The sequence below is a fragment of the Pan paniscus genome, chromosome 13 (genome assembly GCF_029289425.2).
Source record: "Pan paniscus chromosome 13, NHGRI_mPanPan1-v2.0_pri, whole genome shotgun sequence".
Classification (NCBI taxonomy): Eukaryota; Metazoa; Chordata; class Mammalia; order Primates; family Hominidae; genus Pan; species Pan paniscus.
The window spans coordinates 36,071,287-36,349,114 of record NC_073262.2 but is presented as its reverse complement, the minus strand read 5'-3'; the positions used below and the strand labels follow the sequence as shown (position 1 = coordinate 36,349,114).

The 277,828-nt window shown below is 38.6% G+C and overlaps 1 protein-coding gene across 1 annotated transcript; it reads right to left on the bottom strand.

Moving 5' to 3' along the window:
* Nucleotides 1-86,311: 86,311 nt before the first annotated feature.
* Nucleotides 86,312-203,621, bottom strand: NXPH2 (neurexophilin 2). The gene is made up of 2 exons (XM_003822824.6): nucleotides 203,407-203,621; nucleotides 86,312-94,163 (listed from the first exon to the last, which is right to left on the bottom strand). The coding sequence occupies exons 1-2, from the start codon at nucleotides 203,455-203,457 to the stop codon at nucleotides 93,420-93,422; spliced, it is 795 nt and encodes a 264-aa protein (XP_003822872.1). The 5' UTR covers nucleotides 203,458-203,621; the 3' UTR covers nucleotides 86,312-93,419.
* Between the last annotated feature and the right edge of the window lie 74,207 nt (nucleotides 203,622-277,828).

Sequence of the window (277,828 nt, the reverse complement as noted above, 5' to 3'; positions counted from 1 at the left end):
ATGTAGTATAGTTTGAAGTCAGGTAGCATGATGCCTCCAGCTTTGTTCTTTTGGCTTAGGATTGTCTTGGCAATGCAGGCTCTTTTTTGGTTCCATATGAACTTGAAAGTAGTTTTTTCCAGTTCTGTGAAGAAAGTCATTGGTAGCTTGATGGGGATGGCATTGAATCTATAAATTACCTTGGGCAGTATGGCCATTTTCACGATATTGATTCTTCCTATCCATGAGCATGGAATGTTCTTCCATTTGTTTGTATCCTCTTTTATTTCGTTGAGCAGTGGTTTGTAGTTCTCCTTGAAAAGGTCCTTCACATCCCTTGTAAGTTGGATTCCTGGGTATTTTATTCTCTTTGAAGCAATTGTGAATGGGAGTTCACTCATGATTTGGCTCTCTGTTTGTCTGTTATTGGTGTATAAGAATGCTTGTGATTTCTGCACATTGATTATGTATCCTGAGACTTTGCTGAACTTGTTTATCAGCTTAAGGAGATTTGGGGCTGAGATGATGGGGTTTTCTAAATATACAGTCATGTCATATGCAAATGGACAATTTGACTTCTTTTCCTAATTGAATGCCCTTTATTTCTGTCTCCTACCTGATTGCCCTGGCCAGAACTTGCAACACTATGTTGAATAGGAGTGGTGAAAGAGGGCATCCCTGTCTTGTGCCAGTTTTCAAAGGGAATGCTTCCAGTTTTTGCCCATTCATTATGATATTGGCTGTGGGTTTGTCATAAATAGCTCTTATTATTTTGAGATATGTCCCATTGATACCTAATTTATTGAGAATTTTTAGCATGAAGCACTGTTGAATTTTGTCAGAGGCCTTTTCTGCATCTATTGAGATAATCGTGGTTTTTGTCTTTGGTTCTGTTTATATGCTGGATTACGTTTATTGATTTGCATATGTTGAACCAGCCTTTCATCCCAGGGATGAAGCCCACTTGATCGTGGTGGATAAGCTTTTTGATGTGCTGCTGGATTCGGTTTGCCAGTATTTTATTGAGGATTTTTGCATCGATGTTCATCAGGAATATTGGTCTAAAATTCTCTTTTTTTGTTGTGTCTCTGCCAGGCTTTGGTGTCAGGATGATGCTGGCCTCATAAAATGAGTTAGGGAGGATTCCCTCTTTTTCTATTGATGGGAATAGTTTCAGAAAGAATGGTACCAGCTCCTCCTTGTACCTCTGGTAGAATTCAGCTGTGAATCTGTCTGGTCCTGAACTTTTTTTGGTTGGTAGGCTATTAATTATTGCCTCAATTTCAGAGCCTGTTATTGGCCTATTCAGGGATTCAACTTCTTCCTGGTTTAGTCTTGGGAGGGTGTTTGTGTCAAGGAATTTATCCATTTCTTCTAGATTTTCTAGTTTATTTGCATAGAGGTGTTTATAGTATTCTCTGATAGTAGTTTCCGGCCAGGTGTGGTGGCTCATGCCTACAATCCAGCACTTTGGGAGGCTGAGACAGGCAGATCGCTTGACCCTGGGAGTTCAAAAACCCCATCTCTACAAACACTGCAAAAATTTTGTATTTGGGGTCATGATGGTACGGGCCTGTAGTCCCAGCTACTCGGGAAGCTGAGTGGGAGGATCGATTGAGCCCAGGAGGTTAAGGCTGCGGTGAGCCAAGATCACACTACTGCACTCCAGCCTGGGTGACAGATTGAGACCCTGTCTAAAAAAATTAAAAAGAAAAAAGACACTTTCCGTGTGTGTGTGTGTGTGTGTGTGTGTGTGTGTGAGAGAGAGAGAGGGAGGAGGAGGAGGAGGAGCAGGAGGAGGAGGAGGAGGGAGAACTGTTAACATTCAAGCATAAAAGAACTTAGCACATCAAAGTCTTGATCAAATCCATTGCTCTTGGGATTTAAGGTTTTAGGCTGAATGGACAAGTGTTTCCTTTTAGTAATAATTATACAATTGAGCCCTTATTTGGTATAAGATACAGTGATGCCAAAAGAAAAATACAAAAAAAGACATGTCCTTTACTTTAATTCACCTTGCTGACAATTAGAGAAACAGTTATTAATTAAGAATGATCAATCTTGCTAGATATTTATAAAAAACAGACTTTGTTCATTTTCTCTGTTGGTGTCCATTTTCTGTTTCATCAGTGTGTCCTCATTTAGCTTTATTACTTACCCTTTGTTTCCTAGCTTCTTAAGGTGAAGGCTTAAATCATTGATTTGTATATAGTTCTTTTCTTATGAGCATGTAAAGTTTTTAATTTTTCTCTACCTGCTACCTTAATTACATTATATAATATTTTGTTGTATGTATGTTCATTATCACAAGTTCAAAATATTTTCTAATATGCCTTGGGATTTATTCTGTGGCTCATGGGTTTGCCTTCTATATTTGGGAGAATTTTCCTAGGTATCATAGTTTTATTGATCTCTTACTTAAATCTGTGGTGGTCAGATAATATGCTCTGTATAATTTCAATCAGTTGACATTTGTTGATACTTGTTTTATGGCACAATATGCTCTATATGAAGGTTTTATATGCATTTGAAAAGAATGTGTTTTCTGCAGTTAAGTGTTGTGTGTTATAGATGACGATTAGGTAGAGCTGATTGATAGTACTATTTAAATCTATATGTTTACTCATTTTTGTTTCCTTTTTTCCAGCAATTACCGAACAATGGTGTTAAAATCTCTAACTTTATCCATGGATTGGTTTGCTTCTCCCTTTAGTTCTGTTAATTTTTTATTTGTGTATTTTGAAATTCTGTTATTAAGGGCACACATATTTAAGGTTATTATGTCTTCTTGATTCGTTGATTTTTTTTAATTTTCACAAAAGATCTTTATCAATAGTGAGACCCTCTTCATTTTAGAGTTACTTTAATGATTACTGTTGTCACATCAGCTTTTTATACTGTTTTAAAAGTTATCTTTCCCCATTCTTTTACCTTCAGTTTACTTCTCTCTTTAAAAGTGTGTTTCATGTAAATAGCATATAGTTGGATCTTGCTTTTTATCCATTGTGAAAATCTCTGCACTTGGAGTGTTTACTCCATTTCAGTTAATGTGATTAGTTTTTAGTTTGGGTTTAACTCTTCCATCTTGATATCTAGTATTTATTCCATCCATTTTTTATTCCCCTCTTTCTCCTCTCCTGCTTTATACTGAATGAATTGCACTTTAATGTTCTGTTTTATCTTGCATGTTCAAACTTTTGCTACAATTCCTTTTATCTGTTTTCAAGTTACCCTAAAGATTACAATAAGTACCTTTAGCACAGTCTATTTCAACTAATACGACACTTCACATACAGCAGTCTAATTCTGTTCAACCTTTTGTGCTTTTATCTGCTTATATTTTACTTCTACACATGATATAAAACACAAGATACATTTTTTAAATTTAAAATAGGCAAGAGTTTTTAAAGTACATTTAAAACATATATTTATACATACGGAGTTTTGTTGTTGTTTTTGAGACGGAGTCTCGCTCGCTTTGTTGCCCAGGCTGGAGTGCAGTGGCACCACCATCTTGGCTCACTGCAAGCTCCACCTCCCGGGTTCACGCCATTCTCCTGCCTCGGCCTCCTGAGTAGCTGGGACTACAGGTGCCCGCCACCACGCCCGGCCAGTTTTTTGTATTTTCAGTAGAGACGGGGTTTCACCATATTAGCCAGGATGGTCTCAATCTCCTGACCTCGTGATCTACCCACCTCGGCCTCCCAAAGTGCTGGGATTACAGGCATGAGCCACCGCACCTGGCCCTTTTTTTTTTTTTCCTCACAAAAAATGTCAATTACATTTACCCAAATATTTACCCTTTCAGGGCTCTTTGTTCCTTCTTTCAGATCTTTATTTCCTTCTAGCATAATTTCCATTTAGCCTGAAGAATTTCTATTAGCATTTCTTCTACTGAAGCTTTTGTGTGTCTCAAATTTCTTTTTATTTCTCCTTCATCTTTTAAAATTTATTTTTTCTTTCTAAAATGATCAGAAAGAATCCATTTTTAAATGACCATTTCACTGGATATTGAATGCTAAGTTGATAAGTGTTTCCCACCCTGCCCCCTACAAGACTTTAAAGATGTTATTTCATTGGGTCCTGGTCTCTGGGTTTTTTTTCATGTTTTGTTTTGTTTTGTTTTGTGGTGGTTTGTATTGTTCCACTGTGTGTAATATGTGGTTTTTTCCCCTGCTTCGTATGCTTTTAAAATTTGTTCTTTATCTTTGGTTTTCAGCAGTTTTACTGCAGGTACGATTTTCTCTGGATAGATCCTCCTTAGGATTTCTTGAGCTTTTTGGATATATAGTTTGGTGTCTTTCATCAGTTTTCAAAAAAAAATTTTAAATATTTTTTCTTCCTCATGCTCTCTTTCCTCTCCATCTGTGACTCCAATTATGCATATATCAAATCATTTGATATTGCCTCACATATCTCAGATGCTCTGTTTTGTTTTGGTTTTCTTTTTTTTATTCTTTAACTGGTTTGTTTTTCAATTTGGGTATTATCTATTGACCTATTTTCAAGTTCACACATTATTTCCTAAATCGAGTCCAGTTTGCTGTTAAGCTCACCTAATGAGTTTACTTCCAGAATTTCCATTTGATTCTTTCAGTGTTCCAATGCCTCTACTAAAATTTCTTATTCTTTTCATGCGTATTGTTCATCTTTCCTGTATCCTCAACATTTTTATTATAGTTTCAAATCTTTGATAATTTCAATTTCTAGGCCATAGCTGGGTCTTCTACTATTTCCTATCATAACCATTTTATGTATGTTGTCAGACTTATTGGCATAAAGTTGTTTGTTCATTATATTCCCTTTTTGTTAACCTTTAATGTTTGTAGGACATGAAGTAATAGTGCTTCTTCGTTTCTAATTTTGGTACTTTTTTCCCCTTTCTTGATTGCTCTTGGTAAACGTTTATCAGCTTTAATCTTTTCACAGGTCAATTTTGTTATCTCTTGATTTTTTTCCTGTTGTTTATTACCTATTTTATTGATTTCCAACTTGTCTTAATTATTTCCCTTTTTCATTATGCTGTTTAATTTTTTCGTTTTTTTCCTAGCTTTTTAAGTTAGAAGCTTAGATCATGGATTTTACACCTTTATTCCTTCCTGACATAGCATTTAAAGCCATAACTTTCCTCTAAGAAAATCTTATAATAGCATCTTACAAATTATTTTTATTGTGTTTTCATTATTGTTCCATTTCAACCATTTTCTAACTTCCTCGTGATATTTTTCTGTTATCATGGAGTTATTTGGAAGTGTTTTAGCTTGATTTCCAAATAGCTGGAATTTTTCTATATAGCTCATTTTTAATTTTTATCTCAATTCTCTGGTGGCCCGAGGATATACTCTAGCCATTGATATTTACTGATGCTTGTTTTAGTACTCAGCATGTAGTTTCTCTTGGTAAATGTTTCAAATGCATTGAAAAGAATGTAACTGTCAGTTGTTTTCTGTAGCAATCCACAAATATCTATTAGGTCCAATTGATTGGTAATGCTATTCAAATCTATACTTTACTAATTTTTGTGTGCTGTTTTCTATCAGTTACTGAGAGAGGGATGTTGATCTCACCAACTATAGTTGTTGAATTGTTTATTTCTCCTTTCAGTCCTGCCCATTTTATTTCTTATATTTCAAGCTCTTTTTATTAGATACACATGCATTTAGGATTTTTATGTTTTCCTAATGAATTGATCTGTTATCATTAAATAATACTCTTCTGTATCCCTGATGACACTCTTTGTCTTGAAGTCTACTTTAGCAATATTAATATACACTACCTTTTTTAGGCTTACATTCTGATGGTACACATTTTTCCACACTTTCACCTTTCACTATCAACTTGATGTTTTTATATTTACAGTGAGTCTTTTGTGGAAAACACATATGTTGGTCTTAGCTTTTTATCCAGTCTAAGAAGCTTGCCTTTTGATTGGTGTGTGTAAACTATAAATATGTTATGTAAATGTTATTGTGTAATTACTGATAAGTATGAATTTGCATCTACTATCTTAGTATTCTTTTTTATATGTCCCGTCTGTTTTTCATTCTTTTGTTCGTCTCCTCTCTTATGTGTTTTTTAAAAAGTTTTCAATATCCTAATTTATTTCTTCTGTTTCCTTTTTAGCTATACCTTTTTTCATTTTTAGTGGTTATTCTAGACATTACAATGTGTATCCTTAATGAAAAAGATTAGTTTACTTAATGTTGCATCATTTCATGTAAACTATAAAAAATATACAACTGTTTAATTTCATTTATTGCTTCCCCACCCTTTGCACCACTGTTGTCATACACTTTATTTTTAAATACATTATAAGCCCTACAATATCCTGTTGTAGTTATTTTAAATAGTTAATATATTTTTTAAAAAATAAGAGAAGAAAAATGAAAAAAAGGTATGTTCTATTTATCCACATATTTACTATTTCAATGCTCTTTACTTATTCCTGCACATCTGAGTTTCCATGTAGTATTTTTGCATGTATTTATAGAGCGCTGGCAGGGAGTTTGTGAATAAGTTAATGTTTGATAAATAGAAAACTAAAACAAATATACAAACAAAAATACACAATCAAGAAATAGCCATATCAACAAGTTTGGAATTTGGAAAGAGGAAGGTAAATTCCAGAGTGAAGAGTTCAGAGTTGGCAGGGTTTGTCTCCAGGAAGCAGGAAGTGACAAAGCATGGAGCTGCTTTCTCAAAATAAGTTTTGTTTTACTGTTTGACTCTTTATATTATGTACATGTACTACTCTGATAACAAACAAAAATTGTTAAGCTAATGGGAATATCCAAGTGAGAGGGAGGGCATGAATATACAGGAAACAGGCTAATGGGTTGTGTATAATTTCATGCACGTTGTGATGGTATTCAATAAAGTAAGAGACCTTAAATAGGAGAAAGGATAGTTACTCTTGTCCATTTTAACAAGAGGGAAGGAGAGTAGGATCAAAGTAGGTTATGGTAGGTTTTGTTAATGGTGGCAAATGTCCAGGTTACGATCGGTGAATCCGACCGATCTGCAGCAACCTCAATTCTTGCCTCCTCAGAAGAAAGAATTCTACTTAGGGTCAGAAGGTAGAAAAAGCAACCGAGGCAAGTTTCAGAGCAGGAGTACAAGTTTATTAAAAAGCTTTAGAGCAGGAAAAAAAAGAAAAGTACACTTGGAAGAGACCCAAGCGGGAACTGTGAGGGTCAACTATGCCATTTGACCTTTTGACTTGGGGTTTATATGTTGGCATATTTCCAGGGTCTTGAATCCCTTTTCCCATGTTTCTTCCCTCAGGGTGGGTCACCCACACAGTGACCTGCTAACACTTTGGAGGTAAGCATGTGCAATGTGTTTAATGGAGTTGTACGCATGCTTGACTAAAGCATTCTTCCCATTTCCAGTGGAATGCCCCTGGAAGGTTATACTCTGCCATTTTGCTTCTTAATGTGCATGCTTGTGCCCACTCACCCAATTCCTGAATATTTTATTGGCAGCTGCTGATTACCAATCTCAAGTGTTTTTATCTATTGGGAAATTGCCTCTCCTTGGCACTGGCTGGACCAGTTATCATTTTAGTATGACAACTGCCGGCCCATCAGGAAACTGCCTCCTCTGGCACTGGCTACAACCAATTGTTATTTTAGAAAGTGTGATAACTGCCGGACCATCATCTAATGGTCACCTCTGACATTTCTGGTGGTGGGATGGGGGGTAGGGCAGTTGGTGGGGAACCCTCTCCTGCCCCACTCCTGCCTGACTAGCTACCTACTGTAACAGTTTTGTATATATGGTAGTAGGAAACAGGTGTTCTGGTTCTGTTTTCTCTATGAAGAAATCAGCATGAGAGTGAAATGAAAATGCAGAATCAAAATGCTTTTTACCTGAAAACTAACAGTGATAAAGATAAGATTTTTTTCATTTTCAAACTTTTGATTAACTTTTTTTTAGTTATTTTTGTTGTCATGTTCATCCTTATAGCCTTATATGTTACTTCTTAGTTTATTTTATCTGTATTTCCTTTTAGGGTTTCTCCTTTCCTTCCACTTAGTCTCAGGTTTATTTTCTGAAAAGACATTTGTAGGCTTTCAAAGGTATGTTCTTTTTCTGCTCTCTGAATAACCCAAATCAGCTTTATGACTGTCCGAGAGCTGTTAGCATCTGAGGAAAAAATCATAATTGTCCATGCCATCTCTGTAATTTCTGAACCCCTTCTGAGCTTTGGATGGTATATAGTCAAGATTTCAAACAAGCTTAAAATCCAATAGTGGGTATAGAGCAAAAGTCTCCTCCTGTGCATAACTTTCTGTCTTAATGAGCCAGATAGATATGTTTTGTGCCTGGAGGAAGGATTTGGTAAATCTGATAGTAGTGACTAGAGAGATCTGCATAGATATTGAAGGGACACTCAATCTAAGTCGGATGATTAGGACTTGGGTCAGCCAATCAGTTGTATTTCCCTGCTCTCAGCACATACTGATTTAAACGGAGCTATTGGGAATCAATGTCTGCAATTGAATCTTTCACTGCTTACTGTGTAATCTTGGTCAATTTACTTATCCCCTGAGTTTATTGCCTCATCTTTTAAAATGTTGATAACTTTACTATCTCATAAGAATGTTGTGAGGATTGAATGATAGAGTAGATGTGAATGCAGCTATCTTTTTTTTTTTTTTTTCTTTTTTTTGAGACTAGAGTTTCTCTCTTGTCCTCCAGGCTGGAGTACAGTGGCACCATCTCAGCTCACTGCAACCTCCACCTCCCGGATTCAGGAGATTCTCCTGCCTCATCCTCCTGAGTAGCTGGGATTACAGGCATGCGCCACCCACACCCAGCCAATTTTTGTTTTTTTTTAGTACAGACGGGGTTTCACCTTGTTGACCAGGCTTGTCTCGAACTCCTGACCTCAAGTGATCCACCCACCTCATCCTCCCAAAATGCTAGGATTACAGCCGTGAGCTACCGCGCCCAGCCTGTGAATGCAGCTATCACAACTGGCAAACATGCAGGTACATTCTGACTACTGGAGAAAACAGCTCTCAGTTGCCCTCCACCACCAACTGACACTTGGTAGTTAACATAAATAACAGCCTGGTCAACATGGTGAAAACCCATCCATCTCTACTAAAAACACAAATTAGCTGGGCATGGTGGCACTCGCCTGTACTCCCAGCTACTCAGGAGGCTGAGACATGAGAATCACTTGAACCCAGGAGGCAGGGGTTGTGGTGAGCTGAGATCACATCACTGCACTCCAGCCTGGGTGACAGAGCGAGACTCTGTCTCAAAAGAAGGAAAAGGAAAGAGAGAGAAAGATAGAAAAGAAAAAGAAGAAAGAGAAGGGAAGGAAGGAAGGAAGGAAAGAAGGGAGGGAGGGAGGGAGGAGGGGAGAAAGAAGGGAAAGGAAGTCAGGCAAGAAATTGTTCTTCGGGGAGTCAAGAGTTTTCACCTTTCATTGAGGCCACTGGCAATCAGTTTGAGGTTCTGATGTGGGAAGTGTGAAGACAAAATAAAGATGACACTAGCATAGGAAAAGGGAAAGAGGCTGAGATTGGGAATAGGAAGAGGAAAAAGCAATTCCAGGACAATAGGTGCTGAGGTCCCATCTCAAGTTCATGGCCATGAGCACGGAGGGTAGGAGCAGACCCAATATTGCCCAACTGTGCTGATGTGCTAGCACGAAAATGTAGGTTTAGAGTGAAACTAATGAAACTTCAGCTTCAAGGCTCATCACTGCACACATGAGCTCCTTTAAAGGCTCTGGGAGGGATTCTAGTAATGCAATTGCATATTCGTATATTTTCATAAGATTTACAAAATAAAATATTTTGACTGCCATTGATTAAGACGTTGGCCTCTATTCACTCCCCAACTTTCTGTCACTCTTCCCCTAGTGTTGGGGAGGTAATGGAGTGGCTACAGGCGTTAAGAGGTTCCAACTAAGGAAACTTGAGTTGGAAATCTATTTCTGCTGTGTTTTGTGGGATCTGTGCATGTGGGGCACACAACAGGTTTTAGGAATAATCTTGCCCACCAGGCTAACTCTCTGAAACCATGTAAAAAAGGTGAAAAGCTAGATGTTGTACATGATATAAACATGTCCTCTTGCAGCTGGCATTGAAGTAAATGGGTAATTAAATAGAGAAACAACGTTTGAAATATATGGAGCCAAATGGCCTGTGGGAAAGCCTTCCAACTCTCAGATATGTAACATTTCAAGAGGTAAATTCAATTCTCATTAATACCTAGACAAAATGGAAGTTGTGTTCTGTAAGTATATTTTCAGAAATGCACATATATAATTACCAATGCATAATCATATTTTTCTTTTTTGATGGAATTTGTGTGAAATTTATCACATTTTCTATGTATGTAGGGCGCAAAGCCTGTACAAGTACTCCTAACAGCTGTACAGCTTCATGACATGCGAAGTCATGTTTTATGCATCTTAACATACTGCATCTCATTACCAGTAATAAGTTGTGAAGGCAGAAGTTTTTTAAAAAAACTATCAGTCCTGTAACACAAATTTCATCAGCCATGTTTCAGACTAAATTTTGTTTCCATTACCTTTTTAGAGATACTAGAAAATTGTCAGTATGAACAAGTGCCCTTCAAAGGTTTTATGCCAAACAAATTGTGGGAAAAGAAGAAGTATAGTGTATATCAGACAATTAATAAAACACTATGTTGTTTACATTGATTTTGTGATGTCTATGTCAGCTTTTCAAGGTTTGTAATTTATTATAATTCCTTTTCTCATTTGAAATATTCACTTTTCTAACTAATTTTTTTATAATAATTTAGTTTTTTTATAGAGGCCCCTAAAAATGTATAAACTTCAAGCCTCACAATACCTTTAATGGCCCCTGACAGTGAGAAAATGCAAGATAGGACAGGTGTTCTGGAAAGGGACATTAGTTCACTCCTAACACTGCTGAGAGCATCTAGTTTATTACTAAACTTGAATGAATCATTCCACAGATGGGACTACTCTCAGAAATTGACTTCTTTGCTTTTAGTGCCTAGCTATGGACTCTCTAATTCTGCGTAATGGATCAGCTGCATCCTAGAGCAGATGTTGTCCAAAGCCTTTGGGTATCTTTGTGCTTAATGACTTTCTCTTTCAAATGAGCATGAGACTTCTCAAGCCTTCCTGTTTCCTTCTAGCAATATGGGGCAATCAGGACATAGGACCTTGAGACACCAAAATAAAAGTTTGTGATGTTCTCTCTGTTATTGCTCCAAGGAAACACTTTACCTTAATTCTCTCTCTCTTTAAAAAAAAAAAAAATTAGGGTAAACCAAGGAAATCCCACTTACGTTTTACTAATTAGAAGTTGGGCTTACATTTTTTCTGAAACAGAACCAGGTGCACTGTGTTTCAGTGATTACAAATGCAATATTAATATTGCAGATATTCACAAGGTAATATTTCAAATGCAAACTCCTATTAAGAATGTGTTCAATTTATTCTGTTACTAGCCATCAAGAATCTCTGTAAACTTCCATAGATCTTGTCATTAATTATACATTGAAAATAGTAAGGAGTAAACTAGGCTTCCACTGTGATTTTTTTTTTTTCTCATGGAATTCTAAAGAGCAAGCCAGCCCAATAGATTGATTTACCATAGGATTAATTCTCATTTAAGGGACAGTTGTCATACTGCATTGGGTAGTTTCCTCTGATCTTTTTTCAGAGTTTTGCACTTATCAATCTCTTACTTTCTAAGGCCAAGTCCCTTGATGTTTCCCTAGGAGAAAAATGGCTTTCAATACATAGACAGTAAAGAAAAAGGTGGACAACTTCAAATCAATTTAAAGAAGAGCTAATTATTTCAAATTTGACTTGCATCCATTTATTTATTTATTTATTTATTTATTTATTTTTATTGTGGTTGAAACAAGCTGCCTTTAATAAGACCACCTATGTTCTGTTTCTCAACTCTCAGGAAGTTGACTTCCTGAGCTGGGGAATGAAATGCCAGAAGAACAAATAGATGAAGCTGCAGCATCTTGCTGATCTGTAAATTCAATGTTCCTCACAGCAACTCTATGCCTTCTGCCTGGATCAGGTATCTGCTCGTTTGTGTGTTCCAATTGGGCAGCATCTCATTTCTTCCCTTTCTCTCCAAAATTTTCCTTCATTTTATTTTTTGTAGAAAGGCCTTTAAGTAATGGCTATCTTTATTCCTTTTGGAGCTCGTGGTATAATAAAACATTTACCTCTGTATTTCATCTACATTTAAGTTTAGTGATTTCCTATCTTCTTGGTCAATGCTTGTACCTCTTAGGGTTCTGAGTCTGTTCTATGAAAAAGTTGCTCAGAACCTCTCCCAAAATTGCCTTGGTTTAAGTGACCTTCTGCTTACAATGTTCAAACCTTTTTTTTTTTTTTTTTTTTTGGCTGATCCTTACTTTTTTCCCCTCGATTTCCCTGTTCTTTATTATTCTCCCTGGCCACACTTCTGCATTTTGTTGTCATTCAAGAAAAGCTGGAGAGAGAAAAATTACCTGGTAATTCTTATCCTCTCTACTGGGAGGATAAGGTGGGACTCATTCCACCTTGACAAGATGACTACTGATGACATCAAACAAGAGGACAGATTCTGCCTAGAGACCATTGGGATCCGACGCTGGGTTGCAACCAGTGGTGAAATTAGAACATCACACTTAACTAGGAGAGACTTTGCGAGCCAGTTATTTCAGACCAGTAGAAGTGAATTATCGTGAACTTAGAGTAAGAGGGAAGTATTTCTTAAGTTTCTCTTGTAGTGAACTGGAGTTTATCTCTCTGCTTCTGGGAGAGGTACCAATGTAATCCTGCTTGAAATGTCATTTTGGGAAAATATTCATTCATGGCACAGAAAAGTTTGAAAACCCTTGGATGAGATCGTATATTTTTCCAGCCACCTGAAATTGAGGTTTAATCTGTATTTTTATCTGTGTTTAATGCACATTCCTCACTTCGTCCCCAGGGTTCTCCTTAATAGTTTATTTCCTGAGTCTTCCTCCACTTACTCTAACCAGGGATATATCTTCAAAGGTCCAAATGACAACAAAATTTTGTGTATATCTTGACTCTTTGATAACACACTCAGTGTCCTTCTCTCTCTTATGTTACTGTCTGAACTCAAGGCTTAATTTATCAAATTACATCTGACTACTATTTAGGTCCTCCATTTTCTTAGATAGGGAAGATCACCAGTTATACCAACTATAATTATTTTTATACCACACCTTTTACAAGTAAACTTTATAATACTATAGGAACTTTAAAAATTAAAGAAAAACCAAGACAAAATGTGTCAATCATTAAATAAGTTTTTGAGATTCCAGTTAGCCAAGGCAAAAAGAGAAAGCTAATGAATTAACATTATCCAATGTTAATGGATCGTATCCATTACCAAAGGAAGGCATCAATTCCTCAAATAGCATTTTTCTAAATTTTGATTTCTTAATGTAATTGATAGATTACAACATTTCAATAAACCTAGCATCTCCCATGTTCTCCGATACTCTCATATATCTTCAGAATCTATAAAATGGTAATAATGTAGTAGTCTCATTTTATCCAAGGGGCATATGTTCCAGGACACCCAGTAGATGCTTGAAACCATAGATAGTATTGGACTCTACATATTCTTTTCCTATGCATACATACCCATGATAAAGTTTAATTTATAAATTAGGCACAGTAAGTTTGCTGAGGATAACTAACACAGAAACAGAAAGCCAAACACTGCATGTTCTCACTTATAAAGGGGAGCTGAACAATGAAAACACATGGACACAGGGAGGGGAACAACACACACTTGGGCCCTGTCAGGGGGTGGGAGTGGCAGGGAGCGAGAGCATCAGGATAAATAGCTAATGCATGTGGGGCTTAATACCTAGGTGATGGGTTGATAGGTGCAGCAAACCACCATGGCACACATTTACCTATGTCACAAACTGGCACATCCATGTATCCCAGAACTTAAATAAAATTTTTAAAAATTAGGCACAGTAAGAGATTAACAATAATAACTAATGATAAAAATAGGACAGTTATAACAATGTGTCAGCACCATTACTGTTGCCATTATTAAGTAAAATAGGTTTATTTGAACATAAGAGCTGCAGTATGGGACAACATATCTGATAACTGAAATGGCTTTTATGTGATTAATGGGTGGGAACATCTACAGCACAGATAAACTGGACAAAGAGAAGATTCACATCCCAGCTGGGCTGGAGTGGGATGGTGTGAGATTTCATCAAACTACTCAGAATGGGGTGCAATTTAAAACTTATGAATTATTTATTTCTGGAATTTTCCATTTAATATTTTTGGACTGAGGTTGACCACAGGTAACTGAAATCACAGAAAGCAAAACAGCAGATAAGTGAGCTGGAGGTGGGGGACTACTGTAATAGTAACTATTAAAAATCAACATTTTTGTAGGTCAGAAATAGTTAAATATTGCCAATTTCTCGTAGGTTAACCCCATATCTCATGGAGTTAAAAAGATCAGTTATATAGAGAAAAGTTTATCCCACGCCATCTCCATCTAAACCTAATGATCCTTTCAGTGGTTTATTGTATCTTCTTCCAGAATATCTGTACATCAATGTAAGCAAATAAAAATATCTATTCTTTATTTTTCTCCTTTTCTTGGAAAGAGTACACCATATTCACCGTTACAGGTCTTGCTCTAAAAAAAAATGTATCTTATATATCAGTAGCTTTCTGTCACCCTCCCTCCTTTTTTTTTTTTAATAGTGTAAGTATTCCATTTTAAGAATGTAACATGAGATACTTTACCAACCCTGACTGATGACTTTCAGGTTTATGATATTTTTTGTAAGATGACTACTGATAACATAAGACAAATGTTTTGCTATTATAAATAATGTTGTAGTGAATAACATTGACATTATGTCTATGTATGCAGATTGTATGATTAAGATAAATTCTCAGAAGCAGAGTTGCTGAATCAAATGGTAAATATATTTGCAATTTTGATAGTTACTGCCGCATTGCCTCCACACAGCCAGTTTCTGCTCCTACTGAGTATTGAATGAAAATGCCATTTCTCCACAGCATCATCAACAAAATGTGCTGTAAAATGATTGAGCTTTTTGCCAATATGATAAGGGGAAAGTACTGTTTTAGTACGGTTTTAGTTCGTATTTTTATTATTATGAATAAAGCTTAGTATTTTTTCATTTAAATATCATTTGTATATTTTTCCCCTAAAAAGTTTATTCATCTTTTTTCTCCCTTTACTTTTAAATTATGGATCTTAGTCTTATCATTTCCTGGGAGCTTTCTGTATATTAGGGAAATTAGCACTATGTTTCTAATATAAATTGTAATTATTTTCCCCAGTTATTCACCTATATTCTGACTCTGCTTATGTTTTTGTTTTACCGAGTGCAAGATTTTATTTTTATGGGTGTGAGCATATATATTTATCTGTTTTTTCTTTAATAGAGTTTAGATTTTGAGTCATAGACCTTACTCCAAGGTTATAAAAGATTTTGCTATGTTTTCTTCTAGTATCTTTATTTTTCAAAAAAGACATTCAATTATTTGACTCATATAAAATTTTTCATTTTATAGAATGTAAGATTTGGATCAACATTATTTCTTTCTTAATGTGGCTAGTTTTTCCATCATCATTTATTGAAAAGCCTAGCTTGTCAGCCTTGTCAGGTGGCATTTCAGATGCCACCTTAATTTATGTCTGTCTCTGAGTATTTATTTTGTGCATTGCTTACTCTGCTTAATCTTTCGCCTATAACACACTGTTTTCATTATGGAGAATTTATCATTGGTTTTAACGTCTGGTTAAAACCTAGGCTCTTTCCAATGCTCTTCTTTTTTAGAGTTTTAGAATCACCTTTTTTAAGTTATTTGAAAAGTATCCTCTTGGTTCTTTTGAGATTACATTTCTAAATTAATTTAGGGAGAAGTAACATTTTTGTGATGAGTCTTTCACTCAAGAATACCTTTTTATTTGCTTAAGTCTCCTGACCTTCTGAAATGCTTGCCTCACATAGGACTTATACAGTTCTTGTTATTTTTACCCCTAAGCATTATATCTTTTTTATTGCAATTAGAAATGAGATTTTTGTCTTCTATGACATTTCCTGACTTGTACATTTTCTGATTTCATGGTATACATGAAATCTATTGATTTCTGTATATTAATTTTATACTCTGCTACCTTATTGAATTCTCTTACTGCTTGTAGTAGTTTTCTAGTTGATTTTTAAACTCCCCAAATATTAAAATCACATAATCAGAAAGCAGTGGTGGTTTTATCTCCTTTTTCATTTCATATAAGCAATATATGACTATATTATCATTGTATAAAAATGTCAAACAACCTAGAAAGATTTTGAATCACAAACTAGAATCTTTCCTAATTTCCCCAATCAACTATCTTTCCCAAATGTAACCACTCTTCATCTAAAGCTCTATAGACCTATTTCCATTTCCTTTATCTACATAAAACCATACATGTTTGTTTTATATTTTCATATTTGGAATATACTTTATATCCTATACTTTTACATAGTTGTCTTTTAAAATATTTTTTGAAACAACCACAAACCTACAGAGAAGCTGCAAGCACAAAACAAAGAACTTATTTTACTAACCACTTGAAAGTAAGCTATTGACCCAATAACTCTGAATACTTTAGTGTGAATTTCCAACATACAAGGATGTTATGCAATAAAATCAAAATCAGGTAATCAACATCAATGCATCAAGACTGTATATATTAGTTAGGTCAGGGAAAAAGAACCAAAAGGATAAGTGCATGTATATAAAGGAATTTATTATAAAGTATGCACTCCCATGACTTTGAAGGCTAAGTCCCACAGTCTTCTGTCTGCAAGCTCGTATAGTTTGAAGACCTGAGAACCAGAGAGTTGATGATGTGGATTCTAGTCTGAGTCTGAAGGCCTGAGAACCAGGAGCATTAGGGGTAGGAGAAGATCAACGTCCCAGCTCAAGCAGTCAAGTAGAGAAAGAATTCGATCTTCCTGCACGTTTTGTTTCATTCAGGCCCTCAGCAAACTAGATGGTACCCACCCATATTGGGGAGGGCCATGTGCTTTAGTCAGTCCACCAATTCAATTGCTAATCACTTCCAGAAACACCCTTAAATAACATTTTACAGGATATCTGGGCATCCTGTGGCCCGGTCTAGTTGACACGTAAAATTGACCATCACACCATCTAATCTGGGACCCCATTCACATTTCAACGATTATCTCAATATTCTTTGTGGCAAAAGGAGCCAGTTCAGTGTCACATGTTGCAATTAGTTGTGATGTCTGTTTACCTTCCTTCAGTCTTTCCTTGACTTTCATGACCTTGACATTTTTGAAGATTACTGTCAATTATTTTGTAGAATGTCCCTTAACTTAGGTAGGTCTGATTTTTTTTCCCTCATGATTAAGTTCAGATTACACACAGGAAAACAGGGACATTGAACATTTTTAAGTGCTGTTGGTTATCTATATATCTTCTTTTGTAAAGTGCTTGTTCAAGAGTTTTATCTACTTTAAATGTTTTTATTTTATTGTATTTATGATTATTAATTGTTTTTATTAATTTATAGTAATTTTTATATTCCAGATATAAATCCTTGGCCAAATATACCATTTAAGAAAATCTTAGTCTGTGATTTGTCTCTTCATTTTCTTAATGGTAACTTTTGAGGAACAAGAAGTTTTACATTTTGATAAAATATAATTTTTCTATTTTCTATGGTTAGTAATTTTTGTGTCCTGTCTACAACAATTTTTGTCTACCCTACATTCATGTTGACATTTTTTTCTGTTTTCCTTTAACACATCCAAATTCTAAATTATACATACGGCTTTATGACTCATTTTGAATTGATTTTTGTGAATGCCATTGGGTAAAGTTTCAAGGTTCTTTTATTCTTTTTAAATTTAGAATGGATATCCTGTTCTGTTGATCCTAGTGCCATTTTGTTGACAATACTCTTCTTTACCCCCATGAATTGCTTGATACCCTTCTGCTGTCTTTGTTAGGGTAAAATTCATATAATATAAAATTAACCATTTAAAAGTGTACAGTCCAGTGGCAGTCAGTGCCTTCCTGAGGTTGTGCAACCATTGCCTATATCTAGTCCATAAATTTTCCGTTGCTCCCAAAGGAGACCCCATGTCCATTAAGCAGTCACTCCCCCATTCTGTCTTCCCTGATACTTTTTTTTGAAAATCAATGAGCTGACCAATATGTTCAGGTCTCGATTTTGTTCTACTAACCTATATATCTAGTCATATGCCAGCAAAGCAAGTTTTTGGTCACTGTAGCTTTATAGCAAGTCTTAAAATCATGTTGTAAGTTTTCCAACTTTATTATTTTTCAATATTATCTTGACTACTCAAAGTCCTTTGTATTTCTCTATAAATCTTAAAATTAGCTTGTCATTTTCTATTAAAATAAAGCCTGGTAATATTTTGGTTCAGAAGGTATTGAATTTATAAATAAATTCAAACTTTGAGAAGTATTGACATCTTAACGATATCGAGCCTCTGAATCTATGAATATGTTATATTTACACACTTGTTTAAGTCTTCTTTAACTTTTCTCAGGGAGTTTTTAGTTTTCAGTGAATGAAGCCATTTAATCCTAGAGTTTTCTTTGTGAGAATGTTCTAATTACACATGATTTTAAAAATAAATCTAATGTTATTCTCTATTTCTTCAGTATATTTTGGTAAGTTGTGTTTTTTAAACGTATTTCTCCAGTTCATGTGTTATTCAATAGTTGGCATTATGTTGTTCTTAACATCCTCTTTTTATCTCTTCAGTATTGGCAAGCTGTGTCATAACATTCCCTCTTTATTCCTAAAATTGGTAATTTGTGTTTTATCTCTTTTTGTCTTGATCCAGTTTTGCTAAAGGTTTATCAATTTTATTAATATTTTCTAAAAGTGAACTGCTTGTTTTAACTTTTCATATTGTTTTCTATTTCCTTACCTTTCATTTATCTTTATTATCTCCTTTCTTTTACTTACTTTAGGTTTGACTTTCTCTTCTTTTTGTAGCTTCTTAAGGTGAAATCAATTGAGCTTTATTTTATGGCCTTGCATAAAATGTTTCATCCTGGTGAATGTTTCATGTACATTCTGCAGTTGTTGGGTATAGATTTCTATGTTCAATATAGAAACAAACCTACATGTCAAGTTGGTCTATTCCTTAGATACTTAATACATATATAATTTATTTCAATACCTGGTAAGAGGTGGGTATCTACTTTTTTTCAAATATATACCCCTTGTTTTAATATCTGTCACAGTTGATTTGAAATGACACCTTTTTCATATCATTACTATCCTCGACTTCTATATTACTTCTTGGGAGTCACATACACAATTACCTAATATAAGAACTGCCATAAAGAACCAGTCTTACCAATAATTTACTAGAAGTGTATTTATTTATTTATTTATTTATTGAGACAGCTCTGTCACCCAGGCTGGAGTGCAGTGGCGTGATCTCAGCTCACTGCAACCTCTGCTGCCCGGAGTCAAGCGATTCTCCTACCTCAGTCTCCCGAGTAACCAGTAATTCAGGTATGCGCCACCTTGCCTGGTTAATTTTTGTATTTTTAGTAGAGATGGGGTTTCACCATGCTGGCCAGGCTGGTCTCAAACTCCTGACCTCGTGACCCGCCCGCCTTGGCCTTCCAAAGTGCTGGGATTACAGGCGTGAGCCACCGCACCTGGCCCTTAGGGTATTTTATAAACAGACATAATTCATCAACACCATTAGTTCCTCTTTGCTTCTCCATGGTATTCTAACCTATTATATATATATGTGTATATATATAATATACAATGTAAACATATATGTTTAAATATTTGCATATTTTATATATTCTACCTTATATATATTTTAACTACAAAATTACTAGATATGTTTAGGGCCATGCTAAAAGCCACAGCAACCCAACTATATAACAAATCACTATGAAATCAATGACAAGGACAGCACACTTTTATAGAAACCATGATTTTGCTAAATAAATGCTCAACCTATAATAAGTAATTTGAATTGGCTTGAATTGCTGACATCTTTTCTTAACTCCTGGAGATAATACTAGTCAGAGTGCTGGGGTCTTCCTCTGATTGAACTGTGAATGAGTTCATAACATGTTCCCTTGGAAGAACTTGTTCTTTTTAGCTTGGTGCATCCCTCTGAGCTTAGCTAGCAGGAGTAGAAAGCACTATTCCCATGAAAGAGATGGTGTGAGTAGACCATGTTGGCTGTTTGGGTGTGGGCATGTGGTAATTGACTAACAAATGCTTTCTCTGGCCTCTGGGCTTTTTATCTTTTCCTCAGCCACCTTGGATAGAATTAATTATTTTCTCTTAGAGGCTTAGAACTTCTCTCTTAAGATGTTGATCACATACTGGTTTGTCCTATTATTTGAAGACATGACCTACTCTACCTACCAAAATGTTCCTTTAGAGGCCAGAGGCCATGTCTTTATCATAATTGTAGGTGTCACTGAACCTGGCCCTCTGCTTTAGCAGTTGGGAAGTGTAAAGATTAAGCCCTCTGCGGGCACACTGACTCACACCTGTAATCCCAGTACTTTGAGAGGCTGAGGTGGGCAGATCACGAGGTCAGGAGATCAAGACCATCCTGGCCAACACGGTGAAACCCTGTCTCTACTAAAAATACAAAAATTAGCTGGGTATGGTGGCACGTGCTTGTAGTCCCAGCTACTTGGGAAGCTGAGGCAGGAGAATCACTTGAACCTGGGAGGCAGAGGTTGCAGTGAGCCGAGATCACGCCACTGCACTCCAGCCTGGCGACAGAGAGAGACTCCTTCTCTGAAACAAAAAAAAAAAGTAAGCCCTCTAGATCACCAGAAAACAGGGTCGGAGACACAGTGCTAGGGCTGTCAAGCACAGATGCTGCTTTCCTTCCTCGGAGAAGGGTGTGGCCTATATGATAATGTATTTGGCTCCAGAACCAGCTCAGTCTGAACCTTTTAAACAAGAATGCCAGGATTGTCAGAGTTATTGTGGACTGGACAATGGAAGTCCCAAGTTTAAAAGGCAGTAGGAAGGCAAGTATTCAAGGTGTTTTCTGCTCAGGATTCCTAACCAGGTCAGAGAGTGTCACCAGCAGCTGTGCACCATCTGTGAGTCAAAGCTTCAGGGAGAAGCTCTCCTAGACAGGCTGTATCTGATTCTGCTCCATACTGCTGCCTGGCTTCCCTTAATGTCAGGCTCCTTGGCTGAATAAATTAGGAATTTCAGGTCTATGTATGTAGTATTTTCCCACCAATCTCTAATCTGCATGAAATGCCAGAAAGAAAATTGAAAGCACTGTGGTAAAGGAGAGAAGAGAAGCTGTAAAACAATGAAGTGTGCCAAATGAGACTATAGGGAAATCCAGCTGGATGCCTAGACAGAGTGTGTGTTTTCTCTACTTAACTTACTGGATGAAACAGTGGCGGTGGTTGTTAGTGGGGGTGGGGGGAAATGATTGTAAATTAGGGGGAAAAATTGAACCAAATAGCTACTTTGCATTCAGCACACAGTAAAAAAATATACTCAGAGGAGCCCTCGGTTTTAAGAACCAATTGATCAAGGCACGTTTTGGCTATGAGTAAAGAGCCACATATGACCAAAGCTGTGTGCAACAGCAAAGCACAGCAAACTGTGGCTGCCAAGACTTCCGATTACACCATTAATAAACTTCATGTCCTTGCTTAAGTATCTCAAACTCTCTAGCACTCTGTTTCCTATTCTACTAAGGGAAAGCTTGAACCAGGCTCTTTTAGTCCATTTATTTGTCTCCTAAAAGTCAAACACAGTGCAAAGACATGAGCAGACTATGATGAGCAGACTATGATGAGAGAGTCCCTGCTCTTGAGGTCACATTCCAACCAGGAGAAAGTTCAGTATCTATCTTTATACACAGCCAAATCCAATAAAACTTTATCAAATTCTTTTCATTTAAAAATCCTATGACTTCACGGAGGAAATGAGATTAATAAAAGTAGCTTGAAAATTAAAAGCACAGTACTAATGCAGGTTTTATCATCATCACCCCAAAACCTGAAAAAACCCAATTTACATTGAATTTGCAATTGATTCATGGTTTTGTTCTTCACGAGGAAGAAAAAGTTGCAGACAGTATGTTGCAGCAAAGATTTATGCAGAGAAAGGTGTACCTCTGTTTATGGAAAAATAGTTTATTATTCATTTATCCACTCATTGCTGGATGTTTTAAACAGATTTGTATAAACTTTGGGCACCATTTGGATATAGTTAGTGGTGGTTTAGCTATGGCGTTCCAAATATACCCCCTTAAATAAAATTATCTCCCATGGCAGAAAAAGTTATGTCTGCTCTTGGTGTGAATATAAATAAGTAGTATTAGAAGGCAGTTTGGCAGATGCAACCAAAATTTCTACCAAAATGTTGAAAAAGAGTATAATTTGTAACCTAGCAATTCAAATCCTATTCAAAGGCAATGTACCTGCCAAGGCATATATATAAGGCTCTTTGGTGCAGCACTTTTAAAAGCAAAAAGGAGAAATGGCCTAAATTCCAGAACTACAGGAATAGTTAAAATGCTGGGCCACTGAATCCAATGAAATATATCTAGAGATACAAATGTAAAAATATCTCATGGCACATTACTACATTTAAAAAAAGCAAGTCACAGAATAATACATAATTTTTTACTTAATTTATGTAAAGGAAGCTATACACATGTCTATATACACTAAGCTATATCCAGTGGTTACCTGAAAAAAAAAAAAATTCTAGTGAAACGTAAAAGAAGAACTTAGTTTTTTGGGGTTTTTTTTGACTTCTATAGTTTTGTGTTTCTTGACTCTTTTAACATGAGAATGTTGTCTTTTATTACTTGTCAATGATTTTCATTTTAATAATTAAAATATAGAGAAAAATAGAGTAATGATTCATGTTGCCTTGTTCTGTCAAATTAAATGCTGTGCAAGAATACAGTGGTTAAGAACGTGAACTTTATATAGTCAGACTAACCTGTAATCCAAATCTGCTCCTAATACTTATCAACTATGTGACTTTGTGTAAGTCATGCAACTTCTCTGGTTCTCCATTTCTTCATCTGTACAATAAGGATAATAAATGTAAATGAGATAATTTGCATAAAGTATATAGCACAGTATTTGGTATGTAGGAATTATTTGAAAAGCAGTAGCTGCCTTTCTTCCCCTTGTCTTTTTAAAAATTATTTATATCACCCTCATCATCACAAAATGATTTCAATTAAGTATACACATGGACTTTTAAAACTCACTTTACCAGTATAGATATGTATATGCATACTCATATGCTGTGGGGAGGTCCTATTTCATGCATATGTTTAGAATGGCCACTTTTTTCCATTAAGTTCCTATGGTACTGAGCCAGCGAGCCATGAGCTATACTGAATAAAGTCTCAGGGAATTGACTTTTTGCAGCATTACCCTAAGCCCTGGGTAGGACAGGCTTCTGCCTTGGGCTCTGTATGTTAGAGGACCCACATCATCAAGTCCCTGAGACGCCAAATTGTATACCCTATATCCTTGAAAGAATGGTTATTTGTGAAGATTTGCGGGCTTAGTCACTGCCAACTTTGGAAACAGACACTAATTTGGAGTTTGAGGAGGATTTGGGTGGCAGGAGCACTTGGTAAGAGAAAAGTCAACTTAATTAATTTATCCAGTCTTCCCTCTCTGATATCATGAGTGCTCTAGATTTTTGTCTAACAAAGTATCTTTTCATAGTAGTGTTCAGCATCTATTTTCTTATTTCTCTTTGTGTTCTAATTTGTGATTCAGGAAGGACCCATGAATTAACACTGTGCTACAGCACACATGGTAACTGAGGAACATTTTGTAATATATAATAATCCAATAAGTGTATAAATACACACATATATAAATATATAATATATAATACATATATACATTATATATAATAATATGCACAATATATATTATATATCTATATAATGCCAGAAATTTGATATCACCTCTTTACATTAGCAACCAAAAGGACATTGAAAGCTAGAATTCTCAAGTTTTAATTTTATACGAAAAGTAATAAAAATCAATAAAACACAAATATTAAAAACAGCTTTTCTTTGCTTTTTAAATGTTTTATGTTTTTAATGGACAAATAATAATTGTACATATTCCTGGGGTATGTAGTGATGTTTCAATACATGTAATGCAGAGTGATCAGAACAGGGTAATTAATTAGCATATTCATCATCTCAATCATTTATCATTTCTTTATGTTGGGAATGTTCGATGTTTTCCTTCTAGCTATTTAAAACTATAAATTTTTAGCTATAATCATCCTACAGTACTATAGAACACTAGAACTTATTTTTCCTATCTGGCTATAATTTTGTATTCTTTAACAGATCTCTCTTTCAAAATAAAAGTTAATCAATGACAAGCCTCCGAAAATGGTGCTAACATGGCTGATAAAGGAAAAGGTGCACAAGCCAAGAGTTTGCTCCAAATCTATCTTTGTACTTGGCACTCTTTTGTGTAATTCCTTTGTGCTTATTACTAGGAGGCATGGCCTTTACTGTGCCCTTATCCATGACATTATTGGGAATAGTACATAGATTATATGTAATATTTTCTGGTTCTTTTAAAATATGAAATGTTTTGATTAAACCTTACAGCATCTCTTGGACACATAAAGAAATACAAGTTGCACCAAGAGAGTTAAGCAAAAGATGCTCAAAAAGAAAATTGTAGTCATCACAGAAAATCAAAGTAATTTATAATTAGAATAAATTTTATAATTAGTATAATTTGTGCACAGTTATTTGGTATAAATGGATGGGTGCTATTAATAATGCTAGAAAAAGTTTACAAAACCCTAAACAAATCTAGTCTTTTAAAAGATTTAACACACACACATATTATATGTATATAACATATAGTATTTTAATTATGAAATGTATTTTTATAAGTAATAGAAACTACATGTGAGTTACCCAATAAAAATGACATATCAATAAAATATAAGAAAATTTGAAGTTGGAAACAAAAATGACTCTAAGGAGAAACAAATAATATGTGCAAATAATCCTGAAACTAATTTTTTGTATTTTTAGTAGAGATGGGGTTTCACCATGTTGGCCAGGCTGTTCTCGAACTCCCAACCTCAGGTGATCCACCCGCCTCGGCCTCCCAAAGTCCTGGGATTACAGGCATGAGCCATCGCCCCCAGCAACAACAACATAATTAGTACATTTTCTGAAATAAAGGAAAGACAGTAAATTCTGTGAAATAAATATATAATAATTTATGAATTTTGTATGTCTTTATTACTCATCCTAACATCATCAGCCTTTCAACAGAATACCCAGACAGACCATCTGATATTTTGCCAACTTTCAGTTAAATAAAAACCACAGCTTTCTAATACCTATAAAAATTTTGTAGTAATGAAGGTGTATTTGTCAAAATAGGAGAACAGAACATATTTGGCTTAACAATTTGTAGCATGAAATATAACTTTGAAATAATTGGACATATGCTTCTTGGGTCTCCATTTATGTTCTTATCCGGAGCCCTGAAAATTTTAGGGGCGGGCTGGTGTGTTATACTTACACAAGTGACCCTTCTACCCATACAAGGAGCAAATAATCGTAAGTGTTGCTGGTCTTACCACAGGGAAAGTAAAGCATCCTGCTGGAGTGAGGAGTGAGGCATTGCTGGTTTTCTACAGAAGCACTGGAGCGTTTCAAGCCCTTGGGCTTGATTCATGACATTCTTTCTGTCTAAGTGACTATAGAGGAGGAAAATACCCTCTCCCCCACATTCATCCAGACACTTCCTATTCCCTCTTCATGTGCCAGTGTTGTGGTGTGAATTGTGTTCCCTAAAAAGATATGTTAAAATTCTAACTCCCTGTGCCAGTAAATGTGATCTTATTTGGAGATACGGACTTTGCAGATCTAATCAAGTTAAGATGAGGTCATACTAGAGTGGGGTGGGTCCAAAATCCAATAATTGGTGACATCATAAGAAGACTATGAGAAACACACAGAGACCCAGGGAAGAGGCCATGTGAATGAAGATGGAGGCAGAGACTGAATTTAGGTTCCCACAAACCAAGGAATGCCAGAAACCACCAAAAGCTGGAAGAGGAAAAGGAGGATTCTTCCTTACAGACTTCAGAGAGAGCATGGCCCTGAAAACACATTGATTTCAGACTTTCAGCCTCCAGAATCATGAGAGAAAAAATGTCTGTTGTTTTAAGTCACAGCAGCTGTAAGAAACCAGTACAAGTATCACTGTGTTTTAAGCCTGTGGGCCTGACTCATGAGGGTCTATCAGAAATGCCCTGTCCTCTATATTCACTTAGATGTTTCATATTTCTCCTTTGCATGTCATTCATGGCTTTCAGGAAGACTTTTTTGGCAGCCCAGGGCAGGTCTGGCTTTAGGCTACCAGCAGCCCAGGGCAGGTCTAGCTTTATGCTGTCAGATGGAGTGGGCTATAAGTAGAATGTGACCAGGCTGATGGTGATGCTGCTGCTTCTAGCCTGGCATCATACTGGTTTTCCTCTGCAGTTGAGAAGAGTCATATGCAAGCTCGTGGCAGCAGCAAGTCCTCCTAATATGTCCCTGGTATCAAACTAACTCATTAGACTGTGGTAGCTGTGGTTGACTCCTGGTTTCTCCCAACTCCACCCTTTTGGCAGGCAGCAACCCTGGCCAGCAGCTGCTCATGGTCTAGGAAGGACAGCTGTCTTAACACCCATTCATCTGTAGAGAGCAGCCTTTTGGATCAGCGGATGGCTCCACCAGATGCTCAGCTTGTTTTCAATTCTGGAGTCTGAAATCCCCAGTGCCATCTACCTGGCATCAGTCTCAGGTGCAGCATTTTCAAAAGGACCCTGATGTCAGCAGCTGCTTGTGTGGGTAACACTAGGTGAAATCATCCACTTATGTTCTCAGGTTAAGAGTTGATTAGGCCAATTGTATCCAGATCATTTTCCCTTATGAACAATGGCAGCTGCATGGCACATTTTTCAAAAATTTAGTCTAAAATACATGAAAAATATACTGTTTTCCTTTTTCTTGGAAATGGGAAAATAGATTTGGACTCAGTTCCTGAATTATATTTTCTCTCTCCCTGGGTTTCAATAGCAAGCCTAATGTAACTGTGTGTAAAAAGAAGTATTTTAATTTGGAGGGAAGGAGTTTGCCCTCACCACAAATCAACATTCTTTTCTCCATAAAACACTTGAGCTTGCATATGCAAATGATCCCCATGTAGGCATAATAATTAGTCATTCTTTCACAAAGAAATAATTGATGAACATTGTGGTATATGACAGACAGCATTAAGATACGTCAAGATTCTTTTGGATCTCTCAGCTTGTCAAAAAGCAGATGTCGATTTTGTGGCCTTGCTGGTAAAACATTGGACTCTTTCTCTTGGTGCACAATTTAGTCACCTTCTATAATTTGCTTTGAAATGAACAAGATCTGGCATAATATATCTTCTATTTAATGAGCAATATTACAAACAGGATTAAAAGAAATGGCTATGAAGCTATTGTCTTTGCAAATTGAATTTGGCAAGAGACGACTACAGACAAGTAATGAACTTTCTAGATACGTCACAGGGACCGATCATCATACTCCGGAATGGCATAGCTTTCTTTACAAACTTTAGTAAATGTATGGGAGAGCTTGTCATTCAAATACTAACAATTACAGAGATTCTAGGATGAATTCCAATAAGCTCATGTGGTTTAATTTTAGATGCAAACAGAAAGAAATCATTATTCACATAATTTTTGTTGTTAACCTTTTGGAGTAAAGTTGACAGAGTTGGAAAATCTGTACATTTAAAAAGTGTTACTGTTTATGATTACTGCGTTAGTCTGTTTGGACTGTTATAACAAAAATATCCTGGATGGGGTTGCTTTAACAACAAACATTTATTTTCCACGATTCTGGAGGCTGGGAGGTCCAAGATTGAGGTGCCTGCAGATTCTGTGTATGGTGAGGGCCTGCTTTCCAGTTCACAGACAGCCATATTCTCACTGTGTTCTCACAGGGTTGAAGGGCAAGGGGCCTCTCGAGAGTCTCTTTTTACAAACTGTGCTTATCCCATTTATGAGGGCCTCACCTTCATGACCTAATCACTTCCAAAAGCCCTACCTCTAAATACCATCACATTGGGGATTAGGTTTCAACATATCAATTTTGGGGGAGCCATAGAGATTCAGTCCATAGCAACTACTAATGTTAATAATAGCAGTTACCATTTACTGAGTAGGTACATATGGTAGCCACTCTATTTAGTGCTTTCCATTTAGTCCTCACTGCCATAGAAAAGAGATAAGTAACATTGTTATTCCCATTTTCAAATTAGCAATGTGAGTGTTTTAACCATAAACTTGTCCGAGATCAAGAGTTAGAAAAGAGAAGAGTCAGAATTCCACGTGTGCCCCATGACTTGAGATTCTGCACTTTTATTTGCAGGGTGAAACATCTCACAGTGGAAGAGGAGCATTCTGTGTTGAGAATTTCCATTGACGAAGCCAACTGAGTGGGCTGATTCCCTTGGACCAGCAATCTAGAGCTAGGGAAGATGTTGCCCCAAGGAAGAGGCACAGCAGACACTTGGCTCTCCTCTTGGGTTTCTGCTTTCTCTGAGAAAACAGAAGTTTGAGGCCTCTAGAAGCACTGCATTCCCTCCAAAGGGAGGTTGTAGATACATTAATTAATATGATTTTAATTCAAAACTTCCTGAGGCAGATAATTCTAAATGATTATCCCAAAAATATTTCCAACACCCTTCTTTTTACCACCCACTGGCCCCCAAATTCTCAATTTTCCAGTCTCCCTTGAGCTAAGTGTGGCCCTATGACTCACTTCCAGCCATGAAAACAAGTGCAAATCTGTTAGGAGTATGTTCTGGGGCAATTTTTGCTCTCCTGATGAAGACAAAGACTGTTGATCCACTGAACCCACCCAGGTAATCACTTACTTTGTTCTTGTTCTAAGAGAAAAATGACCCCAACTATTAAAGTTACTGTGAGTTGATTAGTTTGTTTCTACTACCAAATATATTCCTAACTGCTACAGCTTTCAATATTTAATCATATTTAAAATTTTTCTTATGCAGATTAAATAGGTCAACAGTCAGGTAAGGTAATTAGCATAATATTATCACCATTTTAAAGGCAAGGAGGAGGAGGCAGGCATGGTGGCTCACATCTGTAAATTCCAGCAACTCCAGAGCCTGAGGTGAGAGGATTGTTAGAGGCCAGGAGTTCAAGACCAGCCTAGGCAACATAGAAAGACCCCCATCTCTACAAAAAATTTAAAAACTGTGCCTGTAGTCCTAGCTACTGGGGAGACTGAGGCGGGAGGATCACTTGAGCCCGGGAGTTGGAGGCTGCAGTGAGCTATGATCACAACACTGCCCTCCAGCTGAGTTACAGGGTGACATCCCCATCTCCAAACAAAACAAAACAAAAAAGGAGAATACAATCTAGGGTGACATAGCTACCAGTGTAAGAGCTGGAGCTGGTATTCAAGCCTTCCAGCTCCTGCCTGGGTGCGCTTTAAAACACTTAGTGAAGAGGCCTGAGTGGTAACCATCAGGGATGTGGATGTTGTGGGTTTTTTCCTCATCTTTTCCATTAGATCCACATAGAACTCAAATATCACTGCAGATTGATTTCAAACAGGGAAGGAAAAAAATACATTTGATATCCCCTGAAAGATGAAGGGAATCATTTACGGAATAGAGAGAGTTAGATTACCAGATGTAATGAATATGCAAGAGAATTCTTCAAGCACACAGAACAGAGAAATGGAGAAAAATGAAAATAAACTTCTATTATGGTAGTGAATTGGCTAAGGAATTAGCACAGGCAAAGGGAAAAGGAAATCACCTAAATATTTCAGTGTGCTCATTTTATTCAAACGTAAGCAAAGAGAGCTTAATGAATGCAGCCTGAGTGGAGAGAGAGAAATGAAAAAGAGAGAAAGAAAAAATAATGAGGAGAGAGGAAGAAAGAGGATGAGAATTTGAGATAACTCTAAACTGGAGCAACCATGTGGATTCCTTAATTGGAGGAACCAGGAATCAACATACATAATATAGATTTCCACCTTTTCTTCTTCCTATCAAGAAATCTAAATGGAGTCTTCAAAAGGTTCCTGTTTTGGGAGGGGAAAAACACACACTGGGGCCTGTCGGGGTGGTGCTGGGGAAAAGAGAGCATTAGGAAAATTAGCTAATGCATGCTGGTCTTAATACCTACTTGATGGGTTGATAGGTGCAGCAAACCACCATGGCACACGTTTACCTATGTAAGAAACCTGCATATCCTGCACATGAACCCCAGAACTTATAAAAATAAAAATAATTTAATAAAAGATTTTGTTTCAAGTCCTTTCACTGGCATTTGGAGAAAGTTGAATGATGTTCTATGTTGATGGCTGCAGGCAGTCAACTTTGTGATGTAGACAGAGGCTTTCTTTGGCAAAGATATTAACTCCACATAGCCTGATATCTAGCTAGCTTTGGCCCAAGGGCATTGAAATTTAAATTTAAAAAGCAAATGTTTGAGAGGCATAAGCCATTGCCACTCAAAGACATACCAAATCAGAATGTTCCATAGACGTCTAAGCCAAAAGATGGGTAGAGGACAAAGAGTTTGGGTGTGAAGGCAGTGACACAAGTTTGGAGCGTGAGGCTCTGATTAGCAGGCCTGGCTGCAGTGCCATGGAAGAGAGGGTTAAAGGTATTCAGATGAGATGCACTACCTGGCTCAGAGGACAGAGGGATGATCAAAGAAAAGTTTGTCCAGCCCTATCCAAAGTGGATTTGTTTTAAAATCGTGTAATGACTCTGATCCCTGAAAGATCTCATCTACAACACAAGTTGTAGTTACCATTTTCATATCAGTGACTCACAAAAGTATATCTCTTGTCTGATCTTTTCCTTTGAGCTATATTCCTTGGTTTCTGCTGCAGAATGAATAACTTCAGAAGCTTAGTGGTTTATGACAATGCTCACAGGTCTGCAGATCAGCTAGGCAAGGCACTGCTCAGCTGGATTAGGCCAGACCCAAGCACCTGGTTGTGTTTGGGTCAACAGTGCATCTTAATTCTAAGGCTTGGGCTAGAGGGGCAGTGGCTTGCTGAAGCATGCTCTTCTCATGAAAGATCACAAGAGGACAAGCCAAACATGAAAGCATGTTAAAAGTCTCTGTTTGCATCTTGGCCACTAACCTTCTACTGACCAAAGTAAGTTTCAGGGCCAAATTTAAAATCAATAGGTGGGGAAACACACCCCTCCCACTAGGAAAGTTACATGGCAAAGACTGTGAGTGTAAAATTCTACTGCAAGCGAGTGAAGAATTGGAAACAAAAATCCAACATGCCACAGAGCTCTAACCCCATTTATCTAGGTGCCTAGGAGAGACAAATGCATTTGGATATCTCTAAGTCACTTTAAATTCAACATGAGCAAAACTACACTTATGATCCATCTCCTCCTCACTCCATACATGCACACACAGCCCATCCCTCCTTCAGCTTCTTCTGTCTTGGTGGATGGCACCACCATCCATGCACCTACCTGGATAAGCCAAACCCTAGAGTCACCCTTGACATCCCTCTCTCCATCACCCTTTCTAAACTAATCAATTGCCAAGGCTTACTGATTTATTTTCTAAATATCCCTAGAGTCCATCCATCTTTCTCCATTTCTAATACCACTATCCTTTGCTCAGGCTGCTGTTTATTTTTGCCTGGGTTCCTAAAGTACATCCTGTCTGGTTTCTTTACATCCATTCTCACCCACTTCTATCACAGCCTTTGCACTATAGACAGTGATCATTTTAACAATGCATATATATCTTATCATTATCTTGTTTAAAGCTGTCCAGTTGCTACCCGTTATCCTCATGATAGCTATCAAAGTCTTAAACGCGGCCTATAGGACCTGCATGATCCAGCCTCTTCCTAACTGCCATCCCATTCTATAATCCATTCTCTCCTTGCCCCCTGCACCCTGGTAACACCCGCTTACTTCAATTCCTTCTCGGCTCTAAGCTCCTCTGATGCAGGACCTTTGCCTGTGCTGCCCTCTGTTCTAGGTAGCTCTTAACCACATTCTTTGCCTATTTGAGTTTGATTCATTCCTCCTATCTAAGCTCAAATGTCTCTTTCTTGGAGAAGCTTTTTTTACTCATAAAGACTATAACAGATCTTTGATTGTCCTCTCTTCACAACATACTTTTCCTTTTTGGCCCTCAACACAGGTTTTATTGTTATGTGATTGCCCAGGAAGGAAATCCATGAAGGAATTGGCTATAGGGGTGCTGGGCATGTGGGAAACAATTGGTGGAAGCCACTGCCATCCCTGGCACTGGAAGGGACGAAGGGGAGAGGTGGCGTCATCAGAAACCGAGAGCTGGAGAAAGCCTCATGGGTGATGGGAGAAGTAGTGATGGGGAAAAAACATCCCTTGGCTTTTCCCTTCCTCTTCCCCTCCAATCTCCTGCCAGGGTCTTCTGCTGACTGAACCTACCAGAAAGACAGAAGGCAAAGGAAATATAGCAGAGCAGGGGAGGAGCGGAAAATAGCTCTGAGAACAAACAAGCATAGGCTCATGACTGCAGTTTACGTATTTGTTTATGTGGTTATTTGTACACCATCTGTCTCCCATACCAGACTGCACCAGGGCTGTGTTAATGTTACTGGCCACTGATTCCTCAGTGCTTTTTACAGGGATTAATATTGATCCTTAATATTTGTTGAATTGATGAGTCAATGAGAGATCTCTAAGAATGGAAAAATAGGTATGTATTAAAGGTCTGGTGGGCACTATCTTGAGAAGGAACATACTTTCTCCCTCTACCTCTCCCTATCCCCTTTCTTTTCCAGAGGTTTCTAGTTAGAACTTCCCATCCACAGTTTTGTTATTGGCGAAATGACAAAAGTATGAAATTGTGATGCTAGTTGTCCATATTCACACACACACACACACACACACACACACACACACACACACACACAGAGTTTCTTTCTCTTCCCTTAGTCACAAGGGCAGGGCCCTGCGGAAGGTCTTTTGTAGTTTGCAGAACCTGTTTGTGACACCGAAGAATCTGTGGGAAACCAGATGCCAGCCTCTTGTTTTCCAAGGGGAATATTAAATAGCGGCTATCAGTCACTCCTCTGACTTTGAACAAAATTGTTTAAAAATCAAAGTGTTTATGTCCATAACCATGTCACCAAATGATCAAACCAGGTTATTTGCAAATATGTGTTTATTTATTTATTCATTTTTGAGATGGAGTCTAGCTCTGTTGCCCAGGCCGGAGTGCAGTGGTGCGATCTATGCTCACTGAAACCTCTGCCTCCCAGGTTCAAGCAATTCTTCTGTATCAGCCTCTTGGGTAGCTGGGACTACAGGCACATGCCACCACGTCTAGCTGATTTTTATGCTTTTTAGTAGAGATGGAGTTTCACCATGTTGGCCAGGCTGGTCTCGAACTCCTGACCTCAAGTGATCCGCTCACCTCGGCCTCCCAAAGTGCTGGGATTATAGGCATGAGCCACCGTGACCGGCCTTAATGTGTTTTTGACCCTATTTTCAGAATCTGTCATGAAAGTCTTTTAGACTGTTTTGGGGAAGCATTGATATTTGGGGCAAGCTATCATTTGGAAATTACAACTTTAAGGAGAGATTTTTATAACCATAGCCATGGATGGGGCGGCGATGGTGGCCAGAATCTCAGAAATAGTGAGACAAGTCTCCAGGCTTTATTGCCAACTGATTCTACCTGCTATGTAAAACTGTGTAAGAACCTCCCAGGATCCCCGTCTTGGTGTTGGTAGGAGAGTAAGGCAGACATAGACCAGGGTCAGGGACCCATGAACACTTCCTTGCTTTTAGTGTTCTTTCCTTGATACCCTTAGTGACTAATGTGGGAAAGGCAGTGGTGTTCCTCAGACATCCCAGTTGCTTCCTCACGTTTTTCAGCACCTGCACAGGTAGGCAGGGTTACAAGACTGGTTCTGGCTCAGGGACTGTGACTGGAGAAGATGTGTGTCATTTCCAGGCCAACGCATAGACAAGCCACCATGGCACCTGAACTGGACTTGTGTTGAAATGCACAGCTTGCATGGCTGAGTAACACTGGAGGGAAAGTGTTCTAGAGACTTATTTGGACCCACAGCAGACTCTGTATGAGCAGGAGACCTCTGTTATGTTAGGCTACTGAGCTTATTACTATAGCATAAGCTGGCCTATTCTGACCTATTCTGACCAATGATGTGTGGATACAGTAAAAGAAGGAAGACTTCTAAAGCTTTTGTCTGGTTGTATTGTTCCGCCTTTTCTTCTGTCGATTCTCTTTCCTTTGAGAGTGTAAGGAGTACATTGGGGCGTGTGATGTTATTATATATATATGATATATATATATAATAGAATATAGATATATATATAATATATATATAATAGATATATATATAATAGAATATATATAATAGAATATATAGAAGTTTTCTCTCTGATCTTCTCCTGCCTTCGTTTCACCTGCTCCTTTGTTTTCCTCCAAAGCAGGACTCTAATCTTCCCCAACCTATCCAAAAAGAAATTTTATGACTTAGCTTGTCTGATTAGATCATAAGACCCCCATCTCAGAAGGAGCCCTGCCCCATACCTGGGAGGAAAGAATGCTGCATAGAGAGGCCAAGAAAAATCTGAACAGACAGGCCTTGCTGGGTTCCTCACTCAGCCTATTAGTATTAAGTCATACCCTTTTTATCAGATCTCATGTCTACACTGTTGTCAATCATGCCTACCCAATGAAGTCTCCATAAAAGGCCCAAGAAGACAGGGAGCTTTCAGATAGCTGAACACATGGAGGTTCCTGGAGGATGGTGAGCCCTGGAGGGTGGTGAGCCTTGGAAGCTCCACAGCTCTCCCCATACCTTGCCCTGTGTAACTCTTCATCTGTATCCTTTCTAATATCCTTTCTGATAAACCAGTAAATGTGTTTCCCTGTGTTCTGTGAGCTGTTCTCACAAATTATTCAAATCTAAGGGGCTGGATGTCATGAGACCTCTGATTCATAGCCAGTCGATGAGAAGCACAAGAATAACAACCTGGGGTTAGCAACTGGCCTCAGAAGCTGGGCTGGGGTGGGGTAATCTTAGGGACTGAGCCCTCACTCTGTGGGATCTAACGCTATTTCCAGGTAGGTAGTGTCAGAATTGAGTTGAATTAGGTGGCATGCAGTGGTGTCTGCTGCAGAATTGATTGCTTGCTTTTTGGTGGGGAAAACCCCCCACATATTTGGTAGCAGAAGTCTTCTGTGATGATTGATTGTTACTGTGGTTGAGAGCAGAAGAAAAACAATTTTAGTTTTTCCACTCAAAGGGTGAAAAATAAGCCTAAAAATTGAGTTAATTTGGAGTTTGGTTGTGACAGTCTTTATTTCCAATATATTGAATCTATGTCTAATAATAAGAGGAAGAACTCTCGCTAAAAGTGGACAGGCCAAATTCTTTCAAAGCCATTGAACTTCTACTATAGGATGCCGCCTATAGAACATTCCTGGGCAGAATCTCCAGGCATCATGTGAGGTGGGAGGTGGTGTTGGAAGAAGGCTTCTTACACTTCAAATTACATCCCACCATTGCTCAAGAAGACATATTTGTTGGACTAGTAATATTTTGTCTCTGTTAACATTCAACACTTAAATGAGTACTTAGGAACACATTGAAGATGAAAAAATGAAATACCCTCTTGAGGCCCTAAAGGAGTTCACAGGGTAATGCTTTTTTTTATAATTTTTTAAATTATTTTATTTTTTGTCTCACTTCTATCACCCAGGCTGGAGTGCAATGGTGTGATCTTGGCTCACTGCAGCCTAAACTTCCCAAGCTCAGGTGATCCTCCCACATCAGCCTCCAAAATAGCTGGGACTATAGGAGCATGACACCACGCCTGCTGAATTTTTTTTATTTATTATTTTTAGTAGAAGTGAGATTTTGCCATGTTGCCTGGATTGGTTTCGAACTCTTGGGCTCATGATTGGCCGTTCTCAGCCTCCCAAAGGGCCAAGATTACAGGCATGAGCTGCCATGCCCATCTGGTAATGCTTATAGTCACAGCAAGACATTAAAACCAGTGTCAGTCATGAATAAATAGGTCAGGGTTAGATTTCTAGGCTGTACAAGACTGAATCTATTTCATTACACTGTTTTATTTCTCTTGTATCCCTTATCACAATCTGAACTTTTACAAAATTAGCTAAACTTCCTATTATCTGCTCCCGCCATTAGAGTGTGGCACCGCAAGAGCTAGGAGTTGCCCGTTCATCACTGTATCTCCAAAGCATAAGAGGGTGCCTGGTACAAAGTAAATGCTTGATAATCTATTTGATAAATGAATGAATAAGTAAATAAATGAAATAAATGAATGACAGGGTGGAAAAGTGCTACTGTCTGCACATATGGACTCACTCTCGGGGGAAGTCAAGACTGGATGGAGATCAAGTTTGCTCACAGAGCAGGGTGAGAATTTTGGGAGTCCAGGGGCCTAACTGATGGGGAAGGTGAGAGAATTGTTCTCAAAAAAATTTTGAGAGTGGAAAAGGAAAGGCCACTGTCACAGTTTTGCCTTATAGCCAGTGCTAGAAGTTTGGCCTGGTTACATGGTTAACCCTAAAGAATTATCTAGAACCACCTCCTTAGCACTATCTGAAAGTTCACATCTTCTGACTGAGGACACAGAAAACCTCTGGCTGTAGAGTATCAAGCAGGGAAAATTTATTTTTTGGGGGTGACAGGAAAAGTATTCCATGACGCTCTGTAATATTTCTGGATATTTCAGACAGTATGTGGTTTCTTGAATGTCCTACGTACATTTTGATGGATTACCCAAGGACTATCTGATGAAGAATAATAGAGACATATAAATACATATGGGCTACATCTTGGCATAATAAAGTAATCCTGAAGTAAATTCTAAGGATGTTCTGAATTGACACCTCTTAAGCACAACCGAATGTCCTGGTGGCTTTGCCTCCCACTGGGGCTTTTTGGCTCTTGTCTGGCCCCAGCGGCTGCTGCAGCTCTGTCTGAATTCACACAGGAGCAACATGATGGTGCTCAGCCCTCGCCGAAGTGTCTTGCTGAAGAGTTGGGAGATGCTTGGACTATTCAGATAGAGGCCAACTGGAAGTACAGGGCAGTCAACACAAACCAGAGAGGCAAACTTTTGGCCAGTGAGACATGGAAAGGGAGAAGAAATATATTCTTCTTTCTCCCCTAGAGTGAGGACCACCAACCTGAGTCCCAGTCACCTGGAATCCCCTCAGACGAGCGTCCCTTGAGATCCAGCACATAGCAGCCAGCGTGCTGATGATTCCTTCCTGCCTACTGGCTCCTTCTTATTTCTGCCTCCGTGGAACTGTATTCTCTAATCAATATTAGCACATACGTATTGCCCTAGACTGTACCTCCTGGGAACCCAGGATAAAGCACTATCTAAACATTTTGTCTTGGAATTGTAATAAACTTCAAAAGAAAAATACAACTTGAAAGTTAAATATTTATTGTGTGCACTTCTTTTCTTCATGTTTACACCAAATCATATAAAGGTCAGCTACTTTCAGGACTCTGTGAAGTTTCCATTGAAATGCAGTCCAAATTTCTGCCATCAGAAGTGTTCCCATGGCTGGGCACACTGGTTCACATCTTTAATCTCAGCATTCTGGGAGGTCAAGACAGGTGGATCGCTTGAGCCCAGGAGTTCAAAACCAGCCTGGGCAACATGGGGAAACCACATCTCTACTAAAAATCCAAAAAAATTAGCCAGGCATGGTGGCGGGCTCCTGTAATCCCAGCTACTCAGGAGGCTGAGGTGGGAGGATCGCTTCAGTCCGGGAGATGGAGGTCGCAGTGAGCACAGATCGCACCACTGCACTGCAGCCTGGGTGACAGAGTGAGAGCCCATCTCAAAAAAAAAAAAAAAGAGAAAGAGAGAAACAAAAGAAGTGTTCAGGAATGCACCAAGAAACTCACTTTTGGAATTTCCCGGGCTTGTTCATTCAGCTGTGGAGCAGCTCACATGGAAACCACAAATCTCATTCCCAGAGCAAGGTGCCAAAGAGCAGTCTCGCCCTCCCCATTGTCTTTGGTCCTCCAGCACAGACGTCCTCCAGAGCAGAGAACAGGTGGAGAGAATTTATTTGCATCTCTCAATCACAACTCATAATTTATTTATTTATTTATTTATTTATTTTTTAGACTGAGTCTCGCTCTGTCACCCAGGCTGGAGTGCAGTGGTGTGATCTTGGCTCACTGCAATTCTGCCTCCAGGGTTCAAGCGATTATCCTGCCTCAGCCTCCCGAGTAGCTGGGACTATCGGTGCCCACCGCCACGCCTGGCTAATTTTAGTATTTTTAGTAGAGAGAGGGTTTCACCATATTGGTCAGGCTGGTCTCGAACTCCTGACATTTTGATCCGCCCACCTCGGCCTCCCAAAGTGCTGGGATTATAGGCGTGAGCCACTGCACCCAGCCACAACTCACAATTTGCAAGCACAGGACAAGCTAGTCCTGTTTTAGGATGAAGAATTTATTTAATACTTCAGGGACACACTTGTCTAAAATATTCAACTTACTTTGCTACGCAGTTTCCTTAATATTTTAGTCTTAGGTGGTTATATTTGCTGCATGCAAAGCTTCCTTAAGGGCAGTATTTGGGTCCTTACCTTACATGTGCATGAAGGACTCTTTCCAGAACATGGAGAAGTTAGGGCACAAAGAAAAATTAGAGTTTCTGAACCAGAACACCAGAAACTGCATAGAGCCATAACATCTGATGCCCAGCTTTAGAAAAACTGAACCCTCAGTCCCTTCTAGGAGTAACCCAGATTCATGCTAATGAGGACAGTGGGGAAAGCCGTCATCAAAGGTGGCTCGATGGGATTGTTCGCTTTCCAATCTGTCAGACCCCAGTTCTGGCTCTGCATTTGATGATTACATTTGGTACCAAACAGGTTTATATTTCATATTTTTATGCACTTATGTATTTACTTCCTTATAACAGGACTAGTCTTCCAGATGTAGAGAATATCTGTCTAGCTCTGACACTAAGTACAGAGTATGTGTCAATTCTTTATGCCTTCCTACTTATTTCTGCTCCTGTTAGTTAAAGTAAGATCCATGCAATTACAAAGCATAAAAAGGTTTACTCTCTCTTAATCCATACTGAGCAAAGGATCTGATCCAGCTGCCTATTAGTGGATGAGTTTTGAAAAGAGAGTAACTTCCAAATTGCACATCACCTGAAAAATGCCCCCCAATCTCGTAAAGAGACGATCCACCAAGATACTCCCTGATTTGTACAATTGGACATTTTCCTGTGGCTGCAGAACTTCAAAATTGGCAATCTGACTATTTTAAGCAAATCTACACATGGGATACAGTCTCTCCTACTTTATATCCATAAAAAATCTACAAAGCCATGGTTCTCTGGATTTCTATTTCTCATTTTTCTTTCCTGGGCTTCAAACTGGTTTTTCAAAAATTTATCTGGGTGCCTCAAAAGTGTTTCAAAACCATGTTCACTATCTTCCATTGTAAATAGGCCTCTTCTGAATAACTTATATTAGGTAAAGTTGGTCACTCATTTGCCAAGTTTCCTAATTCAGCTTAGACATCTGTCTCTCACTACCCTCATCTATTCTGTAATCAAGCCCAGGCATTTCTCCTTGCTGACTATTAATATCTCTTGATGCTCTTTCCTCCTCACCTCCATGCCACAGGTCTTCGCCATGCCTCCCGAGGACTATTCAGCTGAGTGATGATTTATCATGAAGGTTTAGTACATGAAGCTTAGGAGTCACACTGCCTGGGTTCAGATCTGACCTGCCACATTCTGTCTGGTCTTGGTCAAACTATTTTATGTCTCTAAGCCTCAGTTTATGGAGCTATAAACAAGAGATCATATTAATATGATGATTAAATAAGATGATGCATGTAAATATATTTATAATAGTGTGTGCTACATAAAAAGTATTATCCTAAAACTCCATAAAGTCAAAGGGCTTGCTTGTTTTATTCACCACTCCATCCCTGCTGCCGAGCACAACAGAATGTACAGTATATAACAAGTGTTCAGTATTGTGGGATGGATGAATAAGGGCTTCATGATACCCCTCCAATTTATTCTCCACAGCCTTTCCAGAGTATGGTAAACTGTATTATTGTTCAAAACCATTTCTGCTCATCCTTCTGGGAGGATATTCTACTCTGCTCCAGTGTCAGGCTTAGCTGTGTGAGTTGCTTTCGTCAATGCAATGGGAATTGTGTATCCTGGGATATATCTGAACAAAAGCTATAAGCACCTGCATGTAGTCTTCTAGGTTTTCTTTTCCTTCTCCCACAAGACCAGCAATATTTCAAGTAGAAGTTGCTCTATCAGTGGGTCCTGGAGTAAAGTCAAGTGAAACTGAGCTAAGGTCTAATAGTATCAGACATGCAGAATAAGCAAGAAATAACCCATCACCGTTTTAAGCCACTAAAATTCTGGGCTTGTTCCCTCTTCCTAGCTTATCCTGGCTGGTCATTCAGAAACACATTTAAGACTGTGTTTCTCTCCACTAGCTACAAAGTAAGAGTATAATATGTTCAGTTTGACATACACGATCCTTCACCATTTGTCCACAAATCATCTCCTCAATTTACTCCTGCCTGTCTGTTCTGAGACATTGTGTTCCAACCAAACAATTTTTTTTTTTTTGAGACGGAGTCTCACTCTGTTGCCCAGGTTAGAGTGCAATGGCAAGATCTCGACTCACTGCAACCTCTGCCCCCCCAGGTTTGAGCAAGTCTCCTGCCTCAGCCTCCCAAGTAGCTGGGACTACAGGCACCTGCCACCATGCCCAGCTAATTTTTGTATTTTTGGTAGAGAGGGGGGTTTCACCATGTTGCATGTTGGCCAGGCTGGTCTTGAACTCATGACCTCGTGATACACCCACCTTGGCCTCCCAAAGTGCTGGGATTACAGATGTGAGCCACTGCACCCAGCCCCAATTTTTTTTTTAAGACAAGGTCTTGCTCTGTTGCCAAGGCTGGAGTGCAGTGGCATGATCACAGCTCACTACAGCCTTGACCTCCTAGGCTCAAGCCATCCCTCTCACCTCAGCTTCCCAAGTAGCTGGGACTACACGAACAAGCCACCACACCTGGCTAATTTTTTAATTTTTGGTAGAGATGGGCTGTCTTTGTGTTGCACAGGCTGGTTTTGAACTTCTGGACTCCCGCCTCTGCTTCCCAAAGTGCTGGGATTATAGGCATAAGCCACCGTGCCTGGCCTCACACAGATATTTTAACATCTCCTAAACATTGATCTGAAGACCTGTTTCCACCTCTGTCTGAAATCATCTCTGTCCTTGATGCTTGCACTTAAGAAAAACAGAACTACCTTTGCCTCTAGTTAGCTTAAGGCAGGCTATGTAGAAGAATATTAAACAATTGACAGAATCATTTGAAAGACTAAGGGAACTAACTACAGACTCAACTTCCAGTAATGATTCCCAACGCTGCACCAAGAGCCAGGCTGACAAGGGAGCTGCTGCTTCGACCATAGTCAGAAAACTGCCTTCCGAGCCTAGAGGCTGCCTCTATTGCTGCCAGCTGCTGAACTGTGCTACTTCTGTTATGATAGGCACCAGTAAAACTAGTCAATTAATCCAATTTCATACTCAAGTCTCTCATAAATGTGTATAATTGGCAAAATCCAAGTCACACCCAGACTGCCAAGTTGCAAGGTTGAGAAATGTTTTTAACTTTCTAGGCTCTGTAATACAGAAAGTCATCCTAGAAAGAAGTTGTAATAAATGCTGAGCAGATTGTTCCATACTCTCTAACACACAGTTTATTAATTTTTATAGTGCTTCACCCTCAAAGAACTTTCATGAATCTTGTCTTATGAAGACCCCTTGAGATTTGTAGAACAAAGATCCTCATTCCCATCTCTAAAATAAGGAATCTCAGACTCAGCAAAGTCACATGGTGAAGCCAAGACTAGATTTAGTTTTCCTAAATCCTAGTCCAGTTCCTCTCCCATGACACTCAGGAATCTAAGTTTCACTAGAACCCTAGGCTCTGAGCATTTGAACCTTTAGACTGACGACTGCTGCTGTTTCGCTGTACAAGGTGGCATCATCGGCAATGCAGGACTGCTCCCGGAGGAAAATCTGCCTCCGACGGGGTGGGGAGAGTCAGCTCCAGGGAAAATAATTAATCCTTCAGTCTTCTGATTCCTATTAGGATAGCGTCTCTCTCATTTGTTATCTTTAAATGAAGTGAAGTGGGTGCTATCAGAAAAGTGGTGCCTCCTCCTCGACTTACCGTGAAGTTGATGGGCAGGGGGAGCAAAAATATTTCCACATTTTTATTTTCACTGGAAATTTTCACTGGCAGAGATAAGGCTTTGTAGGCTGATCATACTCCTAGTAAATCCTGTTTTGCTGTTATAAAAAATCCGACTAGAAAAGAGAATTATTGATTTCCCTGAGAAATAATGAAAAGCCATTAATGTATGCATGTCTATATGCATTAAGAATTCTTGTGTGAGAATATTACTCTAATATTTTAGATGGGTACTTGTAGAAAATTTTTCCGTTCCAGGTCAAAGAAGAAATAAATTTTAAAATTCAAGGGTCTGGAATATTAGTTTTATAGCTTCAAATCTAGAAATTGTTGAATCCTAGAGTGTTTCAGCTAGAGGAAATCTCTGAAGTTATCTGTCTAGTGTATTTCAACCAAATTTAGAGAGAAAAAAAAAACACCCTTATTTCAAATAAGATGTTATGGAGAAACCTCAACCAGAAAAATAAAACTGTTCTGAATGAAAAGAGGCAAGAGGGCCAAGCCAGATATAAGTCACTTTCTCACAATTTTCCCACCCACCGGCTCTCCAAGGAACCAAGGCTTCAAAAACAACAGTTCAAAAGCCACAAAAATTGTCAAGCTAAAGGCCAACTGAATGCAATAGAAATTGCTATGAGGCAAAAAGAGTTTTCCCAGACAAGGCTTTATTGGAGCTTATGCCCTGGCATAACGAAGGCAGCACAAGAGGAGAATTCTCTTGCTGACTCCCCGAAAAGAGCCAGTAGGGATTTTTTTTTAATTAGGCAAAGTGTGGGAATTGATATTGTAAACCGAAAATAAAACTCTAAGGTCCCCAAACCATCTGAATGGGTCCCTGCACTGGCCAACGGCATTCCAAAGTTAATCTGAAAAATTAGTTGCAGGCTGTGATGGGAAGGGGGAGCCAGGCATGCCTCATTATACTCTCCTCCCTTTTGGAATTACTAATGGAACAGACTCTTTCAGTATGATAAGAAGCATTTACAATCTATTCTCTCTGAAGCCTGCTACCTGGAGGCTCATTCGGCATAATAAAATCTTGGTCTCCCCAACCTCTTATTGTGACTCAGATATTCCTTTCCATTGATAATAATTTTTCAACCAATTGCCAATCAGAGAATCTTTGAATCTGCCTATGACTTTAAAGTCCTCTCTTCCAGTTGTCTTGTCTTTCAGGACCAAACCAATGTACATCTTACATGTATCAATGAATGTCTCATGTCTCCCCAAAATGTATAAAACCAAGCTATACTCCAACCACCTTAGACACATGTTCTCAGGATCTCCTAAAAGCTATGTCATGAGCCATTGGTCAGTCATATTTGGCTCAGAATAAATCTCTTCCAATATTTTACAGAGTTTGACTCTTTTTGTCAACAATATCAGGGCTAGGGTATGCAGGGTGGGGTGGGCAAAGCACCTGAGTGGTAAGGTATGAAGGTCAGCATATCTGGTTGCCATGGATATCTTGAATAATGGGCCCTCTGGTGGTACGGCCGGCAGTAAGACTGTAAATCAATTGTGCAGCATTCCTGCCCAAGGTGGGACACTCTACAAACTTGGTTCACAACTACGGTTACATCTTGGATCTCCTAAGGCCAGTTTCTGAAATTCTTTAAGTAACAAGTATGGTTAAACATTATGAGAGCACAGAAGAACAACATAGACTGGCTATTTTCTTTTCATGACTATTGATTTGTGTGCTAGTCTGTTCTCACACTGCTATAAAGAACTACCTGACACTGGGTGATTTATGAAGAAAAGAGGTGTAATTGACTCACAGTTCCACAAGCTATACAGGAAGTATGGTTGAGAGGCCACGGGAAAGTTATAGTCATGGCAGAAAGGTGAAGGGGAAACAAGCATGTCTTACCACGGTGGAGCAGGAGAATGAAGAGGTAAGCATCGCACGCTTTTTTTTTTTTTGAGATGGAGTCTCACTCTGTTGCCCAGTCTGTAGTGCAGTGGTGCGATCTTGGCTCATTGCAACCTTCACCTCCCGGGTTCAAGCGATTCTCCTGCCTCAGCTTCCCGAGTAGCTGGGACTACAGATGAGTGCCAACATATCTGGCTAATTTTTGTTTTCAGTAGACATGGAGTTTTGCCATGTTGGCCAGGCTGGTCTCAAACTCCTGACCTCAGGTGATCCACCTACCTTGGCCTCCCTAAATGCTGGGATTACAAGTGTGAGCCACCACGCCTGGCTGGTGTCACAATTTAAACCAATCAGATCTTGTGAGAAGTCACTATTGTGAGAATAGGAAGGGGAAAATCTGCCCCCATGATTCAATCACCTTCCACCACGTCCCTCCCCCAACATTAGGAATTATAATTCAACATGAGATGTGGCTGGGGACACACAGCCAAACCATATCAATGGGTGTGGCATCAGTGAGGTAGTGGTGTGGGTTTGTGATCAGTGGGAACGCATGAAAGAATGCTCAAATGTGGGTGAGCTGAAGTCAAGCCCTACCTCTACTCAGTCTCATTACCAGCCTTAGGATTTGAACTCAGGTCTTCTTATTTCCATTGTTTTCCCTTGAAAAATTCCTTGGACAAAGTTCTTGTTGGTGACTTCTGCAGCTCTCTCTTTGCCTCATCCCAAGGACTCACACTTGCTTCTCACAGCAACTTAAGGGTCAGCTGGGATGATTCTATTCATGTGGGTCTTGCCTCCAGGCTTGATAGGCACTAGGGATGAACTGAAGACACTACATTATCTTTGATCTTAAGGGGAAACAGTGTAGGTGAGTTGTTAAATGGGTGTTAAATCAAGTTTAGCCTAAAGCTGCCTCCTTACATGTTTTAAGTTTGGCCTGAAAATTTCTCTGTACATAGTGAACTATAACCTAAATGAAATTGTATACAGACTATAGCCTACTCTTGTGCCAATCACTGAGTTTTGGCCAATCAAAGGTGGCCAACTGTTCAAACTGTGTTCAAAAAAAGGCAAATGCCAAGCTGCAACCAGTCTGGCTGTTTCTGTACCTCACTTCCCTTTTCTGTATGCTACTTTCCTTTTTCTGTCCATAAATCTTCCACCATGACTGCACTGGAGTCTCTGAGCCTACTCTGGCTCAGGAGGCTGCCGGATTTGGAAATTATTCTTTGCTCAATTAAACTCTGTTATACTTAATTCAGCAAAAGTTTTTCTTTTAACAGGGGAAGGCCACAGATAGCCAGGGAAATGAAAAAATAAAGACATGGATTTTACAGAAAATTCTTATTTATCTGGTACACTGCCTGGGTCATGACTTTTGTGCCTTACTTCCAGGGCCTGGATATTTAGAGGGACAGAGCCAGGGCAAGCTATCCTTTTTCTATTCTGCCTCTCTCTGTTTTCACTCAACAACAGCTCTGAATCTCTTAAGACAGTGGCTCTCAAACTAGTTCCAAGGTTAAATTCTAACAGTGGCATGCATTTACATAAAAATTAAGTTAATTTATAGAATTTTCAGAAACTAAAGTTTACCTCCCAAAGTGCTTTTTAAACTTTGATGTCTACCATTGCTTGCCTGTCACTGAGAGCTAACAGATGACAAACCTAATGAATATATAGCAAAGGAATATTTATGCAAAACTTAGAAGCAACTGATCCTGCTCAGGTTTGCAGCTTGTTTTTTTGTGGACCCTTGGATTCACAGGTTTATGCTGCATCCTTACAGTGCAGGCTGTCATAATTCACATAATAATAAAAAGAATAGCAATCTTTATGCTTATATATACTTAGAATATCTCTGCATTATTGCTAAGAAGCTTATAATAGCGGTAGTGTCTGGGAAAGATAAAATGTCTTGGAGTAAGAGGTGGGAGAGAAACTGACTTTTTATTGTATATCTGTTTATGTGTTGACATTTTTATCATGTGAATCTCTTCAGTTTTCAAAGAAATTAAAATTGAAATACATGTGCTTTAAATATCTCGGTGCTGGTATATCACTCCACAGATTCTGATTTAATTGGTCTGGGCTGTGACCTGGGCATTGGGGTTTTAAAAAACTCTTTACTGGCTGGGTGCAGTGGCTCACACTTGCGATCCCAGCACTTTGGGAGGCTGAGGCAGACAGATCACTTGAGCTCAGGAGTTCAAGACCAGTCTGGGCAAAAAATACCCATCTCTACAAAAAAACACAAAAATTAGCCAAGTGTGGTGGTGTGTGCCTGTAGTCTCAGCTACTTTGGGGTTGAAATAGGAGAATTGCTTGAGCCCTAGAGGAGGAGGTTGCAGTGAGCTGAGATCATGCCATTGCACTCCAGCCTGGGCAACAAGGCGAGGCCCTGAGGAAATTAGAATGTGCAGCCAAGACTAAGAATCATTGCTCCAAGTTATTATCAGAACTTTTCCACTATTATATATTGATAATTGTAAATTGTGTATGGCAGGCATTCCTAGCTTTTTTGAGAAGGGCCTCTTGAATGTCAAAAACATTCACAGTACCTTACACCAAAGCTGACACATATTTAGTGTGTGTTGATTGAGAAAATATCAAATGTCAGAAAGTTACTATGAATTAATCTCAACAAAATTGATGTGCATTTGGAAAATCACAGTATGTATATGCATATAGGTGGGAATCAATACCAAGGCTCTCTACAGGTAATTCTTATACTTCTTATATAAGATTTGTACAAGGGTTTCTTGTAAAATCCTTGGTTTCCTAGAAGTTCACAGCCCACAAGGTAGAAACCACTGAATTTAGGAATTGCTTTTCCTGGACAAGACTGTAGAGAGACATTTTGACCTCCTGGGCAGTAGACAGCAAACAGTAAGCATTTTCCTAGTGTTGACCTAAATTCTGCTTGTTTCTTTGTTATTGTTTTATTTCAATTTCTACTCATGTACCAATATTCCCCAGAACATAAACCCTACCTCTTCCCAATCTTATTATAAGACATGTCTAAATATGCAGCAGGCTTTTCTCTCTTGGTGACTTTGCTGGGGCTATTGGCTTTGTTTAGAATGATAACAGAGAATAAACCCTGCTTCTTTCTGACCTAAGCCTCCCACATCATGACGACACCCTGCTCAACCTAGCTTTAGTGGAAATCATCTCTGCATCCTTTGTTCACATAGAGAGGTAACTAGCCCCTTAAATATTAGAAGCCAGCCTGACTTTTCTCTTTGAAGGTAAATATTAGGAAATCTCTTTGTTCCCTGGTGTTAGAGGTCAGTGGGGAAGGACTTAGTGGAGAGGCACTATGGGGAGCTTCTGAACTTCTTTTTGTAAAATAGCAGTATGAATATCAGACTCTTATCAACAGCTCATTAAAGACAGGAAAATTGCCAATCTTGAATGCTCCGAGCTTTGCCATCCCCAATTTTTTGTAGTCATGAATTACATTTACTCTTTTTCTTTTCTTTTTAACCTCCAACCAATGATCAAGTTCCACTCAACCAAAGTCTAAAGAGAACTATTAAGTATACTGTATTTGGCTTAGATACATCACCATGCCATAGTATGGTTTTTACTAAGCTGGCATGTTTTGCACGGTTGGCATGGTTTTTACTAAGCTATACACATTTTTCTGTCAGTTCTGAATACTATGGATTTTTGTCCTCCCTTGTGAATACCTGACTCTACCTTAAAGTGAAAAACAACTAAAGAAACAGAAAAGCACTTCACTCTTTGAATATGTAATAAAATATAGGGTTCAAGTTCTACCCATTTTATAAGCAAGTAAGATTCCAGCCATCAATCAACCTGTAGTAACTTTTACTTAACTGTATTTCAAAGTCATATAAGGTGAGAGTAGTAGCAGAAAAAAAGTTGGTCTCACCTAAATAGCCACATCATAGCTAACAAATAATGCCAAAAGATTCACCAGAATTTGCTTCTAAGTCCACAAGAAAGATGGCTTGTTCTTCCATAGAGTTTCTTCTTTGGTTTTTCCTTAGCCATCCTTGTGAAACTCTGTGTCTATTTAATGAAGTTTTCTCTGCTTTATTTTTATATTCTTTTTTAAACATGATCACAAAAGTAATATATGGTTATTATAGAGCATTTGGGAAGAAAAATATATATTAAAAATACCTTAAAATCACCTATACAATTCAGAGAAAACCATTCAACATTTGGTTGAATTTCCTTTTCCCTTTTTCTCTATGTAAAGTATGTGTGTGTTTACACAAATATATACATGAATTTATAAACAAAATAGGAATATACTGTATACATACACGTTTTTGTATTGTGCTTTTTTCTCTTAAAATCTATTATCAGCATTTGTTTCCCCATTCTACATGCCCCCTTCTCCATTCTTACATTCACTGCCCCAATTTCAGATCTCATTTCCTCTGTTCTGGCTTATTACAGCAGCCTCCCTACTGGTAGTTTTCTCAGTCCTCACTGAGAAATCCATCCTCAATGGCTACAGTCAGAAGCATGATTCTACAACATGGCACTGATCACATCATTCTCCTATTTTAAAAGCCTTTGACATGTTGCCTCTCCCCACAAAGTAAATTCAAGTTCCCCTTTGTTTCCTCATGACCTTCCCCTGCTTACTCAGGCCTGTCAGTCACATCCAATTGTGCTCTCCCTCCATATATTTTATGCTATTGCAGCATTTCTCAAAGTGTGGCTCACACCTGCTTCAGAACCACAGGAGGACTTTGAATAATGCAGTCTTAGGTCACACACCAGGCACCCTGAATCAAAAACTCTAGGCATGGTCCCCGGACTCTGTATTTTTTTTTCTTTTGAGACAGATCCTCGCTCTATCACCCAGGCTGGTGTGCAGTGGCTCCATCTTGGCTCACAGCAACCTCTGCCTCCTGGGTTCAAGCGATTCTCCTGCCTCAGCCTCCCGATTAGCTGGGACCACAGGTGTGCACTAGCATGTCCGGCTAATTTTTGTATTTTAGTAGAAATGGGGTTTCACCATGTTGGCTAGGCTGGTCTAGAGCTCCTGAACTCAAGTGATCCGCCTGCCTCAGCCTCCCAAAGAGCTGGGATTACAGGTGTGAGCCACCGCGCCCTGCTGACTCTATTTTTAATAAGCTCTCCAAGCACTTTTTGAAGATCCTAAAGCATGGAAACTTCTTTTCTAAGGCCACCTAAAAGAAAACACTAACATTGACTGTTTAAAGGCATTTCCCATCAATTATATACTTCATTTGATCCTCCCTGCATTGCTCTGATTTTGGTTATATCATTATTCTACTCATTAAACAGATGAGAAAACATGCAGATGATCAAAAGACAGTAAGAGATTTGTCCCATCCACATAACCAGTAAGGTCTGGAGATAAGATTCAAGTCTGCTTTTTTCAAATCCAGATTCCATGAGCTTTCACTTCTACAGTAACCAGCTTCCCACTTTGCTCTGTAAAGAGGGTGCTATGTGCTCTCTGGAGACATTTGATCATTCTTAAAGGGGGACATCACAGGTGCTCTTACCATACATATTTCCCTCTACACACCTTTCCAATGCATGTGGTTGGTGAGTTTAACCTTAGATACTTAACCTAAGATTCTCTGCCTAACATCTTTCTCTTGGCCTGAGCAAGGGTAGACTAGAAGTGCCAAGGAGTTGGTGACTGGAGCCAATGACAGATGGGAGCTGGGGGATAAATACTCCAGCTTCCTTGCCTGGAATGGAGTGAGAGGGCTCTGAGATTTGTGTTACATTGTCTCCCTAAGTTCCCAGAAGAGTTCACCGTGATGTATTGCTTGGTAAAACTTCCATTTATCTTCTTCCTTCCTCCCTGTCTCATATTCCCACTTTCCTCCCAAACTTCCTGGGATCACCTTCCGAGGAAACCACTTGAACTTATCCTAGACTCAAGGTCAGGCTCAGGGAGCTCAGTTTAAGACCAAGACCCAGCTTAAACAAGGATTTTGAATTTCAAAAGACAGAAACACAAATCACAATAACAATAACAACAACAAATATTAGTGCTCCCAGAGGTGAGAAGCCCAGGTATAAGCTTGGTTTCTGGTAGGGCCAGCTGAGTGGATGGGAAGAATATCAGTCTCTGTCTCTGTCTCCCCCCACACACTTCCACTGAGAGGCTCTGGCTCTGTTTCCCTGCCCCTTCCCTCTCTCTCTTTTGTTTTTCTTTGTACAGATTTATGCTCAGTAATCGATATTGTGCTAAGCCATGCTGGAGCCTGAAGCAAAAACAAAAATGATTCCCCATATACCTCTTTTTATACATTTTTAACGGTTAAATTTTTTCCAGGACTAGATTTTAAAAATATTATTGATGAACTTACTTTAATTAACATCAAAGATAATAAATTTTGTTTTCAGTATAAATAAAATATTTATTCTTAAAATAGTACTACAAGTTTTACTACACCCACTTTTTAGTTTTTTAAATATTTTTACAACTACTTTAATATTCTGGAAAAATTAATCACTGAGAAATATGGAAAAACATGTGTATAGAAGGTTAATTTTTCCTTTAGCCTCAAGCTCCAGTGTAGATTAGCATGACATTGTTGTTATTTAAAATTTCAATATTTTGTTCTTTATAGATTATTTTCATCACTTTTTATTTTTTAATGTCAATTTAAGCTATTGTCTATCTTTATTTGAGAGTTTTTATTTTTCAATTGGCAGACTCTTAAGTTTTGTGCCCAAGGCCAAGACCTCGCTTGCCTCACCTTATTCCTAAGCTCTGTGTCAGCTTTGAACTGAGGGTGGGCCCTTCTCCAGCACTCTTTTACTATTGCTGTTGTTAAATATCATGGAGGGACTCTGGCTCTGATTGGGTTCCATTTCTTGCCCTTCACCTAATAACTGTTGTCGAGCAGACAAAACCCCCATGATTTGCTGGTACCTGATGTAGAGAAGATACCATGATTGACAATCCCTCTGGCACCAGAGGGAATGAGGTTGTAGCAGTTTTGTAAAGAACTGGAAAAATCATATGTTCACCCCATGAAATCTTTCCAAATGACCCTTCTCATTTGTCTTCCCAAAAAATTTTATACATTCTTAATTACTGTTAACATCACATTGTATTATATTTAGTTGTTTATTTATCTCGCTGCATTGATAGGCTGTGAACTCCTCAAGGGTAAGATGTGAGGGGATGTGTTCAGAGGACTAAATGGGATAAGGTGGGTAGAGTGCTTAGCAGAGTACCTGACGTAGAATGTATGCTTGATAAATATGAGCATTGTTATTACTCTTTTCTTCTTTAATTCTTGGCCCTTTGGCATTATTTGTTGAATAAACAAATTGTTTTCATACAATATGTTTTTATCTGTGCAAGCTACAAGTCCCAGGCCTGGAGGTACATTTTTTAAAAATAAGTAAGTACTCTTTGCTCATTACTGGATCAACAGAACCACCCACATCCCTCTAATGGCAAAATCTCTCCTAATTAGCCCATTCTCACACTGCTATAAAGAACTGCCTGAGACTGGGTAATTCATAAAGAAAAAAGGTTTAATTGACTCACAGTTTTGCATAGCTGGAGAGGCCTCACAAAATTTACTATCATGGCGGAAGGGGAAGCAGGCGCATCTTACATGGCAGCAGGCGAGAGTGTGTTTGAAGGAGAAACTGTCAAACACTTATAAAACCATCAGATCTTGTGAAAACTCACTATCACAAGAACAGCATGGGAGAAACTGCCCCCATGATATAATCACCTCCCACTAGATCCCTCCCTCTACAAGTGGGGATTATGGGGATTGCAATTTGAGATGAGATTTGGGTGGGGACATAGAGCCAAACCATATCACTCTCCAGTGGTTGGGTTCTACTGCTAGCTTGGCCACTGTCTGTCTATCATTAGTTAGCAGCTTAGTCCTCTGCTGATGAGGCTATTGTAACCTCCCCGTAAGACTGTTGCTCTCAAATTCTCCTTCATGATATCTGGACACTCACAACTTAATTGGCATTAGGTAACCAAGGAGCTGAGATCTCTCCCTATAAAATGATGTTTGAATCCTTTTGCATAGAGCTGGTTATTCCAATACAAATATTTTATCCCAGGACTCACTCCTCTTTCTTTTTTTTTTTTGGTAGGGTCTTATTCTGTCACCCAGGCTGGAGTGCAATGGTGCAATCTGCTCACATGCAAACTCTGCCTCCCAAGTTCAAATGATGCTGCTGCCTCAGCCTCCCAAGTAGCTGGGACTACAGGTATGTGCCACCATGGCTGGCTAATTTTTGTATTTTTTTTAATAGAGATAGGGTTTTGATATGTTGCCCAGGCTGGTCTCAAACTCCTGGACTCAAGTCATCCACCCACCTCGGCCAACCAATGTGCTAGGATTACAGATGTGAGCCACTGCCCCTGGCTGGACTCACTCCTTTTGAGGTGCAGACTTTTCTACATGGGGACCAGAATTATTTAAATGGTCATGTCCGCTCATGACCTAAGTGTCCATTTATTCCCTTCCTTTTGAACTCTGTATTTAGCCCAACAGTCCTCAGAATACTCAGCAGTGGATCCATTAACAGAGGTAATGACTAGCACATGGCACTAAGCCAATTTTCCCAGTGGAATTAGGCATGCTTTATTCATGGGATTACTCCCTACACATCCAGGACCACCAGGCAATCCAGTGCCTGCGGCTACTCTCCTGGGGCCTAAGTGAGATGAAGACAGTCTGAGTTTGCCTTTGAGAAAGGCAGGCTGCATGCCATGACAAGTCCTCCTAACCATCTTCCCTCTCAAAAGCAGCTGTACTTTCTAGAATTTGCCATCTCTGGGGAACTTCCTTTAGTTTTCTTAGATTTATGATAAGTGAGGATATTTTAAAAATCAATTCTACTTCCACATGCTAAAAGCGAACAATTAAAACTTGAATTTAAAATATAATACCACTTAACGTATAATAAAAATGGGAAAATACAAAATCCTTAGGGATAACTCAGACCAAAGGTGGATGATAACAATATATTGAAAATTAAACATTGCTAAGGAAACATGAAGAAGACCTAAATACATGGAGATGTGTGCTGTATTTATGGTACAGAAGAGTCATTATTGTTGAGAAGTCAGTTCTCACCAAATTGATCTATAAATTCAACACAATACCTTTCAAAATTCCAGCAAGCTTGTGTGTAGACCTTTAAAAGCTGATTCTAAAGTTCACATTGAAAGGCAACAGATCTAGAATGGCTGAAAGAATTTTGAGTTCTCAAACCCTGCAACTACAAAAGTTATTATAAAGCTATAGTAGTTGAGACAGTGTGTAGTATTGGCACTATGATAGACAAATTAATCAATGGTACAAAATAGAGGGTAAAAGAATAGATCTACACACATATGGTCGACTGAACTTCAATAAATGTCAAAGACAATTAAGTGAGAAAAGATACTCTATTCAACAAAGGGTGTTGAAATAATAAGATATCATATGCAAAAAGAAAAACCCATGCATATCTCATACTATATATAAAAATTAACTTACAATGGATCAAAGACCAAAATACAGAACCTACAACTATAATATATCTAGAAGAAGATGCAGGTGATAATCTTTGTGAACTTGAATTGGAAAAGATTTTTAGATATACCAATAAAAGAATGATCCATAAAGAAAAAATAATAAGTTAAACTTCATCAAAATAAAAAAGTTTAATCTTTGGAAGACACCATTAAGAGAACAAAAAGCTAAATCACAGACTGAAAGAAAATACTTGTATCTGAAAAACATATCTGGCTGGGTGCGATGATTCACACCTGTAATCCTAGCACTTTGGGAGACCAAGGTGGGTGAATCCCTTGAGCCCAGGAGTTTAAGACCAGCCTGGGTGACATGGTGAAACATCATCCATACAAAAAATACAAAAAGTAGCCGGGTGTGGTAGTGCATGCCTGTAGTCCCAGCTACTCAGGAGGCTGAGGTTGGAGGATCGCTTGAGTCCAGGAGGCCCAAGTTGCAGTGAGCTGAGATGGTGCCACTGCACTCCAGCCTGGGTGACAGAGTGAAACCCTGTCTCAAAAAGAAAAAAAAGAAAAAAAGAACTAATAAAGAACTTGAGTTCAGATATTCTCTATACAGCTGATTCTCATTATTCAAGGTAGTTATGTTCTATAAAGTCACCCCAAACAATGAATTATTGAATAATTTCTGCTAGGGGAAATACATGATTAGGTTCCTGTGAGCCTCTGGTCACAATTTTCATCACTGAATCAAAACATAACTTTGTTTTATATGTGATTTTGTTTAAACAAATTTTCTATTTAATACATACTGCTGATTCATTAACACTGAACTCACTGCTAACATCACTGTAACTCATGCCTGAATGAAGCTTATGGAAAATATGTATTTTATCCATAAGGCACATGATAGGCTTCTTGTGCTTAGGAACACTAGAGAGGACTTCAACACTAGAGTTAGAGTCCATTTAAAACAGTGACAACACTAACAGAAACCACAAAAATGCAAAAGACATGATGCAAGATAGTCTGTGAAAAGGACACTTGCTTACACGAGCTTAAACTAGCTTAAACTAGAAGGCAGAGCACTGCTTTGTTCAACCTCAGCTGGGAGAGAATATGTACCCAAGCCACACAAATTTTTTACCAGCCTATGCATGTCCATGAATGACTATGAATGTGCTGTAAGTACTGATTTTGAATTTACAAATACATTTAAGCAAGTAGGAACATTTGCAAATACAGAATCCACACATAATGAGAAACATGTATTTACATTTAATAATAAGAAAACAACCAAGTATAAAGAAAGTTGGCAAAATGTTTGAACAGACACTTCATTAAAGAAGACATATGGATGGCAAATAAGCACATGGTTATTTAACATTAGTCATTAGAAAAATGTAAATTGAAGCCAAAAATTTATACCGTTACATGTGTATTCGAAGAGTTAAAATTAAAAGGACTAATGAACTCATCAAGAAAGTGAAAAGACAACCTACAGAATAGGAGAAAAATTCACAAATCATATGTCTGAGAGAGTCCAGCACCTAGAATATATAAAAATGATTACAGCTAAACCACAGAAAGATTTTAAAAACCAAACTAAAAATGGGTCAATGACTTGAATAGACATTTCTTCAGAGAAGATACACAAATGGTTAACAAGCACATGAGAAGATGTTCAACATCATTATCCATTAGAGAAATACAAATCAAAATCACAATGAGATATGACTTCACATCCATGGAATGGCTATAGTTTCTAATGAAAAATAAGTGTTGGCAAGAATGATGAGAAGTTGGAATCCTTGTGCAATGCTGGTGGGAATGGAAAATGGTTCAACCACTGTGGAAAACAATTTGACAGCTCCTGAAAAAGTCAAACAGAATTACCACATGATCCAGTAATTCTACTCACCAAAAAATATACCAGAAAAGATTGAAAACAACCATTTAAACAAATACTTATACATGAATGATTTATAGTAGCACTATTCACAATAGCCAAATGTCCACTAATGGATGAATGGATAAACAAAATGTGGTATATCCACATAACGGAATATTACTAAGCTGTAAAAAGGAATGAAGGACTAATCCATGCTACAACTTAAAAACATTAAGCTAAGTGATAGAAACCAGACACAAAAAGTCACATATTATATGATTATATTTCTATCAAACAATTAAAACAGGTAAATCCCTAGAGTGACTTCCCCATGGGCACTGTGTTTCCTTTGAAGGTGATAAAAATACTTTGGAACCTAATAGAGTTGGTAGTTGTGAATGTACTGATTCAACATTGTGAATGTACTGAATGGTACTGAGCTGTACACTTCAAAATAGTTATGTTATTTTATGGCATTTTAATTTAAAGTAGAAAAGAAGAGATTGACCACACCGAGTATTGGCAAGAACGTGGAAAAAGTGGAACTCTACAAAGTTAGTAGAAATGTAAAATGGTTCAACCACTTTGGAAAATTTGGCACTTCCTGAAAAAGTTAGATATTCATCTACTATATGATCCACTGGTTTCACTCCCAGATTTTTACTCAAGAGAAAATAAAATTTACTAAAGAGAAAACAGAAGTCCATACAAAGGCTTATACCTAAATGTTCATGATGGGTTTACTTGAAATAGCCCCAAGCTGGAAGCAATCTAAATATTCATCAAGTGAATGGATAAACAAATTGTCTTATATCCATACAATGGAATATTACTCAGTATTCAAAAGGAATAAACTGTCAAAATATGCAATAACATGGATAAATCTCAAAATAATTATGCTGAATGAAAGAAGCTAGATAAGAGAGAACATATTTTTTATTCTAATTACATAAGTTTCTAGAAAATGCATATCAATCTATAGTATTGAAAACAGAAACCATGTTTATGGGTTGGGGGATGGGGATGGAAGATAGGAAATAGAGGGAAGAAAGATTAAAGGAGGAATAAGGAAAATTTGGGGGATGATGAGTGTGTTCATTTCCCCTCCCTACCCCCACCCCCATTCATTTAGCAACATTTGCTGGGTGCATATACGTACAATGTGGCATAAACTGTATTAGGCACAAGAAATACAATATTAAGTGTACACAATATCATTAAAATGAACTTAGTGATTTAGAATTTCCCTTATGTCAAGCATTGTTATTGGGACTTTATATGCCTTATGCCATATAATTCTCACAATAACCTTATGAGGGAAGTTCAATTATTCTACCCATCTTACAGATGTAAAAAGTGAGGATAGGAGAAATTAAGTATTTTGCCTCTAAATTTACACTCTCAAAAGTGGTAAGGCAGGAATATGGACCTATATGTCCTGGAGCCTACAGTCTGTGCTTTTGGTATGGTCATTATCTTGATTGTGGAGATGGTTTCGCCAGTGTATACATATGTTAAAAGTCATATTGTGCGCTTTAAACATATGCAGTTTATTTTATGCCAAGTTAACCTCAACAAGACTTTTTAAACCAACAAACAAAAAGACACACAGCATCTATCTCGGGATATTTTAAACCAGACTTCTCTCTGCTTTTTAAAGGTTTTGATATTTCATATATACTATTGGCATACTAACTAATTCACTCAGTTCATTCCCCTTCCATTTATAGCAGGGCTCAACACAAACTATGTTATTCCTGAATATGTGTCTCAGGAGATCTGAGAGAGGAAACTCTCAAAATTGGGGATCACTGTCATTCTTCCTTGAATCATAAGAAAAGCCAAGTGCCACTGCTGCCTCCTTCTCTAAGAAGTAGTATTGGCCAGGCACTGTGGCTCACGCCTGTAATCCCAGCACTTTGGGAGGCCGAGGAGGGCGGATCACAAGGTCAGAAGTTCGAGACCAGCCTGGCCAACGTGGTGAAACCCCCGTCTCTACCAAAAATACAAAAGTTAGCCAGGTATGGTGGCACGCGCCTGTAATCCCAGCTACTCGGGAGGCTTAGGTAGGAAAATCACTTGAAACTGAAAGGCAGATGTTGCAGTGAGTTGAGATCATGCCACTGCACTCCAGCCTGGGTGAAAGAGCGAAACTCTGTTTAAAAAAAAAAAAAAGTATCTTATATTCATAGAGCGCTTTTCACTTTTTCAAATTCGTTAAAACATAGTAAATTCACTGGTTCTCGCAACTCTGAGGAAGTCTAAAGCAGTACCCCTCAAGTGTGGTCTGCAGACGTTTACCAATCCACAGCAAGGTAGGTATGAAAACAGAGAATGAAGGTACAGAAACTGTTAGAGCAATCCGAAAGAGCCATTTTGCATCTATTAAATTTGATAATGACAATTGGGGGTTTTATGTTATATGTTATTTTAATTTTATTTTTTCTATTATTTTCTCAAGTTATAAATTATTTTAATGAGAACTATATTACCTTGTATTTTGCAGAGTAATTGAATTGAATATTGACATAGAAAAACATGTATTGCTCCAAAATAAACAGATTCTCTGTCTCTCTCTCCTCTCTCTCCTTAACATATAAACCTTCTGAACTCCATATGGAAAAGATGTTTACTAACCCCGAAAGGAATAGTTGCCATTTAATACAAAAGGTCAACAGTGCTGCCTCTGACATCAGACTATTGTGCTTTAATTTCTGCCTCTCCTACTTGCTAACTGTGATTTTGGGAAACTATCTACTCTGTGGCTTTTTTATTAACTGTTAAATAATAATAATATAATCTTCATCAAACCTCTCTTATAGGGTTTCTGTGAGTATATAAAAATTGTCTACAAGAGGACCTTGCACATAGTAGGCACTCAACATTAATTAATAATTTTAAAAAACAATTAGCCAAATCAGGAGTACAATAAAACAACCCAGATTTTCTTACGTTAAAATGTTCCAATTATTTATGATTATTAATTTGAAAATCATCTTCTTAACAGCAGGGCTGTACCGTATCTCAACGGTGGGACTGTGCTCTATCACTCTTTGCAACCCTTGAATCTATGCTAGTACCTGGCATGTTGTCAGCACCTGATAAATATGACTGGAACACCCCTCCCCAAGAGCTGGCATGCCCGGCTCTTCTCAGCGCCCAGCCATCCAGTATTAACTTTCAAAGTCCTGGCCTCAGAGACTCATTCAGGCACCATCCAGTTAAAAAGCAGCTCATCATTCTCCGTCACTGTCTGGCCCATTACCTGATTTATTTTCCTCACATCTTTCATCGTCTCCTCAAATGATCTTTTCCATCATTTGTTTACTTATGTACTATTTTTTTCCTTCTTCCTAGAATATAAGGGTCATAGACTCAGGAAACCTGCTTGTATATTTATTTGTCGGATCATCACCTCGGGGCCCAATATAGTGTCAGGACCATAGTTCTGTAGTTTCTGTTTATTTTTTTATTGTATTTTAAGAAAGTCTCAATTCACAGTTTAAAATTGAAAATTTAAAAACAGTAAAACACAAGTGTGGTCCTTCACCACGGATAGTTTGAGAGATGCTGGTTTAATGGGCTTATTCACTATTTCCACACATATATAAACTGAGCTGCAGGGACGTTCAGAAACATACCCAAAGGCTGATAAGGGTTGACAGCATAAAACCTGAAAAAAATCCAGGGCCATGGACTCCTGGGCTCCTGTTCTGTGCTCTCCTCCTGCTGCTATATCCCTTGCCTTTAGCAGGATAATACATTGAGCCTCTCAGGCTGTATAGATATGTGAGTTATTAACGTTTTTTATTGCAGGTGACCAGCAATGCACCCCTATTCTGAACATTTCCTGATACCAGTGCAACAGCTGACAACCCCAAAGTTGCGCTGAAACAGTGGGGGGTTCCATTGCTGACTCTCTTGAACCAGGCCAGGATTTTCATTAGTACTGGATTTGCCTTGCTGAATAAACATGCTTATTTGGTTTTAATATATTAGGCTTTGCTATTCCGAACTAGATTAAATTGTCAATCATCTCCCACATCGAACTAGATTAAATTGTCAATCATCTCCCCCATATTTCATATTGTTTCCTCTGGGCAGGGGAATGTGTGATGTTACACATGTCTAGCCAATAAAACAGCCCTCTGGATTGAAATCTGTTCAGGACATATAGCAAGATGTCAAATTAATTGTACCGAAATAATGAGTTAGCGCCAAATGCTAATTAAATATTGATGAAAGTCATCCTTTCAATTATCTTCATTATGGCCCCATGGTTTATGTTGGCATTAAGTGCTTGCAGTATGGGTATGTCTGGTAATTAGCTGTGCACTATAAAAAAAAAACCCAAGTTATCACCCTCCATATTAAAAGCACTTAGAAACCACTTGGAAAATGGAAACTCTGAAAAGAGGCAGCACTTTTTTCTGAAATTGTTTGAAATTCTATGAATTCAGTATTTCCTATTTGTACTGGGTACAAATTTCCTAAAGTACTAAATAGTTCTTGATTTGTGTATTTATTTTTTAAACTGGGTGCATTAGAAGTCGGAGGGCCACTGAGGTTCTGGATGAACTCTGCTGATTCATGTTTTTTGCTACTCAGGTTAACTTTTGACATCTTCTTAAACACTTCTACTGCCTTTTACTTTTCTCCTGCCTGTAGACCAAATGGCTGCCTCTGGCAAATATGATCATTATTATCATCTAGTGAATTGTGACTATGAAGCTTCTCACAGCACAATCTCGGCACCACCAGCATTAGAATCATCAGGGTTAATAATTAATATGCAGATTCCTGGGGCCCCACGGGTGAACCAACAAAGGAGAAATCCAGGGATGTGGACAATAAAGTTTGTCCAGCAATATATAACTCAGTGCTTTTTTTTTTTTTTTTTTTTTTTGAGAGGGAGCCTCGCTCTGTCGCCTAGGCTGGAGTGCAGCGGCACCACCTTGGCTCACTGCAACCTCCGCCTCCGGGGTTCACGCCATTCTCCTGCCTCAGCCTCCCGAGTAGCTGGGACTACAGGCGCCCGCCACCATGCCTGGCTAATTTTTTTTTTTTTTTTTTTGTATTTTTAGTAGAGACAGGGTTTCACTGTGTTAGCCACGATGGTCTTGATCTCCCGACCTCGTGATCCGCCCGCCTGGGCCTCCCAAAGTGCTGGGATTACAGGCGTGAGCCACTGCGCCCAGCCAACTCAGTGTCTTTAATCCTGCCTGAATATTGGAATAGACCTGGGGTCTTTGAAGACGTTCTGATTTCATAGGTCTTAAGTGATGCCAGAGTATATATGTGTATGTGTGGAACATGTGCACACACAAACTCACACACACGCATGCATGCACACTGTCTCTTTTTGGTGATTCTTTCAGCTTGGGTGGGGAATCACTATGATAGGTTCTTTAGCAATAAGTGCAGGAATATTATTCAACCTTAAAAAGGAAGGACATGACGACACATACTAAAACACAGGTGAAACTTGAGAACATTATGCTAGGTGAAATAAGCCAGTTACAAAAGACAAACACTGTACAGTTCCACTTACATGAGGGACCCAGAGTCATCAAAGTCAAAGAGACAGAGAGCAGAATGGTGGTTGCCAGGGGTTGGGGGCAGAGGGAAATGGGGGATTTTTTGTTTAATGGGTACAGAGCTTCAGTTTTACAAGGTGAAAAGAGTTGTGAATATCGATGGGAGGTGATGGTTGTGCAATATTGTATTTAACACCACCGAACTGTACATTTATATGTACACTGAACTGTACATTAAATATGTATTTAACACCACTGAACAGTACATTTAAAAATGATTAAGATGATACATTTTACACTTTGTGTATTATGCAAAAATAAAAAATAACTGGGAAAAATGAAAACAGTATGTGCACTCTGCTATGCTGTCTTCTTGGAAGGAGGTTCTTCCTCGAGAGAGCCACGTGGCACATCCCTTCAGCTCCTTCAGATCTCAGCTCGAACGAGGCCATCTCAGAGAGGCCTTCCCTGACCTCCCTATAGAAAATGGCAGCACCCTCCACCTGCCTCTGGGACTCCCTATTCCTCTACCATGTTATAGATTTCTTCTTAGCCCTTATGACCATCCCAACTGTGCCTAAAATAGACCCCGTTACATAACAAGAACAAAATAACTATTTCTTAAATGAATAAATAAATCATTTCATTTCACAATAATTTTGCAAGGTATGTATTATTATCATTATTATAAAAATAATCTCAAAACATTTAACTGCAATCATGTTGTGGAGTGTGGACTTCAACTCAAGTGTGTCTCTGGCTCCAAATCTATGCTTTCTTCACTCATGATGCTCCTTCTTTGGTCTTCTAATTGCATCTTCCTTTGGCTGACACTCAGATCCCCAAAGAAGGAGGGTTAGCTGACCAACCATGTGGGGAAGTTTGAGGGATCCCCAAAGGTAAATATGACCACCACCAACTCCTTCACCTGTATGCCTTCAATGTTCAAACACTAATAGGCACAGATATCTTCTTATATAAGAGCAAGTCTACAGAAATGAACTGGATTTGCAGAATTTGGCATATAGAGATAAGAAATGAGGTAGGATTTGTTATCAGTGAGAATTGTTTACTGAGGAGCTAGGTAATGTCACCTCTTCTGAGGGTTGTTCATCTAGATTGAGTTATGGTTGAAAAGAGGGAATGGACTAGAAAATTTCTGAAGGAAGTGTTCTTGATTCCTCCGAGGAGCCAGAACCTAGTCCCATTCCTGCCATGTATCCGTTGCCATGAAAAGTTGAGATGGCTGCACCTTTGGCTGTGAGTTGATTTCCAACACACGCTGAAGGAAGGTGCTTGCTTGACAGGGTCCAAGTTTCCCCCAGATGTTGGGAAATTGTATCAGTATGGAAAAACAAATGGATCTGGGTGTGAAAAACTGTTTCATTAAGAAGACTTCTCCAAATAAGCCACCTAGAGAGGAATGTGATCAGCAATTATGCTGCAGAAGGACGAGTTGTGAGTCAATTCACAAGTTTGGGGAATCAGGCCAGGGAGCAAGGGGTCTTTGCAATTCAACTGTCCAAATTTTTCCTACCCTCCAGCATTGCAAGGTCAGAAACTCCACTCTGGGTGTTTGCTCTTCTAGGTTAAGTGTCACTCTCAAAGTCTCCACTTTTAAACTATTAGCCCGTGGGATGGCACGAACACTATGGGATGATGAAAAGGGTGTCAGACCAGAGCAAGAATAGCTGAGTGACCTTTAAAAAGGTATTTAGGGGTTTTGTTGTGCTTCGGTTTATTTATTTGTAAAAATGAGAGCCAAAACATTTGAATGGTATAGGCTCGGGGCGATGTACAAAAAGTGACTGGCACACCAGACATGTGATTGATGCACATTTGGCAGTAGCTGCTTCTGTCATTGTTACACCAAGAGATGCCAGGGTATTTGGAGATTGAAGGATAAAAGCAAGGACTAAGTGTCATTCAGGGGAATTGAGACCCATGGAATTTTTCTCCACTGAAGTGATATATTCTGGTAAATGATTGCTGCCTGGAAAATTAGACCAGTTGGAGGTGTGTCATGCAATTCTAAAAAGCAACCCTTACCTGGCCTGGCAAACAGGTGATGACCTATGCAATGTGAAAAATTCCTGCCAGAAGAGTTCTCTGCCCTCAAACCGCACTCCTCTATTCGTTGTTAGTGATGAATTTTTTTTCTGAGTGCCAGTTAATATGCATCCTGTTAAAAATGTGAATACACTTATGTGCTGGGCATTTGCCTGCTTGTTTTCAGATGCATCCCTTTCAACATAAAACAAGCTCAGGGGGAGAATCAGGTGCTGTTGGGACAACCCAGCATAGAGTCATGGAACATTATGAACTTGGAGTCTGGAAGCCCTGGGCACGTATGATGAACCCTGACTATCAGTTATTGGCTGTGTGACTTTACACAAGTTACTTAACTTCTCTGAGCCTCAGTTTCCTCATCTGTAAAACTGAGGTAATGAAATCCCCTTCCTAGGTTGTCATGAGCACTAAATGAAATAACATACAAACACACTAATACTGGCTGGTCTCCAGCAAAGGCTCATGTGAGGGGGCTGCTATTAGAATCACTTGCAACATGTGAAAGGGTCTGGCAGAGACTCATCGTAAATATTCCGTAAATCTCATTAAAAATTAATTTGATTCTATAGCTGTTTTATGTTTATTCATTGAGTTGAGACAGAAATAGGAGAAAAAGAGAGCATTAGAGAGAGTTGGTTCAGACATAGACAAAAACATTCTGTATTTTGGTTATGGCTCTTGTTACTCCTGGACTCAAACCTCGAGTGGTTTCTGTCTTACTCAGAGATAAGCCAAAATCCTCACCTTGGTCTGCAAGTCCACGCATGATTTAGCCCAGGCCGCTTCCTTAGCATCAACTCTTGTCACATTCCCCTTGCTCAATGCATTCCGTCTATGCCGGCCTTTGTGCTATTCCTAGAACAGAACAAGGAATTTCACCTCAGGCTCTTTAAAATTTTCAGTTCCGTCTGTCTGGACTACTCTTCTTCATCCCCATCTTTATGGCTAGATTCCTCACTTCACTCGGGTCTGTACTAAAACATCACCTCCACAGAGAGGCCTTCCTTGCCCACTATATGTAAAACAGCACTCTCTCTGCAGCACTCTCCCACCTCCTCTCCCTGCTCAATGTATCCTCCTTGGCTTTAGCTACAGCATATATCTGCTTATTTTATTATCTGCATACCCTTATTAGAAAGTAATCTCCATGGCTGGGCATGGTGGCTCACGCCTGTAATCCCAGCACTTTGGGAGGCAAGGTGGGCAGATCACCTGAGGTCAGGAGTTCAAGACCAGCCTGGTCAACATGGTGAAACCCCATCTGTACTAAAAATACAAAATTAGCTGGGTGTGTTGGCGAATGCCTGTAATCCCAGCTACTCGGGATTACTTAAACCCAGGAGGCAGAGGTTGCGGTGAGCCAAGATCGTGCCACTGCACTCCAGCCTGGGCAACAAAAAACTCCATGAAAGCACGCACTTTACGAGTTCGCTCTTGTATTTAGAAGAGTGCCAACACTTAGGAAATGATCCCTTAATATGTGTCAAATGAATTAATGAATAAGGACAAGGGGTGAGAAGGGAAAGGGAACTGACATTGTTGAGCTCTTGCCCTTTGCTGGGTGATGCGCCAGGCTTCCTCACCACTCTGTAGGATAGTCATGTTCTCACCATTACACAAGTGGGCTCAAGACTCAGAAAACAAGTAGCTGCAACTGCAAAGTCAAAATGTCCAAAATTACAGTCATGATCTTCCCTTCAACCTGTCTTGCTTCCAGTGCAGCCTAACTCAGTGAATGGCAGTGTCCTCTTACCAGTTGCTCAGACCAGAAACCTAGGCATCTTCTCCTGTGCACTCCCCTCCCTCATTGTCTATATCTAATCCATCACGAAGTCTTATTGATTTTGCCTCCTAAATACCTCTCAAGTCCATCTGCTTCTCTTCATGTTTACAGTTAACACTCTAAGTCAAGGAATCATTATTTTTCACTTGGATCTTGCAACAGCCTTTTTAATTGACTCCCTTTTGCCATGATTGCCCCTCTAATAATTCATTCTTTTCAAAGAAACCTGAGCAATCATTACAAAATGTAGAACTGATTATGCCCTGCCCTCCTCTCTTGGTTAGATATTTCAATGATTTCCCATGTTCTTACCATAACACCAATGTCCTAGATTTGGTCCATCAGACTGGGAACCATCTTCCTTTGCCTCCTTTCTACCAATTTCCACTCTGCTCACTAGGTACTGGCCATGCTGGTCCTGTGACATGTTTTAATTTAATTTAATTTTCTGTTTTTTAATTTTTATTTTTAGTAGAGACAAGGTCTTACTATGTTGCCTAGGCTGGTATCAAACTCCTGGCCTCAATTGATCCTCCCATCTCAGCCTCCCAAAGCGCTGGGATTGCAAGTGTGAACCATCTCACCTGGCCCTTGTGTCATGTTTTTAAATATTCCAGGTACCTCCTCAGTTCACCCAGCACATTCTCATCACCCTCATTCCTTGTCCAGCTTTGGTGAGTTAATTCCTCATCCTTTAGGTTTCAGATCAATTATATTTTGAAAGTGTTTCCTGATCCCACAGCCTAGACTGATGTGAACCATCATGGAACAACTAGCTTCTCCTTCAGGAAGTTTTTCACAATTGTAACCAAGGAATTGTAAAATTATGCCTGTCTTTCCTTCTACACTATAAGCTCCTTGAAATGGTGTCCTCTACATCTACCTTAAGGCTGTTCTTCCAGCACTTAGTGTAGTATTGCACAAAGAAAGCCCTTGGTAAATAGTGTTGAGTTAATGAATGTAGCCCCATTTTGAATGATGAACCCAATAAGCCTAGACCCTGGCTTTGAACCTAAGGCTGCATGACTCCTAACTACACCAGGGTTCTTTGAAAGGGCTGCCAAGGGACTATAGCGCAGTGGAGGAGGGAGTTCCCAGCAGCCTGCAAAGTCCTGCCTGAAAGCAGGACCCAGGATGCACCTACGTGTGGTTCCAGTCCCAGACCAGGTGAACACAAGTGCTGTGTTCTCCCCCCATCACCTGGCTCCTTGGCTGGTTTAGATTTTCATTACTGGAGTTCACTTTTGTTTTTTTCCTTCTGTCTACTTTTGCAGCCTTGACAGAATATCACCTTTTAGGAGGTGCACTGCCTCATTTTGAGCTGTTAAGATAAGGGATGTGAAAGCTTAATTGATGGAGAGTGATGAGATAGGTACATCTGAAAATGAGGTGTGTGAGAGGAAATTGAATTTGTGGCGATGGTGACAGCTGAAACAGGGCTAGGCTGTTCAAGGACAGCTAGAATTCATTCATTCATTCATTCATTCATACATTCATTCATTCATACTGTGTCAGTAGACACTGATATAACATGAAGTGTACAAGGAAAAAAAAGAACCGTGTCACCGCCTTCATGGATCTTATGTGTTAGTGTGAGAGAGACAATAAACAAATAATAATTAAATACATAGCAACATTAGGTGATGGTAAACACTTCGAAGAAAAATAGATGAGAGGGATTGAAGCGGAGCTAGATTTTTTTAGATGAGTCATCAGAGAAGTCCTCTTGAGGAGGTGACATTTAAGTAAAGATTTAATGAAGTAGGCCATATGAATACAGAAAGACTTCAAGCAGAAGAAATAAGTGGCATAGAAAGGAGTTTGGTTCATGCTTTAGTTAGAGGAGGCTAAATGCTTTAATAAATACCACCTACCCCACCACCAAAACTCAGCAGCTTGACACAAAAGAAGTTTATCTCTTGCTCACAGCAGGGACTAGTGTGGCTTAGTGTGGCAGGGACTAGTGTGGCTTAGTGGGCATGCGTGCATGTATTCCTCCAAACATCTAGGTGGCTCTACAGCCGTCTAGGATCTTGAGTCCTCTGCCAGATCTTCTGCATCTCATTGGCTGATGAGGGTGTTATAAATAAAGTTTCAGTGCCGCAAAACAAATAGCACTCGAATATAAAATTTTCTTTGTAATTCTCAGCAACGCAATGTGCTTGTATAGAAGGGTGCACCCTTACAGATGGAACAATGGTGAGCACACACTTGGACAAGGGAGAGGAAGGGGATCTTATCCCTGATGCATGTGGCCCCTGTTGCTGTGTCGTTCCCCTGTTGGCTAGGGTTAGACTGCGCAGGCTAAACTAATTCCGATTGGTTAATTTAAAGAGAGTGACGGCGTGAGTGGTTTGGCCGGAAAAGTGGTTATGGCAGAGCAGGAAATCGGAATGAGTCAGGGTGGAGAATGAGCAGGTAATCGGAATGAGTCAGGGTGGAGCAGATAATTGTAATGAGTCAGGGTGGAGTAGGTAATCGGAATGAGTCAGGGTGAAGCAGGTAATGGAAAAATGTTGCTTTACAAGGAAGTTAAGTTTAAAAGTAGAAGGCAGGCAAAGAATTGAACATACCGACATACTGACATACTGATTCTTTGAAGAGAAATTTAAAACTCCTATCTAACAAGGGAAATGGATCATGTGGCAGTTTCTACCAGTTAGGTCTGCAAATGTTATGTGTCACTTATGTTCTTATTCCACTGGCCAGAACTTAGTCACATGCTACCCCTAATGGCAAGGAAGACTGGAATATGCAACTTGGCTGTGTGTCCAGTAGAAAGAGGATCGAGGCTTGGTAAACAGCTACTCAATCTCCTCAGGAGATACGAAAAATATGCAAAAGGCCAGAATGAGTGTTGCTGAGCGAATAAAAGATGAATTCAAGAGGTGGGCAAGTGCTAGGGCAGGTAAGGTCTTGAGGTCATGCTAGGGACTTTGTATTGTTTTCCTAAGTAAATTGGGATGCTACTGGAGGATTTTAAATAAAGTGATAGGCTTAGATTTAAATATTTTAAAAACACCTTAAAAATCTCTTTGGAGACTATCTAGAGGGGGTAAGAAAGGCTATGGCAATCTTTCATGGGAGAAATGATACCATCGAGCAGATCATGGCTGTGGTGAAGTGCTGAGAAGTTTGATTTGGAAAATATTTTTGAGGGAAAAACCAACACAAGTTCTGTCAAATTGGATGTGGAGAATGAAAGAAAGAGAGGGAGAGGAATCAATGAAGTGTGCTGTTTGTTGTAGGCCCTAGGTAAATGGTTGTGTCATTTACTGAGATGGGGAAGAATAGAGAGGGTATGGAGACAGACATGAAGGAGTCTTTTCTAGACGTTTAGTTTATAAAGCCTACGAAGTAGCCAGCTGATGATATCAAGTGGGCAATTGGAGATGGGGAGCTCATAGTGGGAGAAAAGGGAGACTGAGGCTGGAGCAATACAGTGTGTAGTTATCAGTGTGTTGGTATATGAAACCAATAAAAACAGACCACTGTCAGTAGAGAAGAGAAGAATTTTGAGGGCCATGCCCAGGAGTATTCCAACATTTAAAGCTCAAATCATAGGCTCATGGACTCAGAAATAAAAAGGCTCTAAGAGGTTATGAGGTCCAACCCCTTGTTTTTTCAGCAAAGAAATGAAAGCCCAAATGGTTAAACTGCTCATACAAGGTCAATTTGTGCTGCAGAATCAGGCAATAAGCCAGACCCTTGGGTTACATGCCTGTTGCTTCTTAATCTATCTTATAATCAAAATAGTAATTCCTGGGATGAAGGATAAGAGAGTGAGGGGATCAATGGGATAAGAGGAAAAGAGAGGAAAACAAACTGCTGGACCGTCTGTTTGCCTTCATCCTTGCAATAGGTGCAGAACACATACTATGTGAAGCACACAGTTTTAGGTGACTTTTGTATTATTTCAACTATAAGGGGGAAGGAAGAGAACTAAACATCAGCCAATACTGCAAGAATATTGCAGGAAACACATTTCAGATTCAACTGAGGGAGAATGTGATGAGTTCCTAAAAGACAAAGAAAACTCTCTCCATTGTCTTCATATTATAAAGCAGAAATTACTCTGTGTCTTCCCTTGTCTGAGGGCTCCATATTTAGAGTATGGTTGGCAATGAGGGGAGGTGAGGGCATGGCAAGAACGTAAAGGAAGCCATGAGGGAGGTGAAAACAGGGAATATGGCATTGAGGGCAGGTCCCACCTAATCAAATTGGGAGGAGGGTAAATTTGGAGACTAAAAAATAACTACAGATGCCGGCACGGTGGCTCATGCCTGTAATCCCAGCACTTTGGGAGGCCGAGGTGGGCAGATCATGAGGTCAAGAGATTGAGACCATTCTGGCCAACATGGTGAAACCTCGTCTCTACTAAAAATACAAAAATTAGTTGGGTGTGGTGGTGGGTGCCTGTAGTCCCAGCTACTTGGGAGGCTGAGGCAGGAGAGTCACTTGAACCTGGGTGGCAGAGGTTATGGTGAGCTGAGGTCGCACCACTGCACTCCAGCCTGGTGATAGAGTAAGAATCCTTCTATATAAATAAATAAATAACTACAAATAGTGATAAGATTAACAGTATACCAAGAAAATACTCAGGATGAGAAATAAAGTGCATGTAGTGGAGAGAAAAATGAACCTTACCAGGGAGGAGAGGGAGAATATTCCTATCTGCTGCCTCTGATTATCGTCGTGGGTGAACCAGGCAATTGCAAATAATTTAACTCCATCATTCCTTCTGGATTTGTGAATTGGAAATCTACTGCAGGGTGGAGTTTGCTCTTCGCCTTCATTTTTTTATTCATTTACATCAGCGTGTACTCACGGGTTCTTAGTTTGCTCCAGGGGTTACAATATGTTACAGTCATTATTTAACACTCCAATTGGCCTGGACTTTGCCAAGGGGAGCCTCTTTAAGCTGGTTCCTGTGCCCCTTTGCTATCCCCATCATTACTCTCTGGCACAAAATGTTTTCATTTCATTATGAATTTTTCATTCCAGGCCCTAGCCCTGGAGAGACCCATGTCTCCAAGAAGACTTGGTTTCTTTTAATGGAGAAAGATATTAAGAAACAAGATGTGATCTCCAGTGTTGTTGCTTCCAGAGTCTCTCATAGGGCAGTGCTAGGAAATCTATGTAGGTATGCACATATATACAGCTGTATCTGTATCTATCTATCTATCATCTATGTATCTATCTATCTATCATCTATCTATCTATCTATCTATCTATCTATCTATCTATCTATCATCTATCTATCCATCTATCTATCTATCATCTATCTATCTATCATCTATCTATCTATCTATCTATCTATCTATCTATCTATCTATCATCTATCTATCTGAAGTCAGTTTATCTATTATAAGCCAATTTGGTCCAGCACTATAAGGCTTATTAGCATTCTATTTTTCTTAATTGTAATTCCCTTATCTGACAATGAAAAACCAGACTCTCATTATTCTCAAAATATTTATTCATTTGCTGAATCTGCTGGCTGCACCAACTGAAAATAAGGTCCTGGATACGCTGGTGCCTCCCATCACAATTCCAGCCTCACCGAGTATAGGTATGCTGAGTATACATTGAACCTGATGAAGGGCAAGGGGAAGGAGGAAGCCACCTATTATTTGAGAAACTGTCATTTAAGGGGTTTCTCTCATGTGCTTCCAGCTATATCCTCCCTGCTTGTTTTTTTCTGTTTTCTCCTCTATTGTCCACTTCTGTGGCTTGCAAGGCCGTTTGTTGAGACTTTACTGTTACAATTGCCACAGGGTGAGCACAGCTTTGCTCTCAGAGCCAGTGTTGCTCAGCAAACCTGCAGCCCCAGGACACAGTGCCCCATGCTCTCTGCTCTGCACTCTTTCCACCTCTCACCCCAAGGCCACTCAGCCTAAGCTCAGAAGGACAGGGATCCATCAGCTTCTGGCTCTCACCTTGCCCTGATGTCTCTCCCTTACTTTCCTTAAACAACAAGGAAACACACCAACAAAACCAGTTTTATTTGTTTCTGGGTCTTGTCTTATAATTGTAACTGTAATAGGTTCATTGTTTGATGCACACAGCAAGTCAATATGTGGAGACACCGAGTTGCAGTAAAGAGATTTAATCATAGGGCCACTGCATGAGGAGAGGGGAGGAAACCTCAAGTCCATCTCTCTGAGGAATTTTGGGTTAGGGATTTAAGGGCTTTGGAGAGGGCCCAGTGTGCAGGTCCTTGATTAGTCAAGAGGGCAAGGTGAAGTCACGGGATAGGGAGATGAAGCAGCTGCATTCTCATGCTGATCTGTTCCTCTGTGGGCGTCTTCAAACTGGTTGCTGGAACTCAGGGCCTGAAAAAACATCTTAAACCATCCTTAAAAAAAAGTCTTCTGGTTCTAACATCAGAGATCCTGTCTAAAGGAACAGTGAGGATGCAAATCAATTCCTAAACAGTCTTATGACCCTAGTGTCAGAAATCCTACCTATAGGAACACTGGGGATGCAAATGGTCTTTTTTTTTTTAACTACTCCCACCCCCCGCCCCCCACACGCCACTACACCTGGCTAATTTTTTGTATTTTTGATAGAGACAGGGTTTCACCACGTTGCTCAGGTTGGTCTCGAACTCCTGAGCTTAAGTAATTTGCCCACCTCGGCCTCTCAAAGTACTAGGATTACAGGTGTGGGCTGCTGTGCCCAGTCACTACCTGACTTTTAGAACAAGGAGGTGGGCCAGAGTGCAGCCTGATTAGTGCCTCATTATAGCTATATTTTTGTCCAGAGCCTGGCATGCAATTCTCGTTAACCCTGTGGGGACAGTTTCACAATTCTAGTCATAGAGACTCAAACTTAGTCTGTTGACTGAGTGGGGAGCAATGCCTTTCTGCTCTTAGTCTCTTAGCCCCCCACTCAGGGCTTCCTCATCCACTCCCACTCCTCTCTGAATAGCATCCCCCCCTCCTCCATTCCCTCTCCTCTCAATAACAAAGCTCATGACAAGCAAACTAATGAATGTAAACAGATCCTGGAGGAAAGAAGGTGGAGCGAAGTCTTATCTTGAACTTAGCCAACCCCAAGTCCCTATCTCCCTGATCTGATGTTCTTTTGCTGCTTTTAGCAACACCTGAAGAATACGGTGGGTAATATCCCATAGCCTGCAATGTCCTGTGGTACTCTGGAGAAAAGCACTCTACTCCAGGGCTGGGCCAGATACCAAGTGATTCATGCAGAGCCAGGCTGAAAGGAACAACAAAGCTGCGGACTGAGGGGACCCCTTGGATCATACCGTGAGGTGTTCAGCTTCCATATCTCTTTAATTTATAGCACAGTTCTGAGTAATTCCTGTGTTTCAGACACAGTGCCAAATAGCAAAATTGTAGGATTGAATAGCAATGATCTTAATATTAGCAATAATAATAGTCTATTTCCTCAATTTACTACATTTACTACCTAGTTTAAGAGACAGACAAATGAACAAATGATTGCAATGTATTGTATTTTGAGGGATGCCAGAGTTATGATGGAAACACACAACAAAGGGAACCTGGCAAAGATGGTGAGGAAATGCTTTCAAGACAAGGTCATGGGCATTGGAAGGGGGAGTAGAAGTTAGCCAGGCTGAGTTTATAACAGAAACAAAGGCATTCAGGGGACAAAAACTCAACACTTGGAGGGGAGGCTTGTGTCAACTAGCAAAATGTCAAGAAACCAGCAGAATCGTGCACTGAGGGTCGGCCTGTACAGTACAAATTGGTACAGTCTTTCTCGAGGACAATTTATGTGTCAATAGTCTTGGTCTTTGACCCTTTAATTCCACCTTTATAAATTTATGCTGAGGCAATAGTCAGAGAGGTAGAAAAAAACTTATGCACAAAAACTGTTTATCTCAATATTATTTATAATAGCAACACATTAGAAATAACTTCTTTGCCTAAGAAAATTAGGGTGGCATAATCATGGAGTGGAACACTACTCCACAGTGGCTGTGAAGACTTTAAATGTAGTGTTTTAGCTCATGATTACATTTGATGGGAAGTGTTCATATTTTGTTATTGTAGTACACAGTTGGTCGTTTTCCCAGCATTCAAGTCTCTGCTCCTTCTGCCAAAGTGGCATCATCTTCCATTTCAGAAATTCAGTCCTTCCCATGGTGAAGCAGTCATGGAATCTGGGAGTAACAGACCCTGCTTCTCCCATCCCTCAGCTGCCAACCCGAGGGTGAGCTCTGATGGGTTTAAGCCCACTAGCTCACCCACTTCCTCACTGGGAAGAAGCACCTCTCCTAAGTGGGGCCATGAGAATGAAACTAAGGGCTTCTGTTTCATGATTTAGGGAGGTCTTCTCTTGATTCCCTTCTGGATGAAGTGGCATATAGATATTAAGTCTAAAACTGATGTTAAATTAAGTTTAGCCTAAAGCTGGCTCCTAAAGCTTTTAAAGTTGGCTTAAAGGTTTCTCTGTGCATAGTGAATTGTGACCTAAATGGATGCTTAAACCAACTGCAACCTACTCTTGTGTCAGTCTCCAAGTTTTGGCCAATCAAAGGAGGCCAACTATTCAAACTGTGTTCTAATTAGGCAAACACCAACTATAACCCAGTCCAGCTGATTCTATACCTCACTTCCATTTTCTGTACGTCACTTTCCTTTTTGTGTCCATAACTCTTCTTTGACCATGCGGTTGCGCTGGAGCCTCTCTGAATCTATTCTGATCTGGGGCAACCTGATTCTTGAATCAGTCTTTGCTCAATTAAACTCTGTTAAATTTAATTTGTCTAAGGCTTTTCTTTTAACACTGATAAGACTATTTTTTGCTTCTACAAATAATGAAGTAAGCCTGAGAATGAAGCCAACTGATGGGAAGGGCAAAGGTGACAGAATTGCAGAAAAATTTAGCTGGATTCTTAAAACAGCCCTATTTCGGGGATTTTGTATTACATGAATTAAGAGATTTATTTGATGGTTTAAGCCAGTCTGATTTGGAATTTGGGTTACTTACATATGAGAACATCTTAGCTGATACAGTTAAGTGAAAATAGAAGTAAATTGCAGTAAATGAAACTGCAAGTACACATAGATAATTTCCTACTTTTGTACACAATTTATTCCTCCAAATGTTTTTAGAAGTCAAATAATAGAGGAGGTGACAATTGGGCTGAAGTGGGAAGGTTTACTGTAAGTTGATGAAGGGACATGCAGAGGACAGTGTGAGGACAGAGGCAGGAAGGAATTTGATGATTACCAGGGACTCAAAGACAACCAAGGTGGCCGAAGGGACTGAAGGTGGAGAAGTGGGGCCAAGTGAGACTGGGAAAGTTGGGGATCAGACCAGGCACACATTGTCTTTTAAGTTAATTAAAGAGAGGTGTCTTCATTCAAAGAACAATGGAAAGTAAATAAAGGTTTTAAATAAGGGGTTGGGGAACCCAAAACTGGGACAGTATGAAGAGAGGATCAGATTTACATTTTGAAAGAGAAAGATCATTACAGCTGCAGAGTGGAGAATGAATTCAAGGGGAGGGCCAAGGCGGAATGAGAAAGATATGTAGGCTTACATCCCTGCACACAGGGTGGGTAATGGCCGGAGCACACATGGTTAGTGGAGAGGGAGAGGTGTGGGTGATTGGAAAGCAAAAATCAATGAGACTGCCTGATGGATATAGGAGGTGAGGGAGACTCCTCTGTCTGGGGTCTATAAGATTTAGAACTTATTATCAACAAATAGAAAAGATATGAAGTTTCATATGGTAAGATACTTTGACAAAATTCACATGGAGATCATAGACCACAGTGACACTGCAGTGGGCAGTGGGTGTGGGACGTGGTATAGGCCACAATGACCAGAGGAGATTCAGGGAGGAGCAGGGCCTTGAAGGAGTGGTGGAATTTGGACAGGTGATGAAATTACGTGATTAAAATATTGAAGTGGATTTTTTGCTATCTTAAAGTAAGCAGAAACTATCTGTTATCTGAGAGTGACTGGAAAAACCCAAGATTTCCTCCAGGCGAGAGAAAAGAAAACATGTTTCACAGATCAGGCAGAAGGGCAGTGATAGCAAGAATCAAGTTGGTTTCTGCTTGCATCCTATTGAGTCCAGTTCATTGAAAAATGGATTGCGGCCAGGCACGGTGGCTCACACCTGTAATATCAACACGTTGGGAGGCTGAGGCACGTGGATCACTTGAGCCCAGGAGTTTGAGACCAGCCTGGGCAGCATGGCAAAACCCCATCTCTACAAAAAATACAAAAATTAAATATTAGCTGGGCATGGTGATGTGTGCTTGTAGTCCCAGCGACTTGGGAGGCTGAGTGGGGAGGATCACCTGAGCCTGGGAGTTTAAGGCTGCAGTGAGCCAAGATTGTGCTACTGTACTCCAGCCTGAGCAACAGAGTAAGACCCTATACCTGCCCCTCTCCCCCCCAAAAAATGGATTGTATGCCCATCTTTTGGCAGAGCTAGTTATTTCTGGGAATCTGTACCCTAGGATTAGCAGCAAGTCTGTTGGAATTTCATCTAGAGCAAGGGTTGGCAAACGAAGGCCCAAGGGCCAAATCTGGCCCAAAGCCCACTTTTGTGAATGAGTTTTACTGGACCAGAGCTCCGTCCATTCTTGAGAATCACCTAGAGCTGCTTTAGCTACAGTGGTAGGCTTGAGTTGTGACAAAGACTCTTTGTCTCACAAAGCAAAAAATATTTACTGTCTTGTCCTTTGAGAGGGAAATTTGCTGATCCTTGACCTAGAGATACTGAGGTACTAGAAGTTTGCTTCCTAGTGCAACACAATTTTAGAGAGAGATATACTAATTTAAATTAAAAAAACTCAAAAAATTTTTATCGAACAGTATTTGAGGAGTCAAATAACAGGTATAGATAGAAAGGAAAAAAAAACTAATGAATATTTTACCCATATTTCTCCTATGGCAGTTAGCTACTATTCATTCAATCTCTCATTCACCCAATAATTATTTACTGAGTCCATACCATGTGCCAGGCACACGGCTATATGTAGGTGATTAGCTAGGAACACAAAACAAGGCTCCTTTCCCCTTGGGGCTTTATTCTTCAGAGGGGAAGAGAAACAAGAAAAATGAAAGTAAAAATATGCAGAATGTAGATGGTGCTACAAACTGTGGGGAAAAATAGGTCAGGAAAGGAGGATAGATAATGGGGATGAGGATGGTATATTAGGCCATTCTTGCATTGCTATAAAGAAATACCTGAGACTGGGTAATTTACAAAGAAGAGATTGAATTGGCTCATGGTTCTACAGGTTGTATAGGAAGCATGGCTTCTGAGGTGGCCTCTCGAAGCTTTTACTCGTGGTGGAGGGTGAAGCAGGAGCTTGCATGTTACACGGTAAAAGCAGGAGCAAGAGAGTCATGGAGTGGGGGTGAGGGAATGTGCCACACTCTTTTAAATAGCCAGATCTCACAAGAACCCACTATTGCAAAGACGGCACCAAGCCATGAGGAATCCGCCCCCTTGACCCAAACACCTCCCACCAGGCCCCACCTCTGGCACTGGGGATTACAATTCAACATGAGATCTGGGCAAGGACAAATATCCAAACTATATCAGATGGCTAGGGGCGGCCTCACTTGATGAGAGAGCATTAGAGCAGAGATTCAAGGAGGTGAAGGAGAGAACCATGTGACTCTGGGGGTAGAAGCCTTCCACAGAGAGGACGGGAGGGCAAGTGTCCCAAGGCAGGGACATGCCTGCTGGGTTTGCAGAAGAGGAGGAGGTGAGTGGAGCTGTGGTAGAGCTGAAGGAAATGAGATTAGAGAAGTAGAGGGGTCAGATGGTGAGGGTGACTGTAGGCACTTCGGCTTTTCCTCTGAATGAGAAAGTAGTCTTGTGACATTGTGGACAGTGGAGGAGCATGATCTGCCTTACATTCTGAAGGATCACTGCCTGCTGCTTGAGAATGGACTGTAAGAGGCCTGGATAGAGAATGAGAGCTGGTTAGGAGGTAATCATCCAGGCCAGAGGGGATGTGGTTTGGAATACAGGGATACAGTGCAAATGGCAGGTCCAAATAGGGCTCATATTTGGATTGGATATGAGGTGTGAGAAAAAGAGCAGTAAAGTATGACTCAAAGTTTTGGGGGCTGAGCAAATCGAAAGATAACAGAGGCCAGTATATGAGCAGACTTTGGGTGGAGGATTAGAGTTTGAACTTGGACCTGTTCAGGTTGAAATGCTTACTGTGAATCTACACGGAGATGATGAATAGACAGTGGGATGTATGGGTCTGGAGTTCAGGCGAGAGATCCTCTTTGTTTTAGCCCTGGACATAGCTGTTCAAGAAATTTGGGGAAACTAGAAGCCTTAGAAGGTTAAGATACTGTTGAACATAATGCACTCAAAGGCCTACAGACTTAAGGACTATTTAAAACTTCTTTAAGCACCTAGAAGCACAAGCTTTCTTTCTTTTAATGAAACTGAATTTCAAAAATAGCTTAAAACTAGTTTTACCAAATTAATAAAAATGACTCAACAAATATGACACCAATAGTCTATTGCCTGATTTTCTGGGGAAGACCTTCTAGCTGACAATTTAATGCAAAAACAAAAACAAACCAAAACAAAAACAAATTATAGCATATAAAAGTATAGAGCGTCTTATAAAATGTAAAGCATATTATAAACTTTTCTACAAAAAATTAGAATAATACCTTGTGGAGAACCTGAGTGTGGCAGTTTTTATTGAAATGGGGGAAGAGTGAGATGGTTAGCAAAGACACCGTTCTGGTGAGTAATGTTTAGAAAACCATTTCCCAGTTGACATCGGAGAGGCACATTTCTCTCATACCTACAAATCTGGATTTTCTGTTCATTTTTTTTTTAAATTGAATCCCAATAATGGCGCCTCACACTATGAATAACACGCCTTAAGGGACACTATTTTCTTCCTGTCTGGTTTTCTCCATTTGCTGCTACCTCCCTCAAACCCATCCAAGCTCTGCCTTCTTTGCCTTGTTTTGTCCCATGAGATTCTATTTATTTATTTATTTATATTTTGACATTGAGTCTTGCTTTGTCACCCAGGCTGGAGTACAGTGGCATGATCTTGGCTCACTGTAACCTCCACCTCCCGGCTTCAAGCAATTCTCCTGTCTCAGCCTCCCGAGTAGCTGGGTTTACAGGTATATGCCAACACACCCAGCTAATTTTTTATTTTTAGTAGAGACGGGGTTTTGCCATGTTGGCCAGGCTGGTCTCGAACTCCTGACCTTATGTGATCCACCCACCTCAGCCTCCCAAAATGCTGGGATTACAGGTGTGAGCCACCATGCCCAGCCTTGTCCCATGAGATTCTGACCTCTACATATTACACCTTATGGTCTCCGTTGCTTATTGGCTCATGGTTGGATTGATTAGTAGAAGACACCAACAGATTAGAAGGCAGGAGGAGAGAAAAGTGGAGGTATATCTTCCTGTCTTTTCTCCTTGCTCCTAGCTAAGGTTCTGGTAGTGCAGGATGTGTTTTGAAATCCTTGATGGCTGCAGCTCTTGTCTGTCATCCCCTCTCCCATAGTTCCATCTCACTGAACTTTTGTAACACTGTTTCCTTCCTTTCTCCTTCAAGCCTGGGGTAGTGGGGACTTCCTATGGATGACTTCCCTGGATGTCTCAACAACTCTTTGTAGTTACCCTACTCTTGCAATTCCTCTGTAAATAGTCCCTTTATTAAATTTCTTTCAAAATACCTCTTCAGGGTATCATCTGTTCCTGCTGGAATACTGACCAATACATCAGCTATGCTTTTAAAGAACCATTTGACAGGTGAACTCTTATTAATTCTACAATTATGGCCCTTAATGGATGCATCCAGAACATTGTGTCTTTACTGAACTAAAGTAAACATGAGTTATTGAGTACACCAGGGGTCACTTTAGCTAGTATTAGGCAGAAACAATGAACAAAAACAATGAAGGGCCTGGCAGCGATGGCTCATGCCTGTAATCCCAACATTTTGGAAGGTTGACGTGGGTGGATCACTTGAGGTCAGGAGTTTGAGACCAGCCTGGCCAACATGGTGAAACCCTGTCTCAACTAAAAATAAAAAATTAGCAAGGTGTGTTGGCACATGCTTGTAATCCTAGCTACTCGAGAGGTTGAGGCAGGAGAATAATTCGAACCTGGGAGGCAGAGGTTGCAGTGAGCTGAGATCTCACCACTGCATTCCAGCCTGGGCAACAGAGTAAGACTCTGTCTCTAAATAAATAAATACAAACAAAAACAATGAAGAAGAAATCCACAATCTGAGGAAGCTGGAAGCCCAGTCCCTTGTTTACACAACTTATGTACCCATTATTTATCATTGCATCAACACTGGACCCTTACCCTGGCCAGATATCTAGTAACTAAAGTTGTATCTCAAGTCAACATCTTGTATGTAGCACGTGGTCTTCAGACACAGCTATTCTGCCATGTTATATTCATTACCATCTTATAAGAAAGTCAAGTAAAAATAATATTCAGTTATGATTATTTTTGGTTTCATTGACATGTCCTTGAACTAAGGTGCTAACACTCAGCATGGAACCCCCTGTGCTGATACTCAAACAGAATCGGTATGAGAGTCAGTTTGAGAAGATTTGGGGATAAAACAGTTAAGAATTTCCAACTGGGTAATACCAAGATGTGTTTTGAAACGTTCCCCTTGACTGTTTCTTACATAATTATATTATTTGTGAGTGAGTTAATTGCCTGATCTCCCTCCATCCCTCACTACTGTGAACAGAAAGATAATCATTTTTTATATGCAGTTGATAGGGTTTTATTATATTGAGTTAGAAAAGACCTGAACAAAAAACGCCTCCCTGATTTTTGCCAAAAAGAAAGGCTGCCGTTTATTTCTTAACTGCAGTTGTTATTTTTGGTAAATGTCCTCAATAAATAATCATGCTTTATTGCCAAATAACTTTATTTACTTCCTTTGGCATACATTTTGGAAATAGTTTGTTTTGTAGAATACATCAGAAAATAGCCTTGCTGAAAGCTGGGCAATTGATGGGTGCTTTGTAAAGAGTTTGTTTGGGGAAGGGTAGCTATCTAGTTTCTTCTGCCTTAGAATGATTTTCAAGTCCAAACTATTCCAACTATGCTTTGTGCAATAAAATGTTGAGGACCCCAGTGCACACTATTCTATGTGTTGGTGTGAATTAAAAATAACCTCTGTTAAATGTTACTCACCTGCCTTTGATAGACTTGTCTCAACAGAATTTTCTTTCACATCATCAATTTATATGACTGTGCAAAATTCTGTTGCATAGAAGTGCCTCAATATTTTTAACAATTCTATCTGAAAACTTCAGTTGTTTCTAATATGTTTGTGTTAATACTGATGCTCCAAAGAATATCCTCAACACTTAATCTTTACACTTATCTATGACTGGCTTCTTAGCAGTGCAGCAGCTGGGTCAAAGAATAAGCAAAGCCTGTATGGCTTTTGAAAATATTGCCAAATTCTCTTTGAGAAAGCGGACTATGAGAAAGTTTGCTTTCTTCCATACCTTTCAATTTGGTCAATATTTTTTAAATTTTCAGTTTGTTAGGTGAAAAACAAACCTTCATTTGCATTAATCTGACAATAGTGAGGGCAAAAGCTTTTCACATATTTACTAACCATTTATCTTCCTCACCCTTCCTTCCACCCTCCCTCTTGAGCTCTCTCCCTTCTTACTCCCTCCATCCTATAATTTCTCCCTCCTCCCCTTCCTCAACCCCATCCATTCCTTCTTTCCTTTCTTCTTCCTTTGAATGACAGGCTCATGCTTGTGGTTCAACTGTAACTTGCTTCCCCAATATCCATCCCCCCCTTCTTTTTTAGTGAAAATACTTCAATTTTATTCAGGGCTGTCATCTGTCAAATTAAATGACAACAACTGAATTTCTCAGCCTACGTTGCAGCTAGGGTTGGCCATATGGCACAGTTCTAGCTAATGAGAACTGGAAGTTGCCAAGAGGAACTTTGGGGAAAGCCCTTTAAAATGAGGGTGGATATGCCAGCTTGTTTCATTTTGCTTTTGCCCTGTGTCTCTTCCATCTGCCTGATATAAGACTGCATTTTTGCTGCAGGTTGTCATCATCAGGTGAGAAGGGGATAAAAGCCACCTGCTAAGGCTGGTACAGCAGGAAAAACCTGGCCCCTGTCGGCAAGGCTACGTCATGATGCTTCCATAACAACTCCAGACAGCTTACCCCCAGACTTATATTACCTGCAAAAAATAAAAACTTCATTAAGTTAAATCATCCTAAGTTGGGTTTTCTATTGGGTGCAGCTAATACAATGTTCTCTGTCTATATTATTGTGGAGAATATATTTGATTATTGACTAGAAGGGGTATTATAGACTTAAAGGGTATTAACACTTTATTTAATGAGTGTTGCCACTTTCCAGTTTTTCTTTTCTTTTTACCCTTTTTTGTGGCCTGTTCTGACATTTTAAAAATTTAGTTGTCAAATTTATTGGTCTTTTGTTTAATGGCTCCTGCTTTAGTGATGTATTTGGAAAGACCCTTTTTTTTTTTTGAGACGGAGTCTTGCTCTGTCACCCAGTCTGGAGTGCAGTGGCATTATCTCAACTCACTACAACCTCCGCCTCCAGGCTCAAGCGATTCTCCTGCCTTAGCCTCGTGAGTAGCTGGGACTACAGGTGCGCACCAACGCGCCGGGCTAATTTTGTATTTTTAGTAGAGACGGGGTTTCACCATATTGGCCAGGCTGGTCTCGAACTCCTGACCTCATGATCTGCCTGCCTTGGCCTCTCAAAGTGCCGGGATTACAGGCATGAACTACCAGGCCAGGCCAGAAAGCCCTTTTATAAATTTATATGATTATTCATTTTTACTTTTACATGATTATTTTAAAAAATTTATTTATCAAATGTATCAGTCTTTTGTTTTATGGTTCCCACTTTAGTGTTGAATTTGGAAAGATCTTTAATAAATTTACATGATTAGTCATTTATACTTAGTCATTTATGTGATTATTCACTTACATTTTCCTTAAAAATTTGGTTTTATTTATTTATTTATTTATTTATTTATTCTGAGACAGTCTCGCTCTGTCGCCCAGGCTGGAGTGCAGTGGCGCGATCTGGGCTCACTACAAGCTCCGCTTCCCGGGTTCACACCATTCTCCTGCCTCAGCCTCCCGAGTAGCTAACTTTTTGTATTTTTTTTAGTAGAGACGGGGTTTCACTGCATTGGCCAGGATGGTCTCGATCTCCTGACCTCATGATCCGCCCGCCTCGGCCTCCCAAAGTGCTAGGATTACAAGCGTAAGCCACCGCGCCTGGCCTGGTTTTATTTTTTATATATACTAAACTGGAATGGCATATGCACTGACTCCCCTTCCCATACCCATGCAGACTCTGCTAATCGATTATGCCACTCATTCTTAGTGAGCATCCATGTAGGCTGCAAATCTATTTTTACAAACCACTTTAAATGCTTTCTTGGACAGATGGAGTGTAAGTAAATAAGCAGTCGTAGACCGATCTACTGTTATCTTTAATAATATTAGTAAAGCACCACTGAGGGCAAACAACCTGCTAATATTTCACAGGCTGGAAAAGAAGTTGAGAGGAAACCTTTTTTTTTTTTTTTAATTGTGTAGCTTCCAGTCTAAAGAGAAGTCAGTACAATTTAAATGACGATATCCTTCAAATGACAAAATTACTGATCCACCTAAGGAATCAGCAACAATTATTTAGACAGACACATATGCTTTTTTTTTTTTTTTGACTTCTTAGTTTTACAGTATAGGGTGGTGTTGGGTACTCTAAACGTTTATGGAGGATTGGTGCTTGCAGTGTTCATAATAGTGTCAATTTAATTGGAAAGGCTTAAGGAAGAGATGACTTTTTCTTTGCAAAACAGCTCAGAAGTATGAAGTAGTTATTCATGAGTTAAAAGCAATACAAGTCTTCAGGTAACAAAATGTTTTTCAGAAGGATGTGAGTAGCTAAAAGTAAGGGGAATATCAAGAGTAGACCCAGGAAATGAATTATGAAGAGCATGGTATTTGGGAGTGATGCAGATTTTTTCCTTGACTTTCAGTTTGGCCCATTCCCTTCATTCTCCCTCTTGTAACCTGCCAGCCTCCTATTTAACACACCATATGCTGATGCCTATTATGACTTTTCCTCTCGCTTTTTGCTTAAAATGGCTATCAAAGGGGCACTGCAGGTATAGCTGCACATACAATTTAAAGGAAATATTTTTTAAAAATGTGTATTCCATAGTTGCTCTCAAGGCTTAATTTATATTATTGGGTCCTGAAAGGAAATGCTTAGGCAACCTCTAAAACCTTCCTTCTAGTCTGCCACTTTGCTACTAACTGAAGATGAGTGGCTGGCTGCTCTGATATTATCGATGGTGATACTACAGCATGAAGTAGGAAGGAATAAATGGGACTGGGCTTTACTGGTTTAACCTCCAGAAGAATCACGGAGCTAAGAAGAGAGGTTGTGGGAGGGGATCAATAGTTGACAAATGAAAAGAGTCTCAGTCAGTTAGAAAGGGCATTTGTTTTCCCGTGACGTAGAAGAATAAATCACTTGTAGAATCCAACAACTCAGGATTGTCTTTTGCAAAATAACACTCTCTGTTTTACGTTACCTAAAATTTTTGAGAACTATAGTGCAAAGTATTTTTCTACATTATATGGCTGGGAAAGTAGAAGTACAACAATCCAAATTGATGCTAAAAGAGATGCAAATCTACTATCAGTGTCATTATCCAGATGAAGTACTTACTGTAACACACAACATTCATGAAATGATGCTAGGTAACATGGAATCTCTTTAGTAAAATGTGATTCCTGTTTTATTGGAAAGGATTCATTTAAGTAAAGAAACTTTTAGCTTACTGGTAACATATGATCTCTATGCTCATTTTGAGAAATTTTTCTGAAATTGTTATGTTTCTGTAATTCTTCATGTAAATCAAATTTATGTTTGGCATTAGGACTCTTGATTGGCTGCATATAACATAAGCCAATTTGAACTGCTTTTTTGGGTTATTCTGCATTTTCCCTTCTTCTCCTAGTTTCCATCCATTCTCTGCTATTGGCAAGTGGTTTGTGTCTGGCCACTGTCTTGCTCTATGCTCTGGGATGCTGAGCCCTTGGACTCAGTCTCTTGGGTCATCATGTTGGTTGACTTCTGGTTGGGCTTGGCAGTGGGAAGCCTTGTCAAATTTGAGAGTAAGAAGAAAGAGAGATCTGGATGCTTCCTTCTTTGCTCTCATTTGAGCAGTAACTACGCTCCTTGATCATAGCTCCCACCAGGTAGACAGCCTTTTCTTCACACTCTTGTTCTTGCTGGCTCTCGGAATACATTTTCTGCTCTTATCTTTGGCCTAACAATGGCAAGGGCCTTCAGCTGTTGCTAATCTATGGGCCCATCACTGTATTTGTCAGCTATTATTGTGACAACAAACAACTCCAACGTTTTGGTAGTTTAAAACAATAGACATTAGTATTTTTCTCATGAAACCTCAGAGCTATGGATTTGGCTGTGGCCCAGGTTCAAGTATCTTCTCATTCTGGATCCCAGGTTGAAAGAATATGATGTTCTCTTGGTATAGGCAAAAACACAAGACAGAGCTCAACTCAAACCCTACAATTGCATGTAAAGCTTCTACCTGGATAGGGACAATGTCAAGTTTACTCACATTCAAGTGGCCAAAGCATGTAACACGGTCAAACCCAAAGTCAAACAAGTGGGGATGTATACTTCTCCCACAGGAGTATTAGACGATTTGAGTGACCTTTGTTTTCTGTTAGGTCTCTGACTAATACAGTTATCTATAGAAAAAATATTTTTAAGGAAAGCTTATTACAATGATACATACAGCTCCCTTGCTGCACCCAAAGGCAGAAATTGCAGCCAGCCTTCAGGAATGAACTGGAATGTGAGACTGGAGTACTTTCCGGTCTTGCCTTTTCTCCTCTCTGCTCCTTTCTGACTGTTTGCTTCCATTTTTCTCTTTTTGCAGGACAGTTTCACTTGCTTCTCTTACTTAGATTTTGGAAAACATTATGTCCAACATCTTGTAAGTGTAATGTTCCAAGATGAACTGTCTGTTGGTCTTCATTCTAAATTCACAGAGAAGGCTTCTGACTGGCCCAGTATGGGTGAGATGCTCGTTCCCAGTGCTACAGACAGGGCACAATGGGCAAGGCCACACTGTACAAAGTAGCTGCTGGGACCCTGCAATGTAACATGGATTATGCTGACGTAAAATTAAAAGTAAAGAGCAAGATTATCGACCAGGTGCCCACCATGTCCAGACCTCTTTTTTGCCGTACGTTTTCCTTTGGTAATTGCTGTTTTGTTAAGCGGCATCTACTAAGTAAAATTGGAGTTTTTTGCTTTGCTTTTTTGTTAAGTGCAATATTTATTTTCTACCTAAAAGAAATCCGGACTTTGTGATCTGAAGGCCCTTTTTTAAAGAAAAATCTTTGATTTTCTCTATGCAATACGCTAGGTCTAAATTTTCAATTTCTTTTAAATATGGATGGAAAGTAGATATCGCTCTGAAGATAAGTGAGAAGTGTACCTGCAAATATGGATTTCAGCCTAGTAATGAAGATATTTGTAATGATATATGAAGTAATTTTGGAGGGAGAGATTTTGAATAAAAATAATGACATCTAATTATTTACATTGACCTTGATATGTCTATACAATATAAAAGTAATTGGTAGCAAAAAAAAAATACTAAGTGTATTGTAGTTTAAAGTTCTTATCTTCCTTTACTGCTCATAATCTGTGTGATATAAACAACACTGTGAGACAGTTATTATAACTCCATTTTGCAGGTAAGTAAACTGAAACTCAAAGAGGTTGAATAACTGGCTTAAATTCATAGCGCTATTAAATGGCAGATTCAAGACATAAATCCAGGTTGGATTAACTCCAAAGACTGTGCTTATTTGTAAATTATCTAGGATGGTGGCCGACCAGAGTAGGCATCAATAAATATTAGCTTCTTTTCTCTGTAAAGTTTCTTTCACTTCTATAATGCTATGATTTGCATGGTTCTTTCATAAAGTGAGTGGAGTGGGATTATGATAATGATAGGTTCTATTTGCCAAAATGGATGTCACAGGGACTCTGAGAATGAGTTGGCTTCCAAGATTCTATTGGGAGTGGGATCTGAGCTTAATCTTCCTAAAACAGATTTGTAATTGAAAAACTTTTTTTTTTTTTTTAAATTTTCTTAGAGAAAGGGTCTTGCCCTGTCACTCAGGCTGGGGTGCAGTGGTGCAATCAGAGCTCACAGCAATCTTGAACTCCTGGGTTCAAGTGGTCCTCCTGCCTCAGCCTCCTAAGTAGCTAGGACTACAGGTGTGCACCACCACATCCAGCTAATTTGTTAATTTTTTTTTTTTTTTGGTAGAGGTCTCACTATGTTGCTCAGGCTGGTCTGGAACTCCTAGCTTCAATCAATACTTTTCCCTTGGTCTCCCAAAGTGCTGGGAAGAATACAGGCATAAACAACCACCCCCAACTTGTACTTTCTGTTTTGACCCACCAAGTTTTGCAAAATTATGTTTCAGGGACTAGAATAATTATATTGGACTTCTGTTTATCCTAGGGTGGATAGCAAGAAAGAAGGGAGAGGGCATCCCATTATTCACACAATCCTGGGGGTACTCCATTTGTGACTTCATATCCAGCCATGCACTATTTTCCACATAGTTTTCTCAGGAAGTGTTCTTAGTGTCCTTTTATTCTGGTCAAAAGTTTTAAATATCAGATATAATGTTGTATTTATTACACTACCACATAGTACATGATTGCAACTCCATAAAAACTCCATACACACAGACACACAGACACACACACACACACATACACAAAACTACATATATACACACAGATACACACACAAACACATCCATATATAAATAAAACTGAGAAGAAAAACATAGAACAAATATATTTAATTTATTAGTAATGGGATTATAGGTAGTATTTTAAATCAAAATTTTCTTTTTTTAACATTTAAAAGTGATTTATTTAAAGGAAACAATAACGAATTAGTGCATCACAACGCTTCAACTAGCCAGAATACACACAAAATGGAGCATCCCAGGCAATGGAAGGAAACATTTGTAATAATTTAAAATACCTCAAAAACTCACACCTGTAATCCCAGCTACTCGGGAGGCTGAGGCAGGAGAATTGCTTGAACCTGGGAGACAGGGGTTACAGTGAGCCGAGATGGCACCACTGTACTCGAGTCTGAGTGATAGAGTGAAACTTCATCTCAAGATAAATAAATAAAAATAAAATACTTAAAAAACCTATAATTAAAAAAAATATTTTTATTGATACCTGATCTTTGTACATATTTATGGGGTACATGTGATATTTTGTTACATGGATAGAATACATAACGATCAGGTCAGAATATTTATGGTATCACCTCGAGTATTTACCATTCCTTTGTGTTGGGAACATTTCAAGTCCTCTCTTCTAGCTATTCTGAAATATATAGTCAACCTATCCTGCTATAGAACATTAAAACTTATTCCTTCTCTGTAACTGTATGTGTCCATTAACCAACCCCTCTCACCACCTCCAATACCCTTTCCAGCCTCAGATAACTATCAAACTACATCTCCACCTTCATGAGATTGACTTTTTTTTTTTTAACTCCCACATATGAGTGAGAACAAAAAGCATACTAATTTATCTCTGCCAGGATAGACAAGAAATGTATACTCTGGCTTGTCTCTGGAGAAGGGCACAAGGTAGCTATGGAAAAGAAGTAGGAAGGAGGCCTTCCTCTGTATACCATTTTGGTACCTTTTGAATTAGAAATTAAAGTAGTGCATTACCAACAAAAAGAAAGATAGAAAAAAATGTATACTCATCTTCCTTGCCTTAGTACGGGAAGTGGAATTAACATGATTCTTGAATTTTTGTTTCCTTATCTTAAGAATTCTCCACCTCTATTTTATATGGATCTTTTGGAAAACACACGTATTTAAGTAAACAACTTCCCTACATATCATTCAATGAAGCTTAATACCATATATATGACACTTTTTAAGATAACAGCTTAATCTGGGCATTGTGAAACATTCAAAAAGTATAAAATATGGAGAACCTATTTTTTAGGTGATGGAACACATAAAGAAGTATAAGTAATAGGGCAAACTCAAAGTTGTGCACATTAAATTATTACTGCAATGCCCAGCATAGACTCAAACACGCAATTCAACTAGACAAAGATCAGAGTGTGCTAGAGTATATAGATAGAGAAGATTTTGTGCAATGTTGTTGTTAGGTCATGCCAAGCTGCAGTAACACATTCATCCTAATATTTTAATGATTAAAGAACAATGTATTTGCTTATCTCTCATATGGCAGTCCAGGGTAGGTTTGGGGTTAGTTGAGTGACCCTTTTCCATTATCAGAAAAGTATTCAAACTGGGGATTTCTTTGTCTCTACCAATGTGTCCTCAGGGCATCTATCCCAGTCAGCCGAAGGGAAAAGAACACAGAGAAGTATGGGAATACTCTTGGGTGAGTCCACTCCTAAAAATGCACACACCCTTTCCTCTCACACTCCACTAGCTGTGGCTCAGCAACAAGGCCACACCATACTACATGAGATGCAGGGCTAGCCACACAGTTGACCTTTCCATTGCAATAGAGAAGTAGAATGAATTTTGGTGGACAGCTGGGAGTTTCTATCCCAGATACGGAACATCAGTGATTTGGAGGAATAAAGAAGATGACGAATGGCTTTGCTCAGGCAGGAAAAACAGTAAGTATAACAAGACTGTTAAACCTAGCCAGGACTCCATTTCTTTAGCTGATAAAGAAAACTTATTCTAGATGTTTTCTAAAATTGTTTCTGGCTTTTAAATTTCTGTGCTTCTGAGAGCTAACATTCTGTGGGTATTGTGTTCAGCTGAAGCAAGGTGCTCATGTTTGAAATGGTGCAAGATAACTCTTATGATGTGGGTAGAGTGGGTCTTGAATAATCAGTGTATTGCACTGGAGATTTTTTTAAAAATCAAGCAACAGATACTGATCAAGTACCTACTTGCGATGGTTAATTTTAAGTGTCAACTTAACTGGGTGAAAGGATACCCATATAGCTGGTAAAACATTACTTCTAGGGGTGTAAGGGTGTTTCTGGAAGAGATGAGCATTTAAATCAGTGGACTGAGTAAAGAAGACCCACCCTCAGCACTATGGGTAGGCACCATCCTATCTAGCGAGGGCCTGGATAGAACACAAAGGTGAAGGAACAGCGAGTTTGCTCTCATTCTCTTGCTGAGCTGGGACGTCCATATTCTCCTGCCCTTGGACATTGGAACTCCTAGTCTTGGGCCTTTGACCTTGAACCATGATTCTCCGGCTTGCAGAGGGTATATGATTGAACTTCTTAGCCTCCATAATTGTGTGGGCCAATTCTCTCCATGTATGAGGATAACACATCTTCTCATACATTTTTCTATGTGTCATATTGGTTCCATTTCTCTGGAGAATGCTAATATACTATACACTTTACCAGGTGCTGTGGAGGACACAAAAGAGTTAACTCACTATTTTAGATAATAGATTAAGTACTACAGATGCACCTCAATACACGGGGTTACATCCTGATAAACCCATTGTACGTTGAAAATCCTAAATTAAAAATGCATTTAATACACCTAATCTACCGATCATCATAGGTCAGCCTAGCCTACCTTTAATGTGCTCAGACACATCAGCCTATAACTGGGTAAAATAATCTAACTCAAAGCCTATTTTATAATAATGTGGTGAATATTTCATGTCATTTATTGAATACTTCACTGAAAGTGAAAAACAGAATGGTTGTACGAGTACTCAAAATGCTGTTTCTACTGAATGCGTATGGCTGTTGCAACATCGTAAAGTCGAAAAATTGTAAGTTGAACCATTGTATATCAGGGACTGTCTGTATTTATGGGACAGCTGAGTTGAATGTAGAGAAGGGAAGTTTTAAAATGGAGCAGAATGGGTTGTGTTCCCAGGATTCCAGACCTCAGAATATGGGGTAGGAGATTGGGGTGAAGATGAAATGATCTTTGAGTATCATCTACAAGACTTTTCTGAAGGAAAAATAATCTCTAATATGAACTTGTTTTCCTGATTTGTCTCTTGCAATTGGCAATATTAAATTGTCATTCATTAAGAGTTCTGATTAATCAACATTGAGTTAACTTTAGTTTCCCTGCAAGTAAGAATGCATGACTCCATCCTCTATATTTTACAGGCCAGTTAATTAATTTAAAATTCTTTACGAGGTGAAATCAAACCTTTAGGCAATCAAGATATTCCCCAAAACATACCAATTCCTATGAAAATATATTCTCAGGTGCCATAATCACCTGAAAACTGCCCAACGTAGTGTTCTACTGCTGTTAATTCTTAGCCAGTCATATTGCTAATGTATTCCAGGACTCCTATCTTTGGATATAAGGATTTAACCTGACTTACTTTGGATTTATCCTGACTTACTTTTCTGTAGTTGCAGTTTTTAAAAAATTTGTGATCATAGATAAATTATTATCCTAAATATTTTAGGGGGAGGTTATTTTCACCGTTTTCAGGTTCAGTTTTGGCTACTGGGTCCTGTCTTGTTATAAACTCATTGCAATTATTTTTGTTGTCTTGAATACCTGCTTCAATTTACCTTTCTTATGTAACGCAAGAGCTGGGACTAGGAGTCAGGAGAAATGCATTTCAGTTGGGTTTGCCATTTACTAGTGGGCACATCATTACCCTCATGGGGACTTGGGTTTTCCTGTCTGTCAAAAAAGAGGATTAAGAAGGTAGTGTAGGTTGCACTCTCTTTGAAATATTACTCTTCTATATGTTAATATGTCTATACGTTTAAAAGTTCTGTTGCTTTAGTTTTTAAGCAGTTTGTGACTGAGTGCAAAATTAGCTTCCGTGAATATCCTTTTCCTCAATAGCAGTACTAAAGGGCAAAAAATAGTTTTGTAGAAATGTGTGTATTTGCATGCTTAAGTGGGCTCTGATTTATATTGTGCCAAGTACCATTACTGACAATTAGGTATCCTTTGAAATGAAATTATGACTTAGAAATATATGTGGCATATATTCTACTCCAACTTACAAACGAGCTTATGGGAAACTTTAAAAAAATTCCACAAACCCTGCTAACATCTAAGAACTGTATAAATCGATTTACAGTTGTTTTTTTTTTTTTTTTTTTTTTGCATAGAAATAATGTTCACATCTCTCAACTTTGGAACATCAGATAGTTTTAAACCTCATTACTTCACGTCAAAACAATCGTAATGGCAGCTCACAAGTAGAGTTCTTTCTTACTAGATGCCATGCTATGTACAAAATGTTTTATGTGAGTTATTCTTTTGCCCTACTTTAAAATCTCCACAACCAAGATGCCTATTTAACATGTATCTAAGGGAAACCTTCTTGTTCAATTTGTATCACACACATACACATGCACAGAATAAGCCCTTGTGAGGAAAAGAAACAAGGAGAACAGAGTCTTTAAAAAATAACCACCCAGGATTAATGTGACAGATCTAGCAAATTCTTTTTATTTACATAAAATGTGTACACATACTTTCTCTGTACACAGAAAATTCTAAGTATATATAGATATATGATTCCCACATATTTTACAATAAATAATATTTTACTCTTGTTTCTAGGTGAAAATAAAAAGATGTCTCAAAATATTAATCACCAACCACAAAATTACAAAAACATGTGGTGAACTCAGAGCAAGAACTTCAAGCCTGTACTACCACACACTAAGCTTAGTACAATTTTTACAAAAGACAAAAATTGAACACTGCAGATATTACCGGTAAAAGGAAAGAAATGAAGATATAAAATAGAGAACAGAGCTCTTGGTTTTTTGAACAGTGTGGTAAGAGTATTTCTTGTTGTTTAGGACTTCTCTTCCTTTAGTCCTCAATTTAATGTTTTACTTTAATTAATATTTTACAGATAAGAAGGGAGAAAGAAGTTAACATCTATTGTAAAAGGAGTGACCATTCCATGAGCGTCCTGAGTTCTAGAAGCCTTTTTCTTGGCCAACCAGACCCCTGTTTCTGTTCTAATTTAATGATCATTCAGTTCTACCATATAGGACTGCTATTCACCCCCACAGGGAAGATGAGAAGGGCACTGACTGTGAAGTGACATTAATTTGAAAGTCATTTCAAAAGTCTGGTAAGCCAGGTATCTTGGTTGTCAGCACTTAATAATTAGAAATGTTTAAATATAACTCTCTATTTCCACATAGAGTTTGATCTCTTATTCAAATATTAACTAAGTGCAAGGGGAACTTAATCTGGGAGGCTAGAAATAATGAATCCATAATCCTGAAATTTCCTCCCTCTACTTCCCACTTTTGTTTTCTATTCTAGTCTAGGAAACAAGCACTTTCACTCAACTTCAGAGCTGTTCTACACATGTGTAAAGAATCACACTGTCGAATGAATTGAATAAAGCTCTAAGCTATAGGATGCATACAAATTTTGTCATTTTTTGATTAATTCCACAGCATTTGAATTTATCAGAAGAGTCTAAAAGCATCATGATTTTTGTTATTGTTCAACAAACTTATTCTCAGATTTGCTTTCCCATTACATCAGTATTCAAACTCAGGGGGAATCATAAGAATGGTGACCAACACAGGGCTAAGTGCTCAAATCACATTCCACGCAACTCTAGCTCAGATGATAAGGAACTTGGTTCCACTGTGGCACTGTAACTTCACACACGAATTTTGAAACAAATTTTACCTTTTTTTCTCTCATATCAATAACAGCACAGATGGATGGGGGAAAAGATAGAAATATAAAAAAAGGGTCCAATGTCAAAAACACAATTCATCTATCAAATACAATCTTTTCCTTTACCACATCTGCTATTTCTGCGGTAACCTTCCAAAACATATTTCAAAGGCAGGCTCATTTCAAGAGCAATGTTTGTCACATGCATAATTTTGTTCCTTCTTGTCACATATTGCTATCATTGATGTTTCTTTCAGAGAAACAATAAGATTTCTAGAACTTAGTCATCTTGCATGAAAGTGATGGTTTCATAAACAGTTTAACTTTTTAGATAAAGGTACCTACGATAGAAACAAACAAATTTCACATTTAAAGATGTCTCTTTTTCTTTTTTTAAATTTGAAAACCTGATAGGGAACTATTGTTCACTGCCAGAAACAAAAGGGATCCTTTATCATAAAGAGCTGGGCTTGTTTCTTTGTCATTCGAATCAAATACATATGTATCCCTCATTTCCACCACAGCAGGAAGATCAGCCAGAAGATAAGTATGGGGTCTCACTATGGTAATTGTAGTCAGGGCACACCTTTTGCACGAGTTTATAATCAACACTGTAAAAGGCAATGTAAATGCAAATGACCTTGAAGGGCTTGGAGCACAACCAAGACACATGGCTCTGAGTCTGCTCCTGGTAGCAGATCTTGGATGGGTCAAAGTTGCACAGGGCGGTCTTTTTCGCCCGATCTGTTTTTTCATACTCAATGCGACAATTGAAAGATTTGGATTCCTTGGTCTCCAAGGTAGACTGGGGGGAAACTTCAAATTCCACCACCTTGGAGGGTGGTACCAAGCTCACTGAAACATTGCCCAGGCCTGTTGAATTATGTCGGAAATACACACTGAAGGTTCCATTTCCATGGTCAACAATTTTCCCTGTGATGAGGAGATTGAGTTTGACAGTTTTAATGTTGGAATGAAAGTCACCCCATCCAAACATTTTCTTAAATTTTCCTGTTTTTACTATTGGCCTCCGTTTAGTTCTTGCCAATGGCTCCTGAATCTCCGTGATGTTGGCCAGCCAATCCCAAAAGTTTTCCATGCTGTCTGCATACGCCATGGGGCCGGGCTTGGGCACCGGAGACTGTTTAACAAACAGGCGCAGGGGACTGATGATCCTTGAGTGCACCACGTTGCCGACCAACGTCCCTGGAGCATCTTTGTCTTCCCAATCCAGCCCCTCCGTGGCATGCACCACTTCCTTACTGTCACAAAATAGCTGTTTGAAAAGAAGAAAGAGAAATAAACTTTAGGTAAGTGCCGTGACTGCGCACTCAAACTGAAGTCAAAGCGCAAGGGAAATTATTTCAACATTATTTAGATTCTTGTTCGACAGCATTTCACACACACAGCCGGGCTCAACAGTGTAACAAGATAAGCATTTAATTCAAGCAATGGAAAACTGCGAGTATGAAAATTAAAAATGGTGAGGTTAAGAACAAAGTATTTCATTTTAATGGGTTGATGTGATTTTAGTCTCTGTTTCCTGATCTTCACAATTCTATTTTTCCAGATTGGGGGAAGTAGTATATTTTGACTTCTCACTTGATATAATCATTAAATTGTCAACTCTTTTCTTTCAGGTGGAAGACAAAAATAGAGTGCTGAAGGTATCTACAAAGGAGCTAAAAACTGTCAATGATATTGATAAGTCTTTTAAGTATATTTGGAAATATTAAGGGGATTATTACATTCAAAGGCTTATAACATGTAATTTCATAGCTCTTTATATAATTCCATCTCAAACTCTGTAACAAAAAAGCATGTGATGAGGATTAGAAAGTTCTACAAAAAGTTTTAGTTGAAAAAATAGAAGTAAAAATTTAGTTGCCTTTATAAAAACAGAAAGTAATGTAGAGAGGTATATTTTGAATTAATAGGTTATATATGAGTTAATAAATTTTATTACAACTGAATTATATCCTAAAATAATTGCTAAGAAACTGTCATGTGCATTGTTTTATGGGTTCCTCAGTATTTTGGTTCAAATCATAGCCACCGAAACGTAAGACTTTATTTGCATTTGATTTTTCTTTTTATTCTTTGTGTAGTATAAGAGTCCCCATGTTTACTAAAAATAATTTAGTTAAGTAGATATGGATTTTGAGGGACAGGATCACTGTATATGATGCTGTTGCATGGAGTGAATATTTATGGATGATTTATTAAAAGTCTGGAAAATAGAGGTTTCTAGTGGAAACACAGCCTCTTATCTCTAATGGCACAAACCACTCTTGTAATGATTCTACGGAAAACTGTCAGCATGATGAAATGGATGAGGAAAGAAGTGAGGCTGTGTTTATGTACTTTCTCTAGCCCTTTCAAACTTAGCAAAACACTTGGTAAAAATGGTTTCAGATTATTCCCAAAATTATTGCTTTCAATCCAATTTTGAAAATAAATGAGAGACGTAGCCTGGATTATAAATACTGCATTTGACTAGACGGTATAGTTTGATAACACGAGGTTATCTATTGTGTGTTCATAAAAGTTTAGAAGCTTAAATCCTAACAGGGCTTTGTGAAAAGTGTTTCCACCTATGTCTAGTCCCCAAATCACTTTAAGAATTCAAGGACTCAAAATGTATAGATAGGTTTCTTTAAAATTATTTTTTGCTTTGGTAAGGATGGGAAGGTGCTACAACATATAGTTCTCCCTTTGGTTAATTTCTTGGAAGATTTTCTTCCGCATTCCTGGAGTTTTAAAAAATTCAGAACAAATTGGTATGATGCATATTCTTACATTTTGAGAACCTAAATCCATATGGCCTCTTCTTAGGGGCTTATACACCCTGAATTGATACTCCTTTTTCTCTCCTGGTGTTGAAAGGCTGGCAGATTCCCCAGGGAAAGAGGGATCATTACTCTGGATTTCTGGCTCAAAGTATTTCTGATACTGTAACTACAGCTTTCTGATTTTGCACACTTTTTTCTCTCTTATTGGTATATAATATTTTACATATTTATGGGGGTACACGTGAGTATTTGATACATGCATAAAATGTGTAATGATTAAGTCAGAGTATTTAGGGTATACATCATCTCGAATATTTATCACTACTATGTATTGGGAACATTTCAAGTCCTCCCTTCAAACTACTTTAAAATATACAACACGTTGTTGCTAACTATAGTATAGTCACCCTACACTGCTTTTGAACATCAGAACTTGTTTTATTTTATTTTAAAAAATGGGATTAATTTTTTTTTGGTAGAGATGGGGTCTCAGTTTGATGCCCAGGTGGTCTCAAGCTGCTGGCCTCAAGTGATCCTCCTGCCTCATCCTCCCTAAGTGTTGGGATTACAGGTATGAGTCACCATGCCTGGACTAGAACTTATTTCTTCCATCTAACTGTGTTTGTACTCATCCATCAATCTCTCTTCATTTCCCCCACCCCACCCTCAAATGCTTCCCAACCTCTGGTACTATCAAAATTCTCTATTTCTATGAGATCAAGTTTTTTAGCTCTTACATATGGGTGAGAATATGTGTCTGTCTTATTTCACTTAACATAATGACTTCCAGTTCCTTGAATATTATTTATTTATTTTTAGAGACAGGATATCACTCTGTCACCCAGGCTGGAGGCATAATCATAGCTCACTGCAACCTCAAACTCCTGGGCTCAAGTGATTCTCCCTCCTCAGCCTCCAGAATAGCTAGGAATACAGGTGCACACTACCATGCCTGGCTAATTTTCTTTTTTTTTCCTTCTTTTTTTTTTTTTTTTTTTTAATACAGTCTTGTTCTATCACCCAGGCTGGAGTGGAGTGGTGCAATCTCAGCTTACTACAATCTCCACCTCCAGGGTTTAAGAAATTCTTGCACATCAGCCTCCCGAGTAGCTGTGATTACAGGCATGCGCCACCATGCCTGACTAGTTTTTGTGTTTTTAGTGGAGACAGGGTCTCACCATGTTGGCCAGGCTGGTCTCAAACTCCTGGCCTCAAGTGATCTGCCTGCCTCGGTCTCCCAAAATGTCAGGATTACAGGTGTGAGCCACTGCTCGGCTTAATTTTTTATTTTTATACAGATGAGGTCTTGTTATGTTGCCCAGGCTGGTCTTGAACTCCAGCCTCAAGTGATCCTCCTACTTTGGCCTCTCAAAGTGTTGGGATTACAGGAGCGAACCATCATGTCCAGTCCCTCGAATACTCTTACTCATGATGTGTGCAAACTTCATTCCAATCATTTGGTAATAGCCCATGGAGCTCGACACCCAGACTCTGCTTCTGACTTGAGTTTCCTGAGAATGGAGACAGCCTGGTCCAAGTGACCTGTCCCAGCATCTCTCCAGAAAGAGGGCCAAGGATGCATGGGCAGATAAGAAGCTCTTGCTAATCAAGGTCCAATTTCGCTTCTGTGATCATGATTCTTGCTGCCCATAGTCTACTACCTATCTTTCACCTGTTTCCAGTATTTCATGAGATTCACCGTGCTTGGTAAATGCTTGCAGACACACCTACCATTTGCAGAACATCTGGTTTACAAGAAGTGCTCCCTTACTTCCCAATCTCTACTCCCTGATTTGGTACAGCTTCTGAACTTCTTCCCTCACTCCCACCTTCCTTCTTCTATTTCATGGGATAGAGCCCTTCTGACATTTTCCCCTTTAAGCTTGCTTTTAAAAATATGTCTTGATTCTTACCTTTATATATCATAATATCAATTGCTTTATTACAAATACCATGACACTTTATCAGCAGAACTAAAATACATTTTCATTCAAAAGTATTTTTTCAACCACAAGTATACAAATATTCTTTTATCAGCAGCAACGTGCCCTCTTTTTCTTTAAAGTGCTTGTTTAATGTTATATGTTTCCCTAAATTTTTTTCTGCCTGGTTCATTTTTCTTGTTTTAGTGCTTTGCCCAATTTTCTCCTCACTTTCACATTACTGATAAACTCATAAGAATTGAGCCCATGATTCAACAACCAGTAAGTTTTGCAATCATGTAGTCTTAGCTGATCTTGGTGCACTTTCAAATACATGATAGACACTGATACCTTAAGAGATCCTTCTCTTATCACTAGGACTTCCATTGTGATGGTTCTGAGATTACTCAATAATAATAATAATAGTAATAATAATAGCAATAGGACATTACTGAGACATTTTCAAAGATCTGAAAACTTTCCTCATAGCAGTTTATGTTGTAAGAGAACATGAACCAAATATATGTGACTCTCTTTAAAAAAATGAAAGTAGAAAACATTCTAAGCTTTCAAACAGATAAATTGAGTGTCATTATTTGCTTTTACAAAAGTTGTTTTATTCTTTGGAAAAGGTTCCCTATATGAGAATTTGAAATGAAATTAGATTTCTAAAAAAAAATCATTCTAACACACTACTGTTGAGGTCCAAACCTGCTCAAAGAGCCCTTGATTTTAAGATTAGTCAATATAATAAAAAATAATAAAATTTAGCTAATAGCAAAGATATATAATGTTTCTCTCTTCCAGTGACAGCATTCACTGGCAGTACCTTAGGTAAAAAGTACATATATATATACATATATGTGTGTGTATGTGTGTGTGTATACATATATAAATCTATATAAAAACACTTTTTAAAAAAAATTTGGCTTTCCTTAGCACATCATATTTCTAGCTTGTTTTGACAACAACATTAGCCAAGTTGGAAAAACTGTGTACAACCTCATCCGTTTATTACTTTAAAATACATGGACAGTTCTCACAAGTGCTGACTTCCAAATCTAAACCCAAATATCAAAAAGCTATCTGACAGTGATTTACTGGTAGAAGAATATAATGTAAAGGGCAAATATATTTCTCTATGTCTTTAAACAGATGACAATTTTATCTCCCCTCCCAACTTTCAGCCTTGGTATAACTTGTTCAGCCTTCCTCTTGTTATTAATCATCACTTTATAACGTCACTGTTGAGAGCTCAGGCACCCTTTTCTACACCAAGTCTACCTAGATGGTTGTATGACCTAAGTCCCCAGTCCACATGCTCAACATGAAGACCTAATCAGAAGACTGGAGGCTGATGAGCCACAACCCTGCCCACCTCCCCACTGCTTGCCCATATATTCCCAATAGGGAAGCAGCCTGATATGATGTTTCCATCATATCAGAGCACAGGATTTATTGCCTAATGCCATTGTCACCCCTTGCTCAAGTGTATGACCTGAACCTCAGTTTTCTCACCTACATTTCCTTTGCTGTTTGGCTGTAAGGACTAAAAGAATGGACGGAAATTACTGGGCCTATTAAGGCATTCGATGACTGATGGCTCTTCCATGGTCCAACGGATAATCTCATGCCTCCTACTCAAGAAGTGTCTCCAAAGGGTTCTATGAATTCTCAAGCCTCCAGGAAACTGATTAATGGTTAATTGAGCAACTTGTTCAGTGCCATGTGATAAATTAATGACCAAGTAGAAATCAACCCACTCAACCCCAGAACATCAATCAAATGTTTCCCTATGTTTCTAGTCTTACTGGCATCTGAGTCACATCCAAATCCCAGGTGAGCTCTCTTTGCCAACAAAATGTGTTTGTAGATCTTTGATTCCAATCTACTACATGAATCAGCAAAGGGAGCTGAGAATATAAAGTGTCTGGCAGGTGCCCTCATTCCTGAACAGACAATTTCTGTGATACAACATGCTGGGAGAATAATGTAGGTGGTTCTGAATCTGTTGGTAATCCACTCTGTCCAAGGCAAGATTGTTAAATGTTATCTACAAAACACGTAGCTGTATATTCCTGGTTACTTTTGTATTTGCTGGGGCTCTTCGTGCTAATTTCAGTATCCCTGCTGTCTTTTCCCCCATCATATTATAATAATAACGCAAAAACATTTAACCTCAAGCATAAAATGGAGTTTTACAAAGGGGAAGAAAGAAAAATTGCTGTGCTTTATCTGTTTGAACATTCCTTGATTTCAACACATTTATCAAAGCTTAAGTAATTTATGTCTTGGCAGGGTGTATCAATTTCACAAAGCACACACATTAGCTAGATACAATGATATCATATTAGCTTTTTCTGCATCTTACAGAAGAGCTCAAAAAGATTAATAAATGCAGAAGCCTTCATCAATTAAATGAAGCAGATGGAAGGAAGGGAGTAGAGGAATAAGACTGTATTTCATTTTGGTTCCTTTGTTTTTAGGGGGGAAAAGCTGACAGGTTCAAATCATTCATCATAACAAGCTAAAGTTGAATTTTACTGATAATTAAATGCATTTTTTTCCCAAGAGGCAGAGAAGCTGCAATGAATTTTATAGTAGCAGATGTGAGAACTGTCACAAATTGTGGAAATAATTTATAAACTAAAAAGCATCTTCCTCTGCAAACATTATATCAGAAGAGACTTTTTAAACTGTATTCACTATATATTTTTTAATAAACATTTTTATTTTGGAATAATTTTAGTTTACAGAAAAGCTGCATAATACGAAGAGTTCCTATAGACCCTGCCCCCAGACACTGCACTCAGTATCCCCTACCGTTAACATCTAACACTATAGTATATTTGCCACAACTATTAAACCAATATTGATACATTATTACTAACTAAAGTCCATACTTTAATTGGATCTTCTTAGTTTTTCTTTAATGTCTTTTATTTGCTCCAGCATCCTGTGCAGGATCCCACATTAAATTTGGTCATCACCAATCCTTAGGTTACAAAGATTCTCAACTTGTCTTGGTTACAAGTTTCTCAGACTTTCCTTGTTTCAGATGAACTTAAATGTTTTCTGAAGTACCTGGCAGATATTTTGTAGAATACCCTTCAATTTTGCTTTATTCTATATTTTTCTCATGATTACACTAGGGTTAGGGGTTTCGAGGAGGAAATACACAGAGGTAAAGTGCGGCTTTCATCACTCCCTCTCAAGGGTACATGCTAAGCAACTTGTCACTGTGACGTGTCACTGTAATGTTAATCTTGATCTGGCTGAGGTAGAGCAAATGTATTTTTTTAAGGTTTTGCTTTCAGAATTCTCTTAAGGGTTGCAGACTGTTGTTATTATAACCTTAGTTGAAATTACCTTTAATTCCGTGGCACTTGGTTTAGGATTTTTTTCTTAAGTCAGGAACTCCAAAATTCCAATTTATAACTCTTTACAGTATCACTGAATTATCTAAAATAACCTCAGAGTTGTTTAGGAATTTACAGACTATTTCTCAATTTTTCTGGCAATTTTACATGTTGTTAATGTGTCTGTCATCACCATTATTCATATTGCTATTTTATTTTTATTTAATATTAATTCCTTAAAAATTGCACCCACTTTGATAGTTGATAGCTCTATAAAAAAGAGCTTATTCTATGAATATCTTATATAGAATTAGAATTACTTGCTGACTACATTAGAATCAAATATCCCTTCTCAGTTTAGGAGCCTGCCCATTTTACTTTATTCTACACATCCAGTGAGAAAGGATTAGTCTTTAGGTGGGGCTTTCTTTGTAGGTCAACTTGTTTATCAAAGGGAAGGGAGCTAATGAAAGAAAACATCACTAAGGATGATTCTATATGTAGTGCTCTGGGTGGTGCAGGGACACAAACGCTACTTGGTTTCCTCTGGGTTCTATGACAGTCAGATATTTTCCACGTTTATAGGATAACCCTTTCCTACAGGTTCATCATTGTGATAGCTCCGCTTCTTCTCCGGAGCTATATGTTGGGTTGAATCCTGAACCGCAAAGGGAAGAGATTTCTCCACACTCACTGAATAACGAAAACTAAACAAAAAGCATTTAAAACTTTGAGCTTCTGGGGTTCAACTTCCGTTTAATATAAATCATGCCTTTATCAGAACAGTCCTAATAGGTGATACTTTTGTTACTTACAGAGACGCTAAGGGAAGAGATACTGCCACCACCCTTGCTGTCCTAGGCCAGTGTTTAACAAGTCTAAATGACACGTTTATTAGCACATATTGACTCTTCACCTACGTGGCACCGGGGGAGTAGGAGAGGCCTGATTTTTTTTTTTTTTTTTTTGAGACGGAGGCTCGCTCGGTCGCCCAGGCTGGAGTGCAGTGGCGCGATCTCGGCTCACTGCAAGCTCCACCTCCCGGGTTCACGCCATTCTCCTGCCTCAGACTCCCGAGTAGCTGGGTTTACAGGCATTCGCCACCACGCCCGGCTAATTTTGTATTTTTACTAGAGACGAGGTTTCTCTATGTTGTTCAGGCTGGTCTCAAACTCCAGACCTCAGGTGATCCACCGGCCTCGGCCTCCCAAAATGTTGGGATTACAGGCGTGAGCTACTGCGCCGGGCCGAGGCCTGAATATATGCCCTTTCTGACTCAGCAAGAAGAGACTAGGTGACATTAACACACCCTATTTAAGAAAATGGAAAGCGTAAATCAGTTTAGAAATATTTCCACAAAAATACTATTTTATTTTTGCAGGATTAAGTTTATTGCTTCACTGATTTTGCCTATACCTGCAATCACAGGAATGTTATTGTATTCTAACATTGTACTGGCTAATCATTGGACTGAGAAGAAAAAGTGGAGTGTCCCAATCAAATCAGCGCATTGCAGAAAAAAATCTGTCACTGCGTCCTCCAGTGGCTGAATTTACCCAATCAGAAAAATTGTCCCAAGAGCAAAGAAATGAATAAGAAAAGGAGGGGCAATGAAGTCAATCAGGACAAGCAGGGAAGAGCAAGAGACAGGAACAGAAGTGCTTTGATTTATTAGAAGGATTTGGCGTCAGGAGCATAAAAATGGTTAATGGGTGCTGTAACTTAACCATCCCAGCACACTGTGCAAGCCACATTCCCTCTCTGAGCTTGGTTTTCTTAATAGTAAAATGGTGAAAAGCACAAGATATGGCTGCACTTCAAAGAGATGAAGGAGGCTGCAAAGTGGAAAGTGAATTAGAGTGAGGCTGGTCTACAGGCAGGAATACTTGTAAGGAGGTGAATACTGCACCACAGAGAAGTGAGGAGACCCTCAACCAGGTTCACAAATGTATGAGTTCATTTTTTTAAACACTTATTTGACACACACTTTTCAAACACATTTCAGGAGCCCACATTTGTGCTGTAGGCACTGAGAGTACACTGCTGAGCAGGACAGACACAGGTCCTGTCTTCAGACAATTTGCAGACAGCAAGGGGGTGAAGCAATTCACCTAGTCATAGTTCTCATAAGGTCCCATCTCTTGTTCTCTCTCTCTCTATATATATACATCTCGGTATATCAGAAGGTGGAAATGCTAATCCTAATTAAGGGAACAGGGTAAGCAACAGGGCAGGGAGTGAACAGAACTAAACAATTAATATCTTTATTTGGATGAGTGAAATGAAATCCAGGAGTTACTGGCTGATAGTTGATAAACAATGAATTTGTGACAAGAAAACCAATTGATCTTGGAATTTATACTCCTTTGTATCTGGTTCCAAATTGTATATTGATTTGTTTATAATTACTAATGAGAGTGTGATAACATTGTTAAGACAACAGTTATATATTTTTCCTAGTGAAAGGCTAACTTGGTGACTATTTTCATGACCATAAACAGGCTCCGATGTTCAGTCTTTGCTGAATTCCTGACTTGCAGCTACCAGCTACAGTGCTTGGAAGTGATGACCTCAACAGGCCTGGCCTTTCACCTTTCTACCTCCAAAGAGCTTTTGAAGGTGCATAAGATGCAGTCTTGGGTTCTGAGACAGTTAACCCTTTGTCATGATTATGCTATAGCCCTCTTCTATATAATCAATATAATATGTATTAGTGCTACTTGATAATTAGGTAACTATGGATTAAAAAGAATACTCTGAAACAATATAGAGTTGTCTTTATGTTTATAGGTGTGTTAAAAATATGCTAACAGAAAATAAATGTAGGTAACACCCATAGTTTTCACAGGGATTACTGATTGTTCTAAATGGAAGGCAAAGCAAAACAACCTAATTTCCCCCCATAATTATAAAATTGAAGAGGCATCTATACTTTAAGAGAATGTTTTCAGATTTCTGTGTTTATACTCAATATAAAATGTTATGTCTTTACTGGTTGAATATGAAGCACTTGCTATAACATATATAATACACAATGCATAGATTGCATAGATCACCTACCACTAAGAAGGAATGTTGTAACTATTTTATAGTACACCAAAAATATGTAGTCCTCTACTTATCAAAGAAGAAAATTTTGACTTTCCAGGACTAAGCTGAATGAGCTGAATACTCCAAATGTGTGGATTTGCAGCAAGCTGGGAGAGAAAGTTGGCTTTTCCTTGATAACAGGACTGGCATATGCTACTAGAGAAAATTTCATACAGATCAGTACAAATATTTTTTTAAAGGCAGCTGGCTTTTCGGTCTTGGATACCCTATAAGTATTTATTATTGTTGTTTCAGAATGATGACCATTGCTAAGTGCAAGTTTGGAAGAATAAGTGGTTTTCTGAATGGACTTGTTCATGGTGTTGTTAACGATGGGATCTATATTGGTGGTCATTAATGATTTCACTGGGGTTATTAATTTAAGCCAAGAACCCCAAAGTGACCACTATTATACAATCTAGAGGTGGCTTACAGATCCCTTTACAGTTGAAGAATTATAGAACCAATAATAAAAGGTGGTTCAAAGCCTCATTTGAGTTGCTTACATATAGCTTACATAGTTAGATTGCTTTGACAGTACTGTCCTATATCCTGCAGCTAAAACTAAAATGACAAGCTGCTCAGCAGAAAAAAGAACAACAGAAAAAAACCCAAAACCCTGTCATGATCAATTTTATCGGCATCCCATTTGAATATAACAAACAAAATATATAATTAATGATCAAATTCAGCATACCATTAAATTTATTGCTTGTAAACAAATCTTGGAAAGCATTTCTCTGGGTAGAAATTTTGCAGAATGTCATCCCTGCTGACAAAACAGGAACATGCATCTGCCGGACAGCATACAATGCTGTATTGATGATTAGTAGTATGGCTTGCCCTAGAGTCATATTTCTGGTGCTCCATTACAGAACTGTCACAGTAGATTAAAAGAAGAATGACAAAAAAAGGAATGAAAAATGATAGACTCAAACATATATCAATGTACTAATTGTACCTATTAATATTTTGTGGCATAATGTGGCATTGTTCCAAAATTCATTTTGTAAGTTGAAAAACAAATGATTGCTTAAGAGAAGAAAGCTAAACAGTGGACATCCTTTCTGCTGAGAGTGGCAAATTCATTTTACCTTCCAGATATCTTTTAATAGCTACCCTTTACGTTATTCTAAATTGATACAGGAACTAACAGGAAACATAAATGTGAAGACAGAAATCTTAGCAGTAAGAGCCAAAAAAACTAGATTGCAATGCTTGGCAGTAGTTTTATTGCTAAGGTTAAATATGGCAATTCTTATTTTATCTTGATGACAGTAATCTGAAAAATCAGTGACACAAACCTCTGCAAAAAATTCAGTACACACACACATGCATGCACGCATGCCTACACACTCTAGACACACAGAAATATCATGTATGCATGCACATACCATAGTTCTCTGTAAATATTTAGGAGGATAGTGTCAAAGAAAACTTAGATTTTATTTTGTATTAGAAAGCTGAATTAACAGAGCTCTTTAACAAATTATGAACGGGCTGGAAACAAATGTTAAAGATGCTTTGTTGGAAGGGGCTGCTAAATATGATATGGCTGTGTGTCCTGAGTTAAAAATGGTCAGATCACAGTCTCAATACAAGTTTTGCGAAGTCAAACAAGGTATTCTTTTGATAATCTAGTAGATTGAAATACTGCTTTTGTTGCTAAGGAGTAAGTGACTCAGCATGGCAAGTGGCACTGTCCACTTTCATCATTCAAGTTTTCAATGAGAGACATGACCTTCACATGATGGGAACACATATATACTTCTGAAATATAATGGCCTGGGAGAGACAACATGAATCTATGTCTTGACCGTTAAAAGTTGGCATTTAAAAAGGAAAGTTGCAATGGAGGGAAGAACAGTCAAGTGAGGAGTAGTAATGCCAGATTATTCTATTTCCATGCCATTTTAGGCAGAGTTTCAGTGAGGGATGAGGAGACGTATACAGGGGAGGAAGAAGACACACGCGGTGTGGGTTTGGAAAATTGACTTTGTGTATGCTTTGTATTTTACTATCAAATCCATTTAATATTTCGGTCTTCAGGTACCATTAATTTGGCAATTAGCACATACTCACTGTGATGGTGAGTTTTATGTGTCCATTTGGCTAGGCTATAGTATCCAGTTAACCAAACACTAATCTAGGTGTTACCATGAAGGGATTTTGTAGATATGATTTGTATCTACAATCAGTCCACTTTTTGTTGTTGTTGTGTTTGTTCATGATGTTAGCATTAATTTATTGGTTACATTCTTTCACCAAACATGACATTTGTTAATTTAAAATAAATTTTCCAACTTTCTTAGATACATAGTACAGTATTTCACTTAAATGTAAATATTCACAGTGTATTGGGGATTTTTACAAGATCCTACATAAATATGCTACTTCATTATGATCCAATATAAATATGTTTTTTAAGTTCAGTGACAGTTTACAAACTATAAAATATCTATCAACTGAAAATATAAATGCCTATTACTTGTGCATTTGAAACTGATAATTGTGTTAAAAGTATTTTTGCAATAATCATTCCTGACATTTCTAATGAGAATTACAGAGCCTTCACAAATAACCTCATTTGATTCTTACATCTACTTTATGAGGTATGTAGGGCAGGAAACAGCCTTAGAGAGGTTAAGTGGCTTGTCCAAGGTCCAAGTATTGAGAGGCAGCAATAAACCTAGGGATCTGGTCTTTGTATAAGGCCATTGTACTTTCTATAGTAATACTCTAATGAGACTCAACACCAAAAACAAACAAAACAAAACAAAACAAAAAGTCAAACAACAAAAAAACCTGATTAATATATTTGCCTTATAAATAAAAAACCATTTTTCTCATTATAAAGTAAAAAGTTTATTCTAGAAAATGAAACTAAGAAAACAGAAAAATTAAAGTCTGATAACTGTTAACATTTTAATATTTAATTCATATTTTCTATCTGTAATATAAATGATCCATATTTTATATATAATCTTTATTTTTAAGAACAATATACTGTATTTAGTTGCATAATAGGTCAAATGCTCTGGAAAAAAGATCTTGCAATCACTACAAGTAAAATCTAAATCCAAATCAGGGTCAATTTTATCTAGACCTCCTCCCTAAATCCTGGATGACACTTTCCTGTTTCAGCATTTGCCATCCAAGTCCAGACCAGAAGGAACTGGGACTGTTCCGGGCAGGAGCAAGCTCATTGTCCTCTGGACCTGCTGGGGTGGCTGCCCTGCCCTCTTAGCCCAAGAGTCCCCTTTACATCCATGGATCTGCCCTCAGAGACATGCTTCCTTCATTTCTTCCCTTCTCTGTCCCTATCAGTCCAGGCTGGCAATATTACTGGCAGTATAAAATTTTCAAAACTTTTTCAGTCTCCTGTGAAATTCATGGGAGTTTAACCCATCAACAAGAGGGCCTTCCACACATCTTCACTGGATACCTGCATCTCTATTCCTGGTTTCTGCTGAGATGACAGATTGCATCCATGTGTCTTTGGCAAAAGTTGCCCAGCCACACCTTTGGTGTTTTCTCCAGACCAATCAGTTGATTTTAAGTTAAAAAGGTTATTCTTGATTATTGGGGTTGGCCTTATTCAATCAGCTAGAATGCCTTAAAAGCAAAACTGAGGTTTCCTTGAAAAAGATGAAATTGTGCCTCAAGATGGCAGCATCAACTCCTGCCCAAGAATTCCCAGCTTGCTGATCTGCCTATGGATTTTGAACTTGCCAATCCCTGTAATCATGTGAGCCAATTCCTTGAAATACAGCTCTTGAGATATCTACCTCTCTATCTTACTGGTTCTGTATCTCTGGAGAGCCTGTTTGATTTTAATAGATATGCTCATGTGTAAATATCTTACTTTCATTAACTCAATTATGCCTGTTGCTTTCTTGTATCCTCCACAGAACCTAGTTATAGATTCACCTTGACTTACCATGGGGTTATGTCCCAATAAACTCAATTTAAGTTGAAGATATCATAAATTGAAAATGCATTTAATACACTTAACCTACTGATCGTCATAGCTTAGCCTAATCTACCTTAAATGTGCTCAGAACTCTTACTTTAGTTGGGCAACTATAGTTGGGCAAAATCCTCTCACACAAAGCTCATTTTATAATAAAGTGTTGAATATCTTATGTAATTTATTGATGTTCTACTAAATGCTTATTGCTTTCATAACACTACAAAGTTGAAAAATCTTAAGTTGAACCAAAGTAAGCTGGGGACAATCTATATAAGGTTACTTGATGGTGACTTAATCACAGGTTTGGACTTAGGGCCAAGTGTCTCTCCATGCTGCTCCCAGAGTAAACCATCAAAGTATAGGTCACCATGCTTGTCACACTGTTTATTATTATCATTTTTGTTTTTTGACTTGGTTCTTCCTCTTGTATATTCCTTGATGGCTGCTACTTGATCTTATTCATCGTATGTCTCTAGCCCCTCTTATGGTGTCTGATTTACAATAAGTACCTAATAAAAATTGAAAAAATAAATCTGACTGGAAGTGTGTAACTTCCTGGACCTCTCACAACTTTTTATTTCCTTAGACCACTTTGGGAAATGTTTTAAATCCTAATTAAAACTTAATCAATAAAGCAGTCAACCAGGAAATATAATGGAAATGAGGGGCGTCTTTCCTGGCATCTGGAATTATTTGTTAAGGAGATAAAAATCAAAGCCTTTTCTACTTCTCTGGTGATCTCCTAGTGGGGTCTTCTTTCTCTTCTCTCCCACCAGCAACCTCTTCCCGTATCTGTCTCAGAAGTCCTGGAAAAGGTTCAACAGGACTGTCCTGGAATTAAGAGATGGTTCAGACCACAGGAAGAGGCACTGTCTCTCTCTTGCCATCATTTCATGTTAGGCTCCACCCATTAGGAATTAGGCCCAGTAAATTTTCTAAAATGCAAATTTAGCTGTGAGATGTCTTTTTTTTGTCTTTCAAAAAAAGCTACTTTATTGAGGTATGATTGATGCACAAAAAATTGTAGAAATTATTTATTTATTTTATTTTATTTTTTTATTATACTTTAAGTTCTAGGGTACATGTGCACAACGTGCAAGTTTGTTACATATGTATACATGTGCCATGTTGGTGTGCTGCACCCATTAACTCGTCATTTACATTAGGTATATCTCCTAATGCTATCCCTCCCCACTCCTCCCACCCCACAACAGGCCCCAGTGTGTGATGTTCCCCTTCCTGTGTCTGTGTGTTCTCATTGTTCAATTCCCACCTATGAGTGACAATATGCGGTGTTTGGTTTTTTGTCCTTGCAATAGTGTGCTGAGAATGATGGTTTCCAGCTTCATCCATGTCCCTACAAAGGACATGAACTCATCCTTTTTTATGGCTGCATAGTATTCCATGGTGTATATGTGCCACATTTTCTTAATCCAGTCTATCATTGATGGACATTTGGGTTGGTTCCAAGTCTTTGCTATTGTGAATAGTGCCGCAATAAACATATGTGTGCATGTGTCTTTATAGCAGCATGATTTATAATTTTTTGGGTATATACCCAGTAATGGGATGGCTGGGTCAAATGGTATTTCTAGTTCTAGATCCTTGAGGAATCGCCACACTGTCTTCCACAATGGTTGAACTAGTTTACAGTCCCACCAACAGTGTAAAAGTGTTCCTATTTCTCCATATCCTCTCCAGCACCTGTTGTTTCCTGACTTTTTAATGATTGCCATTCTAACTGGTGTGAGATGGTATCTCATTGTGGTTTTGATTTGCATTTCTCTGATGGCCAGTGATGATGAGCATTTTTTCATGTGTCTTTTGGCTGCATAAATGTCTTCTTTTGAGAAGTGTCTGTTCATATACTTCACCGTCTTTTTGAGGGGGTTGTTTTTTTTCTTGTAAATTTGTTTGAGTTCTTTGTAGATTCTGGATATTACCCCTTTGTCAGATGAGTAGATTGCAAAAATTTTCTCCCATTCTGTAGGTTGCCTGTTCACTCTGATGGTAGTTTCTTTAGCTGTGCAGAAGCTGTTTAGTGTAATTAGATCCCATTTGTCAATTTTGGCTTCTGTTTCCATTGCTTTTGGTGTTTTAGACATGAAGTCCTTGCCCATGCCTAGAAAACTCTAGGTTTTCTTATAGGGTTTTATGGCTTTAGGTCTAACATTTAAGTCTTTAATCCATTTTGAATTAATTTTTGTATAAGGTGTAAGGAAGGGATCAAGTTTCAGCTTTCTACATATGGCTAGCCAGTTTTCCCAGCACCATTTATTAAATAGGGAATCCTTTCCCTATTTCTTGTTTTTGTCAGGTTTGTCAAAGATCAGATGGTTGTAGATGTGTGGTATTATTTCTGAGGGCTCTGTTCTGTTCCATTGGTCTATATCTCTGTTTTGGTACTAGTACCATGCTGTTCTGGTTACTGTAGCCTTGTAGTATAGTTTGAAGTCAGGTAGTGTGATGCCTCCAGCTTTGTTCTTTTGGCTTAGGATTGACTTGGCAATGTGGGCCCTTTTTTGGTTCCATATGAACTTTAAAGTAGTTTTTTCCAATTCTGTGAAGAAAGTCATTGGTAGCTTGATGGGGATGGCATTGAATCTATAAGTTACCTTGGGCAGTATGGCCATTTTCACGATATTGATTCTTCCTATCCATGAGCATGGAATGTTATTCCATTTGTTTGTGTTGGAGATGGAGTCTTGTTCTGTTGCCCAGCCTGGAGTGCAACGGCACAATCTCAGGTCACTGCAACCTCCGCCTTCCGGGTTCAAGCCATTCTCCTGCCTCAGCCTCCTGAATAGCTGGGATTACAGGCACGTGCCACCACGCCTGACTAACTTTTTGTATTTTTTAGTAGATATGGGGTTTCACTGTGTTGCCCAGGCTGGTCTTGAACTCCTGAGCTCAAGCAATCCACCTGCCTCAACCTCCGAATGTGCTAGGATTACAGGTGTGAGCCACCATGCTCGGATGAGGCATCTTTTTTTAAAGTCTTTACCTAGCTCCCTGTTACCTAGAGCAGTGGTTACAAACTCAGCAGTGGGACCCTTTCTCCACTAAAGTACACTTTTGTAGAATTCCATTATATACAAAAGATACCAGTACCATTTATTAATGCATTATATATGAGTTCAGATGTGTAACAACTATTATTGAAAGCTTCATGAATGACAGCAATAAGGATCTTATGACAAAAATGAAACTTGAAATCAGAAGTTACAGATGATCATTGCAGTCATATCAGCTTCAAAACAGTTCATGGCAGCATTTCATACATAAAGTGTCTCTTGACATCCTGATAGACTTGGTCACCACCGCCTCCCCAACCCCCGGCCGAAACTGCCTTTATACTCCTATAGTAGCACCTGAACTGGTTTGTGTCCTTTCACTAGGCTGAACTCCTTAAACATAGGGACATTTTCTTATTCTCTGTTGTGTTTCCAATGCCTTGGGCAATAAAGCACACATGTTTAATAAATATGTTTCTGAAAATGTGTAAGCCTCCCCACTAAGCTCCAATGCCATTTCAATACTAATTTTATGACTTGGTTAAATTTTCCCCTGGAATTTTTCGTATTGCCATTTCTCCCTGAAATTTCCTGGAGGTTTTATGAATTGGAATGTACCCAAACGACCATATCATGTTTCTAAATTATTGGGGATCAAGCCGTGAAGTTTAATTGACTGTGATTTTTTAGGAAACCTGAAGAGAAGAGCCATGCTTGAACAAGGAACAAAGTGAGAAGCTGCAAACCATTCCTGATGGGGTCCTACTAGTTTTAGCCCTTGGAGACTCAAATATAATCTCAGACTCCTGGCCCCAGAGGAGGAGAGTGGTTGGGTTTGGTGGAGGGGCTTGGTCAGATGCAAGAATGGTTCTGGAAAATAAAGACTGTGACTTACCCTCATTAACAGAGTAGGGGAGAGAAAGACTACTGGGAGGAGTGTCCTCCAGCATACACGGGACAATTAGCAAAGCATCCACTAAATTGCCAAGGAGGGAGCAAGCTTTTCCAGGAGTGCCCATGTTGAGGTAAAGTACCAAGGAAGAAATTATTCAGATCAGTCCCAGTTTTATAGGGAAATCTGATTATTTCAGACTACAAGTGTTCTGGACCTAAATCGCATAGGAAAATGCTTCATTTCTCACTGTACTGCATTTGGCTTTTATAGGCAAATTTAGCCGTCTATTAAATAAGCTGGAATACTTAATATCTAGCGGAATAGCCCCAGTGTGTTATTGGGGAGGGAGGAGCAACAAGTGATTCATTAGGTCTTTATGTACAGAGAAATATCAAGACATGAACTCATCGACTTGCTGATTAAACAGTTCACTCTGATGCTCCCTGAACAATGATGATGTACAGATCACACTGGCAACATCTCTTAAAAGGAAGAACTTGCGGTGGAACAAATGGGCCTGTACATGCAGGAAGTAGCTTGAGGGGGTGGATGAGGGAGGAAGTGGTCAGAAAGTAAAGTTATCCAGAAACTCAGAGACAATCTTGAAATGTAAACTTCCCCTTAACAATGTCTGTCCCTTACGCGATAATAAGGTCATTTGTGCTGATTTCCTTTCTGATTTTCCTCCTGCAAACGTTTTCTACTCCCTTGGCACATGCCTCATCCTTCCCACCTATGCGTCTCTGTCCGCCTTCCCCCACTGGCTCAACCCAGAGCCTCAAGTTCTTCTTGATACCTCCCTCATTTTCACTCTTGAATTCATCACTAATTTGTATATTTTATCTCCAAATCCATTTTATATTTGTGTACCTCTGTTCCTCCATTGTCAACATGACCTCTCTCCTGGGTACCTTCAGAAATGCTCATGTCCCATCTCACCCTTTCAACCTGCTTCACACGCAGCATCCAGAGTGACCTTTATATATCCAGGCCATGTCCCTCCACTGTTCATCCTCCTCAGTGCATTCCATGGCACTGATAATAGAATTCAGACTCATTAAAAGGTTAGGAAGGTGCTTCTAGAGATGGGTCCTTCTGGCTTTCCAATGCACAATCCACTCACTGCTATATACTCACTGTCTTTGACTTTCTCTCAAAAAACTCAGAAATTGAAAACAAAACAAAACAAAACTCAGAAAACTTTGCTCATGGCTCTCTTAAGACACATTAATGTTTGGCCTTGTTTCACCATCTCTCACTAGGCTGCAAGTTACTTACAGTGTCCTGTAACATCCATTTCACACATACTTGGGGGACACCCCCATATTTCAGGCACTACGTTGGGCACTAGGATACAATGGTAAGAATGGTTCTTACTCTATGGAGGGTAGTGTCTAGAGGAGACCAACAGAAACCTTGTAAACAAGTGCATTCAGAAAATAAATAGAAACCATGGAAAGTGCAGAGAAGAAACCCAACACGAGATGCACCAGAGAATAGGTGGGACCCTTTAGATTGGGTGGCCAAAGAAGACCATCTTGAGAAGGTGACATTTAAACTCACACAGGGATAGTTAGCCAGAGCTCGCCATCACAACAAGGGAAGAGTGTTGTGGGCAGAGAGGCAGTATGTGAGGAGCCTTCTAGTCAGGGAAAGTGTGGTGAATTCTGAGAATTGCATGAGGCTAGTGTGGAGAAAGGGCACAAGGTGATTTTGGAAAAGTGGGCAGGGGTAAGAACATTTGGATTATCAAGGTGAGTGTCTCACTTGAAGGAAACAATTAATAAGTACTTGTTGGGTTTCCAGGTGATGATTCTATTCCAACTGCAAAATTCTTCAACTTACAAAATTGAGGCCCTTAAAATTAAGAGAAAGTCTAGAATTGAAGTCTCCACATTCCCAGTTGAGTGTTCTTTCTAGTATCACTATAGGGAGTTAAGTACCAATGATTCCATAGCATCTGTAAATGACTGATGACCAGTACATCTTCTATCATGCACAGATTCAATGTGAGAGACATATATTAATTGACAGTCTTTTATCAGCATGTGTGAATGATTCTGATAGTTTTCCTGAGTCTGTCTTCATTCTAAAAGCAAATATTTCTCTGTGCCTGAATGCTGCCTCTTTCCTAATCTCCCTTTGCCTAATTAGCCCCTTATGTTTTCTGCATCAGGGAAGTTATTCCTCACTATTGGGAGAAAGTTATACTTTTCTGGTACATGCACTCTTGGAACCTGAGCGACAAGGTAAGAAGTGTAATCACTTTGCTGGAAAGACCACACATGGAGGCCCTGAAATACATGGAGATGGAAAGGGGCCCAGATGAGTGCAAACTGCCAGCCATCCCTTCCAAGGACCGAAGTATGTGAGCAAAACCATCTTGAGCCTTCCAGATCAGTTCAGCTGTCAGGTGAGTACCACTGAGCAATCCCAGTCAATGCCCTTTCCAAAAGCAGAAGTGGAAGAACCAGCCAACTAAGCCCTATCCAAAGTTCAGACCCATAACATCATAAGATGTAATAAAATGGTTGTGGCTTTAAGACATCAAATTTTATGGTTAATAACATAACCAAAATATAGAGGGTGTGTGTAACTCTATGAAGTGAGATGATAGCGTAGTAGCTACAATGTACAGGTGCTAAAGAGGTAATCAGAGCTTTGCCCTATAGATGAGGTTGTCTGAATGTGGAATGACCTGCAGAATTAGCCTGCAGAGTTCAGCTCTGAGTCATTCTGATTTAAGGAGCTCACACAAAGCCTGGGATCTGCCTAAATTCTGCCTCCACGATTTCATGGTTCCTGTTGAGGCAGGTTCTTGAAAAATCCAGACCCAATCCCTGATTTTTCCTGAACACTGTCACATTGTCTCTGCTGGTATGAATTCCACAAGATTTGAAGGTCATGTTTATACCACCGAAACATCAATGCTTGTTTATCATCAGCCACTGCAGTTCTGGTCAATTTTTATATTTCAACAATATTCAATATATGTGTAACGGAAGCTTTAAAACAAGCCTCAAATGATAAGCAACCCTCTCTCTGTTTTGTTTTGCCTAAAAATTCTTATCTGTCTTGGGTATTCACCAGGTACCTTTTTGCCATGAAGAGAATTCTTGAAGATTAATCCTAAATGTCCGCTGAAGATGAAAATGATGGAGCAAGTATTGTTAACGTGGGCCAAGAGAAAGCAGATGAAATTAATAATTGTTAGTTTTAATTTATTTAATAAGTTCACAACAGGCCTCATTCTTATGCATAGCATATTTGGTCTTTAGATATCTCTCTCACTTCTCATCTGACTATGGCCTAATTTTAAAATGTGTGTGCCTCAAAATACCTGTAGATTTCTAATATTTATAAAGATATTACATAAACAGCAGAGGATAGCAGAGGAGAAAGCAGTTAGAAGAGGCCTGGCTGTTCTCACTCCTCAATTCATCACTGATTCTTATACTCTGTCTCGAAATCTAAGCTCAGTCAGTTGTCAGAATCTCAAGAAAGCCTTTTGTTCATATAAATTAAACTTTTTCCATTTCATTTTACAATGCATGTAAGTTATAGTTCCATTTCATGCCTATTTTTTAAAAGAAGATTCAAACAAGCTATTAATGGATTTCTAACCTTTAAAAACACTCTGCTTTCCTCTTTTCCATATTATTTCTTTCTTAATGCCTTTGCTTGACTTTTTTTCATGGTTTGTTCCATGAATGTGTTGTGCTCCTCATGCTTTACCTCTCAACATAACTGAAACACTTAGGAGTTGCCATCTGTTCTGGTCATCATTGTCAGTTACAAGAAAGCTAAAGAATGTAACTGCTGATCCCCCATTTCCTTACCGACTACACACTTACAAGAGAGAACTTGCTGTTACGAAAGCATGAGAGTCCCTCCATCACCTGCCTTTGGTCAGATTGAAAACATAAGCTAAGACTTATGTTTAGGAGTAGGCTGGTTTGGGTATGGAAAAGATCAACCCACATGTTCTGCCATGTGAGCCATCAGAATTAGAGATTAACTTCTGAGACAGATGATGAGAATGAAGAACAGTATATTCAGAACCCACAAGTCTGATTGCCTAGCTTTATTGTGTGAATTTCTGCAGTATCCTCCATGAATTACTGGTATAAGGTTGCCATATAAATTATAGATTCTTGATGGTGACCATGTCTTGATTTTTTTTTTCATCAAAGATGTGACTCTCTAGAAGCAATAAACTACAAGAGAGCTGTATTGGTGTACCAGCAGGGATGTCCAGCATTAGCCAGGTGAGATTCACAGTGGTTCACTGTAGGTCTGAGTATAGAGACAGTAGGTAGGCAAACCGTGGCTTGGGAAAAGGATGAGAGTTCTAACCATGAGGACTGCCCATCAACAGAACAGCCTGCTCCAGCCTGCTCCACCTATGACAGTGTTATGGGTTGAATTATGTTCTCAAAAAGATATGTTGAAGTCTGTTAAAGCAAAATGAAAATGAAAACGGGGCCTGAAAAATTCCTGGGCAAACAAAACCTGGCAGGCTTTAAAAATAGCCTTCATCTTGCTTAAGCTGCAAACATGAGTAAAACTTGGGTCATTTCTGGTAGATGCTCGTGTTAAAGAAAAATGAAACTTAACCTCAGCCAATCAAGAGCAGCCAACTAAAATATATAATTATATGATCGAAGACTTTCCATCAAGGTAAAACAAGACGATTTAAAAAAACTGTAACCAGCCAAATAATTGCTTTGTCTTATTTCCATATTCACCTGGTAAATATTTTCTTCTAATGCTTCCTCAGTGGAGCACTACACCGCTTTTGGTTTGATGCCTCCCAACTGAGGAACTGTTGTTTACACAAATTAACTCTAAATTTTTATTTTGCCTCGGATTTTTCTTTCAACAAATCCTAACCCCGGGTACCTGTGATCGTGACCTTATTTGGAAACAGGGTCTTTGCAGATGTAATCAAGATAGTTATTATGGTAGATCCTAATCCAATTTGACAAGTGTCTTTATAAGAGGAGAGAAGCACAAAGGTAGACACCGCTGACTCTGTGAAGACAGAGACAATCTCTGAAGATGGAGTCAGAGATTGGAGTTATGCTGCCACAAACCAAGGAACATTTGGGGCTACCAGAAGCTGGAAGAGGTGAGGAAGGACCCTGGACTAGAGGCTTCAGAGACGTCATGGCCCTGCCAACACCTGGATTTCAAACTTATAGCTTGCAGCCTATGAGGGAATTTCTGTTGTTTTAAGCCACCTGGAATGTGGTTTGTAGTATAGATGGTCTCTGACTTATGATGGTTCAACTTACAATTTTATGATTTTCTGACTTTATGATGGTGTGAAAGTGACACACATTCAACAGAATATCAATAAGTTACACAAGCTATTCAACTAGTCAGCCACACAGTCACAAAGGTAAGCAACAGATATTCTAGAATGCATTGCTCCCAGATTATTTTGCAGGCTATTGCAAGTGTTTGGAGCAGGTGTGAAAATCATAGAGTGTACTACATACACCTAGATGTATAGCCTACTACACACCTAGGCTATATGGTATGTAGTAACTGTTGCTGTACTGAATATGGTAGGCAATTGTAACACAATGGTAAGGATTCATATATCTAAACATGTCTAAGCATAGAAAAGGGACAGTAAAAATACGGCATTATAATCCTATAGGACAACCATCATATACGCAGTTCGCTGTTGACTAAAATGGTATTATGTGGTGCATGACTATATCATTGCCTAGTGAGAAAAATAAGTTGCATAAATAGGAAATCCAAGAATACCAAGGGAAAAGAATTCCAAATCGATATTAGTGGCTAGATGAAAGACTGATAAACAAAAATGTTTTTCTAAATTTTAATATTAAGTGTTAAAATGTAGTTTGAAAAAGATACTGTTCATGGTAGCAACATAAATTTTAACATACGTAGGAATAGCCTTAGCAAGAAAGTTTAGCATTTCTATGAGTAAATTTATAAAACTCTGCCGAGAGGAACAAAGGTCTACACTAAACGAAGACACCAGGTGCTTGCTTGGGAAGAATGAATAATGTGAAGATATTACTTCTGCCCAATAATGTGAAGATATTACTTCTGCCCAAATAAATCTATATATTCATGTATTTTGATTCAAAAACTCCACAAATTTTTTTGAGGTAAAAATGATTTTTATTCAGAAATAAAAGAATAATATTAAATATTTCTTGAAATCAGAAACCTGACTAGTGAGATTAAAATGCAAAAATAAACTGACAAACTATTTGATATAAACATGGTAGAAAAAAGCTTCATTCCCTTGTCAGATGAAGAGATTTTACATATTATCAAGAAAAGATGTAAAAATCAAAATGGGAACATAGGCAAGGAAAAAAAACCCACACAATTCATAGACAAGATATACAAATAGCCAATGAATACTGTGGTAAGCAGATAAGTATCCATTTAAAAATAATGACAAGGACAGGCATAGTGGCTCACACTTATAATCCTCCATTGTGAGAAGGTGAGGTGGGAGGATCCCTTGAGGACTGGAGTTCAAGGCTTCAGTGAGCTATGATTGCACCATTGCACTCCAGCTTGAGCAACAGAGGAAGACCCTGTCTCTAAAAACAAATAAATAAATAAACGGAAACATATTTTCTGACAATTAAGTTGGCATAGATATGTATATATTTTTTAATAAAACAGTCAGTGTTGAAGGTTGGGAAAGTGCCTGGAAGAATAAACAAGTACAATCTTCCCAGAGAAAAATGTAGGCACATGAACCAGTATCCTTAAAAAGTATGATACCCTTGAACCCAGTGTACCATGTCTAGGAATTTACCTTTAGTGAAAAATGATGTTCTGGTATACGGAAATAGATATAACTCAATGCAATAGAATAGAGAATCCAGAAATAAACCCACATATTTCAACAGCTTGTTATCTGACAAAGGTCTTATATCTAAAATATAATAAAGAACTCATCCAACTTAATAATAATTGAAGACATACCACTCCATGTCAAAAAATGGGAAAAATAATTGAGCCAAAGAAAATACATTTCACTAAAAATATACACATGGCCCATATGCTCATTATAAAGTGCTCCATCTCATTAGTCATCAGGGAAATGAGACTTAAAACCACATGAGCTAGCACTCCATACCCACTAGAAGGGCTAAAATTAAAAAGACTGGCAGTATCAAATGGTGGTGAAGACATAGATTAACTAAAATTCCTGTACATTGTTGGTGGGAAAATAAAATGTAAAAAGCAACTTTGGAAGGCAATCTGGCAGTTTTGTATAACATTAAAGATACACCTTTACTAAGATCCAGCAATTTTACTTCTAGGTATTTATCCAAGAGAAATGAGTACATATGTCTAAGCAAAGACTTTTACACAAAAATTTATAGCAGCTTTATTTGTAATAGTTCTAAACTGAAACACACAAATGTCCAATTAATGAACCATCAAATGTAGATAATTAAATAATGGATAATCAAATAGAAACTAATGGATAATTAAATTGAAAATAAAATAGTAAACCTATCAGATAAAAAAGTAATTGTAGAGAAAACATAAATAGGTAATTTCATATAATTAAATAGTACTCAGAATAAAGATAAAAACTGGTAACATGCAACAACATGAATGAATCTCAAAAAGATCTCAGAAAATAAGAGTATATGTGGTATAATTCCATTTATATGAAACTCTAGAATACGCAAAACTCATCTATAGGCAGATCAGTGGTTGCCTTTGATCAGGGGGTTGGTGGTGTTGACTACAAAGGGACTTAAGAGAACTTCTTGAGGACATGAAAAAAGTTCTAAACTTTGATTCTGGTGGTGGTTATACATGTGTATACCTTTGTCAAAACTTTTGAAAATGATTTAAATAATAAACCAAGACGGTTTATTATACTGTATGTAAATTATACCTTTTAGAAGCTTATTAAAAATTTGAAATAAATGATGCCCAGAATTTATGTACTAGTCTGTTAATTGTAGCATTATTCACAATGGTAAGAATATACATTTAATGGAAGTATTAAAAGATAATTTATATGGGTACCCATTAAAATTATGTAAGTAAAGACTATTTAATAATGTGAAAAATAAAATACTATAAGTGGGGAAAAGTGATATACTTTTGTAAAAAATAGTTTATATACAGATTTAAAATTATTGGCAGGAAATATACAATTCATTAACTGGTTGTCTCAGGATAATAAATTCTTGGTATTTCTTATTTTCTTCTTTGTACTTATCTCTGTTTCATTTTCAGATTAAACACACTTTTTTTTAAATTTGGAAAAATAATGCAATATGTTTGAGAAAAACAAAATAAAAATAATAAACTAATAGATAATCACCAGAGAAAATATAAATGAATAATATTAACATTTAATAAAAATTTCAACATTACTACTAATTAAGTACATAAACAACAGATACTTTTGTGATTAACAAATTAGCAAATATGAAATATATGAAAACAACAAATATTTTTTCAGAATGAAATACCTACTGCTTGAAAGCCTATTTCACTTTGTTATGACAATATAAATTAGTAAAGCATTTCTGGAAAGCAATTTATAATATGCACAAAAAAACCTTAAAGTTCTTCACTCTTTTGATGTAATAATTGTACTTCTGAAGCGTCCTTAGGAAATTTTTCCTCAATATCAATGGTGGCGAATGCACAGTGATGTTCACTACAATGTTATTTATACTTTGATAAACTGCAAACAACCAAAATCTCTCAAATTTGAAGAAAAATTTTAAGTGATTTTAATACATTTACTTAAGAACTTATTATCCAGTATTTTTAAATGATATGGGTTTTAATAATATGGGGAATACTCATTTCTATAATGTTAGATTAAAATAGTTACAAAATTGTATATAAAGTACTATTTCAAGTATACTGTATATCAAAATCAATGGAAAAAAGTTAGAATGAATATCCTAAAGTACATATAGGTTATGACTGGGCAGAAAGGTTTCTCATAATTTTCCCTTTATTTTTAATGCACTTCCCTATTTTGAAAGAAGTCAATAATAAACAGGTAGAAATTTAATAACGTCTTCCAGTAAGACTCAGGAACTAAAATATTCCCAGATGAAGGTGAACAGATTCAGGTAACTTGCTATTTAATGTAGAATCAGGGCCAGGCGTGGTGACTCAGGCCTGTAATCTCAGCACTGTGGGAGGCCAAGGCGGGAGGATCCTTTGAGCCCAGGAGTTCAAGGTCAACCTGGGCAAGATGGCAAAACTCGTCTTTACAAAAAATTTACAAATTAGCCGGGTGTGGTGGTGCGTGCCTGTGGTTCCAGCTACTTGGGAGATGGAGGCAGGAGGATTGCCTGAGCCCAGGAATTAGAGGGGGCAGTAAGCTATGATCACGCCACTGTACTCCAGCCTGGGAGACAAAGAGAGATTGCATCTCTAAAGTAAATAAAGAAAGAAAGTAGAATTATTTAGTCTTCTAGTTTCTGGTGAAATTGAAAAGGGTAATGAATTTTGGGACTCAAAGTACTTTGATGCCCAGACAGTAAATAATTAGGCATTTAACAAATTTAGTTTTGTATATTGGATTCTTAGCATACCAGGGACATGATGGTTAATAAATGCTCATTACACTAAATAGAAATGAAAAAAATTATTGAAAATGTATATGAATGTATGTATGTACATAAACATATATATACACATACACAACATAAAGCAATCTCCCCACTTGGACAATAATATAATATGTAACAAAGTTTCAACTACATATGCAGAGAAAATTGGAATGAGTACAAACCCATTTTGCAGTTGTCAATAAAGTACAAATCTTAATCTTTGGGGAGCAGAACAAATAAAAGTGTCTATGGAAATGAAAGTGCTGCCCTATAGCCCAGGGAGAAAAGAGCAAAGAGGAAGGCTTTTTTCCTCCTTTATCCAATCACGGCTGACCCCAGGGTAGAGCTGTGAAAAGAGAGAAAGTAAAGAAACAAGGCAATCTAGATTACCAGTCTATGCCTTGTGAATAATTCATTAAGAATCATCCTTAACAGAGTAGGGGGAGAAGGCAAGACATTTCCCTCTGGCTTCCTGTGCTACTCTCTGTGAAAGCAGCATCCGGCACACGGGATGGTAGAGATGGCCTAGGGGCAGCGGTGAGACTCGATGAGCAGGGTTAAAGAAGCAAGTAGGTTAATGCAGGTAGCCTAAGGCGGACATGGGAGTGAGGGCAGGCCTTGCTGGGCCAGGCTTCTGAGAAGGATGAATGCTAGCACAAGGGGCACATTTTCTGCAAGGATTAGGCTGAGTCAGAGCTTTGGGTGAGAACTTTCCTATTTGATCCCAGCCAGCTTCCTGCTGGGGTGCAAAGTATCAGCTGCGAAAACACGTTCATGTGTATTTTCTTGTTAATAGCAATCTTTAATTCAAAAGATCGAAAGTAAATCTATTTTGGCTGCAGGACGCCAACATAGATTAGGATATAAGTCGAGGCTTGTATGTTAATATGCCTTCTTCAATGCACGTTCAATGTAATAAGATAACATTGTTCCGTTCAGGTGCTGAATACATCCTTGTGCTGTGCTGTGCTGTTTAAGGGCGTCACCAAATTCTGTTTTCCTATTTCCCAGTAAGCCATGTAAGGCAAGTGATAATATCCTCATGTTGCAGATGAGAGATCAGGGCACAGAGAGTTTAAGCAACGAATCCAAGTTCCCTGAGCAAGTGCACCCTGGAAAATAAGCAGAGCCCAAGTCCCCAAATCCCTTTATTATCCCTACAGCGATGCATCTAATAGCCCATTTTAATCCAGCATTCAAACCATTTTTAACATTATGTACAGCTTTTCCTTTAATTGAGTAGGCTGTATAATAACCAAGCCTTTAGGAAAATACATATTTAGCACTATAAACATTTAAAAAATAAACCTTAACTATTCAACAATCTTTTCACCTATCGACATGTGGTGCTGAAAATTTCTACTGTGCTGAAACAGTTTATGATATTACTAACAATTACTGCTGGGTATCAAGCCACATAAATATTTAATGATACCATTAATTTCTGAAAGGAAAAAAGAGAATTTTCACATTAGGTTTAAATGAATATGGAATTTATTTCCCCATATTTTGCACTGATATTTAATTTGAAGTTCTTGAATTAAGGCCTCATGTCTGTGATTGATGAGAATTTGTTATGGCTCTTTAGGCCTCTCTGTTCACCTTTAAATATGGGCTTCCTTCCCCCTCGTGCAAGACATAAAAATGGGAATGTCCAACTCTATCAGACCAGCACCTGCTGACCATCCGTCTGTTGGACTTCTTAATGTCCTCCCTCCTGCTTGTTTCTTGGATGCCTGAGAGATTTCGCTTTACATTTGCTAAGACTGGTTCATTAAAATACTAATTTTAAACTGTAATTATCTGTTGGTTCATATCGGTGGTTGAACCACAGTGGCGCTGATATCTTCTAACTGCAGGAGAATTTCACATCTGTTCTCATCCCCTGGAGTCTTGAGCAAGACGTGGTGCTGGAAAGGAGGCAGTTTGAAAGAGATGTAGAGAACGGCGTTTTAAGAAAAGCGACAAAGGCAGGCAGGAAGAATTATAAATATGGTAAATAGTCTCAATTGTAAAACTATTCATGATAATGCCTTCTGGGGAAAAAAGCAAAAGCAATCAAATAGGAAGCATGCCAGGTAACAGTGCTGTTGTCAGGTTGGGAGGATCTTAACTGTGCAGTAGCTCATGTAATTCTAGGAGCGTTTGCAATCTGCTGGCCCAAGTGGGTGAGAAGTGGGGTGGGGTGGGTTATACCTTGTTTTACGATAAAGGTCAAGAATATCTTTAGCCTGGTGTGGTATCAGCCAGCCTAGGGAATGCCCATTGGTTGGCAGAACTGAATGCAATTATCTGATGTAAGCCATAAATAAGTGAGAAGAAAATCAAAGAGCAAACAGAAAAACAGAGCGGGTTTTAGAAAAGAAATAGGAATACAAAGATGGATAGGAAGGAAGAAGAAAGCAAGGGGGAGAACACACACACCCTGGGGAAGAGCAGCCATATTTTTTGAGCACCAACTACACACAAGGTACTGTAGAAGGAAGGATAAAAAGAAGGGCTGTTCACTGAAGGTTTATTGTATGCTTGGTGATTTGCTTCTTTGGGTCAGGTGGGTATCATCTGCAGCATGCAGATGAGGAGATTGCGGCTTGGAGGGATCAGATTCTGACTTTGAGACCCTGGTTGTCTAATTACTTACTCTATGTCTTTTTCATTATATGATGTTGCTTTTTAATATTTCAGGGAGACGCAGAAATGAATAAGACACATATCTTTCCTTTAAAGAGCTCAAGGTCTTAGTAGAAATCATAAAGCAGTGTCACCCATATGTTACAGAAACTTGCCTCATTCATCTGGGGCTCTGGCCTGCATACGAATCTCCGCTTTGGTAGGTGGGGAGACTCTAGATAACATTTTATTTCCAGGTGAACACCACCCACACAGGCAGTTGGCTTTCACAAGGATCAGGCCCTGCCACTGCCTATCAGAGGAGAGGTCAGTTACTCCGGTTTAAGGCAAAGCTAGTGTGGAGGAATATCAGGAGAATTCTCTGCAACACAGAGGCCACTTTATCATTTTCCAGAGACTGTTTCTTTTTATTTCCTTCCCCTTCCTTTATTTCATTTTTTCCTCATTTTCTTCTTCCTTTCTCTTTCCTTCTTTCTTTCTTACAGGGTCTCTCTCTGTCTCCCAGGCTGGAGTACAGTGGCACAATGATAGCTCAGTGTAATCTCAAACTCCTGGGTGCAAATGTTCCTCCTGCCTCAGCCTTCTGAGGAGCTGGATCTACAGGCACACGCCACCATCCCTAGCTAAATATTTAAGATTTTTTGTAGAGACAGGAAGTCTTGCTATTTTGCCCAGGCTAGTCTTGAACTCTTGGCCCAAGTGATCCTCTCACCTTGGCTTCCCAAAGTGCTGGGATTTCAGGCATGAGCAAAAGCATCTGGCCTGTTTCTTTTTCTGTTAGTGTATTCCATACTTAGGTCCTGACTTGAATAAAACTATAAATTCGTCCCATAGCCTCTTCTCACCTCATGGCTTCCACCCCTACCCAACCACTATCAGAAGAAACTACAAAAGATTCAAAATTTTTCTTGAGTTACCTTCCCACCCTCCCAACCCCCACAACAATAAGCTGCATAAATTAACTTGAAGAGAAAAAATGATAGAAATAGAGTGACAAATGAAGCCAGAGGGATGACTATTTCTTTGACAGAGAGTGTTCAATGCTTCAAATACAGTACAAAATGTTGCTGCCTCCGTCTACATTGGATGTGAGAACTAAATTGCCAGGTGCTAAGAATAACAACAACAACAACAAGTGAAAGATTTTTAAATCTTTGAGCAGCCAAATAAGCTTTAACAGTGGCCAAAGCAAAGAGAAGATAGGGAAGTTTAGGAAGAAGGAAGGGAAAAAGAACTTCTCTATTCTGAGTGTAGAAGGAGGTAAAGCAAATGAATGCTAAATCAAACTTAATGAGAACTAAATCAAAGGATGTTCTATTGACAAATTAATTTGGAAATCATTTAAGAAAAATTGTGCTTTAGCTTTTATTTATGTCTGCTGGAGTGCTTTAGCTTTTATTTATGTTCTCTCCCCTGTATTAAATAGCAAGTATTTAACCCAGGAACTTAAAGTCCATTTTTCTTTTATATCGTCAGGACCCAGTGACTGAACTGTTAATAATTTAGCTAATTGAGTAAAACCTAATGCTTCGAGTGTTGATGCAGGGAAATAAAAATTCAAGATTTCCTGTAGATATGGGATGCATAATATTTAATGCTTCAGAGATCATCAGTAAAAGAAAATATTAAAGCCATACATACCCTCTGAGAGTCTAACTAATGAACGTCTCCCAGCTGTTGTTGAAAAATCAGCAGCAGCATCAGTACCAATTTCAAGACAAAGCACAGCTGACAGATGTTTGAAGGGATAAATCAGGCTGTACAAGGATTAAAATAATAAGTCCCCAGGGCCTTCTAAAGGCAGAGGTGCCACAGTAAACTGTTTCCAGCCACTTGAGTACAAGTGAAATATGCATCCTGGGGGTCATTATCCAGCAACCCAGTAGGCATCGGAGAGGTTCGCATATTACTAAAACCTAGCACAGGTTCTAACCACACTGAGCTTTAAGTAAGGACAGCTTTTACTGTTACTTCTTTGTTTTAAGGGAGTCTCAAGGATTCTAATTCAGTTACAGTGTTTGGGACATAATGTGACTAAATGTGAACTTGGCCAATAAAATGAAACATAACAACAGTGATTATGCATGTACATGTTAACCTATGCTTAGCATGTAATACAGTTATTACTAAAATGTATGATAAATAACCTCCTAACTGAGAAACATGCACTTACTGAGAACCCATCATGTGTCTACTCCTGTTTATCCTTTAGCAAGGCAGGTTAGGCGGGATCTTATTTAAAACATAAGAGGTTAGTCCTCTTTCCAAACTTAGGCAACCTCTGACATTCACAAGCTTTTCCTGCGCCAGCAGCCTGGACATGACTTTATTACATCACTTGCTAAATTACATTGTAATGATTTGAACGTATGTGAATTGCATTCCCTTGCCCATACCTGAATGTGAACCTATTGAGGGCAAAACCTAGATCAGAGTCAGCTTTTGTCTCACAGACCCTTGACAATGCCTGGGATACAGGATATTTGATAAAGGTCTAGCCTTTTCCTATGTGCTTTGGGAGCACCCGAACTATATGTCAATGTTCCTGACTAAAATGTGTCCTCAGGCTATTAAAGTATAAAATACAAGTAGATATACCGTCTTGAAACAAGTTCTGTGGAAGGTAATGACTGACAGATATAACCCAGGCTCTGTAAGCCAGGGGCTGGTCACTCCAGCTTTGTGTTAGAATCACTGCCCCTTAAAGAAGTACAGTCTACAAACTATCAGCAGTTCAAGATAGATACTTCTGTGTTTGGAAACTTTTATGGCAAGTTGATATTAGAACATTATTTAATCATTTGATTGTGCATGTTATAAAAGCATCAGATTGGCACCTAAACAACAGCTGGTTATTTATACAGATAGTTTGAGAAACACAGTCCTAGAAAGCTTATGCCATCTCAGACCAATTAAATCAGAAGGAGGGGAACTGGGAGCCTGCACATCTTCAAGGTATTTAGCTCCTTTAGAAGATTCTACTGTAGTGATATTTTAAGGGTTTCTTTTCTGTTGCTTTTAGAGACAGGGTCTTGCTCTCTCAGCAAGTCTGCAGTGCAGTGGCACAATCATGTCTTGATTGTACAGCCTGAACTCCTCGGCTCAAGTGATCCTCTCACCTTAGCCTCTTAGGTAGCTGGGACTACATGTGTGCACCACCACGCCCAGCTAATTTTTTTTTTTTTTTTTTTGAGATGGAGTTTCATTCTTGTCACTCAGGCTGGAGTGCAATGGCACAATCTTGGCTCACTGCAACCTCTGCCTCCTGGGTTCAAGCGATTCTCCTGCCTCAACTTCCCAAGTGGCTGAGATTACAGGTGTCTGCCACTATGCCTGGCTAATTTTTGAATGTTTTTAGTAGAGACAGGGTTTCACCATGTTGGCCAGGCTGGTCTCAAACTCCTGACCTCAGGTGATCTGCCTGCCTCGGCCTCCCAAAGTGTTGGGATAACAGGCGTGAGCCACCACACTTGGTCTTTTAAAAAAATTTTTTTGTAGACATGGAGTCTCAATACGTTGCTCAGGCTGGTCTCCAACTCCTGGCCTCAAGCAATCTTCCCATGATGGCCTCTCAAAGTGTTGAGATTACAGGCATCAGCCACCATGCCTGGCCAATAATATTATTAAAAATAAACATTAAGATCCTTTTTTTCCTTCTTGATTTGAGATATGGAATTCTCATATTAAATATACGTATATTTTAAGTCATGTCTGAGGCATTTTGAGACAATAAATAATCATTCTTTAAAAAAAGAAAGCTTTTTATAGTAAAGATGAAACAATAACATGTAGTACTATGCTTATTTTGGCAGTCTAAAGACCCAGAGTGTCTTCTGTCTAATCCCTCTTAGTAGATTTTACTCAGTAACTGATTTTGGTGCTGCCATTACAATTTGAGGGAAGTTCCCATTATCTAAATGAATTCCCTGAATTTATTCTACACTATCACTGCCAAGTTGGTCATCCTGCCTGTCTTTGAACGTGGTATGACAGGGAGCTAACTATCTCCCAAGGGAACCTATTTCATCTTTAAATTCTCTGTTAAAATTCTTGTTTCTACTAAGCTGAAATCTGTCTGCCTAGAACTTTATTTATTCAGTGGTCCTCGTTCTCTCTTTCTAGAGTCTTACAGAACAAGCTCAGTGATTCTTCCATAAAATCAACATTCATATAGCTGAGGATGTTTGTATTACTGAGTAAGCCCCTCTTCGGACCAAATGCCTCCACTTTTTAATCAAAAACCATTCTTCAATTCTCATAACCATCCTGGTGACTTCACTCTGATTGTGATCCTGTTCCTTCATATTCCCCATAAAAATGTAATACGATCAATGAATTCCAGAAACATTTATTAAATCCTTACAATGTGAGAAGGATGCAAAGTTGAAAACCAGGATTTCTGCTCTATATGTGTTTACAGTTTTATGTATCAGAGTGTTTTAAGGGAAAACAATCTATGCCTGTGGTCTGACCATTACAGAACATACTATGTCTATTAATAAAAAGATAATAAATATTTACTAAGAATTTTCTCTGTGCCTGTTATCTCATTTAGACCTCACAACAACCCTGAGAGGCAGGTATTATTCTACTATCCTTATTTTACAGCTGAGGGAACTGATGCTTAAGGAATTAAGTTGGCAGTGTAAGCAAGAAAGTAGCAGAGCTGCTGTAGTCTATATTAAATGACATGCTCTAGAAAAGTTAAGAAGTTGTTTAAGGATGTTAACCAATTGGCCAGATTAACCAATGTTCTCCATTGGATCTTGCTGATGCCCAAGTATCCCGAATGCACACAGCTGGTGGGCTGTTCTCTAGGATCTATCCAATTATTTTGAATTTTATGTGAGACAGCTGTTTGTCCCCATCCTGTTTATGCCAGTTATAGTTGTCATTTTAATTACGTAACTTAATAAAGTATTTATTAGATAGGCTGATGAATATGAATGAGAAAAAAGTTGTTCTTTGTATGAAAATTAAGGCCAGGTGTGGTGGTTCACGCCTGTAATCCCAGCACTTTTGGAGGCCAAAGCGGGAAGATTGCTTGAAGTCGGAGTTTGAGAACAGCCTGGGCAACATAGAAAGACTTCATTTTTTTTTTTAAGTAGCCAGGTGTGGTAGTGTGTACCTGAAGTCCCACCTACTCAGGAGGCTGAGGCTGGAAGATGACTTGAGCCCAGGTGGTTGAGGCTATAGTGAGCTATGATTGCACCATTGCATTCCAGCCTGGGTAACACCGTGAGACCCTGTCTTTAAAATAAACTAAAATAAAGAAAAAAAGTTAAGGTGAATGCTTAGAGAAACTTGTTGCAGATGGGTCTTTTAAAAAATTGCTGTTCAATAAATGAGAGCAAGAAAACTATTAAGAGATAAAAGGAAAAATGTAAAAATTCTAGAAAGATTTAGATTGATTGGAAGATGACCTTAAGTACTTGCCCCGTGACAAAAAAAAAAGAAAAAAGAAAAAAAAAAAAGAGCAAGAAGAAGAAGCAACAGCTAGGAATCTTCTTAGATGATTCAATATGGGTGAGTTTTATTTAAATGACAAACTTCAGTCAGGGGATTCATATTCTGAAGGATGATATTCACATATTGTTATAACCAATCACAACACATATCAAACAAATGAGAACAAAGGCCAGCCACAAAATCCAGATATGGCCATACCAATGTGTACTTGATATGCCCTCAAAGGAAAAGGTTTGATCCTACATCAAATAATTTGTGAAAGAATGAACCTTCAGCATTTAAGTTTAAAAGTTTCATGTATGTTGGATATTTTTATGAATCACTTGTGGCCTGATCTGGGGGGGAGAAAAGCTTCTACTACACTGTGAGTTGGAGCTGGGATCTAAAACTGGGTTGTCTGACCCCAAAGAGCATTTGCTTGACATCTGTGTGTACTGCCTCCAAATGCTTTATGCTATCACTTTCCTCTCACTAAATACCACAGTCTATTAATACAGTCTAGGGTTGCATAAGCATTCTGGGAAGCTTATGCACATTTGGAAAGCTTTTGCCATATTGATGACTCACAACTTTAGTTTATTTTCAACTAAAACTTTTCCATACTTGCTAACCATATATCCTTTATCCTCTGGTGGTGGTGTTCTTTTTGTATCTAAGTGCCAGGTCTTAAAATTATCCCTTGTAACTTTCTTCTCTGTGGATTTGGTCCATCATTCTAGCCTGAGATCCTTTTGAATCCTGTCAGCCAACAGGTCCCTCTCTCTCTAAGCCTCATGTCATTAGCTAATTTAATAAGTAAGACTTGTGTCTGCCCTTTTAAAATCTGACCTTGTCAGAAGACTCCCTGGACAGTCAAGCTGATTACTACGGATACTCCCTCCATTTCTCTCTTACTGAAATAATTTGTGATGGCAGTCACAAATCTCACTGTCCCAAGATGCCAGGGCTGTCTCCTCTTATAGAGCCTCATGTGTGGCACTGTGCTTGTCTTGTCCATAACTGCACTTACCCTACTACACAGGGCATTTAATAAATGTGTTTAAATCACAGAATTTCATTGTTTTTCTGGCATGGGACAACAGGAAAGCCTATCTGGAAAAACAACAATAACAACAAGACAGCTGCTACTTTCCTCAGCTGTCACACACGCTGCCCACTTAACAACTAGCTCCCCGGCCATGAACTTGAACTTGAGAGAAGAATGAGCATCAATGAATTAAGATGTTTTAGAAAGTATCTGAACATACAATTGAGCTGGCACTATTTTGTACATCACGATTTTAATATTGCAAAGGACTGTATTGATTGCCTAAATCTAAAAATAATTTCATTAATGGAAGAAGATGTAATGTGATTTAATATGCAAATTAATGCTGCATTCACTGAAAACTATTAAACCAGCTCATTTAGCAATTTGAATGAACATTGCTAATACATTTCCAGAGTTTTCTTTTTCCTCTACAATCATACTGAAAACTCCTGAAAGACAACAAATGTCTTTTAGTTCTGAATACTCTATATAGCAGTCTAGAAATAGGCCAAGCTAATGTGAGGTATAGTGCTTATTATTCTTTGAATGTTGTTCTAAATTAAGGAGACAAGTTGCAGAAAAGTTAACTACTGTGAACTGGAAAACCTCCAATTAAGTAGTTGGATTCCAACCTCTCCTTGACTCACAGGCTGGAGGACATTTATCAAAGCATAGGGACATCGGGACTGAAAACAAGGGCTGATTTAGACAACAAAAGCTCTGATTCACTCTCTCCATGTTGACAAAATATACTCTATACCCACAAACTTAAGCTGTGTCCATGCACACACAAACCAATCTGAAACAAAAACAAGTGAGCATTTAAATTTAGACCAATTATGACAGCAAAAGCTGTGTTCTTTGGCATTCTACCAAACAAAAAGCTTCAGAAACCAGCACTTCAAATACTCCCCTGGTCCACACATGTATTCTAGCAGCAGGGACTGGCAATGGAGCTAATTCCAATCAACGAGGAAGCTATTTAGGTCCCACAAGGCTGACTCTGAGAGTCGCTGGGGGATGCTGGGGTGCTGGCTCCACTCGAGATGGTACAACAGCCCCTTCTATCCTCTCAGGGAAACAGGGGCAGCTGCCCAGGGGAGGCTCACACTGCACTTTCTCTCCCATCCTAAATCCTACAGCAGCCTTCACAGTTTCTCTTTTTATAATTTTATTTTATTTTGGTGAAATAGAGATAACAAAATTTGTCATCTTAACCATTATTAACAGACTTTATTTTTTAGAGCAGTTTTGAGTTCACAGCAGAATTAGCAGCCAAGTACAGAGATTTCCCATATACCCCTGCCCCCCTCCCTACCCACAGCTGCCCCATTACCACCTTTCCCCCCACCAGTGTGGTGCATTTGTTACAATCAATCCTACATTGACACATAACTACCACCTAAAGTCCATGTTTATGTTAGGGTTCACTCTTGCTGAATCCTATGGGTTTTGACAAATGTATAATGACATGTACCCACCATTATAGGAGCATACTAAATAGTTTCACTGCCCTAAAAATCCTCTGTGCTTTGCCTATTCATCCCGTCCTCTCCCCAACCCCTAATTCTTTTACTGTCTCCCTAGTTTTACCTTGCCCAGAATATCATCTAATTGGAATCAGTAAGTACTATTTTCAGATCAGTGTCTTAGTATTTCACTTAGTATTGTACATTTAAAGTTTTTACGTGTCTTTTCATGGTTTAATCATTTCTTTCACCTGTGGAATAACATTCCATTGCCTGGATTTACCACAATTTATTTATCCATTCACCTACTGAAGGATATTTTGGTTGCTTCCTAATTTTAACCTCTTTTGTGTGTACAATTCAGTGGCATTACTTGTATTCACAATATTGTGCAACCATAACAACTGTCTATTTCTCAAACTATTCCATCACTTCAAAAAGGAACTCTGTTAAACATCAAGCAATAACTCCCATTCCTCCCAGCCCCTGGTGACTTACTTCCTGTCTCTATGAATTTACTTATTATTTAATATTTCATGTTAGTGGAGTCATACAATATTTGTCCTTTTGTGTCTCGCTTGTATCACTTAGCATAATGTTTTCAGGTTTGTCCATGCCGTAAATATATCAGAACTCCATTCCTTTTTACGGCTAAATAACATTTAATTGTATGTATGTACCACGTTTTGTTTATTCATCACCTCTTGATGAATACTTGGGTTGTTCCCACCTTTGGCAATTGTGAATAATGCTGTAATGAAGATTGGTATAAAAGTATTTGCTTGAGTCCCTGTTTTCAATTATTTTGGGTATATATCCAGGAGAGGAATTGCTGAGTTATATGGTAATTCTATGTTTAGCTTTTAGAGAAACCGCCAAACTTTTTTTCAGCAACTCCACTGTTTTACATTCCCACCAACAACACACAAGGGTTCCAGTTTGCAGCTTCTCTTAAACCCAAGCAGAGTAGTTAGTTCAAATGAAGGTTATCTTGAAGTTACCTGGCCTATTGTTTAGCTGGCATCCTTCCTCCACCCTAGACTCTATGAGATAAATTTTACTATAAGCTATTATAATTTACCACTCTCAGGCCTACAGTTCTCCATTAGTTTCCCTCACTAAGACTTCTGTTTGTATGCTCTGGACCTCATTACTCTCCTAACATAATCTTGATTCACTCGCCGTCTGTTTTCCACCCTGCTGAAGCAGCCCAACACACCTCTGACTCCCTAACTCATCTAAACCACCCATGCCAAACACTTTACCCAAGCTGGCTTCCCCGACTTCCTCAGTCTCTCCCCAACCTTCCTTGGGCCACTCAGCATCTGTGCTAATGTCCTCCCTGCTCCTTGGTTCACAGTCATCTTGCTGCCATCTTCCTGGAGCCGGATCCCCACTTAAAATGAGGGGAGATGCTCCTTTTGACTCTCATATTGCAAAATGTTATCGCTGCACCATTCTATTTAAAAATCTCACCCAGAGGAGGAAAGCTCACTAATTAATGGACACTTTAATGGAATTTCCTTCCCATTTCTATCACTTTTTTTTTTTTTTTTTTTTGGAGATTGAGTCTCGCTCTGTCACCTGGGCTGGAGTGCAATGGCGCCATCTTGGCTCACTGCAACCTCCATCTCCCAGGTTCAAGCGATTCTCCTGCCTCAGCCTCTGGAGTAGCTGGGATTACAGGCACCCACCACCACGCCCGGCTAATTTTTGTATTTTTAGTAGAGACAGGGTTTCACCATGTTAGTCAGGCTGGTCTTGATCTCCTGACCTCAAGCAATCCACCCACCTCAGCCTCCCAAAGTGCTGGGATTACAGGCGTGAGCCACCGCACCCGGCCCCTGTCACTCTTATACCTTCCTTTCATTCATCCATTTGCCTCCATCCTACTTGATGCCTTGGCTATCTCATGACAACAGCTTGCAAACCTGTGTCTGCCTCTAAATTGTACTTGAATTGAATCCATCTTTGGTTGCAGTATCACATACAGTGCAGATTCTTTTACTCAAACCTATCAATTGTTCTTTAGTTCCTACTCAGTGATTCAAAAGGATGATTCTAGCAGTTCAGGCCTCCCACAAAAGCCCAGTCCACCTTTTCCATGATATCTCCTAACAGACATGTCCCCTCCAGCTCCTGACTGCCCATGTTGGGCACATCCCTTTGTGTCTGCCTCATGACATGGCCTTTGTGGTTCTCATTTACACCGTTCTTTGCTTAATGAACTTCTACGTTTTGTTTAAGGATAGTGTTTCCATGATCACTCTAGCTAGAAGTAAAATGAACATCCTCTGCTGGTCTGGCACAGTTTGTACCATTTGGCTTATGTTTAGTTTGACCTAAAGAGCAACCAGTTAGCTTGGGGTGTCACTAGAAGAGGGCAGATGGCTGGCTGCCAAGTGGTTTCATAGCACCTTGGGACATTCACCAAGGCCAGTATCTGATCTTCAGTTTAGTAGGCTGAGGCACTTAACTTTGAGCAGCACATCCTGGGCAGAACTGCCTCTCAGGAATAAATACACATCACATCAGCTCATGGAACTGATGTGTGTGTGTGCACGTGCATCGCAGAATGCCACTAAATTAATTAATTTATAGCAACAGCTAGAACCTTCATGGATGGAAGTCTGTGCATTACATGAGTAAAACAGTCTCTCCCCAATGGATAGGCCTGAACCAGAAGCCAATTTAGAATCAGAATTTTTAGTGAGTGTGGAATCAAACCAAACTGCTGGCTTGATGAGTCAAAACAGGAATTTCTCTGTCACAGAGGCTGAACTGCTCATAACCTTAGGCCAAAGATCATTTCCTGTTTCTGGACTTCGGAGTTCTGTCCTCTCTGGGTTGACCACATGTTGACTCAGTTTTACTCAGAATGGCCAACAATACAATCATCACAACATTGCCCCCCACCCTGGGATACTAAGGATCCTTCAAGTGCAGTTCTGCTTCCCCCAAATTCGGTGGCAGCACAGTATCTTTGGTTTATCCCCTGACCAAATTCAACCACTAAATATGTCTAAGTATACCCGCTTGATTTAACTCCCAGAAGGCAATGCTTCCTTCCCCTCACCCCCTTCCTATGTTCTTGAGAGTTACTTTACTGTTCCACAAAGCATTGGCTATTGTGCCTCTGACCACAAAGTCCACTGCACTATAAACACTTGGGTTCAGCTCTTATCTTCATGTGTGAATGGAAAACTCCATGAAGACTAGACCAAGGCCTTATACGATGGTCTATGCCACACACGGCCTAGCACACAGCAGGTGTTCAGCCAATATTATTAAGAAAAGGAGCAAACAGGGGCTGTATTAGTAAATACTTGTGATAAATTCCTTCCAATTCTTTCTTCTCTCAGCTATATCTAACACTGGTGATGGTCTTCACATGATTTTTAAGTGTTGGTTATTCAAGAAAATCTTCTGAATGAAGAAATAAACTAAATTAATTATCCAAAGCTTCCAGGTCTTCAGTAATTGACTATAGAGAAACAGTCCTTGCTAAGTCCCAAGGGGCCTCCTTCTGGGAGAAGCCTGAATTGAAAGGCCATTCAGGATCTGCTTCCCCACTGCCGATGGTTCTTCTGAGATGGATCTGCGACTGGGCTCCTGCCAGCTGCCCTTTGGATTTGGGTCTGACCTCCCTTGATTCAAGCACTGAGCCTCAGCAGTCACAGGACAGCATGCTGAATTTTCTAGGAGGATTTGTTGTTGACCCAAACGGTCTGAAGAGGGACCTTTGTACGTTGGGAGTGACAGATTATTTGTCCCCCAGCCATCTTTAGAAGCTTCCAAAGGAAGGGAGACAAGATAAAAGCCCAGTGTACTTCGCTCAGAGCTTTGCTGCGTGGTGTTAGGTTATCCAGTGTGCTCAGGATTCATCTCCTGATTTCAGTGAGAGAAATAAAATGAATATAGGAAAGGAAAACATGATATATGTAAAACCCTTTCTAAAGCTGGCTTTAACAGCACTTAAAGTCAACTGTAGAAAACGTTCTCTGTGTGTGTGTGTGTGTGTGTGTGTTTTAATTGCAAATTGGTGTGCAAAATCTCTGTTTGCTCAGGATCTCCAGAGACAGCATCATGATGTGTGTTCTGTGATGAGGCCATGGGACCAGGCAGTAGAACTGAGACAGGACAGCAGGGACAGAGGGGAGCTTCTCCAGCCTTTTGTTTCACACCAAATCACAACGTACTCATCAGGGGAATCCAATGTGTTCCTTATCAAACCTTTCTATTTTCAGCGTAAATTACTGAACAATCCTCCAGATACTGATTTTTATCTGCTTGCTAGATAAATATTAGTTCCTATTGGCACATTCCTATTCAGTGCACCACTCACAAGTTATGTAAACAAAGAAACAAACAAAAAAGCAAAAAAAAAAAAAATTTCACTACACCTAATAAAACAAAACAGAAAAAATCAGCAAGAAGAGCTTGTTTCTTTTTTCTTATTGTCATAAAAGTGTAGCAGCTTAAATATATGTCCTAATACAATAAATAGCCCATTTGTATGGTTATTATTGGTTATTTCAGTTCTCAAAATTCATACTAGAATAAGTTAAATTTATTTTCTAACTCTGCTTCTCTCTTGCTGTAGGTATGTGCGTACATAGGGGCAGAGGGCATGCTAAGCAAAAGAGCAAATAAAATCTCAGCATAAGATCCCTACAAGTAGGTATATTTTTGTATTTTTGGCTCCCTATTTAAAAAATAGTTATTTGTATTTTCATTAATTCCACAAATATTTATTAAGCTCCTGTCCTATATCACACTTAATAATGGATATATCTTTTTAAGCTAAATTTCATATCCTGAATATCTCTGAATTACCAGAAATGGGGTAACTTTTCTCATTAATTAGAAGACTTCCAATTTCCACACCTTAGGAAGAACCTTAAAGTCTTTTTGAAGGTTATATTCAATGAGTGACTGCTGGACTCCTCTATCTAACACAGAGACAGGAAGCAGGCAGACTGTGTTCGCTTCCCTACAAATTGGAAATAACACACACTTCTATTACTGGTCTGATAAAAAAAAAATCCAAGAAAAAAGGTACTGAAGATCCAAGTCCACCTTCTGGGATAATGGTGTTAATTTCATTGAATTACTTTGCTCCACTATATCCTTATACCAAATTATCTAATTTGTTTCAATGGATTCATGCAAAAGAACACAAGAGCAAAAAGTCCAGTGCCTGAAAGAAATTAGACTATGTACCTAAACAACTTGAATTCATGTCAAATAATATAACATATAATGGCATAATATGTGTATATGTATTTTCCAGAACTGATGAATGACATTAATGTACAGATGATAATTCAGCAAGAATGACTAAAAGAATTTCATGAGTAGACAAATTACCGTAAATTTCCTGAACATCAATGGGAAAGTGGAAAAGTAAAACTTAGAAGTGAAATTTGAAGCAAAATATGGGTTAATCATGAGTGATGGATGCATTGGTGTTCTATCAACTCTAGGTACTCTCATCCGAGCATGCTAAAAAGAATTCTATTTCATTGTAGATTCACTACAGTCACTTTGTTTTTTTACTTGAATTCCTGGATATTTACTATAATTGACTATAAGCTAATAGCTCTCTTGGCACAATATTTATTATCTATTAAGTGAGTTTAGAGTTTGATTTTTCACTATCAACTCAATATTTAAAAAGCAGAGATTATTTTATACTGGATACATACAACTATTTAGTCCAGTTATTTAGAGTAGAGTTTCTCAACCTTGGCTGCGACTTATAATTATTTGCAGGGAATTTTTTGAGCCCTTCCTCTAGATTTAATTTGTCATAATGTGTGTCCATACATCAGATTTTTAAATAAATGTATTGAATATAACAAACATCACAATAGCAGGGTGAATTATAACAAAGTGAACATAACCCTGCTTGTCAGGGTAAATAAACCAGGGTTTGTTTACCAAGTGCTTTCTCCTCTGAATTGGAGGGGAGAACACCTCTGTGTCACTGGTCGGGCATGTGGACAGGTGGGTTTCCCAGGAGGGCACACTGACTAGAAGCAGACAGGAGGCTGGGAATCCTTACAATAGCCGAAGAAGGAGATCCTTATTCTGGCGGTAGAGGGCTTTCCTGTTTCTACTTCTGGACAAAGCTGTTTCCTTTATATTTTCCCTCTAGAGGTCTAGAGTCACCTAAATCTCCATTTCTTTTCCCTCCCAGGTCCAGGATGTTTACTAGAATCCCTTCCCAGTCTCATCAGCCACCTCTTCAACAGAGAACAGGTCTTGAATTTTATACCAAGGGCAGGAACTCTCCATGCCAGCTATATAGTAGCCTCTGTGTCCTGGGGTGGGGTGAGGGCTAGGGAAATAGCTGGACCAGCTATTCTAAAGTTAATTCTTACATATCTTGGCAATTGCCTGATGATCTACTTTTTTCTTTGTCCTTGTTGACTTTGTACTTGGAGTTTCTTTGGAAGCTTCTTTGGGAGTTGAGAAAAACTGCTATTATCTCTGGTGTTTCTGGTTTTAGTTTTTCTTACTCTGATTTCTCTCTCCAAAATTTCCTTACACTTCATAGCATACCGAACTCCATTTTTCTAAATAGCAACATTATGTTGCATTATCTTCATATGGATATATCTTTTTATTATTTCGTGAAACCATGATGTTATGGTCTGCATGTTTATATCCCCCTAAAATGGATGGTAGTAGGAGATGGGGCCTCGGGGAGGAAACTAGGTTTAGATGAGAGCATGAAGGTGGAGTCCCAAGGGTGAAACTAGTGCTCTTATAAAAAGAGAAAGACTAGAGCTCCCTCTCTCTGCAATGTGAGGACTCATTGAGAACACGGCCATCTGCAAAGCAGGAAGAATATTCTCACCATACACTGAATCTGCTGGCACCTTGATCTCGAACTTTCCAATCTCCAGAACTGTGAGCAATAAACATCTGTTGTTTCCAGAACTGTGAGCAATAAACATCTGTTGTTTAAGCCAGTCAGTTTGTAGTATTGTTGTTACAGCAGCCTGAGACGACTAAGATAACAGGTATTCAGTCCTTTTCTAGATACCTATCCCTGTTATCCTGAATAGCCCCTTATGATCGGTTCCACCCAATTGACTGATGTAGCTATTGTTTCTGCTCATAAAGCACAGTGAAAAGCGGCATGACACAGTGGAAAAAATACTGGGTTTAAGGTTTTGAGGTGATGGTTCTAGTTCCCACCCTGGAATAAACTTGTTAAGAAAGTATGATCAAATCACCTCATCTTTCTGGGGCTGCTTCCTCATGTTTAAAATTGAAGGGCAATTGGTTGGTATTTACCAAAATTAATAACACACTTAACTTTTGAGCCTGCAATTCCTCTTTCAAGAATTTATCTTGCAGGTATAACTGCACATGTTTGAAATGACAGATGGATAAGATTATTCACTACAGAATTAAAAGAAAGAATTCTTTGGTGTGATATTTGGAACTCACATGTTTCAAATCAACAGAGAAATAGTGAAATAACAATGATCCATCACACAGTGGAGTGCTATGAAGCTGTAAAAAAGAAGGAAGGAGCTTTTTATATACTGATAAGGAATAATACGCAGAATATGTTATTAAACGACCAAAGACAAGGTGAAGAAGAATGTACATAATCATACACCTACCCTATGACCCCGTAGCAACATTCCTATGGCTTTATCCCACATGAGAATCACCTGGAGAACCTTTAACAGTATTGAGGATATGGCATCTCAAGGCAACTGTCTTAGTCCATTTTGGCTATAACAAAATACCATAAACCGGGTAACTTATAAGCAACAGAAACATCTCACAGTTCTGGAAGCTGGAAAATCCATGATCAAAGTGCCAGCCTATTTGGTATCTAGTAAGTGCCTGTTTTCTGGTTCACAAATGGCGCCTTCTTGCTCTATCCTCACATGGTGGAAAGGGAAAAGCACCTCTCTTGGAAAAAGGTCACTAAACCCTTTTGTGATGGTTCTAATCAACTCCCAAAGCCTCTTCCTCTTAATGCCATCACCATGGGAGTTAGAATTTCAATGTATGAATTTTGGGGAGACAGAAACATCCAGACCACAGCAGCAACCTGTATGCTTCAGAAATATGAACAAAAGATCAAAAGAAATTTGAGGAATCAAATGGATCCCAAATAACCCTAAAAATTCTAAATGTTATCAACAGAAATGTGAGGAATCAAATGGATCAAAAACAACTCTAAAAATTCTAAATATTATCCTTAGAAAGATTAGGAAGGCAATTGTACTGCAAAACAAGTCAAGAAAGAAATTTTTGGAAATTAAAATAAGATTGCTGAAATCAAAGTCATTAGACCTCTCAAACATTATAATAGAGTTGAAAATCAAGTTATTGATCTAGAAGCTCAAGCAAAGAAATTTCCAACAACCAAAACCAAAAACGCCATAAGAAATAAAAGAGAAAGTAAAACCATAAAAAATGGGTTCAGGAAGTTAAATAGCTGACTAAAAAAAGTTCTAAGAGATGAGAACAGATAGGAAAGAGGATGGAGGAGAGAATAATAATAATAAATAATGAAATGAAAATATCCTAGGTTTAAGAAAAATTAGATCATTCATATTGAAGTCCTCACCAAGGCTAAGTGAGTTTGATGGGGAAAAGACACATACTTAAACTTTACATACTGTTGAAATTAGTGAAAAGACAATTTAAAAAATTTCTAATGAGAGAGAAAAAAATGGGGCCACCTATAAAGGAAGGAGAATTAACAACAGATTTTCCTTCAGCAACAGTGGACACTAAAACTCAAAGAAGCAAAGATTGTCAAACAAACAAAACCCTCTCTGGGATAATGACTATGAGTTTAGAATTCCATATTGAAACCACAATTTTTATGTAATATTTTCAATCATACAAGTTTCAGAAAGCTTGTTGCCCTCACAAGCTCTCCAAAAACATTACTCCAAAAGGCTCTCCAGCAGAACAACTGAGAAAGAAATATATTATATGAGTCAGAAAAGTAGCAGCTGAATATGACTTGAAAAGGGAGAAAACTAAAAGGAAATGAAAAGAGAAGCCACTGGACCTTGATGCCTGGGGCATTATCCTATGAGTGGCTAAAGGTAAGTGTCTTAATGATATATTTAATTCTCTATAAATCCAATAGCATAACTTGGTTCTGTAGTAAATATTTATAAGAGCATAATCCCATTAATGCCTTTTAAAGTTGGTTCAAAAGCTTTGAATTAACCTATAGACTACACACGGAATACATAATCATAGCCCCAGAACAGCAGATAAAGGGAAGTACAGGAGACGGGAGACACAGTCTCACTAGAGTGTAGAATTTCTAAATCTAGAAGTCAATAGCTACTCGCTAAAGTTGGGGGGTGGGGGAGGAAGAGGAAAATGTAATTTAAATTGTAATGATAACCCTAGAAAAACTACAACACAAAAACACTTTTTTATGTTTATTCCTGGGGAGAGAATTAGAGATACAGTAAGAAAGACAGCTTTTCATTTTTGATTAACAAGCTCCTTTATTAATAAAAGATTACTTAAATAACTCAAAGTAGAGCTATATAATGGAATACTGAGTGGTCTTTGGAAAGAATGAGATATGTCTATATATATTTTTGTGGAAGATTATCCACAATTATATATACTTAAGGTAAAAAAAAAGAATTTGCAAAATAGAGTATCATCCCTATAAAGGTAAGAAAATTCTTTATATGTCTGTGTGCATGTATATAAGTAAATGCATTTAAAAATATCCGAAAGGAGAAGCTACAGGTTGAGGGTACAGGGGAAGAAAGGAGTCTTTCGGAATTTACTTTTTAAGCTTCTGAATTGTTTTACTGTTTGTAATAAGTAAATATAATACATAATATGTAAATACTACTTTTAAATAACTTTCATACTTTTTAATTACAAAGGTAATTTTCTTAAAAAGTAAGAAAAGCAAGTATATGAATGTATAGTGTTACTTTCTTCATTTAAAACTTTAAATGGGCAGGGAGCTATGGCGCATGCCTGTAATCCCAGCACTTTGGGAGGCCGAAGTAGGAAGATCGCTTGAGCCCAGGAGTTCGAGACTAGTCTGGAGACTGGGTAACATGGCAAGACCTCATCCCCTCAAAAACCACAAAACTTTGAATGTTTAAATATATTATTAAAATTAGTCTTTATTTTTTCATAGCCAAATAATGCCAGTATTATTTATTAAACTATTTCCCATGGAATGGAAACACTCTCATTTTCATATTGTAACATCCCACATGTACTTATATGTTTCTTGGTTTGATTCTATCCCACTGCTCTATTTACTTTTTCTTGTGCAAATAGCTTTTTATAAAAAAATTATTACATTAACTTTAAAGCAAATTTCAACATATGGTACTACATGTACCACCTCATTATTCTTTTTCCCTCATACATTCTTGGGAATTCTTGCATTTATTTTTCCATATGAACTTTCAAATCATTCAATCCAGTATAAAAAACAAATCTATTGAAATGTTCTGGGATTAGATGAAACATGCAGTTTTAAGGTAAAAAAAAAAATTAAAAAAACAAACACACAGAGGCTATATGGTTAGATCAGCAGAGGTCAATCGCCACCACTGGAAGGACAATGCAAAGTAGGTCTCGTACTGATGGTATGAAGAACAAAAGCAATGACTGGGAGAGTCTTGTCTTCTTACATACAATCCTCAGTAACAGAAAACAAGTATGCTTGTAAACTTTCTCACAGGCCATGACGAAACATGAGTATTTACAGACAGCAGTGTTCACTGACCAGGGTCATTATAAACTGAACAAACAAACTTCGGTGAAGAGCAGGCATTTCTTCGGCTGCTCTGAAGGGGTGGTGAGAGGCAAGGCCACGTAGTCAAGAGTGAGGGCTGACTGCCCCAGGACTGTTGGTGTGAAGACGTAATTGACAGTCATAAATTAAATCTATTTATGTCACTGCAAAATGGATGACCAGGTCACTGAGGCACTGCAGCTACAAAGAGAGAGAAAAGGCTCTGACAGTGAGGAGCGTCCAGCTCTTTGGAGGAACTGTAATCCTAGGTGCAGAGGAGCCACGGCAGCACAGGGGGCTGGCTCCACATGCACTGGCGCTGTGGCAAGAAAATACGGTTCAGATCCCTGTTCTCCCATTTTCTAGTTATAGGATCTTGGGGTCTCTGAGCTTCAGTTCCTTTATCTGTAAAACACAGATAAATGCTTCTGAGTAGAGCTGTTGTGAACATTAAACCAGATACAAAGCCCCTTGGACAAAGCCTGACACACTGGAGTCTCTCAAGAGATGCTAGATATTAATGATAATCCAAAATGCAAAACAGATGGAAACAGGGCAGAGAAGGTAGTATTTAAGAGTGCCTGAAGTAGAAGAAAGTGTGTAAATGTGAAACTGAAGGACGCATGCAGGGCATTATTAAATACTTTTGTATTGTGAAATTAAAAGTTGCCAGAGGGGCTGAGTGTGGTGGCTCAGGCCTGTAATCCCAGCACTTTGGGAGGCCAAGGTGGGTGGATCACAAGGTCAGGAGTTCGAGACCATCCTGACCAAAATGGTGAAACCCCCGTCTCTACTAAAAATGCAAAAATTAGCCGGATGTGGTGGCCTGCACCTGTAATCCTAGCTACTTAGGAAGCTGAGGCAGGAGAATCGCTTGAACCCGGGAGGTGGAGGTTGCAGTGAGCCGAGATTGCACCACTGCACTCCAAGCTGGAGACAGAGCAAGACTCCGTCTGAAAAAAAAAAAAATTGCCAGAGGTGGGGAAAGCTGAGCCAGCCAGAAGACTGAGAGGAACACAGGAATTCAATTGGAAAGAGTCTATATGCTAGGTCATGAAATCATGATTTTATATTATAGAAGTTTGTTTTTTTTTAATGGAGCAAAATAATAAGATTCATGTTTTATAAAGACCCTCCTGACAACAATATGGAGGATGTACTGGAGGAATTTGGAGGTAGGGCTGTGTGGTAAAACTGTAGGCAGGAGGATCATTTTATTTTATTTTTTAAGTCACAATGGAAGAGATATGATGTATGTAGGGAAAAAAACTAATTTAGAAAAAGACTATGTTTAATAGCTACAGAAGAGACACAAACTATGGGAGTTAAAGAATCGCCCTTGCTAGGCTCAGCCTCGCTTTCTTACCTTTCTTCTCTCTCTTGGCAAACCTAAAACTGATAAAGCTTTAAACTTCCCCAGGCTGAGTAACCTTGTTAACAAGTGGGATAATGCCTGTAAGTTTGCAGGATTTAGATGCAGCAGGTAGATATGAAAGTGTAGTGTGCTTTGAGTATTCTGTCTTTATTGAATTTGCAGACCTACAATAGCAATGGCGGGAGCATGGCTATTTTTGCTTCAAAGTCAGTTGCTTGATTCAGTAGAAAGAGCACAGGCTACAGACAGTCAGACTGGGAGTTGAATGCTAGCTGCTCCACTTATGCTATAAGTAGGTAAATTAATTTCTCTCAGAAAGTCAGTCTCATCTGTTAGTGTCTCTCTCATGAAATTCACTAGTAGAAGTAGACAGAACAACAATAAACAAATACATATTAAAGAATGCTACTGATGGTAAAGAGCAAAGTGAGCAAGAGGATAGAAACTAACTGAGAACTGCTTTTTATTTAAGGTAGTCAAGAAAGGAATCCGTGAGAAGGTCATATTTAAACACACACTTGCAGAAAGTGAGAAAATAAGCTTTGAACACATTTTGGAAAAAGAGAATTCCATGCCTAGAAAACAGCAAATGCAAATGCCCTATAGCAGAAGAAAGCTGGGCTTGGGGGAAGGAAAATCAAGGAAGTATGTGTGGTTGGAGCGGAGCCTGGGCAGGGCAGCGTGAAGACTCACCCAGTAAGCATGGGCAAGCGTCCAGGCCAGGATCTTCTCTAACTGACCAGAGCAACAGGAAGCTGTCCTGGGCAGAAGAGAGGCACCATCTAACTGGCTTGAAGATCCCTAAGACTGCAGTGTTGAGTGCAGACTGTAGGGGGCAGCGGGAGGAGAGATCTTCCAATAGTTAAGGAATTCCTGCAATGATTCCAGTTGAACAACGAAGAAGGCCCAGTCTAGGCTAGTAGGTGGAAGAGCTGTTCAGTGGTTATATTCTAGATAACGTTTAGAAGGTGGTGCTGATAGCACGTGCCGATGGATTGCCAAGGTGTGATCTTTGCTCAAGAGATTTTGGCTGGTCTTGTAAGAATAAAACAAAGTAAATAAAGTGCCTACAATTACTCAAAAACATCAGTTCTTTCCGCCTTCCTTTGAGGTTCTTTGGCCTCTGTAGCTCAGTCCTCTGCAAGTGCTCAACATATGCAGAATCTGGTCAAGAGTGGCACTGGGTGATTTTTCAGCCATTGCCTATTGCCTGCTGTGTCCTTGTCTACTTGTTTTCTGGGTGAACAAAAACAAACAGGTTAAGTACCACATTATTTTATATCTATTGCCAGGGCAAGCAAAGGCAAAAACTGCTTGAGACAAGATATTTTCTTTCCCACGACAAGACTGAGGAGATTTACTGTAGGGTTTCACATTAAAGCAAAGCTAAGCAACACAAACAGACAAGCAAGCAAGCAAGCAGACAAACAAACCGGGTGCATTTCTCAAAGCTCAAAGCCCTCATCCAAGGAACTTTAATGAAGCCTTGAAAAGCAAACAGCAGTGGCAGAGGATTTAGTTCCAGGAGGGGGAAATTTTAAAAAAATTCATTGAAGATTATACATACTGGAATATGAATGAAAAATCATGGTTGAGTGTATTTAGCAGAATACTTGGCATTTGAGGGGAAAAAATCAGCCCATTTGGCTCAAACCTATCCCTGAAATCTAGTTCTCAATGATTACGCCATGAGGACACTCTTCTCTGAGTGAAGTTTTTATGTTAAGCCAACCGTGAGGGGAGCAGTCTTGGTTCTTCCTAATGCCCTGCTTTCCCAAGTTCTATCTCCGTGTGGAACCCTGGCCCTAGTCTTTTCTAGGGTGGGCGTCTCACAGGCCCCCTGGCTTTACTTCATAAAAGGAAACTGACATGTATTGGGCCTCGCCTCCTGCCAGGACCCTGGTACTCAATGGAATTGTCACAGTACCATTGCAGGTGGAGTATCATTATTTCCGCTTCTCAGAGGTGGTGCTGGAGAGAAGCTCAGCCACTCGCCCACATCTCACAGCTGTTACTTCATGACAGCAGGGTGCAGCTGAGCTGCCACGGATTCCAGGCTTTTTGGCCTCCCCTAGCCTTCCTCCCAGCACATTTTCCATTGCTGACTGGTATTTGACACTGACTTCCCCCGGATTATTTCACCATTGCTCCTAAACCATTCGGGTCATAATTTCTTTTTTTTTTTTTAACTTTTAAGTTCAGAGGTACATGTGCAGGTTTGTTACATAGATACATTTGTGTCATGGGGATTTATTGTACAGATTATCTCATCACCCAGGTATTAAGCCTAGCATCCATTAGTTATTTTTCCTGATCCTCTTCCTCCTCCTACCCTCCACTTTCTGAAAGGCCTCAGTGTGTGTTGTTCCCCTCTATGTGTCCATGTGTTCTCATCATTTAGTTCCCACTTATAAGTGAAAGCATGTGGTATTTGGTTTTCTGTTCCTGTGTTAGTTCCAGCTCCATCCATGTCCCTGCAAAGGCATGTCATGGTTTCTCAATACTTTTATCAGGAACAGTTGTAGGCAGAACATTCTATCAACTTTAGGGAATGTTGCACCCATTTAGCATGACTCTGTTTTCTGCCAATCAGTATCATGTCTTCAGAGACTGCAGGATGTGATGAGGCTATGGGAAGTAATGAACTCAGGTCTGATCACCAAACCACTGCTGTCAAATGGGGTGATTGTATGTGTGTGTGTGCATGCTTGTGTGCTTACAAACAATGCAAATAGCCTAATCCCTTTGTGGGGCAGAGCTCAGCAGGTCATTGTTCACTGCTGGATGCCTGTTCTTTTCATCCTAACCATTTTTCCACTGGAACTATTTATTATTTCTTCCTTTAAGAAAAGAATAGCCTCACAGGGTGTTGACGACACTGAGTAGCTCATAACATATGACTGCTTCAGTGCAAAGGAGATGTGGCGAAACAGTGAAACTCTACTCCTCATAATTGTGCATATATGTGTGTGTTTTCTTGTCCAAATGTGTCTGTTAGTAGCTCAAGAAGATAAATATTATTAATCAATTAGTTAATTAAACAAACAGCAACAGAGTGCTTATTCTGCAACATGCTTTATGCTCCATGCTCTCTTTGAAACTAGGCACTCATACACAATAAATACCATTATGCACAGTTGAAAATCAGTCTGTGAGTGGAAGAGGCTATGCCGATGGTGACATTTGCTGTGTGCTCTGATTGCTACTGAGCTCTCCCTTATTCTGGTGCTCCACAATTATGGACAACTCAGTATTTTCTGCATTAACAAATGGGAACAGTGAGAAAGATAAACCAATACATAGCACGATTAAAACAAATCTATATTTGCTTTTAAATGTAGTCTCAAATATAAACAAAGTTTGTTTACTTCATAGAAGAGTTAGGAGGACAGTTAGTTATTGGAATACTTTATCCTACTACTTTAATCCTCTGTGAGTTTTAAAATGTGCAGTTATTGAAGTAATTCATTACAAATATTTACAAAGTGGTTGATGTTTAACTTTTTCAGCTGATGCTTTATGTTAAATGGACACTGAGCTTGCATTCCAAAATAGATAAGACAAACTCATACATTTATCTACCCTCTGAACCCAGATCTTCCCTTACATTGCATTTTACTCAGATCTATACCAATCTGTAATAGATGTGAGCTTCTTGGGGAAGGATTGAGAAAGGAGGTGAATCCATAAAGTTAGGATTTCTCACATGAGTGTCAGATTCGATAAATAATTTTTGGCTTAAAGGCAAGTCATTCATTAACAGAAGCTAAAATCATGGTTTCATGAACGAAACCATTTTCTTCAGAGTTTTAATTCAAGGTTGGGACAAAAAGATGTTGTAGACTTATGTTACATAATATTTGGCATTGTAGATGCACTGATTTTTATTCTTAAGTTTATCCCATATTCATCCCACCAAACTGTTTATATAATTGTTCTTTGTATTTCAAAATTATCTTCTGACGGTGAATTATGTTTTCCAGCTTCAGTGATCAGTGGCTTTCTCTGACAGTCTCCCTGTGCTTATTTTCCCCTGCATAAAAAAATCCATTTACTGTACGTAAAGAATTTTCAAATGCGTAGGTAAGAAGTATTATCATTGTTCCAGTAATGTCATTCACGTTATCTCCATTTATATTCTTGTTTCAGGATGTAAGAATTTGTCTCTGTGCTGCAATTCCTTGACTATATCTGGATATTCTAGGTTTTTGCATACTGACTTTTTCTCTTCAGCATTCATAACACCTCCCAAAGTGTGGCCAACTTAGAAGCTTTTTGTTTCATTTTGTTTTTGTTTTGAGATGGAGTCCTGCTTTGTTGCCCAGGCTGGAGTGCAGTGGCATAGTCTTAGCTCACTGCAACCTCCACCTCCTAGGTTCAAGCAATTCGCCTGCCTCGGCCTCCTGAGTAGCTGGGATTACATGCGCCTGCCACCATGCCCAACTAATTTTTTCATATTTTTAGTAGACATGGGATTTCACCACGTTGGCCAGGCTGGTCTTGAACTCCTGACCTGAAGTGATCTGCCTGCCTCAGCCTCCCAAAGTGCTGGGATTACAGGCGTGAGCCACCAGGTCGGCCTGCCAACTTAGAGTTTAATTAATATAATGTTGATTTATTTCCTCTTAGGTTGTTAACCAAGATACAGAAATTGTGTTACTATACTTTCCTTAGGATTTCTAGAAATTAAAAATATTCAGTCTATAGTGAACTAAATTGCTTAATTTGCATCTTTTTGGAAAAAAGTAAAAAAAGAAACACACACACACACACCCTCCAACATAGCACCAAAGGCCAAATTTTATCAGTTGAGTCAATGAGATGTGTGTGTGTTTTTTTAAATAGGCTTTATTTTATAGAGCAGTTTTGAGTTTACAGCAAAATTGAGCAGCAAGCACAGAGGTTTCTCCCACACATGCACAACCTCCCCCATTGTCAGCATCCTGCACCTCAGTGGTACATTTGTTACAGGAGTTGACCCTACATTGACACATCATTATCACCTGAAGTTCACAGCACTTATTAGAGTGAACATTAGGGTTTACTTCTGGTATTGTACATTCTATGGGTTTGGACAAATGTGTAGTAACATGTATCCACCATTATAGTATCATACAGAATAGTTTGACTGCCTTAAAAATCCTCTGTCCTCTCTCTATTCATCCCTCCCTCCCTGCTCACCCCAGGCAGCCACTGATCTTCTCACATGCATTTTCTAGATGCCATATAGTTGGAATCATATAGTAGAATGTAGCATTTTCAGATTGGCTCTTTCACTTAGTAATATGCATTTAAGTTTCTTCCAAGTCTTTTCATAACTTGATGGTTCATTTTTTTAAAGTACTGAATAATATTCCATTGTCTGGATGTACCACAGTTTATTTATCCACTCACCCACCAAAGGACATCTTGATTGCTTCTGAGTTTGGGCAATTATGGATAAAGCTGAATCCATGCTCAGGCTTTTGTGTGCACATAAGTTTTCAACTTATCTGGATAAATATGACGGAGCATGGTTGCCAGACTGCCTTCAAAGTGGCTAAACCATTTTGCATTCCCCCAGCAACGAATGAAAATTCCTATTGTTCAACATCCTTGCCAGGATTTAGTGTCAGCATTTTGGATTATGGCCATTCTAATAGGTGTGTAGTGGTATCTCACTGTTTTTTTTGTTTGTTTGTTTGTTTTTTGCAATTTCCTAATGACATATGGTATGGAGCATCTTTTCATATACTTATTTACCATCTGCATATCTTCTTTGGTGAGGTGTCTGTTAAGGTCTTTGACTCACATTAAAATCTGGTTGTTTTCCTATTGTTGGATTTTATAAATTCTTTGTATATTCTGGATAATAGTCCTTTATCGGTGCGGGGGGCGGTGAGGCGGGGGGGTTCTTTTGCAAACATTTTCTCCCAGTCTGTGGCTTGTCTTCTCCTTTTCTTGACACTGTGTTTTACAAAGCATTTTTAATTTTAATAAAATCCAGCTTAACGAGACATGTTTTCATATTATTTGACCAAAATAAATATGTGCCCACTTTATTAACTCTTATTTTCCTGAGTGTGTGTACCTTGCCAATCTTTCAGAAGACAAAGGCAGACATTACTCCATGAATGAAAATATAAAGTAGTTGGAGGCTTGAGGTTCTAGTGTCAGGCTGCCAGGGTACCAATCCTGGCTCCGGTATTTCCTAGGTATGTGACCTTGGGTAAGTTTCATAATGTCTCTGCTATGGACTACACTGTGTTCCCTCCAAATTCATATATTGAAGCCCTTGCCTTCAACGTGACTGTGTTTGAAGACAGAGCCCTTAAGGAAATAATTAAGAGGTTAAATGAGGTCTTAAGAGAAGAAGACACCAGAGTGCGCTCTCTCTCTCTCTCTCTCTCTCTGTCTCTCTCTTTGAGCATGCAGAGGATCATATGAAGACACAGGGAGAAGATGGCCACTTGTGAGCCAAAGAAAGAGGCTTCACTAGAAATCAACCCTACCAGGACTCTGATTCTGGACTTTCAGCATCCAGAACTGTGAGAAAATACATTTTTGTTTGTTTAAGCCACTTAATATGTGGCTTTTCTTATGGCAGCCCTAGAAGACTAATATAATTTCTAAAACTGAGTTTTCCATCTTCCATGTATAAAAATAACATGTATCTGATAAGGACTATTTGGATTAAGAAGAATGGCATTTAAATGATTTGGCATAGGACTTGTCATATAGAAAGATCTCGATAAATGTTAGCTATTATTTTCTTAATAAAAGGGTGCTTACTGTAGTGGCATTCAAAAAGAAGGCTTTTTACCTGAAACACATTCTTCCTTAAGGCATAAATAATGCTTATAAATGTGTCCTGTAGTTTTTTAAATTCCTATATGAAAATCCTGCCAGAACATCAATGTAGATGCATTTATTCTCTGATAAAAAGTTTGACATTATGTAGACAGCAAGCTATGCATAATAAATAAAGCAAAAATTATAGAGTAAAATGGCACACATCAGTAAAACATCCAGATGTGTCCTTACAAAGTATTTTCATGACTTCTGTTTTCATCGTCTAGTCTGAATGTCGGGAATCATGCAAACACTGTCAAAGTTTTGCTAAGGGCTTACACTACCTCCTGGTACACTATGGCCTTAAACCTTAATAAGGTCTCTTAGGAATCTAATCAATTTTCTAGGGTCAAATAGATTAGGATTTTGCTTCTATTTCTTTTCATACATATTAGTCCAATTATTAGACAAGATTTTCTTGGAAAGTCATAGATTACAATGTATGGTTCCATTCTCCCAAGCTATCCAGAATTCTCGTGAGGTTTTGCCAATTATTTCATTAAAGAATAAGTTATTCCTATTGTCTTAAAAATCAAATGTATTTCATTTTTTAAAAAATGAGATTGATATTGAATTCTGCTTATAGTTCTATTCTTTCCTAGAAGTAAAAATAGTTCTAATATCTCCCCAAGTATTTTCTTGGAAAAATTGGATTTACTTGTTCCTTAAAAGAAGTGACATTTCTTTTATGAAATGAGATAGGTAGTCAAACAGGTCTATCTTTTCTTTTTTTCATTAGAAGCACAATTTTCAGTACATGCTAGCATACTAAGTCTATATCTTTAAATGAGGGGAGAAAGTAGAGGGCTTAGAAGACTCGGAGGTAAGTTTCTTTTGTCTTTGATGCTTCCAGATAATTTACTTCTACTTTCCTTGTCCTAATGGAAAAATGTTGATAATAATAAAGGGACCTTTTCTACCTCTGGTTTAGTATTTGAGGGGAGATTTGCTAAACTCCATTTGAAGAAAGTTCAAAAGTTCTTACCTGTCCAAAAAAAATCTTTTGATCTACATTACTCTTCCTGTCCCAATATTTTCTCGAGTTTTTCTCACCCCAGTAAATAACACCATGAGTTTCTCAAGCCAGAAGCCCAGTAATGATCCTTCATACCTTCAGTTCCCTCCATACTCACATTCAATTCTTCATCAAGCCTTGCAGTTTTACCTTCAAGCCCTATTTGGTGTCCACCTATGACTTTATTTTCACTGCCACTACCTTTAGCCAGGCCAACAACTTTGTTCACCCAAATTGCTCAGTTAGCCTCCTAAGCATCCACTCGGCTTCCCACTGTCTCCTTCTCCTCAACAGCTTTAGTGCCTGATACGGTTTGGCTGTGTCCCCACCCAAATCTCATCTTGAATTGTAGTTCCCATAATCCCCACATGTCATAGGAGGGACCCAGTAGGAGGTAATTGAATCATGGGGGTGGTTTCCCTCATGCTATTCTCATAATAGTGAGAAAATTCTCATGAGATCTGATGGTTTTATAAGGGGCTTTCCCCTTTACTGGGCTCTCATTCTTCTCTCTCCTGCCACCTTGTGAAGAAGGATGTGTTTGCTTCCCCTTTGGCCTTGACTGTAAGTTTCCTGAGGCCTCTCCAGCCTTATAAAACTGTGAGGCAATTAAACCTCTTTCCTTTATAAATTACCCAGTCTTGGGTATGTCCTTATAGCAGTGTAAGAATGGACTAATACAGTGCCTTTAAAAAATAGAAATCAAAATGTTGCTTTCCTATTTAGCCTTCTAAAATCTTCCTGCTGCATTTAGAACACAATCTGAATTTTTTGCTCTGGCCAAAATGTTCTCAAATCACGAATCTCTGCCTACCCTCTTAACATTACTTCTTTCCACAGCAGCACACTTTCCATGGAAGCACACCATTTCTGAGCTACATTGGCCTTTTAGTTTCTCAAGCTGCCAAGCTCCTTCCAACATGCTGCAGCTTTCAAACATGACCCTGTATCTTTTGACACTCCTCTCTTTAAGGGCTTATGACTCCCGTTTCAAACTGTGTGGGTTTATGTCTTCTTTGGTCAATAGCGTGCTTCTGAAGTGATGTTTTTGTCTGCTTGGGCTGCTGTAACAAATACCACAGACTGGGAGGCTTAAACAACAGACATTTATTGTCTCACAGTCCTGGAGGTTAAAAGTCCAAGATCAACGTGTCAGTAAGTTTGGTTTCTTCTGAGGCCTCTCTCCTTGGCTTGCAGATGGCCATCTTTTTGCCGTGTCCTCATTATGGTCATCCCTTGGTCTGTATTGTCTGTGTCATAATTGCTTCCTCTTACAAGAACACTAGTCATATTGGACTAGGGCCTGCCCATATGACATATGACTTTTTAACCTAAGTTCCCCCACCCCACCCTTTTTTTTTCTTTAAAAAGAGACAAAGTTTTCCTCTGTCACCTAGGCTGGAATGCAGTGGTGCAATCATAGCTCACTGCAGCCTTCAACTCCTGGCCTCAAGTGATCCTCCAGTCACAGCCTCCCAAGTAATTGGGATTACAGGTGTAAGCCTTTGCACCTGACCCTAAATTACCTTTTTAAAGGCTCTGTCTCCAAATATAGTCATATTTTGAGGTCCTGGAGGTTAGGACTTCAACATATGAATTTTGGGGGCACGATTCAGCCCATAGCACTTCTGAGGTGTGGTTATAAATAGCCAGGCATCATATCTTGTTTACTCTTGAGGCCCTGAGCTGCTTGATAAGAAATATAACTACACTGAGGCACCATGCTATGAGGCAGCCCAGGGCAGAGACCATTTGTATAGATGCTCAGGATGATGGCCCCAGTTGAGCCTAGCCTTCAAGTCATGCTAGCACAAGAGCCAGACATGATCAAAGTTCTAATAACTCTAGATGATTTCAGTCCCTTGTCTTCCAAGTTATGCAGATGTTAAAAGTCTGTCTTCTCAGCGGGTGCTCTGTAAAATGTGAAACAGAGAAAAGCCATTTCTCTTGCATTCTGTCCCAATTCCTGACCACAAAACCCATGAGCACAACAAATTGGTTGCTGTTTTACGCCACTGGGTCTGGAGTGGTTTGTAATGCAGCAATAGCTAACTATAACACCATCTCAGGTCTTCACAGAGGCTCTTTGCTCTCCCTGGTATCCTCTTCCCATGCCCTTTGTTGTCATTCTTCACATTTTGCCTTAAACATCACCTCCTTAGATAGGCCTCCTCTGACTGCCAATGTAAAGTTTCCCCTTTCATTGTCTTACAGGTCCCTGTTCCTCTCCTTCAGAGCTTCCCTAAATATTTATCATTATTTACTTCTTTTTATTTATTCAGTTTCTGCTGCCTCCATCGTGCTGCTTGCTTTTTTAGAGCAGGAACCACTTTTCTTTTGTTCACCCTGCATAGGATGTGCTCTATGTGCTCATAATAAGAGGCTGTGGAATATCTGTTGAATAAATAAATGACTATGAGTTCAGTATTGCTGTGTTCTTGTAAGAAAAAAATCACTGAAAGCAAACTGATAGGATTTAGGAAAAGCTCGGTCAAATTTAAGCAATACGCTTTTATTGTGTACCTGCTCTTGCCAGCTCTAATCTAGTAGCTGACAATGCAGTGATGACCCAGGAAACCCAAATGTATAAATAGATCCTCTAGAGAAGAACATAGTGGCAACTCACAGATAATCCTCTGTTTGTCATCATCTCTCTGGGCTTTGACAATTTAAGGTAAGAGTCATGATTAATATAATGATTGGGCTAAAAATGCTAATCCCTTGGTAGGTAGGGCAGAGTTTCCAAGTTCACCAGGAAATACCATGCTGAGCTTTAATCTGTGAACACTCAAGATGATCAATTTTAACAAACTGGGATAGATCTTCTAAAGACTGGGGAGGTCAACCTGCAGACAGGACTGGAGGGCCCAAAGACAGGACTGGAGACCAAGGACCCAAGATCAGCATTCATTTATATAGCAAGTAGGGCCATTGGACCAGCACAAGCAGGAGACAGTAGAACGGCCCTAATCAAGTCCAGCTTCTTCACAATCCCTGAGAGTCATCTTCTTTTGAAATAATACGTCTTGGGCCCCAACAGTTTTGTAGTGGTTTCTAGCAGGTTCTGTCATCATTCACAAGATATACATTGCCTGAACCTTTGATCCATATGCATGCACTTCTGCCAAAATCTGTAAATTATCTCTGCATAGGCTTCTATGGGTGGGCAGGTGTGTATGGATAAGTGGATTAAGAGGAAACAGAAATAACGAAACAGTGGCAAACATGGCAACGCAGGTTAAGGAACTGGCTTACTGCTCCAAGATACCTTGATTTAAATCCACAGTATGTCAAGTTGAAAATGGGAAACTATGGACAACATTGCTTTGCAAGTTTGGTGATCTCATACACAGTGTGTCAAAAGGAGGGCTCTGTGATTAAGGATGTAATCATCTTGGGCAATCAAAGATGTTTTTTGAATCCGGTAGAGAAAACTGGCCTATGGAAAGTCATAGAGAAGAGGAGAAAGTCGAGAAGCTCTCCTGGTAACTGGTCACACATCCAGCACTGGAAGAGAGTAGGAGATGCATCTGGGCCTTTTAAAAGGCACCAGCATGGTTAGGTAAGGAGGACAAGTAGAAACACTGATGTGTGAGATTGCGAAGGAGGGGATTCTTTTCAGGAGATGATCTCCTCTGAAATCTGTCAATGTCAGCCTCGGGCTGTGCACTTCCTTCCAAGTAAGGTGAGATTTCAGGCTCTCTCAGGCATGTTGGCCGAGGCTTCATTCCTGTGCCTAAAAGCTCTGCTGTGCTGGACCTGCTCTTCTCCTGACTTGTCACCTTGGCTTTACAAGACACGCTAAGGTTTTTTTTTTTCTTCTTCTCCTTCTTTGTCTAGGGTCTTTTAAATGTTCCTCCTGCCAATATTCTGATTCTATTCTGTGGCTTTGACCTGTGATTCTGAAGTCCTAATAACTGGCTCTTGGTAATTCTTAACACTGTAGCTCTTCCTGGTTCCATTCCTTATTCTTCCTATTCCACTTTTAGAGGTCTGCTCACCAGTGCTGATTAAGCACATTATGGCACATTTGACTTAAAGCCAAAACTTCTAGATTAAAAGAAAAAATTCAGAGGCAAATCACAAATATTTGGTATTCTATAAAATAAACTTCTAAGCAATTGAATATATTTCCCTCATTTTCATGTAGCTGCTGTGACTTCTTCCTCTTAAATGATCTCTTGTTCTGTTTGACATGCACAAATCCTTCAAATGCCTTATATAGCTCTTTGTTTCTGAACACTTGAGAAAAGTGAACTTACTGAAGCAATTTGTGTTGTATGGTTTTTCTTGTACATCCATCCCATATCTACACAGTCTATAATGAAATGACCTGAAGGAGAAATTCCCTTGAAGCTGTTCTTTCTATTGAATAAAAAGTTTCTGAGATCCCTTAGTATGAATGGTTCAGTGATAAGTGTATTTAAAGAAATCAAGATAAACAAAAGGCCACTTTGTTAACTGAGAGTAACTCAGAAAGAACGGATGCGAAGTTACACATATTGAGAAGAAACATCTGAATTTAAACAGGGGCTGAATGAAGATCTGGATATTTTATTTCTGTGTAAACCTAGAGGAAAGCCATTAACCAAGTCTTCAAGTGACTCAAAACTGGGAAAGATAGTTAATATTTCAGGTAACATAACAAAGAGCCAAAAGGATCTTGAAAGGCAAGAAGAAAAGAGTTTAAATGAATGGAGAGACATGTGAAGTCTTGCACTTAAACTTACAGAAAAATTCTTCAGAAATTGTCATTTTACGTGAAAATATATCTGTATGTTGAATTGTCCTCTAGCTACAATTATTAATAACAAGGGATATGACATCTAAGAAAGCTCTCACAATGTTCGGCTGCATTATAAGTACAGACAATAGGTGACTATCAAAGGAGGCTACTGTACCCATGGGGCTCAGACTCCATCCTGATATTCAGACTTGATTCTAAAAATGACATTGAGTAATACAATTATTTCCTGAAGACGCTGACCAGCATCTGCAAGTGTCCTGAAAACAAAGTCAGGGATAGTGGAAAGATTTGCAACTACATCAGGAAAAGAAAAGACGTAGGGAAAAATGTGAATGTTCATTGTAAATACTTGAAGAAACGTCAAGCAAAAGAAGAATGAGGGTGAGCATGGTGGCTCACACCTGTAATCCCAGCACTTTGGGAGGCCAAGGCAGGTGGATCACCTGATGTCAGTAGTTCAAGACCTGTCTGGCCAACATGGTGAAAGCCCATCTCTACTAAAAATGCAAAAATTAGCCAGGCGTCATGGTGGGTGCCTGTAATCACAGCTACTCAGGAGGTTGAAGCAGGAGAATTGTTTGAACCTGGTAGGAGGAGGTTGCAGTGAGTCAAGATCCCACCACTGCATTCCAGCCTGGGTGATAGAAGAAGACTCTGTCACAAAAAAGAAGAATGAGATATTCGAGGTGACTGTAAAGGGAAGGTCTAGAATGCACAGAAGTCACTGAGAAACAGGATTTACGTTGGAGATATTCAATTCAATGAGTCTGACTATCTGTCATATTCTGAACATTGGGGATACAAAGATAAATAAAGCTGAATTTCTGTTGTCTCATGCATAATTTAGAGAGAAAGACGATGAGGTAAACACAGTAACTATTCAATGTGACAGGTGGTAGAAAGGAAGAAATGGTCAAGCCAGGGAAAGCTTTAGGGAGAAGGGCGTACTTGAGCTGAATTTTAAAAAAGGAATACCTCCTTGTAGAAGGATGGAATGTGAAATAGAGAGGGTGATCCTGAAGATGGGAATGCCAGCTATAAAGGTGACAGCAATAAGCCAGAGGGAGACCACAGTAGTGATGAGAGATTTTGAAGAGGCAGAACAAACAAGACTTGGTGGCTGATGGGGTATGGTAAATGGGGTGAAGAAAGTATGAAACCAGAATGATTCCCAAGATTTGTGCTTTTGTGCTCAGATGGCTGATAGAACCATTTGCAAAGAGATGCAATATGGTGAGCATGGATAAGAGGAGAGGAGAGAGAATTCAGTGTAGGGTAAACTGAGCTCACAGTGGCTCAGAAACATCTTGATAAAGATGTAGAATGAGGAGATACAAATCAGAAAACTGGTCAAGGGCCAGGGATGTAGATTTAGGGGCCATCAGTCTATAAGTAGTAATTAAAATGTTAATCTGGGGTGTGACCAAACAGGAAGAAGGTGAAGTCAGTAGTTGAGATTAGGCAGAAAGGCAGTTATATTGGGTAATAAGCATAGATAGAAATGGCGCTGTTCTGGCAAGTCCATGACAATGGATGCCCCTGAACTTGGGGATGTTGGTTTTTATGAGTTATGAGGTAATCAGCCTCCTATAATTCCATGAATATGAAACAGCTGAACTATGAGACTGATTCTTGTAGGAGTTTTATAGTTGGGATTCTGTGATGGTGTTGTATTAATCTGTTTTCATGATGCTGATAAAGACATACCTAAGACTGGGAAGAAAAAGAGGTTTAATGGACTCACAGTTTCACATGGTTTGGGGAGGCCTCACAGTCATGGTAGAAGGCAAGGAGGAGCAAGTCATATCTTACATGGATGGCAGCAGGCAAAAAGACAGTGAGAGCCAAGCAAAAGAGGTTTTCCCTCATAAAACCATCAGAACTCATGAGACTTATTCACTATCACAAGAACAGTATGGAAGAAACTGCCCCCATGATTCAATTATCTCCCATTGGGTCTCTCCCACAACACAAGGGAATTACGGGAGCTACAATTCAAGGTAAGATTTGGGAAGGGACACAGCCAAACCATATCATTTTTCACCTGGCCCCTCCAAATCTCATGTCCTCACATTTCAAAACCAATCATGTCTTCCCAAAAGTCCCCCAAAGTCTTAACTCATTTCAGCATTAACTCAAAAGTCCACAGTCTAAAGTCTCATCCAAGACAAAGCAAGTCCCTTCTGCCTATGAACCTGTAAAATCAAAAGCAACTTAGTTACTTCCTAGATACAATGGGGGGTACAGGCATTGGGTAGATACAGCCATTCCAAATGGGAGAAATTGACCAAAACGAAGGGGCTACCAGCCCCATGCAAGTCCAAAATCCAGCAAGGCAGTCAAATCTTAAAGCTCCAAAATGATCTCCTTTGAATCCATGTCTCACCTCCAGATCACACATGCAAGAGGTGGGTTCCCATTGTCTTGGGTAGTTCTGCCACTGTGGCTCTGCAGGGTACAGCCTCCCTCCCAGCTGCTTTCACGGTCTGGCATTGAGTGTCTGTGGCTTTTCCAGGTGCACAGTGCAAGCTGCCAGTGGATCTATCATTCTGGGGTCTGGTGGAGAGTGGCCCTCTTCTCACAGCTACACTAGGTGGTGTCCCAGTTGGGACTCTGTGTGGGGGCTCCTATCTCACACTTCCCTTCTGCACTTCCCCAGCAGAGGTTCTCCATGAGGGCCCCACCCTTGCAGCAAACTTCTGCCTGGGCATCCAAGCATTTCCATACATCCTCTGAAATATAGGCAGAGGTTTCCAAACCTCAATTCTTGACTTCTGGGCACTTGTAGGCTCAACACTATGTGGAAGCTGCTCAGTCTTGGGGCTTGCACCCTCTGAAGCCATGGTCCACGCTCTACATTTGACCCTGTCAGCCACAGCTGCAGCAGTTAGAATGCAGGGCACCAAGTCCCTAGGCTGTACACAGCATGGGGTCCCCTGGTCCAGCCCATGAAACCATTTTTTCCTCCCAGGCTTCTGGCCTGTGAAGGGAGGGGCTGCCATGAAGACCTCTGACATTCCCTGGAGACATTTTTCCCATTGTCTTGGAGATTAACATTTGGCTCCAGGTTACTTATGCAAATTTCTGCAGCCAGCTTGAATCTCTCCTCCAAAAATGGAATTTATTTTCTATCACATTGTCAGGCTGCAAATTTTCCAAACTTTTATGCTGTTTCCCTTTTAAAACTGAATCCTTTAACAGCATCCGAGTCACATCTTGAATGCTTTGCTGCTTAGAAATTTCTTCTGCCAGATAACCTAAATCATCTCTCAAGTTCGAAGTTCCACAAATCTCTATGGCAGGGGCAAAATGCCACCAGCCTCTTTGTTGAAACATAACAAGAGTCACCTTGGCTCCAGTTCCCAACAAGTTCCTCATTTTCATCTGAGACCACCTCAGCCTGGACCTTACTGTCCATATCCCTATCAGTATTTTGGGCACAGCCATCCAACAAGTCTCTAGGAAGTTCCAAACTTTCCCACATTTTCCTGTCTTCTTCTGAGCCCTCCAAATTGTTCCAACCTCTGCCTGTTACCCAGTTCCAAAGTTGCTTCCACATTTTCAGGTATCTTTTTAGGGGCATCCTACTCCTGGTACCAATTTGGTGTGTTGGTCTGTTTTCATGCTGCTGATAAAGACATATCCAAGACTGGAAAGAAAAAGAGGTTTAATAGACTCACAGTTCCACATAGCTGGGGAGGCCTCACAATCATGGCAAAAGGCAAGGAGGAGCAAGTCACATCTTACATGGATGGCAGCAGGCAAAAAGAGAGTGAGAGCCAAGCGAAAGGAGTTTCCCCTTATAAACCATCAGATCTTGTGAGACTTATTCACTATCATGAGAACAGTATGAAAGAAACTGCACCCATGATTCAATTATCTCCATCTGGGTCCTTCCCACAACAGAAGGGAATTATGGGAGCTACAATTCAAGACGAGGTTTGGGTGGGGACACAGCCTAACCAAAGAAGGTGTCCTTGCTTTTCACTTCCTCATGTCTCCAGTACCCACACACTTTCACATTTATTTCAGAGTTGGTGTGTTTCTGGAATGTCTCAGCCTCTCTGGGTCATTCTCTCCCAAGTCAAGAGCAGCATCTTTGGATTATCCAGAGTTGGATGCTCCCTCCAGCTCTTGAAATGACCAATATCCTCATCAGTATCTATAAAATACATGATTTTGAGGCAACTAAAAAAGTGGAGAACTTATTTGAATCATTACATAGTGTGCCATCCTTTGGAAGACATTGCCAGCCTTACTATATGGTAAATACCTCGGTGATCAACATGATGGAGTTGACTCATTGCCTTGTTAAACAGAACACCTTCATTTTCTTTTTTTTTTTTTTAATTATACTTTAAGTTTTAGGGTACATGTGCGCAACGTGCAGGTTAGTTACATATGTATACATGTGCCATGTTGGTGTGCTGCACCCATTAACTCATCATTTAACATTAGGTGTATCTCCTAATGCTATCCCTCCCCCCTCCCCCCACCCCACAACAGGCCCTGGTGTGTGATGTTCCCCTTCCTGTGTCCATGTGTTCTCATTGTTCAATTCCCACCTATGAACACCTTCATTTTCATACGTAGAAACAGTCTAGTGTAAAGGAAAGAAAGCAGAGTTTGAATTAAGATTTGAGTTCTATATCTGACTTTATTACTTTCTAAAATTTATTTTCTTCATCTGTAAAATGGGAATAATATATAGCTCATGGAGGTATACTGGTAATTAAATAAAATGATGAAGAAAGAAAACACTTGGTATAACGAATGACACTTGGTGGACTCATTCCCCAAATGGAAATCACTATTTATAATTTTATTTTGGAAAAAATTTTCATCTCCCCTTATTGTGTGCAAAAATCTTTATCTAGCCTTTAGAGATATATCTATTACATCACTCCATTAGGATAAAAGATTTAAAGCAAAAAAATTTGTGATAATTCAAAGGATTTTCATGGCACTGATAAATGGGTCTTTTGTTCGGTATAGATTTCCTCAATCACTTCAATGCTCATTATAGAAGCACCTCTGTTCTATTCTCTCTTTTACAGTTTTGTTCCTACAACAAAGGAAATCAAAGCACTCAAGTTCAATGTGATGCAGCGCAACTCTGATCTAACTACACTGAAACAAAGAGTCAGAACCAAGGGGACTGCCTGAATTTGCTCCCCTTGCTCCGCCTGGTTAATGCCACATGCAGAAAATATGTTATCGCTCATGCCACATGTACCGCAGCATCAAAGGGCACAAAATCGGATGATTAGGAACTTTGTCTCTCATCAGCTTCTTTGGAGATGGACAGGCCTATAAGACCTTGTCTGCATGCAACTCACACAGACTCAATAGACGGCACAATGGAAATTAACAAGCCCTGAAAGAAATGTTGGCTCCAATAATTAACGAAGTCCTGGGAAACAGAGTTATTTTTTTTTGAGAGGGGAAACTTCTAAATACAACGAGTTAAAATCCACCATGGATGTAGGATGGTGAATGAATGTACGTATTATTGCTTCCACGGGAAATGTTTTACTGCCTGAAAGCAGAAATTATAAAGTATTGCATCAATAATAAAAAAATAACAACTTTCAACAACACAATAATAATAATGATAATGTGCTTTTCATTCAACCAAGTAATCACTGAATTCCACATTAGATTAATACACTAGGAGGCTCCAGGAAGAGAAAGAGAACGAGGGCCACAGCCCCAGTGTGAATGAAACCATCAGACATATATAAACAACCACAGGATTTAAAACCAAAATTATAAGTACACACACACATTCAGAAGAGGGAGAGATAGTTACTAGTTGGGATGATCAGGAAAGTCTTCATATGAGAAGCAGCAATGAAATGCAGTGAGGAGCTATTTTGGAAATAGAATATGGAATGACCTAAGCTGTGGAGGGTGTAGAACAGGAGGAAGGGAATGAGGGAGGGAGGAAATGGCAAGTGGTCCTGCACACCTGCCACATGGGCACCACAGGGGGATCACGGGAGGCAAGGCTGGGGGGACTTGGTGGGGGCAGGTTACTGAGGGACTTAGATGCCAGGTTGAGGACGTTTGACTTTCCTCTGCAGTTTAGTTGATGGAAGCCATCTGCTCTCAAGCAAGGAAATAACATCTGATCAAAGGGGCTGTGCAAGCTTAACCCAGCAATAGTGAAGCTATCTCAGGTTCATTTTTTGGAATGAAGTAAGGTCTGTATGGTTTATTTCATGAAACAAAAAATAAACATAAGCAAGCAACAAGATAGTGGCATTGTACAGAATGAATTAAAAGAGAAGAGGGAAAAAATAGAAGTAGGGAGACCAGATAGAAAGCAGATGGGAGGATACAGTTCTTGACCCTGGAAATTTGGATATATAGACTTTGAATTGTTTCCATAATAGCTGTGGTAATTTTGCCCTCATCCCTCTATCTCTGCTCTCTATAATCCTCTTAAGCACAATGGTGCCAGTTTTCACAATGGCGTTCCATATCCCCAGAAAAGACACACGCAGACTGGCCCATGCTGGGGTCAAGATCACACTGGAACATTAGGGCCACAAGGCCACCAATGACCTGGCCACAGGAGATCCTGACTATGATGATGGAGTAGAAAAGGGTGAGGCTAGTGTAGAGTTTAGTAACTGGGCCTTGGGTAACTTAGGAAGAGAGGGCTGTAGAACTGTTTATGTCTGTCCTTTGAAAAAAAGAGTTAACAACATGAAGTAAAGTATCATTTTTCAACTTTCTGGCTGGAGCTGCTCTGAAATGGTGCTCTGTTTTTTCTGTTTCCTCTCTTAATTTGCCACACAGGTGTCCACTTGTTCTTGAACTTTGCTTGTTTGCTTGCACACCTTTTCAGAAGTTTAACAAAATGTGGTGAGGGGTTCTAGTCACCCTGAAATGAATCCGCTAATTAAATTAATTTTATCTAGGGTATATTGCTTAGTCCAATTAAGTTACTAAGCCAATCACATCAGAATAAATCAACCATATCGTTATGTAACTCTTTTTAATAAACAGAGTTATAATTATATGAAGGCAATTCTGAGGATGCCATATGCTACAACGCAGGGTACCTAATTTATTTCATTGATTTGGAGAGACAAACTCACTCATGTGTAATAACTTTTATCATCCAAGATTTTAATTCTTATTGCGTTGTAAAGTTTAAAGTCTCCTGCTTGCTTTATAGATCACAGTAAGAATTAGTTTGCAGTGGGGCTTGTGGGGGAAACAGAGGGTATGTATTAGGTATGAAATGGTATGCATGAAGCCACGCTGTAAACTCTGCCACAGAAATATGGGGGAAAAGTGCCGATTCTTCCTGCCCTTTTGAACAGCCAATACAGTAGAGATGTGTGTGGGAGTTGGGGGTGGGGTGGGAAAAATACATCTTGAAATAGATGCTTGAAGTGGAGAACCATACTGGGACAATCCCTTTGCTTCCCACCTCCCTCCACATTTTCCTGGCAAGTAATAGGTGCTATATAAACTCCTGGTAAAAATGACTTATTTTAAAATATAACAGAAATTCCACTTAACAGATCTGAGAAAGGGAATGAAAACACCTTTGTCTGTCAACTTGGCCTGATTCTCTACGAATGCTGTTGACTTTTCAGCTTTGTTGAGGATGGGACCAGGGAAGCATGCAGGGGCGTTAGTCCATGGCAGTATAATGTTCAGTTACTGTCTCTGGCCAAGTGACTGCTGGCAGAGCTGTGGGCATCACTGGCCCAAGAGACTCACACACACTTATTCATTCAGCCACTTAGACACGAGGAGCTCAGAAATGCGGGTGGAAGAATGTTCTTGAGAGCTCCTGTGGCTGACCTTTCTTTGAAGAGATTTTAGAGAATGCTAGAAAAACAGGAAATCATCCTCCATGTTTTCCCCCTCATATTTCTTACTAATGAGTTCTAGAATTGTTTAGTCCAAAAATCCCAGTGATTTTGGTGAAAGATGCACAAGCTGATACCTCATTTAGGGATGTAATTTCCCTGTCTGCAGAAGTAGTTCTACTCATAAATCCTATTTTGAAATAACCTAAAGGCAAATATTACTAGAACAAAATAATGTATATTAAAGCAGCAAAAGTGGCAGAAATTGATGTGAAAGCAAGGTACTTAGTGGATTACATACTTTCTGCAGTGGTTACAACTAATCCTATTCTGGGCTGCTGCTTGAAATAACTAGATATCACCTACATTTGCTTCTATTTCCTTCCTGCCCTTACATAATTAATTAGATGCCAAATTGACAGAAGTAGAGGATCCCCAAAGCAGAGAAAGACCTGTATTGCATTCATCTGGGGGCATTAATGGGGAAAATGTTATTAATAGCATGGTAAAATGCACTATTGCTAATTCACAGTTACAACTTCCACAAAATTGAGCATATTGCTCTCTATTTAGTGGGCTTGCAAAGTCAATTCCATGCCATCATTACCTCATGATTCTAGCCAACTGTCAGCATTCCAAATGAAAGAGATCAACACAAAATTTGGACCAGATTGAATGAATTCATTACCAGGGTATTAATCCCAGGAATAATGAGTCTTGGGCTCAGATACAGATTGCTTTATTGATCTTCCAAAGCTCCAGATCTGGGGTGTCCGGCAGCCTCATCGTGTGAGATGCCTCAGAGCTAACTCTTGACTCCATCTTCAGGGCTCTTTACTGTCATGAGGGGCTGGAGCTGCAAAGGAGTATGGGTTTCTTCTGGAATCTACATGGGTTCAAATACTGAGGAATCCTGGAATAAAGTGAGGCCTTTTTAACACCGCATATTTGGAAATACGCCCTGGAACTATTTGGAAATAATGGAGCATATTTAGAAAAAATAGATTGCTTTTGACTAATGGAGAGATGAATTTGGTTCTTATGGGAACGTATCAGAATGTATTTCTGACAGGAATTTTCTCACTAATATTTCTGTGGAATGTTCATTTCAAAAACCCTGGTATGACTGTGGAGTCAGAGAAGAGTGTCCGGTAACAGCAGTAGATCCCATGATGTATGAAAGTGACAGGTGTACAGGACACCAGCAGGGCAAATGAATGAGCAAGCAAGTCTCCTGCTTGGCTGAAACTGTATCCATTCCTAGCAAGCAGGCATCTGCACTTGCTGTTGGGCCCAGAACAAGTCAGCTTTATTTGATGAACCCAAATAAAAAGAAATATTGACCTAACTTATATCCTAACTGTAGTTTTGCAAAGTCAACAAAGTGCTTTTGAAGCTCAGCTTCCATAGGTATCCAGGAGGTCTAGAGACTGACCTTGAAAACAATGGATTACATCACAATAGAGATATAGTCGTGATTAAAAATAACAACAAATATTGATTGGTCTCGGATATGGCAACCACAAACAGCAACAACATTTTTATCCTGCATTTTCACTTCTAAATCCATGTGTATTAGTATAATTTAGTGAGATCATTTCTTATATACAGGACTATTCCCTCTGATAAACAGTTGTAGCTCACATTTCAAAGAAAAAAATAGCCAAAAGAAAGCAATCACAAATGTATTTCAAGAGAGGTATGCTACTGTCAAAATAGTTCTTTTGATTGCTTGTAACAAAGACAGTTAGCCTGCATTAATTACATACAAGGAGAAATGGATTTACATATACCACAAGTTATCTCTGGAAGTCACAGTCACCCGGGTGGGATCCACCTTAGTAAAAAAAAAGACTGAAATTAATGTCCATTAACTGGCGAAAGGATAAATAAAATGTGGTACATCCATACAACGAAATGCTATTCAGTTATTTTTAAAATGAGGTACTGATACCTGCTACAATATGAATGAAACTTGAAAACATTATGGTAAGTGAAAGAAGCCAGTTAATTCAACTACATGTTGTATGATTCCATTTACATGAAGTGTCCAGCATAGACAAATCCATAGAGAAGTAAATTAGGGGTTGCCTAGGACTGGAGAGAGAGCAGGGAGGAGATGAAGAGTGACTGCTAATGGATATGGGGTTTCTTTTTGGGATACGAAATGTTGTAAGACTAGATAGCAGTGATGATGACACACCTGTGAATATACTGAAATCCACAGAATAAGACACTTTGAAAGAGTGAATTTTATGGCTTGTGAATTGCATCTCAATGAAGCTGTTATAAAAATGATGGAAGTAGCCAGGCGTGGTGGCTCATGCCTGTAATCCCAGCACTTTGGGAGGTTGAGGTGGGCAGATCACCTGAGGTTAGGAGTTCAAGACTAGCCTGGCCAAGATGATGAAACCCCATCTCTATTAAAAGTACAAAAATTAGTCAGGCATGGTGGCATGCACCTGTAGTCATAGCTACTGGAGAGGCTGAGGCAGGAGGATTCCTTGAAACCAGGAGGTGGAGGTTGCAGTGAGCCGAGATTGCGCCATTGCACTCCAGCCTGAGTGATAGAGTGAGACTTCATCTCAAAAAAAAAAAAAAAAAAAAGAGACAGAAGGTATCCTGTTATTTTCATTAATTTATTATTTTACTCTGTCTTTAAATATCCTACTCTCTTACTCGCTTTAAGAACATTACTCCATCCTCATTATTAGTAGAGGGGTGATTTGGCCAGAAAAAAATTATATGTGTTTTCAGTAGGTATAATGTTATATGGATTTGTCTATTACACTGTACTTTCCTTTTTAAGAATGTTGTCTCCATAAATAAAGTAGGTGACAGTATGCTTCCTCTTACAAGTACAGATAAATAGTCTGTGAAACTGATGATTGGCTTCATAATGGATATGTTTTCTGTCAAAACAAATAAAAGTGAAAACAAAAAAAGACAAGGCTTTTCCAGAGGGAGGGAATGAGAGAGAATAGTAATGCATTGTTATCTTTGGTTCTAGCCTGACTACTTCACATTATTCCTTAAAAAAAAATAAACTGGCTGTTCCATTAGTACCCAAAGGCATCTTTTGGACCAATATTTTCTTTGATCAGATCAATGTTTTGACACTGGGTAGGTGTCTATCTGATCCCAGCCTCCCTACAGTTACTGATGCGTTTAATCTGCTATTTAATCTACTATCTTCCCTATGTCTCCCTCCTCCAGGTGCTCCAAGCCTTCTTCCTCTTCTTGAGCCTCTCTTACTTTATGGACCTGCTTGAACATGCTTCCCAGTCACTCTCTCTCGGGCACTGGTCCTTAAGGTCTGCTTTTTCCCACTGTGTGATGAATAGAACTCTTCCTGGCTCTAGCCCCACCATGTAAGGACCACGAATCAAGCTCATTTCTTCCCTGCCTAGGCAAAGGATCTCTGAGTGTAGACAGCTGCTTCCAGAGGACTTTTCCCATCTCCATGCCCACATGCTGTGGAAAATGATGTGAGGAATATTCCTGGAGAGTGCAGGACTCTTAGCCACGCAGCCTTTAGGTGCAAGTACAGAAATGTGAGCCCAGCTGTCAGCTCTCCATGTATGGCTGGCAGAGCAAAGGAAACAACTGCAGCTGCTGCAATGATGAAAACACGACCTGATTTCCATCACTCCTCTGTGACTGCTGCCCCGAAGACTAACCCTTTCAAGCTGCCCTGCTTGTTTTCTTGGTTGCAGCTGTAGCTGGGCATGCCAGGTGCCCAGCATACTGGGAAAACTGAATGCATGATGCTTTTCATCTTAATGCTACAAAGGAGAAGTAGAGTGAGGGCCATTCCCTGAAACAGGATCAATAGGTTGTAGGATTTGAACCATATATTAACAAATTGCTTTCTTAAGTAGTTTTACCAATTTACACTCTCACCAGCAGTGCATACGAGTGTCAACTTGCCTACCTTCTCTCAAAGACATACATGGATATGGAATAGAATCTTTTTGCTAGTGACTATTAGTGAGTTAAGCAAGCTAATTGTGTACTGGCCACTTAAGTTTCCACGTCGGTGCAATGCCTATGCACATCCTTTTCTTCTTTTTTTGGGGGGGGGTGTTGTTTGCATGTTTTTCTTTATAGTTCTAAAGTCTTACGCAAAAAGTTAATTGTATAATACTTTCTAATAACAGAAAAATAGAGAAACATGAAAGAGCATCAATAAGAGAATCAATAAACAAATTGTGGCATAGTTATATACTGGTACATATTATAGCAATAAAAATGAAAGACATTATGTTTTAAAATGGAAAAATCTTGGAAACATAATGTTGGGTTAAACAAACATTTGCAAATGCCAGGCACATCTATCCGACAATTTCAGGACAGCTGTTACCTATGGAGTGAGAAAGAGAGGAATTCAATTATAGGGTGGGGGGAAGAAGCAGGAAGGTGGTTTAGTTGTATCTATCTCTAATGTTTTATTTAAGAAATTTGATACGGCCCATAAATACAAAATGATTAAAGAGTCATAACTCCATTGGGTGATAACACGGCTGGTGGCCTAGTCCACCAAGAGATGGTCAAAATAGCCATCCACAGATTCTGGAATTCTGGTGGCAGTGCTGATAGTCGTGGGGATAGGAGACAAGGAAGGTGGCAGCACACAGGGGAATTCGTCGTCCTGTATGGAAGCTGTCTGAATGGACTAGGTTGGCACCTTGAGCCCATTCTAAGAAGGTGTTAGAGGATGCTGCACATTGAGCCTGCAATAGCAGCCAAGCACACCAAATTCTCAATTTTCAATTTTACAAAATAGAGATGTCCCTGGGTACCTATGGAGACTTCTTCACAGCCCCCATCAATCCCTCTGTTATCTGCCTGTGCTTGTTCCCCACTGGGACCTCAAGAAAGGACAAGCTATTCAGTAGAGGTGCAACTTGTGTCCTGTGAAGCGGCAGTTCACTTTGCCTCCAGGCACCTGGGGACATGACTGAAACTAAGAACCTCCCTTGGGGAGGAACTGGCCAAAGATTTCCATGCTCCCTCGTGCCTGGCTCCAGCCAGACAGAGGATGAATGGTGACCTGTATCTGACTTTACGGTTAGTCTGTGACGGACCTCAGGGCAACAAGAAGCTTTGGTGGGCAAGCCCTTCTTGGTAGGCCCAGCTTCCCAAAACTGCCACAATGGATGAGGACATTGTCAGTCCTCCAGGAAGCTAATATTTCTTGTAAATGAAATGTCAAATTGAGCACATGGGAAGACATCCAAAAGACTACTGCTCTCTCTTGCTCATAACCTACTCACCTTGGCCTCTCTTACTTAAAGCTCCAAGACCCCACTATCACTGACCAAATTCCTACCATCAATTTCACATGAGAATTCTGCTGTTGGTGTTGTCTAACCCACAGAAGTTCCCACTGCCACCACATACTGCCTTTCATTTTCTTTTTCTCAAAGAAATTTCCTATAAAAAAGGGTTTTGAAGCAGAAGACAGCAAAAGAGAAGTGACTGTATGATAAACGCAGTGCCTGGCCCTGATCCTGAAAAGAGGGTACCCTTGTTTTTTCTAAATCTTGCAAGAAGCTTCTTTTAAATATGTAGATAACAACCCAAATCAAGGTTTCATCAAATACATTATATTCCCCTCCCACCTAAGGTTAAATACTCTGCTGTGAAGATAAATCTCAAGATATTTGAACATTCTCCTATTGATGGACGTTTAGGTCATTCCTAATTATTTGCTACCATACGTAGTGCTGTGATGAATATTCATGCACGTTTATCATGCATCCTGAGGGTGGACAAAGTTGACAATTCAGTTCTTATTAAGCTTAAAGGAGATCAGGCAGGGAAAGAAAATTGATGCCCTTGCCCAGTGAACCTTGCTGGATGTCTGGTGTTCTGGGGCTGGTAGTTGTTGGGCGCATTGCTTGAGGAGGGGCTGGATATTAGGATAAGAAGTCAGAGAGGTACCTGCCCTCATTCTGGGACTGTGCTTTGACACTAACTGGATGGAGCACTGAAGGTCCAACTGGAAAGCTGAATGTAATCCCAAGGCTGTGAAGGGGCCCCGTGTGGTACACTTGGCCCCTGATTGTGACCTGTCCCCTCCCATGGCTGTCAGACCCTCATGGTATTAATGGATATCTCTGGAAAATGGCACCCTTGCAACATTGGAGGTTCTGCTATTCCCTGGCTGGATCTAGGAAGAGTGGGTGTCAAAAAGGGGGCCATAAGTCTCACCATGCATACATGGTAGTGTACTTTAGGATCTTTTATCTGAATTCAGTCACTCTGGCTGGGCCTACCCTTCCTGTTACATAGGCCTGAGAAGGACTGGGGGAGTCCCCTCTCTTCTTGAAGTCCACTAGCCTGACCACAGAAGATGTTTTCCAAGGACTCATAAAACCCATTGAGGGATATCAACCATCTCTCCAGAATTTGTCTACGCTGCCTCCCTTCTCTCCAGTTTCAGTTTACTGCTTCCATCTACCTTGCCTCAGCTCTATTTTCTCCTCCACACCTTCCCTAGAGGCTCTCACCTTCAGGCTGTCTTTGCTCTGATCACTACTTCTGGACTTATTTCTCCAGGATGATTTTAACATCTTCCCTCTGACATAGTTTTGATGCTAAGTGAGTGGGTCTAGAGTTGAGCTATGGGTCCTTTTATCAGCTTTGCCATTTACCAGGGTAAATTACTTCATGTATTCATTTATCCAGTATTTCACGATGTTGTCATGTGGGAGGCACTGTGCTAGGTGCAAGTAACACGGCCATGTGTCACGAAGGAAAAAGGACAATGAACAATTAAAGTTTGCTTAAGCACTCTAGCCTCAGTTTCTAATCTGGAACACAGGAGTGAGACAGTTACATCTATCTCGGTTGACTCAGTGAGGACTGCTGTAAGGCTTTCAGTAGTGTTTGAGAATGAAAGCTCATTAGGTGTTAACTCGATATCATCATTTGTATCTTCTGCAGGTCAGCATTGCAATGAGGCATCCTGTTGCCCAACAAGGCAACTTTCTAGGCTGTTTCTCCAATATGGTCCAATCTGGGACAATTATAGGACAAGAATAGAGTACAAATAACAAACGGTGTGCAAAAAATGTAGTAGTGCCTGGAACAATTTATTGCTGAAATGGATAGAAATAAATTAGAAATAAAGAATGCCTGCATCTGAAATTCTCTCTCTCTTTCCCTCTCTCTCTCTTACATGCACGCATACACATACACACATGCACACACATACAGTAATACCATGGAAACTGTATTTATTACAGAAAGAAGAAATTGTCATATTTAAATAGTAAAAGAAGAAGCTTCTACTTACTGACTATTGGATTAACTTTTAGAAATCAAAGATGGCACATTATTGCAAAGCTAATAATAAGATGAATCAGTGTACAAGGCAGAGCAACTGAAGTTAGACTAAAAAAGACATTAAAAAAATAAAATTATGCATTGTGATCAGCAAGCTTAAGGGATGCTCTGATTATATAATAAAAACAATCAAAGAAAAGCAGTTTTGCATTTTTGCTTTTTCACTACTGCTCTTACCAAAAGGACATAATTTCTTATGACTTTAGTTCATCCAGTCCTAAAGTTTTAGGTTTCATTATGGCTTTTATTTCATTAGTGATATTGTTAGGCAAATTTCACCTTGAATTTTAATCCTCAGATGTTGAGGGAGGATCCTGGTGGGAGGTGACTAGATCACGGGGCAGTTTCCCCCATGCTATTATCACAATAGTGAGTGAGTTCTCAGGAGGTCTAATGGTTTTGTAAGTGTTTGGCAAGTTCCTCCTTTGCTCACTCTTCTCTCTCCTGCTGCCTTGTGAAGAAAGACATGTTTGCTTCCCCTTCCACCATGATTGTAAGTTTCCTGAGGCCTCTCTAGCCATATGGAACTTTGAGTCAATTAAACCTCTTTCCTTGTCTTGGGCAGTATCTTTATGGCAGTGTGAGAATGGACCAACACAACTAGTAAAGTTATTATTAATGATAATACCTTACATTAATGATGTGCCATGTTTATAAAATTCCTTTTATATACTTTAGCTTTGATTATTGATATGTTTTAAACATTTTCCAATAATGGATCCCAAATGTACAAAATGTTCAGTGTAAATTTTTATTTAAAATAATAATTTAATACAAGTTCAAGAATTAAGAGGTTTTCTTTATGCTTTATCTTTCATCTGCCTCTTTATCCTGAGCAGAATTATTAGTGTAAAAATAAAATAAAGATATTCAAGGTTTTGAAGATAGTTGCAGAAAAAAAGTAATTTTAAATCACAAATAGTTAAGAATACAATTTATAATGTCAGAATAAAATAATAAATTTCACTGACATGAAATATTTCTCTTATAAAAACACCACAACCTAGATTTTGTTCTTTGTAAGAGATAAAATTTAAATGAGCAAATATTCTTCTACAAACTTAAGACCAATGCAAGCGTTTCCTAGTATCTGTATAAAACAGAGTGTGTTGCTTATTTAAAGGGACTGTTTTGTTTTATCATTTCAAATGATGCTTAGAAGTCAGGTTGAACCCAGGAACCTAGGGCCACAGGTGTCCAGTCTCAAATAAGACAAAGAAAATAGCATAGTAGGCATTTCACTGATTAGAAGACATTTCAATTTAAACATCGTTTTCTTCTCTGTCTTAACAGAAAATACACAAGGGATACATATACAATGATGTTCAGGGTGACAGGAGGCTTCTATAGGATAAAAATAATAATGCAGATTTTTTTTACTTCCAAAATACAAGTCTTCTTTATTCTTTTCCAGGATGAAGATTGAAATGATGCTTCTTTTATAGCTCACCATATACTATGCTCAAAGAAGCATTTTGTGAATGTAAAAGTTGTGTTCTGGTTTTAACATCTCTCATGAAGTAAATAGAGTAAGTAACCTGGAATATATGCAAATAATTTCATTCTAAACATTAATACATAGTCCAAATATACACTGGGGCATAAGCAAATGAAGGATTAAGTAATTCATCATTTTGGGGTACTAAAATAAAAAAACTCATGACATTTTAAGACAAGTATTTATCTAGTAAATAGCCAAATTGTAGAGTTATAAACATCATCAGAAGTAGAGCTGTAAATGTGAACCAGCAGATTGAAATCTCATTCATTTGTCCAGTTATTTATTCAGCAAATATTTATTGAGTGCTGCTACAGCCCAGGAACTATGCCTAGGTATTAGAGACACAAAGGTGAATAAGACCCAGTCCCTACCTATGAAGGTCTTGCAGATAAGTGAATGATGGCAAATCTGCTGGACAAAAATATCACTTTAAAAATTAAATTACAAGTAAAAAGAGATGTATACACAGTCTCAGTAACTTCAAGACAACAACAACAACGGCCATAAAAATCTAAATAGTACAGGCTTGATATGGGTAGGATCTGTGTCCCCACCAAATCTCATATTGAATTGTAATCCTCAGTGTTGGAGGTGGGACCTGGTAGGAGGTGATTGGATCTTGTTCGGATGTTTCCATGTCTGGCTTCTTCACTTCACTCTGGGCTCAGATCAAAGGCCAAGTCATCTAGGCCTTCTCTTGCAACCCTCTATAAAGCTGTGCTCTCCTGCTTAACCCCACATCCCCACCCCACCCCCACCCCCATCTCTTTCTCATTACCCTGTGTTTCCTGCATAGCATCCTTTGCTGCCCAACAGTCTCCTAGAGACTTACTGCTATTTTCTATCTTTCTGCTAGAATATATGCTCATAAGAGCAAGTAACTAGTTGTCAAATGAACCAGAATATCTTGACACAGAAGGTACTTGGCAAAAACATTTGTGCATGGAATCAGTGAGCAGTACAGATCACACTCTGAGATCCAGCTACCCACAGAAACCCAGATAAGAAAGATAATATTTAGGGAATATAATTTTAAGAACAAGGTAACTATATACTTCTCTCAGTTGTCTAATATATCCTCAACTTAAAATTTGGAATGTATTCCAAAATACATGAACTACATTATAACATCATCTCAAATAACTATGTGCTTTGAATTGCCTTTTATTATTATGGCTTCAATCTGTTAGTCAGATTTTATGAGAAACAACCATATAAATTTTATTTCCGTATTGGCTGTGAAACTATTGTGAACAATTTTTTCCTTTTACCTCCTTAAAATATCCTAATAAATCCATTCAGACTTTGTAACAAGGGAAAGTTTTGCCTCTCTGAGAAACTGGTATGTTCTCTCTTCAAAGGAGACATATAATATAACCATATTTCCTTATTTTTCTTGGCCACCAGATAAAATAGTGTCAGCCTTCATGATGAATTATAGTAACTGTATTAACCTTTATGGTTAAAGTATTTGTTTATTCCCTCATAATTCTGTTTAGATTTTTTAAAATTAATGTTATCATATTTTTTCCAGGTTGTCTTCAATTCTTATTTGAAAGGTTGTAAGTAATACTGAATTTAAATTGTAATGGTAAGTCCTAAATGTAATACTCAAAGTGCTCAATACCGAACTGAGTAACAGACATTGCTGAGACTGTGGAGAGATAACTCTAGGAATATTTGAGATGCTTAAATTACTTTGAGCTTGGTTTCAAAAATACATTGAACTATGAAATAGAGGCCCAAAAGGATAAGAAATAAATTTTGAGAATAAAGCAAAGAATGATTTAATTTTAGCTAACAACATTATTAAAGGCGTCCTGTATCTAACAATGCGATAAGGCAATGTAAAGAGAGAAAGTCCACATATGATTTATTTTACACTCAAATCTTATTTACTAGGCCCAGGATTCTGACAAATCCCTCATTTTCTCTCAGCATCAGACTCCTTATCCCTAGATTGAAAGAAAAACACTGTCCTGGTGGGGTTGTGATGGGGATTGAATGAGATAATAAAACTCAGGCATCCAGTAGAGTTCTTGGCACAAAATTAATAATGGAGAATTCAGGAGAGGGCCTCTTATCTGATGCCTTTAGGTCTGGCACTGGACCAGTTCAAAAGAGACATCTATATCTGAGACATGTACAACCTCATACATCATACACTGTCTTACACATTTTAAACATACTTTTAATGCCAGAACAGTTTTAAGTTTGCATAAAATTGTCAAGAAAGCAGAGTTCCCATATACACCACACCTAATTTCCGTAGTTTCAACATCTTATATTAGTATTGTATATTTGATATTATTAATAAACCAATATTGATATATTATTATGAACTGAAGCCCATACTTCGTTCAGATTTCCTCAGTTCTCTCCTAAGGTCCTTTTCCTGTTCCAGGATCCCATCCAGGTACGCATTCCATTTAGCTATCGCGTCTCCTTGACTCCTCTTGGCTGTGGCAGTTTCTCAGACTTTCTTTGTTTCCGACGACCTTAGCAGTTTTGAGGAATGCTGGTCAGGTTTTTAAAGAATGTGCTACAAGTGGAACTTGTCTGATGTTTTTCCCATAATCAGACTGGGATTACATGTTTGGGAGAGGAATACTACGTAGACAACATGCTGTTTTTCATCCACTGTGTTAAGGATATATAAAATCAACATGACATTACGTTAATTTTAACCTTGATCATCTGGATGAGGTATGACTGTCAGCTTTCTCCATTATAAATTTATGTTTCCCCTTTTCATACGGTATTGTCTCGAAGGAAGTTATGCACAGCCCACGCTTAAGTTATGTTTCCCCTCCTTGAGGGTGAAGTATCTATATAAACCATTTGGAATCCTTCTGCATGGGAAATTTGTTTATTATTCCTCATTTGTTTATTCAATAATTTATATCAGTAAGGATAAATGGTTATTGATTTTATGCTTTGGGTTATAATCTAATATTAATTTACTCTGTTCACATTGACCAAGATTTGACCACCGAGGGTTCTTTCAGTTGGCTCCTGGGTCCTTGCGACAGTGAGGGTTTGCTTGCGGTTTGTTTGATAATTTTGTTTTTGAGCATCTCCTTACTTTCTGGCACTACAGGACACTCTAGGACCATGTTGTATATTTCCTGCCCAGGTTCTAGAATCAGTCATTTCTCCAAGAAGCCTTAATTCTTTTCTTGTATGAAAAATGGTATTAGAAACCAAAATCTGGTTTCTAGGCATGCTCATTGCTACTGGAGTGTTTTGTTTTCAGGCCCTCTCAGCTGGTAAAAGCAAGAAAATATATATGTGTACGCTAACTTGTAAATATATACATATATCTATAAATATTTTTATGTGCAACCATGTGTATCTACATTAAACTAAAACCGAGTGTCTACAGATGTCTCCAACTCTAATTCATCACCAAATAGATCACTGTAGCCTCCTCCCCTTGATATCTGTAAATTCCAGCTTCAGAGTGAGAAATCCAGCTCCCACTGTACACTATACATTGACTTAATTGATCTATTCCAGTATTCATGTATTGTGACACAAGAATTGTTAACCTACAACTCCATGGAAAATAACTTTATTAACTAGAGTACAGTGCTTATATACAGTTGCTTGCCGTTAGTTTTACAGACTCCACTCACCATTCATATATACAATTACTTAGATCAGGAAACATCACCCCCTCCCTATCCTCTTCAGTGAGGTTATTTCAATATTTTTTTTTTTTTTTTTTTTTGAGGTGGGATCTTGCTGTGTTGCCAGTCTGGACTCACACTCCTGGGCTCCAGTGATTCCCTCCCATCCCAGCCTCCCAAATACCTGGGACTACAGTTTCAAATAATTTTAATACAATTAGGCTATTTTGTCATATTTTGTATTTCATCCTGAAATCCCCCAGCCTCTTTATTGATTTTTTAAGTTTACATATGTAAGGATTCAGTCGCCGCACTGGAAAATTGTATGGACTTTAACAAATGCATAGCATCACATATCCACCATTAGAGTATCATACAGAATAGTTTCACCAGACTAAAATACAGCCTGTCCTTCACTATCCAAACCTTCCCCTTCCCTCTGAACCTTTGGCAACCACTGATCTTTTTACCATCTCTATAGCTTTACCTTTTCCAGAATGTCACATAATTGAAATTAGAAAGTGCGTGGTCTTTTAGACTGGCTTCTTTTACTCAGCAGTGTGCATTAAAGGTTCATTTATACATTTTCATGGTTTGGTAGCTCAAATTGTTTTTATCACTGAATAGTATTTCATTGTATGAAGGTACCATGGCTTGTTTATCTGTTTAACTATAGAAGCACAGCTTGTGTGCTTCCAGTTCTTTGTGATTATAAATAAAGCTGCTATAAACATTTGCATGCAGACATTTTTTGTGGAAATAAGTTTTCAAACCTATTGGGTAAATATCTGGGAGTTCAATTGCTGGGTCATATGATAAAAATCCATTTAGCTTTATAAGAAGCTGTCAAACTGTCTTCCAAATATTACAGTCAAGCTATATCCCAAAATTGCAATACAATTTTGTGTTTTGATCAGCAATGAATGAGAGTTCCTGTTGCTTTGCATCCTAATCAGTAATTGGTATTGTTAGATTTTGGGGGATTTTAGGCATTCTTATGTGTATTGTGGTATCTTCTAGTTGTTTAAATGTTCAATCACGAATGACAAATGATGTTAAGCATCTTTACATATGTTTATGTGTTACCTGTACATCTTCTATGATTAGGTATCAGATCTTTTGGCCATCTTTAAATTGCTTTTTACTGTTGAGTTCTAAGAATTCTTTGTATATGTTGCATACAAGTTCTTTATCAGATATATATTCAGCATATATATCTCAGTATACGGCTTATCTTTTCATTCTTTTAATAGTGCTTTCACTGAGAAGTTTTTAATTACAATAAGGTTCAAGCTGTCAATTTTTTCTTTCACAAAGTGTGCCTCTATATGACCCAAGGTCACATAGATTTTCTCCTGTGGTTTTTTTCTAGAAGTTTTGTAGTTTTGCATTTTGAATTTATGTCTATGGTCTGTTTTGAATTACTGCTGTGAAAGGTGTAAGTTTTATGTCTACATACATATGTTGCATATGAATGACCAACTGTTCCAGCATCATTTGTTGAAAAGGCTATACTTTCTCCATTGAATTGCCTTTGTTCCTTTGTCAAAAATCAGCTGACTATATTTGTGCAGGTCTGTTTCTTAGTTCTCTTTTTTGCACCATTGATCTATGTGGCTATATTTGCTTTTTTTAACCAATACCATGGTGTATTGAATACTACAGCCTAATAGTAAGTCTTAAAATCAGGTAACGTGAGCCCTTCAGTTTTGTTTCTCAGTATTATGTTGGATATTCTAGGTATTGGACTTTCTATAAAAATTTTAGAGCCAGTTTGCAATATCTGCAAAGTAGCCTGCTTGAATTTAAATTGGTATTGCATTGACTCTGTTGATCAAGTTAGGAATAAATGACATTTTAACAATATTGAGTTTTCCAATTCACAAACATGCACTGGCTCTCCATTTATTTAGATTTTTTTTTGTTTTCTGTCATCCGTGTCTTGTAGTTTTTCACATATAGATCATGTACATATTTTATAAGATTTATACTTAAATATTTCAATATTTTTTGGTGCCATTGTAAAACTGGATGTTTCAGATTTCAAATTCCAGTTGTTCTTTACTGGTATATAGGAAACAAATGAACCTACTAACCTTGTATCCTGAGACCTTGCCATACTCACTTATTCATTCCAGGAGTTTTTATTGTTCTTTGTATTGATTCTTTGGGATTTTTCTACTTATTCAATAATGTAATATTTATTAATTAAATGAATATTTATTAATTACTCTATGTAATCAGTTTTATTTCTTCCTTTCTAATATGAACACCATTGATTTTGTTTTCTTGTCTTATTGAACTAGCTAGAACTTCCAATATAAATCTTTTTCATTTTGATCAAAACATATAATGCCAATCTTTCACTGTTAGGCCAAGATATGTTTCCTTCAGAATGGGTGTTATGTGTTATATTTCTTGCAGAAACCACACTTACTCTAAGATTTTTCAGTACCAATTATTTTAAGCACCCCCAAAATGGACACACTTGAAAAGAAATCTAGGTGCAGAATTTGCTTAAAGTTTTAGGACTTTTTTTTTTTGCCTTTTTATGTTTCAAATGCGTTGGTCATGCTAATTTCCCCAGCTATTTAAAAAAGTAGCTTTTACTTAATCTTTCAAAAGTGTTTAACTGAATTTTTATGAAAGAAAATCTCTTTCTCTTGGGAAACAATTTTTATCAATCCACAATAATAATTAATTAAATTACAGTATCACAATAACAAGTGGAGGTGGCATAAATACGTTGGATACAAAAGAACACTGATATAATAATAGCAACTCTATTGGCAGAAGCAGAAGTTTTCGCTCATGGCCTCAAACTCTCAGTGTTCCACAAGACTAGTTAGTATATTTGACAGAGGAATCAAAGCCACTAGTTAGGCTGGCAAATCAGTTAAGTGGACTAAGAGGTAATTTATTGTATTAAATTATAGCCTTAATTTTGGACCAATGAAGGAATGAAGCAATATTCAGTGGGTATGTGACTTACTCATTCTAATAACTAACTAAACTCTTACTCTAAGCAAAGTAACATAACACTGTCTTTTTTATTTTGTGGAAATGTGACCATCTATACAATCTGAAGTAGTATGTCTTTAATAAAAAAGATTTAAAATAGGTTTAAATCTATCACAATGCAAGGCTACCCGAAAAAGGAAGCCAGCAGTTTATAAGAATTGTACTGAACACTTCACATAGAGATTTCCATTAATTTAAGCATACTATAAAGTTCTTCAGGGCAAGAAATATGCTTCCCATTTCCTCATATTTCCTACAACAATGGCCTTGTAATGGTAGGAAATGTTGGCTAGGCTGAACTACATTTCTCAGAATTTCCTTCTATGCTGGGTTAGATGGGCCATGAGAGAGATTCTTCTGAGATGTAGAAGGCGTAAGGAAGAAGACACACACGTGCTGCTGCCGATCTGCTGCATGAACATGAAGCAGCAGCAGGCCTATAATGATTCCACCTTCCCTTGGATCCTCCTCCACTTTCTCTGACATCTGGGTCAGGTGTGTGTGTAACTCTCTGAAGAAGGGCCCTGGCTTCAGCAGGATACCCTTGTAACCAAGGTCAGAGTTAACCAGAGCTGACCTAGGTTTCTGTCCGTGCTTGTGGCGTTCCCATTTATGCTTGTCAGTTCTTGCCTGCTTGTGATCTCCCCTTCCTGACTGCCTGCCCTGTGGAATTCATGCTGCAGCATGAGACACAGAGAAAACAGGCTTACAGAGACTGATTACCTAGCCTCCAAATTGTGTGAGGCCAACCATCCCCATAATAAATCTATTTATGTGTATGCACACACAGATAAAAATACCTCACTCTCTTATATATGTGTGTGTGTGCATGTGTGTATGTATGTGTATGTATGTATATGTGTGTGTTTCTTTATCTATCTATCTATCTATCTATCTATCTCCACTGGTTCCACTTGCTTGGTTGAACTCTGACTGATACATACCTTAATGAATTTTCTACCAAAGTCACGTTCCTGAGGGATGGGAATGCTGGCCTGAAAAGCATTATTAAGATGTGGCTTTCAACAAGCTCTGAGAATGAGAGATGGGGAAGCACAAGGATGAATGAACCAAAGACGAACATGTTAAGACTCTCAAATAGACTCATGTTTTTAGAGAAATTTCTATCATCTTCTAAATCCACAGACTAAATCTCATAAAAGGCCAAAACCCTTTTATGATAGAAACTCTAGAAAAATGAAAAATCATCACTGGATGATACTGCACTTCTTTTGACAAAGCTAATTGCTGATTTTAAATATTATTTCCTAGGGTCTATCTATAATACTATTAAATAGTATTACTGAGGATCTACCCAGGATCTTAGGACACCTCTGCCTGAATTCTGCTCTGGCACCAAGGATCACATTCCTCTGTTCTTGAGAAAATTCTGTAGAATCACAGAATTTTAAGTCTAAGCATAACTGAAAGTTCATATCCTATCTCCTTATTTACAGGGAAGTAATTGAGCTTTCATGACATTTTGACTTGCTCAAGGTCATCTAACTAATGGACAGGAAGAACCAAGACTAAAGTTCAAATTCCTGCTCCCAATCCAGTGTTCCACTCACAATAGTGTTTCTCTTCAAGCCTCATGTCTCCACCTGCTCCCACCATGGGACTTCCTGATGAAACATACCCTGCTTAACCATCATATGTCTTTAGTTTGTCAAGTTATATGCTTGCATTTGCAAATTTCCAGCTCTCAAAATTGAAAGACTCACAATTAGAGACTGTGGCCTGGTGGATCTTGTCCCTGACTGGTTGACCATGTCTGGAGAAATCTGATGTCATCAGAATGTACTTAACACCAGTTGTACCTCACCAAAAACACCAGCAAAAAGTTTGCTCACAAGTGGTCCCAAGCCACACCATTCTTCTGAAAAATGAGAGACAGCTGGTTGAATCTCTATATCACAATATGCTTATGTCATGAAAGTGTTTCCTCTGGATACCTTGACAGATATAAAACTTATCATCTCAGGTCCTGAGGCAATTTTGCAGCCACCCACCCCAGTTATAAAGCAATTTGTGACCAGGTATGCTGGGGGAGTAATAGATTGACATTTGAACACTCTTTTTAACTTCTTTTGAACTTCAAAGGACTCTGGTGCATCATTTTTGCGGACATTAAAAGAAATTTCTTTCCTTTTTTCAATTTTTTTAACCAACACATCTTTTGCACAATGATTCACAACTGCCCTTGATAGTGGGTGTTTTTATTAAGGTGGCACATTTCAAAAAATGTTTTAGTATCGTTTATGAAGGCAATGTGATATTTCAAACAGCAAAAGCTTACAACAGTGGCTTAAAGAGGCATGGATTCAAGAAACAAGAAGTAATGAAGCAAGCAGGCTAGTGGTGGCACAGAGGGTCCACAATGCCCTCTGTGCCACCAGGCTTTGCCCATCACTATTCTCTGCTCTTGGTCTATGCTTGGTCCAAGAGAGAAGTAGCTCTTGGTCCATGCTTGCTCCCTCATGTTCACAGGACGGCTGCTGCACCCCCTAGCTACAAGTCTACATTCCAGGTGGGAAGGTGGGAAGTGGGCAGAGTACCAAGGACAGAAAGATTGCCAGCCCAGTTTACCCTTATTCTAATTTTTTTTTTAAAAAGAGGATTTCCCAGAAATAATGCTCAGCAAATTTCCACTTGTATATCACGAGCCACACCTATCTTATTAGTCATCCTGGAATTTTACAAAAGACCAAGAGGGTATGGATAGAGATTGTGACAACCACTGCCACAGACTCCTATGCCACCGTTTTTTTTTTTTTTTTTTTTTTGAGACGGAGTCTTGCTCTGTGATCCAGGCTAGAGTGCAGCAGCGCAATCTCGGCTCACTGCAACCTCCGCCTCCCAGGTTCATGCCATTCTCCTGCCTCAGCCTCCCGCTTAGCTGGGACTATAGGCACCTGCCACCACGCCCGGCTAATTTTTTGTATTTTTAATAGAGATGGGATTTCACCGTGTTAGCCAGGATGGTCTTGATCTCCTGACCTCGTGATCCGCCCGCCTCGGCCTCCTAAAGTGCTGAGATTACAGGCATGTGCCACAGAGCCCGGCCACCACCCTTTTTCTATAAAGTGTTTAAGAATCATTCTGAATAAGGCTTCAAATTCAAAACCTACTTCTAGAAATTTTATTTTAAATAAAAAATTAAAACTTATTAAATTCATTCATCCCAAAGAGTGGGAAAATTAATAAATCCAACTCTACATCAGACAAATGTCCATATATACAGGGTGACAGAACAATAAGATAAATAGGCTACCTCCCGCCAACTACTAATGAGCAATAAGACACTCATCTGCAAACCATCTCCATTGCTCCCTGTTGTATACCGAGTCTGTCCCCATGCTCAACATCTGCTTAACTTTTGAGATCTCTCAGCCTGACGCTTTGAAACAACAACAACAACAAAAGCCCCACAGGTTAGAAACATGCTTCCTAACAGCAAAATTCTGGGAAGATATATATAGAACAGAGAAAACCATGCCTCATCCATTGCACGGAGGTCCCTGCTTTGGAGCAAAAATGCTGTCAGGGTCCTGAATAAATCATCTATCATCAAAAATCATAATGTGTGTAGAGGATTTTCTAAAACTAAGTAGAACTAGCTCCCTTTAGGCTAGTGTTTCTCCAAGTGTCATCTCATCTCAAAAACTGCATTAAAAGTCCTTAGATGAGGCTTAAAAATTAAAATCAGGTTCCTGGCGGTTCCTGGCACCACCTTAAACCCATGGTATCTATCTCCCAGGCAGAAACCCAAGAACTTGCATTTTTAGAAACTATCCCAGATCACTGCATATTAAAAGTTGTGAACTGCTTTCTTAGATTAAAATACCAGACTCATGGACGGAGTGGACAGGCTGGCAGAGTTCCCAGTCAAACCAGGTGTGGACTCTCTGTCTGAAGTCAAATGCTGGTGGGAGAACAATCATTTCAACTCCAGATAGAAAGTGAGCTCAGAGGAAAGGCTTGAGCTCCCTTGGCCAAGCAAACATCCCTGGCAAGAGCAGGCACCTGATTAAACCCAGGGTCTGCACGTATACTCCTCCAACTGATTAATAACCCTGCCAAGTAAGCATCTATGCTATAGGGATTTTCAGGGTGCCAGAGTTTGCTCTGCCTGAAGCTCAGCAAGCCATAAAGATCCAAAGATTTTGTCGAAACCTATTGCCACCATCTGCCCCCACCCTCATCTTCATTTGAGCATATCCAGTCCACCTCAAGTCTCCCCTACCTGGGCTCTGCCTAACAACAAATTCTTTCACCAGCGCATTCTCTGAAGGGTCCCATTGCTAACCCCTACATCAAATGTTTCGTCTGATTGATGTCATCTGATCTCATGAATCACCAATGGCTGTCAACTACTCTAGCAATGGGGCAAACCTGATGACCATTTCCCCGGTCAGGTCCCCAGTAGTCAGGGGCCAGGACATACTCCTAGTCACATTTATGCATCAGAGCTTTTCAATGTCATTTGGCTACATTTCTTTATGGGTTTGAAATTTCTTTGACTTACTAATGCATCTGCTGTGCCTCCTGTTGGTTTCAAGCAAGAAGCTGAAGTATGTTCTGTTGCACAGAAAAAAGTGCTATTCTGAGAGATGATGTAGAAAATCCAAAAGGGGTTTCCTGTGCCACTTGAAGCTAAGAAAGCTGGTTTGGGCTTTAGTACCCAAGTACACCTTCTCCCACCCCCAAAGTTCACTAAAATAAAGTTGGGAAAGTGGTTTTTCTGGCCCCTCGCAGATGTAAGAATATTTAACTTTCAAAGATTCTGGTTGAAGTACATATCTAAAGCAAAATATGTTTTATCTTATGCGTCCAAAAGGCAGGCATCTAAAGCTAACCATTTAAAGTACTGATCAGTGTTCAGGGAGGATGTCCAGGGAGTAACGCTAAGCACACAAAAACATCATATTTCAAAGAGTATAGAGTCACAAAGGCAGAAGTCTAGATTAGGCTGGTTAAAACTGAGTAGCATAAGCATGACTGAAACTTAGATGAGTTTGTGGGTTCTCAGAGAAAGAGCTTAGCAGGAATTTCTGTTGGAAAATATACTAAGCAGATTCAGAACTGAATGTGAGTGAAGGAGAAAGGAGCAGGTGTGAGGACAAAAATCACAGGTTTTGTTTCTGTTATGACACTTCTAGCTTGTCCCTGATATATCTGGAGATGAGAGGTCAAAATACACTTTATTACATTATCAACAGTGGTCAACTTGAGGTCATAGGCATCCACATTTGTTCTTTCTCCAGATTTTGCACCAATACTAGCACATCACTTGCCATGTTCAGACATTACCCAGAAGCTCTAGCATCCCAAAATTCTTAATAAAAATTCTTAATAAAAATATTCAAAGCTCTCATTAATAGCATTCAAAGATCACAGCCCTTGCCCACTGCTGGCACTAATATAATACTGCAGGCATTTCATTTAATAATATCTTGGGCACAGTTGTTTTGGTTCCACCTCATTTCAGTATAAATCCAAATAAAAACAAAATAAAATATTATGGAAGGAATTTGCTTAATGATTTGGTCACATGCCTTCACCATATCAATTCTGGTCTACTAACTAAGTGTGGTACAAAAGATGAGAAGGGTTTATTACACCCTAATATTTTTCTTGTTCAAAACCCAGAAGTCAAGTTGTTCCTGGATGAAAATGCAAATCTCTTCTCTGACAGCCTAAGATGGGATGTTGTGGATGACGGCCTAAGATAGGATGCCTTCATCAAATGGAGACAGTGGGCTGTGTCTGGCTTAAACCAGAACAGTCTGCAGATGACACTCTTCAACTGAAAGTAGATCTGTCCCCTTTATCTACTGGAAACAAGCTTGCTTAGTATAATGAGAAGAGGAGCTATTCCATACAGACCAAGCTTGGCTCCTTAAGCCAGACCACACCTATGTATTAATATATGCACAATTATGTTTCATTGTATCTACTTTCATATACAGGAGAGTGTATTACGAATAAGTTACAGTGCTTATAAGCAGGTGAAGTGATGACTGCTAAAATCATATCTGGTCTTTCAAAAACTTTAAATCATGAAATAATCACTTTAATTAAGACTAAAATAAAAATCTGATACAGGATGATTGGAATTTGAAAAGACAGTAAATTAAGTTATACTAAGAAAGTGTCCTTAGCATATAAATATCAGCAAATCAAACCTATTACCTCATCAGAAAAATCATAAATCAATGAAGTAAGGAGATCAATGGAGGAAAGCACTAAAATATCAGAATAAACACAAAATCAGAAATTTTGATCATAAATTTTAAATTATTGACTGCCTAAATTCTTATTTTCATAATATTTTTCTATCAAAGAACTGAATCTAAACTTTAGAAATAATATTTTTCCTATATTAATTAATTATTCCTCTAATTATAAAAATACATTAAAAAATACTGCATAGCATATTTTAGTGGGAACAAGTGAGTCTGTAATAAATATTACAAAGTCTTAAAATGTGGATGTTGTTGACTGAATATCAAACTTTTCTGGCTATATGTATTTACTTCCAAAGGGCAAACAATGGAATCAACCAGTTCTCTGGCTACTGAGCATATCCTTTCTTTGTCCTAGTAGAGAAAACAGTTAAGCTTGAGAGAATCAGGTAGAGAAAGTAACAGTCTATTTTAGTAGAGTGCTTTAACTGAAGTGTAGAAGTCTTATCCCAAAGGATCTTTATGACCATACTGTAAGGAAAGGAAATAAACTCAGAGCTCCAAAACAAAGGGGTTTCGAGCACACTTTGAAGGAAATCAGTGACACTGAACCAGCAGACTGAGGGATTAGATGGAGTATGCCACCCCAAAGTTTTTCCCTGCAATCTGTTACAGGTAGTTTTCCAGGGGCTCTGAAGCATAACCTGTCAAGGGAGTTACTGAGTGATTTCTCTCAATAGTTCATTCATTCATCCATTCAAGCATTTATCTGATGCTTACTATGAGGATGGCTGTGATATTGCAGAGACTGACATCCACATTCTTTGTGTTCATAGATTTCACTTGAGCTAAGTGAAATACACAAAGATGTGCACCCACAACTACAATACCATGAGATAAATGCTACAGAGGAGTTATGCACTTAGTGTGCACCAGACCACAGAGAAACACTTAACATACCTTTGAGGAGAGGTCTGCAAATGCTGTAAAACCCTCTCATGACCTAAGGCATTCCCCTTCCTGAGTCACTGGCAGTCTTTCCCTTTGTGCTGGCTTATATTCCACCCTCCAAAAGAATCATGAACTCACAAAGCCAAAGGATACTTAAGAGAAAATCTGATCCAGGGGTCTCCAAACCTGGCTGGGCCCCAGTATCACCTGGTGCTTTGGCTCCAGCCCAGAGACACTGATGTAGCATGCCTAAATGTTCTGAAAATGCTTTCTTGCTACAGCCGTTGTAGCTGGCCCATGGACCAGCATTTGGGAATCACTGAATCCAATCATCTCAATTTGCAGAAAGAAGAATTTAGAGGAAATTAACATCCACAGAATTAAAATGACTTCAGCAAATGAGTGTTATAGGCACATTAGGACAGCAATGGTGAAACATCTGGCAAAGGAATTTTTAGCGCAAATATTTTCAAAAAATGTTCCCAAGGTTTCTGATATAAATCATATATAATAGGACTATCTATCTATCTATCTATGATGGTCACAAATTATATAACTGGTAAGAAAACTTCAAGAAAATGAAGTTTAGTAATGTTACTTGTTGCAATGAACTACAAATTAGCTTTGCTCTTCCCAGTAGGAAAGTTATAAATGAAAACACTGAATTGAAACTCTGATTCTTAAAAATATCTGATTTATCAGGAAGAAATAATTTGCCCCTAGAAATATTTTCTAAGGAAAAGCTTAGCATAGTGCCATGCCTACTGTAGACACTTAAACTATTGAGTGGATGTATAAGAATATGAATGCAAGTATTAACAAAACATGTTTTTCTATGGCCATTTCCTACATTAACCTTTGATAGAAGCTAAGAATACATTGATAAAGAAGGGCTTGACTTATTTAGGGATGTGTACAGAGAATGGTAGTAGCATAATTAGGTCTATCACTTCCAAGGCAAAGACAAGCAAATGAAAAATGCAGCCTTTCGTGCAGTGAGAAAGTTCAGTAAGAGAGTGTTATTTGTGTGCCTGCATGTGTTTATGTATAAAGACAGGCACAGGAATGTGCTGGCCTGTGCAGGGTGCTCCAACACACTCACTGTGAAGGGTACAGAAGCCTATGTGCAGGTTCATTCTCCATATATATAAAGGGATTGAGCAGCAGCCCAGCTGTGTTCCACTGTGGTTCTCAGACCTGATCACAATAAGTAAGGTCAATATTTATGCACAGTTAAAATTTTGTGAAAATATATTTCAAATTGTAACACCACCAGGGATTCTGTTTACGTTTCTATTACCACGTTTATCTCTGGAGGTTAACATGCAACTCTCATAGGGTACCTTCACAGATACATTTTTTAAAAACTAAGAATTACCTTAAAGAAAAAACTTAACTAAAAATGCATTCCAATATAGAATAAACTGATTCATGCCATTTATAAAAATAGAGTAACTCACAGTTTACATTTCAGTAAACTTGAAAATCTCCAATTTTTCAATAAAAAGGGAATGCAACCTAGCTCCTAAGAGTGGAATGTAATAGCTGTAAGCTGTTTTTTATCTCAAAAACACTGAATCAAATTTTACGCCCACAATCACTGCATTTGTTTTCATACCAAAAATATAACCTGGGTTTGTGATAAACTCTTTGAAGAGTGTAATCCTATTATATTTTAATTGTAACAAATTTACATGTCAAGTGTGATGTAGTTCACGTTTTTATTAACCAACCAATATTTGTGATTGCCAATTTCAATTTTATTTGCTGTCTTCTACAAGGTAATTTTTCTCTCATTACTTCATTTTAAAATATGGAAATTAGAAGGCTTTACTAAAACTTTCAGAGCCAGCCCTAACAACTGATAATATCTGAACCTGACACAAAACGAAATGTGTGACAGTGTCTAGTAGGAAAGGAAATCTTGTCCAGGCAAGGAATATCAGGGGGAACATTCATCATTTATTACCCTCAAAAAGGAAAATTTGTCCAATAGAGATGTGTGCACTGGGCACAGTGCCTGACAGAGTTGGCACTCAAAGATATTGGTTGAACTGAATAGAACCAAAGGAAATTTGCCTGAATTAGAAGAACTAAAATGTTAAGAAAGAAACTAGATCTAAGCAAAATGCTGACCCCGCTTCCTAACAGTTCAAAGACAAAGCATTTAGTTGAGAGAGGCTGAAGCAGTCACTTGGTTCAGCTTCTCGCATAGCCAGAAATCACCTATGGCAGGTTTCTCACCCACTCCAGGTCTCAACTGGGCTGTTTTTGCTCCCCAGGGGACATTTGTCAATGTCTGGAGACTTTTCTTGGTTGTACAAGTGGGAGAAGGTGCTACTCGCATCTGGGTAGGAGCCAGATGTGTTATTAAGCATCCTACAATGCACAGGATGGCTCCCAACAACGAGAAACTATTTGGCTCAAAATGACAACAGTTCTGAGGTTGGTACACCCTGCCCTACAGCATGATCCAGCAGATGGCCTCTGCTTTCCCACTTCCAGAAGTCAACTCATGGCCACAGGAGCATGACTTTACCACTGCTGGACAGCTCTCCCTGCTGAAAAGACCACCTTCATTTTGAAATTTACGGAGTAATAAACATTTATCAAAAGCACTATGAAAAAAGAAGCATATTTTGAGGTCAAATACAAAACACAAAATATACATTAAGGTCAAAATGCTTTTTCCACATGCTAATTTTAAATTTATTTTCTAATTTATTTAAATTGTAGAAGAAATGAAAGCACAAAGTAAACAAAGATGCATACTGGATTTTTGTTGATTGTGTCACTTTTAATTCTTCCAGTATTTGGTAACTTTTAAGACTTTGCATCTATTTCTTAATTTATTAATATTAGATGGCTTCTATTAACTTCTTACTATGTAAGATAAGGAACCTGGCATGCTTGCCCACTTTTACCTCTTGTATTACCTTCACCTCTAAATTTTTATTTTAGTTCATCAATATTTATTATATTATACTCTGTTCTTAAGCAATATCTAAATCTTTCATGCTTTGAATATAAATCCATTTCAAAAACAGCAAACTAATAAACAGCACTTATGAAGCTGATATAACTTCAGTAGAACCCCCTATAGAGTCACAGTGTGGCCTGACTACAGAAGGAAATGGAACCCCATGCTTTCCCAGGACCAGAGACTGAGTCACACTCAGACTGGAGTGCAACTGTGTGCCTCATCATCCCTTTGCTCTCTCTTTCTCTTGCTTTGCAGCACCTCTTTGAGGATTTCCCCAAATGGAGAGAGCAGTAGCTCCCCTGAGACCCTTGCATGCCCCAAATACCATTTTTTTTATTTTAAGTTCTGAGATACATGTGCAGAACATGCAGGTTTGTTACACAGGTATACATGTGCCATGGTGGTTTGCTGCACCTAATCACTTTTACCTTCTCTAATTTTTTCCTCTTCTGTCCTTCATATTTGATTGATAATTTGACTATTGATTCAATATCTCCTACTCTACAAACTGTAAAGATATTATTTTGTTGTTAATAAGATAAAACGTTTTTTTCCTAAGTAATCTATCTTGTTTTTCTGAAAGCTTTTAGAATTTTCTGATTTTTCATTTGAGTGTGGAAATTTCACCAATTTGTTATTTTTAAGTCGGGCTATTCAACACTGTGTCTTTGACCATGTCCTTCCTCTCATTGCCTCTGTCCTCTTTTTCTGGAGCTCTTCACTGGATTTTCTGGATTTATCCTCTGTGTCTCTTCACACTTCTCTCATATTTTCCATTTTGGTTTTTTGTTCTCTTCCATGGGAGATTTCCATGGCTATACCTTGTAGTTCACCAGTATGTTCTTTATTATCTCTATTATTTTCAGCCTTCTCCTTAACTTTTTATTTCGTCAGTTATAAATTTCGTTTATAATAATTATTTATTGTTCCCCAGTTGATCTTTCTTCATAGCAACCTGTTCTTATTTTCAGGATACAATATCTCTTTGACTCTCTGAGAATACTAATTGGGCATTTTAAAAATTATAATTAGTTATTTGTATTATTGCTTGCCTCCAAGGTAAGTTGTTCTGTTTTCTCTTTGCCCTTTTTTTCCTGATGATTTATCTTAAGTGTCTGGTGATCTCTGGTTATCTATGACTATTTATGAGTGGAGATCATGTGGATTAATATGAACAGCTGGAATGGGTCTTCTCTGTAGTTGTTTGGGTCTCTTTCTCTAATAGAGCTCCTTCTTTAGTGAGAGTGCTAACCACAAGTTTTCTAAGGGGAACATCTATTGTGGATTCCCTAGGATATGCAGAACTGTTCATCAAAGTGCCCTGCCCTTCTCAAGCTAAGGCGTATGACCCAAGCCAACCAGGCTTTCTCAACCAGAACATAGCATCTTAAATGAAGTGAAGCAAGGATTGTAGAGACAGGGAAAAAATGGTTGGCATTTATTCATTATCTTGGCTAATTGACAATTTCCTGACACACAAACCCTGGATTCTGTTCTAGACATGCCTGGTTCATACCCTTTCTGTGAGCTGCCCCATTTTAATAATTTCTTCTCTGCTTAAGTTAGTCAGAATCAGTTTCTGTTGCTTGTGCACAAAGACCCTAAGTTAATACAGATGGAAAGGAAACTGACATTTGTTAAGCTAATGTTATGGGCCAGGTATTTTACATTTTTTGTAAGTAATCAGCAAAGCCCTCCGAGATAGCTAATAACTACCATTATTTTATAAGGAAAGAAACAGATTTAGTAGATTTATTAGCTTGTCCAAGATGCCAGAGGAAGTACCAGAATCCAAGTCAGCCTGACATCAAAACCTACGCTTTTCCCTCTACTCTGAAATATTCATGGAGCATTGAACATACAGGCCCTGCTGCAGTTAAGAGTATGTGACAAATATTGGAGGAGAGATTTAAGTCTGGGAAAGCCAGGAATAAGAATTTAGACTCACTGTGTTCAGAAAAAGAGAATCGCAATCTCACTCTTAATAGTGTAGTGGTATAGTAAATCAAAGGAGAATTTAAGAAAGATGATTCTGTGATATGTGGGATGAATTAAAAAGGCTCATGTTGGAATAAGATACACCAGTGAGGAGGCTGTGATAGTGATGACATGGCTGGGGATGGAGAGGAAGAGAGTTTACAATGGGACTTGGAAGGAAATTTCATAGGTTTGTGTGACTGAATGGTTATTATAGGGGATGAGGAAAGATGAGCCAAAAATGACTACAAGATTTCCAGTTGCAATGAAGGAAGCTGAAAGAATGCATGCACTTGCCTCCCTCCAAAAATCCCAGTGAAAAGAACTAGAAATGCAAAAACAAGAATAAATGCATAAGAGTGCTAGAAAGAGAAAAGGATGCCAAAAGAGTCCATAAAATCAGAATCCCCAGAAGACACAAAGAAGAGTAAATCAAAATAATGGAAAAGCCAAGCATGCTGAGCAGGCTGTAACCAAACAAAGGCAAAGGAGAACCACACGTGGGCAGGACACTGAAGTTTTTTCCCCATGTGCACCCAATTCCCACCACCCAGCTTAGTGCAGCAGGATTTAGGCACGAAACTGGCACCAAGGCAGCTACCAGGAGGCTCCCTTGAGCACAAAGCTCGTGGGATTTTGGATGCTCACCCCTTACCCTGAGGCTCCATTCATTTTGGACCTCTTAGTAACTTATCTATGAAATTTGCCCCTCAAGTCTTCTATTTATGCTGTTAAACATAGAAAGAAAATGAAGGCACTCCCCTAGCTACCATTCTTACAAAACAATTAATATAATACAAACTCGAGGGCAAAACAGGGCGCAAATTCACAGTGTGCAGTAAGTTTTTAAAAATTAAGGTTATAGTATATATAATTTTATGCGAAACAAATTTAAGGATACAGAAACATGCATAATTTTAAAGTTAATAAAAGGGATTCAATAAGGGTTGGTTGAGGAAAAAACCTGAGTGGTAAGTAGTCATAAAGGAAATAAAAAGTTTATAAAAGACTTCTTTTCCCAAAACAAAAAGGCCCAAATGGATTAGAATGATTCCCAACAAACTGCCAAAGAAAAAGCAATTCTCAAATATTTTAACTCTTTCCAGAAGTGAGGGGGAAAATATAGAAGTCTTTTTAATTCTAATCCTACCATAATCTTTATACAAAAATCTGGCATGTTTCACTTTAGTTATATTTCATTTATGAATATAGCCAGTGTACCTAAATAAAATGCTAAAAACACATACATAAAATAAAAATAAAAACTAACAAATAATAAACTTCATACTTAGTAAAGTTTATGTTAAAGATGGAAACATGAGAACATGCTTAATTTCAGAATTATTCAATAATATTTTGAAGGTTCTATACAGTTCTCTAGGAGAATAAATTTTAATATGAGACATAATGTTCAATAAAAAGAGTCAAATATAAGATTATTTGCAGATGATATGATTGTCTAGACATAAAATCCAGGGGAATCAAATAAAAAATATTACAACTAATAATCGAGTTCAGAAATAGAACAGATACAAACATAAACATACAAAAATAAATAGTTTTCCTTACATTCCAGCAAAAATGAATTTTAAAATGTCAGCCATATAAAAGATATCCTTAACAACCTAATAATGTACAAAATATTCAGGAATAATAAAGAACAATTGTGTATGAGCAATATTAAAAAGAAACTATAAAATTTAAAGGCTGTAAAAAACTGAAACACAGGAAATTACTTAAAAAGGCAATTCACAAAATAAGAAATACAAATGGTTATTAAATGTGAAAACATGCTTTATATACCTGATAAGCAATACAGTATACAATACATGTTAAAAACAATGAAGTACTTTCCTTTAATAGATTGTCAAAAAAATTTTTTTAAATACCAGTATTCAGGTAGCGTGATACAGGCATGCACATACAATGTAATACCTTATATTGGTACAATCATTTCAGAAAACATTTATAATTATCAAAATTCAATATATACATTCTCAATTGAACCAACATTTTCAATTCTAGGAATTTGTGTTACAGGTATACTTACAACTATATTAAATAATTCAAAACAATTTAAATATTAATTAGAAAGATTAAATATATTATGGCATATCAATGCCATGAAATACTGTGAATCTTTAAAAATATAAGTTGCTCTATCAAAGAAGCCAAAATATGCTATTGCATTAAAAAAGCTTGTTACAGAACATGGTACTGTGCATGATATAATTATTATAAAAGCATACATATCCACAAAACCTGGAAAGACATACGTTAAACTATTAATAATGCCCTGAGTATAAGGTATGAGGTGGCAGAAAGCAGGCAGGGGTGAGGATGGCTACTTAAAGAAATTCTGAGTAGTACTAAAAAAAAAAAATTAAACAGAAATCTTAGATGGAGTTCCCCAGAAGGACAGGCTGAAGCAAGTATTTGAGGGCTATTGATTTAAAACAGAAGCACTTCTGGGGAAGCCTGCTAAGGGAGCAGGGCAGCTGGTGAAAGAATGGGAAAAAAGTCATGGAAGTGCGTGATCTCAGGCAAAGTCTTGCAGAGGGTAGCTTCAGCCTGCTCCTGCAGGGAAGACCCAGATTATCTGTTTCACCTCAGTTATATCTGGGAGCTGTCCAGAGTCGGGGCAAGGGAGCTGGGCTTTCATACTCTGACATCTGTCAGTCATTAGTCAAGAGCTTTCCAGAGGAAGTGAATGGCACCTGTGGCTCTGAGTGCATTCTGGCAAAGTGCCTCCCCAAAAGAAATCTGGGTGGAGAACCAATAACATCCACTACAATATTACTTTTATAATAAAATACATATTTTCATTAAAAGAAAGAAAAAGAGAGCAAAAGCCATGTGCTACTAGTAAAGTAAAATTATATATTAATGCTCTCAAATTCTACACAAGTCTGGGCACCTACTAGACAGGTTCCCTCACCTACCTGCTTGTCCTCATATTCCTACCTGTCCACTAGAAAACCAGGGTTTAGCAGCCCGTGAACCCACACTTTCTCTCTCCTTTTTATCTTTTCCATCTGGAGTGGTATAGGTGAGATCCTGAAAAGTTAGAGGAACTCTCAAAACCTCTGCTGATCCTAACTGGAGCCACATTACTTGGCTACTAACTTAACATGAAAACGGCATTAAAGCTGAGACCCTTGGCAACTGGCCTCCATGAGGTTAAATTCTATTATTTATTTATTTGTTTATTTAGAGACAGAGTTGCACTCTTATTGCCCAAGCTGGAGTGCAATGGCACGATCTTGGCTCAACGCAACCTCTGCCTCTTGGATTCAAGCAATTCTCCTGCCTCAGCCTCCCAGGTAGCTGGGATTACAGGCATGCGCCACCACGCCTGGCTAATTTTGTATTTTTTAGTAGAGACGGGGTTTCTCCATGTTGGTCAAGCTGGTCTCGAACTCCCGACCTCAGGTGATCTCCCCACCTCGACCTCTCAAAGTGCTGGGACTACAGGGGTGAGCCACCGCACCCGGCCCATGAGGTTAAATTCTAAATAGAACTCCAGATTAAAGAAATGCCCCAAGAATTCATTTGTTCTATTCAACTTGTTTGACTTTATGGCAAAGCTAAGATGAATGAATTAAGGTTTCTAGCTCAGTGGTCACTGAGCAGAGTGGGATGTTTCCTAGAAATGTCCCTCAAGTCCATCACTCTGGGTGTCAGTGATGAGTACCTAGAAAGACAGCACTCATCATCAAAGTGGATGATTCAAGTTTACAATCTGTGCAGTCTACAGTCTGTCTCTGAAACCTGTGGTGTGCTTTTGTTGCTTCACCTGTAAAATGGATGCAATAACTATCATTCTACTTACTTTTCAGAGCTGATGCACAGATTAACCATGAAAGAATTTTGCAAACCATGTAGTGCTTTACATCCTGTCACTTGTCTTAGCACAAAGGCTCCAAACATTAAAAATGGGATGGTGGTGACTTCAAGATCCAAATCCATGAATGTTGGAAGGCACTTGTTCAGCACAGATGTGTGTGGCCTTGCACATGTTGAGTGTGAGTTAACAGTAAAACATCCAAGTAAAACAGAACAGTAAATTATGGAGACACCGACTTGGAGCCTGAGCAACAGGGTAGGAACTGAGATACAAGCTGGAGAGTCAGCAACACAGGAGCAACAGGTAAATTCGAGACTACGGAACACACGCTTTTGAAAACTTCATCTTTTTTTCCATTTCCATAGCCATATTCCTCAAGCCAATCCCAATCGTCTCCTGTTTGAACTATCCAAGTGCAAAACTTCATTAATACATATTCCTGTTATCATTACTACAAAATGTTAAATGATGCTTTATGGTCCCTAGTCATTTATTGTATGCATTATCCATTGAAAAGATCATACAGATTTTCATACTAATCAACCACTTTCAGTAGTTGTCTACACACACAAATGAGGAATGGAATTTGGGAATAGAAATCACATGTGTTTTTAACAGCCATATTACATATGTGTTCTTTCCCTTTGAATAATATACATTATTTCTTAAATTACTGTTTTGGGTGAATAAATATACCTGCTATATAAGTTAAATTGATAAGATTTAAAAATTATCATTATATATGATAAAGCTTGAAAATCATAATCTTGCATATTCTTGCATGAAAAGACTTACACAATTTATGTAAATTTTGTTTTTAATGACCTTATAATCACTTTATGTGGCAAAAAAGCAGCAATATCTCAAAGTCAAGTTTCATTTGTAGAGACATTTACGTGTTTACAGTTGGATTGAATCCCAGGACTAGTTAGTCTTTCTGTTTCACTTGGATTTTCTCCTAAGGTTAGGACCATTGGCAATTTTCTCCATCTTTGGTAGGTCTCACATGCCAGTTTTTTTGTTTGTTTTATTTTTAAAATTTTGTAACATTTACATGTGAACTCCTGAAACCATTGCAGTTAGTTAAAAGTATTTCTGATTTAAATAGACTGTATTCTATTCAGGCACACAAAAGTCACTTGCTAGTTTTCTGGATGAAGAACAGTATTAATCTGTAATGTTGTTTATCTTAATAATTAGAATTTAACTGAGAGTCAATTTTCCATTTATTTAAATTGATGCAATGACTAGATGTTAGTTTACAATTTAAAATGGTATGGGGGAAGAAAATCTCTGAATGCACCATTTTAATTTAACTTTTTATTGATTTTGCTGATTATATGTTAAATAAGTGCTCATCAATTCTCTGCCTGGTTTTACTAAATTTTCCTTTTCCATAAGCACAGATCTAGTAATCCATCTTGTAGTGTTTTAAATCTACTTCTAAGTATATACATCACTTGTGATGTGGTTAACAGCATAAAATACATGTGAAATTTATATTTAAAACAATTACATTTATATGTAACATATATATACAGTAACTAAAGATGTAAATCATATGAAGAAAAATTCAGAACCCCTGTTACAATATATTAAAAAAGGAGAGATGTTAAAAACAAATTTTTATCTACTTTGTCATTAATGACTTCATTTTATAGATGAAAGTTCTCAGGCTGTTAAACGAACTGCCCAAGACAAATACACACTCACAGGTGCACATGTGCACACATACACACACACTCACACCCTTGGACCAACTCTATTTTGTTGACTGCTATGTTCTCACTGCTTGCTGTAGTCTCAGTGTAAAGTCTGGATCAAAACAGATAATGAACAAATATTTGTTGAATGTTCGACTGATTCAGAAATAGACTCCAAGTCTTTTGACATGAAATTCATTGTTCTTTCCAAAACATGAATGGAAACATTTAAAATATCCTTCTCTATCTTCTAGTCTTACTGGGAGAATAGAATGTGATAATTGTGTGAAAGAAACTTAAAATTATGTAAGTGCATGGAAATCTAAGTCAGCGTTATTATCATTATAGTTTACAAAATGTCTCATTTCTCTTACCATTTAAGAAAGGAAAAGTTAACTAGAATGGCAATTTAGTATACGTGCTACTGAAGTGAGCACAAGAATGGCAATTTTAGATACAACTATTTGATCTTTGTGAATGATCTGACTAGGAAAAAGAAAAATATTTCCTACAGCATTTGGGCTTAAATAATGGAAATTTCATTTTTAATGGTAATTCTATAAGGAAAGATAATTCCTTATTACCAATCTTACAGCATAATGAACCAAACACTTGTTTGAGAGTTTTAATCTAGATTTTCATAAGTTAAAAAATAACATAAAATAGAAGTTTTCAGTCAATCACATCTTAAAATTCTTTCTTTAATATGAAAATCTATACCACAACTTATACTGTAAATTGCTTTAGATTCCTTTTTTATTTAGCAGGATTTTGAAATAAAGAATAGAGTTGTCATCAATACCATTAATCAAATCACAGCTAATAAAAAATGCATTAGTAAATAAAGACTTATAAAAGGGCACCTGATTTTGGCATAATTAAAAATACTTATGACGAAATAGTGTTAGAAAATCTTACGGCAGTACAATATATATGTTAACTGGGAAAAGGTTATCTAAAATCATTTAAACATATCCCAACTTAAATTATAACCATTGTGGAAGTCAAAACCATAGGATTGTGCCTGCTAATTTAGTTACAAAGTCAATAATATAGAAATTAGTTTGTTAAATCACCATCCTGCATACTATAAGGATACCTAGAGAGTAACCTCATATGGGGAGCACTCAAAATCATTTGGACCAATTTTTTAAAGCCGTTTTGAAATAATTTACTTCCAAATCAAGATATTAAATGCCAGCTTCTAACCAGCAATAATGCTTATGGCTAAGATAGAAATGAGATTCGTTACAGAAACGCTGACACAGCCTTAACTGTAAGCACTTGAGTGTGCAGCTATAATTCTTTTTTCAAATCTTTCCCAGTAAAGCTTCAGGTAAAAGAGTCCACAGAATATGTAAACGGTAAGAGACAGTCTAGAGCTTTTACAAAATCACAAACCTGTGACACATTTATATTCATCTTTGATTGCTACCACTAAACGACTAAATCATTCAAGGTGTATTGATTAGCTCTTTAATAGATAAAAGGTGGGCAGCATCTTATATAAACCAACATTTCTTAATACATTTGATTGGCAAGAACTACACATTTTAAGCTGACAATGTAAACCTCTAAAATATTTTTCAAAAAAGCTTTCTGCCTTATTTAGCATTACAATTATTAATCAAAAACCATAAAAAAGAAAAAATTACAAAAAAATACAGAACAAAGATTAAGAAAGCTTTTCTTTTCCATTCGGAAACTAAACAATAAAATAATTTCCCAAGCAGTCAGTTTTCTGTATGGAAGGCATTTAAAACTGGACCAGATAACATAATACCAGAATAAACCAAGGGAATACAACTTGTACTGGGAGGTGGGTGACTGCAACCAAGGATTTAATTGTCTAATCTTAATTTTCATTTTTTAAAGTGTGTAAAATAATGATGCTTATAATGAGGAGTTCATTTTAATGCACAGTCAACTCTAAGTCATAACAATGATATAGTGGTGTTTTTTTTTTTTCCTCCACATTGTCATATAGCCAACAGAGGACTATTCATCCGGCACTGGAAAATACTATGTTGATGTTTATTGATCAAGGCTGTATGAGGAAAGTTGTCATTTCTGAATGGAAGATAGTAAAGAGTTATCAATTCTTGTAAGTAGAGAAGAAGAAATAAATAGAATCATCAGACTAAACAAATATTAAAATTATTAGTTTTAATGTAAGTACCCTTAATAAATTATGTGATACTAAAAAGATGAACCTAAAATGTTACCATCTTTCATCACAAGGATCTGATTTTATAGGATTCTAAAAATTTGCCAACTTACATTGCTTTTAACTAATATTTTATTTTGTAAACTCAGCATTGTATCACAGTAAAACAAGTTAAAATGTGTAAGAAACTGATTTTTTAAATCAGCCCTAAATTTTATCTTAAACATTAGCTAATCATTCATTTAAATTAAAATTTATTCTTTTTATAATCTTCTTTTTACCTAAAGGCAAAAAATCACACTTATTACCAGTTACAAATCATCATCAAATCTGTAAACAGTTGACATCTGGTGAAGTCTTTACCTTGTATCATGATGAAGCAACACTCATTTTGATATAATATTCATTTCAAATGCTAATTTTTTTCTTCATTAGTGGCAGAAAAGATATAACATGCTCTTAATATTCTTTATAAGAGTATGTTGCTGAATAAGAATTTTTTAAAAAGGAATATGTTCAAGATGGATATTTAAATCTTGCAAATAGCAATCCCATTAATTAGCTATAGCAACCTGTCTGTTAAAAGCACTATACACAGGCCAGGAAAATTGGGCAAGGACAGGTAAGACATACATTCTTCCTAGGCTACCTGCAGTATTTATCAATTCCGCTTACTGTTTTCTTAGAAGTTTTAAATATCACATAAACAGGTAAAAAAATTATAGTTATTGTGACTGTATTATATATACGTGTATATTATATATGTTATATATAACCATAGCTAGTGACTTATTTGGGCTCAATTCCCTGTGACTGCTTTCAGAAACAAACAGGTAATTTTCATATCACTAAATGTTCAATATGCCCAAATGAATCTATTATTCTTTTAAAATATTTAATATTTTTTAAAAGTATGTTCTTCAGGCTGGCAGCGCAGATGGAAAAGTAAAATCCAATTTCGACAATAAGGTAACTTCACTCCTCCCTCACCAAAAAATTAAAACAAAACAAAACAAAAAAAGCCTTATGTCAGCAAAGGGCAGATTTTTTTAGTACATATGGTTCCTAGAAAAGTAAAAGACTAGTTTCATATCTAGAAAACATTTTATCCCCTTGCTGTTAGGATTTAACAAAGAAGTCCAATATCAGCTGAAAAAGGTAGAACAAAACTATGAGCCATCCAAATGAGCAAATCATGATCTGTCCTTTTTGACACCTACTGGAGTGGGGCATATGCTGGGATTGGGGAATATTTCAATTTAGATATGCTCAGCCACTCTGTTTTCCTTTCACATTCTAACCCCCTTGTGTTATAAGGCTGGCAACAGCTCTAAGAATGTGGAGAATGTAAACAGCCTTTTATTGTCCGAAGGGATGGCAGCGTAAGGAATGTGTGCTTATCAACAGGGCTGCAGCTCCCTACCTCACTTACCATGATAAAGTGCTCCAGGAGAAAAACATTACAACCCAAGCACAATCCCAAAATGGATTAGAATTTGACATAAGCTTTTTTAAAAGCAAATCAATCAGTCCATGCTGTAATATTAGAATCTAGCTCTTAAGGAGAGCATATAATCCCTTCAAGATGTATTTCCTATTCCTTACTGACTATGGTGGTGTGGAAAAAAAAATATCTAACATTTCCAATATAGTAGCTGGGAGGAGAACTTTTCCCCGACACGTGCCCAAATATATTTTCTCATCTTTAAGAGCCTATCACACTGCTTACGGAGCAGATACACAGTTCATATTTATTAAATGCAAAATTAATGAACTAAGATTCGTGAAGATATTCTGAAGACCCCACATAAACACCTGATTTCCCCAGGCTTTTCCTTACACACACCATACAAATGCTGCTTTGTTAGATCACCTTTTATTAGAATCCAGACTAAAAAATTTTAAAGCAAGGGATACTAAAGATTAATGTGGCATATATTTTGGATTCGTAATGCCTAAGATGTAAAATGTATTTTAACATGGAGTATTGTAGATAGCCAGTATGTGATGGCTCATTCAAGGATATTTGGGCATATCATTGCATTTTCTTCTTGATGCCATTGAAGAGTTTCTGAGTTAACGCTGTGCAGGTGAAGCTAATCTCCACCGTAACAAGCATGGACCACGGGCATCTCAGAGGTCTCTCCACCTTTTAGAGTTCCTTCCACCCTCAGAACTTGCAAAGTGCCTCTGCCTTAACAATATCATACATATCATAAACTTTCAAAGTTACTTGATTTTCCCCCTAATAGGAAAAGAAAGAGACAAAGAGAACGAGAGAGAGAGCGAGAGAGAGAGAAGAGACTGTCATCTTCTAAGTGCTTGGGCAAAGTCTTAAGTATGAGGACCAAAGAAACTATGGCATCAGGAGAAAGCCCTCTTAATAGCACCCTAACAAGGAAAGAGCTAAGTGACCAGAAGAAATCCATCACAGATGCTGACCCAGCCAAAGCACTCCCCTTCTGTAATTTTACTTTAAAAGTTTATTCTTGAAGGTCTTACTTTGGTTTTCCCTTAACTATAATTAGACATGCATATAGAACATAGGCGTATATCAGGAGGAGGAGAGCGTGGCGCCTCGCGGGAAGAGAGAAGAGAGTGACAACGCGAACCCCAAACCACATTTTAATACGTTTCTTATTCCTCAGTGCCTCCGAGCCACCCAGACCAGGCGGGAGAGGTCTCCCTGAAAAGACAGCTTCGAGATGCCCGAGAGGGGGCTCCTGCGCGGAGCTGGGCATGAAAGTTATATCTTGTGTCCCCAGCTGGCAGAAAGCCCCATCCCAGTCCCTAGCGCCAGACGGAAAACGAAGAGAAATCCAAGCTGTCCCCCAAATCCGTATTTTGCCTAAGTTTTCCCCCAGCAAGGCGCCACTACCTGGCTCTGAGAACGAGGATGCATGCACTATGCTATGCTTTGGGAGAAGTGTCTGTGTGCATCTGGGCAAAACACCACGTGAAAAATAAACACCACCAAGCCTCTCAAACTGTGAACTGGAGGAAGGTCTTTCTGCCCCTTCTCATCCTATCAATTTACTTTCCATCCTCTCCTTGACCGCTTATCAATAAACCGCTTCCTTCTCCCGGACCTACTTCCCGGCCACCTTCTGCCTACTTTACCCCAGCGCTCAAGTCCCAACCCGTGCTAAGCCCCTCAGTCGCCTGTAGATCCCGTCTATTCCGTTCTTCAATTCTTCCCTTTCGACCTCTAAGGCAACCCAAAACTCCTTGACCTCCGCGCGCCCCCAACCCCACTTCCCAAGCAGGCCCAGGCTGGGCTCCAAGTCAGCCGCCTGCGCGGTTTTCCCGCCGAAACGCGTCCCCGGCGTGTGGGGCGGCGCGCGGGCCGGGCACTCACCAGCTGCAGCAAGCCAGGGACCACCACGAGGGGCAGCGGCCGCAGGCGCATGGTGCCGGCTGGCGCGGCTTTTCACGAGCTGCGCGCCCTCGCCTGCCTCTCGCGCATCTCCACTTCGCGGGGCAGGATTGAGGACGCCAGGGACACAGCGCGGCGCTTCCCTCCCGGAATCCGAGCGCTGCGCCTGCAGCGCAGCTCTGGCCGGGTGGGCGGGCAGGGAAGGGGGAGGGTGGGCGGACCGGAGGTGCCTCTCCCGGCCCCCCGCGCGCCCCTCCTCGGAGGGGGCCGGCAAAGAGCGTGCGGGGCAGCTCGAGCTCCGGCACGCGGCGGGGGGCTTCAGTCGCGCCTTGGACTCTCCCGCTTGGCCGGGCTCGGGGTGAGCGCGGGGGGCGCCTGCGGGAGGGAGGCGGCGGCTCGGGCGCTTGGGTGATGGGTTCAGTGCGAGGCTGCTCTCCAGATCCGATCCCGCCGGACGGATGCCTGGCCGAGCTGAGCACGCCTGGCCAGCCGGTGCCCCAGAGCCCCGAGAGGCCGGGTGCCTCCTCCCACCCCCGCCCAGCAGAAGGCCGGTCCGAGAGGCTCCACTGTGCCAAGCGCCCTGCCCACTGACTGGCTCTCGCTTTGGCTGGGGAGATTGGGGATGAGGGGAAGAAAAGGTTCTCCCTGGGTGGCTGCAAGAAAGAGTGCGCCCGCCTGGAGAGCGCCCAGAGAGTTTAGGAGGGGAAGGCGATTGCAGAGTCCTGGGGCGGGGCGTGGGGGCTGCGAACGGAAAAGGCTGGGGCGGGGAGGTGAGGCTGCAGCCCAGGACGCCCTGGGAGAGTGCCCTACTCTGCGGCAGCGCCAAGCTCGCAGAGCCGCGGGTAAGGGGTACAAAGTGCGCCTGGTGCGGCTGGAAGGATTTCTGGGGTTGGGGAGTAATGGGGACCTCGAGGGACCAGGAGCAGAACTGTGAGAAACGGAGCTAGGTGATGTCTGGTTTACTCCGGTTTGGGGATGGTATAGACAGCTAGGTGTCCTGAAGACAGACAAAGTTGCTCCCAGACCTTCTGCCCGGGCTTTGGAGAAGCAGAATAAAGGCAGGATACCCCACCACAGCCTCCGACTTCAGAAATATTGGAGAGGGGTATCTTTGAGGCCGGGCGAAGGTGCAAACCTGATGCCTGTGAGCCTCGACCTCCGTGTTAACAACTCACCATTGGAGAGATCCTTAACCTTTTACTATCTTTGTGCTGGACACTCGAGTGGAAAAATCAAAGGCAATGGGGCTCACAGACCTGCACTGTTTTTACGGTAGAACAGAGTTTGGGCGTCATTCGTCACTCCTTTATTGAACAGGTGGGAAACCTAAGGTCCGGAGAGATACATTCACTTCTCCAAGGATGAGACTTTAGGCAGTTGCTCCGACAGAATACCCAAGGCGGGAATGCTTCTTACATCTAGAAACGCAAAGCTCTTAGAGAAGAAAACCATGTTGAAGCAAGGGAGTAGAATTGCAATTGATTTCTAGGCTTTAAAAAATAAACCCAACAAAAAGCACAGATTAAGTTGTAATTTTTGGACAAAAAAAAAAAAAGTTTCCTTCTCCTCTGCTTACCACCCCCACCCCAAAATAGAAATGAAGGAGGGTTGTTAAATCTTAGCGGTTGAAGCAGAGCAGCCTTGGTCCTAGGTTTCAAAGGCAGGAGGATTGCTTTGACTAGGGCAAAATCCTAGTATTCCTTTCACTGGGTGTGCCAAGATTGTGCAGATGGGGAGGGAGGTTATTCCAGAGTGTTCTGGGATCCCAGTGTGAATTTGAGAGTGTGTTGTCCTTGAGCCTGCAGGTAGGGTATCTTTCCAGTACAACTCCATTTCCTGTAGGGAGGGAGAGTGGCAAGCAAGGGGCATGCATCCTCCCTAAACCCTTGCTAAGCCTGACTGGGGGTTCCATGGTAAAGGATGCACCAGCTGCATCCCATTTCTGCTTGATCTCAGACTCTCCTTTTGCCTTGCAACAGACTCAAAAACAAAACCACTATTTGCATATCCAAATCTATATCTCACACATTCCACTCCTCATCCCTACAAAAATTCCCTCTTTACCAAGGCTTAGAGCCCTGTTCTACCAGTTCTAGTAAATTATTCTGTCCCAAAAGCACAAATAAGAGGATTTCAAAAACTGGAAGGATCTCTATTGGTTGATCTTGCCCAACTTTGCGTCCCTGGATAGGGCTGCATCTTATTTACAGACAACCTTTTCGAAACAAAACGGACATAATAGGAAGGGTTTTGCAGAAACAGAGGAACCCCTTTCTGAAGAGGTACAGCTGGAAGAGGAGAGAGGCTAACCGCTTTGCAAGAGGCACTACCTCATTTAGACTTGGTGTCTCTGCCTGAGCTGAGCTGACTCATCTATAGAGCCAGAAGGTGAGGTCCTGTCTCCATTTGGTACTTTGGTAGTTTGCCATTCAGCTATCACAGGCTTTGTAAATGAGGAGGGCATGATTTAACACATTATTGAAATAAATAACAAAGTTGTTTAATTACTGGAATAGTTCACTTTTTTCCTTCAATTTGTTCATATTTCTTAGATCATTTTTGTTCTTTTGAGAAACTACATAAAGTTTAAAAGTGGAAGTTAAACTCAGACATGTGCCCTAGTAACACTAAGTATTCTTACAAAGAAACATGCTGAGGGATGTTGAATTCCAAGTTAAAAGCTAAAAAACACTAGCGAACTTTCGTGCCCCAGTGATCAGGCCAGGTAAAAGAGAAGCCTAACAGCCCCACTAACCTAAGTCTGGCATTACTGTGTTTATTTATAAAATAACTACTGATCTTTCTGGATTCCTCCCAAATTTTGCTGTGCAGACTACAGTAAAGAGAAAGAAAGAATGGAAAGAAGAAAGGGAGAGAGGGAGAAGAAAAGGATGAAGAGAGGCAGAAAAATAGAAGTATTTAAGACATTGTCCTCCAGCAGCATGCAGTCTGAGAAATATGCAATAAACAAAACACAGCAGACAATACAGCAAAATATAAGTGCTGTTTAGTACAGCTGGAGAAAGGAAAGATCATTGTAGGCCAGCACGAATGCTTCTTGGAAGAGGCGAAACGTGAGTTTACTCGGTTTCCAAGAATGGCCAAGATTAGTTTACATGGGAAAAAATGGAGGAGATCATTCTGTATGGGAGAAACAGAATGAGCAAAGGCAGAGTGGAGGGTTTTTATAGGGCATAATTGAGGGATGAACAAAAAGCAGCCCAGACTGTGACTGGAGAAAATATGTTGAGGAAAAGTGAGAAGAAAGTTAGGTTATGGGCTGCGCTGTAGAGATCTGGGAATGCCAAGCTAAACAGTTTAGACGTAATCTGCAGGAAATCATGGAGTCATAAACCTTTTTTGGAGTAGACAAGTCATGCATGAAGAGGCATGAAGATATAGAGGTGGAATGAGGAGATGGTCATGGTAGTTGGAAAGAAAGGAATAGAGGAATAGGGAGATGTGGGTACAAGGACAACAGTGAAGAGTGAACTGTGAACAGGAACTGAACTTGGGGTTTGAATATTTTTAAACTTTTCTAGCATAGTAGAGGAGTGTTTTTTTTTTTTTTTTTATCACCGCTTTTTCTCTTTTCCAGTCTATTTAACAACTAGAGAATCAGATCAGTGCTTTCTCATTTTGAAAGGTAGTCTTCACAGTGTGAGGGGAAAAAGAATGTTTTTTTTTTTCTCATACAAACCCGTAGTAGAAAGTGGGAGCTACCAAATTTTACTGCCACGTGATCCAATTGTAGTCTTTTAAAAGCAAAGAACATATCTAGGGTTATGTTCAATGCTTTGAGATCAAATTTGTCAACTTATGGCTCATCCAGACCATTAGTTTTTTCCAGTGCTTTCCCTCTGTACTTAACTTTCTCATCCTGTACTGTTCATTAGTATCATTACCAGAAAGTGGAGAAGGAAATAGTATGCATTTCAGAGTTTCAAGTGAATATTAGATAGTGTTCAACTTTCTCACTTTACAGTTAAGAAAACAGGCCTGAAAAGTTCTGTGACTTGCATCAAGTCACCTAGAGATGCTTGGGCGGATCCGTAAATTGATTCAAAGGCCTGAGATTCTCAGTGCACTGCCTGTTCCAGTTCATTACTCTGCCTCAGGTATTTTCCAATTGGCCAGCGGTTATAAAAGTTTTGATGTAGTCAACAAATGAACCTCTAGCTAATAATAAATGTGACAATGATCTATGAATGCTAAAAGCCTCAGGGTCTACCTTATAATCAGGAAAACAGGTTTGACTATAAGGAGCCTGAAGCATTGATCTGGCAGTAATTTTAAAAGGGTATGAGGGAAAGGGAATGATATGGCGTGAGGCTACTGTGCAGCCCTCAGACTCAGGATTCCAGAACATGGTAGCATTTACCCCAAGGATAGGGGAAATTCTCAGGAAGGCTTCCAGCTTCTCAGACCTCTGCAATAGGAAGCTGGTGGGGTTTTTGGTAACAATTCTTAACAACTGTTATAAAATCCCTTTGAGTGGCCACTCTTTCTTTAGTGATTGAGTCACTTATTTAATGAAATGTGATGCTGTATTGTATTGAATCTCAACACCGATTGCATAATAGAATCACACGGAACTTCAAACATCACTGAGGGTGGGCTTGAACATTGATATTTTTCACCCAGGATATTTCAACATACAGCCATGGTTGGGCCCTACTACTCTACCAGGAACTTGTGTTTCTTTTCTCCACCCTCCCTCTATCCTTCCCTTCCTTCCTGCCTTTCTTCCATCCTCTACAGAATTATAGCCCTAATCGTTGGAATACACTGAGGCTTTAACCAACTATCATTAGGACCTATTTACTTTCTTGATTCTGTAGGACCTTCTCAGGCAACAACTGGACATTTTCTTTGTACATATTTAGCACGATTGGAGGATTTATGAAGTTTTATTGCATAAATTTATCATTTGTTCCAGGTTTAAACACAATTAACTGATCCGTAGTTAAAGTGCTTTTCTCCCAACCTTTGGTGGCTGCAACACTACCTCTTCATTATCTCTTCACTTGGATGCTGGAAGGGGGTAACAGGAGTGTGTTGGTAGTTGATGCAACTATCAGTAGTCAAGAGGAGAGGCTAGAGGGGAAGGGAGGCAGGCAGGATCCCAGCAGGCCCTGTGATGAAAGGGCACCTGGGTCAAGAGAACATCACTCAAGACTGACAAGGCAGCAAAGAGCTTCTTCCTGGGTGCCAATATTGCATCTCTACCAAATCAGAATGATTTGGTAAATGACTGATAAACCTGTCATTATCTTTCCATGGGTAGATAGAAATAAACCTGTCATTATCGTTCCATGTGTGTTCCCATGCATAGTCCACAGATGCATGATTATTTAACTGAATAATCACCTTGTCTACTTGTACATCAAATATGACAGCTTTCATTACAAAGGGATTATTTAACCTGCCTCAAATGTTGCTTCATATATGGAGTGAAAGCAGGGGAACGGAACCATGGAAGGTTAGAATTGGAACATCTTGTTTAACCTCCTCAGTTTGTAGATGAAGAAACTGAGGCCCAGAGAGAGAAAGTGATATCCCCAAAGTCACACAGCCAGATTGTGGCAGATCAAGATTAGGCCCCAGGATTAGTGCCTGTTTGGACTATGGTAAGCTTACTCTGTGAGGTAGCCCGGAGCTCTGAGGTGCCTATTTCCTGTACCAAGATGATTATGAAAGAACAATGAGGGGGAAACACATTTACAAAATATCTTAGTTAACCAAATGCAAATTTCCCAATTTGAGAATACTTAGAGTTCCTAAGAGGGGGAAGACAGAGACCTGGGATGAAAAGAGATTGGAGTAAATGCCATTGCCCCTCGAACCCCCACAACTTCTCATCATGAATGAATAAAGCACTATTGGTTGCAAGTGCCCAAACACAGCTCAAACAAGTCAAGCAACTACAACAGAGGAAATTTAATAGCCTATGTGAATAGGAAGTTCAGTGGCTGAAGGTAGTTTTAGGCAATTTAAACCAAATTTTAAAATTCTTGAGCAGGATACTGGGCCAGCCATTCTGAGTTTGTGTGTAATTCCCTTAAAGTGGGCTGGGTGTGGCAGCTGGAGAAGGCTTGATGTTAGACCCTGGAGAGCAGAGAACAAAAACCTAACTCCTAGAAACTAATTTGTGTAAGAGCCTGAACCTTCATCACCACTTGACATGGTCTTTCCTCGTTCAAGTGCCTATAGTTTTTCTTTGCTAGGTCTCTAACTGAATGACTCTCATCTTCTAACTTCTTATCCCACATTTCTGTACTTGCCTGGTTCCTTAACACTCATCACCTTATTAAATGTAGAGCCATACTTGCTGTAGTAGATGAACTGAAGTTGTAACATGTGGATGATGGTTCAAGTATCACATATGCAGCTCTCTTTACTATTCTTACCGCCAAAGGAACATGAAGTTGCTCCCTATGCAACAAGGATGTCACCACTTGTCAAAACATAAGCAGCAGCTATGTTAAACCAGCAAGTTTAAAAACACCAAGGCACTATCCACCAGCTTTAGGTAATTATGATTTATTTTAGTTTGTTTGTTTATAGCCAGGTTCTTAGTAATTTAAACATTGCATTCTGAAATGCATGTGACTTTTTCACTGTGCCCTTTAGCAGGATCAATGAGTTCTGCACCGTGTTGCCTTTTGAGTCTTCTTCATTGTTTTTGTGAAATGCAATAGCACGGTGTTCTTCGTGGTCTCTCCGGACCTCAGCATTACTGTTCAAGTGCTGCTTTCATGTGTTATTTAAATCTGTGTCAAATGTGTGGTACCTTCCCACATGCAAACAGAAGTTGTGTTAGGAAACAAGTCAGCTTATTTTCCTACTCTGATAAAGTACAGGTTTACATTAAGAGGCTACTAGGATTTGGTTAAAAAAAAAATCCCAATTTCTAATCAGTGGGGACTTCTATTTTCTTCCTCAGCTGATCAAAAATGAACTTGTCTGGTATTTCCCTGGCAAAGTAATAATCATGCTAAGATTTTTTTCACTATATTTATTGGAATATCTTGGGTGCTATCTACTGGCCAAATGTGGCATTGCCTCATAAAAGGTGAACAGGCAAATTGCCATAGCTCTTTTAAAGATAATTTTGTGTGTGGGCTGAATATATGCCATAGGTTTAAGCACACTTGGGACCTGCCTTCTTGGACAATATCACTTCCAGACATCACTCATTGCCTTTGAGATTGGGGGATCACTTGATCAGAAGTCACACAAGTTGTAATATAAGTGAAATATAATGGGTAGGCAGGTTCCTGCTTGTCCTTCCTTAAAATGGTTGACTATAAATAGCTTAAATCTAATTTGCACTTTGCTGAGCAATGTGAATGGATAAAAATGTTACTAATTTCAAATGAGCTTAGCTATATAGATTCAATCAATAATCCTGTGTCTTCATGTGTACATAAAGGAAAATAAGAAGTTAAAAAGATTCTTTATAGTTATTTTGCACTTAATACTAGGTAGAATGTACATGCCAATTGATAGTATTGGTCAAAATACTTGAAAATAAACAGATAAACAATATTCAGCATAAGGTAAACTCATCCAATTTATGCTAACCGAATCATATTCTTTCCCCAGGAGTTTTTCTTTTTTAAGCATCTTGTAATTTACCCAGAAGAGTACATTATGCTTTAATCAGATTTGCAGAAAGGAACATATCAGGAGAAAACACGAAACAGTGAGACACTGAGAGACTATGCCAAGTGAGATGGGAGACACAGTCAAAGAGCAGAGGGATCTTACTTACTGTAGCAAAATGAGCAGTTGTCCCATTTAGGACAAATAGCTATAAGGGAAAAGCCAAGGACATAAGATCAATATTGATCATTGGGAGGTAATGAAGAGAAAAGCCCAATATGTCAACATTAACTTAGGTGAAAATCTAGATTATAAGGCTGTACTTAACAGGAACTTAATGCAGGCGTATAGATTTAACAATATACCAGAAAATAAAATGCCCTATCTTAATTTCTAAAGTTATTAAAATGCAACTTATGCCTTTAACTCAATTATTCTAAATTGCTTATTCAGTCATTCGGTGTTATTTTTGCCAGGTCATACTTACTTCAGGTTGTATTCTATTTCAGATTGTAATTTTTGAAATTGAATATCCTGATTCTGGGACTGTATAATTATTTAACTTATTCAGTTTTCTGTATATTATTGAATAATGATAGATGTAAACATTTTGATTGAAATGAGAAAGACCATAAATTAAAATATTCAACTATCATTTTAAACCATTCTGTTTTGGCAGTGGAATATTTTTTAAAGTTATGTTTGTAGGTGGAAGTAGGAATTTTACTTGCACTTATTTTCGTTTTTGTTTTAAATTTTTTTCTTCAACTTTTATTTTAAGTACAGAGGTACATGTGCAGGATGTGCAGGTTTGTTACATAGGTAAACCTGTGCCATGGTGGTTTGCTGCACCTATCAACCCATCACCTAGATATTAAGCCTAGCATCCATTGGCTACTCTTCCTGATACTCGCTCTCCCTCCACTCCCAGCCTGGGCAGGCCCCAGTGTGTGTTGTTCCCTTTCATGTATCCATGTGTTCTCATCATTCAGCTCTTACTTGTAAGTAGGAACACACAGTTTAGTTTTCTGTTCCTGCATTAGTTTGCTGAAGATAATGGCTTCCAGGTCCATCCATGCCCTTGCAAAGGATATGATCTTGTCCCTTATTATGGCTGAATAGTATACCATGGCGTATATGCACCGCATTTTCTTTATCCAGTCTACCATTGACGGGCATTTGTGTTGATTCCATGTCTTGGCTATTGTGAGTAGTGCTGCAGTGAACATATGTGTGCATGCATCTTTATAACAGAACAATTTATAATCCTTTGGGCACATAAAGAGTAATGGAATTGCTGGGTCAAATGATATTTCTGCCCCTACGTCTTTGAGAAATCACCATGCTGTCTTCCACAAAGGTTGAACTAATTTAAACTCCCACCAAAAGTGTAAATGCATTCCTTTTTTTCCACAACCTTGCCAGCATCTGCTGTTTTTTTGACTTTGATAAAAGCCATCCTGACTGGTGTGAGATGGTATCTTATTTTGGTTTTGATTTACATTTCTTTAATGAGCAGTGATGTTGAGGTTTTTTATATATGTTTGTTGGCTGCATGTATGTCTTCTTTTGAGAAGTGTCTGTTCATGTCCTTTGCCCACTTTTTACTAGGCAATGTTTAATGTTTGTTTTCTTCTTGTAAATTTGTTTAAGTTCCTTGCAGACTCTGAATATTAGACCTTTGACAGATGAATAGATTGTAAAAATTTTCTTTCATTCTGTAGGTTGTCTGTTCACTCTGATAATAGTTTCTTTTGCTGTGCAGATGCTCTTTAGTTTAATTAGATCAATTTTTGCTTTTGTTGCAATTGCTTTTGGCATTTTCATCATGAAATTTTTGCCCATACCTAGTTCCTGAATGGTATTACCTAGATTTTCTTACAGGGTTTTTATAGATTTGGGTTTTAAATTTAAGTATTCCTTTTTTTCTTTTTTTGAGGTAGAGTCTCACTCTGTTGCCCAAGCTGGAGGGCAGTGGGGCAATATTGGCTCACTGCAACCTCTACCTCCCAGGTTCAAGCGATTCTCCTGCCGTAGCTCCCAAGTAGCTGGGATTACAGGTGTGTGCCACCATGCCCAGCTAAGTTTTGTATTTTTAGTAGAGACAAGGTTTCACCATGTTGGCCAGGCTGATCTTGAACTCCTGACCTCAGGTGATTCACCTGCCTCGGCCTCCCAAAGTGCTGGGATTACAGGTGTAAGGCACCATACCTGGCCTACATTTAAGTCTTTAATCCGTCTTGGTTAATTTTTGTATGTGGTGTAAGGAGAGTCCAGTTTCAATTTTCTACACATGGCTAGCCAGTTCTCCCAGCACCATTTGTTAAATAAGGAATCCTCTCCCCATGGTTTGTTTTTGTCAGATTTGCCGAAGATCAGAGGTTGTAGGTGTGTGGTCTTATTTCTGAGTTCTCTATTCTGTTCCATTGGTCTATGTGTCTTTCTTGTAACAGTACCATGCTGTTTTGGTTACCATAGCGTTGTAGTATAGTTTGAAGTCAGGTAGCATGATGCTTCCAGCTTTGTTCTTTTTGCTTAGGGTTGTCTTGGCTATTCAAGTTCTTTTTTGGTTCCATATGAATTTTAAAATAGTTTTTTTTCTAATTCTGTGACAAACGTCAATGGAAGTTTAATGGGAATAGCATTAAATCTATAAATTACTTTGGGCAGTGTGCTCTTTTTTATGATATTGATTCTGTCTATCCGTGAGTATGGAATGTTTTCCCGTTTGTGTCATCTCTGGTTTCTTTGAGCAGCAGTTTATAGTTCTCCTTGAAGAGATGCTTCACTTCCCTTGTTAGCTGTATTCTTAGGTATTTTATTCTTTTTGTAGCAATTGCAAATGGGAGTTCATTCATGATTTGGCTCTCTGCTTGCCTGTTATTGGTGTACAGGAATGCTAGAGATTTTAGCACATTGATTTTCTATCCTGAGACTTTGCTGAAGTTGCTTATCAGTTTAAGAAGCTGATATGATGGGGTTTTCTAGATATAAGATTATGTCATCTGTAAACAGAGATAATTTGACTTCCTCTCTTCCTATTTGAGTACCTCTACTTCTTTCTCTTGCCAGAACTTCCAATACTGTGTTGAATAGGAGTGCTGAGAGATGTCACCCTAGTCTTCTGCCAGTTTTCAAAGGGAATGCTTCCAGCTTTTGCCCATTCAGTATGATATTGGTTGTGAGTTTGTCATATACACCTCTTATTATTTTGAGGTGTGTTCCTTCAGTTTATTGAGGAGTTTTTAACATGAAGGGATATTGAATTTTATCAAAGGCCTTTTCTGCATCTATTGAGGTAATCACGAGGTTTTTGCATTTAGTTCTGTTTATGTGATGAATCACATTTATTGATCTGCATATGTTGAACTAACCTTGCATCCTGGGGATGAAGCGAACTTGATTATGGTGGATAAGCTTTTTGATGTGTGGCTGGATTCAGTTGCCAATATTTTATTGAGGATTTTTGCATTGATGTTCATCAAGGATATTGGCCTGAAGTTTTCCTTTTTTGTTGTATCTCTGCCAGGTTTTTGGTATCAGGATGATACTGACCTCACAGAATTAGTTAGGGAGGAGTCCCTCCTTTTCAATTTTTTGGAATAGTTTCAGTAGAAATGTACCAGCTCTTCTTTTTACTTCTGGTAGAATTCAGCTGTGAATCCCTCTGGTGCTGGGTTTTTTTTTTTTTTTTTGGTTGGTAGGCTATTTATTACTGCCTCAATTTCAGAACTCATTATTGGTTTATTCAGGGATTCAGTTTCTTCCTGAGTCAGTCTTGGGAGGGTGTATGTGTCCAGGAATTTGTCCATTTCTTCTAGATTTTCTAGATTTTGTGCATAGAGGTGTCTATAGTATTCTCTGATGATTGCATTTCTGTGGGGTCAGTGGTGATATTCCCCCATATCATTCCTGAATGTGTTTATTTGATTCTTTTCTCTGCTTTATTAGTCTAGCTAGCGGTCTATCTATTTTATTTTATTTTTTTTGGAAAAACCAGCTTCTGGATTCATTGATTTTTTTGAAGGGTTTTGTGTGTGGGTGTGTGTGTGTGTGTGTGTGTGTGTGTGTGTGTCTCAATCTCCTTCAGTTCAGCTCTGATCTTGATGATTTCTTGTCTTCTGTTAGCTTTGGAGTTTGTTTGCTCTTGGCCTTCTAGTTCTTTTATTTGAGATGTTAGGTTGTCACCTTGAGATCTTTCTAGCTTTTTGATGTGGGTATTTAGTGCTTTAAATTTCTCTCTTAACACTGTTTTAGCTGTGTCCTAGAGATTCTGGTATGTTGTCTCTTTGTTCTCATTGGTTTCAAGTCACTTCTTCATTTCTGCCTTAATTTCATGATTTACCCAAGAGTCATTCAGGAGCAGGTTGTTTAATTTCCATGTAGTTGTGTGGTTTTGAGTAAATTTCTTGATCTGGAGTTTTAATTTGATTGCACTGTGGTCTGAGAGACTGTTTGTTTTTATTTCAGTCCTTTTGCATTTACTGAGGAGTGTTTTACTTTCTATCGTGTGATCAATTTTAGAGTAAGTACCATGTGGTGATGAAAAGAATGTGTATTCTATTGTTTTGGGGTGGGGAGTTCTATAGATATCTATCAGATCCACTTGATCGAATGCTGAGTTCAGATCATGAATATCTTTGTTAATTTTCTGTCTTGATGATCTGTCTAAGATTGTCAGTAGGATGTTAAATTCTCCAGCCATTATTGTATGAGAGTGTAAGTCTAACCTCTTTGTAAGTTTCTAAGAACTTGCTGTATGAATCTGAGTGCTCCTGTATTGGGTGCATATTTATTTAGAATAGTTAACTCTTCTTGTTGAATTGAACCCTTTACCATTATGTAATGCCCCTGTTTGTCTTTTGTGATGTTTGTTGGCTTGAAGTCTATTTTGACAGAAACTAGGATTACAAACCCTGCTTTTCTCTGTTTTCCATTTGCCTGGTAAATTTTTCTGCATTCCTTAATTTTGAACCTATGTGTGTCTTTGCATGTGAGATGGGTCTCTGAAGACAGCATACCAATAGGTCTTGGCTCTTTATCCAGATTACCATTCTGTGTCTTTTAATTGGGGCATTTAGCTCATTCACATTTAAGGTTAGTATTGTTATGTGTGAATTTGATCCCATCATCATGATGCTAACTGGTTATTTTGCAGACTTTTTTATGTGGTTGCTTCATAGTGTCACTGGTCTGTGTACTTCAGTGTGTTTCTGTAGCGATGGTAATGGTTTTTTCTTTACATATTTATTGTTTCCTTCAGGAGCTCTTGCAAGGCAGGCCCAGTGGTGATGAGTTCCCTTACCATGTGCTTGTCTGAAAAGGATCTTATTTCTCCTTCACTTATGAAGCTTAGTTTGCCCAGATATGAAATTCTGGGTTGGAGATTCTTTTCTTTAAGGATGTTGAATATTGGTCTCCAATCTCTTCTGGTTTGCAGAGTTTCCACTGAGAGGTCCACTGTTAGTCTGATGGGTTTCCCTTTGTTGGTGACCTGGCCTTTCTCTCTGGCTGCCCTTAACGTTTTTTCTTTCCTTTTGACCTTGGAGAATCTGATGATTATTTGTCTTGGGGTTGATCTTCTCATGGAGTATCCTACTAGGGTTCTCTGGATTTCCTGAATTTGAGTGTTGGCCTGTCTTGCTAGGTGGGGAAGTTCTTCTGGATGATATCATGAAGTATGTTTTCCAACTTGATTCCATTGTCTCTTTCAGGTAGTCCAATCGGTCTTAGGTTTGGTCTCTTTATATAATACCATAGTTCTCAGAGGTTTTGGTCATTCCTTTTTATTCTTTTTTCTCTATTCTTTCTGCCTGTCTTATTTTAGAAAGATAGTCTTCAAGCTTTGGGATTCTTTCCTCTGCTTGGTCTTATTCTGCTATTGATACTTGTAATTGCATTGTGAAGTTCTTGTATTGTGTTTTTTAGCTCCATCAGGTTGGTTATGTTCCTTTTTAAACTGGCTATTCTGACTATCATCTCCTGCATTGTTTTATCATGATTCTTAGCTTCTTTGCATTGGGTTACAACATGCTCCTTTAGCTCAGTGAAGTTCGTTATTACTCACCTTCTGAAACCTATTTCCATCAATTCAGCCATCTCAGCCTCAACCCAGTTCTGTGCATTTTCTGGAGAGGTGTTGCAGTCATTTAGAAGAGAAGAGGGACTCTGGCTTTTTGAGTTTTCAGCATTTTTGAATTGATTCTTTCTCATGTTTGTGGGTTTATCTACATTTAATCTTTGAGGTTGCTTCCCTTTGAATGGTGTTTTTATGGGGTTTTTTTGTTGTTGCTGTTGTTTTCTCTTTGTTTGTTTTTCTTTTAACCTTCAGACTACTCTTTGTAGGGCTGCTGCAGTTTGCTGGGGTCTCTTTCAGACCCTAGCTGCCTCAGTTTTTCCCTTACCTGGAGGTATCACCAGTGAAGTCTGCAAAATAGCAAAGATGGCAGTCTGCTCCATCCTTTGGAAGCTCCATTCCAGTGAGGGACTGACTTGTTGCTGGCCCAAATGTGCCTGTAGGAGGTGGCTGGAGATCCCTGTTGCGAGGTCTCACCCAGGCAGGAGGAACAGGATTGGGGACTTGCTTAAAAAAGCAATCTGGCTCCTTTTTGAGAGAGCAGGTGTGCTGCATTAGGGGGAACCCTTCCTTGTCCAGACCATTTGTATTCTTCAAAGCTGGCAAGCTGGAATGGTTGAGTCTGCCAAATCACAGAGATAGTGGCCACTCCTCTCCTTGGGAGATCTGTCCAGAGAGATCAGTACTCTGTCCACAGAACCCAGACTGGAGTGGCTGAAGGTCCTGAGGGGAGGTCCCACCCAGAGCCTCACTTGCTATGTATTGGACCCAAGGCCCTGGTGGCATGGGCTCCCAAGGGGATCTCCTGATTCACAGGCTGCAAAGATCTATGGGAATGGATCAGGGTCCAGCTTAAAGAAGCAGTCTGGCCACAATCTGGCAAAGCAGCTGCACTGTGTTGTGGGTACTCTTCCTCATCCAAACAATTTTTATTCTTCAAAGCTGGCAGGCTGCAATGGCTGAGTCTACCAAACTGCAGACATGGTGACTGCCCCTCCCCCAAAGAACTTGGTCCTGTCTCAGGCAGACTCCATCCTGTTGCCATTGGCTGGCTAAAATTCCAAGCCAGTGAGTCTTAACTTGTGAGGTGCCGTAGAAGTGGGGCCCACAGAATGACAGTGCTTGGCTCCCTGGATTCAGCCCGCTTCCCAGGGGTATGTACACATGGATCTCCCACCTTGCAAGGGATCCTGGGGCCAGAATATGTAAAACTCCCAGGTCTCTGTGTGTGCCTAGGTAGCTGCTCTGCTGAGCCTCCACACAGCTCTGTGTATTGGACCCAAAGCCCTGGTGGCATGGGCTCCCAGTGGGATCTCCTGATTCACAGGTTGTAAAGATCTGTGTGAGAAGCATAGTTTCTGGGGTGCAGTGGCATAATCACTCACCACTTCCCTTGGCTGGGGGTGGGGGTTCCTTTGGCTCAGTGCTGCTCCTGGGTGGACTGTCACCTCCACCCCACTTTTCTTTGTTTTCCATGGATTGAGTTATTTGCCTAGTCAGTCCCAATGTGAGAACATGTATATTTCAGCTGAGGGTGCTGAATTCACTCACCACTTTCGTTCACTCTCTGTGATTGCTGTGGACTTCAGCTGCTTCTAACTGGCCATCTTACACTTATTTTTTTATTTTGTATTGTTCCTAAATTGAGCTCTTTATTTTTTTACACTTCAGGTGCTGTATGTATACTATCACATATAAACAATACAACAATTTTATAAGGTAGGTATTAGCTGAAATTTACAATGACAAAGCTAAAGAATAGAGAAATGGAGGTAAGGGCAAGATGGCCAAATAGGAACAGCTCCTGTCTGCAGCTCCAGGCGAGATTAACACAGAAAGCGGGCAGTTTCTGTATTTCCACCTGAGGTACCTGGTTCATCTCACTGGGACTGGTTAGACAGTAGGTGCAGCCCACGGAGGGTGAGCAGAAGCAGGGTGGGGTGTTTCCTCACCTAGTAAGTGCAAGGGGTTGGGGAACTCCCTCCCCTAGCCAAGGGAAGCCATGAGGGACTATGCCATAAGGAACAGTGCTGTCTAGCCCAGATACTACACTTTTCCCACTGTCTTCACATCCGGCAGAACAGAAGATTTCCTTGGGTGCCTATACCACACGGGCCCTGGGTTTCAAGCACAAAACTGGGTGGCCACTTAGGCAGACACTGAGCTAGATGCAGGAGTTTTTTTTCATACCCCAGTGGTGCCAGCAAGACAGAACCATTCACTCCCTGGAAAGGGGCTGAAGCCAGGGAGCCAAGTTGTCTTGCTCAGTGGATCCCAACCCCAGATAACCCAGCAAGCTAAGATCCACTGGCTTGAAATTCTCGCTGCCAGCACAGCAGTCTGAAGTCTACCTGGGATGCTTGGGCTTAGTAGGAGGAAGGGAACGTGCCATTATTGAGGCTTGAGTAGGTGGTTTGCCCCTCATAGTGTAAACAAAGTGGCGAGAAAGTTGGAACTGGGTGAAGCCCACCGCAGCTCGGCAAAGCGGCTGTAGCCAGACTGCCTCTCTAGATTCCTTCTCTCTGGGCAGGACATCTCTGAAAGAAAGGCAGCAACCCCAGTCAGGAGTTTATAGCTAAAATTTCCATCTCCCTGGGACAGAGCACATGGGAGAAGTGGTAACTGTAGGCATACCTTCAGCAGACTTAAACATTCCTGCCTGCTGGCTCTGAAGAGAGCAGCGGATTTCCCAAAACAGAGCTCAAGCTCTGCTAAGGGACAGACTGCCTCCTTAAGTGGGTCCTTGACCCCTGTGCCTCCTGACAGGGAGACACCTCCCAGCAGGGGTCTACAGACACCTCACACAGGAGAGCTCTGGCTGGCATTTGGTGGGTGACCCTCTGGAATGAAGCTTCCAGAGGAAGGAGCAGGCAGCAATCTTTGCTGTTTTGCAGCCTTTACGGGTGATATCCAGGCAAACAGGGTCTGGAGTGGACCTCCAGAACTCCAACAGACGTGCAGAAGAGGGGCCTGACTGTTAGAAGGAAAACTAACAAATGGAAAGCAATAGCATCAATGTCAACAAAAAGGACAACCATGCAAAAACCCCATCCAAAAGTCACCAACATCAAAGACCAAAGTTATATAAATCCATGGAGAGGAGGAAAAACCAGCGCAAAAAGGCTGAAAATTCCAAAAACCAGAATGCCTCTTCTCCTCCAAAGGATCATAACTCCTCACCACCACGGGAACAAAACTGGATGGAGAATGAGTGTGACGAATTGACAGAAGTGGGCTTCAGAAGGTGGGTAATAACAAGCTCCTTCAACCTAAAGGAGCGTATTCTAACCCAATCCAAGGAAGCCACGAACCTTGATAAAAGATTACAGGAAACACTAACTAGAATAACCAGTTTAGAGAAGAACATAAATTACCTGACGGAGCTGAAAAACACAGCATGAGAACTTCATGAAGCATACACAAGTATCAATAGCCAAATCAATCAAGTGGGAGAAAGGATATCAGAGATTGAAGACCAACTTAATAAAATAAAATGTGAAGACAAGATTAGAGAAAAAAAGAATGAAAAGGAATGAACAAAGCCTCCAAGAAATATCAACTGTGTGAAAAGACGAAACCTACGTTTGATTAACGTACCTGAAAGTGACAGGGAGAATGGAACCAAGTTGGAAAACACTCTTCAGGATATTATCCAGGAGAACTTTCCCAACCTAGCAAGACAGGCCAATATTAAATTCAGGAAATACAGAGAAAACCACAAAGATACGCCTCGAGAAGAGTAATCCCAAGACACATAATCGTCAGATTCACCAAGGTTGAAATGAAGGAAAAAATGTTAAGGGCAGCCAGAAAGAAAGGTCAGGTTTCCCACAAAGGGAAGCCCATCAGACTAACAGTGGATCTCTCTGCAGAAACCCTATAAGTCAGGAGAGAGTGGGGGCAAATATTCAACATTCTTAAAGAAAATAGTTTTCAACCCAGAATTTCATATCCAGCCAAACTAAGCTCATAACAGGAGAAATAAAATACTTTATAGAAAAGCAAATGCTGACAGATTTTGTCACCCCAGGTCTGCCTTACAAGAGCTCCTGAAGGAAGCACTAAACATGGAAAGGAACAACCAGTACCAGCCACTGGAAAAACATACCAAATTGTAAAGACCCTCAATGCTATGAAGAAACTGCATCAACTAATGGGCAAAATAACTGGCATCATAATGACAGGATCAAATTCACACATAACAATATTAACCTTAAATGTAAATGGGCTAAATGCCCCAATTAATAGACACAGACTGGCAAATTGGATAAAGAGTCAAGACCCATTGTGCTGTAGTCAGGAGACCCATCTCACATGCAAAGATACACTGAGGCTCAAAATAAAGGGGTGGAGGAAGATTTACCAAGCAAATGGAAAGCAAAAAAAAAAAAAAAAAAAAAAGCAGGGGTTGCAATTCTAGTCTCTGATAAAACAAAATTTAAATGAACAAAGATCAAAAAAGACAAGTGTATTACATAATGGTATAGGGATCAATGCAACAAGAAGAGCTAACTATCCTAAATATTTATGCACCCAATGCAGGAGCACCAAGATTCATAAAGCAAGTTCTTAGAGACCCACAAGGAGACTTAGACTTCCACATAATAATAGTGGGAGACTTTAATACCCCACTGTCAATATTGGACAGATCAATGAGACAGAAAATTGACAAGGATATTCGGGACTTGAATTAAGCTCTGGACTAAGTGGACCTAATAGACATCTACAGAACTCTCCACCCCAAATCAACAGAATATATATTCTTCTCATCACTACATAGCACTTATTCTAAAATCAGCCACATACTTGGAAGTAAAACACTCCTCTGCAAATGCAAAAGAATGGAAATCGTAACAGTCTCTCAGATCACAGTGCAATCAAATTAGGACTCAGGATTAACAAATTCACTCAGAACTACACAACTGCATAGAAAATGAACAACCTGCTCCTGAATGACTACTGAGTAAATAGCAAAATTAAGGCAGAAATAAATAAGCTCTTTGAAAGCCAAGAGAACAAAGACACAATGTACCAGAATCTCTGGAACACAGCTAAAGCAGTGTTTAGAGGAAAATTTATAGCACTAAATGCCCACATGAGAAAGTGGGAAAGATAAAAATCGATATCTTAACATCACAGTTAAAAGAATGAGAAGCAAGAGCAAACAAATTCAAAAGATAGCAGAAGACAAGAAATTACTAAGATCAGAGCAGAACTGAAGAAGATAGAGACACAAAAAAACCCTTCAAAAAATCAATGAATCTCAGAGCTGGTTTTTTGAAAAGATTAACAAAATAGATAGACTGCTAGCCGGACTAATAAAAAGAAAGAAGAGCAGAATCAAATAGACACAATAAAAAAATGATAAAGGGGATATCACCACTGATCCCACAGAAATACAAACTACCATCAGAGAATACTAAAAATACCTCTATGCAAATAAACTAGAAAATCGAGACAAAATGGATAAGTTTCTGGACACATGCACCCCCCAAGACTAAACCAGGAAGAAGTCAAATCCCTGAATAGACCAATAGCAAGTTCTAAAATTGAGGCAGTAATTAACAGCCTACCAACCAAAAAAAAAAAAAAAAAAAAAAGCCCAGGACCAGACAGAGTCACAGCCAAATTCTACCAGAGGTATAAAGAGGAGCTGGTAGCATTCCTTCTGAAACTATTCCAAACAATAGAAACAAAGGGGCTCCTCCTTAACTCATTTTATGAGGCCAGCATCATCCTGATACCAAAACCTGGCAGAGATACAACAAAAAAAGAATATTTCAGGACAATATCCCTGACGAACATCAATGTGAAAATCCTAAATAAAATACTGGCAAACCAAATCCAGCAGCACATTATAAAGCTTATCCACCACAATCAGGTTGCCTTCATCCCTGAGATGCAAAGGTGATTCAACATATGCAAATCAATAAATGTAATCCATCACATAAACAGAACCAATGACAAAAACCACATGATTATCTCAATAGATGCAGAAAAGGCCTTTGATAAAATTCAACACCCCTTCATGCTAAAAACACTCAATAAACTAGGTATTGATGGAACATATCTCAAAATAATAAGAGCTATTTATAACAAACCCACAGCCAACATCATACTGAATGAGCAAAAGCTGGAAGCATTCCCTTTGAAAACTGGCACAAGACAAAGATGTCCTCTCTACCACTTCTATTCAACATAGTATTGAAAGTTCTGGCCAGGGCAATCAGGGAAGAGAAAGAAATAAAGGGTATTCAAACAGGAAGAGAGGAAGTCAAATCATATCTTTTTGCAGATGACATGATTGTATATTTAGAAAACCCCATCGTCTCAGCCCCAAAACTCCTTAAGCTGATAAGCAACTTCAGCAAAGTCTCAGGAGAAAAAATCAGTGTGCAAAAATCACAAGTGTTCCTATATACCAATAATAGAAAGCCAAATCCTAAGTGAACTCCCATTCACAATTGCTACAAAGAGAATGAAATACCTAGGAATAAAACTTATAAAAGATGTGAAGGACCTCTTCAAGGAGAACTACAAACCACTGCTCAAGGAAATAAGAGAGGACACAAACAAATGGAAAAATTTTCCATACTTATGGATAGGTAGAATCTCTATCATGAAAATGGCAATACTGCCCAAAGTAATTTATAGATTCAATGCTATTCCTATCAAGATACCAGTGACTTTCTTCACAGAATTAGAAAAAACTACTTTAAATTTCATACGGAACCAAAAAAGAGCCTGTATAGCCAAGACAATCCTAAGCAAAAAGAACAAAGCTGGAGGCATCACACTACCTGACTTCAAACTATACTACAAGACTACAGTAACCAAAACAGCATGATACTGGTATCAAAACAGTTAATATAGACCAATGGAACAGAACAGAGGTATCAGAAATAACACCACACATCAACAACCATCTGATCTTTGACAAACCTGACAAAAACAAGCAATGGGGAAAGGATTCCCTATTTAATGAATGGTGTTGGGAAAACTGGCTTGCCATATGCAGAAAACTGAAACTGGACCCGCTTCCTTACACCTTTTACAAAAATTAGCTCATTGTATTAAAGATTTAAACATAACACCTAAAACCATAAAAACCCTGGAAGAAAACCTAGGCAATACCATTCAGGACATAGGCATGGGCAAAGACTTTATGACTAAAACACCAAAAGCAATTGCAATGAAAGCCAAAATTGACAAATGGGATCTAATTAAACTCAAAAGCTTCTGCACAGAAAAAAGAAAAATAAAAAACTATCATCAGAGTGAATAGGCAACCTACAGAATGGGAGAAAATTTTTGCAATCTATCCATCTGACAAAGGGCTAATATCCAGAATATACAAGGAACTTAAACAAATTTACAAGAAAAAAACAAACAACCGCATCAAAAAGTGGGAAAAGGATATGAACAGACATTTCTCAAAAGAAGACATTTATGTGGCCAACAAACATGAAAAAAAGCTCATCATCACTGGTCATAAGAGAAATGCAAATCAAAACCACAATGAGATACCATCTCATGCCAGTTAGAATGGCAATCATTAAAAAGTCAGGAAACAACAGATGCTGGAGAGGATGTGGAGAAATAGGAATGCTTTTACACTGTTGGTAGGAGTGTAAAATAGTTCAACCATTGTGGAAGACAGTGTGGTGATTCCTCAAGGATCTAGAACTAGAAATACAATTTGACCGAGCAATCACATTACTGGATATATACCCAAAGGATTATAAATCGTTCTACTATAATGACACATGCACATATATGTTTATTGCAGCACTATTCACAATAGCAAAGACCTGGAACCAACCCAAATGTCCATCAATGATAGACTGGATAAAGAAAATGTGGCACATATACACCATAGAATACTATGCAGCCATAAAAAAGAACGAGTTCCTGTCCTTTACAGGGACATGGATGAAGCTGGAAACCATCATTCTCAGCAAACTAGCACAGGAACAGAAAACCAAACACCACACGTTCTCTCTCATAAGTGGGAGTTGAACAGTGAGAACATATGGGCACAGGGAGGGAAACATCACACACCAGGGCCTGTTGGGGTGTCGGGTGCAAGGGGAGGGATAGCATTAGGAGAAATACCTAATGTAGATGATGGGTTGATGGGCGCAGCATACCACCATGGCACATGTATACCCATGTAACAAACCTGCATGTTCTGCACATGTATCCCAGAGCTTAAAGTACAATAATAATAATAATGAAAGAATAGAGAAATGAAGCATTTTCCCCAAGATCACTTAGCTATCGTATGATAGGACCAGGATTTGGACTCAAACTCTAGAACTTTCTCTCCTAAGCATTGCACAGCATTGTCTCAGACTCTACCGCTGTTTGCATCTTATGCATAACACTCCAGATCTTTCCAAACATCTCTTCATATTTCTTTTACTGGGACTGCAGAAATGGGGTGGGGAAAGTAGCATGTAAGGTGATGCTTCTAAAGAAGGGGAGTGTGTGTGTGTGAGAGAGAGAGAGAGAGAGAGAGGAGAGAGAGATTGAGAGAGAGAAAGCTAGAGGGAAAGCGAGAAAGAAAGTGAGAGAAAGAGAGAGAGAGAGAAATCTGGCACAATGTCTTACAGTGAGTGGGAATCCTCCCAATTCTTGTTAAGTCTTAATATAAGATATGTTGTATTTCTTTATTTCACTCATGACTCCAGTGATGGGTTTCTCTGTGTAACCTCATCAAACTGGGACCCACATTTCCCAGTATATTTTTCCATGTATAGCTGGGTTAGAATTGACCAATGTGGAACTCACATGAGATCTGATCTAGAAGGCAGAAGCTCTATAGCAGCCATTCCGCTTTAAAAAGTCTTCTCAATCTGTGGTAATAGATGGCCCCAGAGTGAACCTAGCCATCCTGTCCTCCCTCTCTGTCCTATCTGTTTATTTTCCCTACTGCTGTCCCTGCTGGCCAAGGCTACCCCAGGCCCACCTCTAGATGCTGGGTGGTGCATCCACAAGGGTAGTAAACACACAGATGCAACACCCTCCCATGGATTGCTCCTTCATGACCCTACTGGGCCTTTCAGAACATCCTGAGAGCTCCAGTTTTTCACCTGTACCAGTACTGCACCAAGAACAATTGGTGACCCCTCACAGATGCTTCAACTCCCCCTTCTGAATTTTCACTTCCTCAGCCACTGCCATAATTGCATAATGTCTAATTTCTAACAGAAAAATCCCCAGTCACTCATAGTAGCCCTGCTTCCCTAACTGAACCTTGACTGGCATAATCTCCAAATTTTATCCTCTCTTTTTTAAATTAAGTTACAGATGAGGTCTCACTATGTTGCCCAGGGTAAAGTCCAGTGGCTATTCACAAGTGCATGACAGCCTGAAACTCCTGGGCTGAGCTCAAGCAATCCTCTTTCTCAAGCCTCCTGAGTAGCTGAGACTACAGGCTCATGCCATCCTGCCAGGTTATACTCTCTTTCATTTACAACTTAAAATTGGTCATACTGATCATAATTGGTCAGTAAGCACTGAGTCCCTCAGTCCCCTTCATGTCAATTGCCCGATCTTTTGGGCTTAAATGCCTTCCTCTAGGATGACTATGCCTCTTTCTGGTATGTAATGGAATAAATATTACCACAGGAGCATTTCTTGACTTTCCCTTTATTTGCCTGCGAAAGAGGGTTCTGCCGGGATGTACTAATTGTTTCCCCCTCTTTTCCTCCTTAAGACAAGTCCTACCTTATCAGATTTCTTGGTGGGCTTTAATGGTGGTAATTCAAGTGTAAATGGAGAGTGAAATGAAACAAAAATAAAGGAGGTAGTGAAGGTTCCAGAAGCTGTAAAGGAGAGAGGCTGGGCATGGTGGCGATGGCTCACTCCTGTAATCACAGCACTTTGAGAGGTTGTGGCTTGTATTAATCAGGTTCTCTAATGGGATGAAACTAATAGGATAGATGAATATATGAAGGTGAGTTTATTAGGAGAATTGACTTACACAATCACAAGGTGAAGCCCCCCAATAGGCAGTCTCTAAGCTGAAGAGGCAGCCAGACCAATTCCCAAAACCTCAAAAGTAGGGAAGCCAATAGTGCAGCCTTCAGTCTGTGGCCAAACGCCCAAGAGTCCCTGGCAAATCACTGGTGTAAGTTCATGAGTACAAAAGCTGAAGAACTTGGAGTCTGATGTTTGAGGGCAGGAAGCATCCAGTAGGGAGAAAGATGGAGACCAGAAGACTCAGCCAGTCTACTGTTTCCATGCCTGCTTTTAGGCTAGTAGCTGATTAGATGGTGCCCACCCAGATTGAGGTTGAGTCTGTCTCTCCTTGTCCACTGACTCAAATGTTAATCTCCTTTGGCAACACCCTCACAGACACACCCAGGAACAATACTTGCATCATTCAACCCAATCTAGTTGACACTAGTATTAACCATTGCAAGGCAGAAGGAGTTTGGAACCAGCCTGGGAAACAAGCAGGCCCCCATTTCTACAAAAAAATTATTATAATAAATTTAAATTTAAAAATATATCAAAAAACAAAAAAAGAAGAGAGAGGTGGAAGAAGTTTTAGTATAAATGCAGTGGAAAGGAAAAAGAAGATTCTAAAAAATATTATATGGTCTATACATGCTTTTCATGGTATTCAAAAAATTAGAAATCTAAGTCATTTTGAAATTAGTTTTAGTTGCATGGATTGGTTTCTTCAAATTGTGGCCCCTCTCTGGGACTGATCCACGTAGACTCTGGTTTTGAAAAGGTTATAGGCCAGGCGTGGTGGCTTATGCCTGTAATCCCAGCAGTTTGAGAGGCCAAGGACGGAGGATCACTTGAGGTTGGGAATTCAAGACTAGCCTGATCAACATGGAGAAACCCCGTCTCTACTAAAAATCCAAAATTAGCCAGGCATGGTGGCGCATGCCTGTAATCCCAGCTACTCAGGAGGCTGAGGCAGGAGGATCACTTGAAGGCAATCGCTGGGAGGCAGAGGTTGCAGTGAGCTGAGATCATGCCATTGCACTCCAGCCTGGGCAACAAGAGTGAAATACCGTCTCAAAAAAAAAAAAAAAAAAAAAAAAAAAAAAAAAAAAAAAAGAAAAAAGAAAAGAAAAGGTTACATATATATACATATATATATATATACACATATATATGTATATATATATAGGGGTCATGTCTATAAGACAGTCTCTGAATAGACAGTAAAAACAATTCATCTAAACCTCTCAAATTCCTCATGATTTCAACACTTTTTATGACTCCAAATTAATCTTTTAAGTATTATACAAAGTGCAAACGCTGATATCCAACATGAATAAGTTTTTCTCAAAGTATATTATTTTATGAAACAAGCTCCAAGGAAAGTTAAAATATTTACATTAAGGAAAAATTGAGTTCAATTAGGTTTGGAAAACATAGGACAAAATAAAGTTAAACATATTGGTTTATTCAAGAACTATTTAAATTTCTTAATTTTTTTTTTCTGGGAACTTTTGAGAGCCTCTTTTGGGAGTAGCATGATCCAAAATATATTCGTAGGATCACAAAAGAGAAACACAAAGTAGCCACGTCTTCCTGCACAGAGAAGAAATTGAGTGGGGTCATAGGTAAAGACAAATGTATCTGGATTTTTGTCTCTTCATTGATCATCCGGAAGAAATAATGGGGAGCAAATCATGACATATACAACAAATATATACAATTTTTGTTTGTCAGTGTTGTGAACTGAGTCAGACTTATGCATTTGACCTGGTAAGAGACAGATCAGCTTTTACCCCTTAATTCTGGTTAGCATATTTCTGATTAAAGAAAATTAAAGTCAGCATGAAATAGAAGTGGTCTTCTTTTAGCTTTTTGAAATAAATATTTTGCATACAGTAAAATTCTCTCTTTGCTTTGTACAGTGTCATGGTTTTATGCAAATGCATAGTTATGTATCACATAGAACAGTTCTAATTCCCTCACAGTTTTCTTATGCTGTCCCTTTGTAAGCCCATCCCCACAACCCCAAACCCTGATAACCACTGATTTATTTTCCATCCTAAGTTTTTCCTTTTCATGAATATCAAAAATCATGTAGCCTTTGGAATCTGATTTCTTTCACTTAGCAAAATGCCTTTAAGCTTCATCCATGTATTAAATAGTTGCATGAATCAATAGGTACTTCCTATATTGTATTTTATAGAAGTTTTAGAGTTTGTTTATCCATTTTCCTGTTGAAGAACATGTAGGTTCTTTCCAGTTTTTGGTAATTACAAATAAAGTAGTGTGAATCTAGATTTTCCAACTCACTTGAATAAATAGCTATTAGTGGGACCGCTGGGTTATGTGATAAGTGTATGTTTAACTGTTTTCCAAAGTGTCTGTACTATTGTGAATTCCTACCAGAAGTGTTTGAGAGTTGCAGTTGCTCCGTGTCCTCACTCATATTTGATATTGTCAGATTTTTAAAATTCTAAACCACTTATTTCTCAGAGAGTAGATGTTAAGCCTTCTCATCACAAAAATGATAAATATGTTCTCATACTTATCATACACATATGTGAATTAGCTTGTTTGAGCCATTCCACAACATATACATGTTTCAAAACATCACTTTGTACACAATAAATGTATACAATTTTTATTTGTCAATTAAAGAATAAAACACAGATTTAAACTATTTTAATACATGTATAATGGCATGTCATTGTGTATTTAATTTGCATTTCCCTAGAGACTAATGATGCTGAGCATATATGTGTGCACAAATTTGCCATATATATATGTGTATATATATATGTGTATGTGTGTATATATATATATATATATATATATATATAGAGAGAGAGAGAGAGAGAGAGAGAGAGAGAGAGAGAGAGAGACAAGGCCTTGCTCTGCTGCCCAGGATGAAGTGTAGTGTTTTGATCACGGCTCACTGCAGATCCAACCTCCCAGGCTAAATCAATCCTCCACTTCTGCTTCCTGAGTAGCTGGGACCACAGGTGCATGCCACCATACCTGGCTACGTTTCATATTTCTTGTGGAGATGGTGTCTTATTATGTTGTTCAGGCTGGTCTGGAGCTCCTGGGCTCAAGCAACTGAGACCACCCATTTGGGTCTCTCAAAGTGTTGTGATTACAGGTGTGAGTCACCACACCCACCTGCCATCCATATATCTTCTTTGCTAAAGTGTCTGTTCAAATGTTTCACCTATTTTTTAATTGTGGTGCTTGGTTTTTTTATTATTGAGTTTGGGAGTATTTATATACTCTTGGTACATGTCTTTTATCAGATATGTGATTTACATATTTTCTCCTATTCTATGGGTTGTCTGTTAATTCTCTCAACAGTGTCTTTTGTGGAGCTACAGCTTAAAACTTTGATAGAGTCCAGTTAATCAATATTTTCTTCAATGGTGTATGCTTTTGGTATTGTATCTAAAAACACATTGACAAAACCAGTGCAACACAGGTATCGCCTAGAAGATACTGCCTTTATTTTTACATGATACCTTTAGGTCTGTAGCCATTTGGAGGTTTTTTGTTTTTTCTTCTTCTTTTTCCCATATGGATGTGCAATTATTCAAGCATCATTTGTTGAGAAGCTTTTCTCCATTGAATTCCCTTTGAATCTTTATCAAAAATCAGTTAACTATTTGTGTAGATCTATTTCTGGGATTTCTATTCTGTTTAATTGATCTGTGTGTCTATCCTTTTGACAATACAGGATCGACTTGATTACTGTAGCTTTATAAGAATAAGTCTTACAATTGGGTAATGTGAGTATTCTGACTTTGTTCTTTTCTTTTTCAGAATTTTGGAATTACCTATTTTAGTTCCTTTGCCTTTCCATGTAAAGTTTGGAATAAGCATATCAATATCTACAAACAAAATCTTTCTGTTATTTATATTTGGATTTCATTTTGAATCTATAGATCAAACTATGTAGAAATGATGGAGGATGGAATTTTAAGTTTTGATAATAATTCTTAGACTACAACAACAAAGAAACAAACAAAAACCCAAACCTTAATGGCTCCTTCCTATTAGAAGATAAAATTTAAACTCTCCAGCCTGATATTCAAATTTCTTTGTTATTTAGCAACATCCTGTTTTTTTCCAGCCTTATCTTTTATAATTTCTAAACCTAGATTGGCACCTCCAGTGAAAGCAAATCACTGTTCCTTCAACATACCGTGGCCTTCTCATGCCCATGAATTCACTCCATTGCCTCCTCCACAATCCTGTTTCTCCCTTTATTTCTAGTCAAATTCATTTTCTTTTTTAATTTTAAAATAGTAATTGGCAGATATTGTATATATTCAACATGTGCAACGTGATAATGTGATATATATGTGTATATATGTATATATTTATACATTGTGTAATGATTACCACAATAACATTAATTAACGCATTCATAACCATCCATACTGTACAGTAGATCCCTGGAACTAGGTTGTATTATAATTGAAAGTTTGTACCCTTTGACAAACATCTTCCCATTTTCCTCACCCTCCAGCCACTAGCACCCATTATTTTCCTTTCTGCTTCTGTGAGTTCAAATTAAATCCATTTTCAAGGCTTACCTCAACTGAAACTTTCCCTGGTTTATCCAACTGCCAGTTGTCTCCTGCTTTCTGAATTCCTTCCATAGATATTGTGAGGACCACTCATTAGATTCTTCTCAAACATTTGGGTGTATTTTTAGTATCATCTTTATCTGAAAAATGTCTTAACAGAAGTATCACCTGATAAATTCCTTCAAGATAGAGGCTGTATTTATGTTCTTTTTCATCTGTATAGGATATAGAGTATGCAATACACATAACTGACATTCCTAAGAATTAATTAATTAGAATGAATTAACTTTCAATGTTTGAAACATTAATAATAAAATATTAAGATTTCTAATATAATTACAAATTTAAATATTTAACCTGGGAAGTATTTCGATGTGGATAAGGCCCTTTATGTAGTTGATCTCTATAGTTCTAAATTCTCTTTCATTTTTCCCTCACTCCTCTTCATTGTCCCCACTCTTGGCATCTGGGTGGGCTCACATGTATTCATCTGGTATTTGGGGGTCCCCTGTGTGAGATCCTCTATGTAGTGCCAAATTTCTTGGGGCTTTGCTTACTTCGTTCCTCTGATCAAACATGTTCTCTCAGCTGTACCATGTCCTCAAAGGACTCTTTCTTTCTAAATGATGTGTGGAGATCAGAAAGAGAAAAGGGATTTTGATCTGATGGATTCATCTTTGATGATACACTAACAGAATTCAGGTTAGGAATTTTTAGTGAAAAGTGCATGGTCTTTGAAGTCAGATAGGTCTATATTCAAATCGTCTACCAGATACCATCTTTGTGACCTTGGATGAATTGCAAAGTTTAAATAAGAGCACATATAGCATTTTTAGAATGTGGAGGGAAGCAGCGGGTAGCACAACACACTTTAGTTCCTTTGCCCCAATCTTCCTATGATCTTTCCCTAAAAATACAGTAAGTGCTATCATTTATTTAACATTTTCTGTATGCCAGACACAGTACTAAGTGATTTACACACATTTCCTCATAATCCTTACAGCAATCTAACTTTTTAGTATTACTGTGCCATTTTTCACAAGAACAAACAAGGACTTAAAGAGCTCTTTGTAAGGTCATAAAATGAGAAAGCAGTGAAGCTGATATTTGACCTGCAGTCTGATTACTTCTAAAACCTAGGCTCTTAGTAACTATACCATGCCTTGCTAATTATATGCACTGTGTCTTCTTAGAAATTTCATGGTGTGAGGTTAGAAATGAGGGACAGTCAACATCTAGAAAACTTTGGGAGATATACTTTAAGTTGTAAGGATTTTTCATATGGTCCTTCAGACCCTGCTGCAAGACACAGTTACTTATAACCCCATTTGTAATTTATTAAATATATCTTATTGGGCAAAATATATTCATGTATTCTCAGCACTCTGTGGGACTTCTTCCACTGGGCTCCATGTAGCCAATTAACCAAGAAGCACTGTGAAGTCGTTCATAACACTGTCGATGGTGTTAATTCCATTGACTCTTTAAATATGACCAACTTGGTTAGCAAGAAGTCCATCCTTCTTCCGAGGTCCTGAGTCATTCTCTGTGGGGTTCTCTAGTTGTGATGGAGTTGGAAATGGTGGAAAGGACTTGGCTATTGACAGTCAGAGCTGCTGTGTGCACATCTGCAGCTGTCCCTTTCTGGGTTCTGTTGCCTTCAGTGATGATTGCTGCTGTACTTTCCAGGGGATGCTTCCCTTGAAGCAGCTGAGTGATCAGTCTTCTCTGAAGGGTCAGCCTCTAGGGCCTGGCTCCTTCTGTGGCCAGGAGGGAAATGAAGTTTGCTTCTTGTGACCAACTTTCACTGGAGATTTTTAGAGAAACCCAGTGTGAGCTCTAATGACATGCTTCATAATATACTATGGGTAGTCCAACCACAAACTTTCTCTGAATTATTTAAATCTTCTCCCTGTACAAAGACAATTGGAACCCTTCATCTCCATCTTCTTGGGGATTTCTCTCCTGAAGGCTTCTGATCTTCTCCAATCTGCTCTAGTTCTGTTATCTTCACCACTGGCAGAGTGTATTCCGGGATCTCTCTTCGCCTCTTTCTTAAATTGGTCTTTCTGTTTCTTGCATGCCATGGATTCTTTTTTCTTGATTTACTCTCCAATGTTAATGAAACTTTTTTCCCTTCAGTAGCTTCTTGAGAAGATGTGCATGTTAGGTAAAATATTGGTGACACTGAATGTCTGAAAGGCTTTTAAAAAAAATTTTTTTAAACCATCACAATGTATTGATAGTTTGAGTGTAGCTGTTTAAGTTGTAAATCATTAATCATTTCCTCTCAACATTTTGAAGGTATTGGTCTATTGACTTTGAGCTATCTGTGTTGTCGCTGAAAATTTTTTTATTTCGTGACTTCTTATTTTGGCTTGCATTCTCTGGATCCTTTAAATTGTTCTACTTGTCTCTAGCATTTCATGATGTTATGCCTTTTGTGTGGGTTTATGCTTACCGACTATGCTGAGCACCCAATAGGCTCTTTTACGTGGGAAACACACCATTTAGTGCTGGAAAGTTTTCTTGAGTTACTTATTTTATTATTTTCTTCCTTCTTTTTCTCTTCTTTTTCTCCTTCCTTCCTTCCTTCATTCCTTCCTTCCTTCCTCCCTCCCTCCCTTCCTTCCTTCCTCTCACTCTCTGAAAGGCTCATTATTCAGATCTTGTTCCTCCTAGACTCATTTTATCTTCTTACCTTTTAGTTCTATATTTTACCTTCCTACATTTTTCCTTCACTCTTTGAAAGATTTTTAAAATTTTGTCTTCCAAACCTTCTATTAAATTTTTGGTCATGTTATGCTGCTACATTGAAAGAGCTATTGTCTGTTTCAATTTGTTGATGAAATAACCTTTTCTCGTTTTTCTGATAATGTGATTGCAATTTTTGGAATTATCTTCTTCCTGTGGTATTTTTTTTTTCCAAATTGCTTTGTTTTTGTAAGCTTTGGTCTCAGTCTTTCATGTTAAGGGTTATTCCTAATGGTAGAGTGGTCTGTGGTTGTCTGCTTATGTTAAAGAATGGGTCATTGAAAAGTTCATTGTAACCATTGTGTGTGTGGGTGTCAACTCTGAGCTTCACTGAAAGTTGATTTGCCTTCATCATTTTCTTGGAGAACCCAAAGGTCAAAACCTTTAGCACTTTTCTCTTGTTCTGATCAGAATACTCAGAGAAGAATCTTCCAACCTCTACCTTGGAATCTACAAGCGTTGCATCCATAGTTTGTACTACAGTTGACTGGAAGGAATGCTGTCAAAATTCAGTATGTGAACTTTCACTTGATCTCTTTGTGTTAATTCTGCATTTCCAGTCTTCTAGGATGTCTAATATTCTCCAGTCCAGAGATTCTGTTTTGTAGTTTTGGGAGTGAGGAAGGGAAATTTGCCCATCTATTTGAAGTTGGGGAGAGGATTTTGGGAACATTTATTTCTTAAGCAGACTTTCAACTGATCTTCCTGTTTCTGATTACAGCTGAAACCATCTTTTCCTGAGCCTTTTCTGGGTCCTACAGATCTAGTTTTCTCTCAGCCATAACACAATTGGCTTAGGATTCAGCTTTCTTAAGTCTGCTAAGGCAGTTATTACAAGTCCTTCTGTTTTTTCCAATTTGTGTTTTTAATCCTCTTCCTTCTCATTATTTTTGACTTTGTGACTTTAATCTTTAAATTAAAAAAATTAAAGATTTCATTTATGGTTGTCTTACTGGGATTTTAGGAAGTAGCAGAATTAAATGTATGTGTTCTGTGTACCATTTAAAGCTGGAAATCACCTTTTTTTCCTGCTTTGCACCCACTTCTCAGCTGAACCTGGTCACCCAGCTTCCTTTGAGTCCCAAATCAGCTGCTTTATGTGACCCACGCTGCCAGACACTTTCATTCATCCCACTGTCTTAGGACTCCATTGTTTCTCTCGTTTGTCCATGTCTGAACCCTAATGAAGCACTGGGTTCTCTTCCATTCCTTCAAGGTTCCTGGGTCTACGCACCTCCCAAGAGGTGGCTGGTCTCTGTTTTCAGTTCTCTAAGCATTTTTTGATCTTTAAAATCTCCTTGTAATTCCATCCTTAGAGGTTCCCAGAACAGCAAATAAAGTCTGCCCAGGGTACACAGAAGACAAAGCAGCCCCAAAGAATCTCATCTGCACTGAGCCAAAATACTATTGGATAATTTTCATATGTGATGTCTTTATAATTATTGGGATTATTATTTACAATTTTAGAAATTTATTTCTCACTTAGCCACATTTCCTTCTTTAATTTTTTTCTATAGTTTTTAGAATAAAGAGATTTTCTAATGCTGCCCTTTTATTTCTGGTCAATACCTCATTTTCTAAATAATTACACTTTTAAAATATAATTTTAGCACTTTATCATATTTATATACTATTTTAGAAATAGGTATCCATCCTTTTACTTTTGGGAGTATGGTTTCCTTACATAACGCATTGGTTTTGCTTTTAAAGTTTATTAATATTATTATAATTATGAAACTGATGTATATTCATTGTGAAACATGAAGTTCAAGGAAGTTAAGTAATTTGCCAGTAGTCATCCATTTAACTAATGTCAAACACGGTATTCTCAACCACATCCTTGCTATTAACTACTCTGCTATACTACATTTTATTAACCCAAACTGTCTTTTGCAATAAAAGAGCCATATAATTGGTAGTTATATATAAATGATGATAAAAATCCATCAAAGTTATTTTCTTTTAGTCTTACTGACATTCAAGTTCCAAGTTTATTATAGTATTAGCCAGCATTTTATCAGAAATAGTTAACTTGTTTATGAATTAATTCAACATTCAACAGATATTCTGCAGGCACCTACAATGTACCAGATTCTGTGCTAAGTGTTGGGCAGTCCCTGGTGGAAAAAACAATTGTAGAGTGAGAATTTTTTTTCCCATTTTGGGTTTTACATGTTGGCTTATCTTCACCTTCTCTGCTTATGAGAGAGATTCTTAATGCCAAGAGCTTTGATGAGTTCTTACCATGTTATGTCCTATAGCAGTGACATTGGGAGGCAATTAGTTTTCCAGCCTTCCAAGTCTTACAAGCTCACAGTAGGCATCCTACCAGCAGGTGGTGTTATAAATTACCAGCTAGACCTGGCTTAGAAAATCAAACAGATACCTTAAATCAACAAGTTTTTGGCTGATTTCCAGCTGCACAGGATTTGTTCCAAATCATTCTCTGTAGATACAAGTGAAAAATCAATGGGCAACTCACAGAATATGTGATGAGAGAAAAGGCATAAGTTGAAAATAAACAAAAAACCCAATATTTAGTACAAAAATAAACCAACCATTTGTAATACTATTTATATTTATGAATCAATGCACCATCTCGATTGTCAATGTATTGCGTTTCCTTAAAAAAACTAAAATAACAAGCTGCTTCTGAGTTCAGCGCATGCTGGCCTGAGGACATGAGGAAGCTTAGTTTGTGTTGTGCTTTTATAGTTTCGGCACCAGGGGGCATGGGCTTCTCCAGGGTAAACATGGTCTTTCTTACATTATTTGTGAAGCAATAACAGAAACGGATGTCTGTAATACTTTTTTTCTTATGTGTTACAGTTATATTTCCCTCAGATATCAGCATTTGGGGAAGTTGCCTTGAAGCAGTAATTTGTGACTCTGGCTGGACCTCTGAATCATTTGTGGAGGGTCTGAAAACTTCAGGTGACAGGGCTCTTGGATACTCTGGAAAGCTCCACAGGCAAGTGATTCTGTCAGGCAGTCGGAACTGAGGTAGCATGAGCACGACCACAGGGAGCTACAACAGGGCTTCCAGGGCTCCCTGGGAGTTGGACGAAGGCTGAACTAGGCACAAGGTCCAGGTTAAGAGGACAAAAATAGGGATCCCCGTTTACGATGGGAATGCAGGAAAAGGATACAAATGCCTTTAGCAAATGACTAAAGTGTTGATTTTGAATATCTTTTTAAAAATGTCTAAGCCCATGCTGTCCAATAAACACAGGAGGCATTTATGCAATTCTAAATTTTCCAATAGGTGCATTAAAAAAGAAGACGACACAGGCAGAATTCATGTTAATAATATATTTAAACTCAATATATCATATACGTTATCACTTTAGAACCTAATCAGTATGAAAAATTATTGATGAGAAATTTTACATTCTTCTTTCTTGCTAAGTCTTTGAAATCTGGTGTGCATTTTATGTTGGCAATGCATCTCAGTTTGAACTTCCCTCATTTCAGGTGCTTAGAAGTTGAAAGTCATGATTGGCTTCCATATTGGACTGTTCAGATCTAGGTGAACAATTGTTCTAAATCCATTGGGAAGCAAGTGGTAGAGCTCCCAAAGCAAAACAACAACAACAAACAAACAAACAAAAAACCAAACAACAACAACAAAAAAGTCAGAGCTAGAGTTAGAGGGTTTTTTATGGGAAGTTTTCAGTGATCTAGGCCTTAGGGAAGATGTTTTGGAGACTTATGACTTTAATAACAAGTGAAAGCATCGAGAAAATTGGTGGATGAAAAGGAGTCCAATCACTGTGGAAGTGGGCAGTAGAGAAGAAACAACTGGAGAAGAAAATTAGAAATTTAAGAAAGAGAATAACCAGTGAGAGTTGAGCATTCACTACACACCAGGCACTTTTCGATGTGCTTAATATACTTCCTTGTTGAGTATTTGCAGAACTCTTATAAGTTAGATTGGGGCCACAGTGTATGACTGATTATGATGTGAGTGGTGGGTGTCCTGTGAAATTTTGCAATGTGGTGATCTCGAGGTTAGTACCATTATCAACCCCATTTTACAGATGAAGAAACGGGGCCTTCTTTTCGTTTGCTTCACTTTGGTATACCTTCTCTCCTTGTCTTCTGTTATCTGTTCTGCAGTGTTCTGCTTTTGCTGTCATTTCTCTCCATTTAAATTGTTGTTTTCCCATTTAGAGGAAAAGAGAGAAAGTAGAATACTAGATTCCCCATTTTTAATCACTGCTTCCTGGCTTTCAAACTGTTCACACTTTGTACTTTGACTTAAATCCAATGATGCTCCTGATATGGTTTGGCTCTGTGTCCCCACCTACATCTCATCTTGTAGCTCCCATAATTCCCACGTGTTGTGGGAGGGACCCAGTGGGAGGTGATTCAATTACGGGAGGGGGTCTTTCCCATGTTGTACTCGTGATAGTGAATGGGTTTCACAAGATCTGATGGTTTAAAAAATGGGAGTTTCTCTGCTCAAGCTCTCTCTTTGCCTGCTGCCATCCACGTAACATGTGACTTGCTTCTCCTTGTTTTCCACCATGATTGTGAGGCCTCCCCAGCCATGTGAAACTGTAAGTCCAGTAAACCTCTTTCTTGTGTAAATTGCCCAGTCTTGGGTATGTCTTTATCAGCGGCTCAAAAACAGGCTAATACAGCTCCATCTTGCTGCGCTGCCCGAGCACAGGACTTATTACTAAGACCAGTAGTTACGGATGACTTTTTAGACCCCAAAACCCCAACAAGAAAATAACAGCAATAAGAAAAGCCCAAGCAAATAAAACCAAATATCTCTGCTTTATATTGTAAAGACAGTTGACTTTTTTTTTCTTCTGAAGCACAACAGAGTCTTCAGGATTCTCTTTTTAAGCGTTGTAGGTGGTTAATACCAGATCAAACTACAGCATAAAGGCAAAGAGAGATACTGTGCTTTAAGATAGGGTTTGGGAATGCATTAATAGAAAGTTATTTTAGTGCTAGTACACTCTGTTCTGCTAATTCCTAAGTAGTCCCTTAAACTCTAATTTAGAGATAAAAGAATAGGATTCCTTTATACAACCTTGCATTATCAGATGACACACTGTGTATGTTTTGAAGGGCATGTCACAGCCATCTCCACTAAACACATTCTCCTAGATCAAAGGGCTCTCTCAAAGTATACTATATGTTCCTGAGTTACTGCATGTAATCAATGGACTTTGTTGGGTCATTCTGGAGAAGCACACCAAGAAGGAATAAAAGTTTGTATTTGTATGTTAAACAATGGAGAATTTAGAGGCCGGGTGTGATGTCTGTATCATGCCTGTAATCCCAGTGCTTTGGGAGACTGAGGTGGGATAATAACTTGAAGCCAGGAGTTTGAGACCAGCCTTGGCAATAGCAAGACCAAGACCCTGCTTCTACAAAATAAAAACAAAAATAAAAATATCAGCCTGGTACGATGGCACATACCTGTAGTCCTAGCTGTTTGGAAGGCTGAGGCAAGAGGATTGCTTGAGCCCAGGTGTCCGAGGCTGCAGTAAACTATGATCACACCACTGCCCTCCAGCCTGGGTGACAGAGTGAGACACTTAGCTCTTAAATTTTTTTAAAAAATGTATTTTTAAAAATGGAGAACATAGAGAAATAAAGAGAAACTTAAGCTTCTGAAAATACTGGGGGCTGGGAGGAGGAAACAAGAATTTCTTCTGATTATGCTATAGTTACTTTTAAAGTCTATAACGCAAATTTAAAGTTGCCTTGTATTATCTGTCCATGGTGCAAGCCAATGATTCTTTTAGGACTTGAATCCCTAATGTGCAAAGGATGCCAATAATGCCAGAATTACAGGACGGCAATGAGGATTAGAAATAATGTGTTAGGAACATGTGCTATATATCACATGTGCTGAATGGTACATCACAGTTCCTAGAATGCAGCCGTGGCCAATGGGATTTTGTTTTCTGTTTCTTTTTTTAACACAAAAGTTTTGAATGTAGTTAGGCAATACTAGGGAAATGTACAAAAAAGAAATTCTATATTAAGTGCAAAATGAGAGGTATGGCTAAGACTTGAGAAGAGAGAGAAAGCTATGATTTGATTTGGTTGATGTGTATCTCCCTCATTAGTCTGTAAGCTGCATGAGGGTGGAGCCCTGCTCTGTTTTTGCTCACCATTGAATCCCCAGCAACTGACGCAGGGCCTGGCTCTTGGTAGATGTTCAATAATTACATTTGTACAATGATACAAAGTGGTCATTCATAAAGTACCAGTTATGCATTCCCCCTCGTCTCGGTGCTTTAATAATGCAAGCTGGGTAGAGTGGCCAAGGAAACCCAGGGAGGCTTCATGGAGGAAACAATCTTTGAAGAATTTATAGAGCCAGAGCTGGTGGCAGAAGGGCATTTCATGCATGAACAAACTTGCAAGGGTTAGAATTGTACTGTGTGTAGAGGTGATACTGAATAAACCAATTTCACCAGAGGTGATTTATTTTAATATTTATGAAGAAATAAGACTGATGGATATTTGGGGTAAATTTCAGAGAGCCTTGAGTGCCAAGCTTGTTTTTCTAGCTAAGTGCAGTGGGAATTTAAAAAATACCCCTTTGAAACTGCTCTAATCAACAACTTCTCAAACCCTAGAAGCCACTAGACATGTAGGAAAAATATCCCCCCAAGGATTCCTCTGTCCTCATTTACATTGTGAGACAATTGCTGAGGGTCTGTAAGCAGAGATGCAGTGATGCTGCCTGTTTTGCCTGGCCTGAGGCCAGGAAATCTCTCTGCCCAGCTGGGGAGCCCTAGTCAGAACAGGTTGCCTTTAAATGCAAAATCAAAGCCAGGTCAAATGTGTTTCAGAACAGACTGAGAAATGTGAAGCCAGATATGATAAATTGTGGTGAGTAGTTGGCTGTGAGAGAATTTGGCTCTGCATGCTTCCCCACACATCGTTCTGGGAGTGGTTTGCTTGTTGATTGTTGTGTGCATTTTGAAAGCAGAACTTTGGCTCATGCTACAAATATGGCCAATAACTCTTCCACGTATGGCGCATGATTCCCCTGACTGCAAGGAGGTGCCAATTAATGTAAGTATTGGTATTGCCTGGACTGGTCACAATTAGGTGCAATCCAATTTCTGTGATATTAACTGGAAATAACTCAATTGCCCCCTCACCTCCTCTAATTCACTTTTTCAGTTCCTTTTTATTTCCATGCTGTGCATTGTGATCCTGAGTTTTCTCCTAGGTACCAAGTGGTTCCACATTCTCTCCACTTTAAATCTTTTTTTTTGTCATTTTAAAATCAAAACTTAATTTACATGCACAAGTGCCTAGAGTAGCTATTTATGTGTGGATTGTAGAACTTGATTTTGAGGTAGAATATTCGGATTTTCTATTATATCTAGACTTTGATTGGGTTTTCATGCAAAACTAAATACAAGATACGTAATATGCTCAAAATACAAAATGCTTGGAGGACATTTCAGTTTCAGTGGCATTTCAGAGTGTGTCCTGAAGAATTGTATTTTATGTTATTGAAAAAATATTGTTTTTGTAAGAAAAGTTGTTCTTCGATAGCTGAATTCATAGACCTGGCGTCTACCTTCCTAACAGCTGGAAGACTCTGGCAAATGTACTTTTGGATCATTAGAAGTATTTAAATATACAATGATTCTAGATCTTGGCTAAGCTTCTCTCTTCCTCCCAAGAATAAATTGATATATTGGACAGCTGCTACTCTTTTGATACTAGGATTTAAAATTATGCAACATTTTAAAAGCAGAGAGAAAGAGAATGATACGTAATAAAAAAGAAAGCTTTAAGAACACAGAAACAAATATTAAAGACTATAAAAGAGAAGGAATAAACTTCAAAACAATGTTTAGAATATCTAGTTTTTTTAGTGTGAGATTACTTATACAATTGCTCATATTTGTGATTGTTCTCAGGAATAACTTTTATTTTTTATCTTCTTTATGATATATTTATATTTTAAAATTAGAAAAATATAATATTAGGTAAGTCATTAGATCTGTAAAATCCTGTTAGGTTTGGCGATGTTACATTAGTGCTTTTCTGTACCGATGATGTTGGTGGCTCTGCACCAAGCTATGACTAATCACGGATAGATAGCCCAGGCCAAGTCATTTAATCTTTCTGAACCAAAGATTCATTATCTAGAATCACCTGGAGCTGTGCTGTCCAACATGGTAGACACTGGTCACATGTGGTCCTTGAGCACTTGAAATGTGTCATATCTGAACTGAGGTGTGTTGCGTAAGATGCACATTGAATTTTGAAGACTTATAAAAAATGTAAAATAATGTATTGATAATTGTTTTTACATTGCTTGTATGTTGAAATAATATGTTGGATATAATGAATTACATAATTATACTTAGAAAAATAACTTTACCTGTTTCTTTTTAACTTTTTAACATGGCTACTAAAAAATTTAAATTTACAAATGTGAATTGTGTTTTATTTCTGTTGGACAGCATTAATCTAGAGGATGCAGGTGTTAACTTAATGACCTCTAAAATCCTTCTCACTTAACTCCTCTAGGAATCTAGAGTATATACACAATGTATCAAGGTATGATGGGATGAGGATAGAACATATATGTCTTGGGGTTGGTGTGAAGGTAATTCATGAAGTTAGTTTCAGTGAATAGGAATAATATAATTTCGCACACGTGCTTGAAACTATCTGAGAATACTGTTTGAAAAAATTTAAGGAAAATGATGGGGAAATGTAGAAAAAAAGATTATTGTCTTAGAGGACATTATGCTGAGTGAAATGAGTTAGGCACAGGAGGACAAATATAGCGTGATGTTATGTGGAATCTTAAACAGTTTAACTCATAGAAGCAGAAAGTGGAATGGTGTTTGCCTGGGCCTGGGACCAGAAATGGGGAGGTATTGGTCAAAGGGTACAAAGCGTCAGTTAGAAAGGAGGAATAAGTTCTGGAAATCTATTGTACAGCATAATGACTGTAGGTCATAATAATGTATCTTTGAAAATTGCTAAGAGGGTAGATCTTAAATGTTCTGGTCACACAAAAAAATGAGGGTATGTGAGGTGACAGATATGCTATAATAACATAAAGCTAATGCTTTACTTAAATATTTCCCAATGCATATATATTTCAAAACATCACATTTTATACCAGAAATATAATTTGTATCTGTCAATTATACCTTAACAAAGAAAAAAAATGAGATGAAATAAAATATTTTTTAAATGAGTAGTGACATGAGTAGTGACATCTCGTATCTAATACAGTAGATACTCTCTTACCTGAATTCTATTTGATTAATTAATATTTTTTCTGTAAGGCATATAACACTGGCTGAAGCTCACAAATGCACTACTTATTTCTTTCATGGCTTATCAGGTGCCCAGGCAATTATGCACCTACCAATTGATTCATGTACTTACAGGGACATTTGTGTCAATTCCCAAACCTTTTTATGCCAGCTGTATTGGTTGTAATGATTATTATTATTTTGACACAAGGTCTCACTCTGTCACCCAGGCTGGAGTGCAGTTGCATGATCTCAGCTCACTGTAACCTCTGTCTCCTGGGCTCAAGGGATCCTCCCACCTCAGCCTCCCAAGTAGCTGGGAGTACAGCCTCATGCAACCAAGCCCAGTCCATTTTTGTATTTTTTATTTGGAGAGATGGGTTTCCCCATGTTGTTCAGGTTGGTCTCAAACTCCTGGGCTCAAGTGATCCACCTACCTGAGCTTCCCAAAGTGCTGGGATTCAGGTGTAAGCCACCATGCCCAGCCATTATAATTATTTAACTTAATAAAATACTAAGTAGTTGATAAAATAGAAAGGTGAAAAGATCATTGTTGTTTGTATGAAAAATCAGTTTAATGTTTTTAAATCAGTAAAGCCAAGTTGTTAAATCATGCTGTAAAATTCTGTCTAGTTTTGGGGAGAACTGCAAAAGTCTACAAAGATCCCATACTCAGTTTGTTTCACAATGTTATTAAGCTCTATGAAGAAAGTGGAAATTGTAGACAATGTAGTATGAGGTGGTTTACGTAAGAATGGCAATGAATACTGACTGCTCTTTGACCCTACATCAAAAGATAATGCATATATTTACTTTTATACATGTTGAGATACACACTTAATGAGTATATATCACATTATGTAATTCCCTGCTATGACCACTTTTAGAATGTGACGACATACTGTGTCTGACTATGTTGGATAAGATGTCTTCTAAAGCAGTATTGAGTTGCACTCACTCCCTTTGACTCTCTATTTTTATAAATGATAACCCCTCCACCCTGACCTTCTTATTCTCCCAGGCATAAGCCTGTGGTATTTTCCATGATTCTGTCATGTTATAGACTAAACTTGTAATTCTTGAGACAAGAATGCATTCTATCCACAATCCAGCCTCAGGGTAACTCAACAGCTTCATCCCTACTACCCTGTTCAGGATCTGTGTGCTCCAGCCAAACTGAACTAATCACCAGTGGTGCGTACAACCTGCAATTTCCTATCTTGGCTCATCATGCTTTCTCTGGCTAGAATATTCTTATTACATATATATATATTTTTTAAACCAGGGTTCTTCCACTTATCAGCTGTGTAATTTTGAAAACCTTATCCATCCTATCTGGTGGGGCTGTTTTGGGAAAGAATGAGATAATACACGTGAGACAGCTAGTACAGTACCTGGTATGTAGTGGTGTTAATCAGTTTTACTTTTTTTTCTTTTTTGATGGGGATTTCCAATTGGAATCAATTTTCTCCTTAACTCTTTTAGCATTTTACCTGTACTTCTTTAATGACTCTTAGATTTTAACCTAATTTCATTTGTTAATGTACAATTTTTATCTCACTTAGTGTGGTAGAGATTGCTAGTTTCTTATCCCAACGTCTTTTTTCTTCCCTCACTTTTTAGCAATGAAACCCCACATTATTCAGGAAGTAGTTTTTCCAGCGAAGGGGTATAATCAAACCCTCCTTTTGCTGTAACTGGTCATTTGACTAGGTTCTCTCCAAAGATTCATAAGCAAAAACATTGTGTGAGACACCTGGGAGTCTCCATTTAAAAGCTCAGAGACAAACCATTATTTGTTGCTTCTTTATTTGTGCTCCCTGTAATGCAGATAGTAGCTAAAATACACCAGCCATTTTGTACCAGAAAATGATATTGAAATTCATTTTGGTTACAACACAAGCATTTTGGTTTTGCTCATATGCAAATGAATTTTATCTTGATAGATTGTTAGACTCTTGCAGAAAAATTCTTGGTCCAACTCACTTTTGTACATCTAACAGCATTGTTTCTCTAACGATCTGTGACTAATTCATTAGAGATGCACACTTTTGTAAAATAAACAAATATGTAAGACATACAAAATATAAGTGCCCATTTTTTATTATTAGGCTTTGTTATTAGGTTTTTATTATTAGGTTTATTACTAGGTTTTATTATTAGGTTTATTACTAGGTTTTATTATTAGGTTTAAATGTGTATCTCAATATGTATAAAATCATTAGGAGTGATTTCAGCAAGATGGTAGGATAAGTTTCGTTCTCCCCAACAGAAGTGCCACTAGTAAATATTCACAGACAAGCATGCCATCCTGAATAATCCAGAAGCTGGAAGAGAGGCAGAGACACCCCCTTGGACCACAAAACTGAGAAAAGCCACCATCTGATTAATGGTAGGAGGCACAGACCTCTTCCACTACGATAACCCATTCCCCAAGCTGGCAGAGCACCACACGCAAAGAATGCACCTGGAGCCACAGTTTCTACAATGGGAAAGGGGAACTAAAGGTGAGCATTTGGCTTCCCTGCCAATCTAGGAACCTTTGCAGCAGGCCCACTCCTATCTCATTTCAAGGGAAGCACGGAGTGGTGGCCGGATTGAATTACCTGGAGTCAATTGGAGACAAAGAATAGGGGTGGGGCTCTCAGCCATCAGCACACAGATCTTGGTAGCTCCTCTTCAGTGCAGTCTGCTGAGGCACCACACCATAGAAAGCAGCCAGTGGTCCACAGGTCCACAGATCTTCCAGGACTGAGTTCCTAGCCACCTTTCCCACATAGCTGGGGTGCTTCTGTCGAGACTTTCCTAGACCTAGCATACACTACAGTCCTGAATTAAGTTCTAGTGCTTACATTAAATCTTCCCCAGATCTTGAAACAACTGCAAGTCAACAGCTAAGTTCAGGTGCAGCAATGAAGTTCCAGTATTTACATAGTTATCCCCAGAACAGAAAGCAAATGGGGATCAGAGATTAAGTTCTGGTACGGTAATTACATTCTGAGGCTCACATTAAGCCTTCCTGAGATTGAGAAATAACTGCAGGTCAGCGATTAAATTCCAGTATCAAATGGTAAAGATCTAACACCATCAGGCTGGGTGCGGTGGCTCACGCCTGTAATCCCAACACTTTGGGAGGCCGAGGTAGGCGAATCACCTGATGTCAGGAGTTCAAGACCACCCTGGCCAATATAGTGAAACCCTGTCTCTACCTAAAATACAAAAAAAATTAGCCAGGCGCCCAGTGGGTGGAGGTTGCAGTGAGCCGAGATCACACCACTGCATTCCAGCCCGGGCAACAAGAGCGAAAACTCTGTCTCAAAAAAAAAAAAAAAAAAAAAAAAAAAAAAAAAAAAAAAAATATCTACCACCACCAAAGAACACATACAAAGGCTGGAAGAGTTGGCCTTCAAATCTGCAAGCATCAATGCAAGGACACAAAGAATATGAAGAATCAGGGAAATATAACCCTACCCCCCAAAACTCCAAAACAATAGCACAATGAATAAAACTCAAGTAATAAACCTAGACAAAAAGGAGAATTATAAAATGACTGGCAAAGAATTCAGAATAATCCCCTTTAAAACTCCTGGGAAATTACAAATATAGATAGAAGATTAAATTTGAAAAACAATTCATGAACAAAATGAGAAGTTTGACAAAAAAAGAAACATTAAAAAAAGAAAGCCCAGAAACAGACTATAATAACTGAACTAGTTATAGACTATAATAACTGAACTAGTTAATAAGAAACCTTCATATAATAAAATTTTCTGAAAAAGAGAGAGAAAAAAACTAGTAAGCTTAAAGAAATAATGGCTAAAAATTTCCCAAATCTGGGAAAAGACAATAACATCCAGGTACAGGAAACTCAGAGGTTGCCAATCAAATAGAGTTAACAGGAAAAATTAAAGTTTAATAAATTTAATTAGAAAAAAATTGGAAAAAACAAAGATGTAAAACCATATTCATGGTTGTTTGAGAGTGTGTTGTACAAAATGATTAACATAGAGAATCACTATTGTACTCCTATCTTTTGGTCATTCTGCAATATAATTAAACAAAAGGTCACGAGGAAAAGAACGATTCCATATACTAGACATGTTTACTTTGAATGAACAGCATGTATACCAACATTTAGGTTTTTAATGTGATGAATAATCTTGTTTGTTAATTTATTTAATCCAAGGATAAGATTAATAGCATTGCTATTTTCAGGGAATAATGTACAGTAGACTGTTGATGGGAGTGGAAGTAGGGATTTTAAAGCGCTTATTTCATTTCCATTCCCACTTTCCACTTCACTTATCCATAGGGCAGCTTTGCTGTTGCCTGCATCTTGGTGTAGTTAAAAACATGGGCTCCAGAACCAGTCTCTCTGTGGGTTCACATCTTCGTTCACTATTTACTAAATATCATGCATTGGGCAAGTTATTTAGATGATCTGTATCTCATTTTCTTTGTGAACGAAATGGGGTTGATAAATCTCTATAGAGTTGTTGTGAGGGTTAAGTTAATACATGGAAAGTGTTTCATAAGTACTCCCAAATTGTTAGCAACCATTTACCAGAGACCAAAGGTAGGAAACAGTGTTTGACAGCATCAGAGAAAAAGATGGACAGGAACAACAAGCTGTTTGTTATAAAGCTCCTCTAGTATGGTGAGCTTTATTAACCAACTGCCGTGGCGGTGCAAGCAAGCGGAAAGCCTTCCTCCCTCCAGCCTTCCCGTGCACTTGCTGGCCCATACAAGAACGCTGCTGAGGTCAACTGTCCCTCAGGAAAGGGCAGTGCTGGGGCCTGGGAGTGCCTGCAGACCCTGGACCATCTTCAGACCCCTTTCTAGCTCCATTTTACTGCATTCACCAAGAAAACTTCTGGTTTTACTTTCCTTTCCCTAAGAATTTTATTGATTGATTGATTGTAGAAATGGGATCTTGCTATTGTTGCCCAGGCTGATCTTGAACTCCTGGGCTGAAGCCACTCCCCTGCCTCCACTTCCCAAAGTGCTAGGATTGCAGGCATGAGCCACTGCACCTGGCCCATCTAGGACATTTAAAAATATTATTTGTTCCTTGCTGAGCCTTAAACACTATAGATCCGTTTTTTTTTTTTTTCAGGACTTTTCATCTTCTGTTTAGATTGCCATTGCATTCCCAGACATGGGTGCTAAGAGTCTAACTTTGGATCTCTGACAAGTGGTGAGCTTCTCATTTTCTCTTGCAGCCCAGCTGAGCCCTCTCCATACTGGCCATATGCCTGCTCCCTTCCTGCTCTCCTGGGCCTCTAGCTAGTCTCTACCTGTCTGATCTGAGCCCTAAACTCCCCCGTCTGGTCTCTCTTCCTGACTCCCTATATGTATGCATGTTTCCAGAACCTTTCCTCTCCTGGTAGGTGACAGTAGAGAACCATCCAGCTAAATATAGATTTTCCATGTCTGCTGGATAAGATAGAAAATTAAATTTGAAAAACAATTCATGAACAAAATGTTTCTTAATAAGTAACAGCTAAAATGTGTTGAGGAGAGAAAGCAGACTAAATATCTTCTAGTCTTATAAGTGAATTCTTATCATCAGAACTATGTGACAGTGCAGTAATCAAGGCTTGGCGAGCTTGAGCAATCTGTACAAAGTTAAACAGTTAATGGTGTGGAGTGGATTCAAGCCCTCTTTGGTGGCTGCAAAACCCACCGTCAGGTCACCAAGTTCTGCTGCCTCAGCTAATCACTTGATACCTGGTGAGATGTTCTTATCTTCCTTTGATCCCCACCACAGCCCTATAAAGGAAGCTGAGAAGGGCCTATTATTGCTATTTTACAAGCGAGAAAATTGAGGGCCAAAAAAGACGGCATCAGAGAAGGGGAAGGAAGTGGCCTCCAGACCTCCTAGCAATGAGACTCCAGGGCTCTTGCTACTTCAAGGAAAATTGATGAGATTCCACCCCCAAAGTGTGGTAAGGGGGTGAAGCTCTGTCTCCTGTGCTGACTGGTCAGCCAACTTTGTGATGGCTGGAAGCCCTGCATCCTACCATCTGTTAGGTATGTTTAATATCGCTACTGGTAACAAATTGATCTGTGGGAAGTGTTTAAGCCTGAGCTCTTCCCCCAAGCACTTCCCCCAGATTTAGTTTATTTAAATCTAGTTTCTTTCCCCTACTAACCAGTAAAGAGTATTCGAATTTGTAAGTTTCCAGCGTTTACAGCTTTCCAAATGAACCAGCCAGCATGCAAGAAGTATGTTTTCCTTTTATTTGCTATTTGTAATATTATAGTTTTCACTCTCAGCGCCCATTGGCAGATGCACAGGAATGTTTAGAGATGTATTTGTCACTTGGGTTGGACTTGGCTTACACACCCAGCTCAACTCCTGTATCAGGGACTCACCACTGTTTATCACTGTTCACTATGCTCAGCAGAAATGAAGCGGCATGTTGACTGGAACAGTAGCTCTATGCTGCCATCTTCTGGAATTCTAGAGAAGATGCTTTTCCTGTGTAGTTACTAGAAAATACTTTTAAGTAGAATTTAACAGAGACCTAGACAAACAGAAAAAAACTCAAAACATGATAGATGCTTGTACACTGAAGAAGGAAGCCAGAGAAGATTATTTCAAAACCAAAATGACTGTAAATAAAAGTAATGAAGTTATACTATGCTTTCATTTTCTTTTCAACATTTACTATACTTGCTGGTAAAAATTTTGGATTGAAATCAAATACCTGCTGTAGTATCGAATCCGACAGGGGTTGAGCATTATCTCCTGAAGATGTGCAATTTTCTTCTTGGCTAAAGCCAATTTATAACTAAGAAAGGCAATAGGGAACAATTCTCCCAGGATTCCATAGACAAAGATCACAGGAAAAGGGCACTTCTGAGATAAAATGGCATTTGTAATCCCTAAGAATGGCTCCAAAAAGACTGTGCTTGCTATAAATCAAGATTTATTTTATCTCTTGAATCTACGGAGATTTTAGAACAAAGGACTTAAAAGTATTTTCCAAATCCAAAACGCCAAAAGTGTTAAGCATTTTGGGGATCCTTGTGTTTTTAGGCTCAAACCTCAAATAACTGAAAAGCAATGTAGCCAGAATTTCAATTTTTAAATATATTTGAAATGGTATCAAATTATAAAAAGTTAAACATTCAGAAATCTTGCTATAAAAGTAATTGTAACTGCTATTTCTCTTCCTTGGCTTTAGGTTAAATGTCAGCTCCCCAAGGAAGCCTTCTCCAACTGCTGGCAGGCGCCAAGCTCCCTGCTTTACTTCATTTGTTGCTCTCTGCCTTTATAACATTGAACACAGCTGTCCATGATTAAATATTTATTTGTGTAATATTTAGTCAATTCCTCCCCTTCTCTCCTCAAACATATCTGTTCTCCATGTCTGGCAGGAAGAGATATGCAATAATTATTTGCTTAATGAATTAATGGCCTTTTGGTGTATGTCCTGGGGTCAGTATTTCTCAGCTTCAATCCCTCGTAACTTCCTCATCCACAACTACTGACAATTCGAGTATCTGTGCCAAATCCAAATTGTCTAATTTAGTTATATTCAGCATACTCCTAATGGAGCCCAGATGGAAAGTGGGCTCTTTCAAGTTCAAAGAATTCTGATCATAAGGGTTGAAGTATCAGGGTTTCTCAGATAAACAAAAGTCCAAAGAACTAAAGCATCCCATTCTCCAAGTAATTTTGTTTTCAATGTCATTAAGCAGACACTATTCCCTCTGATCAATACCATAATATCTCAGCCTCAGTTGACAAATCAGCGTTAGGTTGCTGTCAGATTCCACTAAGAACTATGTGCACCTTCACTTGTCTAAGGTGCCACTGGGTCCATCCATCCATCATAAGGAAGCTTTGCCATTTAAGGAGTGATGTCGAGGCCGATGCGGGTGGATCACCTGAGGTCAGGAGTTCGAGGCCGGTCTAGCCAACATGGTGAAACCCCGTCTCTACTAAAAATAGAAAACATTAGCCGGGCGTGGTGGTGCACCTGTAATCTCAGCTACTCCGGAGGCTGAGGTAGGAGAATAGCCTGAACCCAGGAGGCAGAGGTTGCAGTGAGCCGAGATCTCACCATTGCACTCCAGCCTGGGCACAACAGCAAAACTCTGTCTCAAAAAAAAAAAAAAAAAAAGAAAGAAAAAAGAAAAAGAAAAAGAAAAAAAGAAGTGATGTCATTTGAAGCAGCATACAGAGTCCCTCTGAAAATCCACTTTTCACTGAAAAGACACAATTCCATATGTTAAAACCAGTGCAATTACCCATCATTTTCAGTGTGATAACCTGCTAATGCTTCATCCCACTACTGGAGCCCGGTCTTATTAGTTAGGGCAGGGGGCCCTCTGCTGGGGACATGCCCAGGTCACTGCTTCAAGGCTGATGATCAGGCTGAGTCTGTGTGTCACTCTTACTCAGCTTCTGCAAGCACTGCCACTGGAGAACTGAGAGGACATCGATTGTGGTTGTAGAGCAATGTTTACCTTTGCTTCTGAATAGCATGGTGTGGGCATTTGAAACCTCATGTAAAATAGGTCCAGAAACTCTCAGACTGTTTAAAAGTGCATTCTTGTATTTGTCTGGTTTCCCATTTGATTTTCAGCTTTTACTGAAGTGAGCTGGTTGGGTTGTTTTCTGACTCTCTGGCAGGAAAAATAAAATGAAGTTGCTCTCTAAATAAACTTTTCTACTTATACAGCCATCGCTTTTTGACCTGTCAAGTCCCCTACAGGTAACACGCTTGAGCCTATTGATGTGGTGCTATTCTCTAAGTTTCCAAAGCTTAAAGAACACCAGATAGCTAGGACCACGTTAAAGTCTGAAGTTAAGAGTGGTTAGGCTATGATTTTGTGAATTTGCACTGAAAACATTGCCTAAGAGAAGAAAAAGAACTAAGAGTGCAGGCAGAGCAGAATAGTGTTTCATAGCGTTTGTGCGTGTTCACTCATTTTGGTTTCGTTTTGTTTTGCTTTTCTGAGGAATGAAATAATCCCATTTGTAAAAAATGTTACAAGGTCATTGTTTACTAAATCTTAGTTTACCAGATAGTTGTTTCTCCAATGCAGTTTAGATTATTGGAGTGTGGTCTCCCATTGCTGTCTTCTTTTCCAATATCGTAGCAAGGGCTAGCAATTCCCTCATTAGGACCTGTACGTTTATGTTTTTCCTGCTCAGTGGAGAACCAAAGACAACTATCAGATTGAACTGCTTTACTTACTCCTGTAATAGACAGTTGGGCTTTTATAAGCATTGTTTGAGGTGCTTGTTCCTGGAAACTCTGCTACTGAAAATTCTGGTATTATCCAAGTCTGATATGATCAAGATAGCAAATGCCTGGCCAAGAACACGGACAGGTTGGCCTAGTTCAAGGAACATTAGATGGGAGGAACTTAGGCCTAGAAAAGTCCGTTGATGTGAGACAAAAAGCACATCTGACATTAGGTAAAAGAAAAAATCTTCTTTAAATTATGATTAATCCAAAATGAGCTATAATATGGATGTCATAATGAATCACTAGCAGGAAAAATTTTAATGCCAATGAAACTCACTGCAGTGGATCATATAAGTGCAGTGTATGGGATGTGTCAGGGGTGTACAATGCGCAAGGGAGAAGGTACTCTGAACCTTGATTTCTAGATTTAGTTAGATAGAAACAGCCCTAGGCTGTTTTATGTGCCAGGCTTTGTACTAAGACTTTTAAATGTGTAACTTCCTATAATCTTTACTACAACTGCATAACATGGGCATTATTATACTCCTTTTAAGAATGACAGAAAATGAAGACAGTTTAATTATGTTTCTTGCCCCATAACACATAATCATTAAGGATTAGATGTGGAATTCAAATTTAATTATCATTATTATTTTGTTTTAACTCCAAAGCCTACTTACTTTCTATTAATTTACCCTCTCTTCTTGAACTCTGGTTGAAGGAAGCATGCAGTCTATATCCGTGGTTTTTGTTCAACATATTTGGTTAAATACACATTTCCCACTTTTATGTTCATTAGAGATCTAGAGATTGAGTTTAGGTTTGTTATTTTCCCTTGTTTATTAAGTACAGTTACATGCTGTTCCACAGTGTTTTAGTCATTGATGGACCACATACAACAGTGGTCCCATAGGGTTATAATGAAGCTGAAAAATTTCTATTGCATATATGAAGCAATGCATTACTCACATGTTGGTGGTGATTGCTCATGTGTTTGTGGTGATGCTGGTGTAAACAAACCTACTGCATTGCCAGTCATATAAAATTATAGTACATGCAATTATGTACAATACATACTACTTGATAATGACAATGAATGACTGTGCTACTGTTTTACATATTTATTATACTATACTTTTAATTCTTATTTTACAATGTACTCCTTCTACCTATAAAAAATGTTTACTGTAGAGCAGTATGCCCGGTTACACCAGCAGAAGCCCATACATCTTGTGTTTACTACATTTGTTGATTGCATAATTTTCTCTTCTACTTGATGCGAGCATTACTTCAAAAGAATCAAAAAGATAAAACAATTAAAAAGTGCATAAAGTAAAAAACTTACAGGGAACTAAGATTAATTTGTTATTGAAGAAAGAAATTTAAAAAAGGTAAGCTTGGTGCAACTTGTGTGCAATATTTATAAAGTCCTCAGTAGTATACAGTAATATTCTAGGCATTTACATTCACTCAGTACTTACTTACTGACTCACCCAGAGGAACTTCCAGCTCTGCAAGCTCCATCCATAATAAAGGTCATGCAGGTATACCATTTAAAAAAATCTTTTGTACTGCATTTTTACTGATCTTTTCTATGTTTAGATAAGTTTAGATACACAAATCCTTACCATTGTGTTACAATTGACTACAGTAATTGTACAGTAACATGCTGTACAGGTTTGTAGCCTAGGAGCAATTTAGTCTACATGTGTGTTAGGCTATACCATCTAGGTTTGTGTATGTACACTCCATGATGTTCACACAATGACAAAGTCACCTAATGATGCAGTTCTCAGAATGTATCTCCATCATTAAGCAATGTGTGACTGTGTACCAGTTTTTTTTTTCCAGAATGAAAATACTTTAACCTGGGATTCTAGTTAGATTAAGAAAGTCTGCTTTTTCTTTAAATATTGTAGATGACAGGTTGATTGTTTTGTACATCATACCATATATTTAGGATATATAATGAGACAAGTGGTATACTAATAGCAAAGAGAAACAAAAAAAGTGGCAAGTTACTTCTAAACTCCAGGCCTCAGTTTCCCCACTTGAAAAAATAAATCTGTTGGGCCAGATCATTACTAGCTCTTCTAACTATAAATATCATTATTTAAATAGAACTTTTTCTTTTTCTTTCCTTCCTCTCAACTTTCCACCTACCCTCCCTCCTTCCTTCCTTCTTTCCCTAAATTAGTCATATTAAAATACTTTACTTAGCTTTAATCATCCTGAGCAGACCATCTGCTTCTGTATTTTATCAAAAAGCAGAATTTGATCATAGCTGTTATAGAACATTTACATTATTTATATTATAAGCAAATGAGTTGACATTTATACCACTGTGACCTAAATTCTCCTAAATCTTGTCTTATATGTGAAATGCGTATGATGTGTAAAGTTTTAGAAAGCTCTTAAGAAGGTTTTCACAGCTGAACAGTCTCTTTGATCTCTCAAGACTTCAAAGCTGCAAGTGTAGAATGCATTAATATTTCTTAAGTTCTGAATATGATTCACAGGTAAGTCAAATTTAGTCTCAGAATTTTAGTATGATCAATGAGTGATGAGTATATCAAGTGGACACCATTAATGCAAAGCACCAAATCTGTGTTAATCCTACAAATATTTAGTTTTTGTACAGGATTAGGAAAAGACTCTCCTTGTAGTATCAGCTTTGGAAAATATGACAAATGTAAATCTATGTTTAGACTAGTCAGTGTCATTTCAAAAGTGATTTTTTCTTTGTATTGCAGTGATTTTAATATATTTACCTAATTTCATAGACAGGTATAATTCTATTTGGTGTATTTAATTCTCTTCACTTAGAGTATACGAATTTACCAAGTACCAATTCTGAGCAGAATCTTTTACAAGATGCTATATATATTTTGGTAACTATAGTGGGTGCAGGTGAAGGGAGAAGATTGCCAAAAGAAAAAGAATTTATCAACTCTGTCTTCCAAGTTCTCATAGGAGACGGAGAGAAAAGTCATATGGCATGCAAAATGGCAGAAAATATTACAAAAAACACATAAGCACGTGCAAAATAAACATAAGTTTTTTACAGATATAAATGAGTCAACATTCATTTGTGATTTGGATTTTCAAAAGAGACAGGAAGAAGGAAAGAGAGGAAGAGAGAGTGAGAAAGGGAAGAAGGGAGAATGAACTGCAGTGGTTATTTACGGCATGATCGTATCACACTACAGCCTCAAACTCCTGGGCTCAAGCGATTCCCCTGCCTCAGTCTTTGGAGTAGCTGGAACTAAAGGCACATGCCACCACTCCAGGCTTCTTCCATTTCTTTATCCTTAGAGTGATTTTACATTTATGTTGAAATTTATAAATCCATTAATTTCAAGCATCTTTGGACCTTATACAACCAGTACTAAAAGCATTTTTGATGTGCTGAAAAATATTTGGAAAACAAAGTTAATGAAGAATCTAACAGACTGTTAAAATATGCTAAACAAATGAATATATTGGTGATTCATTGTTTGAGTTAATTTTCTGTAGGAATCAATATGATAGCAGCATACAAGTCTGAATGTACTTCTGCAGATTGATGCTTTGTTCTTTAGGTTAGTGAGAGAATAAAGGCATGAGCATTGCCTGGTGTGTGTGTGTGTGTGTGTGTGTGTGTGTACATACATGGGGCATCACTAATGTGAACAGACCAGGGACATCGGTCACATTGGTCAAAGAGGAGAGGACAGAGCAATCTTAAATTGGTAGACAAGTAGGAGTTGGTGGACTTATTTTTGAAAGTCTCCTCATATTTCCTACGGTATAATTTTCTCGTTTTTGGCAGCCACTGTCATAGATCTTTTTTAGTTTTCAATTTTCTTTTTTTTTTTTTTTTTGGTGACTTTATCCACTCTAGTAACGACATTTTTAGCATGCTAGCAAGTTAGGACTAGGGAGTGAAAGCTGGATGGAAGACAGAATTTTCACAGTAATTTTCTGGATTAAACACACTTTTGAAAAGAGAAGGAAGAAGGAACTAGTATTTGCAAGTTATTTTTTTCATACTGGCTATTTCTTCCATTTAAACAAATGGAAAGTTTTATCTTCTCGACATTGGGAACCCCAGCAGTGTTTCCTAGATCCTGTCTGTCAATCATATCCACAGACCTTCTTCACGACATCTGCATCTTGATGTAAAATCTAAGCCCCGGGGGCTGGGAATCAGAAACAAATAGCAGCAGGCTTTGCTCAGCGATTTTTTTCTCAAATAATTTCAACTAAGGTTCAATTGCACAGCAGACAGTCACTCTGAGCTCCTGCTCCTGCTGGGTCAAAAGCACGAGAAAGTTCTAAGGGCGACACTTGGCATGTAAGTCATATGTAGGCAGGGCAAGATGACAGGGAGAGTTTTCCTCTGTATTTTTGCACTCTTGAGAGGCACAAGAAAGAATCTTTTAATAGAGTTGATGTTAGTCCAACAGTTTGGCCAGTCATTTTATGTATTTATTCCCAGAGTTTATGAAATAAGACAATCTTTGACAGCAATCAGGCAGCTGATTTTTAAAAAAATTTAAGGGCTTATTTCTGCCCTTTAATTTTTTGGTTGATGTGGCTATTTTTGCCTATGGAAAAGCTCTGACGATATCCTTGTATTTCTACAACTGAATGAAAAGAAAGGAAATGGAATTAAATGATGTTTAAATAATGCTTATTTAATCAGCTCTAAGCATTCAACAATGTAAACTGTTTTCATGATAGATTGACTTTTTTTTGCATTTTTTATGAAGGTGTTTAGTTTTCTGTGTTCAAGCCTCATTGACCCTAACAGGAAGGTAACAACATACTTTTATTTGTAGATATTATAGACAGGTTGGCCGGGAGAAGGGAAAATAGCAATGGAAAAAGAAGGCAGGACTGTATTTTGGCTACGTTTTGACATTTATATTTCATTGAAATTTATTACTATTGACTTGATTGAGGAATAACTTACACACAACACAATGTACTCACTTTAAGTGTATAATTTGATGAATTTTGACAAATGTATACATCTATATAACCATCACTGCAATCAAGGCGCAGAATGTTTTAATCATCATGATAGATTCCTTTGCCCATTCCAAATCAACTCCTTTCACACCTTGGGTCTTAAGCAACCATTGATCCATCTTCTGTCCTTATAGGTTAGATTTGTCTTTTCCAGAAGTTCAAACAAACATAAACCTAGAGTATATGCTGTTTTGAGTCTGGTCGCTTTCACTCTACATAATAATTTTAAGTTTTATTCACATTCCATGTATTTGTAGTTTGGTCCTTCTTATACGCCATCGTATAGATATAGCATAATTTGTTTATTTACCTGTTTATAGACATTTGGGTTGTATCCAGTTAGAGATAGTATGAATAAAGGTTCTATGAACATTTGTGTACAAATCTCTGCATGGGCATACAGTGTCATTTCTCTTGTGTAAATACCTAGAACCTAGAAGTGGAATGGCTGGATCATTTTGTAGGTGTTTGTGTATCCTTTAAAGAAATTGCCAAACTATTTTTTAAAGTGGTTGGGTCATTTTACATTCCTACCAGCAGAGATTAGAGTTTGAGTTGCTTCACATCCTTATCAATATTTGGTATAGTCAGACTTTTTAATTTTAGCTATTCTTATAGGTATATAGTGAAACATAATTACGGTTAAAGTGTGCATTTTCCTGTTGAATAATGGGGATGAGCATCTTTTCATGTCCTTAAAGACTACTGTAATTTCTTATTTTGTGAAGTGTCTATTGAAATATTTTTGTATTTTTAAATATGTTGTTTATTTTCTTATAAAGACGTATGATTTTTCACATATTTTAGATAAAAGTATTTTGTCAGATATATACATGCTGTGAACACTTGCTCAGTCTCTGACTTGCATTTTTTAAAAAATGGTGTCTTTTTGAAGAGTAAACATTCAAATTTTGATCAAATTCAATAAATCATTTTTTCTTACATGCTTTGTGTTTTTTGTGCCTAGGAAATCCTTGCCTATCTCATAATCATATTTTCTCTTATGTTTTCTTTTAGAAGTCTCATAATCTTAACTGTTACAAACAGGTCGATGATCTATTTGAATTAATTTTGTGTATAGTATAAGGTCAATATCAATATCAATATCTGTATCAATATCCAGTGGTTCTCACATAATTTATGGAAAAAGATGCTACTTTTTCCATTAGCAATTTATAAAAAATTAATTTGTAGATCTATTTCTGAATTACTGATTCTGTTCCATGGATGTGTATGTCTGTTTTTACATCAATATGACACTGTCTTGATTACCGTAACTTTAGTTGAAATTAGGAGTCCTTCAACTTTGTACTTTAAAAAAAAGAGTTTGGCTATTCTAGCTCCTTTGTGTTTCAATTATATTTTGGACTTGGCTTGTTGGTTTGTGCAAAAATGTGTGATGGGATTTTGATTGGGACTGCAGTGACAGCAATATGAACTCATCCAATCCATGAAAATCATGTGTATTTCTTCATTTATTTAGGCCTTCTTTAATTTTTTTTTAACTAGGGCTGTGATTTTAGTAGCTTTCACATATTTGTTAAATTTATCCTTAAGTGTTTCGTGTTTTTAAATGCTAATATAAATTGAATTATTAATTTAATTTTAAACTCAATGATTTCACTGCTAGTTTATATAAATGCAGTTGATCTTTGTTTATTGATCTTGTTTCCTGCAACCTTGTCAAAGTCACTTATTAATTCTAGTATCTTTTTGTAAATTTCTTAGGATATTCTTCACACACTATTATGTTGTCTGAGAATAAAGATAGTTTTATTTTTCCTTTCCAATTTTTATACCTTTATTTCATTTTACTCTTTTATTACATTGACTGGATATTCTAGGGAATAGAAGGAGTTGAATAGAAGGAGTGAGAGGAAGCATTCTTTTTAAATTCCTGATCTTAAGAGTAAAACATGTAGTCTTTTAACATTAAATATGATATTAGCTATAGGTTTCTTTCAAATACACTTTGAGAAAATTTCCTTCTATTCTTTGCTTGAAAGGATACTTATTATGTTACATTTTGCATGCCTATAAATTGCAGGAATATTTTTCAATAAAATACATACATATGTAATATACTCCTACATAGATTTGTAGTATTTTAAACATGTTAAAAAATAAAAAGGTAAAGTAAACGAGATATGTTATCAATTTAAGCGATTAACAGTTCTGCACATTCAAAAATGTGAAACAAATCTCTCTCAAAGTGAACTCTGAAAGAGATCTTCTCAGTGAGGAGGGAGTCCTGAATGACCCCATCAGATTCTGTTTTTCTAAGACTGGCTCTTTTTCTTTGAATAAGGCCATCACCACCATTACCACCACTGCTATCAACATGACCACCTTCTTCACCACACTACCCTGCTGGGTCTCAAGACATTCACTCTTTTGACACTCACAAGATAAAAATCATTCTTCCCTTTATTTTGCCTTTGCGAAAATCTGAGGTTGGCTGGAAGTCTTTATAAAGCCTCATGAAATACCAAGGTAGAGCTGTAACGAAATCAACACAGGGTCATTAGTAAAGACTAGACTTCTTCCAGGACACCTTTACTTGATCCCTCCTTTCTTAACCTCAGTGCTGCTTCTTGATGAAGATTGCCATCTTAACACTTTCCAACCCAAATCTGTCTCCAAGACATGTTAGCCTTTCCCAGACAGAAAGGGAGAGGTTTCCTCTCTGTGTTTTCTCCTTCTCAAGGCCAAGTTCAGGCTGAAGGATGAGTCTCTTTCTTAGGAAGGTGAGATTGTGATTGACCTTCCTCCGTGGTGAGATGTCCACAACAGATTCTCATAGTGGGAGTTTGACAGTGGCAGGCCCAGAATCTTTGCTACTCTCAACAGCCATAGTTTTAAAATAATAATTCATATGCACCACAAATAGGAGAGTTAGTTCACTTTTAATATTATGAGCAACTTTAGAATGGAATCTGTTTTCAAAATTTCTTCTCTTATACATGGAACAATTCAAATTGTTTTATTAACTTGTGGTCAGGTAGAAGACACAATCTAGATAAGAATAACAAATTATCAGGTTATTTTTTTTTCCCCTCAGTCAAGAATGAAGTGAGGGAATGGATGGATGAGTGTCCTGGGAATCTAACAAAGCAGACAGAGCAAATGCAGGCTGTTTCCTCCACTGGAGCTTTATTTTCATGGGGTTCAGGCTTGTTGAGAACCTTGAGGACTCAATTCTTTCAAATATGGTAAAAATTAAACCCATTTTATGCCATTATTATTTTTTATTATTTGCATTAGCACATGGATGTGCAATAATGAATTTACAAACAAGCACTATCAGTTTAAATTTGGGAGAAATGAACATTTAGTACATACTAAAATATTTATGTAATTTATATAATTTATCTCAATAAGAAAAGTTTTTGGTAGTTGTAAAAACTCAAGAAAGAAACTATCAGAGAATGACTTAAATAGACTTTGATAAATCAATTTATAAATTATTCCCAGGCAGAGCTGGCTCTTATTTGGTCCGGAGTTTATTTATCTTACTTATCTTAAGTTACAGCCAACAGGACTACAGAATTGAATGACCCCTAATGTTTCTCTACATGGAGGCAATGCCTGTGGCTGTCCACAGACGGACCAGCTTCCTCTTTGCAGCAAGTACAGAATAGTTTAACAGGGTAATTATTTGTAAAGGGATGCTAGGCAAGTCTTCTCATTTCACAGCCACTTCATGTAGGGCTCTTACCTCTTTTGCTTATTGTCTATATAAAGCTTTTGCTCAAGGACTCTTGATTTATTTATGTGAACTCTCTAAATACTAATGATTCTAATAATAAATAACATTTATTGAGAATTTCCTAAGTCCTAGGCACCTTGAATAAGTTATTCTGTTCAATTCTCACAGCAATCTATGAAGCATATTCTTTATTATTGTTAACAACAGGAACATATACTTCTCAAAGGGGAAACAGATGTAGAGAGGATAAGTAACTTGTCTCCAACGCCCAGCAAGTGGTGAACCTGGGATTGGGCCTAGTGGTTCAACACTAGAGCCTGTGCTTGCAACTGTGACACCACACCGTGTGTGCTAAACGAATGGCTCTGAGAGTCCCCAATTCATCCAAAATCAGGACGATCATTATTTCCAAATTAGCAGAGTAAATTATTGGAATTGTAGTGTTAAAATATATACTATTGTAGAACTAGACATGAAATAATACTTCCTGGGTAGGCTCTTCCGTGTCACAACCTGTGGCTTTCCAGGCAATGCCTTTACATGGACAACTGTCTGTGTCGTGATATTCTTTTGTTCTTTCCATGTTCAGGTGGTTTATTTCTATACAGATATTGGACTCAAGCATAACCCTCTATAAACATGGGAAAAGAAAAAAAAAGACACCTGTCTTTGATGTAAAACATTTAAAACTAGTGATTTTTGAGCTTTGGACATGGGGAGCCAAGTCTCTGTGCAAGGCTTTCTAGAGCATGACGTGGTACCTTGGGTTCATTCTCATACCCTCCACTACTCCCTGTTTCTTATGGATGTTATCAGTAAGAAGAGTTGGGGGATCAGCCATTCCACCTGAGCAAAATTTCTAAAAACTATTTTAAATGTATTTTTTTTCAGACCATAAGGTGCATAGCAAAGATAGTCAAAAGGTAGCAAATTTTTAAAAAATGCTTGCTTCCTTTAGTGGTAAAATTTGGCATTGTTTCTGGTTAGCAATGCTAACAAAACATTTTGTGAATATCTCTCTTTTGGAGTCAGGCTTGACAAGAAATTGGATTCCTCTGAAATGGACATTATGTGTCCAACAAACCCGCCTAACATTCTGCCTATCAATAGGCTCTTTGAACAATTGACGTTATGACAGAACTCAGGAGGTCAAACTAGAAGGAAATAGAGAAATTGATCCTGAAAAGTATTTAAAAATCTTATTTCTCCGGGGTCCAGGGTGAAGCCAATTGTCCTTTGTTTGCCCATATTCCTTCTCTCCCTCCTCTGGAGTGTCCCTTCTGTATTAGTCAGGGGTCTCCAGAGAAACAGAGCCACTTAGGCATAAATATATATACAGATTTATTATAAAGAATTGGCTCATGCAACTGTGGCAGCTGACCAGTTTAAAAACTGCTGGATAGGATGGCAGGCTGGAGAACCAGGAGGGCTGATGTTTTGGTTCAAGTCCAAAGGCACTCTGCTGTAGAACTGGAAAGAGCTGATGTTGCAGATGAAATCCAAAGGCAGCCTGCTGGAGTATTCTCACTCAGGACAGGACACTCTTTTTATCCTATTTAGGCCTTCAATTACTTGCATGAGGTCCACCCACATTTTCTGGCACAATTTGCTTTCCTCAAAATCCACTCATTTAAATGTTAATCTCATTCAAAAACACCCTCACAGAAATACCCTGAATATTGTTTGACTAAATATCTGGACACCCTGTGGCCCAGCCAAGCTGAAAAATATAATCAACTATCCTATCTTTTAAGGCAGAGGGATACCCTCAATTGGCTGTACCTAGAACATCAAACCAAACACACAACAGCCACAAAACCACATGTTCATGCATTTTCTCAAGAAAAAAACCCTTCAGTCAACATGGCCTGCTCTCCTCTATCTGGGCTCATATGATGTTTTTCCTGTCTTCCCTGCCCTGTGCAGGATGATAAATCCGATTATGACTGATTGCTCTGCTCTGGACACTACTTGTGGTGCCCTTTAATGACACTAATCCCCTCATTTGCTTTGTTGTTCTTTAAGGCAGGCACTTACATCCAAATTCCCCTGATGAAGGCAGGGATACAGAATGAGGAGATGGGCTGCTGTTAGCACAGAGGGATTTACAGATGCCTTATCAAATAACTTCTTAGGGCGAACGTTCTTTATCACAAGGAGATAAGCTGTAGGAAGTTTGGATATAGCTTCCTGGGATCCTTGCCCGTATCCCAACTTCCTTTTTTTGCTCCCACTTAGTAAGAATTCTAAAGTCTGCTGGAGGATTGTTATTCAATGTAGGCACGATTGAAAGTAGAAACCATTTTTCTCCCATATTCCTGTTTCCAATTTTATACACCTACGTACGTTGTTCCAGCCTGCTTCCTAGTCCATCCCTTTTGTGCAGTTCCTGCCTTTCTAAAACCCTGATCTGCAGGGGTTAGAAAACCAGGAACTGCACAAAAGGGATGGCATCCCATTAGATCATGTGATCTTCCAGGCTCCAGTAATAGCCCTTCCTCTGTCCTCATTAACTTACATCTCTCCTGTGCCCTTCAAAGTACTGCCCCCTATATGGGCCACTGGCAAATTGATTTAAAATTAAGTGTTAATAGCATGTAGCAGCCCTGCTTCCCTTCTTAAATAATGTTCATATATTACATCTGCCACCAACTTGGCTTCTCCTGTTTGCATCTATATGTCTTTTTTTTTTTTTTTTAATGTTAGGAAGTGTATTACCTTTGGTTTTGGATAAAATCTCTACCAGTGTCCTTTTCATTCAATGTAATTTAACACACATCTTTTGAGTGCTGAAAGCATTTTAGCCACTACTTTACTGGGGCTATTTGAAATTTGAAGGTGAGGAAACAAAACTATGCCATCAGGAAGCTTTCAATCGAAAGGGATGGACAGATGTTTGTGTACAAATCTATACTTTGGAGAAAGGTTTAGTGCCATATTAAGTTACAAATTGCTTTGAGAGCTCTGAAGAAGGAGTAATCAATTCCAGTTGGGATGAAAGCTCCAGTTTTACATGTTCAATTTACTAGTGCTTAAGGTATGAAAATATATCTGCCAAATAAAGCTATGCCTATTGCAGAAATACTACCTTTTCATACACTTCATATGCAATTGCACTGCTCGGTAGTTTAGAAAGACACAGCCTTCAGTCCTCTGTGGCTAAAAATGGTCCCCACAACTTTGTCAGTAATTCATACTAGGTTTTTCAGGTTATCTCTCCTGCTTAAACAACAACAACAACAAAATGCTGGGGTAGCACCCACCAATAAAAGCAAACCAATTTCTTTAAAAACATTGACAAGCTGAAAAGAGAGTGGACAGCTGCCAGACCAGTTTGAGAAGATAATCAGAATCAAGTACATAAGCAGAATATTTGAACACCAATGCCATTTTTCTTGGGGGTATTTGTCTATGCTGCACACTTGGGATTTATTTGCAACCTTGTGGGACAAGACATACAGAAGACAAGGCCCACAATCTTCCCATGAGGGATGGGACTCCTAAAAGACACCCACCCCCAACATTGAGCTGGGATGACTAAGGCGTATACCCTCAGGATGAAGTATGGACAAGAACTAAACCCATCACCATGATTGCCTGATAAAATGCAGGTCACCCAGTTAAGTTCAACTTTCAGCTACACAATGAAAAGTTTTTTTAGTGTATTGCTCCATGCAATATTTGTGATATTTTTGTACTTTAAAAATGATCTATTATTAATCTGAAATTCAGATTTAACTATGTCACCTTTATTTGTGTAAACTGATTGTACCCACTACCAGATCCCACACCTTGAACTGCAAAGCAGACTACCCTGCTTTGAGTACAGCAGAAGAAAAACAGGAAATAAAATCACCACTAGGATTTTGTAGCCATATCCTACCTACATTGCTGGGGTTGGTCAAATAACTTCTATCCATGAACTTGGATAATATTCCGGGGTACCCAGCTACCTGGCAGATGCAAGCACAATATCTCACTAGGGAAGAACATAGTCAATTTGGATGCCAGGGAACCCTCGCAAATAATCATTCAAGAGTAATAGTCAGCAAGCTTTCAAAGATAAGCAGGCTCACAAAGAAACAAGACAGCATGAATAAGAACCAATAGAAACAACAGGTATAAAATAGTCGGATGCAGAATTCAAATGTTAAAATTACCATTCACAGATTTTAAACAACTCAGCTCACTATATTTTTAAAAATTGATGTTCTTTAACATATTTTCAAGGTAACTTGGCAGATTTGGAAAAAAAAGAACCAAATCCAACTTTTATAAACAAAAAAATACAATAACTCAAAACAAAAGCTGTGAAATAGATAGCAGATTGGACTTAGCAGAAAAGATAATTTATAAAAAGGAAATCAGATTAGAAGTTATACAAATACAGCACAAACCCCATGTGTGTTATTTATGTATATTAACATCAATGTAACTCTCAAAATATGGAGACAAATTGGAAACAGAGTTATCCCTTCCCCCCAAAATAACATAATTTTAATAAAACTGATTCCTAGTAGAGTTATTTTAGCAATAGAGATTAAAAAATGTATGAGGCAACATTTTTAGAAAGTTAAGGGCAAAACTATTATTTTTGAGTTGTGTAATTCTGGACCTAGAAAAACCAGGAGAATCAACTGAAACCTATGATAAATAATATAAGATTGCATGAAAGTGGTTGGTTTCTACTGATATATCTTAAAAACCAAGATTGTTTTGTTGTGCTTTCTTTTTGATACAGGGTCCTCACTCAGTCACCCAGGCTGGAGCACAGTGGCACCACCGTGGCTCACTGCAGCCTCCACCTCCTACACCTACTTGATCCTCCCACCTCAGCTTCCTGAGTAGCTGGGACCACAGGCACATGCCACCATGCCTGTGTAAAAATAAACAAACAAAAGCACAGGAGTTTTTAATTTTTAAATTTTTTGTAGAGATGAGGTCTCACTATGTTGCCTAGGCATTTCTCGAACTCCTGGGCTCAAGAGATCCTCCCACTTTGGCTTCCCAAATTGCTGGGATTACAGGTGTGAACCACTGCGCTGATCCCCAAGATTTTTTAATAGATTCAAAATAAACAATTAGAAAACATTATATAATATGTATACTTACATAATTAATATATTTGTTAGAACAACATATGAGAATGACTTAGCTTCATACATTTCATAATTTTGGATGAAATCCCAGCACTTTGGGAGGCCGAGGCAGGTGAATCACTTGAGGTCAGGAGTTTGAAACCAGTCTGGCCAACATGGCAAAACTCTATGTCTACTAAAAATACAAAAATTAGCTGGGCTTGGTAGTGCATGCCTGTAATCCCAGCTACTCGGGAAGCTGAGGCAGGAGAATCACTTGAGCCTGGGAGGTGGAGGTGGCAGTGAGCTAAGATTGCACCACTGCACTTTAGCCTGGGCAACAGAGCAAGACTCAGTCTCAAAAAAAAAAAAAATTCTTAATACTAGGTATAAAACATTAGGTTTAAAATATTAGATATAAAAGTTTTCTTGCTTAAGTAGGACTAAAGCCATTTCTAGGATTGAGGAGTCAAGGAAGCTAACTAAAATCTAATATCCTGGTTTCTTTTCTTCTCGACATTATAATACCTATCATGAGTGCCCTCCTCTTCCTAGAGTGAATTACGAGTGAGCCAAGGCCCTGATTCCTTCAGCCCTTGGTGACTGGTCAGAGACTACGCTGTCCAGAGACCCCCAGGTCTTTGGCTTATGGCTATAAACAGCCTCAACTCTTTATGCAGTGTGCTTTATAAATATGGTGATTTTCAATGAGTCTCATGGCCTCCAAAAGATTGGGAATCATGTCTTATGAAAAATAAAAGTGAACTAGGATAATTATGTAGCTTAATTTTTAAAAGGCTAATCAGTCCAGTGCCACACTAGCTAATATCTGAATCATGGGGAAATTATTTAAAAAATGACAGACTTGCCAAGCACGGTGGCTCATGCCTGTAATCCTAGCACTTTGGGAGGCTGAGGGGGGTGGATTGCCTGAGCTCAGGAGTTCGAGACCAGCCTGGGCAAAATGGTGAAACCCTGTCTCTACTAAAATAAAAAAAAAATATATATATATATATATCTATATTAGCTGGGTGTGGCATCATGTGCCTATAATCCCAGTTACTTGGGAGGCTGAGGCAGGAGAATTGCTTGAACCAGGGAGGCAGAAGTTGCAGTGAGCTGAGATCGTGTCATTGCACTCCAGCCTGAGCAACAGAGTGAGCCTTTGTCTAAAAAAAAAAAAAAAAAAAAGACAGATTTGGCTCCATCCAGGGATCAGAGGACTGAAGAGGGCTAAGAATTCTTTTGCTTTAGAAACTTCTTAGGGTATTGGATGCCCCATCAAGCAAGTTGAATACTCCTTCTTCTTCTTCTTCTTCTTTTTTTGAGACAGAGTCTTACTCTGTCACTTAAGCTGGAGTGCAGTGGTGCAAACATATCTCACTGCAGCCTTCAACTCCTGGCCTCAAGCCATTCTTCCCCTTTGGTATCCCAAAGCACTGGGATTACAGGCTGAATACTCTTGAATTCAACTACCTGAAAGTAAATTTCCACGGGATCTTACCCAAGAATGAGATCATGTCCATTTTTAATCTGAAAAGAACCATAGAGATATTTTGAAAGGTATTTTTCCAGAGCACTCAAGTGAGCATTTTACTTGAATGAGACATTAAATCAAGTCCCTCTGCTTTGTCATAGTCTTGTTCAGGAAGGGGTTAAATGTTATATTCATTTGTTTTGCAAACAAGACCACTGGTTTGGGTGTCTCAACCAGTAAAGCTGCTTGCTGGTGGCAGTGCAAACAGCCAAAGCTGCATGCAGGCTATGACAGGAAGAGTAATTTTATGATCTTCCCCTGCATGTGTGCATGCCCCTGCAAATGTGAGTCTCCAGCACAGCAAAAGTTCCTCTGAAATTTGATTTACTGCCACTCTGTGTGTGAGTTCCTTTATGGCATGGGAAGGTACATGCTCATGGATTTCTAATGGCAAGATTAAAAAGTTATTTACTTTTGCAGGCATGGTACGATATAATGATCAGTATCTGAGATCTGGTATTGTTTTCTGTAGATAGGTAGCGTTTCTTAAAATAATGAAAACTTAATCTAAATTCCATAAAAACACAAAATTTGATCTTTCTTCTATTTTCTAATATATCGATGGCTCTACTCAAAACCATTTCCATATATGACATCTCTGACTTCAGCCCACACTGATTTCTTCCTACTCCAGGATGGGCTGACCGTGAGCTGCTTGTATACTGCATACCTCTAGGGGGTGCTGTTCACATAATATATTTTGTATATGATACTTGCATAATTATTATACACACATGCCCACTACAGATATCAGTAAGATGTTCTGTGGAAGCGGTAAAATTTTCTAACGTGCCCAAAGGCAAAATATGGACTAGCGGTGGGGCGGCCTTATCCTGACTGTTTATAGTACTTACACTGTGGATAGCAGGATGCCATAATACATTGTTTATTTAAAATCACTACATTTGTATGTTTCCTTCACATTGTATGAGTGTGTGGGTTTCTCATATTAGAAGCTTACATTACACATCTGTGTTTCCTTGTGGCACGAATAAAAGGTGGAGGTGTAGTATGGTCTCAACGAAAGACTTAAACTGAGTCATGGGTGCACAGAATATTAATGACAGCAGAAGCATTTGCAATGCTCAAGCATCTGCTTCAGGACGTTTTGACTGACACCAACCAACATGAGGAGTTGTTAGGATAATATTTTTACTGTATTATTTTGCCTTATACTTACAAAACAATGTATATTTAATTTTTTTGACTTTGATCCACCCTCCCCCCCCCCCGGCCTACCGGGAATTTAATAATAAGAACATATTTCTTACATTTGGGACAGTTTATAAGCTGATATGTCAGTTAGGGATTACTTTTAGCTCTATATAGCAGAAATCCCATTACACTAGTTTAATAAAATAGGAATTCATTTTTCTCATGTCCTCTGGTCTGGGAGGTAGGCAGTTCACGGCTGTTCAGCTGTTTAGGGAATGAGACTCCTTTTCTATTTCTGCTCTGTCATCTTGAGCACGTCGATTTTGCTCCCATGGTTGCAATATGGCAGCTGCAGCACTGAGTGTCAAACTGCAATTCATACAGTGAAATAAGAAAAAAAAAAAAAAAGAATAAAATGAGTTGACTGTTTCTGAAAAAGTGTTCCTGAAATTCCCTCTCAAAATCTTTTGCTGAAGTTCCATTGGCCAGAACTATGTTATATGGTCAACTCTCTTCTGAGAGATTTTTGGAAAGTGAAAATTTTTTTTAAATTAGACATATTGGAATTCTTTTGGGAAGAAAGAAAGGGAAAATACTGAAAAGACTGAAGAGACATTGTCTGCCATACCTAATATTGTCATTTTTAATGTATTTTTATGATGTCATTTGGGCTCATCTTCCAGACAACATTTAAATGGTTGGACTAGAGACCTGTTCACTGGGAATTTGCATGACTGGGAGGTGACTGAGCTGGGACAAAAAAGTGAGCCTAACCATGGGATGGTTTTGGGAGTCAACATGTAGGTGCAGAGGCCCCTTTGCAGGCCAGTTCAGGGAACTGTCAGAAAGCATCACGTCTACCTATCACATACCCTCAACTGCTCACTTCGGTGATGGGAAGATCCAGATCTTATGGCAGTTTCCCACATTCCAGTTGCTTTTTGGCTTCAGCCAAGGAGGTGATGGGATTTGTAGCTGATGCAAGGTAGCTAGTGGAAATCAAGACAGTTTGAGCCTGGCTCCCCTGCTTACGAAACATGTAAAAGTTTCTTTTAGTACACATACATTATAATCACTTTATTTTACCTAGGCAAATAACATTTGCATTATTTTTTCATTTTATTTTTAACTTTCTGTTATGGAAAATTTTAAATAAATACAAAAGGAGAGAATACAATAAACCTCTGTGTGCACATCGCTCAGCATCAACAATTACTAACTGACGTCTGATTTTGTTTCATATATAGCAATGCCCATTCCTTTCCCAAGATTATTTTGAAGCAAGTTGTATTATTTTTTAATAAATGTTTTTTTATCTCTAAAATATAAGGCTTGTGTGTGTGTGTGTGTGTGTGTGTGTGTGTGTGTCTGTGTGTGTGATGGAGTATCGCTCTGTCGCCCATGCTGGAGTGCAGTGGCATGATCTCGGCTCACTAAAAGCTCTGCTTCCCAAGTTCAAGCGATTCTCCTGCTTCAGCCTCCTGAGTAGCTGGGACTACAGGCTCCCACCACCATGCCCAGCTAATTTTTGTATTTTTAGTAGAGACAGGGTTTCACCATATTGTCCAGGCTGGTCTCGAACTCCTGACCATGTGACCTGTCTGCCTCGGCCTCCCAACGTGCTGGGATTACAGCCACCGTGCCTGGCCAAATATAAGGCTTTTTATGCAGCCTGTGTTTAGAGTTCTCTATTGTCAAATTTTGTCCAGGTTCTTTGAATAAAGATCCAAATGAGAAACGTACATCCTAATTCATTGCTACATCTCTTATCTATTTTTAATCTACAAGGTCCCCTCCCCCTTTGTTTCTCTCTTGCAGTTTATTTGTTGAAAAATCCAAGTTTAGCAGCATTTCTTGTATTCTGTGTTTTGCTGTCTGCATCTCTGTGTTGTCATTGAGCAAGTTTCTCTGTTTTCTGTATCCTGCAACTTGATTGTTAGAACTAAAAGCTTAATCAGATTTATGTTCACATTTATTGATTTTTGTTTTTAAGAAAATGGATTTACAATGATCGATGATCATTTTTTCCAACATAAAACATTCTTTGCAGATGACATCTTTATAACTCAATGTCAGAGAAAAATGCTTTGAATTCCACTGTTGACCTAAGTGTCCATTAATGAATGAATGGTTAAAGAAAATGTGGTATACATACACAATAGAATATTATTCAGCCACAAAAAAGAACTAAAATCCTGTCATTTGCAACATGGATGGAACTGGAGGACATTAAATGAAATAAGCAAAGTGCAAAAAGGCAAATATCACATGTTCTCATTCGTATGGAACCAAAAAAAATTGAACTCATGGAAATAGAGAATTGAATGTTGATTAGTAGAGGCTAGGAAGGGTAGTGGGAGCAGGGGATAAAGTGGGGGTGATTGATGGGTACAAAAATACAGTTAGAGAGGATGAATAAGATCTAGTATTTGCTAGCATAATAGGGTGACTACAGTTAACAATAATTTATTCTATATTTAAAAAAAGCTAAAAGAATGGAGTTACAATGTTCCTAATACAAATAAATGATAAATATTTAAGGTGATGAATATCCCCAATTACCCTGATTTGATCCTTATGCATTTTATGCTTGTTTCAAAACATTATATGTATCCCATAAATATATACGACTATTATGTACCCACAACAACAAAACTTTAAAAAACTTAAGAAAATACTTTGAAGGAAAGGGCAGACATCTTAATTCTCCAGCAGTGTGAAACTTAAAGTTTGTACAGTTCAACTTTACTGCTGGGTTTAATTTTATTCTGTCATACTCAACAGATATTTTCAGAACAAACATTATTGTAATAAAATTTTATTTTCCCATCTCTCGATTTGATTTAGGAATTCTTGACCCATTATGACCGCTAATGCCAGGAAGTTCTAATTTTGTTTGTATCATTTTATTATAGTTAGCTATATTTTTTCTATTAACTAATTTAGCCTATACTTAGATATAATTAATTCAGATTGAATTCAAAGAAGGTTACTCTCAATACATTAAAAAAATCCCAGCACTCTGGGAGGCCAAGGTGGGTGGATCACGAGGTCAAGAGATCGAGACCATCCTGGCCAACATGGTGAAACCCCGTTTCTACTAAAAATACAAAAGATTAGCCGGCGTGGCAGCAGGCGCCTGTAGTCCCAGCTACTTGGGAGGCTGAGGCAGGAGAATCACTTGAACCTGGGAGGCAGAGGTTGCAGTGAGCCGAGATCGCGCCACTGCACTCCAGCCTGGTGACAGAGCGAGATTCCATCTCAAAAAAAAAAAAAAAAAAAAATCCTGCATCAGATATTATTGACACATCATTTAATTTTATATAAACAAACTTTACAAATATTTCTCCATATTAAGCATAAATAAGGGTTCTTCTCACTTGCTTAAATCAGAATTACTTGTAAGAATCCAACTATATGCAAAGTTGGCTTTAAATTGGGTTATTCTCTTAAAGCTTTCCTTTTGGGTACTCAGTTCTTTCCATTGCTGACCTATTTTTTCCCCATACGTAGTGAAAAGGTCAGTGTGATCAAGATTTAGGTCTAAATTATCATAAATTATCAATTTATGAGTTCTCAACTCATCCAAATTACTTATACTTAGATATCTTAAAATGACACATACTTGTAATTTTTTTCCAGTTACAATTTGGGCCACTTTATGGTGGTAGTCTGCAAACTTTTTAAAAAAAGATAGAATATTTTAAAGTTTTATTTCATTTAAGGTAGATATTTGGTAAAAGGCCTCTATATAAAAAAATTAATTAAGGCAGAGCAGCTGCCCTTGAAGTAGTGGGTAGAAGCCTGGAGCTCTGCCCCCATAGAATCCTCTTGTCCCTCTGTTACTACTCTGATCACCTCACATGAATTCTAAATCTTATTGGAGACCATTTGAAAATAATGCCTTAAGATGTCCCTGAGCTCCATATTTCTCCATTATTTATGGAGGGCCGCTGTGCTGAATATAAGAAGGAATAAATAGTATAGTTGGAGATGTTGGTGATCGGGTCGGCCAAAGAAACAGTAAAGTGCTTAAGGCTTTCTGGTTTTCTCTCAGTCCTGCTTTTCCTTCTGAATGTTTTCTTTACAGGAATAAGGAAACCTAACAGTGATACCGGTTTTTAACTTCAGCTCTAGAGTTAATTATGAAATGTAAATTTGAGCTTGTAAATCTTCTGAGATATTTTATGTAAATTTCAAAATTAGTTGTGATTCAGAAATTCTTGTTTAATGAAATGTTTTGAATGCTCTTTAATGAATTCATCCTGTAATGATCTAGAGAAAAACTCTATAACCTATTTATCACTGTGCATTGTGGGTTTAAATATGGAGTCTTTTGGTCAGCAGGCCCAAATTAAATTAAGCAACCTTTCTAATTAAGACAGAAATGCAGAGTACTTCATGTAGTCGGTGAATTATAAATGAAAAAGGATAATTAAGTTTGGAGTTCATCATCTAAAAGTGAATTGGTAAACTTGGATTCCTCACAACTTGAATTTAATATATTTTGGATTCAGGCCTTCTTTATTTTCACAGCTACTCACCTTTCTTTCATTTTATAATTTCTCACTTGTCTATGAGTTCTTCTTCTCTAATTTATCCGGGATACCTATTTCTAATAAACAGTACCTTTAGTTCACAGGATTCTTACATAGGACTCTTTTTAGCTCCCTATAGACAACCATATTAAATTTAAACTCTTAGTCCAACATTCAAGTCTATGTCAATTGGCCCTACATACAGATCTTAGCTTCCCTTATCATGGACCTACTCTTCCATCTAGCTGACATTCTTAGTGTTCCAGAGGCGAAAGTCAAAATGTTTAACAATCGTGGTAGCATGGCAATTGTTAGATACTAGAACAGACACTAGTCATAAGGTTAGATCATTCCTAGAGTTTCTAAGAAGCTGGGGTGGCCCAAGCATCAGGGCAATGGCTGGATATACCAAACAGACTGGAAGTCTTTCAGTATTTTAACAACTGGTGCAGTGGATACCATTAGCCAGTTCAAGAACTGCCTCAGTTTAAAAGAGCTATGTCTTCCTGGGATGACCTATATTCAATGACAGATGGATGTGGGGGTTTAGTTCTAGATGCCCCATGGGATTGGCTAAAGCTGTCATTTGTTGCTGATTCACAGTTGGTTTTTTCTGCCCAATCCTGCTTCCTTCCCTTTTATTGCATAAGTGTGATATCAAGGCTCCCCACAGTGAATGACCTGCCTGCTAACTGCCATCTCACACTCTGCACCTCAGGAAACACAGCCTGATACAACTGGTGTGTGGCAAAACCATGTCTACATATTATCTGGGCTGAATAGGCTCCTGTGCATGCTTTTAAAAGTAAAGAGTAGTATAAAAAATAGGTGCTCAATGAATATTTGTTGAGGGAAAGTTTCATTCTCTTAAAATAAAGCATCTTTGTAGGAAAGCATCTTCCTATTTTGTTGTCTGGTGATAACTAAATTGTCTCCCTACTAGTCTTTCTAACTTTGTGCTTCTAGCAGGAGACAATCTAAGATTGAAGACCCTAGTAACGTGATTAGGTGTGGTTATTCATGGCTACAGACAGCAGCTGCTGTCGTGTAATCAAACACTTTATTCTTGAGAATTCTCCCAGTTGAGAATTTTGGGAGAACTAACAATTCTGGCATTTTAGCTTACTCACATTAAGTTGTGAACATTCTGTCATGGGGTAAATGCGTATATTCTGGAAGACATGTTCATTGGCATTATCAAGTTTTTTTTTTCTAATATGAAAAAATGGAGTACAATCTGGCTGAGTTTTAAAGAAGTGGGGAGATATTATTTAAGCAGGGTTCTTCTCTGGAGGATCTGGTCTTTGTGGAATATGACTTAAAAAGATTCTGAGCACTCAGGTTATAGCAGAGAACAGCCAGCTTTGGGGAGTCATGGGAAGGAGTGCAAGAGGGGAAGAAATGAGTTGAAAACAGCAGTTACTTGGTTATAAATTTGCTGAGGACCAGCCTAGGGTGTGGGTATAGATTGAGAGTCTTAGTAAATAATTAAAATAAATAGGAATATGTGATCCAAGCCTGGAAGAATAGGAATCATCAGGGCCAGCTTCATGAACACGTGGACTCAAAAGAATTCCACACTCAGAAGGGTTCCATGTTCAGAAGGGCTTCATGCTGGGTTTAATGTTCTTCTGTCACCATCTTGAAATTATTAATCACATTTTTATAAGCAGCTCCATATTTTCCTTCTGTACTGCCCACCCCCCAACATTGTGTAGGTGGTGTTAGATGTAATATTATAGCATCAGCTCTGCTCTGTTGGAATGAGTGAGACTCTGTCTCTGATGGACAAAGGCCATCAGAGCCACAGTCATCCCCGGCACACATTCAAATGTCTACTGGTATGGCAATTAAATGCCTAATCAAAGACCTGGACTGTCTCCTGCCAACAGGCTGTTATAATTTAATCCATAATTTTTCATCAGAAACATGAGATGGGAAACTGCAGAAAGCCTAGCTTTTCTTCACTTAAGGGTGCCAAGGAAAACAAGTAAAGCTTTAATCTGTGTTGTCAAAACACAGGAGTATATCTCTGCTTCTCTTTAAGCAAAGAACATCAACTTTTTTTCAGGAGATGGCCAAATGCCATTTTTTTTTAAATAATCAAAAGCAAAATATGTTAAGCTTACGCTATTTCTACTCCTCTTTCTTTCTCGTATTCTAAAAACACCTCTCTGCCTCCTCTCTGATGCACTGGGGTAATGGGGACACTGTGCTGTTGGGGCCACTCCTGGCTCTCTGGATGCCTGGTCCTGGCCTGGATGCTCATGGAGAACTGTGTCCACAGTGTGAGTTTATAATATCTCACCTCTCTTCAGCACTTCAAGTGCTATGTTTTCAAACTATCTAATAAATGCTTCTTGAATTGAACTGGAACACGTTCATAAACATTTTAAGAGTCTCAACTTTCAGGAGAAACTCATCTAAGTTATGCTCAAATTACAGCCAAGGTCTATAAAGCAGCAACATTTTCAGACTCCAAAATCATTTATGATTTGCCATCAGACTATGAAATAGTGTTCTGATAATTTTTTTTTTTTTTTTTTTTTTTTTTTTTTTTTTTTTATTTTACAACACAGGCTCTTTAAGTTTGGGTTATCAGCAAAAAACCATTAGAGTATGAGAAATTCCTTTTTAAATTGTGGCAAAATATACATAACATAAAAATTACCATTGTAGCTATTGTACATTGTAGCTAAGTATACAGTCCAGTAGCATTAAGTACATTTACACTGTTGTGCACCACTATCTAGCTCCAGAAACTTTTCATCTTCCCAAACAGAAACTTGTACCTATTAACCAATACCTTCTCCTTCCTCACTTCTCCTAGAAACCAGAATTATACTTTCTGTCTCTACAAATCTGACTATTTTGGATACCTCAGAATCACAGTATGTGTCATTCTATGACTGGCTTATTTCACTTAGCATCATGTCTTCAAGGGTCATCCATGTTATAGCATGTGTCAGATTTCCTTTTCTTTTCTTTTCTTTTTTTTTTTAATTAATTTATTTATTTTTATTGATCATTCTTGGGTGTTTCTCACAGAGGGGGATTTGGCAGGGTCATAGGACAATAGTGGAGGGAGGGTCAGCAGATAAACAAGTGAACAAAGGTCTCTGGTTTTCCTATGCAGAGGACCCTGCGGCCTTCCGTAGTGTTTGTGTCCCTGGGTATTTGAGATTAGGGAGTGGTGATGACTCTTAACGAGCATGCTGCCTTCAAGCATCTGTATAACAAAGCACATCTTGCACCACCCTTAATCCATTTAACCCTGAGTGGACACAGCACATGTTTCAGAGAGCACAGAGTTGGGGGTAAGGTCACCGATCAACAGGATCACAAGGCAGAAGAATTTTTCCTAGTACAGAACAAAATGAAAAGTCTCCCGTGTCTACCTCCCTCTACACAGACACGGCAACCATCCTATCTCTCAATCCCTTCCCCGCCTTTCCCCCACTTCTATTCCACAAAACCGCCATTGTCATCATGGCCCATTCCCAATGAGCTGCCGGGTACACCTCCCAGATGGGGCGGTGGCCGGGCAGAGGGGCTCCTCACTTCCCAGTAGGGGCGGCCGGGCAGAGGCGCCCCTCATCTCCCGGACCGGGCGGCTGGCCGGGTGGGGGGCTGACCCCCCACCTCCCTCCCAGACGGGGCGGCTGGCCAGGCAGAGGGGCTCCTCACTTCCCAGTAGGGGCGGCCGGGCAGAGGCGCCCCTCACCTCCCGGACGGGGCGGCTGGCCGGGCGGGGGGCTGACCCCCCCACCTCCCTCCCGGATGGGGCGGCTGGCCTGGCGGGGGGCTGACCCCCCCACCTCCCTCCCAGACGGGGCGGCTGGCCGGGCAGAGGGGCTCCTCACTTCCCAGTAGGGGCGGCCGGGCAGAGGCGCCCCT

Coding starts and splice junctions, on each gene's coding strand:
- NXPH2 (XM_003822824.6), bottom strand. CDS start 203,457: ATGCGCCTGCGGCCGCTGCCCCTCGTGGTGGTCCCTGGCTTGCTGCAG. Junction 94,164..203,406: donor TCCCTGGCTTGCTGCAGCTG/GTGAGTGCCCGG, acceptor CTTTTCAAACAG/CTATTTTGTGACAGTAAGGA.